Here is a 243,919-nt window from a genome sequence, read left to right on the forward strand (position 1 = left end):
CTTTTTGATAAAATTTTGAACTGCTGCTGCAGTTTGTATTATAAGACAGATTGTCACTACCCCAAAGAAGCAAATGTGAATCAATTAAGATTGTTTCTTCAAGCCTATTAAAAAATAGTTCAAATAAATTGTTTCTAGCATTTACATAATTCTTGCACACAAAGAAAAAATGATAAACATCCTCCTTTTGACCACAAATACAATTCGGTGATTCAATAATGTTTCTTCTGTACAGATCATAATTCAAAAATACAACTGTGTCTCAATTTGGTATGCAAAATATTGATAGTGCGTTTACCGAATGAAAAATATTTCGGAGGTTGAGTAATACTTTCAGTAATATTTTTCTTGAATATGTTGAGAGACATTGCTTCCCTAACTTCTAAATTGAGAGAATTCCATTTCCGAACAGTGTCGGGTACAAATAATTTTTTATAAAGTTCTAATCTGCTGATTAGAACAGTATAATTTTCACTATTTCTTGTGTGATATTTTGACACATTTATGGTTACAGGAGGAATAATGTTGCTCAAGTACTCAGGTACTTGATTTGTGTGAATTTTAAACATAGTTATTATTTTAGCCTTATTACGTCGACTGACAAGAGATTCCCAGCCATTTCCTGTGTAGAGAGATTCTGTAGATGCTAAAATGGGTAAACCAGTAACAATCCTTGCAGCGCTTTATTGAACTTTTTCTAATCTCTCCATGTCAAACATATTACAACCGTCCCATACTACAGAAGCGTGTTCAAGAACTGGTCTAATAAATATGATATACATTTTTGATGAATTTGTTCTATGCACTATTTACAATATTATTAATATATTGAGACCAACTTAAGTCGTTTGAAAAAAGTAATCCAAGATGTCGGTGGGATGAAACATAGTCCAGTTGACACCCTTGAAAAAATAACCTTGGAAATTCTTCTACATGTTTGGACGGATTAAATTTCAATAACCACTTGTCAGACCAGTCGCTGAGAATTTTCAGATCATGGTTCAATACAATTTTAATGTTTTTAGTATATAAATCACAATGCTGTAATGAATTATCATCAGCATAAAGTCTACAGAATGATAACAATTTTAATGTTTTTAGTATATAAATCACAATGCTGTAATGAATTATCATCAGCATAAAGTCTACAGAATGATAACATATTCGTTGCTACATCATTAATGTAAATAAGAAACAATTGTGGTCCTAGTACTGACCCTTGATGAACACCACCATTAATACATAAGCTTGATGAAAACGTGTTTTTGTACATGACTCTTTGTGTTCTATTGCTTAAATAATTGTTAAACCATTGTAAAAGATGTCCACTTATACCGTACGTTTAAAGTTTAAAAATTAAAGCTTCATGCCACCTCCTGTCAAAAGCTTTCGACAAATCACAAAAAATCATACAACACATTTTCCCATCTTCTATACTTTTGACAATGCTATGATATGTCTCTAATTGTTAAAATACCGTGGAATGGTCAGGCAAAAAAACCTGCCTGGTATTTAAAGAATAAATTATTTTCATGAAAAAAATTGTAAACATGTTTAAAAATTATTCTTTCCATAATTTTGCTGACACAGCTTAGCAGGGAAACCGGTCTGTAGTTACTTGCAACAGATGGATCATCATTTTTAAAGAGCGGCAATGCATGGACTATTTTCCAATCATTTGGAAATGAATTTTCTAAAAGTGATTTGTTAAAAAGCATACATAAAGGTTTTGAAATGGAAAATTTTGTATATTTCAACATTCTATGGCTTATATTATCAGGGCCTTATTAACAACCAAGATTGATATAATGTCAAAAAATTTTTGAACTTCTATGTGAATGTCTGAAATATTTTTATAACACATATAGTATAAACTGGGTAATGTACGATTCGCAGATTCAATATTTGAAATTGATGAAAAATATTTATTCAAAGTTTCTATTTTATCAATATCAGAGGAAGCTAATTTAGACCGTCCATTTTCAAGGATTGCAATGGGGTATTTCAGTTGTTGCTTTAACAAAAATAAATCTTTCATCAATTTCCAAAATATTTTACCATTCTTACTACTGTCGTGCAATGCAGATTCGATATCATCGTAATAATTAGCTATAGCGTATTTCTTCATATTGTTTACTTTATTGCTGACGTGTCGAAATTTTGTCTAGTCGGCATCATTATTGGTTCTTAAAACTTTTTTGCGTAAGCGATCCCTAATCCTCATAGTTTTACGAAGCACCGAGTCGTACCACGGTTTACCACGAGGACGTATAGTTATATTTTCGGGTACACATTCACGAATATATGACATAAATGTTGAAGTAAATTGTGCAACTGCCCCATCAGTATTTGGAGCGCTATTAATTATAATATCCCAATCGCAGTTGTAGATAAAAGAATTTAATTTTTCAAAATCTGCGTCTTTATATACCCAAATATTACGCTCGTATGCACGGTTAAGTTCAATATCGATGAAAAGGGAAATGTAAATAGCCTTGTGGTCGCTAACGGACGAGTCTATGTTAAAGCTGACATGAATTCATAAATACGCTTTATTTCCCTTTTATCTCCGACTAACGCCATATTAGTTGTCGATTTATATTGTTCTGCTCATCGCTACACCCCCTATATAATGCCGAGAGCCCTCGTCATGCTTCACTGCATTCAGGAATTTCATACACCCGAACACATTACCTTGGACGAAAAGACTGTAAAAACGCGTTTTGAACAAAAATATTATGACAACCACTTAACTGGCAAGATTTATCCAATAAACGACGAAACAAGACAGACTGAAATCCAGGCGCAGATACTTAAAAAATTCCTTGATAATTGTAGACCGTTTTCTTGTGTATGTTATAACATAGCACATGCGCAAACCACACACTGTGGCAGATCGAGCAATGTCAATTATCGCATGGATTTTATAAACGGGGAGTTTTTGTAGGAACGGATGGAAACGTTGCTACTTTCTTGGATTTACTATCATTTAGCTACTGTGTTGGATGTAGTGTCGCCGGGGTTTTCAAGAAGATGCAGACGTTATGCACTCTGTATGAACGACATACGTGTTCGATGTGCATGCGAAGTAAGGCAGCACTGTCTGTGCAAAGTAATACGGATACCTTAGACATCCTTTCAAAGAATAAATATATCTTGTATTTCAATTATTGTTGTTTCCTTTATTTTTTATTACTACATTTTACTACAATGTGTTGTTCATGCATTTAGAAGTCAGTGCAACGTGAATGCCTCGATAGGAAAGCAACCGACCGTAACTTTCTCAACCGGTATATATACTACTACCCCAGTGGCAGTAGAGGAGCGATCGAAACTAATATGGCGACCAAATGCTTTTATGAATTCATGTCAGCTTTTAGTACGCCGGACTCGTGTACCTTTACAGCCGGTGTTGACAAAACTAGGTCAATGAGTGTGCTCGAAGTGTTTTTGACACGGGTGGGTTCATTGATATTGTTAACAAGGTTTCCGTTGGATATAATATCGTGGATTACATGCATGTGATTGTGGAATACTTAACAAGTCAACATTAAGATCGCCTATTATAATGATATTGTCTGTGATTTCTCCGACCTTTTTCAATGCTCCAAGAAAGACTGGTCCAAAAATTTCTATCGGAATTTGGGGGTTGATATACACAACAGAGAAAATAACTACAGGTATGGCTTTCAATTTCTATCCATATGCTTTCATTACGTGTTGTTTCGAATTCAGGACCCTTATTGCTCGTAATAAAGCTGATAAATATATCAATACCCCTCCCCCAAAACAATTTCTGTCCTTACGATAAATAGTTTTAAAACCATCTAACATCAAGCTTTCATTAGTAACAGTACAATCGAGATGTGTTTCCGTAAAACAAAGTATATCAAAGTCATGAACTAATGTATTAAGATGAGCTACCTTGTTTCTAATACTGCGAATGTTCAGATGTAAATTGTCAAGGACATTGGCCATAATAGGTCCCGGGTTGACCTCAATATCACCGCAAAGTAGTAAAAGAAACATGGAAAATTGGTAATAAAAGTTCAAATAAAATGAAAAACTGTTGACATACGATAAACAGTATGCGAATGCTTTAAATGCTTTTACATTGGCAAAATAAATATGTGTTCAAAAATAGAACAATGAAAAACAACTTGTTTAATAACACAACCATTTGAGAAATAATAACTACCGATTGCGGCTCGGTATTGTTCTAGTGTGTTACCCATTGTCGTACATAAAATCCGTCATAATGGAGTGTTTACAAGAGTTACCGCAATCGGGTGAAAAATTGGGGGGGGGGGGTGATAATATAAACCAGTCAAAAAGCGATACATAATTGAAAATTGAGCATATAACTAAAAGGTGACAATTGCGTATTAATTGTACAATGATTAATGAGAAAAGAGAATACAAAAAACAAAATAATACTGAGAAAAAACAAACTGATTGTGTTTTACAAACATGACAAAAGAAATATGTACAGAACAGGCTGAACAACTTGGGTGCAAGTTGATAGTTCATCCATTAAAAATGTGTATGAAACAAAGAAAAAAAAGACTATACAGAACAAAGCGACATACATAATAAACGCTATGGAGAGCTGAGGTGTGAGCATAGTGTAATAGGGTGAATTCATTTTTGGTTTATGTAATTCATGAATTATTCGTTTTATACCATAAATACTATGTTAATATATGTCAACAGACAACACTAAGAAACACACGCACTGGACAACACTGTCAGTCAGGGGACTGCATGACATGCCTAAATCGAACGAGGGCAGATTCTTGACGGATAGCATGTGTTCGTTCGCAAAGATCTTTCCATTTGTCGACCAAATTTTCTTGAGTTGGTTTGCGCGACACAGTTTTCTACCAAGAAACACCAGCCGATCTCTGTATTTGGTGAGATCCTCATTGATCGTAATGTTAGTAGTGTCAGAATTCTCCTTGAATTTTTTGGAGTTTTTCACTAGTCGGAACTTGACAGACGTCTACACTTTTTAGCCTTGCTATTATTTGTCTCGTAGTTGATCGGTTATGGGGACGACCGACCCTGTGAGAAACGATAACGTCGTCGGGCTGAAGTGGGACTCCGGCTTTGTTGGACGCGTCAAATATGATCCGCGTTGTGTCCCATAACTATATTTAATTTTAATCAGTAATCATTGTCTTTTAGTGTCATGAATATTTATTTTGTGTTCATACATGTAGATAAAGATTTATAGAATTCTTCACGGCATTAAGTCTCGATAATTTCTAAATAAGAAATATAGGGTTAGGCCATAGTCCATAATATTTAAGAGTTACCCTCATCAAAGTGATCTGAGTAGTATCCTTCCCTTTGGTGACCTATTTAAAAATTGAGGAGCTTGTTTCTACCAGAAGACAACACTTATGTGTCAACGATGAATGACTGAAGTGCTCTCCCTTAGACACTCAAGATAAAACAGATGTTCAAGAGCGCTTAAGGGTTAGCCCTGTATTGCAAAATCTGCGAAAATAAGTATCCTAAGGATGTTATGAAGTGAGCGCAATCATCTTAAGGGTTGGAAAATGAATCAAAACATATTACATGTAATTTGTAGGCTAGCACAAATATATATTTGTATAAGTCACGTAGTTTTAAATAATGTTAGCCATAATTATACACATGTAGTTTGAAATAAACATCAGAATGTGTATATAAAAAGTTAATTAACAAGCTAATCGCATTGCAAAATAGACAATTGTAGTAGAAACCTAATATTCTGGGTGAAAAAATCATGAAAATATTTTGTAAAATACAAACTCTACCATAATGAATTTGTTTTTATCTTGTTTCAACCAAAGAGATTTAAAAGTATAACAAAAGTAGTCACATAGTTTCAACCAAAGAAATTATAAAATGTAACAAATGTAGACACTTTATTCGCCCAATCAATAAATGTACATACATTTATTCGATTTTTAAGGAGGGTGGGCGATCAACAAATTCACCATCAGATCTATCTTAACATTTGGCATATAGTAGAACCATTTTAACAAGAGCTTGGACTTTGGGTAGTTAGTGTCAAACAGCATTGTGACGTAGGCCTGTCTATTTCATTGTAGACCACCCAGCTTTGGCTCTTTGAAATCAACAAGATTTGTCTGGCTTTTGAGCTATGACTACGCAATCGGTGTATATTTCACTTAAAACCAGCGTCATTTTAACTTCTTTTGACGCAAGAAATAGATAGATACGTCCTGCTGAAAGTCCAAGGTCTTGTTAAAATGGTTCTATTTCAATTTTGAGCAGTTCCCTATTTAATTCACAAGAAGGTACGATATAGCCTCAAATGGCCACGTCCATCCAACCCTACTTGGGTTTTATTGTTTGACACGTACGCGCTGATCCATTTTTCCAGGGAGGTCAGAGGGATAATTCTGCTTGAGATAGGGATTCCAATGCCTATTGTTAATAACTATAATATGTAAATTAAATAAGTTTTAACTTTTCGGGAGGTGTGTGTGTGTGTGTTGGGGGGGGGGGGATGTTGGCCTATCACCCACTCCCTATCTAGATCACGTTAAAAAGAAAACATTTAACGAAGAACATTAAAATTACAATTCACTTCTGCTGAAAGCTGAAAGCTTTAAGTATTTTCAAATGTAAACTCTTCAATGCAGATACACATTTATATTAGTACAATCTCATTTTCTTTATAAAAGATTGAAACTTGAGGACGGAAAGAACTAGTTTCCGGTTCATGATAAAGCTGTTACACCACAAAGACAAACAATATAAGTCCTTCTTAAAGTGGGTCCCTATGCTCAGCAGTGACTGATTTGGTTAAAGTCATGTTTTTTCCCTCTTGAGCCATAAGAATTACATCCTTTTTTAAGTAAAAGCCCCCAAAATTCACGTCTTGACAGTAATTTAGTCTTCTACAGGTGAAACCGGAGGGGGTGGGGAGGGGGTAGGGAGGGGGCGGGGAGGGGGTAGATTTTATCGCGGTTTTCAGCCATTATGCCCCTTCCTTTTATAGACCTTGTTTTCGGAAGTTATGGTTTTGCGAATTGGTTTCAAATTTCCTGAGTATTGCTTCATAATGATGCCTTACAAATAAGATATAAATATAAAATTTTATCAACAAGTATTTTCGTAATAATTTGAAAATGCGATTCCTTTTTTTTAACAGCCTCCTTATATTGTGATTTTCTTGCCCGTGACTTCAAATAATGAGGATTCCTTAAGCACCATCTAGCAGTGGACGAAATAATGAATAATTACATGTATGAGATTCGATGAATAAACATGGTGTGCTTCTTTGTCTCTGTCGTATATCGTTCGCATATTATCAGTTAATTTCCCGAAGAGACGTATCTCTCTTTACAGCCCCCCCCCCCCCCCGCAAGTGATTAGGGAAGTCAGTGTATTTTACAAGCTGATAAGAGTGTCGCGCGTGAAAAAATAGATTAAATTGAAAAAAAATCTTTTATAAGATGCAAACAATAGCCACAATATAAATCATTAAAACTGGTACCATGTAACTGAACTTGAGTTCTCTGCAAATTCAAAATAAATAGCAAAATAAAGTACATTTGTTTATTGTGTCCATAGTCTAAACGAACGATATATATATATATATATAGAGAGAGAGAGAGAGAGAGAGAGAGAGAGAGAGAGAGAGAGAGAGAGAGAGAGAGAGAGAGAGAGAGAGAGAGAGAGAGAGAGAGAGAGAGAGAGAGAGAGGGTTTTAGTTCTGTTGACAAAAAAGAAGTTTACGAATTAAACTTCACAAACACAGTATATCAATCCACAAACAGTGTATAATACTTCATTGTTCAGTTTGCCCCCTTTCTCTTTATTTACATCACAAACAGTGTAGAATACATATACTTTATTGTTATACATACTTTTTTCTCTTTGCTAGAAATCAAACATCACAAACAGTGTAGAATACCTATACTTCATTGTAAGGCATGCCTCCTTTCTCTCTACTTGAAATCAAACATCTCAAACAGTGTAGAATACTTTAATGTTAGGCATACTTCTCTTCTCCTTACTACTTATTTTATGAATATATAATATTAGTATATTTCAAATGAATGTACGTAAAATTACGCCTAAAACGCTCTCTCTCTCTCTCTCTCTCTCTCTCTCTCTCTCTCTCTCTCTCTCTCTCATAACGATCATAATAAGAGAATATCTGGATCGACGACACTCATTAATGTTGTACAGTTAGACAAAGTAGTTTGCAATTTAGAGGTTATCTTTTGTCTTGAACAGGTGTGGAAACCTCTAGGATATGGCGTTTTCTACCTTGGGTTTGCAAATTACTATACACAGGAAATAATATCGACTTAAACTAAACATACACAAGAAAAAAATGTGTACATAAATAGTTTACATTGTATTTTTCAAGTTCGAGTTGTATGCATTTAATAACATGTACAGTTTCCCATGTTGTTTTGTGATGCCAAATAATTTCCTCCTTCCTTTTTTGTAAAGAAAAAACACCTTTAAGTGGTAATATAACAAGCTTATAAGGTTAAAATAAGAGAACAACACTAATTATTTTAATATTATCTACCTAACTCTGATGTCAACCTGTAAAATATCCTCGCGACCTTAAATTGCCATTATACTAAACCGCTTCTCGAATATTCCAATATGACAAGCGGTATGCGCGCTGTTTTTCCTTAAATAAAAAAAATCATATGAATTTTCATTAGTTTTAATTTCCTTCGAAATGATGCCTCCGTCTATCAGTACTTTCAGTACTTTGATACAGTCTTCCAATAAATGGCGAGAAAAGAGAGGACAGCGCATCCTTAAATAAAAAAAATCATATGAATTTTCATTAGTTTTAATTTCCTCCGAAATGATGCCTCCGTCTATCAGTACTTTCAGTACTTTGATACAGTCTTCCAATAAATGGCGAGAAAAGAGAGGACAGCGCATTTTCGTGCAGATCCTATAGCTACCTTGCCTTTCCATTCAAAACAAAATTAGGAGTGCCGGTGGGTGGGATATGTAAGTGTCGCTTATGCAATACTATCAAAATGCTAGCTTGTTTTAGTAAAATCTCTACCTCACGTCACCCCCCCCCCCATTTTTCATCACACTTTCGGGCTATAATTAAAGAATATATAGAGCTCTTTACTTTTTTAGTTACACGATGTTTTTTTGGCATGAAAATAAATAAAACTAGAGTATATCAATCAGTGTATATAGTGATCACAACTAGGCATGACACATTTGTATGTTTATTTTATACTTAATTTTTTTAAAATGAGAGAGAGAGAGAGAGAGAGAGAGAGAGAGAGAGAGTTAATGTAATTTGTTCCAAAATCAGTCTAAACAAGTGGTAGGGTGGGAAAGTCAATGATGCTAGGAAGATTTCGGTACACGTATTTCTGGTGTACGTCTTTTTAACACTTCAGCAATTCCGTAGAACTAAAATGTAAAATATCACACAAAGACGACAATACATTTAAAATTAGGAGTGTATAATGACGACTGCTTTTAGAAGGTCAAAAAAATATGAGTCATTGAATCATAACAACAATACGAAGTGTAAAGGTCGGATTTTGGTTGACAATTTAAAACACTTCACACACTTACGTCTACATGTATACAACACTTCACTACTGCCAACCAACCGCAATTATGTTACATATGGACTAGAAAATTACAAGCGGCGTAGGCACAGTGATAAGTACATCATTGATATAAATATATGGTATGTAAGTATTAAAAAAAGAACGTATAATTTTAGCGGAAATCCCGAAACACGTCAAATCTTACTTAAAGGAACTAGCCTCGTGGTTTTTTGTGGGTAGAGTTACAAACATTTGTTTTTGGCGAGTTTTTATGGATGGCTGCCATATGAGATAAGAAATGTTGCATTGGAGGTGCCTGTGCTTCGTTCTGGCCCATCTAAGTCTAGTGTGGGGTAAGTTACCTGCTTTTTACTGATTTGATGCAAAACAGAAACTAGGCAAATTGCATCATGCAGATGAACTAAGAAATGACACTATAAAAATGGTAGCCCTACATATCTGTATAATATTCGTAATATTTCACAAGCTGTGTTCTATTTTTGTAAAAATGCGAAGTATTATTCCCGATAACCCTAGCTTTAGGTATATTTTGCATGGGAAGACATTAGTGACACAATTCAATTTTTTTTACAAGCCTAATAAATTTCTATCTTGATTTGAACTTCTTTTTCATAATTTTAATTTCCTTAATAACCATTTTTAACTTTTATTACAACTTCTTGCTTTTTTCCTTTTAAATATATATATATATATATATATATATATATATATATATATATATATATATATATATATATATATATATATATATATATATATATATATATATATATGAGAAATAACGAATGTGCTATATTTTTTCACATTTGATAGATAGTGTTTGTATGCCGTCTAATATAGAAGATAAATTACAAAGCACAGATTAGAATATCATTCATAAATTAGCAGTGTGGAAGATACAAAAACATTGCAAGAAATGAAAGAATATGTACTTTTTTTGTAATCAGAAAGACGTTGAAGATGTTTTTTCTCTTTGTGTTTAATGTCCAGTTTACACTTTATATAGAACAAAATATATCAAGAATTATTATACTAAAAGCCATCCGTGTTCAAACTTGTCCAGTTAATTTATAATCAGTTCAAATAATACCAGAGAGTTGTGTACACTTTGTAAATATCTTTATTATGCAACTTTGTTCATAAAAATTTATTGCTTTAACTGAAATTAGACAATTTTTTATATTGTTAAATCACATTTTCAATATCGTATATTTAAGAATTTCATAATGTTAAAATATAATAAGTGTTTATAGGGTGTAAATTAAAGTTGTATGTTGTTTTCCATAGCAAGAAATGTATGCTTTGCTGAGACTCCTTGAAGCCCACTGGCTTCGCATTTTGCGTGCCTCGCATATGTTTGAATACAATTCTGATAAGCTTAATGGCTCAAAACTGAAATAAAAAAATGAAAATATCAGAAAGACTAACGTGCAGGGGGGGGGGGGGGGGTGACTTCAGTACTTTTGTAGTCCTCAAATCGTCCCGTTATATTCTTTGATGTACATTGAGGAGGGGGGGGGGGGGGGGGGGGGGGGTCATGGAACAGCTCTTCCCAGTACTCTCACTTTCTCCGAGGTCTTCCGACTGTGCAGCGAGCACTGGCATGTAAGACGGCTTTGTACTACTACAATTATGTTAATTAAGGTCAAACTTGACTTATCTTCCAGTACTTTTCTATTAATGTTCTATGTCTGAAATATGAATATTTCCTCTACGTATATAAATCCGTAGGAATTTTATCTTTTATTTCTATTTGGATAATATTATATAATTTTAATGCATTTTTAATGCAATAATAAGGAAAATCCAAAATATTTTTTCTATAAAAATACCCTGGCATGGTACTCCTCGTTGTTTTGGCATAAACACGCTTATCGTGATAAGATGTAAATAAATAAGGAAAAAATATTCCTTTTTAGTTTTTTTGTGGAATTTGTTGAAATTTTAAAAATTAAAAAAGTGGAAATCCATTCTAAAATTCACCGCGACACTTTTTTATTCATGCTGTTTAACTACCCTTGTATCGGGGGTAACGTTTTAGGAAGGATATTTCCTTTAGGTCCGAAGGGGGCAGGGAAATATAGTTCACGCTTTGCTGTTAAGAGGGCACGATGATCACGGTCGTTTTTAGACTAAACGAATCTCCTTAAGAAGAAGAGCATGGGAAACATTTAAATTTTAAAGTTAATGAACTCGACCTACAATCCATAAAAATGACCTAGTTTCAAATATTGAAAATTGTTTAAAAAAGTTCTTAATTTCATGATGTTCCAAAGAATTTGCTTAATCTTAGAACAACTTCTGACCTTAAGTTACGATAGATTTTCACCCACACTGTTACTGTCACTCGATCATAAAAGATCGAATTTCTTCTTTATGTATCCTATTCAAATGTTGTTTTATTGTAATCAATGACCACCATATGAACATACGTACATTATACATGTAGTTCTTTCCAAAGGAAGATTGAAAGGCATAATAACTACAAGTAAAGGGGACTGGATGATCAACAAATTAACCATCAGATCTACGTAATTGTTTTGGATATGATCTGTTTAGCCCTACACTATAAGTAAAGAAAACATCCATGTATAACCCAGGTAACAGGTTGATCCTCCGTTTTGTATTATGTTTTTTCTTTGTGTTTAATGTCCAGTTTACAATTCATATGGAACAATTTTAATCAAGAATTATTATACTAAAAGCCATCTGTGTTCAAACTTGTCCAGTTATTTTATAATTAGTTCAAATAATACCAGAGAGTTGTGTAAACTTTGTAAATATCTTTATTATGCAACTTGCTTTATTGATTTCTATTTGGATAATACCGGTATTATATAATTTCCATGCATTTTTCATGTAATAATAAGTAAAAACCAAAATATTCTTTCTATAAAAATACCCTGGCATGGTACTCCTCGTTGTTTTGGCATAAACATGCTTATCGTGATAAAATGTGAATAAAAAAAGAAATATTCCTTATTAGTTTTTTATGGAATTTGTTGTAATTTTAGAAATAAAAAAAGTGGAAATCCTTTTTAAAATTCACCGCGACACTTTTTTAAAGCAATATGAGCTGAATTTTTTAGAATTTTATTTTGGTGCAAAAACCTTTTATGAAGATAAGTCTGCATGTAACTAAAACTTTTATGATAAATAAGATTTAACCAACTCATTTATTTTTGTCAAAATAAAGATTTCTCTTCTAAGGAATATATAGCAGATCAATTTTTGTACAGGACGACAATAATTCAATTTTGCTCCAATTAATGCTTCTTAAAGGCTTTTCCTACAAAATATGGCTAACAGAAATTTAAAAGCCATGATGTTTTCTGTTATTATTGAAGAAAATAACATTTTCGTAAATAAAAAAATTTCGCAATGAAAATTTCAGCTTATAGTGCTTTAATCATGCTGTTTAACTACCCTTGTATCGGGGGTTACGTTTTTAGGAAGGATATATCCTTTAGGTCCGAAGGGGGCAGGGAAATATAGTTCACGCTTTGCTGTTAAGAGGGCTCGATGATCACGGTCGTTTTTAGACTAAACGAATCTCCTTAAGAAGAAGAGCATAGGGAACCATTAAAATTTTAAAGTTAATTAACTCGATCCACAAACCATAAAAAATGACCTAGTTTCAAATATTGAAAATTGTTTAAAAAAATTCTTAACTTAATGATGTTCCAAAGAATTGGCTTAACCTTAGAGCAACTTCTGACCTATCTTAAGGTACGATAGATTTATTACGCGCACAGCGACACAACACTGTTACTGTCACTCGATCATAAAAGGTCGCCGAATTACTTCTTTATGTATCCTATTTAAATGTTGTTTTATTGTAATCAATGACCGCCATATGAAAATACGTACATTAAACATATAGTTCTTTCCAAAGGAAGATTGAAAGGCATAATAACTACAAGTAAAGGGGGCTGGATGATCAACGAATGAACTATCAGATCAAACAATTAACCATCAGATCTACGTAAATGTTTTAGATATGATCTGTTTAGCCCTACACTATTAGTAAAGAAAACATCCATGTATTTTAAATTTCAAAGTTTATTCAGAGTTCTCCATCTAAAGGAGATCTAAAAATGGTCACGACCATTGAACCCTATTATTTAAAAAAAATAACCCAGGTAACAGGTTGATTCTCCGTTTTGTATTATGAATTTCAAAGTACTCAAACTTTTTGAAAATATAATTTAGTTCTTAAACAGAAAATGTATATAACACGTGCACAAACTACAGCTAAGGTCAACTTATTCCTTCCTTTGTTTACAAATACTATTTCAGGCTTTGATCTTGTGCGTCTCACCAACCCAGAGGCAGACGGAAGCTACACTGTTGAAGTTCGTTATGACCAGAAATGGCGGACTCTGTGTGGCCACAATTGGTATCCAGCCAACGCACGTGTCGTCTGCAAACAAGTTGGCCAACCGTCGTAAGTTTTTTGTTGTTGAAAAATTATCATTTTTCAAGTCTAATTAGTCACAACTTGTCGTAAGTGCTTCAACGTGTATCATGCAGGCAGATTTTGGTAAAAAATATTGCAAGAAATGCAAAGACATGATTGATTTTGCTGTTCATGGCGCTAATGGCTTGACATAGGTGTCAAGTACGATTTTATTTTGACATGACGGTTACTCGTAACGTGCCAAAAAAATGACATACGAGCTGTACTTGCAACTTAAAAATGTAGTATACGGGACGTAAGTTCGCCTTGCGAACCGAATGAAATGAAGATTTATCTCCAAACATAATATTTATTTCGTATTTGATACTAAAAGATATTTAAATAAAGATGTGAATTTGTCAAAGGGGGGGGGGGATGTGTAAAATACTTTTGATTTACGAACTTTAATCTTTTTCAAAGAGGAGAAAGACAGTGACTGTGAAATTTCTACTCTAGTGAATAGACTAGATCAAAACGGACACCAAAAATAAAGAATTTTTGAAAGAATAATTCATTTGATTGAAAATTGCTCTACATCTAGGAAAAAAGTCTGGGTATACATCTTATTTTAACAAAATATCAAATAAGAATATTCCCTTTATGAATACGTTATTCAAACTTACAAATATGTACGGAATGCTTAGACGAAACTTTCAATTTGACAAACGTTAATTCAGTGTTTTTAGTATCAGTGTTTAAAACAGTAACACCGTTTACGCTTTATTTAATTTTAGATTTATAAAAGTTTTTCTTGTACTTTGAATTCAATGTCATTATAAAAACAATATTGAAATGTTATTGTCATTAGAGAATAGATATGTTAATAAATACTTTCAAATGGAGGAAATACTCACAATCTAATCAATATTTAAATTTATTCTTTTCATCTATTCTTTCAAATGTTACTGCATTTGTTTGATACTGCATTTGTTTGGGTTTTAAGTAAAAATAAGGGATATTTCTAAGAAGCTTTTTTTACTGCATGGGGACATTTTGAGGAGTGGTAAAAGTTACTCATACCCACCACAAACAAGTTGTTTACGACATGGCGTAAGTTTGATGAAGCAACTGGACATTCAAAACTATCCAAGGTTTTCTTGCGAGATCAGAAAACGTTCTTAGCAGTTGCGCTTAAGCCTTAGTCACAGCTGACGGTACGTCTTTGGTAATCGTATATACAATTTTTTACACCAACGTGCGATGCCTGTAGGAACCGTCCTTCCGTGTTATGATTGTCGTGCACAGACGTACGTTTGCCTTGCGATCGGCAGTAATAACATTCGCGTCGTAGGTCACCTGCAATTCAGACGTACTGACTACTTTCTGTGCCCCACGACAGATGCACGGAATGTTATTAGTTTTCAATTAAATGAAGAATATTTTATCTCTAGATATGTACTGATATTTATCTACTGCAAGCAAGTAAATACATGTATTGACACATCAAAAGAATTCGCAGAAAAAGATGACTATTATTCTGTAATTGCTGCCTTATGAGATTAGCTAAACAGGTCGACAGAAATGAGGAATGTTTTGAAAACATAATTTATCTTTCGTACCTAGGAGCATAAAATATAGAAGACTTCTCTGAAATCTAGAAGAGAATCTGTGAAAAAATCTAATTTCAGCGAATTAATTATAAACTGATAAGTTTTCGGGCCAATGTAATATCTTTATTAAAATAAATGATTTTAAAATGTTGTTAACTATTTGTTGAACTTAAAAATATCTTTAAAAAAGGATTTGACGAAACTTTCAATTGAAAATAAAAAAACCCCACATCGAATTTCTTTGTTTTTACAAATGTTGTTATGAAGGTGGTGACACCATTTACGCTTCATTCATTGTATAAAAATCAAAATCTACGAGGGTTGTCCCAAAAAAGCGTAGACAAGTGGCGTTATTCAGTCAATCGAAGACAAAGGCAGATGAAATTTGTGCCACAAAGGGTTCAATAAATTTGCATTCAAATAATGTTTTAAAATCGAACATTGTTTGAGATTAAATTAGTGAAATGAAAGCATGTTAGATCAGAAATTCGACATGCGGCGCAATGTCAAAAACAAAAAGTTAAAATCAACATAATGAATTGAAAATCGGGAGGAAAAGTACTTTTCGAATGAAAAAATTCAAATAAAACATACACTGATATTTCATAATAATTCTGTTATTTACTCAGAAAATGTTTTGGCTATAACAAAACTTTTAACTATTTTATAGCGCGTTTTGTGACAAGTTGAAAAGTTAACTGGTAGTAAAATGACGTTGTCAGCGTTTAAGGCGGCGCAGCAGTAACTGATACAATTTTGTAAAGACCATGAAATAAATCCTAAGCGACTTTGGAAGTAAATGAAATTAACAAAATCGATGAGAAATGCGTGTTCTGAATAAGTAATTAAACAACATTGAAACTTTTTGAACAAGTATGATGACAATAAGTGGAAAAAAGAAACCCCGAACGATATCAATGGACGTCAAAATGTTGAACGACACATTTCGGTAAGACGGACGTTAGACAACAAGTAATACGGGGCAAGTTTGGAGCCGACAGATCGTTTGTACTTAGAAAATATTTAAAAAATACAAAACTAGAAATATATATTGAATGTGCAAGCAGGGTACATGTTCAAAGATAATATTTTTTCTAAGACATTTTCGGAAATAAAACGTAAATATTATCGTAAGCGATTTGGAGGGTTTAGCAACAACGTAAAACTGGAAATTTTCGACGTCGCATATTGCGCCGCCTGACAAAACTTGTTGTTACTAGTTATTCATTTTCTCGAGAAATAAATAAAGTACAGATTTGAACTTTTCAGCATTGTTTGCCAAAGGGTCATTGAAGAAAACACAGAAGTATAATGAAATTGCTGTGAACAGAGTATAAATTATGTGTCCTGTCTACATTATTTTGGGACAACCCTCGTACAAATTCTTTTCTGATATTGTGATTTTGATACAATTATGAAAACATTTTTATTAAGTTTTTTTGGTTATGTGTCATATGAGATGATAATCTTTATTTTTAAATGGAGAAATTACTCTTTTTACAAAACAAAATTACCATACTCACAAAACAACATCATACAGGAAAAGTTTTGTGTGTGGTTGGTTAATTAGAATTTTGTTAAAAATATCGTTCTGCGTGAAGATCCTTTTATCTCCTTACTCCGAAATATTTAAAGGAATATTCAGCTCCATCTTGTCCCGTTCGTCTTCTTTGCCTTCCATCTTTTGGTTTGAATTGGTTTGTTTGATTTCGGTTTTTAGAAGGGGGTTTAATACTAGAATCTTTGATTTGATTTTGATGAATGGTAAAACTGTTGATTCTCTTATCCCTATGGGAATTTTTTTTATAATCATTTTATTATAATCTTGTTTATTGGCAACTGCACGCACCACGAGCAATTGGTGTACGCATGGCATAAGTGTGAAGTACGTTTACTGGGAGTTCAATTTATATGTTGATATAGAGCACATGCGACTTGCAGTCAACGTAGGTATAACGCAAGGGACAAGTGAGATCTCCTTACGTCATTCGTGCAATTCAAAACGTGCGGTTATCTTACGGGTTCCTTGAGTGTGGTGCAAGTGCAGCGTACGTTTTCAGATCTCGCAAGGAAACCGTGGTGATTGTTGTGCATTTCCAACAACCACTGTGCGTGCTTACGGGAAGCATACGTCCTTCCATAATCGTACTGATGTACTTGCGTGTCTCGCAAGATTTTTTAAAATAAAAGAAATAATATGAAAAAAATCGTGTACCACCCGTTGAAGCACCTACGACCAGTTGTGACTCAGGCTTACCTATCATCGAAAGGCCTTTTAAATGAAAAAAAATTGGGTTAAAAATGATCTCTAGTTATAAATACTTCCCCCGGAGACTAAGTGCATAATATAATTCTTTGTCAGACAAAAAATCTCGTTGTAGGTTGTAGGAGACAAAACGTGCTCAGAATAACAATGAATGAACTGTCAATATAGAAGTACATACTGAGTAACTACACAAAATTCCCATCTCTTCTTTGTGATTTGTACCTTTCCTGTGATGTATTCCATGAATATACATATAATTTAATATATTCTTGTTAAAAATAATCTTAATATTCTATCTGATCACTTGTAGCTGCATATGAAACAAATGCAACAATTAACAAAACCTTGATATTTTGAAGAATTATCGAATTTGTTTCCGAATTTGTTCTCAGAGGGAGATGTGTAGCAGACTTTCGAACGATTGACAAACATGCTGGAGAGGACTTCGAAGGGATTAATCTGAATTATAAGTGCCTAGGAAACGAAACAGCTCTACATAAATGTCCCTCTGTAATGCAAGATTTGCTGTCTCTAAGCAGAGATTGCATGACTAATGTCCGTCCTGCAGTCATATGTGGTTCTAGTTAGTATTTGTTTAATTTTATTTGATCACCAATTTAATGAACAATTATTATTTTTTTTGCAATGCTTAATTTGTTATACTCATTTGATTGCTGAAGTTTTATTTATCGTCCAAAGGATACATGTAATATCTAAATAAGTAGTGAGAAGTACAAAGTTTTAAAATAACACGTGGGTGATATTTTAGATATACTCACTCTTTGACTTACATTAACAGTAATCTATTACAGTAAAGTAATTAGTTTATCTCGATCATAATAGAGACATGAAACTTTTTTAAAAAGTAAGGTCCAGTCTGTTAATAACATAACAATAAGTTATTTCGAATATATGAATGTATAACAGTAATACAACCCCCCCCCCCCCAAAAAAAAAAAAAAAACAGAAAAAAAACAAACAAAAAACAACCCCAAAACCCATTGATAATCAATTTACAAATGACGAAAAAAGATGGCGACAGAATACGACCACTAATGAGCGTTTTGAAAGATCTGTTATGTAAATTTAAAGTATAACAAGATTTTCATTATAGCGTCAAATAATAAACATGTTTTGAACTTCAATATGGATAATATTTAAAAGCACAATAGGTCTAGAAATATTCTTATTTGTTTACTTACTATGTAAAGCTTTTATTGTTTTTTAACCTTTTAATCAAAGCCTGCCCTTAATATTGCAGGTTGTCCTTCGTGGCGTTATGGGCCAGATTGTCTCCCCTGTCGCTGTAATATTAACAACACGATGAACTGCGACACAGACTCGGGAAAGTGCACGTGCAAAGCAGGGTATTCTGGAGATTTATGCGACTGCGTGGCGGGAAATCATACGTGCAATCTTACAACATCGTACTGTCACGTGGACAGTGGGAACCCGGTTTGTCTCTGTAAGAAAGGAATAATATCGTCCGCCCAGAATCCATGTGTTGGTAAGCAAATACGGAGAAGTTAGTGATTGTCAGCTAAGTTCTAACTAAGATAGTCCAGTGTCGAAAACTCATCAGGAACCAGGATTTATTTTTTTCATATCTTGATTAGAAAAAATATTTTTTACAGTGAAACATCGTTGCACTGATGAGCTTTGGCTCCTACTTTAATATCTTCTGTCAGCTGATATCTAATTGTGTTATTGGATGGAAACTATAAATCCAATTAAGTTCTTGCGTAGTAAATGTGTTATCGTACAAAAATCCCCTTTTTTCATGTTTTTCAGATTTTGGTTTGCGTTTTATAAATAATAGATCCGTAGCGGAGAGTGGGGAGGTAGAATTCTATAGGAATGGCACATGGAACCCTCTATGTTTTGGAAGAACGTCCTCACAGAACATTCTAGGCACACAAGACGTCATTTGCAGACAGCTAAGTTTACCAACGTAAGTGTTCAACATCAGCGTACGAATTCTAAATAATTTCATCATTCTGCTAGACTTGTTTGATTTTTGACAAAACTAGCATCTACGTTTTCGTAGATGTATTTAAAATTGTCAGAAAAAAGCATATTCTGTTAAGATTTTCAATGTTTTTGTATTTTTTCAATAACCAGAACCCACGCTAAACTATACCTTAAGAACTTCATAAGTCGATCGCAGTTGCCAGAATATGAGATATCCGAAGCGGTGTGTAGCGGATCGGAATCCTCGCTCACTGAGTGTAGGATGTCCCTGGTACCCGCACTGAAATGCAACATGGCATTAGGAATCCACTGTTTTTCAGGTATTAAAAGAAAATGATAAAATACATTTTGTATTACATTTCTTGTGATAAGGGTGAATTAGTTACGCTCGAATCTTTTTTTTACCGATAATTACCGGTATTTTGTTTCTGGTCTTTGATACCATCTTCTACAGTCCTACAATTCTATGCTTGAAAAGTTTTATGTTCACACCAGAGTGATTTTGGTCACTGAAACTACCTACAAATAAAAAACCTTACACAACAGCAATTTTCTAATTCCGTTGAAATAAACCATTTAAATCTGACTTTTTTAAAAACATGTACAGATTTAGATGTATTAGATTTTAATGCAGTAATGTATTAATTTACACGTTTAAGTTTTCAATTACATGTACTTATTTTTACCAAGAAAGTGTCACGGTTCTGGATTCCTGATTGCAGGATTTTATTTAAAATACTCTTCATTTTCGCGAGTCATCATGTATACTAATGTACTAGGAGTCAGAAACAAAGTGTTGGACATCTTTAAATGGATATTTTTTTAACCAAAAAAATTTATTCATTTTAGTGTGTCCAGAATGGCAGTTTGGAAAGAGTTGCAAACCTTGTTCCTGTAACAAAACCAACTCTGTCAGCTGTGACCATATCACGGGGCAATGTACCTGTAGATCCGGGTTTTCTGGGGCAACCTGTGATTGTTTGAAGGGAAACAACCCATGCAACGAGACTATATCAGAGTGTCATTTGCCGACGATTACTAGTACACCAGTGTGTATGTGCAAAACGGAATACATGAGGAAAAATTACAGCTGCATTGGTAATTGATATAAAAATATTTAAAAAAATATAACCAAGAACCTTTGCACATTTCTATAGTAATAACGATTTTATAGGGAAAAAAATTAAAGGGGCATATGGTCACGAATTTGGTTAAAATTTATTTTTCCGTTTTTAATGTTTACAGTGCTTCATTTATTCCGAAATGTCTGACGTTTACTTGGCTTTTTTTAACGGCTTTGATATTTTACATGCTAGGTAAACGTCAGCACGCGCACCATTACATAATCTTAAAATTCGCCTCGTCCAAGTGGACACGGCATTCTCGGCTCAATTTTAGATATTCACGAGTTGTATCAAATGTTTCACTCACACAACTAATTAATAAAACGATGATTTTACTACTCACTAAAATCGCTTTTATGGGTCTTAACATCCCATAAACATGCTCTTTTGAATACAATTTAACAGCCTGTTGAGATCTGTTTTGATTTTGTGCATTTTTAAAAAGCTCGCGAAAAAAATCGTTTATCAATGTGATTATCAAAATCTGCAGTAAAGTTATTATCAAAATGTGCAGTTAAACTATTTTTAAGCTGTATTATTGAGTTTAACACATATATATTTAAAATCGAAAATAAAATTTATTTTTCTCAGACCCAATACGCTTGTCCAATAAAACCGTCACAACTACATCCAGTGGAACCAAACTATATGAAGGAAGAGTCGAGGTTTTTATCAACGGGACCTGGGGAACTATTTGTGATGATACCATTTTTTCTGGAAACAAGCTTGCCAGAGTCCTTTGTAATAGTTTAGGTTACCCAAGGTAGTAATACGGCTCCTAGAACCCCCCCCCCCCCCCACGCTTAAATATTATCAACATATTACTAGGTGCGTGGATTATACTGGACCTATCATGATTTATTCATGGTCAGCAACGTCCATATAAGGAGATAGCGAAGCTTTTCCACAGAAAAATGAATAAGAAAAGGATTAACACCGGTATTTGATTTGTCAATGAAGTGGAAAATTATAGTTTTAAATCTTATACCCAGTGCTCGCAACCGATATTTTAGATATGAATAATTTTGAAATATTTGATATCAACAATCGCAAATTGCACAAAACTATGAAGTGCTTTATTTAATTTGAATTATTTATTCATTTTTTTGAATAATTCTTTTCTTCTAAATGACAATCAGTCTATTTATCTAGTTTGTAGATATGCATTTACAATAACATATAATGTATGGTTTACAGCAATTACAGCAAGGAAGTGGGAAGTGCATACTATGGAGAAGGCAGTGGTCCTATACATTATACATATCAGTATTGTATTGGAACTGAAACTTCGATATCTCAGTGCCTCTCTTCAACATCTCTATCGTGTGGTCATCACGAAGACATGGGGATCAAATGTGGCGCAGGTAATGCTGTGATACCATGTATACGGCGGCTGTTTAATTCTCCACCTTCCTTACATTGTATACGTAGGTAAGATACTGTATGCAGGCTTATTTTGCGCCCCGGTAAGAACAATAACGAATGTAATGTGATAAAACAGGGCGAATAGTTTCCTGGATATAGTAAAAAGATACAGTTTAAATGGACAACGAACTAAGTGTATGTAGTAGGATATTTGTCTGACAAGAAATATTGTCTGCTATTCTTTTAAGCAATCTTGACAGGCGTTTGTGTGGTATAGGACATTTGTCGATATTAATGTGGATTAAAAGCGTATAATATTTCAGTGTTTTCACCTGTTTAAAATTTTCAAATTTGACAATTTGACCCAAAAAGTACGTTTTCAAATTTTTGAAAAGAAAGCCCAGAGGGATTCTTATTCATGACAGATATTTTTGTGAACGAGCGCTCTAAACAATTGCGATACGTTGTTCTGTAACAACTTAGAGAAGGAAAATATCTTTAAAACTATATTTGACTTTATTGTTTATTTCGTTAGAAAGTACGTTACAATGTGGAGGTGTCCCATATCATCCTCTGTGTTCTGCTAGCTGAAAAGTTCCCTGTTTATCTTGTGCTTTATTTTTTTTGTAACGCATTCATTTAACTTGAGAATTTTAAAAAATGCACAAAACTTGCCTTAATATGCTACCATCTAATGTAAAGTTCTACAAAGTTGGTTAGCACTAAAGTTATATTCTAAGAAAGTTGCTTTGATCATTTACATTTACAAGAGTGAGAACTCTTTCTTATAATTGGAAACGGTTTGATGGTCTTAACATGATGTGATTTTGATGATTTTCAGAATGCCCGGACTTTTCCTTCGGAGAAGAATGTATTCAATGTCAGTGTGTTCGTGCCAATACCCGTTTTTGTAATAAAACAACAGGGGAGTGCATATGCAAGAACAGTTATGAAGGACAAACATGTTCCTGTTTAAAAGGCAACCATACCTGTAATTTGCAAACGTCGATATGCGAAAGTGGAAAATGTTTCTGCAAACATGACAACAAGGCAGCCAATTCCTCTTGTTTCGGTATGTACATTGTATATATTTTACTTAGCTATTGATGTACACGGATTAGCAAATATGTTTGCAAATTGTTTTTTCATCTTTGTTTTAAGAAAGACTGAGATTAGTCCAGAACAATGGAACTAAAGTCCAGTATTATACAAACGGCAGTTGGAACTATCTTTGTTACGACAATTCTTGGGGAGCCTCCTATCTCTGTCAAAGATTGCATCTTCCGACGTAAGTTTATAACTTTAAGGAAAATAATTTTGTGCTTAATATTGACATCAAATAAGTTTGTGCTAAATATTGACATCAAATAATTTTGAGCTAAATATTGACATCAATATTGAAATATTTTGAGTGACAATCACGCAAAAGACTTGCTATTTTAATTTCAGGTATATTGCAAAGCTTGATTTTTCCCATACGACACAACAAGGTTACGAGTTTAAAATTGATGAAAACTGTAGATATTCAAACGTCTCCAACGCTGACTGCCTGGTTGTTGCGGAAACGCCAACTTATTGTAACATGGGCTTAGCGAATCTGCAATGCCTTCATGGTAAACAATGTTTTCAGACTTTTAAATAAGACTTAACTTGATCAGCAAATATGATAAATCTACAGGATTAACATTTTGATTTAGATTTCTTTTGCTTGATTGCAGCAATGGTCATGTAGTAAGAGACCTAATTAAGTGCGTTCAGATTATTCCCCTATTCCCCTCCCCCATCTCAAACAGAGTTGATCTCACACGAAAATAAATAGTTGGCGATGATTTGAATTTCGAAATATTTTTAGGTCACCTGAATTAATAAAAACACAAAGTTATGATCAGCAAAGAGACATCTACTGTGACGATGCTAGGGTCAGATTTCCTGTATGTGTTAGGGTTGGGCTTTACAAGAAACTTAATTAGAACGTTTATTCCCTTAAAATTTTCTTCACTACTTTTAGACATCCAGCAAACGAAATCAGCTCAGGATTCTTTTGTTAGTTAGGGTGGATCTCTATTGATAAGTGCAATAATTATGCAATTCTCTTCTAAAAGACTATCTTCTTTACTACTAAATATTCAACAGACAAACTAGGCAAATGATTATAATAAGCAAGAAAGTATTCATTATAATTGTGAAAATTTGGTCCCAAAACAAGTGTTAATGGTGTTAAGGCGGGGCTCTATTAGTCTTATAGTGAACATGAAACAATTTTTTAAAAAATCTGCATTTTAAGTACTTGGTATTTAGCAGGCAGACTAAGTGTGTGCATATGATGAAGAAAGAAGTTTTCTCAAGTTCAATGAAACTCATGACACCTATAATTGTAATGTTATTGTGCTTGTGTGTTTGGGGAGCGGTCAATAGTCATAAAGTGAAATTGTATTTTACTTAAAATAAAATTGAAATTCCTCTCTCCAAATAATTGGCAAACCAGCAAGCTGACCAATTTTATCATAATAATGGAAATAAGTCCTCTACTAATAAAGAATATTTATTGCCCCTGAGTAAGTGGTTGAGATATCTGAAGGGAAAGGGAACTATTTGTCATATTGTAGATATACACCGGTTCTTAAAAATATTCTACTTCTGAGCATCTTGCAAGAAATGACTTCATAATGAAGTTATTCGAGGCCAAATAATAAAATTATTGATGCACTGGTGAGGGGTTCTGGTTTCAATGATTATGTAAGTAAAACATGCTAAAACATAATCCAAAAATTAAAAAAGTGGTTGTTATAAGCTACTCATACCAATCCATGTTTTGACATGTCTTTGTATACGATATAAAACTCAAGTGGCCATTAAGACCTGGCCTCTTGCTATATTCTGAGATTTAAAACATAAACAAATATCTATCAAAAAATCATCATTTAAATTATACCAGGTTTCCTCAGAATGTTAATGCTGATTGGCAGATATTTCAGTTGAATAATTTTTAAAGTAGATGTAAAGAATATCTATCTATACTACTATATTAAAATAATAGATTCGAATTTTTTAGCTTTAATACCGAGAAATCGGAAGAGTGCTGTCTTTTGTTTTGTATATTTTAAACATTATTGGTACTTGAAGATTACCAATTTGTTTTTATTTTTTCTCAATCAAGCTTCGCTAATTAATAATCAACGAAAATTCCTTTAAAAAATCCGGAAATCATCTGAATTTTTTGGATTTTACAATCTTGCGCATGCGCATTACATTCACGCTAATCTTTTATTTCTACAATATCACATTTGCATGGATAAACTCAGAAACGATAACACAAATACACGTAAATCAATTCTATTTATCAAAGGAAATACGGGAGATAACTCTAACTCAGTGCATTTAATATGAAAAACCACGAGAGTTCGAATGTCAGCATGGTGTGTAAATTCGAAGCGAGCAAAACGTTGGTGAAAAAAGTGTTTACACTGTAATTCTTCATTAATATGAATTAAAGATTTGATGAAAGGTACATGTATCTTCAACCTCAAAATGGTTTGTTATGAATAATTTAACTGTTATTTTCAATATAGCTTCATTAATTTAATCCAAAATCGTTTTAGAGCAATCCTGTAATTTTTGCTACATTACGGGGTGTCAGGAGAAAACGTACCAAGGAGAAAACGTAACCAATCTCTAGGGTACGTTTTCTCCAGGAGAAAACGTAACCGGGTACGTTTCTAACTTTATGAAAATCATAATAATTATACTACTTAATAGTTTTTAATACCTTTTTTTATACTGTTTTGCATAATAGATAAAAATAGAAATTTGATATAGAATTTTATAGATATATGAATTAAATACTTTATAATTTTAAAGGGGTTGGGCGTATTAAATAATTTTCAAATGCTACTTTATTGCATAGATGTATAGAAATATGTTCATGTTATGAATAATATCTTTATAATAACTGTAGCAACTTTTATGTTAGTACGAAATAATGACCTGCCATAAAGTGTTATCAGTCTACTTTTTCTAATTATCCATTTATCGGTAGCCTTACCGATTTGAGTTTTTCTATGCGAGATCTCCTGATTTTAATTATAGTGATAATAAATTAAATACCTCAGCAGTTATTATTATGTAATATTATATAAATAGTGCCTGTTTGGGAGGGTAACAGTTGAAATTGACACCCCGAGAAAACCATTGTCAACCGACACGAAGCGGAGGTTGACAATGGTTTTCGAGGGGTGTCAATTTCAACTATTATCCTCCCAAACAGGCACTATTTATTTTGTTATACTGAATGTCTTTTTAAAAAAATTTAAGAAAATTTTACTGCTTTTATATAGGAATAACGTGAATTCTACAGCGAACCGTACGCGCATAATTTTCGCACATGTAACATTTTTTAATGTTACCCGTTGCCAAGTGCGTTGCTAACGCTGAGGGTAATAGTAAATATTATTAACTGCGTCTTAACCAATCAGATTTCAGTATCTAACATGAAAGTATAACAATATGTATTGCCTCCCGGCGCAGATGTTCATTGTATATTTTATTTTGTTTCATTTAAGAATATCTATGAAAACCATTATATATTATTTTCATAGGGTACGTTTTCTCTTGGAGAAAACGTACCCGGGTAAATTGGGTACGTTTTCTCCTGGGTACGTTTTTCTCCAGAATTCCGGCCATTACGGGTATATGGGAGGCATTTTAACTGTTGTGAAGGTCTGTCCCGAGACACAGTTATTCTTACTAAGCAGAGTGTAGTGAAATTAATAGCATTGTTGTAGGCTTAAAGCTTGGTTATGTAAATGTCAACAATACGGTGTGTCGATGATCGATTTCGTAAATTTCCGATATCATATGCAATGTCAACCCGTGCACGCACGGGTCAAAGTCTAGTTTAATTTAACACAAAACGGTAACTAATATTTTCTTTTCATTAGTATTATGGTCGAATACTGTGAGATCATTAGAATTCATGGTAGCTTAATTTTCGTGGCATTCGTGAGTAGTCCTCCCCCACGAATTTACATGCTTGACAAAAACAAATTCTGAAAGAGTTAGTTATCATACTGAAACTAAAAACGGACGCATCCACGAAATTACATCCCCACAAATTAGCAAAAAACCCAACAATCCACGAAAATTTGCCCCCACAAGTTCAAATGACTCTGCAGTATGGATTGAAGTTTCTTTTCGTGTGTCTGTTTTAGAATGCCCAGACTGGACACACTTCAGTGGATCAGAGTGTATAGAATGTTCTTGTAACATGCAAAACACAAAAAGCTGTGACAAAAAGACTGGCAAATGCCTGTGCAAAACAGGATATGAAGGTGATCTTTGTAACTGTCCGCTGAACACCTGTAACTCGGCCGTTTCGTTTTGCCAAAAAACCAACAACGGTATCACTTGTCTCTGCAAGCCTGGATATGAAAACCGCGGTTTTCCATGTAAAGGTACGGCACATGTCACTACTAATGAAACTTATCTAAATCGACAAATATTTAATCATTCGGACGTAAAGCTTACAATTTGTATGACATACGATAATAACGATATATTTACACTTTGACGTATCTCAATCCTCACATTTTGATTTCATTGCGCAGATGTTCGTTATGTTTTAAATAGATATGATTTTATTAATTTAATCCTCACAGCAAGATCATTATTTTATAATTACACAACATTTATAAAGAAAATCCATTTGAATTCAAGAAACAAACAAGTTTTGGGGGGAACTTTTTTCTCGTGCGGTAGGATTTTTAGACGAAAATGACTTAAACAGGCAAATTTATGAATTTTCAATGTACATTTCTTTTTATTATACTTTATTCATTATTCACATTTTAAACATCTGATAGATTTGTGACATGTTTTATAGGTTCCGTGTGACTTGTACAATACTAAATTTTGAGAGAATGATAGACGTTTAGCATAAAATCATGCACATATTTAGAAAATGTCTGAATTTTTTTAAACCTAGTTGCGAAAATTTTATCTTTGTAGCTGTATATCTAAAATTTGACATCACTGACCCACATGTTTTATAATGTCAAATTGATAGTTATAAATACGAATAAATTAAGTGCAAAAAGGTCACAAAAAATTATGTAGCTTCGTACAAATTTTTTTCCTAATCCCACTATTCAGTGTGACCATTGAGGATCGCGGTACCTTAAATATCTGTTATTATAGAATTTATTAAATATACCTATTCCTACACAAAGCACTAGAATGCCTATATTGTTTCTCTAATAACTATGCAATTAAAGGGACAACTTTTTGCTTGAAACATTCCTCAAATCAATGATAATTATCTTAGCAAAAACACCTTACTTTAAGAACGTACTGCCTTCAAATTGCAACTTAATTTTACACTAATAGTAATAAATACTTCCAACAACCTATTGTTAGTTGCATATCGTCTATTCGTTTACCTGATATAGAAGCCTTTAAAAGAACCTTCTTCTTGGTTTGCCATTTTTGTTACCTTTTTTATTTCAGGTATTTCATTACCAACGAGCAAACCAACAATTTTATAATTTCTTTTATGGTATGTTAGCTGGTATTAAGACGTTTTTAGCTGTTTTATAGATTCATTGCGACTGATACCATGGCTGGCCTTTGGAGGTTATAAGAGACTGGAGTTAAACGTTGATGGTGTATGGATGAATGTTAGCAGAAAGGAATATGACGAATCTGCTGATTTCGGAATTTGTCAGCGAATGGGATTGCCAACGTCAGTGACATTTCTGCAATAAGATTAGTACCGAACATTTGATACATATACATAGCAGTTTTATAGGGTCATGTATTAGTCTAAAAGACTAAAACGAAAAAGTCTTCTCTTTTATTATAACATTTTCAAATTTCATGACAGTAATTCAACTGCAGGCATTATTATTAATATGTGAAACTAAATTCATCAATCAAATATCACTTGCTTTGAAATTTCTGTAACTTTAATTTTTTTAATATAATTATTTACTAGTAATCTGCCTGACACTATATACAAGTTTTACCTTAATAATGAGTCTTTCCTTTTATACCACTGCTCTGAAGGATCTTTTACCTTTATGTGTTTGTCTGTCTGTATCTCTGTGTGTCCGTTTGTCCGTAAAAAAAATTCTGTCGAATATTTCTTAAAGCTATTAATCACAAATGCTTGCAATTTTAATTTTTGTCTAGGTATGCCTTATTGTGGGATTCATTTTGTACCAATCAGACGTCAACTTCCTGTTGAAGGACGACTTTGTTTATTTTTAGATTAGATTTAGATTAAATTTTTGAACAAATTTCGTCTAAGACTTTTCAGCAACTAATCATCGCAGTTAGTTGAAATTTAAAACATTCTCTATTTAGGCATGCCTCATAATGGGATTTATTTTCAACAAATTCATGTCAACTGCTTTTGTTCTATACTCTCCAATTTGCTTTCTAGTCAAATATTTGTGGATCTTCCAGCCACATTTGTTAATGTTTATTTGTTCTATAACTTTTTGTGTCATTTTTAAACAAATGACAATGTTTTAACAATCACGAGGTCTTTTTACCTCGACAAGAAAATGGATAAAAACGAACGTCAACGTTGCCACGAGAGTTGAGAAGTGGTTTTTAACATAAACAAATTTAAGTCAGCTTCATACTGATTGCTTGTATATTCACATCATGGCGGGGGAAACTTTAGTGAGCATTGCCTCACTTGGCTCACAAATGTCTTGTTTACAAAATAATCCTGTCCCAGCATACATACATTCATTTAAGTAAGAATTACGGCGTACAGAAATAAGCTGGTTACTGTAATGTAATATATGATAAATATTACTTAAATGTTTCAGGTTCATTACCAATTCGTCTGTGATTCAAATCCCTTCTGACTTGGATAACATTGGCTCGGTCTGTATGACTAAAGCATTTTCCTACTTGACTCTGAATTATACCGAATGCCAATTAAAAAACATAGAAGACAGTCAAATGCCCTTCTACTATTCTCCAAGATATGGATTACAAATGGTTACATGTCTTGAAGGTAAGAGGAAACGTTTAAATGCGAACCGTATATACATGTTTGTTACCATGCATCGTTATTGTTACATATTAAGTGTAGGGAAAATTGAAAAAAGATATAATAATAATGGAGATGTTCAGAAAAAGGAACTGTTTATTCTCCGTTAAATGTCAATATAATTGTACTTTCATGTACATAAATTGTTTCTAATTGATTGACAAATATTAAAATTCGTGTTTTCTTCTAAATGATGAAACCACGGTCTCCTGTATAGCAGTGAGAACAATTACATGACAACAGGTTATAATACCCCAAAATATATTGAATGTACAAAATGAATATGCAGCAACTGCCCTCCATAGTTTATGTGAGGTTTACAAATGTTTGAAAGGGAGAATATATTAATACTAATGTTATAATTTGAATTGTTTAAAACTTAATGTACTTCATAAAATTTTTGCTATTTTATAGACTTGGCATTCTAGTAAGCCTTAACAGTCCTTTATATTCAATGACTGTTTTTTGGGGGGCAGCGATTTTTAAAAACTAAAAATTGTAGATTCAGGTATATGTTCAAGATGTTAAATGTTATTTCTCAATCACACAATTCCAGTCCCGAAAGTTATATTTTAAAGCGACTAGGGGCAACTATAGAAAAAAAACCTCGGTCAAAAAGAACCTTCTTGAGGTTTTTAATTTACAATAAGCCGTCTTATCTATATGTCGTTTGAACCACACATTATAAATTACATACATGTAAGCTCTGTAAATTTAAAAAAAAACATGCAAATATATTTATCTTATGAAACAAAAACATTTAAATTATCATTGACAAATACATATGATTTGTTAAGTACTGTAAAGAGAAAATTGTTTCATATCTCTATTCTGTGTTTATTCGATTTGATATATTTCTTATTCTATTTATTGTATAAGAATTGAATTTATGAAAACGCATTTGAGACTCATTTCTTTTAAATAGTCGATGGTTTCAGATTAATGATTCAATTCAGTAATCCCCATATTCACACAAGACAAATTTCAAACTCATGACAGTAAGGTTCAGTTCAGATTTGTTTCGCTAAAAAACACAGAATGGTTCTTGAGGTGCTTGGACACCCCGCTCCCGTATTTACATATAATCTATACTACTATATTAAAATAATAGACTCGAATTTTTGAGCTTTAATACCGATAAATCGGAAGAGTACTGTCCTTTGTTTTATATATTTTAAACATCATTGGTACTTGAAGATTACCAATTTGTGTTTACTTTTTCTCAATCAAGCTTTGTTAATTAATAATCAACGAAAATTCATCAAAAATTTCCGGAAATCTTCTGAATATTTTGGATTTTACAATCTTACGCATGCGCATTACATTCACGCTTAATCACGGGAGCCTCTTTATTTTATGTTTCTACATAATCACATTTGCATGGATAAACTTGGAAACGATAAAACAAATTTGTTTAAATTTTCATTGGAAATTTTTTTCTGTTCATCAAAAAAAAAAAAAAAAAAAATACGGGAGATGACTCTAACACAGTCATTTACTATAAAAAAAAATCCCAAGAGTTTCGAATGTCAACATGGTGTGTAAAAAACGTTGTTGAAATATGTTGAATTCTGCAATTATAGAATTAAACTTTTCGAAGAAAGGTATATACAGCTTCAAAATCGTTTGTTGTGAACAATTTGACTGTTATTTTCAACGCAACTTTATTTATTTTCTCCAAAATCGTTTTTGAACGATTCTGCAATTTTCTGCTACATTACGGGTATATAGGAGGCATTTTAACTGTGGCGAAGGCCTTTCCCGAGACACAGATAATTCCAACTCAGCAGTGTGTAGTGAAATTAATAGCATTATTGTAGGCTAAAAGTTTGGATATGCAAATGTCAACAATATACGGTGTTTCGATGTATATATTTTGTAAATGCTCGATATCATATGCAATGTCAACACGTGCACGCACGGGTCAAAGTCTAGTATCATTTTAAAGGTCAATAAAGTATATGGGATAAAGATAAACAATGTAATCAAGTTTTGTAATTCATACACAATTTCTTAATGTAGCATAGTAATGAAAGTCATAATTTTTTGAAAATTTAGGTCCACTCGGGGTTTACTTTAGGTTTACTCGGGGTTGACTTTGAAATTACTTCTGAGATCAACTGTACGCACTGAAGTGTAAGGCAGACCCGTCTTTGATCTTACCATTCTACTGCCTGTAATTCTTACCCCTGGTATATTCCGAATACACAGTTAGCGTCTTCTCTCAAGGGTATACTTCTGACCGGGTTTATTCTCTGTTTCCACTCTGGGTTTACTTTAGGTTTACTCTGGGTTTACTTTGGGTCCACTTTAGTAAACCGGGAGTAAACCCAGAGTAAACCCAGAAAGTAAACGCAGCGTTAAGTTGAGGTTTACTTTCTGTTAGGTTGGGTCTGATCGGTAATGTAAGGAGCAATAACGTTAACTTCTTTGAACACTGTTCCATCCTTCTACTTCTACTTCTACAATGCATTTAAATATTAAAGCCAAGAATTCAGCATTTTATCTTTAAGAATGGGTACATACTTATACGTACGTAATGTTTTCATTGCTATCAATAATGATGGCACAAAATGAACTATGCTAGTAAATATGATAAATACAGAGGAAATCGTCTAGTTTCACCGTATACCATGTAGCTTGGTGCACTATTTTTAATCAAATATGTGTTTTAAAGGGGCATGGTCACAATTTTGATCAAATTCTATTTTTCTGTTTTTATTATTTACAATGCTTTAGATATACATTTCTAATGATGAAATGGAATTTTAGAGTCAGTCATTAGTTTATAGGCAAGATACAGAGCTCACAATTCTTTGTTATGTAAACAAGGCTCGTGCCCTGGTTTTGTTTACATAGGTTCAATATACTAGTAAGCTGATTTGTCTATCTTCATATTCATCTTAAGCATAAATAAACTATTCATAACGTTTAACACATTAATTTAAGATCTAAAATTGGGCTTTTCACTTCCACATTCAAAATGTAAACAAAAGCATTGTTGACATAGTAAAGAATTATGAGCTCTGTAACTCGCTTGTAACTCAACGAATGACACTCAAATTTTGGTTGCATAATAAAAATGCCCTACTTAAGCACTGTAAACTTTAAATTCGGAAAAATAATTTTTGACAAAAATCGTGACCATGCCCTTTTAAGTATCTTAAATTAACACTTTCAATAATGTCAATATTCTAATACCCCAGACTTCACATGTGTTCTATGAAACTGGCACAGCAACTTCATCAAATAGATGTAATTGACAATCAATAGTTAAATCGAATGCTCTTTTTCCCAAATAACTCCGAACATGGATTTTAATGCTTGCCCACTTAGTCGTTTTTTGCATTTAAAAAATGAACCTAATCTTGAGCACCACACTAAGATAACTAAAATGTTCAACTATTTCAATAGCTAAACCCTCATATATAAAACATATTCTGGTTGTCGACCTTTGGAACAACAATTTTCGTTTTACTAATATTCAGACATAGCTATAAAAGAATGGTAGAGTGATTTGATATCTTGTTTAAGCACAAGCTGGTTAAAAACGAGAGAATAAAACGAAATATCGCATGTTTGTATTCACTTTACATGTATATAAGGGGAGATACATTGTTTTTATCTTTTTCCCTCCTTATTAAGGTCTTCCGTTTCCAACGGAAGACCTTATAGTTTTCGTACTGTTTCTTATTATTATTATTTTTTTTTCCAAATTTTGTGCACGCGATTTCTCGAAAACTATTCGGCCGATTTCAGTCATTTTTTCACAGATAATGAGTCATGATCTGAATTTTATATGTTTTTGAAATTTTTGTTGTCGTCACTTCCGGTACCGATTTATCGGCCATTTTGTTGTTTTTTTACGACCTATTTTGTGCAGAGCTGATCTCAGAAACTATCAGAGATATGACTATGAAATTTTCAGGGTAGGTAGTCTATAGTCTGAAGTTGTGCACTATTATTTTGTTTTACGCCAGTGGCGCCATTTCTATGAGCTCGCTTAGGCCCGAAAATTGGGTACGAATTTTTATCCAAAATTTTCATACGTTTTGATCTGTATCTTTTTATCAGTTGATATTTTGATAAGACATATATAACAAAAGTGGTAGAGAATCAAAAGTTCTTTCCAACGAAATCAAGAAAAAGGGGCTGGCCCCTTAAATTAGGGGCCAAGACACTCGTAAACTCTATTACAAATAACTTAAAAATGATAAAGATTTTGTAATGCATTATAGAAGCAAAGTTGTTGATCGTAACAATATCTATCAGAAAAAATCATTGCCACGCCCATTTATGACGTAATAAGGGTTTTTTAGGGGCCAAAGTACTTAAACTTTGACACGATATATCTAGTGAAGGAGACATATTTTCTCAAGTATTGTAGAAAAGAAAATGTCTGTATTCATGATTATAATCAATTCCACTTATCAAAACACCCATGTCTGTCCCCATTTAGGGTCTACAGGGCTGGCCCCTAAAATATTTAATCATTTGTATCTCAAAAGTGAACAAAATTTTTAGATAGGTGTAAGAACAAAAAATGTTAGTATTCGTGAGACCTTTCGAATGAACTCAAGAAAAAGGGGCTGGCCCCTAAGATCAGGGGTCAAGACATTCGTAAAGTCTCTTACAAATAACTTGAAAACGATCAAGATTTTGTAATGCATTATAGAAGCAAAGTTGTTCATCGTAACAATAACAGTTTGTAAAAGTCATTGCCACTCCCATTAATGACATAATTAGGGATTTTAGGGAACTAAAATCTTAAATGTTTCATGTGCTGTAGGTATAAAAACCAAAACACTTTGTTAAGCATTGTAAATGATATTGACAATCATATGCCTTATCTGAAAGGGAGGGGTTGAGGGGAAATTTTGAAATTTCATTTATATTTTTTAATAGTACACACTGTATCGTTTAGAAATTGAACGGAAGACCTACTCGTTACTCGTAACGAGATCGTATCTAGTTATTATTTATTATTATTATTATTTTTTTCCAAATTTTGTGCACGCGATTTCTCGGAATCTATTCGACCGATCTCAACCATTTTTTCACAGATGTTAGGGCGTGATCTAAACTTAATACATTTTTCTTAATTTTTTTCGTAGTCACTTCCGGTACCGAATTGTCGGCCATTTTGTAATTTTTGACGACCCATTTTGTGCAGCTATAAACTCGGAAACCATAAGAGATATGAATATCAAATTTTCAGGATAGGTAGATGATAGTTTGGAGTTGTGCAGCATGTAGTTGTTTAATGCCTGTTGCGCCATTTCTTGGAGCTCGCCTGGGCACGAAAATTGGGTACGAATTTTCATTCAAAATTTTCACACGTTTTGATTTATATCTTTTTATCAGTTGATATTTTGTTAAGACATATATAACAAAAGAGGTAGAGAATCAAAAGTTCTTTCCACCAAAATCAAGAAAAAGGGGCTGGCCCCTTTAATTAGGGGCCAAAACACTGGTAAACTCTATTACAAATAACTTAAAAACGATAAAGATTTTCTAATGTATTATAGAAGCAAAGTTGTTGATCGTACCAATATCTATTAGAAAAAATTATTACCACGCCCATTTATTACGTAATTAGGGATTTTTAGGGGCCAAAATACTTAAACTTTGACGCAATATAACTAGAGAAGTAGAAATATTTTGTTAGACATCATAGAAGAAAAAATGTTTGAATTATTGATTTAAATCGATTCCACTTATCAAAACACGAATTTCTGTCCCCATTAAGGATCTAGAGGGCTGGCCCCTAAAATATTCAAACATTTGTATCTCAAAAATGATCAACAATATTAAATAGGTGTAAGAACAAAAATTGTCAGTATTCTTAAGACCTTTTCAAAGAAATCAAGAAAAAGGGGCTGGCCCCTTAAATTAGGGGCCAGAGCACTCTTAAACTCTATTACAAATAACTTAAAAACGATAAAGATTTTGTCATGCTTTATAGAAGCAAAGTTGTTGATCGTACCAATATCTATTAGAAAAAATCATTGCCACGCCCATTTATTACGTTATTAGGAATTTGTATACATTATCTGAAAGTGTGTGTTAGGGAGGGGGGGGGGTATTCTGAAATTATATCGAATATTCATGGTATGATTTAAAACAGAAATCGCAAGGAAGACCTACTCGTTACTCGTAACGAGATCGTATCTAGTTATTATTATTATTATTTTCCAAATTTTGTGCACGCGATTTCTCGGAATCTATTCGACCGATCTCAACCATTTTTTCACAGATGTTAGGGCGTGATCTAAACTTCATACATTTTTCTTAATTTTTTCGTAGTCACTTCCGGTACCGAATTGTCGGCCATTTTGTAATGTTTGACGACCCATTTTGTGCAGCTATAAACTCGGAAACCATAAGAGATATGAATATCAAATTTTCAGGATAGGTAGACGAGAGTTTGGAGTTGTGCAGCATGTAGTTGTTTAATGCTTGTTGCGCCATTTCTTGTAGCTCGCCTGGGCACGAAAATTGGGTACGAATTTTCATTCAAAATTTTCACACGTTTTGATAAATATCTTTTTATCAGTTGATATTTTGTTAAAACATATATAACAAAAGTGGTAGAGAATTAGAATTTCTTTCCAACAAAATCAAGAAAAAGGGGCTGGCCCCTTAAATTAGGGGCCAGGGCACTCGTAAACTCTATTACAAATAACTTAAAAACGATAAAGATTTTGTAATGCATTATAGAAGCAAAGTTGTTGATCGTACCAATATCTATTAGAAAAAAATATTACCACGCCCCTTTATTACGTAATGAGGGATTTTTAGGGGCCAAAGTACTTAAACTTTGACGCAATATATCTAGAAAAGGAGACTTATTTTGTTAGACATCATTGAACAGAAAATGTTTGAATAAATGATTTTAATTGATTCCACTTATCAAAAGACGAATTTCTGTCCCCATTAAGGATCTAGAGGGCTGGCCCCTAAAATATTCAAAGATTTGTATCTCAAAAATGATCAACAATTTTAAATAGATGTAAGAACAAAAAATGTTAGTATTTTTAAGACCTTTTCAAAGAAATCAAGAAAAAGGGGCTGGCCCCTTAAATCAGGGGCAAGGGCACTCTTAAACTTTATTACAAATAACTTAAAAACGATAAAGATTTTGTAATGCATTATAGAAGCAAAGTTGTTGATCGTACCAATATCTATTAGAAAAAATTATTGCCACGCCCATTTATTACGTAATTAGGGATTTTTAGGGGCCAGAGTGCTTAAACTTTGACGCAATATAACTAGAGAAGTAGAAATATTTTGATAGACATCATAGAAGAGAAAATGTTTGAATAAATGATTTAAATCGATTCCACTTATCAAAAGACGAATTTTTGTCCCCATTAAGGATCTAGAGGGCTGGCCCCTAAAATATTCAAAGATATTTTTGATTGAGGGGCTGGCCCCTTAAATTAGGGGCCAGGGCACTCTTAAACTCTATTACAAATAACTTAAAAACGATAAAGATTTTGTAATGCATTATAGAAGCAAAGTTGTTGATAGCAGCAATATCTGTTTGTAAAACTCATTTCCAAACCCATTGATGACGTAATTAGAGAATTTGGGGGACTAAAATATTAAATCTTTAATATGCTGTATGTTAAAAAGCAAAACTCTTTGTTAAGCATTTTAAAGGATATTGACAATCGTATACATTATCTAAAAGGAGGTGGTTGAGGGAGAATTCTGAAATTTCATTGATATTTTAATCGAATCGTTTAAAAAATTAAACGGAAGACCTACTCGTTACTCGTAACGAGATCGTATCTAGTTAATATTCTTCTCAATCTTCGTTATCCAAATTTTTCCCGGACTTGACTTTAAACATAGATAGTTGAGATGAAGTGCACGCAACCCACAATTTTGACTTTGACCCGTTCAGTATCTCAATGTCAATCATTTGCTGAAAAACATCTTTTGACCTAAGAATAGAAGTCCTTAAACATACAGACTTTAAACCTGTATAATAGTTAGAGGGAAACAGCTTTAGGCTAGCTTTTTCTCACCAATTGTTTGACATTTACCCTATATTTTAATTTCAAAGATAAAATATAAAAAAAAACAACTTTATAATGAACAATAATATTACACGAGATGTACTGTCCCTTAATTCTTGACCATTTTCTTATTTCAAGGTCACATAAAGGGGGAAAAGTCAAATTTTTCCCAGAAAATAACTTTATATAATACTATCTAAAACATTGATAGATAGTACAAAGAAAAAAACCTGAAATCTTCCAAAATAATTAAACTCATATATATTAGGCCAATCATTGTCTGTAAAAATTGTCCAAGTCATGACATAAAAATCCCTTAAGACAAAGAATTCAAACATGTACCATATAAATAGATTAAATAAAACATAGCTTAACTCGACCAAAACCCTACCAAAAATATTTTACCCTAACTTATTTCTCAAATATTCAAGATCAAATGAACAAAAAATATTCTTGGAATTAACCTGAACATCCCAATATGACATTTTAGACTGGTTAACAAAATACTTTTAATCAATTAAATATGACATTTCACAAAGCAGCTTTGAAGGGCAAACAGGTAGTTTTTTTGGTAAAGAAACACACACATAAAAACCCCACACAATACTTACTAAGCTTTATGCTGCGTAACAATTTCCTTTGTAAACATCGTTAAATCATTTACAATTTATTTAATGATTCTTTGGAATGTTTAGATTGTCCCGACATGATGATGTACAACAAAAGCATCTCAAGCTGCGTGCCCTGTCGCTGTAACCCCAACAATACATTGTCCTGTAACCAGACCACGGGGGCGTGTATCTGTAAGACGGGGTTTGATGGACCATCATGTGACTGTGTGACGGCACAACACAGCTGTAACCACACGGTATCTTACTGCTCATTTCACGGGGCCACTCCCGTCTGTGTTTGTCGACCAGGATTCTATGGAAAACAATTAGGCTGTTTTGGTAAGAATTTTATGAAGATGCAGAAATATCTGGTCCAGTTGTAATAAAAGTCAAATTGCTTGATAAATGTAAACTCACTTTTACACCATTGTGGTATCAATGGTTATTAAAAGAAGATGGGTGAATAAGGTGTGTAAACTGCCTTTATGAGAATAGATAAGATTCTATAAAATTAAAATAGCAACAAATCTCTTTCTAAATTAGTGAAAACAATGTATATTTACCATAACATCGATTTATAACTATTAAATATTTTAAGTATTTAGAATAGGTTGATTTAAACTGGCGTATGCGTGTCAAAACTTTCAAATAGTGTCATTTTTAGAACTTCAATGCCTTTTCTTTTATAGAGTGAGGCTCAGTGAGCAGAGCTCCATGTTTTTGTCATAGTGTTGTATGTGTTCTCTATTAATAATTTTTTTTTACAAAACTAGTCTATATAAGGTTTAAAGGAAATCAAACCGATTTCAATCCACAAAAACGTGGAGAGATGACCCACTATACTTTAAAAATGTCATTTTGTATAGCAACAATTGAACGTTTTAGAATAAAAATTCAAGTCTGTAAATTTGTTGTTGAAGTCGCATATAGCATTTAACAATGGAGTTTGATGTGACTGAAATGGTTCAGTGGTTAGAACACTAGAAATTACGTTACATTATAGAACTAGGGATTTTAGGTTGTGGGTTCGTTACCACCAAAACTTTAATATTTATTTTTTTCCTTATCGTTTGTTAAAATATTCAAATCTTAATATAATTAGAAATAATTCTTTTGTAAACTTGTATTATAACATAATCAAGTATATTTAGATGGAAAAAGTTAAATTTGAAATATACGACTAAACCAAGTGAAGTGATACTATGATCAAACAGCTTTGTGCTTTAAGTGTATAAATATAGGCATTTGCGCTATCTTGTTCCCCCATCTTCTTTATAAAAAGCACCCATTGTAAAAAAAAATATATATAAGCTGCCATATAATACTATGATCAAACAACTTCGTACTTTAAGTGTATAAATATTTTAAAGGATTTCTGACTTTTTCAAACCTACGATCAATATTAAATGTTTGAATTGAACTGAAAACTACAACAAGCTTTTTTATATTGATATTTAACAAATTGATATTCTACAGCTACATAATGTTTTATTGCAGAAAACTTGCGATTTTTAAGAGACACGGGTGTTTTGGAGATGTATCACAACAACCAATGGATGCTAGTATCTACTGGATATAGTTGGGCGGACATCTACACGAAAATTATTTGTAGACAACTTGGATTACCAACGTATGTGTTCTCTATTAATAATTTTTTTTGACAAAACTAGTGTAATTGTTGTGATTGATACAGCTTACCAACAATGCATATTTTTCCTTTCATTATTGAAGAACTTTTTTTTTTTTTGAAATTTACAAGGTATTGATTTCGTTTTTGATTTTAGGAGAACAAACTATCTCATATTACTCACCAAACGTATAAACCAGAGGTTTTATAGTTTTTATCGCGTTTTGTCAGTACTTTCCCAACTTTGTTTTCCAGACCTTTTTTCGTCATTTTACAGCGAATTGATTGTAAACTTTCTGTGTTGCTTCATTATGATGCCATGCAAATAAAATACGAATAATTTTACTTTTAATCAACAGTTAGAGCTAGGGCTAGGGTTAGGGTTAGGTTCAGGGTTAGGGTGAGTGCAGCGCACGAAATGAAAACAAGCCCCTTGCACCAGCGTACCGGTACAGGGGGACGTTGTTATTTTCGATTGTAACTTATTTACGACCGGGTTAAAGTAAGGTTTTAATACTATATTTACATTTACCATAATTTTGACATTAAAGTGTGTGGAAAGTAGAAGTTATTATATAATTCAACATCTCGCAGGATGACAATTACAATGTATTTAAATAATAACAATTTTAGTACAATAAAGGAAAGTTTTAATCAAGATATATAATGTATGTATGACACTCTAGGTTTATTTAAGATACATATAATGTAAAGAGTATATAGGTATATGCATTTGTGGCTGGCTTGTAAATTCTTAGGTTAAGACTTTATGTATGCAGGATGAGCCGTTACAGAGTGAAGTGAAAGTTTCCAGTATTTATGAAAATTAAATTAGAATCATTTTCAAATTTGTAGATTTTACGTTGCTCATGAATCAAAGACTCGATATTCTACGGGCATGCTGTACTCGGACTTTTCCTCAAAGTCAAGGATAACATCTGTTGATTGTACAGGAAATGAAGCAGAACTTTCACAGTGCGATTTCAGCACTTCTTCCTACATTTCATCGTATGCAAAGTTTCCAATTATTGAGTGCAGATCTGGTAAATTTTGACACATGTAATGAAGTTCTATCTCCCTCTCATATATATATATATATATATATATATATATATATATATATATATATATATATATATATATATATATATATATTCAAAATAAGGAACAAACATTACAATGACTCTCAAATTGACACATACCTGCCCGTAGTGAATACTTTATTTGAGCTCCACCTCCGTCCCGGCCGGAACTTGAACTTACGACCTCTGGAACCCACTCTCCTAGCAGTGAGCGGCCAGCTCGCTAACCACTCGGTCATCTAGGCAAGTCAAAAATGTTGCTTTTGATGATGAACGGAATCTAGAGCGCTGGTTGCTCACTACACGGTCTTTTGAGATACAGGTGGAGTACAGTTAAATGACAATTTGATTCCGATCCTTTCAAATTGTGGTTTAACTGTATTCCATCTGTATCTTAAAATAAAAATTATTGATAAAACAATTGAATTAAAAGTCACAGATATTAACATAAATAGGTGTTTTGCTTGAATGATGAGAGACATATTTTTAATAGTTCATATATAAAACTACTAGTAAATAAGCAAAATATTTCTATCCTTAAACCCCTTCAAAATATTACACATTGAACATACAATATAATGACTTTCATTTTGATACCTTACGTAGATTGCCCAAAGTTTCGCTTTGGACCCACATGCGAGCTATCCGACTGCAACCAGCAGAGGTCGTCTGACTGTAATAAAACTACAGGACAATGTTACTGTTTGCAAGGTTATTCAGGTGAAACTTGCGATTGTGAAGATGGAGTTCATTATTGCAACTCTACGTTTGCTTTTTGTGGAGAACCAACAGCAACATGTTACTGCAGGGAGCAATACAATAGACAAAACCTTACTTGCCAAGGTACAGCTAATTGAATCATGTAGTTGTTTATTATATTTCTGGTATTATTTTTTGATCATTTTCCATAAGATGATGACAGACAAGCACATTTCATCGATTTACAGTCAAGTCGTACACAGACCAACTCGTATACAGGTCAACTCGTATACAAAATTTTCCGCATAAAAAAACGAAAGTCAACTCGTATACATAAATTTCTGCATAAAAAACTAAAAGTCAACTCGTATACAAAAAATATTGCATATAAAATAGGTGGTAAAAAAGAAATTCATATGTGACTTTTATATTCAGTTTTCACTCATTATATGAATAAACAAATTTTTAACTTATAAATCAATGGTATATTACTTACAGTTCGTCGACAGGAAACACACAGGTGTTGTACCATGTTGAAAGAAATTTGGGAAAGGATATATAAAAGCGGAAAGTTGAATATATTTTTTTCAAACAAAATAATGAGGAGTATCTTAATTAATTAGCCTTTGAGAAGTCATCCGTTTGGAGAAGCAAGAAACACCGCGCTTGTTGTTTTAACAATTATTGTTTTGATGTGTAGAAATAATTAGCAAATAATAATGATCGGATTGACACAATTAATTATCGTTAATTTTTTGGTTGTAATTTCACATCGTTACCGAGTTTAATGATAATGCACAATTATACATGTATGAATTTTGCAATCTTTGTAATAGTTGATAACATCCATTTTATTCTTATATGTCGTTGAATTTCGATTTTGTTGTATACGAGTTGACTTTCGGTTAGGTATACGGGAATTTTTTTTGTATACGAGTTGACTTTCGCTTTTTTATGCGGAAATTTTGTATACGAGTTGACCTGTATACGAGTTGGTCTGTGTACGACTTGACCGGACACCATTTCATCGTATAAATATAAGTTATGTTTGTCTGTCAGACATTTACAGGAGAAAGCACAATATTTTGTATATCAATCAATCACAAAGAAAATAATTTTGTCAAAAATACACTTACAAAGAATATAAGTCACTTTTGACTGTTATACATTAACAAAGAACAAAAGTCATTTAGGATATCATACCTTTACAAAAAGAACACGTCTTATTCGTGTTTCTAACATATGCTAAGAGTAATACAGTCATTTGTTTTATGCAATTACGAAAAAGCACGATAAGTTTGTCAATCATGCATTATCCATCATGCAAAATAGAAGTTATTTTGTGTGTAATACATTTACAAAAAATACATTTTTTGTCTATATAATCATTCGTCATTAAAAAAAAATAAGAAATGTATTCATGAAAAATTTCATCTTAAAGGAATTCTCTTTAATTAAATCATCTTTTACAGATTCGCTTAAATTTTATCACAATGAAACTGGAACCGAAGGACTTCTTCTACTCTACAGGAATAGGACTTGGAACACGTTTTGTGATGATTTCTTCAGCTCTGTGGATGCGATTGTAGCTTGTAGACAGCTCCATCTACCATCGTAAGACAAATGTGCAACTGCATCCTATGTGCATTCCAGTTTTTCACGCTATGCAAGCAAATATTCTAAATGGATTCAGTAAATTCGTTGGAATTTAACAATATTCCCTAGCGACTTTCAATCCCAATTTCATAAAGCTATTCTAAAAATGCCCGAAGGATTATGTTTACTCAGAGGTGCAAAAAGTCCACTATTAAGAACAAAAACTACCAATTGGACAATGAAGTCCTACTCTAGAAGTGTTATTCTTCACTTTCAAATAACTAGATGTCTGACCAACTTTTTTATGCTAGTGGTCTCTGAACGTTCATTAAAAAGGTGCAGTTTATTCCCAAATTTTAACCACGAGCTTCTTTTTCCTAAAATTGTTACAAATTGTTAAAAGTTTAAAGGAAAACAGTAAAATATGGACAACTTTACTATTTATACATTTCATTCATTTTTTTTTTACATTAAATTTGTTTCGAATTTCCTCGATCAGTTTTCTAGCATCAACAAAATTTTGATCGAATTTAACTAAATACCGACTAATAATAACTCAAAATTATCAGCTGTCAGAAACTACTAATACTGTCTTTATTTTGTTGGTATTTATATGATTCAAGGGCAATGATACATTTTTGAAGATACGCTGTTGTGATTTGCTTTCGTGCATTATTTTAAAAAGATCATTTCCTATTGCATGTTTGACAGTTATCTGAAATAAGAGATAATACAAACATAACGTATGTAAAATAAATGACAAAAACATAAAATCTCAACTTTTGCGAATATTTTGGTAGAAAAATAAACCAATAGAAAAGAAAAAAAAATTATTTTGAATTTACTCAAAATTTTTTATCGACTAGGTTCATTTGCAACTAAAAAGCAAACATTTTAACTAGTTTTAACTAACGATTATCGTAACTTATCTACCTTTATTAAGATTAGACTAAGATTAAGATTAAGATTTACTTCATTATAATTTTCAGGAAAACTGTGGAGTCATTTGAATTCGTGGGGGCAAATTTTTGTGGATTTAGGTTTTTTTTGCTTATTTGTGGGGATGTAATTTCGTGGATGTGTCGGTTTGTACTTTTAGTAAGATAATTAATTCTTTCAGAGGATGTAAATTCGTGTGGGAGCACTACCCACGAATACCACGAAAATTGAGCCACTACGAATTCTAATGATTTAGCAGCAATGCGTTTACCTTTAATTTATTACTGGCTGCAAAGCTTATTTAAAGAATAAGCGAGGTTTACACTAGTTTCGTTTATAACCTATTCTAAGAACAATGATTTGCCTTATTTCATGGCATTTTTGCCTATAATAATGTTTTTGGCTTACCCGAGGTTCAGGCTTAACTGAGCTTTTCTGATAAAAATTTGTCTGTTGTCTGTCATCGTCGTTTTTGTCGTAAACTTTTCACATGTAATCTTCTTCTCCAGAACCAATGGGTCAATTTCAACGAAATTAATCACATGGTATATTTGGTGAAGGGACTAATTTATACAAAGGAATTTATACATAGAAAAAAATCTTTAAAAACTGTCATCTCAAAAACCGATTAGCCGAAAAATCTGTAATTTTCGTGGAAGAATTTTCAGGTGATGTAGATTCTAGTATGTTCAAATCACTATCCCTGAGTGTAGGATGGGGCTACAGTGCAGGTCAAATTTTGACAAAGAAATATAGAGAGAGAAGTTTTTTCTCACAAGCCATTACGTGGAGAAAATTTCAAGTTTTTCATAAACAAAATATCCTCATCCACTAAAGTGTCTAGATTTTTTGTATTTGATATCTAAAGACGGCCAAGAAATTTCGTAATCAATTTTGTTTATAGTTGCTGAGTTGAGCAACATGACTCCCAGCTGGGTCTCTTGTAATTAATGAGTATTTTATTCTAGGCGGTATGTCACCTTAAGGGCAGTTTCAGACTCGCAACGTGTGGATTCTTCAGTAGCTATCATCTACAACACAGATTGTAACGGAACAGAAACCAGTTTATCTGAATGCAGACTAAGTAGTTATGGCGGATACTGTTCTCACAGTGAAGACATTTACATTCAATGTTTCCCAAGTATGCTATTTATTTAGAACATGGAAACCGTTAAGTTTTCAATGAAAATTACGTACTCAAACGTATTGGTTATAAAAACTCACAGAGCACCGATAATAAATAATTGAAAAGCAAAAATTATTTGCCACCTCCATCAAAAAGAAAAACCCAAACAATATAAAAAGAAATCGTCTTTTGAGTCTATAGATTTTAGAATTAATTAGCTGTATTTAATTGTATAATCTGCAAAAATACATATATACAGTAAATATATTTCAGTTCATTAGGTGTACAAATTTTTTATATGACAAATGAAAATGCAGTCGCTCGCACCGGAAGTAGTGTTTGACCATGCACTTTTTAGATTATTATATTCTCAAGGTTAAATACATATTTACAGCCTTGAAAATTCGTATTTTTGACGACGTTTATCGGTTTTTTCTCAGATGTTTCCCCTCCTAGTAAACAACAGACACTAAATCAACAATGTTCAGACATTGATCGAACATTTGTAAAAATTATATATTCAAAGTAGTTCTGCTATTTCTTATTTTGGTAAGCAGCTCCTACTTAATAAAATACACAATTTTTTTAAACGGGGAACAAATCTGCTAATTATAGAAATATAAAATTTTACTAATTTAATATACACATACAAGATGAAATTATAATTTCAAGCTTTAGCTTGTGTCTCCATGTTCAATTAAGAAAACAAAAGTATACAAAAAACATTTTGATTATTCATCTATTCTTTCCAATATTGCTTAAAATTAATAGAGCAAAATCAATATTGCTTCGAATCATTAATTTAAATGACTTTGATATATCGATGCAAAAAAGTTATGGCTGTTCATATGGTCAAACCTTGATAATTTGAATGCCCATTTTCCACACGTTATCATTACAGATTGTCCAAACTTTACTTTTGGACCAAACTGTGAAAACCCTTGCACGTGTAACAAGACTACCAGTATGTCGTGTGATGAAGATACCGGGCAGTGTTATTGCAAAGCAGGGTTTTTCGGTGAACTATGCTCCTGTAAAAACGGTGTGCATACTTGTAACGAGACGATATCGTTCTGTGACACGAGTTATAACGGGACGGCAATCTGCCTGTGCAAGCCTGGCTACTCGGAGTCCGAATACCAGAAAGAGGGATGTTTAAGTAAGAATTTATGTAACAGATAAATAGATAGGTAGATAGATGGATAGGTGGGAGGTACACAATAAACTTGTTTTTATAACTGGATGCTAAAATATTTGGAAAATCTAAGGGTTGTCTTGTAACCTGATGTTATACACCCGATTTTTGTTTTTTCCCCATCTCAGAAAAACTAAAGAATTTAGACATTTTACCATTCAAATGATATTCTAAATCTACATTTATTCTAAATAAAAAATTAAGTGACTATTTTATTTAAAAATGTTGCAACAATCTATTCTAATAAATCGAGGAAGTTTAAATCATGGTTTGGATTGTTATAAGTTCTGTGTCATTAAAATTTGTTCAAAGCACATATGATATTTATAAAAAGAATTATGAATGACATAACGTTCGATATTTTTTGTTTCGTTATTGAATAAGGCTCAAACAGAAATTGAATTAGAGCAAACCTAAGGAAAATCGGACTTACTTATGCAGCTTTTGTTTTTAGCTTAAATATTTTAAGCAGTACTATAACATCAAAAGTCAAGCATTTATATGTTTATCAATATAATTTTTCATATTTTCTATTTCTTTTGTCTCATTAAATCAATAAGACAATTGTATGGCAAGCAATACAAAAATATTAAAAAATGCTTAAAAATGATAAAAGACGTCTTATCTCAATGTATATATATATATATATATATATATATATATATATATATATATATATATATATATATATATATATATATATATATATATATATATATATATATATATATATAGGGGAGATTACTCTTTAAAACATTTCATAGTGCAAAATTACTGGCTTTTTATATGTTGTCAGTCTTGTGAATTTAGTTAATTTCACTTTTGTTGTTATCTATACATATTTAACTAATTTAAAAAGATTCAACGTTGTTTAATGTCCCTTCATTATCCATTATAAACCTTTAAAATAACATTAACGTTTCTAGGTGACGTTTACAAAACACACACACACACACACACACACACACACACACACACACACACACACACACACACACACACATATATATATATGGTGATTTATGTATTCTATTCTAATTTGTTGTAAAGTACAGTTGTTTCATTCTGTTTTCTTCTACAGAGGAGCATTTCCGTCTAAAGAAAACAGAGTATCCAGATGATGCTCTCGTTGCTCTGTATCAGTCTGGGGTTTGGATGGGAATATGTATAGATGGAATTTCGGCAGATACTGCTCGGGTTGTTTGTCGACATTTCGGACTCCCTGAGTATGAATTTTATAACAAATTATTTATTCTAGAGTTTTAAGAAAATAATTGAACGAAGAAATGGGCCGAGCATAATACGAGATTATCCCCATTATCGACAGTAATTCGTAATTACGATAAGGGAGTTTTTATACAAGAAAATAATGCTTTTAATGTTTAGCTTATTTACTCACAATTTCGGAATCCGATCTTCAAAGATAAATGTCACTTTAATTAAAGAAAAGAAAAGGAAAATCAAGCTTAATATATGGACCAGCTTTTGATGCTCGACGTACAATGTATGTAAACCAATGGCCCCACAAAAATTCATTCTAGACTAAATTGTTAATCTGTACACATTGGATGGTGATTCCCCTCATTACTTCTTCTATGCAAAGCTTGCTTTGACAGGTTTTAACCGTTTTAAATCATCTCATGACTATTTCTCGAAGTGGGAATAAGCAATGCTTCCCAATATTCATTTCATATGAAATAAATATCTAAGTTATGTGTTAAAGAGTTTTTAAAGGTTTCAGAAATAAATATAAAATAAAACATTAACAGTTCTAAAAACAAGACCCTTATAAAATGCGCACAACAGTAGTAATAGCCCTCGTCTTTAAGTTGTTTTGATCATAGAGCCTACAGTCAATGCTTTGTTTATTTAGAGGGATCCATTTGTGATGTTTGGTTTGAAAAATTCAGGTCTGAAATAGAACTCACGAAGATGACAAACAATATATGAGAAAAATTGATATTTGAACTGACCAAAAGTATACATGAATATATTAAGGTTTTAAACAATGAATATCAACTGAAAGGCTGTACCGAACAGCAATGCTTATATTAAGGTAAAAAATAAACAAAACTTTAAAAATTTAAATTTCTGCATGTAATATATGTGTTGTCGACATATTTAATGTTCAATTTATTTATATTATAGGTAGTTTCATCACTTTTCTTATGTTTTCCAAAAAAAAATTACCCATAGTTTCTTAATGTCCCATTTATGGTTTATTTTATTAGAGTATTGGAGTTCTCCTTCTCTCGAGAACTGTTTTAAAAGAATATGGTTTTATCTAAGGTTTAAGATGATGGTCACTCCTAACACCCTCTCAGTAATACCTATCAACATTATAGGTTGGACCGGATTATTGTTACGAATTACTTTAAATCAACTTTGTAAAATATTTACTTTTGCTATGTATATTGATAATCATATTATAGCTGGAACTTTTGTCTGAAACAAGATCAATTTTCTCCCTTCAGAGATTATGCGCAGCTCAGCAGAAATACTGAAAGTGATAATACCTATTCGAAAAAGTTTGAAATAGTATGCAATGGAACAGAAAAAAGTCTTGATGATTGTTCACGCCAAACAACAAATAATTATTGTTATGGTGAATCTGCAGTATTTGTTTGTCCAAAAGGTAAAGTCAGAATGTTTTATAAAATACTGGAAACATGTAAAAATATTTTATGATTTTTAAAAAATAGATAACTAGGAATATGACACTATAAGAGCAATCCTGAAAAGCATGCTTTCGATTTTGTCCTGGCGTATTTTTGTCGTCGTTTATCCAAAATGAATAATAAAATATAAGTAAGGAAAAAACGACTTCCTCAATCAGTGATTATCAGAAACTTTTTAGCAAGGTTGGATTTCCTTAAGAAATGAATATAATTTCTTCCTATGTTTTGTGATCAAAATTGTACCATGACCTTTGGCCGTTAACGCCAAACGGTTTATAAAAATCGTAACCGGACGAGGTTAGATTATCCAAGTAAATGTAAGTAAGAAATTAAAGTTATTTCCTATAGTCTTTTTTTCTTGACTTTGTTCAGAAAATTTCAGAATTAGAAATAATCGTTGCAAAATTAAAATGTGCCTTTAACTGACTTAAATTTGTTTTGCTGACGCTTTTTATTGTGACGTAACCAAGTTATTTTATACAATATAGAAGAATATCTTCAGCCAATTAAATATGGCGCTGCGAAAAAAAGTTGAAGTGTAAATCAGACATTTTACATTCTGTCTTTTATTTCACAGACCGCCTCATTAGATTGGTGTCCATACAAAAAACAACATCAGGTTCCTCAGGCTTGGTGGAAATTAATTACAGAGGAACTTGGAATAATCTATGTCCATACAATTTTGGGATTGACGAAGCAAAGGTGGCTTGTCGTGAACTTGGTTTACCAACGTAGGTATTTCTGATGAGTTTTAATTTTTACACTGGAGTCAAAAAATACTTAGTGTTGTATATCACTATTAATAGTATTGTTCTTCTTATCACCATGTTGAAATAGTAAATCTATCAAAAAGTGTATACTTTGGCAGAGCAAATTAAAAAAACATTTTAATATAATTTAATGAAAGTTTGTACAAAAAAGTGTCTTATTTTCTGCAACGTTCGTAATTGACAGTGTAACGATAATAATATCTCACAAGTTCGACATTTTGATCAACAATCACTTGAACATGTTTGCTCATCATTTTTAACTATATGTATAAGCGTTCGTACAATCTTTGCTTTGATGTAATACTTAATCAAAACATTTGAAGAATGACTTCATTAAAATGCGTAAAACTAAACTTGAAATTTAAAGTTTTATTTTTAACTAGTATTATGAAACAATTTACTTCAAGTTTTTTTCTTTGACAAATATTACACACAACGCAACTCATCATTTGTTACAGAAAGCACGTTTTAGAAACAACGACGAGTCAGTCACTATCAGACGAGGTATATCCTTCTTATCTTTCGTGTACCGGGAATGAAGAAAATCTAAGGGACTGCAGACAGAGAGGAAGTTGTAGCATTTATTACTTCCGGAGTTCAGTTGTTAAACTCACATGTAATTCCGGTGAGTGGTTCAGATGTTTCAATCTTTCAAACAAAGCATATGTAGTTACTATTTCTTGAAAATGGAAGTGACGATTATTGCAATATTTGGTCTTTTAATTTAATTAATATTCGGTCTTGCACGATTATTAAATCAAAAGTAATAAGTAAAAAATAACATGTATCTAAAGGCGGAAAAATATATTCAACAATTATAAAATAAAAAATTATGCGTAAATACATGCACTTTAGCTTTTGTTTCATAAGTTTGATCACTAGAATTAGAATTATACAAAGGATTCTACCAAAAAAATTAATATAATAAGAACTACTTCTTGTAAATAAACATTTGAAGATATATCATAAAAATGCATGAAACACTTTTTTGAGGGGAATATATTAGATGTTAAAGTGAATAAAAAAGAAACATAGATAAACCTGGGTGTAGCTGCTAAAACTGACTTTCGTTGCGTGTCTTTCATGTCTTTTTCTTAAAATGTTTAATTACCCCTGGACTTGCGAATATATTTATTAAATGCAAACATAATCAGAATAGAAAATGAAATCTTTTATTTTGTTTGTTACATAGTGTGAAACTCATAAATTATGTTTCTGTAGAAATTGCTTTTTTAAATGTAAATTATCTATGGCAGACATAAGAATCAGGCAGTTGTTCATTCAATGACTCTTAAAGAGTACCGTGTTGCAGAAATCACACTTTCTTTTAATTTGATTTTACGAGCATAAAGTTATATGATTGTTTCGATTAATCTGTTGTAGCTTGTCCATCTATGAAATTCGGTGAAAACTGCAACCGTGACTGTCCATGTGACACCGAATCTACAAGTTCCTGTGATATGAATACGGGAGAATGTGTGTGTAAACCTGGATTCTCGGGGCATACCTGCAACTGTGCTAGTGGTTCACATAGCTGCAATACGACCGTCTCTGATTGTTATTATGAATCGAACCAAATACACTGTATCTGTAAGGCGGGATACACGAACTACGAACATGGATGCGAAGGTATCTTTCTTTTGTAAAAAAAACAAAATTTCCTCTTTCATAGAGAGGAGAATAACCATAAGAGAAAACAGAAAACAAAATGCAAATGAATCACTAGCATTTACTTATTGACCTAGATGATTTAAAAACTTAATTGACTACATTTGTTGCATCACTTTTAGCGAAAAGGGTGTATCAGATAAGGGCAAGTAAAAATCGACACACGCGTAATTAGCACAAGAGTTTTACCGGGAACTAAAAAAACTTCGCTATATCCGAGAATTCGCTATAACCGTGTTTGTACTAAACGAGTTTTACTGTATAGACAAAACGCCTGGTTAAACTACATGTAGACGTTCATAACTTTTTTATCTTATACCGTCCACCTTTGATGATGCAATTGCAAGTAAGCTAATATCACAAAAGTAATGATATTTCAAGGGACAAACAAAGACCGATAGCGTATCTGCAGCTAAAAGTCAAAACTGTTTAAATCTAATAAAAAGAATTAACAAAATAATGAATAGCTTTGTTATGTCTGAGTCGCTTTCATCCGAAAATGTCAAATTCGGTTGTCAGAATGGAAGAAACATGTATAAGACATGTACATTGACTTATATAATATATACTTGTGATTATATTTTTTAGATAACGTGCGAATAGATACTACAGATTTAGTAGAAATATTTGAACAAAAGTGGAGAAAAGTATGCAGTAGAACGAGTTGGAACCCCGGAAATTCGTTGGTGGTGTGTCGTCAGCTTAACCTTAGCACGTGTGTATATAATTGTTTGAAGTTTTCATAATTTTTTTTTGCGATGTGAAAATAATGAGAAATAGTGAAAAAAATGTTTCCTTTGGTTATTCACAGAGGTATGAAGACAGCTATCAAAGCAGAATAATGTATAACTCCGTTAGCGGGTTGTGTAAATGCTACCTTCATTGCCCTCGTGAAATTATAATTATTTAATCTTTTCTCTTTAAAAGTGAAACTATGTAAACTTTAATTGTCGACCTTGACGTTAAAGAGTAATAAGCAATTCTTTTCTTACAAAAAATTCCTGCTATGAATGTAGCTTTATTTTCTTTAAAAAACAATCATCCCATATGTATTATTAAACGATCATGAACGATGTAAAATTTAAAAACTGTCTTCTTGAACCAAAATTGACATTTGATCAGCTTCACGATGCTTTTGAAAGCAGTCTCCTTGGTGGAATGCGTTTATACATAACAGACAGTTTGTTGTTCTCGCTCTTATAGATTCTTTTTTTGTCTGTGTCAATGTTTAATGTTTTAGGAAATGCAGGAAGAATGCGTAGTAAATATAGATTTTAAAAAGACAAAGAATTTAAATTATTGAATGTGACTGGTTTCACTAACCAACATCCTCGTCTAATATTTGTATTAATATTTCTCAGCACCTTTTGTTCTATTTCGATTCAACATTTTCTTTTAAACATTGCTGTTGTCTTTTTAAAAAGCGAACCCAGTAAAAATAGTGAATAACACACAATGTGAACGATGTCAATTTCTTTGACGTTAAACATGCTTTATTGTACTAAATTTTTGATGAATAATGCTTTTTAGCTCACTTGAGCCATAGGCTCAAGTGAGTTTTTCTGATCACAATTTGGTCGTTGTCGTCGTTGTCGTCGTCGTCGTCGTTGTTGTAAACTTTTAACATTTTCATCTTCTCAACAACCACTTGGCAGATTTCAACTAAATCTGGCACAAAGCACAACTAGGTGAAGGGAATTCAAGTTTGTTCAAATGAAGGGCCACGCCCTCTTAAAGGGAGATAATTGAGAATTATTGAAAATTTGTTGGTATTTTTCAAAAACCTTCTTCTGAAAAACTATTCGGCCTGAAAAGCTTAAACTTGTGTGGAGGCATCCTCAGGTAGTGTAGATTCAAGTTTGTTCAAATCATGGTCCCCGGGTGTAGGGAGGGGCCACAAGAGGGGGATCAAGTTTTACATAGAAATATATGGAGACAATCTTTAAAAATCTTCTTCTCAAAACTATCAGGCCACAAAAGCTCAAATTAAAATAGGAGCATCCTCAGATAGTGTAGATTCAAGTTTGTTCAAATCATGGTCCCTGGGGGTAGGGTGGGGCCACAACAGGGGGATCAAGTTTAACATAGGAATAAATGGAGACAATCTTTAAAAATCTTCTTCTCAAAATTATCAGGCCAGAAAAGCTCAAATTAAAATGGCAGCATCCTCAGATAGTGTAGATTCAAGTTTGTTCAAATCATGGTCCCTGGGGGTAGGGTGGGGCCACAATAGGGGGATCAAGTTTAACATAGGAATAAATGGAGAAAATCTTTAATTTTTTTTCCTCAAAAACTATTAGGCCAGGAAAGCTCAAATTAAAGTAAAAGCATCCTCAGGTTGTGTAGATTCAAGTTTGTTCAAATCATGGTCCCCGGGGGTAGGGTGGGGCCACAATTGGGGGATCAAGTTTTACATAGGAATATATAGAGAAAATTTTTAAAAATCTTCTTTTCAAAAACTATTTGGCCAAGAAAGCTCAAATTGGCATGTAACCATCCTCAGATAATGTAAATTCAAGTTTGTTCAAATCATGGTCCCTGGGGGTAGGTCGGAGCCACAATGGGGGATAAATTTTTATATATAGAGAAAATCTTTAAGAATATTCTTCTCAAAACTATTAGGCCAGGAAAGCCTTAATTTGAGTGGAAGCATCCCCAGATCGTATAAATTGAAGTTTACCTAAATAATAGTCCAGGGGTAGGGTGAGGCCACAATTGGGGATGAATTTTTACATAGGTATATATAGAGAAAATCTTTTAAAAATCTTATTTTTAAAGACTATTTGGCCAGAAAAGCTTAAACTTGTGTAGAGGCATCCTCGGGTAGTGTAAATTCAAGTTTGCAAAATCACAGTCCCTAGTGGTAGGGCGGAGTCGTGATGGCGGTTTGAATTTTTACATACGTTTATATAGAGAAAATCTTTAAAAATATTCTGGGAAAGTTTTCGGTCCAAAACTCAGTACTTAGTGTGAAAGCACAGGTTATGCAGATTTAAGTTTGATGAAACCATGATTCCCTAGAAAAAAGTGGGGCCACGAAATGGGGGCGGGGTACATAGGAATAGAGAAAAATCTTCTTACAGGTACAACAGCAAAATGGGCTTGGTATTTACCAAAAAAAGAGGTGGATAAAAATTGGCAGATTTTCAACTTTTTTTAGCAAGATCTACAGTAACTATACTTAGTTGTCAAGATATTTTGATACTGTAATGCTAATTTGATCAGAATTAAGGCAATAGTTGCTCAGGTGAGCGATGTGGCCCCTGGGCCTCTGGTTTGATTTTGTTGAAGAATGTTTTAACTTTAAACAGAGAGGTAATCTATACAGAATCGGTATATGACAGCGTACTTCATTCATCAACATCAATCACGTGCAATGGAACCGAGAAGACCTGGCAGGAATGCCAAGCACAATTATCCTCTTCGTCTTACTGCTCCTATTCTCGCAAACTATTATGTGGAAGTAAGGTTTGATATGAGTTTAGGTGTAAAAAAAAAAAAAGACTGTTTTTTTCTAAAGAACTGAGTAATTTTTTTTGGTTAGACATAGTTTTTTATATGCATCCACACTTTGATTTGTTGAGACTTGATCTTTTATGTGTGGCAATTGTTCAAATTAAGTTATAATGAAAAATTTAGCAAATAGAATAAAAAAAAAGAACTATAACTAAGATATTTACAAGATATTCATATCAAATTCGGGCATCACTAAAATTTTTAATTTTATAATTTGTCATAAACAGTAAGCTTGCTTTTGTAGTTAGAAGCAATTCATAATAACCCTTTTGGTTTTATTTAAGTAATAGTAATAAATATGCAGAACCATACTTGTGCCTTGTGTATCTCAACACCGAGAGATTGACATTTGAAAATGAGTATCAAATTAGATGTCAACAAATTATGTCATAAATTTATAAAGGATATGTAGATATTAAAAATATAAATTAAATGAATATATTAAATGATTTAACTTATCTTGATTCAAACTTGAGATAAAATGAATTACGTAGTCACCAATAACATAAGTTCTTAATACAATAAACATTTTTTCTGTAAATGAAAATTAAACTTTGAATATGTATACCTCTATTCTTTTTTACGTTTCTCTATTATAATCAGAATGTCCCGATTGGAAATATTCAAATGACTGTTCAAAAACCTGCCAGTGTGATAAAAAGACAAGTAAAGGATGCGATCCAATTACTGGAGACTGTTTGTGTCATGACAAATATGGTGGAGCGGATTGTTCTTGCCATACATCAATGATTTCTACCTGTAAAAGCCCATATTCCACTTGTGAATATGACAGATGTAAATGCAATCAAGGGCTATTTAATGTTTCCACTTCTTGCTCAGGTAAATTTTGTATAGATTTGTATATGATGATATTAATAACAACAAACATTAAACGATATCTTTTGGAATTGTCTGTCATCTTCTTTCGTGTGTCATTCGTCCACCATCGAAATATTAATACCTTTTTTACAATGTTAACACTTCTTTCTTACAAAATATATGACTAATTCAGAACACCTAAACTTTAAGCTCTTTTAAAAGCAAAGCATTTGCATTGTTTAGTTTGAAAGAACTTCTAGTTTCATTTATCTGAATTACTTATCAATACTAATGACAAACACAGCTTAAACAGCTAATGCCGTTGTAGGAGAAAGACTTTCAACTCCTTTGTTAAATATGCTTTTAAGCTACATATCTTCTCTTAAATTAATGACTGAAAGCTATTAAATTTTAATTCTGAAATGATTAGTTTTCCACATTATTTCATTATTTTTTTAAAATTCCAATTAGGGTCTTTATCATATTTTTTACTACGTGAAGGAAGATATGAAAGTTATTTATTGATAGTAACCAGAATCCCATTCCTGTATAGAACATGCTCAGACGAACAAAATCTTGTAAATCAAACTGGGTGCTGTCATTTCGAGCTTGATTTCGAGATTTGAACAGGTTAAAAAGGGGCGGTTGTGAGCAGTTTTGACCCTTTCATGGAAAATGTTACATTAAGCATTGATAAACATTATCTAACTGTTTCTGGATTTTGGAAGGAGCAATGGCTTTGCCTTTCTTTTTTCATACAACTGTGCATGAAATAGACTTACTTAGTGAATAGTAGATATAAACATGGGAGACCCTAACTTAAACTATGAACCTGGGGTCTTATGCATACAAATTCTAAGAATTATCTTAAGTTTATGCTTAACTTTCTTATGTATATTCTGAACCAGGCAAGGTGCTTACTTTCCGTTGCATAAAAATTCTAAGCAGCATGCACAGTAATTCTTAGCTGAGCATATCGCAATCTACCTTAGTATATCGTTGCTATGTCAACTAGTTCACTTCCGTTTTAATTTAATGTAAATATTGATTGATTATGGTTTGAAAAAAGAATATGATTCATTAAATGCATTCATGATATGTTTTTATAAAAATCAAGGTTCTCACATTTCAGATTATTTTATTTTCATTAATCTACATTAAAACTATAAATGATAACAGTACATTTTTTTATTTGAGTACTTATAGCCGAATTTTTATCATAGTTTCTTTTAAATTACATCTGTCCGTAAAAAGGGCGAGATTTTAAAATCTGCGAAACGTGCCTGTTGCAATTTTACGCGGATCTATACAGTACAGTACCGCATACCGGTATGTAAATATACAGTACCAATAGGTACATGTACATTTATTATTGTTTTTGAGGACTGTTGTATCATACTGGGCTCGAGCTAGGCTTCGCCATTTTCGCCAATGGCGAATTTTTTTCAAATGTGGCGAAAAGAAATTTGAATGTGGCAAAAGTCCTTTTTTTGTAATAAAATGGTATTATAAATCAGTGTTAAGTTTTTGTTCAGATATTTTTGTATTTGACCTTATGGAGCACTTTAATCAAAGTTATGGCCATGCTCGTGTAAGGGATATGTCCTCCTGCTTAAGAACTTTTCGTATGGTATCTCAATTGACTTAAGAAGGGTATATAACACGTTTCTTACATTTAATAATGTATATAAAAACTAAATAACATCGGTATTTCTTGTGTGTGCCTGATTTAATCGTTTTGATGGGTATTTGCAGTTTTATTTGAAAAAAGAATAGTTGTACAACAGCGATGGTAAAGAATGTGTTCAATAAAATTGAAAAAATAAAAAAATAAAGATTTAACTTGTAAACGTTAAACAGCTAATTTTTGGGATATAATAATCTTTTTCTGTTTTCTTTATTTGTAGACATGGATGACGTGACCTATTTTTGTTCCTTCAATGGTTATAATTGGAAAGATTCATGTGATATGGAAACTACTTCCCGTTTACAACGGCATTCAGTAACATTTTTCTAACTTCTTTTTTTTCTTCTACAAACACATTATCTTAAGTATATGGAAAGTATATGGAGATTGGAATGCGCGTGTCAAAAATGGGATCATGATTTACTTCACGTTGGTTATTGCTAGCACTCTCGAATGCCAGCAACTACGTTAGTCTATATTTCTGGAATACATATACTCGACTTCAGGATAGGGCATTCTGGGAAAACTACTGTCGTTAGACTTCACGATGACAATTTCCTATATATTTGATCCGAATTCTGAAATTTCTCAATTTATTGTCTAAGATATGCATAAAAAACAAAAAACTAAGGTTAGAAAACCTTTATCTTAAGTTATATCGCATTCCTTTTTAAATCCGGCAAGCTCATAACCCCCAAACCCCCCCCCCCCAAAAAAAAAGTTGTGACGGAAAAGCCCGAATGAAACGACATTCAAGCGGGAAAATTTTACGTTGAAGCACAAAAAAAATTCTTATCGGTCAACATGGCTTGAGTCCATCATACGGAAACACCCGAGCAAAAAACGACAATCACGCGTTTAAGTTTCAGCAAAATAACCTAGTTGGTCACGAACCTTCCACTCTGTGTATAAAAATGGCTACAGCGCTAGCTCAACTTTTTTTAAAAGAAAAGCTTGTAAATCTAATGATATGTTTTACGGTGCTACTGATGGGGCGAGCGCAGCTAGCAAGAATTACTCATACCTTGCATCATCGTACTGTTATTTAGTTATCAACTATAAAAATAATTTTGAGAGAGAGAGAGGGGGGAGAGAAGGGGAGAGAGAGAGATAATGAGAGAGAGAATTATAAGATTTCTAAGTTTAAAAAATATCTCACAAAATACATAGATTTGCTTCCAACTAAAACCGTTCTTTACTTTTGGAGAGAATTGATCAGTCTGTCAAAACGTAATTTGTGTTTGATTTTGGGGTACCTTGTTGTTATCTGAAGTTTATTTTTTTTTCCTGGTTCATATTTTTGTTTGTTTGTTATTTTTTGCATTCTAATTGCATACGTTGTATCCTTATCTTTATGTATCTGTATAGATATTTCAACTGTTTATTTTTTCTCTTTGTTATTTTTCATTTAATTCAAATTGACATATTTTTTTTTTATCTTCCCCACTTATATTTACCGAACATGCATGCAAAATAAGCTTTAAATTGGATCGTTATGACATTAAAGTGTGGCTCTTGCTATTATATGTTTAATCTCTCTATCAAAACCAAAAAAAATAAAAAATAAAAACATCATATGAGGCAGGTATCGCAGTCTATACTTAAATTGTTGGTACACGCATTGCAGATGTTTGATCCACCTCTAGTTCATCGCGATAAATATAGCGCGAGAGCACTGTGACATCATCCATTACCTTTTTGTCTTTGTTTACATATCTCGACTCAATACGAAGGTATGAAAGCATGTAACAAATCTCTTGGATCTCCCTAAAGCTTGTACAGAACTCAGAAAGTGTCTTCAAACCTCAGGATACCGTAACTTTCGAGTTAAATGTCAGCCATTTTTGGCAGAGCACTACGAGTGAAAACATAAGAGAGCATTATGGGGCGTAGACAAAAATAATTGTTTGATGAATCTATAGGTTTCGCTCGTTCTTTTTCCCGCGCACACTGGTTCTTAGAGTTCGCTTCGCTCGCTATTAGTTTAAGTTTTGTGGTTTTATTTTTGAATGAATGTGAAACACTTGATTGAATACGACATTTTAGCCTTAAAAAGTGTGCTTTTATAAGATAGGAAACGTCCCTTAAGGTTTAGTTTATTTAAACAAACTAGTCAATTGGATTTAATCAATTGTTACAGTATAGCGCAAATACTATTTTTATGATTTATCTAAATAAAAATAGAAAGGTATCAAAAGCAATCAATAGATTTTCCCTTTTATTATCTATACCATATTATCTATTGATATTTTCCATTATAACAAATTGTAAATGTTAAGCAAAAATTAAAAAAAACTGTATTATGTCATGAATTTTCCTTTTCATACAGGAATCAAGGTATTTCTACAGTTCTTGGAGACCACAGCCCGGAAGCGATGATACAGAGTATGCATACGTTGATGAGAGGCCATATTATTTTTCATCGAGCGAATTCTTCGCTTCACTCAATTTTTCTTTAGGAAGTAAACGTAAGTTAATAATACAAGATATAATGTTGATATGTACCCTTGATCTAAGGCGAAGTTGCAAATCATTTTTTACTGTTATTGTTAAAAGAAGTCACGACTTATAATATTACAATTCAACGGAAGTTTTTAAAAATTTCTTATGAAATCAAAATAAATTGACTCTTCAAAAATATCTGACCAGGCTCCACCGTCACCAAGATTTTCAAATCCCTCAACTCATTCCTCAACTCAAATCTTTTAAAGAAAAGTGCATAAATTTGAGGTCAAACCTCAGATTTGAGGCTGAGTATTGACTTGAGGAAAGTTGGTGACGGCGGGGCCAGTTCTTTTTCAAATATTTTGTAAAAATAACACCACCTCCATAAAACCCAACCACACATCTAACGGTAAAATGGAGGTTAAAAGAATCGGGTGTTTTCGACCCAGTTTGCTCGTAAGTGCGATCGATGAAAAATATCTTTAAACAATTTGTAACTCACCGTAACAACAGCATTAATCTAGTTTTAGTTTTCAAGGTATAATTATTGTATTTTTTTCGTTTTATCACTTTAACTCCGTATTTTTTTGTGTTTTTGTGTTACACTGTTCAATCATTTGCAGAAAGCCAACTGTGTGTTTTCTTTGACTACATCACAACAGGACGAGGTTCCATCGTACTATCCATGAAAGATACATCAATGATAGAATCAACCATTGTCACTTTGTCTACAACAAAGACTGGCTGGACAAACAAACGAACAAATATAAATTCAAGTCTACCAATTGAGCAGGTATACTAAATCAAAAGGCATTGAGTATAAGGATAATTTTTTATAAAAACGATGATGACGATGATGGTAAAATTTTATTTATCTATTTTCTTTGTTTACAATGCGTTAGTGATGGATTTATATTGATCAAATAAATGCGTTTTAGTCAAAGAGTTAAAAAGGCAAACTACAGACTACATTTCTTTGTTATATAAACAATGATCGTGTCATGGTTTTTGTTTACATTAGTTCAATATATCTTTAAAAGCTGTTTTAAGCTGATTTTTCTTTATTCCGTGTTCGTTTTGCACATATAAAAATAATAAGTATATGACACATTTACCTTAGGCCTAACTAAACGTTATTATTTTTAATCACAATGCCCCATAAATGTGCTCAAAGCGTGAATGTAAATAGAGTTAAGTCACATGTGTGGGCTTTGTTATTCATGAAGTCAAAAGACAAAATAAATTCCAAAAGCAAGGTACCCCCTCCACTGGAAGGAGAAGCACTCATTATTTTGCACTTTTTGAATAAGTAAAATATGAGTTCACTGCTGTTCAAATGTCTTTCATGGAAGTGAATGAGTAATAGAACTGTTTTAATTAACCACATTTATTACAAAATGTGGGTATGGTTTAAAATCTATTAGAAATCGATGTTAACAAGATGCCCTGAAATATTAATTGAAGTAATGCGTCCATACCAAGTATGGAAGTAAAAAAATAATTTGAATTTAAAAACTTCAGTGTTTGAAAAAAAGGATAATATATATATATATATATATATATATATATATATATATATATATATATATATATATATATATATATGAAATCTTTAATTTGATTCTTTTGCTAATAATTGGGGGGGGGGGGGGAATTTGGCCTTTAAAAGGATTCATTCTTTTTGTTGACTAATAGAAATACTTTACTAAAGCATTGTACCCATTAAAAGGCAAAAATAATTTTTGTCGAAAACTCATGACCATGCCTCTATGTAATTGAAATTTATTCATAGCTCTGCTAAATGTTTATTAAGAAACCATTTAGAAATGTCGCGTGGAGAGAAGTACAACATTTTGCAATAAAATATTAATAGAAATTTTTTCCCCTAAAGGATCATAGTGAATTTTTTTTTATATGAAAATATGTTAGGAAGCTAGATTAGTTTGATATAAAAGAAGCGATAAAAACACGTTGATCCAGTTATGTTATTTTTTTTATTTTCTCGAACCAAGTCATTTTTTCCTCAAGATTTTTATTGTGAAACTCTATTCTATGGCTGAGATCGCTTTTATGTTTGCTGACTATCTAAATCTTGTTGTAACATTTTTATCGGTTTAAAGGTAAAAACTAGCAAATGTTTCTATTTTATCGAGTATTAAAAGTTGTTTCAATATTACTAAATAGTCAAGTTCTTGTACATTGCATCCTGATAGCAATGTCTTATAGAGTATATTTTTTTCTCAAACTTTTACCAAAGAATCTTTATAGGATAATTATGAAAGAAATCGTTGATTCACTTTATACTCAAATTTGAATAGACGTTTGGGTTGTTTCTTCATGAGAATACAACATATTTAAAGAGGCATGGTCACGATTTCTCTGATTTATTATTTACAATGCTTTAGAAATACATTTCTAATATAACCAAATGAAATTTGAGAGTCACTCGTTAAGTTATAAGCAAGACAGGAGGCTCACAATTCTTTGTCATGTAAACAAGGCTCATTCCCAATTTTTTTTTTACATGGGTTCAATATTCCAGTATTCTTTTTGAAACTGATTGATTTTTCTATGCTCTTATACATCATTATACATTTTAAGTATGCATAAAAAATTCCATTAGTTTAACACATTCATTCTAGGCCTCTACTGGAATTTTTACTTCAACATTCGAAATGTAAACAAATGCTTTGTTCACAATGCAAAGTATTGTTAGCTCTGTTGCTCGCTTATAACACAACAAATTATACTATTTTTCGGCAAATTCATGACCATGTCTCTTTAATTGCTTAACACCATAGTCTATAAAATACACTCAGCATTATTGAAGACGATCATGGTTATCATTTTCAATAATGAGATCGTTACATTTTAGATAATATTTCGACTGGAAGAAAAAACAGCCATTGACCAGATTATTATTACGGACTCAATGTGTGGTAAAAAAAAATTTTCTGCTTTTTGCCTGAGTTTATCAGTAATTGCTAGTTCAATCTTGACCAATTTTCACATTGAAATTTCATATTAGATATTATAAGAATCAAATAAAAACATTATTATTATTAACCGAGTTTTCAAAAGGAAAATCCGGTTATTGAAATGATGAAAATGGCGGGCGGGCGGGCGGCTGCCAAATGGGCACATAATGTACCCTAATGTGCAGATATTTCCTCATACAGTTTTTAAGCTAGGAAACTTTTTTCCCTTGTTGATAATTTTTCATGCCATTCATTCTTTCTGAGATATATATATATATATATATATATATATATATATATATATATATATATATATATTCAAATATCGTGTTAATTGTATTTAAAGATTGTGCAAATTGGACATTCGGCTCGAGTTGTGACGACTGCACTTGTGTACGGTTACACACCGAATTCTGCGATAAAAACAACGGAACATGCCACTGTAAACAAGGCTATATTGGAGAAGCGTGTCAGTGTGAAGACAACGGGGAACCCTGTCCACACTGTAAGCATCTGTTGATATGTCAGATAATATTTAATTAATATAATATTATTTATCAATCTATAGATAATATTAATTATCATTATTAATGTAATATTTAATTGTTTCATTTATATCTTATTGTCTGAATTATTTTAGATATTCGGTTGGTAAATGGAAATACTACATCGATGGGAAGAATTGAAGTTGTCACAAATGGTGTCTGGTCAACTATCTGTGACAGTAATTGGGACCATGATGATGCTACTGTCGTCTGCAAGCAACTTAGACTTGGAAAGTAAGGAATGTACAGTTATTACTAACATTAATACTTTAGTGACCCAAGATTCACATTGTTCATCTGATCAATAATGCTCATCTTTGATTCAATTTATGAGTATGATAAAAAATTATTGATGGAAGTAGAGGTTTTCATTTATTTACTTATCTTTTGATTGGACCCGATACTCCTTGTGAAAATCAGTATGCATGTTAATCAACTGATAATTGAATATATATAGATATATATATATATATATATATATATATATATATATATATATATATATATATATATATATATCCAAATCACAAAAGTATTATTTTCTCAGTGTCCGTTAAAAATATAATAAAAGAAAAAAAGCAACACTAACAGCAAAACATAAGCGCTTTCATTGTAAAAAATCTTCAGCGTTCGACTGTAAAACGTCTGAAGATTTTTCACAGTGAAAGCGCTTATGTTTTGCAGTTATTGTTGCTTTTTTTCTGTTATATATATATATATATATATATATATATATATATATATATATATATATATATATATATATATATATATATACATATTTGTAGTAGCTAATATTGTAGTTATTGTAGTTGCCACGTTCCGATCCGGTGTTTTATATATTCTTTAGTTTTTAGATTAGTGCTAGTTTTGTAGATGTTTTTCTCCTTTCAGAAGTAGTTCTTATTTGTGTCCTGAGGAAGGTACGGGTTGTCCCTAAACTTTGACAATATTTTACTTTTTAAAGCGCTAAGCATAGCTCAGCGCTTTATTGTCGTTAGACTTCTATTTCCGGTGCAAGGAATAACTGCCCTCTATGAGCAGAAATATACATAATTTAAACTGGTAAGAGGTATAGGGAACCAGTTATCTGGGTGACGGAAATGGCCGAGTAGATACGATTGGTTTGCGGGGCTTACGTACATCAGCACGGGATGCTATGCAGTGATGAAAAAATATAGTGCGTATTCAGAAGCTAAAATATAGAAAAATAAAATCGATTTTTGCAAGAAAATGTCAAAAACTGTGATAAATTACTGTTCAAAAGGTATAATTTTTGATTTTAACATATCTTTTTTCAGGCAAGTATCCATATACAAGTCATGTTCAGCTTTAATTCACATCATCTTCAGAAAGTAACATATATTTAAAGAAATCTGGCCTTCGATACTTTAAATTGATATTCATTAAACATAAACCAAAATTTCAATAAGGCTCATTTCCGCCTACGCTTGCACACAGTAAATTTTCTTAGAACCAAGCTAGGTTAGCGCTTTTCAGTACTTTCAGGACTTTGATTTGTTCGTGTCGTTGGTTATTTTTAGTGCTTATATATATATATATATATATATATATATATATATATATATATATATATATATATATATATATATATATATATATTTATCTGTGTGTGTGTGTGTTATATTGTTTGTGAAGTTGATATATTCTTTTCAAAGGTATGGTATTGCTGTCTCAGATGCTGAATTTGGAAGAGGTGTCGGTCCAAACTACATAAGTAAAGTTAATTGCGTAGGAGATGAAACAGATTTACTCACTTGCCCTTTTGAAAAGTTATCGTGTAGTCATGAAAACGATGCAGGGGTTATATGTGGTAGGTTTTTTTTTCTTTCTGTATGATCTATTTCTTTAAAGAACAAATATAAGCTATATACTAAAAAACATAAGTCTTCATTTTACAGTCAACAAATCAAGTAACATTCGATTGGTAGACGGTTCAGACGAAACAGAGGGTCGATTGGAAGTGAAGTTAAATGGACGTGGATCATGGGGCACAGTTTGTGATGATGGATTTGATGAAAGCGATGCAAAAGTCGCTTGTAAAGAGCTTGGATTACCCACGTAAGAATCTACACATAAATGACTGTTTACACTCTGCTTACATAGGAATGTATTCATAATGTTATAATTGTTGTGTCTGGAGAAACTACAAAAAACTGTGTCTACTTATATAAGCAGCTACGCGTCTAATTCGTTTGTATGAATTAACACAACATGTGTCTTATAACGCTACAATGTTTAAAACCCGTGCTTTTTCTCGTAAGAATGTTCACACACTTACCCCTTCTATTGAGAGGGTATTGAAATGGACATCAATGGCGTATGATTGTTTAGAAAAGTGTAAAATTTAATGATAATATATACATCTGTTGATTAATATCTCAGCTGTTCAAAAATCCGATAAGCATTTTTAATCTATATACCAACGAATCAAACTACCGGATATAACCATGTTTATCCGTAAAATTAATATGGACCAAACACCGTAATATGCCAACCCCCCCCCCCCCCCAAACCAATAACCTAATAAACATGGACCTTTAATAAAATTCACACATGCGCTTTTCGATATTTACGTTGGGTTGATTCTTGCCTTAAATGTTTGTTTCTATACTCATTACACCATTATGAGGACAGTTGAACAAAGTTATAGATTTTGAAAATTAATTTGAAGTCATTTTTTATACTCCAGTTTTAGATATTTATGGAGTATTTTTTTGTCTTAAAATATCATTCCAGGGTTAAAACTTTAGTAACATAAAAGCAAGCAACACAGAAATATAGTTTCCTCTTACATGTATGAACCCCCTCCCCCATCATATGTATATGTGTATGGGAAGTCAATAAGAACATTTGGTTAAATCCTATTCAAAGAATTCTCACAAATTATCTGTTATTTTATTTACTTGTAAGTTATCTAGTATCCTAATTAATGTTTTTTGATTAACGACAGTTACTCTTACGATATAAATTATCTTACGAATTTAAATGAACATCCTACGAAAGATATATAAAAAGTCAATTGTTTACAGTGAAATCTTTTCGATGGTTTTTCCAAGTCATTATACAACCAGAAAAGTTTATTGCTTTAATATCTAAACACACTTTTTAAAGACTGTGCTCAAATCTTTCACAAAAAGTGAAAACTGTAGTCATTTTCTGAACTTAGATTTCATAGATATTTTGCTAGGTCACCTGAGCTAAAGGCTGAAGTAAGCTGTTCTGATCAAAATTTGTTCATTGTTTGCAAAGTGTTTCGCAAGTTGAAAAAACTTTTAAAAATATTTTGCTTACACACCTTTTATAGAAGAGAAATTGCAGTGAAAGCCCGCGCTTATTTCGGACGAGGAAGTGGACCGATTCTTATGAGTAACCTTAGATGTAGTGGAACTGAAATGTCAATACATATATGTAGTAAAACAGAACATCCGGGTGGTTGCAGTCATTCTGAGGATGTGGGCATTGTTTGTTCAAACGGTATTTTCATCTTTAATTTAGTTACGATTACATACTTGAGCATGTTTTTGTTTAATAAAGCAATTGAATTTTAATCAGCTGATTCCAAATAGTGCTGATTTGATTTTAAAAGCTTTTTGCAAATCAATGTAGCGTAAACAATCAAACAAGAATAGGAAAACCTCTTTTTGAATGATTCAAATTATTTCCTATTCTATAAATACATTTTAACCGTTGATAAATTTTAGGTAAAAATACTTATAGAATATATTTAACAGATGTCATATTAGTGATTTTTGTTTTATATCCATACGATAGATATAACCAAAATAAACCCTGTATATATCTTAAAGTTTAAATTTACATTCTATTGTGTTTTTTCCATTTAATTATGTAATATTTTAATGCATCTAAATGCAACAAGCTTATCACTGCGTACATATATCAAATTACATGTAATTTTTATAAGTAGTTCTTAAACATTGATTTCTATGCTATTGGTTTAAAAATATATTTTATACATTTTGTTAAAGCACCATTTTCTACAATTATTCAACAATAAAAATGATTTTATTATTTAAAACAAAATTTCAAGATTTAATTTTCATGGATTATATTTTCATGCTCATCTCAACAGTCTATGTGTTAACACGTGTAAATCAGTTCTAGAAAATAGCTGTTCTTGCTTTTACTAATTTACTCCCTCTGTGATCAGCAATTTATACCGATTTATTTTAATAAAAATAATTGATTTCATCAATAAGGGAATGTAAATATAAACATTAAATGATTTTTTTGACGTCGTGGAGTCAATAACTACCGTCAGGTTTGCAGACAAATTATCACAACGCGCTAAAACGCGTTATTCAATTTGTCTGTTCACCTGCCGGCAGTAAATGACACGTCGACGTCAAAAATAAATCATTTAATGCTATAATATATTTCAATTGCTCTTTGAACGACGTTATATAAACTCTAAAAATACAAGAGTTTAATTTACTTAAACAAAATAATCATATAAACATTATCTTCTAGAATGTTCGTCTTTCAAATTTGGAGACCAGTGTGAAAGAAGTTGTGTTTGCGATCAAAGTAAGTCTTTGTCATGCGATAAGGACACAGGAGACTGCATATGCAGGACTGGATGGACAGGTGTAAGGTGCACGTGTGGGAGAGGAACTGAATGTGGAGAAAACTCTTATTGTGATGGTGACGACTGTTTGTGTATTGACGGGTTCTTCACGACAGCCTCCAACTGCTCTGGTAGAATGCTGCATTTATTTCAGTTTAAGTTTCAAAATTACCGGCTGGTTGATAAATTCCAAAGGACTTTGAATTTAGATATTATATTTTGGTCTATTTTAAATCATATTTTTTAAGTGAAAACGTCGATAGAATATTTGTTTGTGTTTATTGTATCTGGACACAAAGCTTTTTCAAAATCTTAAGGAAAATAATATTGTCTAAAAGCACCGCGATTATACATTCTTCTTAAGTTTAGTTTTTATTATTAAAGAAATAAATGTCAAGTTAAAATGTTCACCGGGATATGAACGTGGATGGTCACATGAGAAAATCATGTTTGCTTTATGAATAGACATCTTTAATATAATCGTTTGGCTAGTTTTTAAAGTCTAACACATAAATTTGAACGTTGTTATCATTGCTGTCATTCTAACTGGTACTCGGTAAAAAAAGGTAAAAAGGTAAATCGAAAAACAAAGTATTTTGCTCAATTATACTTTGGGGGCAAAATCGCGTTAGTTATAAAAAGAAACTGTGAGTTATGCTTAGAGTTCTAACAAATTCTCTAAAATTGGACAAAGCACGTCAAACATTGTTATTAAAGTTTTAAAGTACATTTTTGAGTGTTTAAGTGGTGTATTAATACCATATGGTTATAACTGTACGCTGGCTTTTAAGAAGATGGACTTTTAAGTTAAAAATATATCCTTAATTTCGTAAAGATACCAAATTTGAGATGTTGAAAATAGATGATTATTTTAAAAGTTATTATATCAAGAGTGACATTTAATTCAATTTAGGCCTATAAACAATTTAAACAATCAATGAATTTTTAATGCGAAAAAAAGATTTTTTTTATCATAGATATTTTTTTAGTAATCGACGTTTTGTTTTATATGTACGCTCATCGATGTGTATGACAGACCATTTAAAATGGTATTACAATTCCAAAAATTAAAACTTATCCAATTATCTTATTTTAGGACGATAAATGAATGTTACTTTTTATGTATCTTCCGACTATTTAAATTCCGGGATGAATTACTCTATTAAGTACAAATAAAAACATTATTTTACAAATACGATCGAAAGTATAGCCGGGGTATTTATAAACATATTAGAAGTCTACTAACACATTACTTCTCTTCAGCCCAACGTCATAAAAAAAAGCAGCTATATCTTGTATACGTACGCATGTGTTGCCTCCGAAAACGGAGTCTAAAATGCTTGCAAAAATAAAATCATTTCGACTCTTTTTTTCTGTGTCAAATAGACTAGGTATTATTATATGTTGTGTATTTTTTTTCAGATGAAGAATTCGTTTTGTTCTCCTGTTCATTTGAAACCGACATTGACACCTGTTCTATAAATAATTATGGTGCCATGAAATGGAAAAGAGATAGTGTATGTTTGTTATTAACATACTGTTTTTCTTTTATGTGTTTTTGCAATCAAATAAATGTATACGCGTGAAAGTTAATTTATTTTAATTTGTCTCTAAAATGGAAGAAACATATACTCTTCTCAACGACTATTTTTGTACCTTTTTATTTATGATAAACAGAGTTATGATAATTTACCGCATTTTCTTGCATATGAACTGTCATAGCATTGTCATAATTCAAGGGTTTAAAATTATTCTTCTTAAAAATTGTAATTTTAAGAGTGCATTATAATATTTGTTTAAACATGATCATACAGAATTTGACATATTGTAGCATTTTTCGACTTTGCAATGGCTATTGTAATATAATCATATGACTTGGTTCTAGTCTCCCAGGAAATATATTTTATTATTTTACAATATCAAATTATGTTCATGTACAAATTAGTATATTAAAAATATATATACCACGATTTTAACATCAGTCACGTGATCACTGACTTTTCTTTCCTTGATATATAAAGATAGCTTAATTATACTATTTTGAAATAAATTTATTATGTTAAAAAAGCACAAACCTACATACAAAAAAACCCCTAATTAACATAAATCTACATTTGCTTTGTCCAGACAGAAATTGGTAATTGATTTTATATAATTTATGAGTTTTAAGAGTAAAAACCATGATTGTTTTGTCTACACAAAAATAAATCTAAACGTTATATACGAAATAAGGAAATAACAGATTAATATTTTTCAGAGGGGTACACCAAGTGATGATACAGGGCCATATACAGCCAAAGAAGGTATCCACTATGTATATACAGAAGCCACAAGCCAGTCGGAAGGGGATGAAGGCGTGATGGAAATATCTCTTACAAGCCTAAATCTGAGCAAGTACCGACATTGAGCTTGAGCATTTGCTTACCCGTAATGGAATAATAATATTTGCACTTTAATCATATTAAATTCTGTTTGCTAGTAATATTGCTATATTCTTTATTCAATCACCATGACATTAATATAAATTCAATGAAGTCAATCATGGAGTTGACTCACCTAAGGCCTAAGGGACCTTCCTGGGTAAAGCATTATGTGTACCAATGACGGTACAAATTTGATAACGAAACTAACCAATGTATTTCTTCCAATGATATATGTAATGAAACTATATGATATGATATAGTGATGTATGAAGAGAAAAAAAATCTATGTCAAATTGTTAATTTTTACTTTTGAAAAACAAGAATTTAGTATAGTTTTAATATTGCTAATGAAATCAATATTTATGTTTTTTTATGCATTTGTGTAATCTGTTTTAGTTATTATTTAATAAAGATTCTTAACCACAATTTTAGCAACACACACCTGCTTTCAATTCTATTTTCACATGAGAGGAAGAGATATGGGAGACTTAAATGTCATTATTGAAGAAAAACCTGGATCAGAAATCGTTCGATGGTCAAAAACAGGACATATAAACTCAAACTGGAATCGAGGTTACATATCACTTCCGCCTGATTCTCAAAAGGTATAATGCAGGTCGTCGAACCTAGATACATATGTCCCCCTAGTTAAAAGTATTTGAAATCTTTAATTTGTTTAAGCTTCTGAAATTCGATTCGAAAAAAATTTTTAAGTTATGTATCAAGCATAATATTGGAATCATATACCTCCTCAAAATAACAATGCTTTTCATAAAACTCAAAGGTCCCTTCATTGAAAAAGCATGTACTATCTATGGAAGCAAAACATAATGAAATATGAAAAAAAATGTTTCTCCAGATAAAAATAATAGGAACGAGGGGTGACGGTTATCGATCGGACATCGCTATGGATGATTTCAAAATTTTCCAAGAACATTGCAGTGAGTATCAACTTTGCTATGCTGAAGGGTTGACACAGTGAGCGCGTAAAGTCGCTTTTTAAAGTTATTAAAAATTTATTTTGGTTAACCTTCACTTCCAGGTTGTGAACCATGGAAATATGGACTATTATGCGAAAAATCATGTGACTGCAAAAGAGTAAGTTCTGAGAGCTGTGATAGTAAAAGTGGATCATGTGTATGCCAACCAGGCTGGAGTGGAAAAACATGTAACTGTCGAATGTTGCTAGACAATTGTCATTCAGCGTACTCCTACTGTCATGGTGATCGGTGTTTGTGTAAAGATGGAATTTATAGTAATGGTGTTACCTGTTCAGGTTTGTATTTAAAAGCATGGGAAGGTAAAAAATAAAATCAAAGAGATTTAATATCATAAATGTGATTACTTGAGATATATAGGCAAAGATATATGTAAAGAGACTTTATAAATACATTTGTAAAATTTAGTTGTTCTGATGTTCTTTTTTCTACGTATTCATTCAAAATAAGTAATGTAATATTTATATTCAGTTAAACATATTTATCTTGCATAAAATTCCATAATTTAACCATGCACGCAGTTTAAATTGTTTGATATACAAATGTGTACCATATTTGAATTTAAAAAGGCTTGATTCTGATACGATTTTGTAGGATTAAATGACATCACATATCATTGTGGCTTCGATATGGAAGACAGTTTAGAACAATGTAATATAGAACTAGGACCGATGTATTGGGAAATCAAAGAGGTATATTAATATCTGTTATCCTTATATCATGGTACACGTTATAATATTTTCTGTTTTAGATGAAAATCATATTTTGCTTAGATTTTCATTATATTAGATATGGGTCTGCATATGTTTTATTTGTTTAAGAAACGTTTACAGACTAGATTAAGCATGAATAATTCTTTGTTAATTTTAGACTGCAGAACACATCATTCACGAATGAATATCTTGCTTAATTAGCCTACCAGAACTGATTATTGCTGTCAATCTTTTGTTTTGTGTTAACGGTCTTGTTTTATGTTTTTTGGCTCGAAACATGCTAGATTAATCAGACAAATTTATATTAAAAATATCAGCTGCAGATTTTATTTTAAAGATTATTTTCAAGTTTTTATTAAGTCACCTGAGTCACTCAGGTGACCTATTGCTATCGGTTTTCGTCTGTCGTTGTTCGTCGTGTGTCGACTGTCGTCCGTTAGCAGCTTTACATTTTGACCTCTTGAAAACTACAAAACTACATTTGTTACCATTTTTTAAAACATGCCTTAGAGAGTAAAATAAATTAAGCAATTCAAGACTTAAGGTAGCTCGCGGGTTTACCTGCTTGTGAGAAAACCTACCTTGAAAATTTGTCCACGTGATCCATAGGTTTTACAGTTTTATTTCTAAAATTTATTTAAGATTCGTCTGCGCGGTAATAATGTTATTGTGTTTTAAATACAGTATCATTAATAAAATCAAACAACGCCATTTCAATGAAATATATAGTAACATTTTAACCGAGAAACGCATTACAAAACAATGCTCCAAACTTTTAAACGATTCAGACGAAATTAATCATACTCAACACAAAAACTGAGGAGATAATTATGAATCAATTCATAAAAAAACATCAGTATGTATTCTCGGCCAATTTTTGGCAAAAAAAACTTTAAAGATTTAAAAGATTTCTCAAAACCTTATATTTTCATTACGACGTTAGCCTGACGTCATCATTTCCTTACTTCTTAGAACACCAAAATTGAAATGCATTTATTGACAAGACTAGCTGTTTAACACAATTAGAACATGTAAATGCTTATTAGACATTATTGTGAATGTTATCAAATGCAATTAATGTAAGGCTGTAAAGATACAGAAAATTGCTATTTTTGTGTTTATGAAACTCTAAATCAATCAATGCAAAAATAAAATGCCAGGCAACTACTGACACTACTGAATTCAAAATCCACTGATATTCCCAAATATTGACTGACATTGTCTGACATCCACTGTACATTGACTGTACCTCACTGTACATTTCACTGACTTCCACTGTACCCCACTGTACCCCACTGTATATTTCTACTGAACAGCACTGTATCCCACTGTACACCACTGTACAGTCCTACTGACTTCCACTGTACCCCACTGTACACCACTGTACAGGGCACTGACCAGCACTGTACCCCACTGTACGCCACTGTACCGGGCACTGACCATCACTGTACCCCACTGTACGGCACTGTACCATTAATTTGAGAAAAAATCAGATTTTTAAATCTTTAGTATATTTTTTTTCTTCGATATTTAGTTTTATATATAGCATTTTCATTATGTAACTATACAGATAACTTGACAGAAGAATGTAACAGGTCGTTAAATCTATTAAATACGTTTTCTTTATTAATAAATGTCTATTGTTATTGAATGTTACGATCATAAAATTTTGATAATTCCCTAGCTATAAGGTGAAAATATTGAATTTTACATGTTGAATCTGATTTTTAAAAATTTACATGTCATTATGTTCATTCTGCCAGTCATTCGAAAATACCCCCCCCCCCCCCACCAGCAAGGTTACATAATCATTTCTTATTGATGATATTTGACACAAGCCCTCGTTTAAATGATCGAGTTGTTAATTGTCTGTGTCTCATAAGCTGTGTTTTAGCCACTAAAAACAGTCAATTAAACACAGAATCCACAAAATATATCCATGCTTGTTTTTTTTTTTGTACACATGTCCAAATATCATGACGGCCCGCTTGACTACACAGGTACATTTTGTGCGAGTTAATAGCTCATTTGTTAATTGATTTCTTTTGATTAAAATATTTAAACATACATTGCAAATGTCGGGTTTTAATTTTACAAAATAACACCTACTGCAGAATACATTATAAATTTTCAACATAATCAGTGACATATTAAGCGGTAGTTAACTGTATCATTAATTTCAGCAAGAAATAAAAGGAAGGATTTAAATCAAGGAAGGTTGTAACATGTTGTAATATGCGTAGCTGTACAGTTTTCTTAATATATGATTTACTTTTAAATGTTTAAGAAATAAGATACATGTATATAGAATGCCCTACGCTACACACATTTTTTGTGTAATGAGAGAGAGAGAGAGAGAGAGAGAGAGAGAGAGAGAGAGAGAGAGAGAGAGAGAGAGAGAGAGAGAGAGAGAGATTACAGGTATATCACTTTCTGACAATATTGTATTGGTGTCATTTGCAAGCGCAGAAAAGTTCACAATAAAATCTATGTTGGAAGTGGCGGTTGTGATGCCGTAAGGGATTTTAACGTGCTTATACCTTTCTGACTCGGGGCCTCAAGTTTTAGCACTAGAAAATTCATGAGAGAGAGAGAGAGAGAGGGGAGAGAGAGAGAGAGAGAGAGAGAGAGAGTGTGTGAGAGAGAGATCCATTTATCAGAAATCGATTAGAATAATAAGATATTGATTGCCTATTAAACTGCTTCTTTTACATATCGATTATTTTTCTTTATGTCTTACGTTTATTTTTGCCAACCAACTCCGTGGTTTTAGAAAAATATCTGCAAACTATAAGTCGAAAAATGAAATGTAATTATATGGATAATATCACCCCCACCCCCCTGTTTCTTTCCGAATCCACTTGATACCTCTTGCAGTACTGTGTTATGTCGAAACGATTCATGTTAAGCAATCGGTTATAAAAATTGATGCATTTTTATTAAATTTTGACCTCGATGTGTAATCACTATTACCGGGTAAATAGATAATTATAATAAATCCCACTTTTGTGCAAACATTACATGAAACTAGTCCTACATGTAAGTAAATTATAATAATCTTTTAAGACAGATTTTAAATGACTATGATCCTAATGCACCCAGCAAACATAATGATTTTTTTTAATCAGAAGTGAAAATTCAGATTTTTTGTTTTAACAGTGTATTTCCCCGACGTTTACATCTATTTATTCCTAGGCCCCAACACATATACACAGGTGGTCAGTTTTCACACCTTGACACAGTCACCCGGCCGTGTGTATAGTCTGAGTGAGCCTTTCTGTTAGTTCCGGGTTTTTCGTCGTTCCCAGACAGACAAAAGATTTTTTCCTGTAGACATACACAAAGAAGGAAACAGTACACTGTCGATATAAAATATTACTTTTTAGCGTTGACTTTCAATCATTAAGAATTTTTCAGACTATCATTGAATAACGAACTTCAAATCATTTGAATCCATGAACATTATCCCGAAACTAAAGATAAATACATACTTTAATTTTTTTAATGCCAATATGTAGATTTAGCCGCTGTCAACATTACTACATGTTACCGGTAGTACTTTATTTAAATACTGAAATATTCGTACGTTAGCATGGAGAGAGAGAGAGAGAGAGAGAGAGAGAGAGAGAGAGAGATTTTATAGAAGATTTGAAATGTTTGCTATGATACAATATACTGGTTTCAGTCAATGAAGAAAAAAAACAGAAGAAAAAACGAAAGATCGTATAAAAGGCCAAACTTTTTTACCGGGTGGTAAATCTCAGGTGAGGGCGGGGCTTAATTTCTAGAGGTGTGAAAGCCTCCGGGGCTGGAAATCTACCTGCGATCGTGAACGCTGCTAATCACTATACACATGAAGCAAATATTACACAAGTAATAAATAATTAGTCAGAATTCGTCATAGTTTGAATATCTTTTTGTTTTAATGACCATACGACGCGATTTTATACGGAAATGTCGTCCAAGCACGTGTGTAAAGCACAATTAAAAAAATTCAGTAAACTAATTCTTCTTTAAAGATTTAACTCAGTTCATTGTGTTTAGCACTTGACATTGTTTAAGACGTTAATTTTAACAAATATAATTGTATAAGAAAACCATTCGATCAGTAAAATATTCACTTGAATGTAAAGGCAGCCATTATACGATGACAACTAATGGACTTCGTTTTCCATGGAGTGACGTTTTCGTGCAACAAATTCCAATGGAGTGTATAATCAGTAAATACAGCTTTAATAGCTCATAAGTTTGTTTTAAAAAAGAAAATTTTGTATGCATGTTTTGGGCTGCATGCGCATTCATCGTTGTGAAATTTATTAGGTCATATACATTCAACATGATTCAAAAATAAATTGCGTATTTTCAATTACTGAATGATAAAACTATTTTTCTCATTTATCCGACCCTTACACAATTCACTTATTACGGAAAGAGAAAATAAACATGTTTGCCTATTAATTAAGGTGTCGCTTATAATTGAAGAGATGCTAAAATTAAATTGTGATGCAGCAAAAATATTGCGCGGGGGGGGGGGGGGGGGCTTATGTATGCCTTCCTGACTTTGGAGGAGAATAGTTGCAACATGAGAGAGAGAGAGAGGGGGAAGGAGGGATGGAGTGAAGGAGGGGGTGTATTTTTTCTTATTAAAACTATGTCACTACATGTATATCATGGGAACATTCTTAGCTGTGCAAGAGAAGATACATGTAGATGTATTACGTATACATGTGCTGATAATGAACAGTGTTCAAATTCAAAAGTATATAAATAAAAGTACCGTAATAGGGTGAAATATTATTTGAACACTGTTCGTTATCACCATATTTCATTTTAATTTAACACAATACTTATTTTGATATCAGCGACTGGTGGTGGTGGGGGGGTGAGGATTTATAAATGTTTAACATGTTTAATTTCCGACTTGATTTAATTAATAAAAAAACGCATCTAAAATGATTAATATAAAGAGTATTTCGTTTATTCATACATGTTAGGTTTATAAAAAAATATATTTCAAATGGATTTAATCATCTAAAGACCACAAATACCCTTATAAGGGAATTACATAATATCTTGAACAAGGTGTCAGACTGACAATTTACAAGATTGAATATTGGGACATTCACACCTTTTGATCTACTGAAAGTATGTATACTATACACAGATACTGACTCGCTGATCTTCCTGTGAAGTAAAACTTCAAATACATTTTAAAGTCCAGACCAGTTATCTTCTCTCTTTTGAAAAAAAAGTCAGTATATTGAGCAATATGGTGGAATTTTTTTTATCGTTAAATAAGTTGTCCCTCCTCCACATGTATGTTACATTAAAGTTTTAAAATTCAGATAATTTAAAACTATCTATAAATTGTAATTCATAGTTTTAAATTCTCTTAATTTTAAAACTTTAATGTAACATATATACTAATATTTATTTGACAATATTGATTAAATGAAATTCATTGTAAAAAAAACTAGATATTTAGTTACTAAAACATTGATTTTGAAATATATAAAAGTATTTCCCCTTTTTACTGAATAAGTTGCTATATTTTGTATGATAATTGGATTCCGAGTTTTTAGATAAATACATGCGTGGATCGGAGGATGGGGGGGGGGGGGGTCAAAGGATAATTTAATTTTTTTTAAACTTACATAGTACAACTATCCAAAATATGTCTAAGCTCCCCCAGAAAATAAGTATCCCTGCCCTTTCCCTGGAAAGAATTCTGACCGCCCATGTAATTATATATGAACTTAAAGAAATAGAAGCCCATTTTATCTCTTGTAAGCAATAGGAAAGAATCAAAACAAATCCAGATTTTGGTCTCAAATAAAGTAAATATTCAATTCATAATAACTTATAAAAACATACTAGGTACAGTGGGTTACAGTGTTGTACAGTATTTGTCAGTACCCTGTACAGTGGTGTACAGTGGGGTACAGTGCTGGTCAGTGCCCCGTACAGTGGTGTACAGTGGGGTACAGTGCTGGTCAGTGGGTAGGTACTGTGCTGTCCAGTGGAGTACAGTGGAGTACAGTGGCTCTGTACAGTGGAGTACAGTGGGATACAGTGTGGTACAGTAGCTCTGTACAGTGGGTGTACAGTGGATTTAAAGTAGGGTACAGTGGTTATACAGTAGATGTCAGACAATGTCAGTCAATTTTTGGGAATATCAGTGGATTTTGAATTCAGTAGTGTGACATTATAAGTAAGTAATCGAATAAAGCAGTTATCTCAAGCCATAAGAAATTTAAGAATTTAATCGGTAGTACAGATTACGGAAGTTATAATTGTAAAAAAAAAAAAAGCGAAGTTAATGCATACATTCTATTTTAAAACAATCTTTATCTTTATAGAACAAAATGTGACAATGTATGTGACATCTTTAAATTTTCAGCACTTGATATTATAAATCTTTGTATAAACAGTCATAAACCGCATATAAGCTTTTTAAAATATTAACTTTTATACTTCTAAATATCTCATTTGTCATTTAAAAAAAAATTATGAGTTCACTATGACGGTCAACTCTTTACGTCGATTCCTATTGTGACGTCAGCAAACCCGCGAGCTACGTTAAATCATATCTTGGGTCTCTTGGGGAAAAAACTAAATACACTGTAATGAATTTTAAGAGGCATTTAAGGATGACGTTTACCCAGAATGAAAAAAAATTCCACTGATGATAATGAAAAACCAACTACTGTGTGTTGTAGACCTTACATGGTAGTGTTATTCTTCACTTTCAAATAAGTAGGTCAATGACCTACTTTTGAGTTAATGGCCATTGAATATTTTTTGAAAATTGAAGAAAAATCCATAAAAATTTTACTTTATGATTGAAATTTTCTTCATTGTGAAAATAATACAAATTGCTTAATTCTTTGACAAATGAAATACAGTTTATGAATGGTAGTGACATTAAATAGATACAAAGAATTAAGTTTTCATTCACAATTTTTTAGGGTATTCTAGTCCGAATTTCCTCTATTAGTTTTCAAATTAATACCCATTTTTGATTCAAAATAACAAAAAAATGAATGATGATAATGCTGAAACATTTATAGTATTAAACTAAGTATAATCACCTTTCTCTCCTGGCATAAAATATATATGAGGTCAATGATCAAAATTTTGAGATATGGTGTCTTTTATCATTTTAAGCATTTTTCAATATTTTTGTAATGTGTGCCATACGAAAATCTAAACGAAAAAGCAAGATAAAACCAACAGAAAATATGCAAAATTATGTTGACTAACAAATAAAATCTTAACTTTAAATATTATAGTACTACCAAAAATATTTCAGTGAAAAACCAGATCTGAAAAATTTAATCCGAATTTCCTCTGCTTTGCTAAAAGTCAAACTTTGTCAGAGCCTAATTCCATAATTTAGTAAAAATGTCGATTGTTATGTCAATAATAGTTCATTTCATAAATAATTTTTGTATTTAAAACAAATTTTACTCATTAAATTGAACTTTTTAACAATCCGGATTTGAGAACTCAAACCCTGAGTAAACAACGTCCTTAACCAAAAAATTCGAATTTTTTTCTAACTAAAAGTCAAATTAATTATTGTGAAATGTCTCCTACAGTTATCCTGTGTACATACTTTAGAACTGTTGACATCAGCTAGGTGTAAAAAGTACTTGTATTTAGTCCCTTTGTCTTAATTTTAGTGTGGAACAAAATAATAAACTTAAGCTCTTTTTTCCTTGCCATTGATGTGTATTCGCTGCACAGCCTTGAAGTCAATATCAAATTAACCGTCGTTATCAGATTATATCCCTTGGTAAATTTAACATATCTATATTTCAACTCAATCACTTGTGAAACTTGATCAAAAATAAGTCACAGTAAATATAAAAATGTACGGCGGCGTGGAAGGGCCAGATGAAAAAATAAAAAATTCTTATTTGTTCGGACAAATAAGTTATTTGTTCGGACGAATTACGATTTGTTCGGACGAATAAGTTATTTGTTCGGACGAATTACGATTTGTTCGGACGAATTAGGATTTGTTCGGACGAATAAGTTATTTGTTCGGACGAATTAGGATTTGTTCGGACAAATTAAATATTTGTTCGGACAAATAAGTTATTTGTTCGGACGAATTAGGATTTGTTCGGACGAATTAGGATTTGTTCGGACGAATAAGTTATTTGTTCGGACGAATTAGGATTTGTTCGGACGAATTAGGATTTGTTCAGACAAATAAATTATTTGTTCGGACGATTTAGGATTTGTTCGGACGAATTATGATTTGTTCGGACGAATTAGATATTTGTTCGGACAAATAACTTATTTGTTCGGACGAATAAGGATTTGTTCGGACAAATAAGTTATTAATAGTGGTACATGTATGAGAGAGAACGAGAGAGAGAGAGAGAGAGAGAGAGAGAGAGAGAGAGAGAGATATGTCATAATCATGGATACATAAATGTGAAAAGTCTAATCAGTTTACATGATCATGCGCGGATCCAGAAAAATTTACCGGGGTAGTGGTGGTGGTGGTGGTGGTGGGGGGTCTGATAGATAGTTTTGTTTGCGGGGTGGGGGTGCAAGGCCCCCCGACCACCCTGGCTCTAGATCCGCGTATAGATGTATGCCAACTGTAGGCAGCGCAGGTTTTTTCTTTGCTAACTATAAGTTTTATTTCGCGCAATGCCAGAAGAAATGATTCCACTAGTCATAATTATATGATTCCGCAGGTGGATTTCGATTGTCGATGTTTATATTGAAAATGTAGTCATTCTCCTGTTTACTTGGGACAGTGGACATACGAAATTATCTTTCGCCTTAACTTTATACATATACATGTATACGATCAAAGTTAACTGATAACATACATCTAACAGATCCGCGCATGATCATGTAAACTGATTAGACTTTTCACATTTATGTATCCATGATTATGACATCTCTCTCTCTCTCTCGTTCTCTCTCACACATGTACCGAACAAATCCTAAATCGTCCGAACAAATAACTTATTTGTCCGAACAAATCCTAATTCGTCCGAACAAATCCTAATTCGTCCGAACAAATATCTAATTCGTCCGAACAAATCCTAAATCGTCAGAACAAATAACGTATTTGTCCGAACAAATCCTAATTCGTCCGAACAAATATCTAATTCGTCCGAACAAATCGTAATTCGTCCGAACAAATAACTTATTTGTCCGAACAAATCCTAATTCGTCCGAACAAATCCTAATTCATCCGAACAAATAACTTATTTGTCCGAACAAATCCTTATTCGTCCGAACAAATCCTAATTCGTCCGAACAATATCTAATTCGTCCGAACAAATCGTAATTCGTCCAAACAAATAACTTATTTGTCCGAACAAATCCTAATTCGTCCGAACAAATCCTAATTCGTCCGAACAAATATCTAATTCGTCCGAACAAATCGTAATTCGTCCGAACAAATCCTAATTCGTCCGAACAAATAACTTATTTGTCCGAACAAATATCTAATTTGTCCGAACAAATCGTAATTCGTCCGAACAAATAACTTATTCGTCCGAACAAATCGTAATTCGTCCGAACAAATCGTAATTCGTCCGAACAAATAACTTATTCGTCCGAACAAATCGTAATTCGTCCGAACAAATAACTTACTTGTCCGAACAAATAAGAATTTTTTATTTTTTCATCAGGCCCTTCCACGCCGCCGTAAAAATGAACATGTATAATTTGATTTTTTTTTTATCAGAAACTGCAAGTTAAGTTTATTTTTCTGAGTTAATGCCTGTGTCGGGTACTCCGACCATCGATTTGTTTATCCACGGTTGTAAACAAATATATCAAATATTTTTTGAAATGTTTTTTTGTTTAATTATTTGTTGGGGTTTCTTTAATGTTTTTGAAAATTTTCAGCCTAATTTTTCACTTAAAAAGGAAAGCATTCGAGTTGTCTCAATAATTTCCGAACAAGCCTTGCATGTTTTATTTCTATGAAATCTACTTTAATTTCTTGTGCAATGTATGCCTGTTAGCATTTTAAATGAAACTGTAAATATTATATTTGATTGAGCATGCAATGCCTGCAGGTGTCTTTTTACCAAAAGTTTACAATTTTAGGCCCCTGAAGCTAGGGTGTAAATAATGCAAGATTTTCCTGACCCTTGCCTCCTCCCCCTCCCCAATGCCTGGACTACTGATTGATGTTTGCAAACGCCAAATAAAAATGGGGCACTAGTTGGAGGAGTCGTGCCTTATTGTTTAAACTCAAAATTAAAGCTTACGAGAAACTCTCAGCGAGGTCAATCTAAGGGCTTTGGTTCTCAGGTGTACGCCAAGGCCTATGAGCTTCTTGAATACGTTTTAAGTGACACATCATTTTGAGCTCAAAAGTTTTGAGAATTGAGTAAAATTATATTCAGATGTTCTGTTTTATGCAATAACATTATATAATACACATATTTCACATTTCTTTTACCAATTGTTTTGAATAAATATAATTATTATTTACATAAAAGGATTCCGATGAATCCTTAGACGACGGATACCATCTTGATAACAACCGCTTTCTGATGACCAAAGTCTCGATCTTTTCTCCTGAAAGTTTCTTTTTGTTTTCCATCAACAATATCAGCGTAGGTGAGTAGTCAGTAAATATTTTTATATAAAACTTTTTTACATAACAATGTACAGCAATCTTTTAAATGAAAATGTAATGCGTGTTTTTAGACCGAGAGAGTTGTCTACAGGCGAAATACTTTATCAACTATGAAAAAGAGCAAATGTTAAGAATTCAGGTAGTAAAAGACAACAACCTTCTGAATAACATATTGTTCCAAGGGAAGGGGTGGTCAACAGCACGTGTTCCTCTGAACGCTTCGTCCAATATGAAGGTACATTAATATTAATGTGGTTCAAATATTCATGAATACAAATCTTTGCACAATTAACAAAATCACTAATCAACTGATTAAAAAGTTACATAACACGATTGTAAAAAGTTTTCCTTTTATTGAAAACCCAAAATGGAATAGAAAAATGTTTAGTAAAGGAATTGTGTTACACAGTCAGTTCATACTAACAACTCTGATTTACTGAATAAACTTATTACTATTTTGGAGATGGTTGACGACAGTTGTTTGTTATTGTCATTTTTTTTTCATTTTAATATTTTGATGAAGTAAAATAAGATAATACTGTCAAAGACCAATCCCACACCAAATTTAGTTTGTATCAAAATTTTCTTCACCTGAGCATCTATGCATTAGAAAAATAAAATACTTTTTACATCCTTACCCGTACAGACAAAAATAAAAACGCTGTTTTAAAAATAATTTGCTAAGGATTTTTTGTAGATTTATTTCATTGGATATTCGAGCAGGAGTTCTCCTATTATGATAGACGACATTATCATCACGGCTAAATCTTGTGGTAACTATTAGTATTACACATGTATTCCATTTTCTTTTAATGATCAATTGCCAACAGTAATTAGGGCAAATTTTGTTTGCGCTACAGTTGGCTGCAGTCCATGGTACTACGGAGCAAATTGTGAAAAAATGGCAGAGTGTAATCGTGACAACACGGTTTCGTTTGGTGACAGAGGAGAGTGTCACTGCAAGACAAATTGGTTTGGGGACAGGTGCAGCTGTTCCAAAATAGAAAACGACACTTGTTTTAGAGATGGAGAGATATGCAGGAACGGACAATGTACATGTAAAGACGGTTACACCAGAGCTGGAACAGGTTGCAGAGGTAAGTACTGTTTCTATATTCTTATAAGGAATAGAGAATTATAAATGTAATAAATATATTATAAAACGTGTGATATGTGTTATTTTTTTTAACGGTTTCATCTTTTTTAATCAAATCTTTATTCTCATCGTAATTATGAATATTGTTCTTTAAAGCTGAACACTACTTAAATAAGGCATTGTTAGCCATATTTCTCTTTCATCACCGCTATTACTTCAATACCTTGTCGCAGACATCTAGGCAGTTTAAAGTACTTCGCTCTACATGTACATATGAAGATGTCGCCGCGTTAATCGCGGTTAAATTATCAAATTTGACACTCTTCTGCCAAGCCAGGGGGAATTCAAACTAAAATAAACAGGTACAAACATCATTTACAAACAGAAAATATACATAAAAAGGACTTAATGCACGAAATCTCAGACCACGGGAGCAGGAATACAACATTTAGGCCACTAGTATCAGGTGTGCAATCGGTAATGAAATTGAAGGGGTTATATTACTGTATGGCAGTGCCTATTTATGAGCGTTGCTCAGCTTTAAAATACGCCCGAACAAGTTGATTGACATAAGATTGTAGTTAAATATGTAATGTATGGTTTGTTTTTATTTAGATATTGATGAATGTAAATTTCTCTGCAAAAGTCAAGCACAGGAGTGTACAAATACTGATGGATCGTATACATGCGTGTGTAAAAATGGCGCTCTTGGAGATGGAAACATATGTTCAGGTATGCATGATGATTGATTCAAATCATATTCTACAAATGTAACTGTAAGAAAAAGTTTAAAAGTGTATACACTCAACAAAACCTTTAAGTGTTTACCCAGTATAATAGTTTTACTGTATAAAATAAGTACATCCATTTGTCTTGTCGTCTGTGGGGGAGACTGCAGGTTTAAATCTTTGCGAAATATCGCTTTCCGGTTTGATTGAACATGCTCCGAGCTTTTGGGTTGTTTTAGTTGCCAATGATAACGACGTTAGACTTATCAGAAAAGAAAAATTTTATCCAGATAACGTTTCTTTCAAATTGCCTACTATTGTGAACAATGTTGAGGACAAAATAAACAGGGGTTTAAAGCGAGTACAGCATGTCGTAGAAACAATGCAGACACCAATATCCCAGCGATTTGGCTGGGTTTTATTTCATTTATCATTTTATCCATGTTAATTTTTTTCCTGTTTAAACTATCACCAGAGACATCATTATACGCAACCGCAGAAAAATATCATTTAATGTTTTGACGTTTAATCACGGGTAATTGATTTAAATCGGTGTTGTCTTGTTTTATCTGTGCTATTGATTAAAAGACATGTCAGCTACGAAATGTTGAAAATTTCAGTTTATTTCATTTCTTAATATTTAAATTGTATTTATGAAAGTGAACACTTAGACGTTTTGTTGAGTGTATTGTATCAATATTTTCGGAGCCTCCTTTACATAGAATTTGTTGCACGCCGAAATTGATTTTGTCCTCTATTAAAACTATTTTAAGATTCGGATCTTGCTCTCATTAATGGAACATCGCCACAAGAAGGTACTCTTGTAATTTGGAAACAAGGTGCTTGGGGAGCGCTCTGTATGGACTTTGATTTGTTCACTGGCATCACAGCTTGCAATACCATGTTTAAAGACATGTATGTTCAACTACATCAAATAAAACAAAACATATTCCAGTTATTTTTAAAAAAAATTATATTTGTACTTTAATTTACATTTAAACTGACTTTATATTTTTATTCAGCTTTTGTATTCACATGTCCCTCTTTCTGCCAAAATTTGAGTTTGTACACTTGTTTCATCTTTTAAACTCCTTTTATTATGAAGCCACATGGTGACTGTTTTTATAAATGAAAACTTGATCAAAACAACTTGGTCAAAACATCCTTTTAAAAATATATTAAGCAAACATACGATAAAATAAACAGGACAAAAAAGTAAATACCGGTATATAACTTGATATGTTGCATAAGAGGGTTTCAGAAAGTTTTTAGCTATTTAAATACGTATTTGTTAGCCTTTTTTAAAATTCAAAATACCAACAAAGCCTTTTTTTGAACATATATTCTATAAATGATATACTAATGATTGATTAGACCAAATAGTGTGAGTGATATTTTTACATGTTGTTTAACATACCGCTAAGTGCAATTAGGAAAATATATATGACTGCTTCATGTTGTGCAATGGTGCATAATTGAGTTACATGTGTATATTTTATCTTTTATTTAAAGATGTCCTTTTAGGTTCAGAGGAAAACGAAAACATGTGCCTTTTTTATACATAACCCTTGTAGTAACTCTTGTTTGTTATCATTTAGATTCGGTGTATATATCACAAAAAGAGGAAATTACCGCTCTACCAATGGAGTTGCCTACACTTCTCCAAAATGTAACCGTAGAGGGACTTTTGACTTTGAAAATTGCGATGTTACTTTTGAACCTTGTGATACGGAAAAAGATGCATTATATTTAAATTGTGGAGGTAAATTGTTTTGCCACTACCTTTGGTACTTATTTTTCATCAGAATCTTATTTAGGTTGGTACATGTTCAAATTAAGTCTTTTGCCTGAAAACATTCCTCTCCCTTTTTGTTTTTGCATCAGTTTTATTATCTTTATTTAGAGCGAAGGAAAAAGAAAATATGTACTTAATATATTTCTTTAAGTTCTAAAAAAGACCAGTTGTGTATACCTTTAACATTTAATTGTACAACTGATATTTAAAATTTTAGAAATGGATGAGAATTTTTATATGTGATGTATTTTGAACACCTAACTATGTAAAGGTTGATACGCGGCTTCACGAGGACACACTGCGCTCGCCAGTAGCAGTCTTATTGCAGCCATTTTATGCATGGGCTTTGTTTTTTTTTATTATATGATTAGATTACGGTTTGATTGGAAGTGACGGTAATTAGATAAACAATTAACATATTCTGAGATAAATATGCTCTGGTCAAAGTTTTTAGTGATAGCAAAAATGATAGTGTTTGATAAAACAATACTCTTCATTAAACATAAATACTAAATACTGAAAATATATATTTTGTACTTTGGCACTATATAGCATTACAGACCAAGTGGGTCCCTGGCACCCAAGGTGATCCATATCTAGAGGGCCTCTTCGGAGGTACTATCTCGGATTTGGATGTATGATGAAATGAAAATTGCTGTAAAGGTTAACTTGAGGTTAATACACAAAGATTGGGCAAATGAGTAATCAATTTAAACTCCCTATTCAAAAAGGTCTGTCCAAGCATCAATGATATAATATGGGCAATTGAGTGAAACAATGCAACAAATTATAAAATTACTAGGTCAATGTACGGTCGTCTTCCTTTTAGGGGATTTTATGATTCATATAATTGTCGTAGATTAAGAGTTATATTTTGTAAAAAAAATCTTGCTTTATTGTGAGATATAAGTAAAATATATAATGATTGAATGCAAGGACGCCGTTGTGTAATAATTTTGATTTATTAAGTTATCTTTGACAAATAAATTGAAAGCATTGTTGAACAAAAAATTGAAATGGCATGTAAAAACCCCCCAAAAAGGGGTAATTAAGGTTTGCATTCGATAGTAATATAAGTACGTTGTAAAACAATGATGGATATAAGAGCAAGAGAATTTATCTTTAAAGTTAATGTTAAGTTGTCATATTCAACTGTTTTAGTATGCGGTGGAAAGTACACTTCCGAGTTTGGACTCGTTGAGCCGCCTCCACAACTACCTGGAAACACACTATGTTCCTTTTTGTTGTCACCAACCGATGCCAAAACTATTAACGCCACATTTATCACATTTTCATTTGGTTCAACGGGTGAAAGTCGATCCAAACGATTTTACAAATCATGTCAAGACACCGACACTTATATTGAGGTATTTAGATCTTTATGATGTTAACTATTACTTAAATAAGCAAGTTAAGTAATTTACAGAAAAATAAAGCAGAGCGATTTATATCGGTTAGTTTATCTGTAAATTTTTGATAATCAAGCCTCGATATAAACATAAAGTATATACTAACCGTTTTTTAAATACTTGGACAATGGCCAATTTAATGACTGCATGTATAGTGTAGTGTAAGAGTAATTGTCCTCTTGATTCTCTGTACAATTGCTATTTTGTAAGTAGGTTTAAGTTCATCAACCATTGGACGATAGGTATTATGTTCTTCAATTATAAACCAAACCTGTTACATTACATATATATTGAATTTGTGTTCACGTAGTTATATTTTAATGAGGAATCCATTACTTTTGAATACACTTTTTGTCTGCCATTACTGATGGTTCTTGGAGAGGTTTCTTATTTTGGCTATTATTTAGGATTTCATCTCGCTTTATTCTTGTCCAGAAATACAAAAAAAAAAAACCCTTTACGTTACAGTTATTTCATATTCATGTCCTTTTGTACTTTCTATACAAGTATCAAGTTATCATCTCATTATTAATATGAAAGGGGTCGAGAGGATATCTTGGTCCAGAGTATAAAAAAGACTGGCAGAATATATATTGTTAGCTCACCTGATCTGAAAACTCAATTCAGCTTTTCTGATCACTTTTGTCCGGCGTCCGTCTGTCCTTCCGTCTGTTGTCTGTAAACTTTTTAGCTCACCTGCGCTAAAAGATTAAGTGAGCTATTCTGATCGCATTTTGTCCGTCGACCGTCCGTCCGTCTGTTAACTTTTACATTTTGAACTTGAAAAAATAAAACAACTTGGCCAATTTCAACCAAATATGGCACAAAGCATCCTTATGGTAAGGCAAATAAAAATTGCAGAAATGAAAGACCTATCTTTATTCAAAGCGAAGAAAACCTCGAAACTGTAGAAAAGGGGGGGGGGTGCATTTTAAAAAATCTTCTTATCAAGAACTACTGAGTCAAATTCAACGTTTTTTATCATGAATTATCCTTATATATATATATTATATCGTCATCCATATCTCAAAAACCTCTTTGAAGCAGCCATTTTGAACGTATGAGAAATGGGTCAATCTGACAAAAATGAAAATGGTTGTTGTGGAACAGTTTGCGTGCGAAAGGAATATTTGAAACATGAAAGATACATTAATGCCGATTTTGTGAAGTAAATTGAGATTAGATTTTCCAATGCGTTGACATTTTCACCTTTGACGGTGGTTTTAGCTTGTTTTGATTTTCGTCTCTTTTTCATGAATAACGGTTTATTACTTAGGGGAACTATCGCGTGTATTTTGTAATTTTTACGTATCAATCAAATATAGACATCGGAAAATAAGACAGCTGACTGTTACTTGCGGAAAATAAGATACATTAACAGGTAGGGTAGTTTAACAACTAAAATACAAATTCGAATGGTAATACAGTATGGTCTTTGCGTAATAGTTGATTTGTCAGTGTTTTCTCTTGTCTATTCAGTCTAAACGGAAATTAATTTTGCTGATGGAAATACTAAGTGTGTGTACATGTAGCAGAGACATAAATAATTGTTAGCTCACCTGAGTTGAAATATACAGAGAAATATCTTTAAAAATATTTTTCTCAAAAATCAAGTCGCCAGAAAAGCTGTAACTTGTGTTGAAGCATCCTCAAGTAGTGTAGATTCAAGCTTGTCCAAACCATGATTGGGGGGGGGGGGGGGTACGGTGGGGATCAAATTTTTAGTAATAAGTGTATAGAGAAAAATCATTAAAAAATCTTGTTCTCAAAAACCAGTTAGCCAGAAAAGCTGTAACTTGTGTAGCTGCAGGTCTATAGCTCCCGGTCTAAAAAAAATTCGGATGGACGACCAGATCCAGGACCAGTCGAGAGCTACAGACCCGCAGCTATAACTTGTGTGGAAGCATCTTCAGATAGTGTAGATTCAATTTTTTTCAAATCATGATCCCCGGGGGTAAGGTGGGGCCACAATAGGGGGGGGGGTCGAAATTTTTACATAAGATACATTAAAAAAATCTTCTCAACAAAAACCAGTAGGCCAGAAAAGCTGTAACTTGTTTTGAAGCATCCTCAGGTAATGTAGATTCAATTTGTTCAAACCATGTTTTCAGGGGGTAGGGTGGGGCCACCATGGTGGGGGGAGGGTCAAATAATGTTGGTGCGTGTAATTCGGTACGATCTCTACGTAATGGTTGATTAATGCAACATGTTCTATAAGATGCTCAGCAATATCAATCTAAACGGAGATAATTTTCGCTACTAGAAATATATAACTAAAGTATATATGTGATGAAATTTTTTTAAGTTTTCTCTTGTTTTAATTGTTTACAAATTCCTATAATTTTACTAACCTGCGAGTCAAGCTTCGAGTTATAAGAAGGATACAGATCTTTGCGCACAATAATACTATACGTTTGTACACAATGATTAGGTCATGCTTTAGTTTGTTTATATTTTAAATGCAGCTATGCTTAAGTTGAAAGTTGAATATCTTAAGTTGAGTGTAATAAACTCATGTAAACAAAAACATGACTGAAACCAAGCTATGTATCTTGCTTATAATTCTACGATTGACGCTGAAATTTTGGTTGATCAATAGAAATGTCTTGCTATTAGGATGATATGCTGTAACTACTTTCTGGTGCCCCTTCTTCAACGATGAATTGCATAAAATCTACACAAATTTTTGATAGTTTTTCGAACACATATGAAAATATTGGATGGGCCTTGGTACAATAGAGCGACATGACTGTCAATACAGTAATTTGAATTATAGCTCTTTAACATTTGTGACAACATTTTTCAGTTAAGTTAATTCTTCAACCAAGTGAGTAAGGATATGAAACTTCATAAAAAATGAATTCATGCCTGGTAAATGACAGTTGTCTATAATGGAGAAGGCTAATTACATTTTTTAATGTTTTTAATTTGAGGAATTGAGCGCATTCATTCTGGTGCATTGAGGTACACTTTTCTTCTTTCACATATAATTATTTTTAAAAAATATAATAAGTAGTAGAGGGAGAAAATGTACTTTTATGCTCTCATGTATTTTAATCGTTTTATAAACTGATGGGGGGTGGGGAGGGGTGGCGCTAAAATAAAGGGGACTGAAAGTTAACCGTGAACACCAACTGAAATTTTAGTTATTTATATTGCATATGGTCTTTTTTCAGTAAAAATGGTATTCCATAAAGGTAAATATGTCAAAGATTAAGTATGTGCAAAAATAAGTGAAAATTCGGACATTCATTTTTGGTTAATCTACCGAGGGGCCACATGGCACAATATAACCCAAGTGTTGCTCAGGTGAGCGATGTGGCCCATTGGGCCTCTTGTTACATTTTCGATTACTTCTCCTGAACAACTTGATCAATTTCAACCATACTTGGCACAAAATATTATTGGGTAAAGGGGATTCACTTTTGTCAAAATAAAGGGCCACACCCTATTTGAAGGGGAAATAATTAGGATTTATTGAAAATTTGATGATATACTTTAAAAATCTTGTTCTCAAAAACCATTTGGCCAGGAAAGCTAAAACTTGTGTGGAAGCATCCTCAGAAAGTGAAAATTCATTTTTGTTCAAATCATGGTCTCCGGGGGTAAGGTTGACCCACAATGGGGAGTCGAAGTTTTACATAGGAGTATACAGAGTTCATCTTTAAAAATCTTCTGCACAAAAAACATTTGGCAAGAAAAGCTGAAACTTGTGTGGAATCACCCTCAAATAGTTAAGATTCAAGCTTGTTCAAATCCCCAGGGGGTAATATGGGACCACCAAGGGGGAGGGGTGGTCAAAGTTTTACATATGAGTATAGAATTAAACTTTCAAAATTTACTTCTCAAAAACCAATTGGCCAGAAAAGCTGAAACTTGTGTGGAAGCATCCTTATATAGTTTAGATTTAAGTCTGTTCAGATCATGGTCCGGGGGGTAAGGTGGGGCCACAATGGGTGGAGGGGGTCGAATTTTACATAGGAACATATAGAGTTAAGCTTTAAAAATCTTCTTGTCAACCACCATTAGGGCAGAAAAGCTGAACTTCGTGTGGAAGCATCCTTAGATAGTGTAGATTCAAGTTTGTTCAAATCATGGTCCCCAGGAGTAAGGTGGGACCACAATGGGGGGGGGGTTGAAGTTTTAACTAGAAATATATAGAGTTAATCTTTGGAAATCTTCTAGTCATATACCATTATGTACGAAAAAATGAATCTTGCGGGGAAGCATCTTCAAATAGTGTAGATTCAAGTTTGCTCAAATCCTTGTCCCTGGGAGTAAGGTGGGGCCTCAATGGTGGGGGGGGGTTCAAAATTTTAAATAGGAATATAAAGAATTTTTTAATTTTAAATCTTCTACTCAGAACACGACTGACCAGAAAACTTGTGTGAAGTATCATCAGGTAGGGTAGATTCAAGTTTGGTCAAATCATAATCCTCGATGGTAGGATAGGGTGTAATGGGGACCGGTCAATCTTTTTTTAATAACGCCATTTTCCTAGAAAAAGTGCAACATTAGTGAAGGTAACCTTAGATAGTGTAGATTCAAATTCGTCAAAGTCATATTTTTCATGAGTAAGATGGAGCCATATGGGGGAAGGGTCCAATTTTACAAAGAAACTCAAATGTTATAATATATGGTTGAACTTATATGAAAGCATTTTAACATATTTTGGATTTTTTAAAATTGTTTAGACTTTGGCGTTTGGATAATTCTTTGGCTTCACAGGTTTGATGTAGGTTTATATCCCATTTGATTTAAATCTTCCTGAGAACTGTAAGGCTCACTATGTAAAAAGACTATACTGTGACAAAAAAGGATCAATGATAAACAGGATATCCAGAGAAAAAAATATTTTTTAAATACAGGATCTGTGAATTTTCATTGTCCTATATTTTTTGGTATATTTAAGAAATAAACAACGTTATTTAGTGAACATGGCGTTATGAATAACGATTGCTCTGCTGGCATATTTCATGATGCGCGCTAGCGCATCATGGAAAGTATGCCAGCAATTGCTATTCATAACGCCATGTTCACTAAATAATCGTTGTTTATTACTTATATTTGCATTTTACCACTCGCAAATACCCTGCATTAGCCTAAACCTTGACATTTGTTAACAAAATCAATGATATGTTAAAACAGCAATTCTTTTAAAATATAAAACATGTTTTAAACACATCAATTCTAGGGAGTTGGAGAAAAACACATGATGTATCGTATAGTGGTTTAAATCTATAACGTCATTGAAAAGTATATGACGTCACACCTTTATGACGTCATAGTATGCCAACAGTTAGGTACATTAATTATGGTATAGATAGGAAGAGTTATCTTACCAAATACATTGAATTTTGTACATAAGAATATAAAAATCAAACACTTTCGTTTTATTTAGGCATCTTTTTATTATACAATAATAAATAACATTTGTAATTGATTAAAATCAAATATGAATAAAACGGAAAATCCTTGTATTTTATTTTAAACTTTAGATAATTAATATTAAACACATGTTTTTTTATTAGAAATTTACACTAAATAAATGATTAAAAATCATTTTAGAATTTTTAAGAATTCGCTGCCTGAAAGTCTATGGGGGCAATTGCGCATACAGACAGAGCAATTGCGATTATAGAGTAATGATTGCAGCTCCTCGAGCTCCGTATAGGCTTACAGTGGGAAAGAACAATGGATAGGCAAATATTACTCCGTAAAGTTAATTTAAAGATGTCTATAGTTGCTCAAGTGAGCAATGTGGTCTATGGGCATCTTGCTAAACATATTATGTGCATCTTACTCGTATATTGTTTAAAACGCAAGCGCTGATTTAAATGTAAATCGATTTTAAAGACGAAAGACATTTATAAATTATTTCTGTTTTTTGACTAATGGCTTGTGTAAAATAACTGAACTCAAATATATTGCATATATCTCAATGAATGGCATACATGTTGTCATATGACTTCCTTAATTACCGAAGTCACTCTTGTTGTGAATTTTTTTTTAAATTTCGAATAATAGAACATAGTTGATTATAATCGTTAAATAGATGGTTGGCATTAACAAAATACGTATATCTCATATTGTAAATGTTCTTTTTTTTATATAGATTTTCGATGGTTCAAATACAGACGCACCTTTCCTGGGAAGATTCTGTAACAACAGAGGACGTTTTACGATTACTTCCGCTGGAAGTTCATTATATTTTCTATATCGAACGTCTCGAAATACATCAGAACACGACTTTCAGATTATCTATGAGACCGAAAAAGCTTTGAGAGATCGTAAGATTTTTCAACTATAATTTCTTTGTAGTGACTTTAAGTCCCTTTAAAGGGACTTGGACACGATTTAAGATCAAAAATTTTATTTTTATTTTTTATGAATAAAATGGTTTACTGGTGTATCTTAAATGATTGATCAAAATATTGAATGTTAAAGTCAAGTTACAAGCGAGATACAGAGGTAAGATTTGGTTGTTATGTAAACAAAGCTCGAGTCTTATAGCTGTTTACAAAATATGTAATGTAGAGAATTACCATTTTGTAGACAAAATGACACGAAAAAACAATTTACACTTATTCAATATCTTCATAAATACAATTATCAGCCAAAAAAAATGATGCATTTGATTGAAACTTACACCAATACAACACAAATGTAAAAAATGACAATATTCGAGTTATGTTTACAAAACAAAGAATTATGAACTCTGTATCTTGCTTATAATTTGATATTTGACTTTCAAATTTTGACATAGCATTATAAACTTCTTCATTTATCAGTATAAACATTGAAAATGGAAAAATAAAATTTGAAAATTTTAAGTGAAATCGTGTCCAAGTCCCTATAAAGTCAGATTTGTCCATTAGATGAGGGAATACATTTTTTTGTAAATAATTTTTTTTTATCGAGCCGTGCTCGTTCGATCCAATAATATGGGGAAAATAAGGAAATAATAATATACAATCATCAAAACTTCTTAGTGTTCACTCTGATAAATAGAATAATTTTGAAATAACGAAATAAAACGATGTGAAATTTTTAAAATTTCGTAAGTGATATTCTTTCTTATCAATATTACAGATAAAATAAAACAACACCGAATGAAATCACTTACCCGTGACGAATCGTCAAAACATAAAATTGGTATTTTTTGCGCATGCTTGATATGATTGTCATTATTTTGTGATTGATTTTAGTTTTTGGTGATAGTGAAAAAAAGAAAACCATATAATATCGCTAAAATGAACACAGCAAACACAGCCAGAACGTTGGAATATTGGTGTCTGCATTGTTACCACAACAGATCATATTCACTTTAAATTTGCTGTTTGTTTTTACCTCAATATTGTTTTAAATATTAAAGCTATACACGCTATAATTTACGTTAATTTTGAATGACAGTGAAAACGCATGCGTTTGTCTACTTATAAAAGTTATCCTTAATCTGTAAATTACAAGGGTGAATTCCATCTCGTTACAAAAATATAGATTTTTAATTGTTTATTTTCCTGCAAGGAAAATATACCTTTTCATGAATATTGATGAAGGAAGAGCAAACCGACCTCATTGCGCATGTCCGCGGAGAACTAGGTGGTCGTTAATGTTTGCCTAATTAAATATCCAACTTGATTTTTGATATGCTTAACAGTTGTTAATTTGAAATACATACATGTTTAATGAGTAAAATACGTTTGTCATTCACGATACCCTTACTTATAGGATCTATAAATAGCACATAGGGGAAAAACACAGATCTACGTCATTTTTTTAAAGGAAGTATTCATATCTACTCACAGGCTTGTATTTTTTTCTTTTGTTTGTACTCGTATATCGGACAAATTTACGCTTTACTGAAAATATCCTTTCCTTTGTGAAACTATCACAATTATGAAGATGTTGACCCTTCACCAGTTTTGGTATGATAGGCTAAATTTAGCTGTCGATATAACGTGATAGATTGATATTCCAAGGAGGCATTACTTTCCTGACAGGAAAATAAATATATTTTATTGTTTAATATTTGATATATTTGTTACGTGATCGAATTGAGCATTATAATTAACAGAATAAAGGTAACTTTTATTAGTAATCAAACACATACATTTTCCCCATTATTTAAAATTGACGCAAATTATAGCGTGTATAGCTTTAAGCAATCCGAAGGAAACGCTATTTTGATATGATATTTCTATTTCGTAAGCGTAATATCATTTTCAACTGCAACTTAAAACAATCCAAAAACTCTGAGCAAAATGCAGCTAAACTGGAAGTGTTAGTGATATTTAGCAAAGACTAGCATACCGGGTCGCAACCTGAGGTCAAGGTCAATGCATTGTTCATAGCAATTTTAAAGTTAAGTGGAAACCAGACACCCTGACGACTACACAAATAAATGTGCTTATTTTATAAATGAGATACATTATACTAGGTGAATACTAAGATCTGTTGAGTGTTTTTCATTACAAAACGTTGGTCATAAGTTTAATTTCAGCATTATTACTTTCTTTGGTGTGATGAACCCAAACAAATCTTGTGAATACAATACTACTAGCATTATTTGTCAGACATTTTATTTCATACTATAAACTACAATTAAACTGATGTGGTGTTTGTGGCATAAATAACTCATTTTTAGCTCACCTGAGCTGAAAGCTCAAGTGAGCTATTCTGATCACATTTTGTCCGTCGTCCGTCTGTCCGTCTGTCCGTCTGTCCGTCTGTCCGTCTGTCCGTCCGTCCGTCTGTCCGTCTGTCCGTCTGTCCGTCTGTAAACTTTTTACATTTTGAACTTCTTCTCTAAAACCGCTTCGCCAACTTCAACCAAATTTGACACAAAGCATCCTTATGGAAAGGCCAATATAAATTGCAGAAATGAAAGAGCTATCTTATTTCAAAGCGGAGAAAACATCGAAAGTGTAGAAAAAGGGGGGTGTATTTTTAAAAATCTTCTTCTCAAGAACTATGGAGTCAAATTCAACGAAATTTAGCCTTGATCATCCTTATGGGAAGGAAAAAATAAATTGCAAAAATTAAGCTATAATTCGGTTCCAAATTTAAGTTATAACGAAAAATAATAAAAGGGGTTAAATCGGTTTATAAATAAGTTTAGTTCGGGTTCGTTATTCCAGATTCATTCTTGACGTCATTCCGTCTCGGAAACGAGGTTGTTTGTTCGAAGCGGCCATTTTCGTCCCATTCTGTCAAACGATTGATTAGTTTGTTGTGGAACTGTTCACGCGCAAAGGTAATGTTTGAAACTTGCAAGATATATTGGTGCCGATTATTATGTGAAGTAAACTGAGGTTAAATATTTCAATGTGTTGACATTTTCACTTATGTCGGTGGTTTTAGTTTGTTTCATTTTCATTGCGGTTTTTAACTATGGGAAACTATCGCGTGTATTTTGGAATTTTTACGTATTAATCAAACATAAACTTCGGTAAATCAGGCAGCTGATTGTTTATCTGCGCAAAGTGAGCAAAATCTGATGCATCAACATGAAAAGACGATTCATGCAATTGGTAAATATGGATGATGTCTGCGCAGTGATTGATTTATGCAATATGTTATGTGAATATGCTTACAAACTCGAGTCTATTCAGTCTAAGCAGACATTGTTTTCGCAGATGGATATATGTAGGTGTATGTATGATTTGAAAAATAAATTGTGCCCTGTCTTTGTTATGGTGCATTTTTTCTGTTTTTATTGTTTACCATTTTATATTTACTAGCCATTGAAAGTCAAGCTTTAAGTTATGAGCAAGATACAAACCATAGGCACCTGACGTTGTATATTTTTCTCAGAATAAAAATAAATACCTTAAATCATTAAATCTAATAATACACAAGGTACGCATCGCCACCATCTTGGATTTATTTCAAACTGTCACATCAGCTGGAAGTTCTGCTTGAAACTCATTGGTAAAATTTTTATAATTGACCTAAATCCAAAATGGAGGCAATGGGTACCTTGTGTATTATTAGATATACAGTATTTATTTTTATTCTGAAAGAAATGATTTGTAAACGGTGTGACCGTTAGACCGAGCGCAGATTTAACACAGTGCAGTTTTGATTTTTGAATAAAATTTTGAATAAAATTTATTTGAAATGCACACAGTAGGATATGCCTGGTTGCCTAGCAACTCAAAGCATTAGCCAGTTTAACGAAACGTTGCATGCTAAGTCTACATTATGACGTCATGTTTCAAACGTAATACACGCTTTTTCTTCGGAAATAGCCGAAGAGAGTTATTTTATTCCGAACTTTCTTTTATTTCTTCTTTCATTGTTTATCAATTTAATTCATTTAAATGCCGCGGTAATAAAATTGAATACTTTATTCAGTATCTAAAAGATCAGTTCCTTGATATAAATGTTTTTATTTTCCATCTGATAATTTGATAAGACATGCATAGAACTAGTCATGTTTCTTGACTGAAGCAGTATTGAAACTTATCCGGTGTCCTCTTTTATTTATTTGGATTCAAATTACCTTCTATTTGAATACTGGAACATTTTAATTGAGTTTAGGGGCAACAAACATCGATAAGTACAAACAATGATCAAATTAACTTTTTAAAAACAAAATGGCTGCCAATATGGCGACGCTCATGGCTGGAAGAAAAATTTTTTTGGCCTTAGTACCCCTGATTCAACTTACATTTTTCAATGATTTTTTATATATACGTGTTACCATTAATCCTCGCTTTACGAGGCGGGCTTTGCTCGCCTTTCGCTGCGCTCGGTATAACATCAGGTGCCTGTGACTCGAACCTAGCAGAAATGTGGGCTCTGTATTTTTCTCACGGTTCAAAGACTGATGCTGACATTTTGGTTGATTATTAGAAATGTCTTACCAAATATTAAAGGATGATGCGTTACTGATAACTACTTTGTGGGATGATGCGTTACAGAAAACTACTTTGTGGGGCCCTTCTCACCCAAAGAATTATCTGAAATCTACAACATTTTTGATAGTTATTTGCAAGAGTAATTAAAAACAGAGTCTTTTAAATAGTTGGTATAGTTGGACACATTTTAATTATGATATCTTAAGTGTTGTTCGTAAGAAAATATTGCAATGGAAAATCATTTTGGTTTCAATTTTTTTTTTTTTTTTTTTTTTTTTTTAAATAAAGATGAGAAATAATGGGTGGTCCTTAGAACACTAGAGTAATTACTAATATGCTTGTCAATACATTAAATAGCTCTTTAATAACATATTAGATACGTAACATATCATGTGACAACATTTTTTCACATTGATCAAGTAAGTAAGGTTACAAAAAGTCACAGAAATTCATGCCAGGTGAACAACAATTGTTCATAATGGTGGAGACCATTTGAATGATTGGCAATACATGAGGTTTTAATTATTAGATCTAAACCCTGGGGTCATCCCCATCCCCCAGAAATTAGAAATGTCCAAATATCTTGAACAAAGGTTAAGGTCCCCACCCCTAAACCATAGATATTCTTGTTCCTTGTGTCAAGGGGCATCAAATGGAATGTAGGTTATGGGCCTCGGGGGTGGTCCCGACTCCTTTTTGAACAGGAAGTGCCCCAATATCTTGAAAACGGTCAAGATCCCCACCCCTAAACCATATATATTCTTGTTCTTTGTGTCAAGGGGAATCAAATGGATTGTAGGTAATGTGCCCCGGGGGTGGTCCTGACTCCTTTTTAAAAAGGAAGTACCCCAATATCTTGAAAACGGTTGAGATCCCCACCCCTTAACCATAAATATTCTTGATCCTTGTGTCAAGGGACATCAAATGGTATATAGGTAATTGGACCCGGGGGTAGTCCTGACCCATCTCGAACAGGAAGTGCCCCAATATCTTGAAAACGGTTGAAGTCCCCACCCCTAAACCATATTTATTCTTGTTCCTTGTGTTAAAGGGCATCAAGTTGTATGTAGGTTATGGGTCCTGGGGGTGGTCCTGACTCCTTTTTCAACAGGAAGTGCCCCAATATCTTGAAAGCGGTTGAGATCCCATCCCCTAAACTATATATATTCTTGTTCCTTGTGTCAAGGGGCATCAAATGAAATGTAGGTCATGGGCCCTGGGGGTGGTCCCGACTCCTTTTTGAACAGGAAGTACCCCAATATCTTGAAACGGTCAAGATCCCCACCCCTAAACCGTATTTATTTTTGTTCCTTGTGTTAAAGGGCATCAAGTTGTATGTACCGGTAGGTTATGGGTCCTGGGGGTGGTTCTGGCTCCTCTTTGAACAGGAAGTGCCCCAATATCTTGAAAACGGTTGAGATTCCCACCCCTTAACCATATACATTCTTGTTACTTGTGTAAAGGGGCATCAAATGCTATGTAGGTCAAGGGTCGGGGTGATCCTGACTCATCTTTGAACTGGAAGTGCCCCAATATCTTGAAAACGGTCAAGATCCCCACCCCTAAACCATAAATATTCTTGTTTCTTGTGTTAAGGGGCATCAAATGGTCTGTAGGTTATGGGTCGCCTCGGGGGTAGTCCTGACCCCCCTCAAACAAGAAGTGCCCCAATATCTTGAAAAAGATTGAGATCCCCACCCCTAAACCATTTAATCTTGATGCTTTGTAAAGGGGCAACAAATGTTCTATGCAGGTCATTGGATCTAAAGGTAGCCCTGAACCCCCCTAAAACAGGAAGTGCCTAAATATTTTGAAAATTGTTTAGATCCCCATCCCTAAACCATGTATATTCTTGTTCATTAGGTCATGTTTTTTCACCTGATATACAGTAAAAAACCCTCGGGAACCTCATAAAATTTCACAAATAAAACTATTTAAGTCTATAAAGTTTGACCCATGTTGGTTATCCCTATCCCCTTGATGGCTGTAATGCAGAAGACCTGTTTACGAAGTCTAAATTATTTCATGATAATCTTAGCATTTACATATAAGGCTTATTATCTAATTACAAGATATCAACCAATGCTACTAGCTGTCATCACAATAATTTATAACCATCCTTTATAAATTTCTGAGCACTTTCAAATGAATCACTCGTAGTGCCGTGCGGTATAACCGACCCCAAAGTTGGGCTTGTTATTCAACACAGGAGTTGAGTCCAGTTGTGAGAACCTTTTAATTAAAATTATCATCAGTGTCTTCCCAATTACGTGATAATAAAAGATTTAATTAAGCCAGCTTTAATCAATTACAGTAATTGTACTAAACAAAAAGCAAACAGCTTGTGCAAATCTCCCAAGTTATTTGAGAAATAAAGTACCAGTTTTTGTGAATGTTGCAGAATAACCTCTGAGGTAGAGAAATGTTGTTTTCAAATATAAAAGCTGGGGTGTTAGCCAAGGCTTTTATATTTTAAACAACATTTCAAGACCGAGGAGGTTAGCGTGCAACATTCACGAAAACTCATACTTTATTTCTATTCTACTAACAGCCCAATATTTCTACAGATTGTTTCTCCTATAGAAAGACAATCTAGGTCATTTTGACGGCTGTTCCGTGTAACCCCAATGGTTTTGTTAGTAATGGATCAAAGAAATAAAATGCAGATGACAGAATTTTTCTTTTGATTTTTAATACTCTTTCCTTATTTATAAAATATCTTTGAATCATGTTCCTAATATTTTAAGGGCAATTTTATACGATTATTACTACTACACGTTATATGTTTTATGTAAAAACACAGAGTGAAAATGTGCTAGGGAGGATCTAGGAACAGCCGCATTGATCTCTTAAAAATAAACATTTGAGGCAATACACATGGTTTTGACTGGAACTATCACATGAAATTGATGTTTTAAAACTTTTTACGGTTTGAAGTTGTACTTTGATGGTCAGTGCGAAACAAATTGGTATTTCTGATAATTTACTGATGATGTTCGTAGTATTTTGGAGAATAATGTCCGCGGCATCTCTTTGATCTCGGCATTAACTGTAGTAAATTAATAATTAATGCAATTGGGAATTTTTATCGTACAATTGGGAAAATCTGTGGCTTTTCGTTATTGGGAATGGGTTCGATATTCGCTTCAAATTTGAGGGGAGTGACGGTCCTGAATTACATCTTGTTCATTTTATTTTCACAGTCCAAACCCCCTAAAAAACCATGGTCTTTGCATGACATTTTATGATCTTTATATATTAGGGGGTTTTATTTGTAGATGCCACGGAGGAAGTATTGGAGGATGAACAGGAAAGAGTTACAGACTGACATGACTGAGGAGACTGGCCTCATGAAAAACAGTAAAACAATTTCTGACCTGGACTTGACTGAGGAGACTGGCCTCGTTAAAAACAGTAAAACAATTTCTGACATTAAAATGACTGAGGAGACTGGCCTCGTGAAAAACAGTAAAACCAATGTTGACCCTGAGGAGCCTGGCCTCAGGTTACAAAAAAAACAGGAAAATCAAAAATCTTGTCAAATGAATTTGGACACTGAACTGGAAATGAATTTGCACAATGAACTCGAAATGAATTTGCACAATGAACTCGAAATGAATTTGCTCAATGAACTTTGTGAAACAAATTTGTGTCAAAACTCTGCTGAAGTGATTTTGCAAAAGAATGTGAAAAAAAATCTTACAAACAATGACTCTGTGACTAAAACTATGCAAAATAATTTGCAACCTCATGAAGATAACCTGGTTTATCATAGAAAATTAGTTATTGGGTCATTTCATCAAGGAGATACAAGATTTTCATCATTTTCAAGGGGCAGTCAATGTACTTGCAATGCACTCACTATGTTGATCAAATGTTATGAAGGATTCTCGTTCACAACTAAATTTTTAGATAACACTTTAATAGCAGGAGACCAGGTGTATACAACAGTGGTCAAAAATTTGATGCAAAAACAAATCTTCCATAACAAACTCCTCAACTTTGATGAATTACCAAGTAACTTAACTTTGGGAGAAAATCATCATGTCATTCACAAATTTGATACCATTTGGGGATTAGTTGTCTCGGGAGAACAAAATAGCCCTGTGAAATCATTGCATCAAGCTTTAGATGAGGCATTCCAGATTTCTAGATATTTGCTAATTATGATAGGAGCAATTTGTTCTGGTGTATACAAAATTTCAAACACTGAATATTATTTCTTCGATTCTCATTCACATGACCGTGATGGCATGTCTGCATGTGAGGGCAAATCTGTGCTGGTAATGAACAAGAGTCTTGATGATTTGGTGACATATTTGTACAACATGTACAACAGCATGCATATTGATTTTTCTATGCAGTTTGAAATCTTACCAATCTCAATTAGTACTTTGCATCACAGTTTTCCAGAGAGAGACCCATTGCAGAAAAAATTATACAAAATGGATGAACCTCCATCTATTACAAATGGTGAGAAGCAATGCAGAAAACGCTATATGAGAGAATACATGTCCAGAAAGAGAGAGAACACACAATTTAAAACTGAAGAGAGATGCAAAGATGCTCTTGCCAAAAAATTGAAACGACAAAATCCTGAAGTGTTTGAGAATGAAAGGAAAAAAAACACAGCTGGAAGAAAGTTTAAACGACAATGTATTGATGTTCAAGAAAAGGAAAGAAAGATGGACAAAATTGCAAGAAAATTGAAACGACAAAATACTGAAGTGTTAGAGAAAGAAAGAACAAGAAATGCAGCTGAAAGAAAATCTAAACGACAATGTAAAGATGTTCAAGAAAAGGAAAGAGAGATGGACAAAATTGCAAAAAAAATGAAAAGACAAAATCCTGAAGTGTTAGAGAAAGAAAGAACACAAAATACAGCTGGAAGAAAATCTAAACGACAATCTACTGATGTTAAAGAAAAGGAAAGAAAGCTGGACAAAATTGCAAGAAAACTGAAAAGACAAAATCCTGAAGTGTTAGAGAAGGAAAGAACACAAAATACAGCTGGAAGAAAGTTTAAACGACAATGTATTGATGTTCAAGAAAAGGAAAGAGAGATGGACAAAATTGCAAAAAAAATGAAAAGACAAAATCCTGAAGTGTTAGAGAAGGAAAGAACACAAAATACAGCTGGAAGAAAGTTTAAACGACAATCTACTGATGTTAAAGAAAAGGAAAGAAAGATGGACAAAATTGCAAGAAAACTGAAAAGACAAAATCCTGAAGTGTTAGAGAAAGAGAGAACACAAAATACAGCTGGAAGAAAGTTTAAACGACAATGTATTGATGTTCAAGAAAAGGAAAGAAAGATGGACAAAATTGCAAGAAAACTGAAAAGACAAAATCCTGAAGTGTTAGAGAAAGAAAGAACACAAAATACAGCTGGAAGAAAGTTTAAACGACAATGTACTGATGTTCAAGAAAAGGAAAGAGAGATGGACAAAATTGCAAGAAAACTGAAAAGACAAAATCCTGAAGTGTTAGAGAAAGAAAGAAAACAAAATACAACGGGAAGAAAGATTAAAAGGCAAAGCATTCAAATTCAAGGAAATGAAAGAGAGATGGACAAAATTGCCAGAAAAAATAAACGACAAAACATTAATGTAAGAAATAAAGAGAATGAACGAGAGACAAAAGCAAGAAAATTGAAGAGGGAGAACCCAATTATCCTTGAACAAGAAAGATTGAAAAAGCAAGCTAAACGAAGTATCATTTCATATCATGAAAATGAAAAAAATCTAAATAGGGAACAGAAACAAAGGAAGAGGACAGATGTTGAATATTGTAACACGGTAGATGAACGACAAAGACAGCATAGGTTTGGAGCAGATATAGATGATTGTATAAAAAAATTTCATGAACAGATTAGACATGGTCCCATTTTTGTATGTTCTTGTTGTCAGCAAACGTGGTTTAAAGAAAGTGTATTAAAAGTGGAGAACACAAAACTGGATGAAAGAATTAAAAACAAATACTTGACAAGTACTATTTCTGTTCAAGATAAGGAGTGGATTTGCAATACTTGCTATTCATCGTTAAAAGAAAACAAAACTCCAAAGTTGTCTGTTTTTAATGGTATGACATGGCCACAAAAACCAATGGAATTAGATTTGTTTCCTTTAGAGGAAAGGCTTGTGTCTTTGAGAATTCCTTTTATGCAAATTAGAGAGTTACCAAGAGGTGGACAATATTCTGCCAGAGGAAATGTTGTGAATGTCCCAGTTGATATCCAGCCTACAATAAATAGCTTACCTAGAAAATTGGATGAAAATGTCACAATTCCCGTAAAATTGAAGAAAAAATTATCTTATCAAAAATGCGATTATCATGAAAATGTACGACCAGCAAAAGTACTGATAGCACTGCATTGGCTTATGAACAATAGTGAATTCTACAAGAACGCAAATATCAATGTTGATGACAACTGGTTTCAAGAAATCACAACCTCAGCAAATGAAATTGTTCAAGAATTAGTTCAGACACAGTCAAGAAGGGACCATAATACTGATTGTCTGGAGTCCGATAATGATGAATTTTGTGAAGTAGATGGAATTGGTAGAGATGGAAATTGTGATACGTTGCTAGATGATGCATCACGAGACATGAATCAGGTTTACACATTTGCCCCTGGTGAAGGACAACGTCCACTAAGCTTATATCAAGATCAGGCTGCTGAATATTTATCATTTCCTACAATCTTTTGTGGAAGGAAAAGATTAAATGATGAAGAAAGAGAACTGCGTGTTTCATATGCAGACATAGCTAAGTGGGAACTGAGAAGTTTTGATAGACGTGCAGCACAGTCTGTTCCAAACTTGTTTTTTAAGTTGAAAAAAATACAAATGAAACAAGTTACTGACAAATGCAATTTGGCTTTGAGAAAATGTAAAACTAAGGGAAAAACATTTACAGCAAACGATGTGCAAAATCCTGAAAATGTCAATAGTCTTGTTAGACACAATGAGGGTTATTTTATCTTTAGACAGTTAAGAAATTCACCTGCATATCTTGAAACACGGAAAAAAGATGTATTTGCCATGATCAGACAGTTAGGTTTACCAACATGGTTCATGTCTCTGTCTGCTGCCGATACAAGATGGACTGATCTCATCAGAGCACTGGGCATTTTAAACAATGCAAAGGAATATACAGATGACGAAATTGACAATATGTCATGGTTTCAAAAATCAAAAATGGTACAGAAAGATCCAATTACATGCACCAGATATTTTGACCATAGGTTTCGATTGTTTCTGAATTCTGTATTGAAAAGTGACCATCATCCAATCGGCCAAGTGAAAGACTATTTTTATAGAGTTGAATTTCAACAGAGAGGATCACCCCATGTTCATATGGTTGTCTGGATTGAAAATGCCCCAAAATATCAAGAAAATGATGAAAAAGAGATTTTGGATTTTGTAGATCATTACTTGAAATGTGAAAAGAATGAAGATGATGACTTGACAGAATTACAAGTGCATAAACATTCTCAAACATGCAAAAAAGGAGGAAAAGATGTATGCAGATTTGGCTTTCCACTACCTCCTTTAGAAAAGTCTATGGTTCTAGAACCTTTAGATGCTGATGTTGACAAGTACAGGAAAATGTATGATAAAATTCAGAAAAAGTTAAATGATATGTCGAAAAATGGTTGTGATTTATCATACAAGGAACTCCTAGATTCAGTCTTGGAAATATCTGAGGAAGATTACATCAAATGCATTAGGAGTTCATTGAGAGGTCCAAAGGTTTTTTTAAATAGAAAGCCATGCGATATGAGAGTAAATTCTTACAACAGTGTTGTTCTAAATGCTTGGAAAGCAAACATTGACATGCAATTTATCTTAGATCCATATGCCTGTGCAATGTATATTGTTTCATATATAAGTAAATCTCAAAGAGGAATGAGTGATTTACTGAACAGAGCTGCAAAAGAAGCTAGAGAAGGAAATCTTGACCTAAAAAGACAAGTGCGTCATATTGGAAACCATTTCCTCAATAGTGTGGAAGTCGGAGCACAAGAAGCTGCATATTTAGTGTTGCAAATGCCTCTAACAAAAGCTTCAAGAGATGTTGTTTTTATCAACACAAGTCCCTCTGATGATAGAGTAATTCTAATCAAAACAGATGCTGAATTGGAAAAGTTGACACCGAATTCTACAGATGTTGAATGCAGTAATGTCATTAAAAGATACACAAAACGACCAAAACAACTTGAAAACTGGTGTTTAGCTGACTATGTTTCCCAACTTGATGTAGTGTTTCCAAAAGAAAGTGAAAACACATTCGATCAAACAGAGATAAACGATGATGAAAATGATGAGTCAGATGTTGACTTTAATGAGAGTGATACACTTGTTACTCTTAAAAATGGCATTATCATCAGACGTCGCAAAGTACCCAGAGTGATTAGATATGTCCGGTTCAGTCTAAAAACAGACCCCGAAAATTACTATAGAGAAAAGTTAATGTTGTTTATGCCCTGGAGAGATGAATCAGTTGATCTGTTGTCTGGAACTGACACTTTTGAAAATTCATTTAGTCTTAGAAAGTCTTTCTTGGCTCATAAAATCAAGCAATATGAGTTTAATGCCGAACTGCTAGATGCAGCATTACAGATAGCAAATGATGAATTAACAGATGCTTTTGATGAATTAGCACCTAATACTCAGCAAATAGAGGCAGAAGATGAAGCTGAAGGATCTTTTGAATCAGAAAAGTATGTCCAGTTTAATCCAGAGAGACCAGTTGAACAAAGAATATATGATATTGGGGCAGATGTTGGTATCCCATCAAGACAAATTACAGAGGAAAGTTCTGTGAGACTGCCAGATGATGAATATTTGAAATTGGTGGAAAGTTTGAATGAGAAGCAAAGAGAATTTTTCAATCATGTCATGCAATGGGTTAAAACTAAAAAAGAGCCAATTTATTCGTTTTTATCTGGAGGTGCTGGTGTTGGCAAATCTGTTTTGATAAGAGCACTTTATCAAGCTTTGCACAGATATCTATGTTCTACTGAAGGTGAAAACCCAGATGATGTAAGAATACTTCTATGTGCATACACAGGGAAAGCAGCTTATAACATTGGAGGGTCAACCATAGCATCTGCTTTCCATCAAAAAATTAATCAAAGCCAACAAAGTTTACACTGTGATGAATTGAATACTTTTCGCGCCAAATACAGAAACCTGAAATTAATCATGATTGATGAAATATCAATGGTAGGCAATAGATCACTGGCTCTAATTGACAGTCGTTTGCAACTTCTTACAGGCATCAAAAAGCCATTTGGTGGTATTAGTATCTTAGCAGTTGGTGATTTTTTTCAACTCAAACCTGTGATGGACAGCTGGATCTTTCAGGATTTAAAATGTAATGCCCAAGCTCTTGCAAGCAATCTTTGGAAGGAACACTTTAGTGTATTTGAATTGGATGAAATAATGAGACAAAAAGATGATGTCGAGTTTGCTCAACTGCTAAATCGTCTTCGTTATAATGAACTCACACCAGAAGACAAGAATGTAATTCAGAGATGCATGATAACAGAAACAAATGAAAATTATCCAAACCATGCTCCACATCTCTTTACTCAGAACTCTAAAGTAGATGCATACAACAATCAGTTGATTGAAAGACTTGAAGGAGAAAAGGTCACAGTGAAATCAGTTGACACTGTTATCAAAGATTACTCAAAGGAAGTGAAACAAAAGCTTCTCAGGTCTTTAGTAAATGAAGATGATGTTAGCAAAACTGCCAATTTAATGCAAATATTGATTCTTGCTGTTGGGATGATATACGATATCTCGGTCAATGTTGATGTCTCTGATGGGCTAACAAATGGGTCATCATGTAAAGTTCAACTGATTGAAAGCAAAATGGAAGGCATATCAAGACCAAGCATAGTTTGGGTCCATTTTTTTGATTCTGCCATTGGAAAGTCGACTCGCAAAAAATACAAGCATTTGTTTCATGATGGAATAGATGATGAATGGACACCCATTTTTGAAGTTCAGCGGTCTTTTGTATTGAATCATAATACTTTTCAGAGAATTCAATTTCCATTGCGACCAGCTGCAGGAAAGACAGTTCATAAAGCTCAAGGGTGCACTGTTGATGAAATTGTAATTGACTTGTCTCAAACTAGAATTAGGAAAACTCCACACATTCACTATGTTGCTCTAAGTCGAGTCCGGTCAGTAGATCATCTACATATCCTGAACTTTAATGAGCAGGCATTAGCTATGGATGAAAAAGTGCTTGAGGAAATGGGAAGAATGAAAACTGAGGCGCCATTGCAACTTTGTTATGTTCCAATGTATGAGATCAATTCTAATTGTTTTAAAGTTGCTTTCAACAATTGTAGATCACTTCATAAGCACTTTTCACAAGTAAAAAGTGAGCCAAATATTCTAGCATCAGATGTAGTTGGTTTCTCGGAGACAAGACTATGTAGTGCAGATGAAAACAATTTTCAACTACACAGCTACACAGCAATATTTAACCATGAGGTTACATGTCACTTCAATAGACGTCCACATCATGGAACAGCACTGTATGTGAAAAATGACTACAAGACAACATGTATCTCAAAGTTTAACAATGGCTCCTTAGAGTTCATCGCTGCAAATGTACATTTAAGCCAAAGTAGAGAGGTACAAGTCATCGTACTTTATAAATACCCATCATGTTCTTTGGAAAATTTCAAGCAAAATGTAAACACACATCTTAAGCCTTTGACTGAACACCAGAAAGACTTGGTACTTATAGGGGATTTCAATTTTGATTTGTTTTCTGGGCATATTGACTTTTTAACATTTTTTGAAAATTGCTTTAAATGTAAACAAATTGTAACAAAGGCTACACATAATACCGGTTCTCAGCTGGATCTGATTTTTACAAACATAGCCCCATGTGCAACAGATGTGATTGAAGCATACTGGTCTGATCATAAAATGATATACTGCGCTTTTCAATGATATAATTGTGTTTTAAAGAGAATGGGGCGCCAAAGTAAAAACTCATCAGAGGGAGCTGTGAAAATATTGCCCCCTCCCTCATCCCATTTGTCACCATTAAAAAGGTGACAAATGGTTTGTTAATATATAGATATTGTAAGACACCAACTATTTGCTTTTGGCACTGTCATAGATTCAGTGGTTCAAGGGGAAAGGGGATTTAATTATTAAAAATTTGATTTGTAACAATTCCACCACATGTTTCTTGGATGTAGAGAAGAGTGTTAAATCTGTTCTCAATTTTTAATTTCTAGCCTTTAATTGGCCAAATTTACAGATATCATCCACTTCACTGATGTTGTTTTCATCAATTCTCCCCCCCCCCCCACCTAAAACATGACTATGCCAATATTTTTAAATTTATACATTAAATATGTATTTAATTACTCATTATATGTACTAGTATTTTCTAATTTACTGGATTGATGTATATAAATATTTTCATTTACTTATTATATTTTGTCTTGTATCTCTTGGCCATCATTCTTAATACTATATTGAATTATAATGTCTATATATACATATATCCAACCAAAAATGTTTAAGTCTTATATTCAAAACTACAGTGAACATGTGTAAATTTGTGTATATTTCTTCAATATTGAAAGAAAATAATTCGCAGACTTCAAGGTGCCAGGTAAATGAAAGTCATCGACTCCCCATGGATAAAACACCAGTCCATAGCAGCTTAACTCCCAGCTTACTGCTCGTACCCAATTTCAGCTTGGTTGACTAAGACAAAGACTGATGTAGTACCTTGTGTAAGGGACAATACAACATCAAGTGACCACATGGGATTTTAACCAGCAACCATTGGGTAACTGGTCTAACGCTCATGACCACTGAGCCATGTGCTCCATAAATGAACTACATTTGAGTTACCGTAATTGTGAATTACAGTTGTGGACAGGTCATATAAACAATCAATACTGTGCACAAGCCACATCAAAAATTGAACTTTAAATTTTCTTCATTTTTAAGCAAAACAGAATGTGGCAATATCTGAAGAAGAGAAGAGAAGATATAGTGAATTAAAACTGATTTGTTTAATAAAAATTGTATACTGATGCTTTATTTATATATTTTTTGTTGTATTTCCATGTGTCACAATAACTTGATAGAAGTTAAATTGTACTCATATATATACAGTCTATATTAGTTTATATATGTCGCATCAAAACTGTTTGCATCTCATATAAATAATAACGGACCTTTTTTTCTAGAAGACTATTTTTCAAATTTGTCTTTAAATTTAATATTATTTAATTATTATCTTTATAGCTGTTATCAATGACTTCATTTAATAATATCGTTTTTTATCAAGCAAGGGTTGGTGTCTTACAATACAATAATTGTATGTGAATCTGTATTCATTTTCATTTTTTTAAATTCTTTAATATTTATTTATATATATACTGACAGTTCACACACAATATGTACAAATCCTTCATGTGAGTGCATAGTAGATGTAAATTCAATCATGTTAATACATGTATGATGTAAGTTGAAAATATTGGAGCAAAAAGAGAAGACATCTTTTCAGTAATGTTCCTTCTTTTTTTTTTTTAAATCTTTATATTACCTCAAATCAAATCATTTTTATTTAAACTATATAACTAAAACCTGGTAATATAATTGTTAATAATGAAAATTATATATATCATTAATGCAATGTGATGAATTTATTTAAATGCATGTATTTCTCTTATGAATACAAAAGGCACCAGTATTTAAGGACACTTAGCGCCAATCGTTCAAAAATGACAGGTAAGTATAAAGAAAGGAGGTCAATGGCCAGCCTGTAGCGGGCGGTAAACCTGCCTTTTCTAATAAATTCATATCTATGGACAGAGTTCATAGTTATAAACAATATGGCATACATGTATTAAGAAAAAACAAAAGAAATATTACATACTGGTTGCATGTTTGAGACATTGTACTCTTAATGTACACTTTATAGAACATTTCATTTAAATAAATTGAGAAATACATTGCATTGAAAGTGAATTTATTTTCAAACAAATATTCACTTAGGTTTTATTCAAATTTTAAAATTTCAAAATTATTCACACACTTTTTTGTAGAAAAAAAAGTATTATTTAATATGATTGTGCATGCGTTTATATGCAAATATAGTATCATTGAAACATTATTTTGTATCATATAACACAGAAAAGATGTCTTCATCTTGTATAGTTATATTAAACTTATCATAAATGTGTCATAAAGTTTATTGGGTTTTTTTTCTGATAATCATTTTAAAGTATAAATGCATTATTTTTTGCAATTTTTCAAACAATCACACTCAAATGACAAAAATAAAAAAAAAAATCTAGTATGTTCAAATCATTCTTGATCAAATTCATTTTCTGTTTTATCGCAGTTAGCAAATGACACAAGAATAGTTATGATACGAGTTTTTGTATAAATTTCTATTGACAAATACTTTTCATTTAATTATGTTTTGTAAAATCAATACTGTTCATAACCTTTCTATTTTCGCATTTTCGTAGAAAGGTTATGAAAAAACAGTGGAACTTATAAATTAATTTATTTAAACTTTGTGTATGTCTATGACTTATTAAATTATATATCCATGTATATATCTGGTTGCAAAATATGATTTATTGTATTTTATCATCATTATATTTATTTAATTTAACGTACAATATGCATAACTATAAGACACTGAGAAACTACAAATTTACATTTACAGTATATTTGTAAAATTTGTTAAAACCATTTTAACAACACCTTGGAATTTCAGTAGGACGTAGCTATCTATGCACCAAAACAAGTTTAAAGTGATGCAGTTTCAAGCAAAATATGCACCGATTGCTTAGTCTTAGCTTAAAAGTGAGAAAATCTTGTTGATTTCATCCATGGCTGAGTGGCTGACACTGATATAGACAGGCTTACGTCACATTGCTGTTTAACACAATTACCCAAAGTCCAAGCTCTTGTTAAAATGGTTCTTAAACTAATGTATTACCAGTAACTACTTTTTGAATGTGTATGCATAAAAATTATTCATGACGTTCTTTTCATATTACCAGTAATATTTGTCTTTAAATAAAATTGCTTTCTAAAATGAAATATGTCTCATGTTGATATATCATAATTGTATTCAATGTAGATATGTAAAATCATGCCATTATGATTCAAACATATTTAAAATGGTTTCATATTTTTAAGGGTTCACATCAAATAAAATGTTGCCAATTTTTCAAGCCAATTTTGCCAAAAAGCATACGAAAGCTTCACTGCACATTTCAAATTCTGGGATATATCAAGTTGGCATATATTAAATAAAGCTAGATTTTAACAGACACAATTTAGATTACAAATTGTCTAATATGATTTTGTGCATGCTTCTTGTTATAATCTTGGAAATAAAGAAAGGTTGCGTGAAATAACTCATATTTGGTAACCACTTTTTTAATATATAAAACTGGATATGTATTGCATGATCTCTGATATGAAAATCAATGAACTAGAATATTGGCGTCCTCTAATTGTGTAGATTCAACTTGTTCAAATTATGACTACAGGTTATAAAATTGGCCAACAATTGGTGCTAAATTTGAAACTACTATACATTTTAGCAAATGCATGAATGTATCTTTAGAGAACCATAACTCTTCAAATCTGTGCACAAAACTGCAGAAATTAACATACCATCAGTGATATATTTAATTTATATTGCGCAATTTATTTTCATTCCCACCCCTCAATAAAAATATTTAATCTTGCATTAAGAAAACTATGGTACATAACTATGCTAATTTTAATATTAAATATCACTATTCTTAATTATTTAAAGTATTTTAAGTCAAAATAGTTAGCAATTTTGGCTCAGATGACCGATGTGGCCCATGGGCCTCTTGTTTAGGTCATTTGTCCGAAAAACAAGATATTAAATTGGTGTGGCCATATATCAATAAAATACATACATGCAGGTACAGTTACCGGTACTTAAAGTACATTGTACCAGTTTACGGCAATATGAAAAAATTGATAGAGCACCCTGCTCACTGGTTTATAACCTCACTGTTTTCAAATTACAAATATTGCTTTTAGTCTTTAAACAGGTATTTATATATTTACTGCACAATTTTTTAAAACTGCATGCAAGAAAACCAAAACAAACTTGTTCTAATCAATTTTTATGTGAAGCCTAAACATTCCTTCACATAATATAGTACATGTAAAAATATTTTCATATTTGACTCAGAGCTCGTCTAAATTTTTGAAAAATGCCACAAATAAAATATTTGATTGCATATTCAGAGCTTAAATAAAGTAGATTAACTCTAAATACACAGGGCTGATATGAATACTAGGCATTAAAAGCTTTTTGAAGTGAAACTAACAATTTACAATAATTAAGAAATTCATTGCATACATACCGAATAAATCAATTTAATGTACCCCCATTAATAGTTGCCTTGATTCAAGAAAACTATACTACTGACACAAAAGAATATAACTTACTAAATTGAACAATAAAATCCAAAATAAGGAGTTTTTAAAACCACTATGAAGCAACTATTTTGGATACAAAATTTCAACACCCTCTTTCAGCACTTACCATAATTACTATCTCATACCAGGTATAATTAATCTTGAGAAAATCATACCTTTAATCATACAAATTAACCTATATCACTTTCTACATACATTGTGCATCTACAGGTGAAAATGTCTGGTATATTACCATGAACAATGACGCCCAAGACTCAAAATAATGATGAGAGTGCCAAAAAGATATTACTACAGTATTACAATTAGTAAACCTTCTAGCAGACCTCATACATCTTGGGCAATCAGGGTTCAATGCCAGCAACCAAACTCATACACATGATACATTTGTAGTTATAGTTATATTTCTATACGCCACAAAAAGAGACAACTGACATAATAAGAGAATATCAGAAATTATGGAAATAAAACTTTGCAATGCATCAATAATTTAAATGCTAAAATGACTATTTCTAACCAGTTGTATAATCAATTTATATCTACACGTATTCTAATATATTAACTTAATAGATCTAGAAAAAAATATATATTGTCATGCCTATCCATTATCATTTCAAGTGTTAAAGTGTAACAAAAATATATAGATATACAAATTTAAAAAACAAACTTACCATTTGTTGTTTTCTTCATCTATCTGTCAGAGGGGTATGTAAGAAAGGGGGGGGGGGGTGGGCAGCTGCATTGATATATGGCATGATAAATATATTTTATAAATATATTAGAAATTTATGTATAATAGCTATATGTATGCCTATTTCCCTCCTTATAATTTTAATCAAAATGATTTCGAACTTCATATTTTTCATGTACATGTAATATATACATAATTATGTAATCTGAGAGAGAGAGAGAGAGAGAGAGAGAGAGAGAGAGAGAGAGATCAGGCTTAATTACGTTCTTCTCTCCATTCATGCCTTAAAGGGAACCAAATTTGCCCATTCATCTGCCTTGGTATTTTTGAAAAATAAATGAGCAATGAGTAAAAAATATTATAGTATGTGACCTTTTGGCATCTGATTTTCATTTCCCGTAACAATCGCAACATCTCGGGCCTTTTCCGGAGACCAAGGAAAACAGAAAGTTTTCCGAATGTTCTTGCAATCAACTGCTCCTCTGTTTCTATTCTCGCATATCAAACAGGTATTGCCAGTCTAGAAATCAATAATAGTCGTATATATCATATTAAACCGCCTTTCCCCTGTTAAAATTTGGTAATGTCATCTAGAGTCAGATTAGTTTTCCGACAAAATGCCACCCTGAAAATGAAAGTAAAAGTAGGAAATGTTTTCTTTAGTCTCGAATCCTCCAGACTCTCGCTCTCGAGAACGAGAGTCTGGGGTAAGCTATACTATATTTTCTTCAATTCTCTCCTTCAAATGATATTTTTTCTACAAATCCTATTTTCTGACATGTGTCAAGCACTCTGATTTAAAACATCACAATAAGAATATAATATAAATGGGATATACCATATAAACAATCGGAACATCGCTCGGCCTTTTCCGTCAATTCGAGACGAACCCGATTGACCATATAAGGTAGGCCTCATGTTTTGACATTCCCGCCAAATTGTCAGAGTCGTCAAAATGGCTGCGTCGAAAAAAATCAAGTTAGACGAGCAATCGATAGAAGTAGAAGGTTACGTTCACAACGTCTCTCCACTGAAAGTGTCTAGAAATAACAACAACTACTTTAACGCAATATTTCAGGAGGAGGGAAAATACACCGATCTTGTATGTTTTGTACAAGATTACAATTCTGTTCTGAAGGACATCGAGAAAACAAAGTAAGTAAATTATATTTAAATTGCCTAACTAGTGTTTATTATGAAATCTCATGACAAAAATTATTATGAACTATAGTGAAGTGCAGGCACGTAGCGTCGTTTTTGAAAGTGGGGGGCCAGACTCGTCCAAAAAATGTAGACAAGGTTGGCCTACTATATAACTTCAATTTTACTCCTCATATCTTTATTTTTTTTCGTATCAATTCTTTACATACTCCCAAAAAAGTGGGGGGGGGGCAACTCCATGATTAGTCCATTTTTTATATGTAAATTTTTAAAAAATTTGTTGCTGCGAGAGAAAGTGGGGGGGGGGGCGCCAGGCCCCCCCTAATGCTACGTGCCTGAAGTGTAACTTTCTGGATTACGTAACGTGCAAGTACCCATTACAGCCCAAAAATACACAACTTTCCTCATTACTCTCTTTATGTAAGCTATCATGTAAAATTTTTATTGCAAATCTCTGTATTGTTCATATACTTTATTTAAGTAATCATCAATACCGCCTCACTTGTAAAAATTAACCCTGTCCATGATCTTCGATTTACAGGAAGTCGAATACCCATTATTGTCACTCATATTTTTCGTCATTTTTCAGTAATTAATCGGTAAAAAGGTCAAAATTTTAAAAGAATTTAACAATACAAGATAAAATGCAAAAAAAATAACATGAAAAATTATTTAATTTAAAGCAATTCCATCATATTATTAACAGGATTGTTTTTTATTTCTCTGCTACCATGTGCACACAAACAGACGAACATGTGCTTCAAAAATCTCGAGGCAAATGATTAAAAATATTTTAAAAAATGCATTGTTTATTTATCAAAAGCTCTTGAAAATAAGTTTCAGTGTGTCCAGTAAAAGAAGTAATATGTGTGAAAGTTAACAGCAACGCCTCCACATTACACCACAGGTGCGCAAGGATAAATCTTTGATCCGCTTCAGGTTGCAGACAAAATGGCGTTGTACAAGCAAGCAGACGCTCAGTTTTCTTTCTTAAATATTGTGTAGTACAAATGGTATCTTGTTTATTTCTTTCAAATATCATAACACAGAATTATATACATCTCAAATTAACACCTATACAAAAAATGCCCTGTCACCAAAGTGGATTGCAAGTCAAACATTCGTTGGCATGTGTCATTGCAAGGATACAAATGAGATACATTTTCTTAGGCTTACTTTTGTTAAGCTGAGTTCCGAGATGTTTAAAGTAAATTTTGTTCGTTCCCAACTCTTATAGTGTCTTAAAAACTTAATTATTTATTTATTTTCATTTGTAGCTAAAAACAATGAATATATAAGGGAAATATTGTTGTTTTTATAGCAATATGCAATAATGGATACTCTGCAGTAATTGGTACTCGCACGTTAACATTCAGTGTTGAACCTTAGCTAAAGGTCTGTAACTCCCGGTCTGAAAAAAATCGGAGGAATGACCTGGGAGGCACAGTGCCTCTCATGGTAAAAATCTGCAATTTACGGCACACAAAAATTGCGCTAGTTTTGGACCAATTAATCTTATTTCCAGACATATCCTATACATATATATATACATATATTGATTCAAAAAAATTCCTCAGACATTTTATTATAGTCTGTCCCATGTCATTGCTTCCGTCACTTTTAGATGATATTTAGGTCACCAGATTCACTTAGGTGACCTATTGCAATTGGTCTTCATCTGTTGTTGTGCGTTAACAATTTTACATTTTTAAATTCTTCTTGAAAACTACAAGGCCAATTGTTGCCATTTTTTATGTGAAGCATCTCTATGGTAAGAAGAATCTAAATTGTCAAATTCATGGCTCTACCAACCCCGGAGCGCCACAGGTGGGGCCAAATATGCAAAAAAAGCCGTCTTTTCAAAAATCTTCTTCTCTACTCCCACTCATATGAGGAAAAAACTGAATGCATGGTTATGATGTCGATGAAGCCCTCTACCAAATTGTGAAATTCATGGCCCCTGGGTTAGGGGTTCAGGCTCTAGGGTGGAGCCAATATAGCCCACAATGCCTGCATGGAAGAGTTTGGTTTGGTACAAACGAACTCTGGCGGAAGTTTGGCCATATAATATCAATATATTAAAACATTAAAAATGTGGCCAAAACACCCATATAGCGTATGGTTTCCTAATGCAAGGTGTGGCCAAAATGGTCATTTAGTGTTAATGTATATAGAATGTTTAATAAAGGTCTACTGACACCAAAAAAAAAACTGACTGCATATTTAAAAAAAATTAAAATATTAAGTTGTCATCTTTAATAATATTGCTGAAGGGGGGTGTATATTTGTCTTATTATTTTATTCTGCTCAGGAATTTCAATGAAACAAGTTGGTTAATTCATATATTTAGAAAAGAGAGAATGAATCTATCTATCAAACTTAAGATATTGTGAAAGTTCATTGAGTTATCTTCCCTTGCTTCTTCATAATGGAGTTATCTTCCCTTGCTTCTTCATAATGGAGTTATTAATCATTAAATATAATGTTATTAACAAGTTGTATGATCAGAAGAACTATGCAAGTTTTATTTTATTTGAAACAAAAACAGTCTTTGAACTCTTTGATTAAACATTAGACTCATTAATAGTAAAAAAATAATTGGCTAACCAAAATCACTGATAAACAATACATGTAAAATAATTTTTCTATATATACCAGAAGATGGCTCCAAGCTTCAATGGGTTGAATATTCAAAATTGAAACAGATCCAATAAAACGGGAATATTTAAAAAAAAAAAATTTTTTTTGGTGGAGAGTTTCTGTCTGCCTCTGGGGATGGGGGATAAGAGGTTGTTTTAAATAAAACATGTCTACTAGCCACCTTGAAATTTAACAAATGTGGGAAAAATTACTTTCTATCAGAGCCATGTATCTTTTCAATATCAGGTCATACAATCTTTTATGATCTGTGTAAGTTTTTCACTAAAATTATAGGTTTTATAGTCCTTTTTTAAAGATTTCAGGCAGGAAGGTGGTCGTCATTACAGTATTATAATTTTTCTACTTCAGAATAAAAATAAATTACATGCATTTATAAGACTCCTTGAAAAGTTTGTGTATGGGCTATTGTACTCAGGGGACCTTTAAGGCCTATTGGCCTCTTGTTAATTAAAGCTGTTGTGTACACTTTTAAACAATCATTCTAGTAGGAAAATTATTAATTTTCCTACTAGAATACGCAAAATCATGCGTAATGAAAACTAAAGTCGGCCTCCTTTAATTGATTTCATTTTCAGAATTAAATCACTTCAACAGCTACAAAGTATTTTAAAAGTTTACATACGTTATAATCTTACCAATTTGTGTTACTTTTTTTTTTCATAGAAGCCCAGTAACTCTCTCTAAAGTGGAAAAAACAATAAGTTCTAAAACAGGTGGATATGATATAAAAGTAACTTCAAGATCCAAAGTTTCTGCTCCAAAGAGGCAATTACAATTTAGATTTGAGGAACCAAAATTAAACAAAACAGTCACCATCAAAGAGGCAAGATCAGGACTAAATCCATTTCAGAAGGTAATTTATACATTTCCATTAATCCTCTGGTTACCATTTTTCAATCACTTATTTATCAATATTTGACAGGCATATAATTGACATGTGAGTAAATACTTCTACTAACCAAGCACACTTGCAGGTGATGACAGTATATTCCTACATAAATAAGTAAAGCTGACAATGCAAAAATTGAAATTATCACATTTATCATTCATGACACTTGAAGTAAAATATTTAAATAATAAAACAGATAATCCAGACTCAATTATATCCTTTATTTCAATTACCTTGGATAATTCAAGTGATATACAAATGGAAACACAATTATTACTGTGGAATAATTAAAATTTGTGAGAGCAAATTTTCATAGATTGTGTGATTTTTCCTTATTGGTGCCAATATAATTTCAATGATGTGTTATTATTACTTTCATTGAGAAAACTTAACTCAATGACTTTCATAATTACTTTTCGTTGATGATATAAATTCATGGGTAACAAACACCCACAAATACCCAAAAATTGAGGCACCACAAGTTTTAATATTCTACAGCAATTGATGTCATCAATATACCTAATTGTGAAATTTAAACCCACAACAAGTCATTCTTTTTATACCCCTGCACACGAAGTTTAGGGGGGGGGGGTATATTGGTTTCACCCTGTCTGTCTGTCCGTCCATCTGTCTGTAGACGCAACTTTGTCCGTCCCCCCCCCCCCCCCCCTATAAAAGAAAACCCGGTTTGCTGTCACATTGACAGCTTTTCACTTTTTTACTACTGCATGGAACAGTCTGAAAATTTGTACATCTGTTGATCACCATCTGAAGATGTGCACCTGCAATTTCTTTTAAGATCAGACAAGATTTAATGATTTTATGACGGTTTTCATTTTCCCTATTCTATATATTGTACACTGATGTTGAAAAGTAAGGGAGCTAATCCTTACAGATTTGATGAATTAATTAATAGTATTAATAAAAACACTCTAAAATATATATTTATATACCGGTAAATACATCCAGATGGAGATTTTTTGTCTTTATGTCTTAACTAAATTTATTTTTTATAACTATTCTATCATATGACAATGTTTGTCTGTTTATGATAAATTCAATAGAGTTAATAAGAACATCAAAGACAAGTGTGGCTGAATTCATTTGTCCCAAGGAAGCCATTATGTGAGCGAAAATTGATAAGCTGTAAAATGGGCGCGGGATTTTGGGCTATTTTAAAACTGTTTCAAAAGTTTCTATCACTATAAAGAAAAAAATAATATCATTATTAATAAAGAATTTAACTTTTTTTAGAAGTTGTTTAAATTTATTAGTCAAGTAAATTGATGAAGTGACCCTATAGGGCATTAATTTAAATGAAATTCGAAACTACTGATATCATTGTAGTGTTTTCCCAATTTTGAAATTTTTTGTAATATTAAATTTTTTTTTTTTACACATTTTTACATAGTATGGTAATTATGGTAATGTTTTGGGAGTTAATTAAATTCAACAAGCTCATCAAAGAAAATCATTGTCCTATGGGATCAATTTTCTGATATGGAGTTCCATTGTACCATAGGAGAAAGTGAGGAAATTTGAAACAACTAACTGCATATGTTAAGACTCTTATTAGAAAGATATATAAAGTTTTATCAACATAAGAGCATTGCTTGGCTTCTGGTATTTCCATTTACTCCAAAAAGAGGGGTTATTGTCATTTTGTTGGTTTTTCTTTTAAACAATGAAATAATAAAAAATATCATACGATACATAAATTTGTAAATGTATTACTCAATACTGTTATACATATGTATTTACAGTGAAATTCTGACAATTTTCATTTTAATTTCCAGATTGTTTTTATTTGTATGTGTTTCAAACCTTTATTATTAAATTCAATTATTGCCCCATTCGAAATTAGCCTTGCAGGGGTATTACTCCCATTAGGACAGTTCTACTTTTTGCAAAAAAGCCTTTCCATAAATCCTGCTTCATAAGGGTTATGCAATACTTTTAACAATTTTAATTCCAATTTCATATTAAATATCTTATCTATTTTTTCATTGTAGATTACAATTGAAGCAAAAGTAATGAACAAAATGGATCCAACTCTACAAGCTATTAAATCTGGTGAAGTAATCAGAAAGTCTTATATTACAGTAGCTGATGCAACTGACACAATTCAAGTCTGTGCTTGGGACAAACACATTGACCAGCTGGAAATTGGGAAATCTTACAAGATGACATCTGTATCGCTTCGTAGTTTTGATGGCATCAAGTCAATCACAACTTGCCCAGACACCATCATTGATAGAATTGAGGACATTGAATCTGTAAACACTGCAGAAACTGATGCGATCAGTGTTATTGATACATTAATAATCGATGCAGTATCATGTAACTCCTTCACACTATGCAGTGCTTGTAACAAAGCAATCGGTGTATTCAATCCAGATGTCAATACAGTAAAATGTCCAACATGTCAAATGCGACAAAAAACAAAAAACTTACACCAATCATTTAAAATCCAGGTCAATTGTAGATTTCAATCTAATGATCAACCAAAGAAAATGGCAATATCACATAATGTACTTACTAACTTCCGTGAAACAAGAGAGTTAAAATCTGACAACGAAATCGAAGATTACTTTCTGTCAAAGTCAAACTTCAAAGTTGAAGTTACTTCTTCACAATCTCAAATATTGAGAATTTTGGAAGCAAATTGATGCACAGTAAATGTTTTCAAATGTTTAAGGTACTGGACAGGTTTCATTTCCGAACAGATACGATGTTTATTTCTGTGAACCCAAGTTCCTTTTGCTACATTTTCTGAAAAACAACACAGTTATTGTCCATTGGGTCAATAATAATAATTTTCTGTTTTCTTTTTTTTAAATTTAGTTAGTATTATTTTTTTTATGACAGTTGTTAACAGTAAATATTTTCAAATGTTTAAGGTACTGGACAGGTTTCATTTCTGTACAGATACAATGTTTATTTCTGTGAACCCAAGTTCCTTTTGCTACATTTTCTGAAAATTACACAGTTATTGTCCATTGGGTCAATAATAATAATTTTCTGTTTTCTTTTTTTTAAATTTAGTTAGTATTATTTTTTGATGACAGTTGTTAACAGTAAATGTTTTTAAATGTTTAAGGTACTGGACAGGTTTCATTTCCGAACAGATACGAGGTTTATTTCTGTTAACCCAAGTTCCTTTTGCTACATTTTCTGAAAATTACACAGTTATTGTCCATTGGGTCAATAATAATAATTTTCTGTTTTCTTTTTTTTAAATTTAGTTAGTATTATTTTTTGATGACAGTTGTTAACAGTAAATGTTTTCAAATGTTTAAGGTACTGGACAGGTTTCATTTCTGTACAGATACGATGTTTATTTCTGTTAACTCCAGTTCCTTTTGCTACTTTTTGTGAAAAATAACACAGTTATTGTCCATTGGGTCAATAATAATTTTCTGTTTTCTTTTTTTTAAATTTAGTTAGTATTCTTTTTTTTTTTTTAAATACTTTACTTTCGTTTCTGTGCCATGCTAGTGACAGAAATACTGATTTATTACAAGTCAATTAAAAGTTTTCCTTGACCAAACACTTTAAATATGTTTATGGACGATAAATATTGTATTATTATATTTTTTTTTTTAAATGATCTATAATTTTACTCTTTTTTTAATTCTAAAAATTCCAAAAACCTCTTCAACAATTTACTATAATTTTCACATTGCTAGTGATCCTTGAATTACCATTACATATGCAACATTTTTCTGCTGTTTTACCATTTATGCTATGTTTTAGATTCAGACAATTACTATAAGTTTTTTTGTGCACCTTTCTTAATAGTTTTTCTTTTCTTGATTTAAACATAAATTGTGTAATATCTTGTTTCGCCTTTTTCCAAAATAATAAATATGTGTCCAACAAGTCAAGCATATTTGCATTTTTTTTCCTCTTAAATGTACTTCAATCAAAACAATATCTTGGTTTTGTTGTGTGTTTTTAATAACATCATTTTGAACAAATTCGAAAATATCAAAGAAATTGTAAATCAATTTATCCTTGTCACATGGTAACACTCTAATGACCACAAATTTCCATTTAATTACCCATGGTATATCGCTGATGCCTGCACAGGTCTTTTAAATGGAAAGTGTTCATTGATTAATCATAGAACCAATCACCCTGGTCAGCTATAAGACAACCTTATTCTTAGAATGTCTAATTAACAAACCATTTAAGTGAAAAATTAATTAGACCATTTAATAGTCATTAAGGATTAAGTTTACTCAGGGGCGAAAAAAAAATCCACTAATAGGAACGAAAAACTACTTATGGCACATTGTAGCCCCACTATTGTGGTGCTATTTTTCACTTTCAAATAACCAGGCCAATGACCTACTTTTTCTGCTTGTGACCTCTGAATGTTTTTTGTAAAAAAATTTCAAAATTGTCCACCATTTTCAAGGTTTTCTTTATTTTTTAATTATTAGATATAAAACAATTTGTAGGTTGGGAAATGATAAAATACCAATAGCTTTACTAATTTTATAACTGAATCGTTTTAAGCTCATATTTTAAGTTTAATTTAGTCCGAATTTCCTCTATCATTTTCCAAAATTGCACCCATTTTCAGGTGAGCGATGTGGCCCATGGGCCTCTTGTTATATTTTAATTTTGATTTTTAGCTCACCTGAGCCAAAGGCTCAAGTGAGCTTTTCTGATCACAATTTGTCCGTTGTCTGTCGTCGTTGTCGTTGTCGTTGTCGCCGTCGTCGTCGTCGTTGTAAACTTTTCACATTTTCATCTTCTTCTCAAGAACCACTGGGCAGATTTCAACCAAATTTGACACAAAGCACCACTAGGTGAAGGGAATTCAAGTTTGTTCAAATGAAGGGCCACGCCCTTTTTAAAGGGGAGATAATTGAGAATTTTTGAAAATTTGTTGGTATTTTTCAAAAATCTTCTTCTCAAAAACTATTAGGCCGGTAAAGCTTAAACTTGTGTGGAGGCATCCTCAGGTAGTGTAGATTCAAGTTTGTTCAAATCATGGTCCCCGGGGGTAGGATGGGGCCACAATTGGGGGATCAAGTTTTACATAGGAATATATAGAGAAAATCTTTAAAAATCTTCTTCTCAAAAACTATTAGGCCAGAAAAGCTCAAATTAAAATGGAAGCATCCTCAGGAAGTGTAGATTCAAGTTTGTTCAAATCATGGTCCCTGGGGGTAGGGTGGGGCCACAATTGGGGGATCAAGTTTTACATAGGAATATATAGAGAAAATCTTTAAAAATCTTCTTCTCAAAAACTATCAGGCCAAAAAGACTCAAATTAAAATGGAAGCATCCTAAGGTAGTGTAGATTCAAGTTTGTTCAAATCATGGTCCCCAGGGGTAGGATGGGGCCACAATTGAGGGATCAAGTTTTACATAGGAATATATAGGGAAAATCTTTAAAAATCTTCTTCTCAAAAACTATCAGACCAGAAAAGCTCAAATTGAGTGGAAGCATCCTCATGTAGTGTAGATTCAAGTTTGTTCAAATCATGGTCCCTGGGGGTAGGGTGGGGCCACAATTGGGGGATCAAGTTTTACATAGGAATATATAGAGAAAATCTTTAAAAATCTTCTTCTCAAAAACTATCAGGCCAGAAAAGCTCAAATTTGAGTGGAAGCATCCTCATGTAGTGTAGATTCAAATTTGTTCAAATCATGGTCCCTGGGGGTAGGGTGGGGCCACAATTGGGGGATCAAGTTTTACATAGGAATATATAGAGAAAATCTTTAAAAATCTTCTTCTCAAAAACTATCAGGCCAGAAAAGCTCAAATTTGAGTGGAAGCATCCTCATGTAGTGTAGATTCAATTTTGTTCAAATCATGGTCCCTGGGGGTAGGGTGGGGCCACAATTGGGGGATCAAGTTTTACATAGGAATATATAGAGAAAATCTTTAAAAAATTTCTTCTCAAAACTATTAGGCCAGAAAAACTCAAATTAAAATGGAAGCATCCTCAGGAAGTGTTGATTCAAGTTTGTTCAAATCATGGTCCCCGGGGGTAGGGTGAGGCCACAATTTGGGGATCAAGTTTTACAATCTTTAAAAATATTCTGGGAAAGTTTTCGGTTCAAAACTCAGTACTTAGTGTGAAAGCACAGGTTATGAGATTAAAGGTAAATTTAAGTTTGATGAAACCATGATTCCCTAGAGAATAGTGGGGCCACGAAATGGGGAGGGGGGGTGGGTTATAGGAATAGAGAAAAATCTTCTTACAGGTACAACAACAAAAGGGGCTTGGTATTTACCAAAAAATAAGAGGTGGATAAAAATTGGCAGATTTTCAAATTTTTTTTAGCAAGATCTGCTGTACTCAGTTGTCAAGATATTTTGATACTGTAATGCTAATTTGATCAGAATTAAGGCAATTGTTGCTCAGGTGAGCGATGTGGCCCCTGGGCCTCTTGTTAAAACTTGACTATCAGATACTAAGATGGGAATTTTAATTATATTTATTTTACTTTTTAAAGCCCGCATACTCGGAGAACAATGTGTTACTGACATCCAATGTATAGCCAACAATGCATCATGTGTGGACAGTATGTGTAATTGTGAAATCGACTTCTATAAATGGGATGAAGCAACGTGCGCTAAAAGTAGAGTATTAGTCTTGTTATTTGATAAGGAGTTAAAAACGATATCTAAGATATAAAATCTTGAACAAACACCTGATCAATATTCTTCCATTAGATGTTACGGTTAATGTTAAAAATACCAAAAATAAAAATAGAATACATATTATACTTGTTGTAGAGAAAGCTTGGAACTCCGCCTGTTATGAAAGCAAAGAATGTAAAACAGAATTCTGCGATGCCGTGGATAAACTGTGTCTGTGTCCACCAAATACAATCATTGATGAAAATTACAATTACTGTCTGGACAATACCGATAAAACAGGTAAAATAAAACCTTTACTTTACGTTACTCTGTTTGAATATAGGAAATACATTAAAACTGTTTTGAATAATTAAATGTCTGTAAAAATTTAAAATACAAAAAAATAAATTGGCATTAGATGCATTTTGCAAACGAAATTAATAACATCAAAATGTTAACTGTTGTATACTAGTAAACGACATAGATTTCCCAAATTTAAAATATTTTTTTGTTTTCACTGTATATGAATGTTACGACAAATATCATAATTGACAATGTGTTTATCAAAAAAATAAACATCAATAATGTTAACTTTTATTTTAGAATTTCGAACATCTTCGCCAAAGTATTGGATGATTCCTTTCCTCCTCTTTGTTTTCTTGATAATCGCACTCCTTATAGCGGCCACAGTAATTCTTGCCAGAAGAAAAGGATATTGTCTGTAAAGTCACGATATATATATATATATATATATATATATATATATATATATATATATATATATATATATATATTTTCTGGAAAAAAGGAGTAATGTGACAATTGTCTCGTAGAACTTTGTAAATGTTTCTGATAAAGAATTTAAATGAAACGAATTGATTTCAATAACTACAAAATATTCGCTAATATAAAATTTAGTATAAGCAAATTAACCTTACAAACTGTTTGACAAATTATAAGGCGTAAATTATCTGAACTCAAATATTATTTATATAAGTGCGATTGTTTAGAATCAGTTTTTATAATGATGAATATATATGTAGAATGCGTCGAGATCAGAACGCTGCCTATACTTATTCTGAGCTGATGTCAACATCTAATCCTCTCTATGGGTAAGCTACGTATAAAATAACACGACCTTTTGTCAATTGTATATACATATTCCATTTACTTTCAAAGGATATTCACGTATATTGAATTCATTAAAAACCCCAAAGCACGCAGGTATATAGTATTGAAGATTTAGTGTCATGATTCTTATTTTTTTTTCAGAATGTCGACTGATGACAAAAGTTCACACCGGGGTTCCGTTATATCGATTAATGTCTCTGGATGTGATGGACGCCATAGGTAAAACTTCATATAGGCAGGCATATATGTATGTATGTGTGTGTGTGTGTGTGTGTGTGTGTGTGTGTGTGTGTGTGTGTGTGTGTGTGTGTGAAGAAATAGAGGAATTGTTATTTCTGTTACATTTGGTAATATTTCTTGTTTTTAGAATTCGTCTCAGTAATTTTTTAAATACATATCAAGAGATGTGCGATGATATGAATTGGCCAGAGGACGACTTTCAGGTAAACAACTATGTTACTTATCTTTTATAATATGTGAACTCAGTGTTTGGAAAACTAGCCCACTTTTCGCGATAGGTTCTGTAAAGATTTTAACCATAAACATCCTTATTGAATATGAAGTTAATTCTAGATTTAATTTATCAAGAGGTCATTGATATTCTATATGCGTCGCAAAGTTAGCTGGTTAAGGGATTTAGTAAATGTTGATTAGATCTTTTAGGTAAGCTACACTTTTTTGATATATTATAACATTAATACTTTTGCTTTCTTCTCTCTATATCCACATGTATAATCTGCTTACACCATTGTCTTACTGAAAATGTTTAATAATGACATTTGTTTTTGCAGAAAATCCTGCAATCTTGTCCAGCAAAGCCAACAGATATTGGATCTTCTTCAAAAAACAGATACAAAAACAGGAATAAAGCCATTTTACCATGTAATGTTTTAAACTTGTTCAAAATATTAAGAACTACATAGTAGTTACTGCTGTCTTATATTGATTTTACGTTCTGTTAAACTAAGGTTCAGCAATGAATTCTCGTTCATTTAATAACGAATTATTGACTCCTTCGCTTCTGCCGTTTTTATTTGTAATATTTCGATTTTCATATGAATTAAAGGGTTTACAACATGCTTAAAGCTGATACAAATACGATTCAAATGTTTTATGCTATATGCCTGTTTTTCAAAAGTTCTATCAGGTCTAAAAGGTCTATATGATCACATGTTTTCATCGTTTACATTCTTATACTGAAACTGTTTTTTTACGTTTTCATTTTCATTTTTTTTTTTTACCTTTAGAGTAACTAGCAATTGCTTTTTTCAGTAGTTTGCATTTTGCCAATGAAATGTAAATGACAGTACAAATAATTTTTCTATTATAGATGATTTCAATAGACTGAGAGAATCAGGATCAACCAGTGTTGATGATTATATCAACGCAAGTGTTATAGAGGTTAGAAATAAAGTAAACTATAATTAAATGCTCACATCAGTTTTGACACCTGATCTTGTGATTACTGCATTCATAATCATATGATTTTTTAAAGGGTCTACACAGTCATTATCCATACTACATCGTAACACAGTATCCACTGATAACCACTCAAAACGATTTTTGGAGGATGGTTTGGAAACAAAGAGTCTCTTCTATTATAAATCTAGTATCAAATACCGAGAAGGTAACTTTACTGTTTATGTTACCATAAACATAGATTTACGAGTATTCAAATGCACTGATAACAAATTGAAGTATATAGTAGCAGTAATGTAACGTTTATAATAACAGGAAGTGTATTTCCCAACAAAAACGGGTCTTTGCAAGACATATGGAAAGATCAAGGTTCAAGTTCTTTCATCGTTGACAGTTAATAGATGTACATTTCGGTGCATGAAAATTACAAAGGTAAGATCATTTATTGTAAACTGAAAAAAATATTTAGATAGTTTATATATCGTTAATTTTCATTATAAGATAGTTTTTGAAGGAAAAAAAAATAAAATAAGATTTAAATTTTCTCTTTTAAATTGTCATATGGAGGAATCATGTACATTTTATTAAATAGTTAAATTTCGCCTCACTCTGATTTCATTAATATAAATATGTCTTACAATTGCCTACCTTTCAAATGAAATTACATACCTTTCATGTTTGAGACTGCTATGATTATGTCAAAACGTGCATTTTATAATGGAAATGTGAGAGGGCAATGCAATTTTTCTAGTTCCAAGTGTTATAGCTTATTAATACGGTTGAAAACTAACTTAAAACTGAAAAGGTATCGAAAATACTTATTAAGTTTGAGTCATTATTTCTGACACAAAGTTTGCAATAAAAACTTGTTGAACAGATGTGGAAGAACTTTACTTGTAAATGACAATGATTTTAAAAATAAATCAAAAATCTCTTCACGAGGTCTTTCATCACAAAAATACTTTATTCCTACAATGCCACCGATTCGATTTTTCAGATTAAAAACGAACAGCCAACTATTATCTAATGTAAACAAAACAAGATTAAAAACGAACAGCCAACTAATATCTAATGTAAACAAAACAATCTCATTTTCGTTGCAGATGGAGTAAATAACAAAACCAAATGAGGGAAAAATATTTCCGAAATACTGATGTTTGAAATTAGTGATATTTCTCATTCCTGTCCCTGTATTCTTTTGTACTGCAAATCGCCATTTTGTTCACATTATAGCCGCTATGCAAATTATTAAAATGTACACCATTTCTCTTTCTAGCTACCGTGTTTAATTATTATTTTAAAAAAATATATAAACAATTGTTTGTTCAATTTTCGTGAGTTTCGTATTTAGTCAAAGTATTAATTTATCGATTTATTCTGATTTATTCTGATATGAACCAAATAGACATTATATGAGTTCAATTCAACGATAATAAAAATGTATATTGGATTTCTGTACATTTTATCGGAAACAAAGAAATACTTTTCAGGGATCCATGAGTCATACGGTGAACCATTTTCAAGCTTCTTTTCTATCCGAATTCACAACTAATGAATGCCAAGATTTAATTAATCTCATCACACTTGTTCATTCCAATGCTGAGGGTGGAAATGACAGCAGACCTTTTGTTATTCACTGTCTGTACGTACGTTTAATGTAAATTTAATGAAATTTAGTTCTGTTGCTAATTGTCAACTGATCATGGCAACAACTTTCTTTTTCAAATTCTAATAGATTTAAGACCTTTGGTTAAAATCATTTAAGCTAGATTTGTTTAGTTTTAAATACAACTTGTACACTCCAGCGTATCTATATTTTAGAAATGGAAGTGGGAAATCTGGCGTCTTTGTTGCAATGGACTACCTTATCCAACTTATCAAGAATGGGGACACTCACGTGGATATTTTCAGCCTAGTCCACACCCTTATTTCCAATCGAGAAAAATTAATAGAAAACGAAGTGAGTCATGCTTGTCAATGATATATGTTTTGGTTTTGATAGTAACTGTAACTTATGTTCCACTGATACTTAAAGAGTTATTTTAGATATGATATTCCTATTCTCTAAACCAAAGACGAAAGACTCGCCGTACTCTTTATTCGTTTTGATCAGTATAAACGATTTTTTTTCACCTGGTAATCGAATTAAAAGAATAGAGTTTGCATACTTACTGCATATTTGCTTTGTGCACCTACAGCCACCCCTCATATTTATTTTTGTAGTTTCAATTTATTGGTTCGCATATGCATCCCATTTCATTGATGTGAAATATTATTTCCAAGAATTCATGAAAAGAATTCATGAATTCGAGGCAAATGATCTAATTTAATCAATTAGAACCTTTTTAAACATCAAATTTTGTAGTCCAAGAAAACAACAAAAAATTACAAAATCTCATATTCTTATACCTAATTTGACATGATATTTATCACGCAAAAGCGTATTTTTTAAAGTTTGACAAGTTACAACAACAACAAATTACATGCTAAGAAAATCTTGTATAGAACATACCCAGTGATGCATAACGCAATCACTTTCTTAAAAATACGTTAAGAGATTTTGTTCTCAGGAATTGTCTTTGTGTTTTTATAATCATGCTTTGCGTGCCTGTTGTAGACCCAGTACAAATTTTTATTTGAGTGTGTTGGATATTATCTGGAGCAAGGGAAAACTAATCCCTCACATAAATTGACTGAGGAAATAACTTCGGAGGATGAGGGTAATTAAAAAAATTAAAATAAAATATTATAATGTATTTACAAATGCAAATATCAGCATTAATACCCAAAAATATATTGTGATTGGTTTACAGATACTGGACTGATAGAAATATCACCGACAGAAACGAAAACTCATTTCGCGAACAAGTTTTAAAAGAAAACCATTCATGAGAAGTTTCAAATACAAAAAACGAAGCAGAAGACAAAATCCAAAAAGAAGTTTATTCTATAAAACACTTTGAGTGTGAATTCCTGTTTAATGTTGTGTTGTTTAATATACTTAGTTTCTTTGCTGTTATTCTACCTACTAGCTTTATAGCATTGAGAAGTTTTTTAAAAGAAGAACATTATATCACCAGAATGTCATTACAAGTTCCATCTGCTTTTAAATTCTGGTGCATTTTGTTTAAAAAACGTGTAAATATAGTTGCAAAAGCAGTCTCGATTTATGTTTTTAATATGCTCAATAGTATTAATAATATTTCCTTCATTGCATGTTTTGTGTTAAATCCAGAATTGTTTATTGCTATATACGAATTATTTTTCGAATACATCATTTTATCAATATTTCGATACTACTGTGCGTTTTAATTCTTGGATTTACTGTACATTTTTTTTTACTTTAAATAATATATTTGATTTATAATGCATGAAGTATTAACTTTTTGTAAGAACATGTATAAAATATTAATTTACTCGAATGAGAAATAAAAAAGAATTACTTATTATATAATCTTATTATGTTGTGTTTACATAGATAATGGAATACCATAAACGGATACATGCCTTAGTGCTATGAAACGACAGTTATCAAATAACATTTGACAACCTAGCTATATGTTATAAAGGAAGCTTATATATGTAATAAATCTTAACCTTACTTGTTAATTGCATTTGAGAGGTAAAGCAATTTTGAAGATGAGTTGTATCGAGGGAGGTATTATTTCGTATAAATAAAATAATATTTATTTAAAACATGTAAATTGTGACTCAAATAAAAAATGAAATCTTTTTATTTTTTCAACAAAAGAAGTTAAGGAGAAAAAAGTGCTTTCATTTAAATTATGATGTAACAAAATTGCATCAGATATCTTTGGTTGAATTGAATTTTAATCAAGATAAATCGGAGAGCAGGCCTCCTCGGTTTTGAACTGTATTATCAAACACAGACTCGAGATATAGTTGTACAAGTTTAAACAAACAGAATATCCTGGGGAAAAGCACATCAACAAGCAACAGATTATTTAAATTGTGAGAAGATTTGAAGGAATGTGATCCGTACAGTGGCTGTTGTGAAGAACTTTACTCACTGACTTAACGTCGTCATTGATAAAAAAAAAAAGGACATCATTTGGAGAACTCTTTTAAAATTTCTTGATTTTATAAACAACGCCCAATTTGTCAAAAACCTGTGAATGTTTGTGAAATTTGTTGAGTGAAAATTTACATCATACACATTTATAAAAATGCATTTGATGTTTTTTTGTATATAAATTTAATCAAAAGTTATTCAAAGAGTAAATGGTATCAGATATTAAGAAACACCCTGTATTATTATGTAAAATAATATAGCCATTGTAACGTATCGAGCCACTTATACTGCCAGGGGAAGGGTTCTTGGTGTGCCTGTTCTTTTCCAGTGTTTTGGGTGTACACCATATCACAGCCTGTACCAGCTCTCGACCAATATCATTCCTCAGTCCTTCGAAGTCTCGGGCTCATACTGGCTGTGATATGGAAAAGGGTATGTATTATTCCCTTTATATTTTGCATCATATCGCTGAAGAAATTGTTGGATTTAAAATCATTAAATTGCGTAAATTTTCAAGATGAATGTTCACAGACAAATGATATTTACGATTGTTGTACATGTATCTAATGAAAATATACTAATATGTGGCATAAATAAATATTAAAAGTAATTGTTTATAGAAAGATGTAATATATAAACATTAAAATGCTTTCTTTATTTTGAAAGTTGAACTAGCTACGTAATTATGATATGCGCATGTATTCTCGTTTATTTAGATTCTGCTTGATTTTTTTTTGCAATGAAAAACATGAAATTTTACAAATTTTCTCATTTACTTAAAAACAGAAAATTAAATGGGTATTTATGACTGTGAATAATATAGAATAATATGACATCACTTTGTGCATTTTTATACGTGTAATCAGCTAATCAGTCTAAACAATTTGCGTTTAACCGACTAGGAATTTTGCATACCATCGAATGCTTATTTTAAACAAAAAAAAAAATATTTTTTACTGTTACCAAAATTTGCCAATTATCTTTAAAATAATTTCCACGGATGTTGGTTGCAAGGTCCATTTGATCAGGATAATTTTATTGCTACTATGAATATGACAATAACAAACCGTCAACCATCTCAAAAATATATAAAACGAAATACAAATTCAAAGCCCTCTAAAAACCTCTAAAAGGTAGGATCAGGTGCCTACGAGGAGTGAGCATCCTCTGCTGACCGGTCACACCCGCTGTGTGCTCTTTCTCGTAATCGGGAAAAAACCGAAAAAGTCCGTAAACAATTAGTTGATTAATTATGGTATAACAGTCAGTATGAAAAACGTTAGTCAGCATGCTGACAAGGTCGTTGTATCGACCATACTCTTGCGAAAAGATGACTTTAAACGAGACTGTTGATAGTCATTTTTATCAAATTGTTTGTCAGTAGCTTGCCTCGCCTTAGAAACTGTTCATACGAAGAGAATGTCCTTGCGTATCGAATTAACTATGATATTTGTTTATAAAATTGATATACATTAGCCCTATATATACACTATATCTTTAAAATGTACAATAAAAATAGACAATACCAAAATGTATATTCAATACATGTTTTATAAATACAAAAGATAAAAAGAAATAACGAAGAGATACTTTAGCAATAGCTTATTGTCTAATGATACTAAAATATCATAATAGAACATGATACTGTTACAACAAATTCTTTTGAAAGACAAGTGCTAACCTTTGAGTAATTCATTCATAACAACATTTCGAAATGCAAAGGTCGAGTTTTGCATGATTGGCATTTTAAAACACGTCACAGAAAACAACATGTATACACACTTTGCTGCGGCAATCTTTCTGGTGTTTATACACAAAAGAATGCACGCGGTTTCGCTACTTTCATAACTGCAGGTATTTAAAAAAGATACGAAGAAATTTTACCGGAGATCCCGATTCACATCAAATCTTAACTAGAAGAACAAGCCCTGCATTTTTGTGGAACGTTAGTGTTACAAACATTTGTATTGCTGTTTTCATGGATAGCTGCCACATCAAATATGTTGAACTGGAAATGGCTGTGTTTCGTTCTAGCAAACCTAGGTCTTGTCAATGGTAAGATATCTACTATTATTGTTGTGATGCAAAATAGAAAGTAGGTCAATGGTATGGTTGGCAGAAAGGGCACAAAATAGCGAGAAAATTAATCAAAAACTTGTTTTAGTACTTGGGTTAATGGCAGCAAAAACGTAATGAATAAGGTCAGATTAATGACCAAAAACATGTTTTTTAATAATGAAAAGGAAAATATGATCAAAATGCAATATACACCATTTTTGCAAAAGAAGTAACAATAAATGTAAAACAAACAGTGTTTATTGCCTAAAGAAGAAGGATAGACAAAACAACAACGGTTTTGCTAGACAAAGCACAAAATGAAATAAACAAACAATTGCGCAAAATCAATATTCAAACAAAGGTATTGAATTAAACAGCATAACTAATCCAACTAATTGGATTTTAAGATCACAATTGCCCGCTCTTGAAAAAATTGTTTCTTGGGCAACCGATATCATTTGTATCTAGCAATATGTGTAACAAAGGCTTGATAGACAATTAATCGATGTAAATTAACATCGCTGAAATAATATAAACTAGTATACTACTACTTCTTCTTTGTGTTATTACATGTAATAGAAAATATTACCATACTTATGATACCCTATATTTCTTATGACAATTGAATGTGATATAAAGCTCTGTAGAAATTGACAGAAACACACAGCACATTTACATGCACATGTGGGGTGTCATACGAAAATGCGAAATTCAAAAGATTATAAAATACTCAAAAGTCTTGGCAATAACTGCAAAGGGAAAAATAATACATCACTCATTCAATTCACCAAGAATAATTTGTCCGTTGCCTGTATATACGTATGCTTGTATGTATGTTCAAGGGGATATAAAAGTTACGTACAAGGATAACCTATGTAAGCCACTAACATAGGTTCCCCACGAACACAGATGATTCCACAGAAGCCTGTATTGTCCTTTAAGTTAATTCAATATTAGAATTATTTTATGGTAAATTAAAATTTGTTCAAATTGCGACCGAAAGGGTTTGGAAGAGCCCTTTCAGGGCTTCATTGTTCATAACAGAAATATATAGAAGACAAAACATAAAGGGACCTCAACACAATTTGAGGTCAATTTTTTATATTTTATATTTTTTGCCTCAAATGGTTTACTTTAGCATTTTGGATAATTGACCGAAATTTGAATGAAAGAAGAAAGTTACAAGCAAGACACAGAGGAAAGATTTCATTTTTTTGTAAACAAGCTCGAATTGTTTACAAAAAATATCATGGGGTCGTTACAACTCGTACAAAATAAATGAAAGGGTGCATGATTCCGTTTTCTAACGTCACTGTATTAAGATAAATGACAGTGAAAATGAAGAGAAGGTAACCTGAATTGAAAACATTCATACAATTGACGCTACATTTTTCTAATATTTAGACATTTTACCTTTAATATAAACACAATTAAAGAAAGTATTTTTCACTAAATTTGCCCTTAGTAGAACATAAACATAATAGTATAAAACTAATGGCAGTTTCAACTATTGTAACAAGCAAGTCGTGAAACTGTCTCTGTCTGATGGCAAACGAGTTATGTTCTAAAAGCATGGCGCAAAACATTATAAATTAAGTGCTATATCGCTCACACTTGCGCACTGACCAAACACACCTATTTAAACATTTCCAAATCTAGACATATTGTAGCTACTACCGTATAGGATGAATCACAACCCAAAATAAGACAATCACGTGACAGAACACGAATACCGCTCAAACACGAGTAACGCATAAATGAGTTAATAACGAAATGCATGGATGAATGAATGAGTAAATAAAAGAGTTACTAAATACTTAATTATATTAAATTGTATCCCTGTGACAATAGTATAAAGAAATTACCATTTTAAGATAAATTATTATAAACTAATTAAATGTGCTCATAAATAACAATAGAAAGCAACATTTGATAAAACTTCAACAAATACAACATATATAAAGTTTAGAAATAAAAAGATTCGAGTTTTTTTGGACAAAACAAAGAATTGCAAATTCTGAATTTTCCCCGCGATTTATTATTTTGATGAAAAATTAAAACTACCCATATTATCCAATCTAGATTTTAAAAATGGAAAAATGTCATTAAAAGCAATTGAGCTTAAATCGTATGTAGGTTACTTTAAATTATTCATCTGAAGAACCGAAATGCTTTAATATGTTAAAATAGATTTACAGACAGCTTCTATTCAAAATTAAAAGTTCAATATTGTTCTATCCCTTTGAATCAGAACAATGCAGGGGTCTGGGATTAAAGTGCTAAATAATACATTGAAGAAATGTTTGTAAAACAAAAACGAGTAGCGTTTTATATGTAAAATATTAAAAGTTCATGCAAGAACGAGGATATCTCAAATCTATATACTTTATCAATAGGGTCAAGAGGTGCACCTAATTCCGGAGGTAGGGGTTAGGTTTTTACAGTACAATTACAGTTTTTATCTATTCTAAATAAATATATTTATAGCTTAAAGAGTTGACATTTACACATATTTTCTCTGTCATTGATTAGGAGTGTAACGGACCGGTGATTAATGACAGTATAACTAGTTTATTATTTCTCATTATATGTTTAATTGGGGGATTGTTTACATTTCTATGTTGAGTAATGCATTTTCTCATGGTGATTGTTTCGGTATATTAGGTACACAAATAAAACAAATTCTATGAACAAGCATATACAAGTAAATTTGCATAATTCTGTTAAGAAATTGTTTTTTCTCAGTTTTGTCTCAGCTTTTAATCAGCTGAGATAAATAGATAGTTGTTTGAATTAGTCTGGATAGCCTGCCCTTGATACAAAAAGCTGCCACAAGCTAATTAGAGATATAACCAATGTTACTTATATGAGCGATGTGACCCCCACTGTGACCCCATCCAACACATGGGAATCATGGTTAAAACAGTCTTGAATCAATGAAACTAGAGGATGCTTCTACACATGCTTAAACTTTTCTGACCAAAGGTTTTTGAGGAGATTTTTTGAAAATGTAAAAAAAAACAAAACTATATTCCCTTTAATAAGGGTGTGGCACTTTAACAAATTTAAATAACCATCACATAGAAATGCCTTTGTTTAATATGGTCCATTGGTGCTGGAGAATTAGTCAAAGTTTTGAAAAATTGATAGGCAGACAAACAAACGTACAGCAATCGCTGGACAAAATTGATCGAAAAGCTTCACGTGAGCTTTTAGTTCAGGTGAGCTAAAAAGAAACAAAGTGAAAGATGACGAAAAGAGGAGAAAGAGATAACTGAAATTGACCAAAGACTGATTTACAAAAAGTTTAAATTAAAAAAACCCAAAAAGGAATCGAATAAATTTTTAGAAACTTGATATTGAATAGAACAAAATCTATTAACTTCAAAGTCACACAAGAAATAAAGTTTCGCTGACTCCAATTCCAAATTATACACAAAATAATACCAATTAATTATTCAACCTGTGTCAGAAAAAAATGATGCACTTTTAATTATGTTTTTCTTTCTAAAACAGGCACTATATTATTTGGTCATTTTTCATTAATGTTATCTTTTTAAAGCATTTTGATTTTAAATCATTTCTTGTATAGAACTTAATATCTCCATAACTTTTGACAAAAAATCAGTTACATTTGATAATTTTTCAAAGTCTATTTGTATGAAATGCCCAATTTGATAATGCTGTTTGTTAAACAAGATATTTTTGCAACCAAATTTAATTATCCATACATGAATTGCAGAGTGGAAAAGCTAATCATTTAAGACAATATTTTATTAAAACTTGCTTAGGAAAGACAATAACAGACAATTTTTGAACAATAGTAACATGCTGGTGTGTATTTTTGTATTTACTTGAAATGCCTATTCATTTTTTTTAATAATGTTTGTCGACTATTTTTTGATGAATGACAAAAGCTTAAGAATTGTACCCCCTCCCACAATTTCTTACAATTTCATTTCTCCCATCTTCCTGAAAAACAAATTATAATATATATTTCACACTTTGTATTAATTGTAAAAGTATATTTTGCAACACATTTTTGATAATTTTCTTGCATTATGATTGAGACTTTATCAATTAAAAGCCTCGTTAGGATTTTAATTTATCTATTATCTATTACAATGTGTGGCTGTAATACAAGTGAGGATAATCATGTAACTACAAAAAAGAGATTCTAAAAAAGATTTAAGATAATTTCAAATCTGAGGAACCTTTCAAGTAATGTGCATTATTTGGCACGTATGCTCGTGAGCCAAATCTGATACCAATATACTCATAACAGTTTTTAATAAGGATTGATATTACTTCACTCACACTCAATGTTTTTCTGGAAGGTTTCAACTGTACCGACATGATGGTGTACAACAAAAACATCTCAAGCTGCATGCCCTGTCACTGTAACCCCAACAATACATTGTCCTGTAACCAGACCACTGGGGCGTGTATCTGTAAGGCGGGGTTTGATGGACCATCATGTGACTGTGTGACGGCACAACACAGCTGTAACCACACGGTATCTGACTGCTCCTTTCACGAGGCCACTCCCGTCTGTGTTTGTCGACCAGGGTTTTATGGAAAACAATTGGGGTGTTTTGGTAAGTTGATGGAGATGACGTTTGACAATGGATAAAAATCTGGTGCAGTTATGAAAAAAGTTACTTTGCATTTTAAATACTAATGCATATTTCACCGTTAAATTTAATTGTCCTCTGTTTTGGACTGGTTAAAAAGTACCGAGTATGAAGATTTACTTATAAGCTGCCCGATTAGATAACTCTAAGTCGCATTGGCATGGCACAGCAATCAAAAAGATTTATTTTTTTATAAAGCGTATATTTGCAAGTAATTCAAACTTATGAATTGACTTTTATTTTGAATCAATAATGGATATCAAATGTTTCCATTGAACTACAAAATAAAAAATCAAGATGAACTCATTTTATATTCTACAGCTACAAAATGTTTCATTGCAGAAAACTTGCGATTTATAAAAGACACTGGTGTATTGGAGATGTATTACAATAACAAATGGATGTTTGTCTCCTATGGCTATAAATGGGTGGAAAGAAACAGTAAAGTTATTTGTAGACAACTTGGATTACCAACGTATGTTTTCTCCTTTATTTATTTCTATTTTTCATAACTTCAAAAATATTGTAACTATTAAAAGTGTTGTTTGTTTTCTTTATTGACGTACAACAAATGTAAGATGAAATAATCTCATTATTTGGGATTTAAAAAAATATTTAAAAAAAAAAATGCTTAAAAAAGGGAACAAAAAGATGAACAACTTATTTAAAACAGTTCTGTAAAAACACAAATTAATATGAAAACTTTTCAAAATGATAAAACCGACCGCACTCTGAAGGCCAATGAAGACGAATATCATTTATAAGGAAGAAGTAAAAAAAAAATACATCAAGAAGTTAAACCAGTCATTGTAAGAGGTCACCTCGAAATAATTAAATGTCGTGGGAAAGGACTATGTGCGGTATAATGCATTTTTTGCTCCCAAAATCAAAGTTCTATAAAGAGCTTTAAAAATAAGGTGAAAGATAGTTAAAATCATATTGAAAATGAGGGTGTTAAAGGTTATCACCCTAATGACGTCATAATGTAGAAATTAGACATTGCCTTATTTTGAAAAATTGTTGTTTTGTAGCAAAATACGGGTGTTTTCCGATGGTTTTTCGACTGGGAAACATCGAGCGCAGGCTTGCTCAAGTACCATTTTTTAGTATAATGTGTATAACTATCTGAAGAAAAACATATGTTAAAATCGGATTTTAGCAGACCTGTGCTCCATACTTCCAAAGCAAAATATAAAGCAAAAATGAGAAAAATTTTATTTGTTTGCAAATTTGCGGGAATAAGGTTATTTAGGTGACCTCAAAGATAAACAGCAAATAAGCAATGATGACTAAAATCAAGCTTCAAGTCATAGGCATCCTCTGTACAATGATTAATGAAGATTTGATTTTTACACGATACTATTTAAAAGTTGGTTGAAATCGGGGGCAGATATTTGACCATATATACATGTATACCCAATAGTCCTTTTTATTGAATAAATTTAATTTATTTTACAAAGTATATGTGTATATTAAACAATTTTTTGTACCAAAGACTTGTTATTTATTTCATTGTGGTCGATTTTTGCCATCTTCGTTGTCTTCGGCAAAAATACGGAGACAATGCTATCTTTTAGTCATTTAAAGTGGAAAAATGCATACATTCTATGCCGCCAAACAAAAAGAAGTGTGTGTGTGTGTGTGTTCGTGTGTATGTGTGTGTATGTGTGTTTGTTTTGATAAACCAGTATAACTTTTTGTTATCAAATTAGTATGCAAGTTATGTGTAGTATGTTTGTTCATAAATTATTTTAGTGATATGGCCTTAATTTGATGGCATACATCAGTAAAATAAAATGTGCACAGTAAAGTTAGAGAAATAACCATTTTGCTCATTTTTGTAGATTTTATGTCACTTATAAAGGACGGACTCCATCATTTTTTGGACTCCACTACTCGGTCTACTACTCAAAGTCACGCATTACAGAAGTTGTTTGCTCAGGAGATGAAACAGAACTTTCAAAGTGCCGATTTAGCATCATTTCCCATACTTCAGTATATACATCGTTTCCAATTATTGACTGCAGATCTGGTAAATGTTGATGGTTAAATTTTCTTACCAAAAAACATGTATAACATCTTTAATTAAGTTATGGTGTGAATAAACAAGTAATTTTTTTTTAGTCGATGATCCAAAGTGATACTGTTTTGTAATGAGAAATCACTGAAAGTTTGTTATCTAAACATAATGTGAATATGACTCGTGACTGTATCATGAGGCTGACCAATTGACTCACTTATCAGGCATGTTCAAAGTCCACACACTTTCTAATTGAGAATAATTTGGATTTTTTACACCATTGAGGTATTACTGGGAACCTTTGAGTGTGTCAAGAGTTTAATTTCAGGATGATTAGACATGCAGGGCCAATGTTCTTTGAAAAAATAAATAATCCTTGCCCAGGTCATTTTTCAGACGAAAAGTAAAACTCGTTTAGTACAGACACGGATATAGCAAATTCTCAGATGTAACGAAGTTTTTATTTGGAGTCCCGGCAAATTTAAAATTCTAAAAAAAATCTTTTCATGATTTTACGGTTATTACGAAATTGGATATAACTAATTAACTGAAATAGCGAACTGATTTTGAGCCCCGTAGAAGTAAAGAATAACGAAATTCAACATTTTTATAACGAATTTCTTTAAAGTGTAAAAGATTTGCGCTAACATTAAACATAATAGTTTGAATGAATTTTTTTCATATAAATGTTTTAATTTACAATCCGATCAATATATATTTAAAGTAATGTATTTTTTTAAGCCTCAATAGGAAAAAAATTATAGTCTGATGAAAGAAAACATGTGTATTGTGAATTCGCTATAGATATTATAATCAATTTGTTGTTGGGATATGAAGAATTACGGATATATAGTTTTACCGTGAATGCTTCTTTTGACATAGATTTTGTCAGCACAGTAAAAGAATTAAATGTTAGACAGAAGTTACTTTGACCAAGTTAATGTTTTAAACAAAAAGAGTTTCATTGAAGCTTGAGAATGTAAAAGATTTTAACGTAAGATGTTATCTAAAATGTTACCTTAACAACAAGTAAATGCCTGTCTAAATTTGTAAAAGAATGGGATCAATGAATTTAAAATAAAAATACAAGGCATAAGGTTTTTTTTTACCTTGACTCAAATTCATAAAGCCCTGAACAGTTCAAAAGTCCATGTGAGCCGAATGGTACATGTATGCGGGGTTTGTTAAATGTACCTCTGGCTAATGATTAACTTGTTTTGTTGCTATAAATTCAGGAAAACGATTTATGTATGATAACTCAAATTGTTATAATTATTTCAAACCTATGATAAGGCTATGAGCTGCAATTAGTGAAGTTTTTATCATAAATAAGTTTCGATGTTAGATTGATGTACATTTTATAATTATATTATTTTTTAATACGAGTAAAATACTTCAATCTTTAAATCCCTTTTAAAATATTTTCATATAAATATGAACTAAATGATTTTCATTTTTGATACCCAACACAGATTGTCCAAAATTTCGCTTTGGACCAACGTGCGAGCAATGCGACTGTAACCAGCAGACGTCATCAGACTGTAATAAAACTACAGGACAATGTTACTGTTTACATGGTTATTCAGGTGAAACTTGTGAATGTGAAGATGGAGTTCATTCTTGCAATTCCACGTACGCCTTTTGTGGAAAACCAACACCAACCTGTTACTGCAGGGCTCAGTATAATAGATTAGGACTTGCATGTGAAGGTACATTCATTTATCAATATTCAACATTTACTATATATTAGTTTATCTTTATTTGTTGTTTTTTTTAGATTTAACACTGTACATGTCATCGTTCCATCATCAATTTCAAAAGATGTTATTTATATAGAAGTCGAAATTAAAATTAATTTTTATCATTTAAGATTCCATTAGACTCTATGGAAATAAAACCGACAACGAAGGAATTTTGCAACTCTACATAAATCGAACATGGACCACATTTTGCGATAATAATTTCAAGTATAAAGAGTCCCTTGTGGCATGTAGACAGCTCCATCTACCTACGTAAGACATGTCCAAATAAAAACTCTATGACTCCTTCTATTTATGCTGAATAATATATACATTATATAACAAATCCCAATAATGATACTGGTTTTGTGTCCATTTTGATGAAAATAAAGCAAATTCCAAATGAAAAAAATGTCCTAATAAATAGAGATAACGTCTTATACTTATTCAGTATTTTTTTTCAGGCGATACGTTACATTCCGGACTGTATTGGACTTTCAAAATCCGGACACTTCAATGGCTATCATCTACAACACATATTGTAACGGAACAGAAACCAGTTTATCTGAATGCAGACTGAGTAGTTATGGAAGATCATGTACTCACAGTGAAGACATTTACATTCAATGTTTCCCAAGTATGCTATTTATTTAGAATATGGAAACCATTAAGCTGTCAATTGCACTTACTTGGTAATGACTAAAGTTAAATATGCAGACGCGGTTATAATGGTAAATGATTAAACCTTTCAAAAATCATCAGAATAATTTGCCAACATTACCCACAAAAAACAAAAACAAACAAAGCGTCTGTGGAAATGACACTCATAATCTCTTAGCTCACCAGAGACCATTTAGATAGGGTTTTCTGGTCACCTTTTTTGAAGCATCCATGTGTCTAGCTGTCCGTCTGTTCATTAATCCGTTAATCCGTTTGTAAACTTTTTTTTTACATTTACCTCAAGAACCACTTTGCAAATTTCAACCAAATTTGACTCACAATGATTCCGACATGGGAAAACATGGAGAAAAACTTAGGTATAGATTTACGTTTGTTTATGATCGCCAGGGATTGGGTGGTACCACAATGAGGAATCAAATTGGTGAACCAAAATTTACAAATCTTTGCTCTGATGCTATAATTTATGATATAACTAATACACAAGCCAGAAAATTGGTGATTTAGAAATATAGTTAAGATTTTAAAATGTTCAGACTATAATTACTAACCAAAGATAATTAAACATATGAGAATATTTAAAATCAAGTAAAAAAATCAAGGAAAGTAATGCAACATTCTGTAAAAATAAATTGGCTGCACGTTGAAAAATGTAACAACACTGAATTTTCAATGATCAGACATATGTCAAAAAGATGAACGCACTTTAAGCCCTTTATTTGTTTGACCCCTTATACTGTGGATAATATCGCGTTTTTCAAATATTCAAACTTTTCAGAAACTTCACAAGTCATTGGCTCAAATTAATAATATATTTCTTGTTCAATATAAAGAATTGAACAGCTTAATAAAATAGAAGTTAAATTGGCTTAGATATGTCACATGTAAAAACGAATAAAACATATCGTGGCTCACTTTGCCGTCTTCTGTCAAACTGTTAAACTGTTCAAACTATAATGATTTTATTTTCGGGAATCCACATAGTAATATTTCTTCTTACTATTATTACAGATTGTCCAAACTTTACTTTTGGACCAAACTGTGAAAACCCTTGTATGTGTAACAAGAACACCAGTATGGCCTGTGATGAAGATACCGGGCAGTGCTTTTGCAAAGCAGGGTTTTTCGGTGAACTATGCTCCTGTAAAAACGGTGTGCATACTTGTAACGAGACGATATCGTTCTGTGACACGAGTTATAACGGGACAGCAATCTGCCTGTGCAAGCCTGGCTACTCGGAGTCCGAATACCAGAAAGAGGGATGTTTGAGTAAGATCAATGTCATTATATATAACTGTATTGTCTCGAATTCTCATACATGTTACTGATTAGGTTAATTATGTTTTAAGGGAACGTTAAGTAACCATAAGTATTACATACTTATACATTCGGTTATTCCGACCGAAATCGAAATGCAAATTTTAAGAATGTGATTGGATGTTTAATATTATTAAAAAAGAGTAATTATTGGCATTAATCTAATAGATTTGATTTGAGCTAATGTCCTACATTCAATGCTGTATTTCCAGGTCACATAAAGACCAGATAATTTGCATTTGATTTTTTACATTCCAGATTGAATCCCTTTATTTTGTGTAAAACATTTCAAACATTGTTTCAACCAGACATATATATTTTTATGATATATAATTTTTCCTTATTTGTTATAGAGCTCTGTCTTTCTTAATTGCTATTTCTTGGGTTTTTTCCTCAGAGGAACACTTTCTTCGGGTGAAAACGCATGATCCAGAGGATGTTAACGTAGTTCTGTATCAAACTGGAGTTTGGATGAGAATATGTAATTATGGGTTATCTGCGGAAACTCCTCGGGTTGTTTGCCGACATTTTGGACTTCCTGAGTATGAACTAAGTAACAATACAATTAGTAAAATAAAGATAAGGTCGAACATTTCAAAAGGTAATTTTTATCCAAGTCTTAAAGGAAGTGAACATGAAAAAATTATCAAGGGCTTAAATTTGTATGTTTGATGTGTATAATGATACCTGAAAACCATTAAGACACAGCTTTCCTCAGTAAGAAGATATACCACTTAGAATAACTAATTCTTGCAATCCATGAGCGCTGCCATATTGTTAAAATCATTACCTCCCTGCTGGGTTATCTCTAAGCATCTAAGAGAGGGCAGTACAAATGTTGACGTCAGTGAGACACATAGCATTTTTACACACGTTTAGTAACGGGAAATAAAATGCCATCATCAAAATGTGAATTGAAACTTGAAATGGATGTTAAGAGTCGTTATTTTGAAACGGGTTAATGGAGGAAGATTTTGGATATCAAAATGATGCATTCCCACCAGCAGTTAATGTGACATGACACTAGAATGGAATGTGCCTTGATCACTGTTATTGTGGCCTTCTTTTTTCTTGCTCTTGGGAATTTCTTAAAAAGTTGTTATGAGTTTGAACATTATGTGTGCTACATTAATGAGCACACTAGGTGCTTTGCTCAGAATCCTAATTTTTAATCAAAGTACTGAAGAACTGACGGGAGTTGATTTTGTCGATGTTTATTTATTTTAAAATCAATGATATGTTATTTTGCATTAAGTACAGGTAGTTTCTAATTTGAATTACGCACATTTTTATAGTATGAATTTTTGGACTTTTTGGACAAGAACGTCGAGAAACCCCCATATGAATCTTGTTATCAGTAATAGAAATATTTCTCGAAAATTGTATGGATCCAAGCAATATTGAACTCTAGTCTCGTTCAAACAAACGCTCGGCTGACACGGTAGATCTCCGACAAGGATTTACGGAGACAGCCAAGCGTCGAGTTGAAGGAGACTATATTGAACTTTTGCGTAGGAATACATACGACTACAAAAATATTTAAATTGTTCGTACCATTTAAAATCTGACTATTTTCAAGGTATTTATAAATAAGTTTCCTTGAAAAACAATGGTTTAGCATACATTACATCGAATTTATCAAATATTTTCAAGAACTAAGTCTTATCAGCAGCGATAATTTGTGCTGAGGTCCAAACACTGTTTCACTTTCGGTTTGTCTGAGTAACTGCATAGGAGAGTTGATTAAAATCAACTCCCAAAAAGTGTCTTAGTTCTGTTACTCCTCTGACAGCATAAACCGATTCGGCATATACGTATCATCAAGATTTAATCTATGGTAATATAAAAACAAAGCGGAAAAATCTCCAGAGCATTTAGATAAAAAGTAACGGTAAGGAACCCCACAAAGAAAATGAAATTACATTTATATATTTATTTTAAATCTACAAACAGCATTTTATTTATGTAAACACTGACTGCCACATTTCCGTAAAAACCCCTTTGGAATTTGATGGTCTCATATTTCACAAATTATGATATCTATTCATTTTTTGCACAAATCATATATAGTTATCGAAGGTTCATTTATAGAAATTTACTAAATCCTTGTCCTCTTATGCTCATGACAGTATAAAATTTTGCTTCACATCCAGGCATAGCTTTTCTTTGTAAATTTCATCAGCTCTGTATAAACACTGGCCCAGTTCTAACACTGATCCAGTGACCAGCAGCAATTTGGCTTATCTACGTCAGAGAACAGATGCATGCTGGGAAAAATGGTTTACCTCCATATACCTTTCACTGAGAGTGTTAAATTGATAAAATCTAATGATAGAAATAAAAAAAAAAGGTTACAGACCTCATTTTTAAGTTTCAAAATGTTTTAAAATTTATTAAGCAACAATTATTTTTTTCATGTTCACTTCCCTTAAATTCAGTCCGTTGTTTATATATATTTAAGAATTTATCTCCATTCATAAACGTTTCTCTGATGCAATGTAAGCAATTAATTCTTCATGAATAAGTATTTTGAGTTGTGTGAGAAGGTGCAGTGCTGTTTTTTGGTTCATATTCACGTCATGAAATTATGTGTTGAAAAAAAAATATCTCACTTCAACAAATGCAAAAAGAAAACCAGACAAGAAAACTACACAAGATCTCGTTATGAGCAACATGGAGGTCTTTCGTCTGATTTTAGAACTTGAGATTTATGTTCAATCTTGATTTTGCTATTTAACAGCTAAACATGATTTAAAACAGGAAAACAGGGTCTACATTCTCAGGGCCAGATACTATTTTGTTTCAGGTGTAAGAGCTTTGTTCAACAAGTGTTTAGAAATTCGTCACTGTTCTTGAGATATCTGTGAATAACGTTTTAGGGGCAGGTCCCTTATCTCCTTATTGGGGCCGCTGAATTAATTTTGAAGCATATGCCTTTAATACTGCATTTCATTTTTTTTAAGATATAGGTGATCAAAGTTTTGGACGTATGACCCATAAAATACCCTAATTATGTTACACATGAAAAAATTGTTATACTATTGGGCTTCATTACTGTAAGATAAACATATTTGCTTCTATAAACTATTACAAAATATCCCTCGGCAAAGAGCTATTGGGAAACTCTTTTAGAGCCCTCTAGGTCCCTAACATTAGGGACCAGCCCCTTTTTCTTTGTATCAAATGAAAGGTCATTTGATTTTAAAAACATTTAGCTCAACAATTGTGTAGAAATTTGTTATAATTCTTGAGATATCTGAGAAAGAATGTTTTAATGGCCGGTCCCTTATCTCCTTACTGGGGCCACTGAACCAAATTTTGAAGGTTGCATGTTGTTAAGTACATTATTTTGAACATCTTTCTTCTATACTGCATTTCAAAATATTTTTTCTTTTTAAGATATAAGTGATCAAAGTTTTTGATTTTTGACCCATAAAACCCATAATTATGCTACACATGATCGTTATACTGTAAGGCTTCATAACTGTAAGATAAACATATTTGCTTTTTTAATTTATGACATTATCCCTCGGTGAAGAGCTATAGGTAAAATACTTAAGAGCCCTCTAGGTCCCTAATTTGAGGGGCCAGCGACCTTTTTCATATCAGCTGAAATGTCTGGTAAATTTAAACTTTTTTTACATTACATGTTTTAACAAAATGTTATCTCTTTTCCAGAAAAGAGATAAAGAAAGAAAAGTACAAACATTCACAATACTTTTTAAATCTCAATTTTCGAGCCCTAACGAACTTTGGCGCCAGAAGTGCTAGACATATAAAACAACAATCTTGCAAAACTTAAAAGAAACAAACCAATACACAATTACCCTCTATTAAATAGTCATATAGAAATATAACGCTTCCACATTGCTGAGATAGTGGTCAAACAATCAACATGAATACAAAAATCGAAGTCCCAAAGAAAATCACTTTGATTATGTTTCTTTTTCTTAGTCATTTTGTTTTTATTATCCTATTGAACTTTTTTGCGAGCAGTTATTTTAAGGATCAAGGTTTTCTTTGAGGCTATTATTCATGATATATGATATAAAAAATCCTAAATGCACACTACCAATAAAGCAGATGCCTACAGATATTGAATTCTAAGTTGTTAGTTAATGAATCATGTTTGAAGACCACAACAATTCGTTAAAACCATGTGGAAACTTTGTTTGAAACAAGGTCAGTATATATATATATATATATATATATATATATATATATATATATATATATATATATATATATATATATATATATATATATATATATATATATATGCATTTTCAGAGAGTATGCACAGCTCAGCAAAAACCCCAAAGGAGATATTAGAAATACAAAATCGAGTAGAATATTCTGCAATGGAACAGAAAAGAGTCTTTATGAATGTCAACACCGAGGAAAATATGCATATTGTTATCATGGATCTGCAGTATTTACCTGTCCAAAAGGTAAGTCAGATTACAGTGTCTTATTAAATACCATAAACATGTAATTTTCAACATTATGTGAAATGTTAATATTAAAGAAAAGAGTACGACAATATAAAATTAATCATTAATGATAAAACAAAGCTTTTTTTAGGATGTCATGAAGTCATGTTTTCGTTAATTTGTCTATTCAAATAAAATTTTGTTAAAATAAAAGATAAGAAATTCAAAATCTAAAAGCATGCACAAGTAGGTTCCAGGCATTAAGGTTTCTTTAGAGCAAAATTTACTAAGATGTATTTTAGATGTTGAAATGTAAATAGGACAGGTGACTTAATGCCTTTCGCCCAATATTTCACAGACCGCCTCATCAGATTGGTGTCAATACAAAAAACAGCATCGGAAACTACTGGCTTGTTGCAGATTTATTACGGGAGACGTTGGGTTCATCTATGTTCACCACTGAACACGAAAGAAGCAAAAGTGGCTTGTCGTGAACTTGGTTTACCAACGTGAGTCTGACGAGCTCATATTCTGACACTAGAGTCAGGAACTCTTAAACATTGAATAATGTTCTATATGTGTGTGTTACATTTGTCTTATTTTCATACAAAGAATACATACCACTCCGTCAAAAATGGTGTACATTGACAATGCGTTGACGTGGAATTTAAGTGAAATTGATATGATTTGTATATATGGTGAGATTGGTCTGTATAAAATATTGTTTCAATATCTGCAATGTTCTCAACAGGGATTATTGCAATTAAAACCAGGCACAAAATTCGAAAAATTAATCAATAATTTACTATCACTTGATTTTATTTTTAAATTATTTTTTTGGTGACTAAAGCTGTATTATGATACGTACTATTTCACAATTTCAACAGAGGTCTTGATTGAAATGTCTTTGAAGAACTTGCGTAGAAGAATCATTCTTGAAAAGGCATATGAATACTTTAAGAATTGTAACTCTGATACGGAAGCTTTTAACGCCTACTGTGGTTTCATCAATATTCGTTGAATACCAATTTTCGTGGATTTCGTTGTTAAGTTGATCCACGAAAATTATTGTTCATTGAAGTTCAATTTCAACTAACATTTTGTATTGATAGGATCATTGGCCACGAAATTACGTATCCTTGAAACTGTGGTTTTCAGAAAATCAACGAAAATTGATACCCACGAAAATTAATGAAACCACAGTATTATGTTTCTCATTTGGAAATTATAAACTGTATAACAAACATTGCAAACCATCATCTGTTTCAGAAAGCTTGTAAAAAGTCAATGGACAAATACTCAATCTAAAGACCTGTTTCCCTTTTATCCTATGTGTAACGGAGAGGAAAGATTTCTCGTAGAATGCAATTACCAAGAAAAATATGGCACGTGTTATGGTGTTCAGCTATCATGTAATGCTGGTGAGTAGTGACTTTTATGTTTCAAACTCTCAAACGGATATCTATGTTCTATTTCATGATATAATTCGATTGAAATGACGATAGCTAAATATATTCAGACACTACAAATCTCTTTCAGTGGTATTTGATTTTGTGCATTAAACTTATCAAATCAATTAAATTTTAATGCAAAACGATGTTATAATAAGTGAAGATGCTACAGGTATGGTTGCTAATACGAGCGGTGTGACCAATGGACGTTCCAGTTCTACTTCAATTGATAAAAATATATGTTTTATTAAGCTTTGACTTGCGATTATAATTACGTAATGTAAACATAATCGTAATATTTAATGATTCCACATATTGATTCTCACATATTTAGACACTCGTTGATCTTTTTTCTAAGAAACTTTTTGATATATCTTAGTATCTTTAATTCAGTTAATACCACTGTATAGTTTAAAAACTCAGTTCTATATAATTCATGGAACATACACTAATATGACTGTTTTGTTTAATCTTTTGAAGTTTGTTCACCCTATCGGTTTGGGGAGAATTGCAACCGTTATTGCCCATGTGACACCGAATCTACAGCTTCCTGTGACATGAATACGGGAGAATGTGTGTGTAAACCTGAATTCTCGGGGCATACCTGCAACTGTGCTGTTGGTTCACATAGCTGCAATACGACTGTCTCTGATTGTTATTATGAATCGAACCAAATTCTCTGCATATGTAAGGCAGGGTTTACGGGCCTCGAACATGGATGCGTTGGTAAGTATAACCAACACCAATAAATTCTTGCCTTTTTTTGTCTATGAAACCTTCTTCAAAGAAATTCGAATTGGCTTTAAAAAATTAACTATGTTTAAATTATTCATTATTATTTACATACTGACCAAGCTTGTATAAATACACAATTACGAAAATTCGGGGAGATGATATTGTTAATGCAATATGGATACATTTAGTATCACTATAGGGTTTTTCTTAATGTGTCATAAGATAAACAATGACCGATGCCATACCTGAAGTTAAGTGGCTAATTTTTTTGTAATTAAATGTCATTTTGTTATTCAAAATAATAAAATTTATCACGAATATTTTAACAACTCACATATTCTCTTCAACATATTGAGTTGCGTTGGGCATCACTTGACTTGAAGAGATACAAATCGGCTTGCTAAGAAATGTGTTTTTATGCATTGATAAAAACAACTTATACCTGTTATTAATTTTTGTAGATAATGTGAGAATAAGCACGACAAATGCTGTAGAAATATTTGAACAAAAGTGGAAAACAATATGCGGTTTCACAAATTGGAACGTCAACAATTCGTTGGTAGTGTGTCGTCAACTAAACCTCAGCACGTGTGTATATGAATCAATTTATTCTTATGTAATTTCATATCTTTTTGGTACATGTAATCGTAATGAAGGATGGCAACGTTGAATGCTGTGATATGGCTTTGTAATAAAAATGTATGCTGTAAGCTCTTAATTATCGTATATTTATACTGAAAGAAATCATTAAAATCGACTTCTGATCCAGTAACACAAGTCATGATTAAGGAATGTTAAAACAATAATTGCTCTCATTGGAGATTTTGGGGTAAAAAGCTAGATATCGTTGAAGAAATTCAATGATTCTCGTTAGTAGTTAATGTAAATGTTTGTTTTTCGTACGTAATTCTTATAAAACATCTATTGAAATCGAGTTCAATTACATAAATTATTGATATAATTATTGTCGATTAAAAGGATACAAAGGAATTAAGTCAAGTTTTCGTAAATATGAGAATTAAGATGGTATATTTAACTAATTCTAATGTTTTTTGTTTTTGTTTTGTTTTTGATTTTTGGAAAAATGTTTTCATTTTTAAAGGGCTGTTATCTATACAAGATCGGAATCTAGTCGTTGGTCTGATTATTATGATAAATCCATTTATTGTAATGGAACAGAGAGAACTTGGTCTGAATGCGAAACAACGCAGATAACAACTTCATATTGCACAGATGCCCGTAAATTGATGTGTGGAAGTAAGTTTTTATTTAATATTGTTTTAAACGAATAATGGTGAATATATGTTCTTTTTTATCAACTGATATTTTTTTAATAATGTATCTATACTTTGTTAAGACAGTGTCTGTTGAACAGGTCTAATAATAAGGAAATTGGGAAATTAGCTGCAAATTATTATCATTAACTAGTATTAACTATAAATGTTTGTAATGAATTGTTTTTCACACTAGAATGTCCTGCGTGGAAATATTCGATTGACTGTTCAAAGTACTGTCAATGTGATAAAAAGACAAGTGTAGGATGCGATCCAATTACTGGTGCCTGTCTGTGTCATGACAAATATGGTGGAACCGATTGTTCGTGTCATACATCAATGATTTCTACCTGTAAAAGCCCGTATAATATTTGTGAATATGACAGATGTAAATGCAAGCAAGGGTCCTTTAATGTATCTACATCATGCTCAGGTAAATGTAGTAGGTATTTATTTTGGATCATATATTAAGTAAAATGAGTCACACATATAAAACTGGCTATATCAATATTTCAATGGTATGCTATTCTCCTATTTTGGTATATATACTCTAAACGTTAAATTGTATTTTGGGCAAAAGCGACGGGCTTCTACTAGTATTGATGAATGACTGTCTTAATAACTAAATTTTGAAAGATATATCATAGAAATGTTAATTTTCCCTTCTGAAAAACAACTTAGCAAGACGATATTTCAGTTGTTATTATTTGATTTCTGTTTTCATAGACTGGAATGACGTGGTGTATTTTTGTTCCTTCAGTGGTGATAATTGGCGAAGTCTGTGTGATATGGAAACAAACAATTCACGCTTACAGCATACCGTATGACTTGTCCTAACGTTTTGTTTTAGCTTTAATATGCTAAAAGTATATTATTTAAAATGATGTATGATAATTATCAGATTTATATAATTTACAATCTATCGGCAATTACTCGTTATCAAAGAAATATTGTATATTAATCTTAACTTTATACTGACAATTTCTTATTGATGACCGAAATTTTGAAAAAAAAAGACACATCAAATCTTATTTCCCTACAGCAAGGAAGCAAATACCCTCTTTGGAAACCCGAGTATGGAAGTGATGGGGCCGAATATGTGTTCTTTGGGGACCCACCGCGTTATCTTTCACCGATTTCATACTTTGCTGCACTCAATTTTTCTATAGAAATCAAACGTAAGTTCATTTATATACGCAGTTTTCCTTATTTAGAAAATGTCGACACCATCATTATTCTGGCTTAGATATGAAAAAAACCAAAACTAAGCAAACAAAACTCCTCACAAGATATTTAGTATTGTATATGACGTGGTACAGTATGGCTCTTACCAATGTGTATAATTTTATGTTTGTAACAGCATCTATTATTTAAAGAACATAAAAAAGAAAAAGAAAAAATTTGTTGATCCATATGTGCCTTTTTTTCCATATAACATGCGTAACAATTCTGTTTTTATTGTATTACATAAATTGTCATTTCTTACGTTACATTCTGCCCGTGCTTGCAAACAATAAGAATTAAATAATGTTTAATCTCATCTGAAAAGCAGCATTTTCATCATTTCTAACTGAAACCAATTGTCCTTTTAATACCAATGTTTAGCAATATAGGTAATAATTCTTTAAATTTTGAACTTATTGCAGGTAGTCATCTTTGTGTTATTTTTGACTACATCATTTCAAGACGAGGTTCCATCGTGGTATCCATGAAAGATACATCGATGAAAGAATCAATCATTGTTAGTTTGAAAGGGGAAAAGACTAGCTGGACAAATAAACGAATAAATATAAATTCTAAGCTTCCAGTTCGTCAGGTATATTTAGTCAAATTTCGTTGAGTAGAAGTTGTAGATGTAGAAATAGATTATATTTGTTGCTCAACTGTTTATATTTAGGTAAGTGGAGCTGTGTTGGATTATTCTTGATTTGTTGTATGTTTCTGAAATTTAATGCAATAATACTGATCCTAATTAAAAAAATAAGGTCACCTGATTCAAAATGCTGACATTTCTTGGATTGATAGTGGGGGACAAAAATGTTTTTATTCAAAATTATTAATTAAAAAATTCTAAATTCTATTACAAAGCAAACAGGTATGAATTTATGCACCAGGAGAAAGACAACATTTACCAATGGATTATAAAAGAAATAACTTTTCAGAAGATCCGGAGTAGTAGAGTTTACAGAATCCCAAATTTTATACTCTCATTTTCTCAGAATATAAAGAAGTTACTCAAAAATGTATATACCGCTTCACTTAAGATTTAGCAGGTCAGTGTGCTATATTTCCCACAACCATATATCTCTGGAAAAGCAATGCCTTCTTAATGTACATACATAAAAGACTTTAATATGTGCTAAATATTTATGGTAAAAACATGGTTACATTTTGCATTAATTAGAATGTTACATTTTAGATAATGTTTGTATTAGAAGTAAAAGCCGCCTTAGACCAATTAATAATTACAGAATCCAAGTGTGGTAACATTTTTGTTTTCATTGTTTTTCTTTTTCGATGCGAATTTTACTTCGAACAACAAAACAGAAGATTCGCTGATAACACATTTGAAATAAATGTATTCTTAAATACAGATTGTGCAAACTGGACATTTGGCTCGAATTGTGACGACTGTGCTTGTGTGCGAGCACACACTGACTTCTGTGATAAAAACAACGGAACATGCCACTGTAAACAAGGCTACACTGGAGAAGCGTGTCAGTGTGAAGACAACGGGGAACCCTGTCCACACTGTAAGCATCTGATGATTCAAGGCTATACTGTAAATGTCTGTCATATATCTCATTGTCTAAAATTTCGTTTAGATATTCGGTTGGTAAATGGAAATACTACATCGATGGGAAGAATTGAAGTGGTCACAAATGGTGTCTGGTCAACTATCTGTGATAGTAATTGGGACCATGATGACGCTACTGTCGTCTGCAAGCAACTTGGACTTGGAAAGTAAGTAATGAATAGTTATTACCAGAATCAACAAGTGACCAACGATCTGATTTTTTTTTTATTGATCAACAAAGACCAATTTCTATCCAAGATGTGGGCTAGCTTTACTTTATGTACTAGCAAATAATTGAATTGATACTTGTAAGGGATTTTTCACGATTAAAAGAAGTCTAAATTTCAATATCATTACTGTAATTGTTTGCAACAAATCCCAAATATGTTGAAAGTTCGGAGGATGGGGTTTATCCTTAATGATTATTCAAACATATCGTGATTTTCTTCGATACAAAATATCAAACAAGGTTGCAGTTAAAATGTCATGGAGTTGATCTATGAAATACACTCTTCCCAAAATTTGTTGCTTTTCCTTGATCCACAATGGAATAAATGTGAATAACCTTTTGTGATTAAGCACATTTATATTCATACACAAACTGTAGTCTCGATTTTTAACAGGTTAATCATTCTTATACAACTGCCTCGTTCTATGTAATGAATAGTTTGTTTTAAAAAATCTCATATTTGAAATTCCCCTTAGTCCCCCTCCAATCAATATTCTTTCATAGATTTTATGATGACCGTTAACATCAATGTTTTATTATCACCGTGGTCAAATTGTATTAAAGTTTTTAAACGAACTGTTGAATGACGAATTTCTTTATTGAATTATAATGTTGTGTTTTTTCTTGATCATCTAAGAAAAAAATTAAAATACCGTCGATTTTCTCACGTGGTAAAAGTTTTGTTTCTGTCAAAAGCTCGCTAAATTCAGATGCCCGTCGCTTCGCAGGTATCGAAGATATGGAATTAAAGCACCCACGCATTACAATTGCATGAGTGCTCACCGGGTCGCTTTGCAGGTATCAAAGAGATGCTGTCTTATCAATTACTGGAGATGCCCAATATTTAGCAATTACGGGTAAAAAATCACCGTTCTCCTAACAAAATGCCCATTTTAAATTATTCTACATAACTTTAATAGGAGGAACGTTTAGTGTTTGTTCACATATATAGATTACATATATGTGTGTCTACGTTCGTTTATTGACAAAGGATTTTTTATATTGATTTTCTGAACACCATTAGTCACAGATCATTATATTTAATTTAAATCTACGTAATGCATTTGACTGGATAGAAAAATTTAGTTAAATTTGTATAACCTCGTCACAAGACACGTCACAATGCACCAACGTCAATAATAAATCCATTTGACGTTACGTTTTGATTTTGAACAGATTCAAATTATTTTTAAAAGACAAAAACGCACTAAATTTGTACGGTTAATTACAGAAAGTTTAATTATAAGGAATGAACCCAATATCTACCCGAGTTACACTCGTATAACCTATGGTCGAGCATTTACGCTTTATCATAATCCGCTAAGCTAAGTGGCCGACTGAGTCTACAGCTGAAGTAAATATTTACTCTAGACAAGTAGGAAAATTGACGGTATATCCAAACGAACTCTTTTATACAACATAGTATTTTTTTTATTCTTTGATAGACAACAAAAAAAAAAATAAGCAGTTTTATTTGATCACAAAAAAATTGTATATCATTATGACTCAATGTTATTTCAATAGAATAGATTAACAACACCGTATTGGCAGTCTATGTCATGGCTTTATTTTAATATATCAGTACATCATAAACTATTCAAATGTATGCAAAATATTGCAAATATAGCAATAGAGTAAGTTAAATGATCAACATCGACTTTTGGGTAGTTATGATGTTAGATCTTCAATGAACCAAACAATCAATCAATCAAGATGAATCAATCAATAAAATCAATCAATCAATAATTCAAACAATATTTCAATCAATCAATCAATATGCAAATCAATAAAGTATAATCAATGTTTTGCTTTAGTGAATGTCTCAATATGACAATCAATGTATCAATTTAATTGATTACTCAATGTATTCAATGATGACAATCAACCCACTGCAATGTATCAATAGAATTATTCAATTACTCAGTGTATTCAATGACTCACTGTCAATCAATGTCTGAATGAAACAAAGTGTCAATTAAAGTAAGCCCGATTATTGGCCACGGACCTGGAAGTAAACAGAATCCGGGGCAGGCTTAAGCAAAATTCGTTAGACTGATGACAGCTGCACGCCACACGTGTCGTTGTAAAGCCATGACGCTTATCTACGGATGTGATGAAAGTACTACTTCAAGGAATTACGATTCTGAAATACAGAAAAAGAAGACAGAAACACGAAAAATATGGAATATATAACCTTACAAGATAGGGTGGGAGGGGGAGGGATTGAATTTTTTCCAGATTGAAGCTGAGAAAGGTCGATACACTACTGCGCATGCGTAATATAAGGACCCCAAAAGGGGCCGTGCGAAAAGTTTCGAGAACCTCATATTGAGGAGTTATCTTTCTTTCGATGTAGATATTAGTGAAATGGTTAATCTATTCATTTCCATAACATGACTTAACTCATATCGAGTTAAGTCGGATTATTTCAATAGAATAGATTAACAACACCGTATTGGCAGTCTATGTCATGGCTTTATTTTAATATATCAGTACATCATAAACTATTCAAATGTATGCAAAATATTGCAAATATAGCAATAGAGTAAGTTAAATGATCAACATCGACTTTTGGGTAGTTATGATGTTAGATCTTCAATGAACCAAACAATCAATCAATCAAGATGAATCAATCAATAAAATCAATCAATCAATAATTCAAACAATATTTCAATCAATCAATCAATATGCAAATCAATAAAGTATAATCAATGTTTTGCTTTAGTGAATGTCTCAATATGACAATCAATGTATCAATTTAATTGATTACTCAATGTATTCAATGATGACAATCAACCCACTGCAATGTATCAATAGAATTATTCAATTACTCAGTGTATTCAATGACTCACTGTCAATCAATGTCTGAATGAAACAAAGTGTCAATTAAAGTAAGCCCGATTATTGGCCACGGACCTGGAAGTAAACAGAATCCGGGGCAGGCTTAAGCAAAATTCGGCCATATGTCTTCATGTATATAAAAACTATGATATGATGCATGAAGACATCCGCCACAAGCGGTCAAAATTTTGCACAATGCCATGACAATAAGACTGCGGAATTACTCGGCGTGGGATTTAGCATAAACTTTAACATTATTATGTAGTATGTTTAGGAGGCCAGCACGTATGGTTTTCAAAAATGTATTCTGAGCAGTATCAGACAAATGTACACCATCACGGTAATATTTTGGTGAACATTGTTGTAGATCAGGGTACTTTAAGCAGGCGCCCTTACGCTTGACAATAAATGGGGCTAATGATTTGTTAATTCTTTTTCGAGGGTCTCACCGGCAATATTTGATAACATATGTCTGTAGTAATTTCGTGGGAGTATCTGGGACCATATGAATCTTGTATTCGGCAGAATTGTTTGTAGGTTAACAACGGTTAATTTCATGAATTTTTGCAGTCTTAGCAAGGGCATGGTCCCAATACTATTGCCCCCGCAATGTAACATTACCCAATCTGGGTGGCCTCTTTGTTCAATGATATTTGTAATTGTGGGCTCTACATCCTCCCAGACCATACCACTCTTTCCATGCCAATATACTGTGATATTATGTTTCTGAAGGTCTAGGTGTAAGTTTCCAAATTGTTGGACAGCGTGATGGGATGCATGTTTGATAATTGACGAACCAATGATCCAGACCGTGGTGTTGGGACCTGAAAACTTAGTATTGAATAATACGAGGCTGTTATGAACACACATAAAATTATGCTTTACAATCTGATATATGAATAAAACGCGTTAGATTTCCATCTGCCTTTTGACTTAATGTCCTCCTCCGAATGCCCTTGCAAGTACAAATGTGTAGCTCCACCTATTCTAAATGAGTGGGATTTGAAAGTTGTTGAGTCAAGGCCAATAAATTTGACAGACTTATGTAGTACGGATGTGAATTGATATTTAGTAAGAGGTTTGTGGTTGAAATGACAGAAAAATAGGCCTTGTATTTGTGGTCTAACTGCCAAAAATTCACGCATGTGCTTGAATAAAGACTGGGTTTGAGAATTTATTTCAATCTGTAGCTTAGTACCCCTATTGTATTGGTCTGTTTTTGAACCTTTAATATACAGACCAATGTGTGTTTCATTAATGGTCACGTCGTGAAATAATAAGGCTGGTGCGTCATTACTAGTGAAAGTAAATTCGCTAATGCGCAATAATGCAAAAAATGCTAGATGAAAGGCTGCTGAAAACATAACAGCTTCATACAAGCTTTTGCACACCGTAGGTAGTATAGAAACTAATTTATTGAGACAAGATAGGGAAATTGGGGACCGTACATCCTTCGCTGGATTTAACCGACGGAAACCTTCTAACATTTTTTTAACTATAAAAGTTTTAGTGTTGTCAATTTGACCCTCTAACTGAAGCTTGTAACTAATACCGCTCAAATAACATCTCGTTGTTGAATAGGACACTTTATTTGCATGCAGGTATGCGATGTAGTTGATTATGTGGTCCAGTGGTGGAGGCCAACAAAAGATAAAATTGTGTTTGGTACAAAAAGTTTCAAAGGAATTTATGCCTTTTTGATACGTGGACGCAGTATTTTTGGATATTACTGCCTCAAGTAAACATTCTACATGGGGTCTAAGAGGGACAACAATTCCGGAGGTAAACGGGCTGGAGTCTTGTCTGCCTGCGGAGCCAGGGATCTGAATCTTTCCCACTGAAATCGAGAAATTGAATCTGCAATGGAATTTTGGTAACCTGGGATATGCCTAGTTTTAATCTGAATGTTATTTTCCATACATAATAATACCAATGGTCTTACAAGAGACATGACACGTTGAGACTTACTAGACTTGGCATTCAATATATCGACCAGAGCTATGTTGTCAGTGTTTATTAGCAATTTCTTAGCTGTAAATTGATCTGCCCAAATCCACATGGCCACAAGAATAGGCACTAATTCCAAAAATGTAATATCTCTTCTTATATCTGGACCCCAAGACTCTGGCCAGGATATGACAACCCAGTGATTCTGGAAAATCGCACCTCCACCGTAGGAACCACAACTATCGGTAAAGAGGTTTAGGGTTTCATTATCAGACCAGTATAGTTCTGGGAATGGTGAACGCCCATTGTATTGGTCAAGAAATGTGAGCCAGATCCTAGCATCCTCTTTAACTGCTTGTGTAACCTTGATCAGGTGGTAATGTTTCCTAATACCAATTGTTGTGTTATAAAACCTGCGGTTAAAAGCCCTGCTACCAGGGATGGCTTTGGCGAAAAAGTTAAGCGCACCACAAAGTGATTCCATTTCTTTCAGGGTGACTTTTTTAGAAGAAGTAATTGATGAAAGCTTGGACCTAAGTTCTGCAACCTTATTGTCAGGAATAAAAATGACCTTATCTATGGTATCAATACCTAGTCCTAAGAAAGATAGACGAGTACATGGGCCCTCAGTTTTCTTGTCGTTTATTGGGACGCCCAACTCACTGCAAGTTAACATGAACATTTCAGCAAGCTTTGAACATTGTAATGTATTTTGCTCGCCAACAAACAAAAAATCATCAAGATAATGGATGATATAATTTTGAGACTTTTGTGCTACGAGCCAATGCAAAAATGATGAGAATTTTTCAAAAGATGAACAAGCTATGGAACAACCAAAGGGCATGCATCTATCAAAATAGTATTTTTCTTGAAAACATATTCCTAACAGTGGAAAATCTGAAGGGTGAATAGGTAAAAGTCTGAATGCGCTAGACAAATCCATTTTACAAAGCAATGCCCCTTTACCATTCTCTTGGATCATAGAAATGGCTTGATCAAAAGAAGCGTAAGACACTGAGCACAGAATTGGATCAATATGCTCGTTGACGCTATTGCCAATGGGCGCTGACAAATTTGAAATTAACCTGTAGCCTCCATCTTTCTTGGGCAGGACCCCAACAGGGTTACACCTAATGTTGGGAAAAGGGGGTTGGGAAAAGGGGCCTGACATCCTTCCTAACGTAATTTCTTTCTCAATGATAGCCAAAAGTTGATCAGCATGTTCACTCGCGGACTTCATATTTTTGGATTGTAAGTAGGCTCTTGGGCCTATGTAATTCAAGTAAAAGCCGGATTTGAAACCATTTAATAAAAATTGAGCATTCTGAATATCAGGATATGTAGCGAGGTATTGCTCTAAAACGGAGATCTTAATTGGGGTTGAACCTAGGTGCATGAAATCTTGGTCTTGGTAGCTGATAATGCCTTGGGCGAAAGGGACGAAAATTGGTGTAATTTTGCGGGGCGAAATTTTGGTGTGCTGGATTTGGAGGGGGGGATCTGATGACTTGGGTCTGGGTCGACTGATAGGACCAACAATGCATGCGTGGGTGTGACTTGTTGCAATGCATGCATATATGCTGGAATGAACACTGGGGTTTGGGACAGGAACCTTTAAAGTTATAATCAAAACATTTGAGTGACGATTTTGACTGTTGTGGAGCTTGTTGAACTTGAGCCTGCATATACAATAACCATAACTCCGCATCGATAGAGCCAAATGAAATTGATGTGTTTTTTGACATTTTGAGACGAAACTGTCTGTCGTATTCAATCCAATTGCCATTTATATTACGGCTATATCCTAAACGTATTGTGTGGATATATTTCAAGATACCCTGTATGTCTGATGGGTGTCTAGCCAGGTATATGCTTGAGAAAATCAAAAACGCATCAAGCCAGGTGTTAATTGATGTAATTTTGTTTGTTTTAGTTTTTGGTTCAATAACTAACTGACCCTCAACTATGGAAAATTTGTGCGAATCCTGAGCGGATGTATCAACTGTTTCTGAATTGATGATTTTTGACAGATCAATGTATTGTTTTGACCATATTTTATCTTTGATGGTTTGAGGGACATGAACCCCAAGCTCATCAGAAATGCTTATTAAAGGGTTTTCACCTGAAGTTGACAGAGGGATTGATGGCGCTATGGAAGGTAGCGGTACTGCAGTCTGCTCACTGGTTGTGGGATCATCGACTGGTAGCTGATGCTCTTGATTTTGAGGTTGAGTGGACACAAACTTGACCGCTGCCTGCGTGGGCCTGCTCGGGCCTGCTTGGGTTTGGGTGGCTGTGGTTGCCGGATTAAGGGCCCTGAGAGCCGGATGAGCATTTGGCCTGGCGTACGGTGACTTGCTCTTTCTTTTAGACCGCAACATTTTCTAGGAAGTTAGCAAAGCTGAGTAACTTAAGATACAAAGTTATAAAGAAATATCAATGAAAATTAATGTATCATAAACGTTATAATATGGCTATAAAGTTATACCGTAAGTAAACAATAAATTTATTGTATCTGTTAACGTTACGTATTTATGCTATATGATACTAGTATATACTCTATATGCAACCGTAGTCCTAGGTCAGCACTAGCCATGTAGGCCCGTTAAGGCCTACTTGAATTTGAATATTTTAAAATTTATTGTAAATTAAAATTTTACAATGGAATATTATATTTTAATGATGATGACTAAACTTTTTATTAACCAAGTTATATCCATTGATAGCCCGCAATTTGACTTGAAATAAACCTACATCGTAATGACTATCTAATGTAACAATCATGGCCGCCTTAAAGAGAGAAGCAGACGAAATAAGAAAATTATCTTGTATTGCAAAGTTTTAAAACCCTTTAAAAAAAAATAAATGGAAGTGAATACGTACCGCAACTTGGACAATTGATTGAATTACACAAGATTACCCGATTACTATCCAACGATGATTAATCGAGCGATTAAGTCAGTCGTGATGAACAATGATTGAATTTTTTCCAGATTGAAGCTGAGAAAGGTCGATACACTACTGCGCATGCGTAATATAAGGACCCCAAAAGGGGCCGTGCGAAAAGTTTCGAGAACCTCATATTGAGGAGTTATCTTTCTTTCGATGTAGATATTAGTGAAATGGTTAATCTATTCATTTCCATAACATGACTTAACTCATATCGAGTTAAGTCGGATTATCTAAAACACTGTCAATTGAAATGAATAGAGTTTTTAATTATTTAGGTTTTTAGATAATTGTGATTACCTCACAAAATATCAAAATAAACACTATCGAAGTAAAAACATGCTGTTTGTCAAGTTTTTTTGCAATAGGTATGGCATCGCTGTTTCAAATGCAGAGTTCGGAATTGGTAACGGTCCAAATAATATCGGCAAAGTAGATTGCCGAGGAAACGAAACGGACATAATGACTTGCTCTTTTAAAAAGATGACGTGTAGTCATCACAACGATGCAGGTGTTATCTGTAGTAAGTTTATTTTCTTACGTTTAAGGTAACTTGACATGTTCGGTACAAACACTGTCAAATTTCCATCTTTGATTAATGTATCCGTTAACAAAATATTCGGTCATTCACGAAAAATTATTGTTTTTCATTTTTACAGCCAATTTATCAGATAGCATAAGATTAGTCAATGGTTCAGACAAGACAAATGGTCGCTTAGAAGTAAGAATCGATGGACGCGGAGCATGGGGCACAGTTTGCGGTTTGGGATTCTTCCAAAACGAAGCTAAGGTCGCTTGTAAAGAACTTGGATTACCCACGTAAGAATAAAAAAAATCACATAGTACATGTGTGCCCTAACGTAGGAATCTACAAATCTTTGCCTTCTTAAGAATCTTAACAAATCAACAACCTCCCGCATAAAAATGGCCACAGATCGGTGCTCACCCAGAATTGAGGAACGTATATTTCGTACTTTTTTTGACCATAAAAAATAATTAATCACTTAAGTTTTTTAGGAATATGAAACGTTTGAAGACTAGGCGTTGGTTTTTATCTGATTAAATATATTATATATCATATTATGATCTCTGATTCTCTATTTCTCCATCCCACAATCAATTTCTATATATTTTAAGTATGTTGAAAACGTTTTTGAATCCCCCGTACACTTTTGCATTATTTGATCCATGCTTTACGAGGGTCAAAGTGTTCATTTAGCGGTGTGCATTGTGATATCCTTTTAAAAACCTCATCTAGAAAAGTAGTGCCATTTGTGAATTGAGGAGGGGGAGGGGAGGCAGACCTGCACTATCATCAAAAGTATTAAAAACAAACAAATACCGTTTATTTATTTCAAGCCCTTCTTTCACTTCGTAACTGTCATTCTCGTATCAAATCCATGGCCAAATATGCTTTTCTAATCGCCACTGTCTATTACTCTGTCCGTTTGTCAGTCTGCCTGTACACTTTTTAAGAAAAACATTTTTGACGTAAGCTCTAGAACTACTGTGTCAAATGTGAAGAGTGAATCGTTTTTTAATTTGGAGATGAAAAATACAAACCGTACAATTAGGATGTGCGTCCTAAAAAAAACCTTTTAAAAAATCTTCTCCTCAAGAGCCACCAGACCAAAAAGGCAATTTTTTACAACAAAGCTTGTATATGTAATGAAAATTCGAAATTCTTAAAACAATCACCCCAGGACCAATATTCCTTTTTTGCAATAAAACAATCAAATTGGATTTTGAAAATTAAGTACATGTTAAAGGCATTTAACGAAATCATTCGGGGTTTGAATAATAAAATGAGTCAACTTGACATACCTGTACATATGAAAATACTATCAAATGCTAATGTCGGCATTCCTATTGTAGAAGACATGTTGAGGTTATTAATTACTGGGAAGGATCTGGACCAATTTTTTATGTATTTGGATGTACAGGAAATGAAAATTCAATCCAGTTATGTCCATCAACAGTGAGAAGTCCGACGTTTTGTACTCATATGCATGATGTGGGCGTGTCTTGTTCAAACGGTACTCTCCCTCAAAATTGTTTAGCAATGTATTGTAATATAGGAAAACTCATGTGACCTATTGTAATTAGTTTTCGTCGTGCATCTTGCGATGTGTGCTATACGTTTTACTTAAACAATTGAACATATTTTATATTTAATTTCTTAAAACTTTCATGTCCAATTCTTTTCAAATTAAGTATGATTCATTTTAGGGTAAGAGAAACATAAATTATAAATTTCATGACTCTTGTCCCAAACGGGCCCTTGGGACAGGACAAAACTGGTCAAAGCTTGACTATTTTTAAATATCTTCTTATCTTCTTCCTTACATCATTACGAAAAAATATATTCATATTTATATATATCTGGAAGCCCTCTACCAAGATTGTAAATTTCATGTTCTCCGGGGAAGGGAGTTTTGTTCTAACGCGGAACCAAAATGGCCACACACCGGTAGTGACAATGCATATAATGTTAAAAAGTATTATCCTCCACTCCCATACATCTGTAAGATTAACTGAATTCATCATAATGTAGATCAGGAAGCCCTTTACCAAAATTGTAAACGTTATGTCCCCCGGAGAAGGTGTTTTGACTCTAGGGTTGAGCCAAAATAGTCATATAGTGTTATTGCATATAATTGGGGGTTGGGCTGTATATTATATATAAAAATTTATTTATTTTATTCTGCTCTTGATTGAAATGAAAGAAATGAGTACTTATTTAGAAAGAGAATGAAGTTCTTTATCAAAGTTAGGGAAATCATGAAAACCTTTGGCAAGTGTTCGGGAGAAGGGGTGATAACAGTCAATGGTTTCATAATCCTCATCTTCACAACGTCAAGGTTTTGTGATTACGGAACTCACAAAACGTTGACGTTGTGAAGATGCATCATCCTAAGCTTGTTCATTTTTAATAATTAATCATTGTAAATGGTGTAATTATGTTTCTGAAGTTTCTATAAAAACAAATAAACATTTTACTTACATATTGTATAAGAGTAGAGTGAAAACTATCTAGCCAAAATTACTGATGTGTAGTATCTGGGCAATGATTTTTTGATAAATGCTAGATGATGTCTTGAAATAACTGAATAAATAAATCACTATAAGTGAACAATAAAAGATTTTTAAAAAATGAGAAGTAATCTAAGATAGCAAATTTTCTATTTTTACTTTTTAATATCTTGTACGGAGGTTTCTGTCTGGTTCCTGGGGATGGGAATGGGTCTTTAAAAAAACATGTAACTAGCCATCTTTAGTCAATCTATGAATACATATACACGTAAAAGCTATCTTAACAAAAGTTGACAAATATGGGGGAAATATTTCCTCTAAGAATCTTGCACCTTTTCAATAATGATCATGTACTCTATCATCTTAAAGTTTTTCACCAAGATTACAGCTTTCATAGTTCTGTTTACAAGATTTTAGGTAGGGGTGGTGTGTTTATCACCATATTTTAGATTTTGTAAACTTCAAAATGAACCTTATTTAAATGCATATATGAGAATCCTCAACAACCCTGTATGTGGGCTCTGGGTACTCAGGTGACCGTTAAGGCCTGTTCTCACGTTTTAAAATCATTTGTATTTCTTTCCATTGTCGTCAGTATTTCAGAATTTCAAATTTAACTAATTTTAATTATTCACATTTCCAGTGATTCTTAAGAATCGACTAAATTAACATATGTTTGTTTTGATTTATTTTTGTTATCACACTATTGCTAATGTTTTTATTTGTAGACATTAATAGATATATCTTATTTTTCAACAAATATCATATTTTCATATTTAATTTAAATGAACTTATTAAACATGATGTAATATCATTTTTAAAAGGATTTGTTTGCTTCATACATTAATCTAAATATAACATATTATGTATTATGTTTATAAGACTGCCCTCCATTTACATTTGGAGCCCAGTGTGAAAATAGGTGTATCTGCCATAAAAGTAGGTCTTTGTCATGTGACAAGGACACTGGAGACTGTGTGTGCAAGACTGGATGGATGGGTGCAAAGTGCACGTGCGAGGGAGAAACCCGATGTGCAGAAAACTCGTACTGTTATGATGACGACTGTTTGTGTATCGACGGGTTTTTGACAAAACCCTCCAATTGCTCAAGTAATGTGGTTAATCATCGAAAAAATAAGTATTTACATGAACGATTTTTCTACAAAAAGTAGAAACATCAATTATAAGCAATACATATACTATGTTCTGTTTAAATAACCTTAAATCAATCAGTCTTTAAAAATTTTAAATGAAGTTTTATTTAATCTTTATGAGATAACATGATCACACATGAACCATGGCAAAGTTGGTTCTGTCAAAAAGTGAATACTTTAATAATTTGGTAACATTTTAAATATATGTATTGAATAGAAGATTCTAAGATTTTTGTGAACTTCTGATAGTACTTATTAATATTTTGTGTGTATTTTTTTAGATGAAGTCTTAGTGTTGTATTCCTGTTCATTTGAAACAGACTTTGAATCATGTTCCATAGAAAAACGTGGTTCAATAAAATGGAGAAGATATAATGTAAGTTTGATTATTAAATATTTGTTATTATTGTTATAAAAATGATTCATGTCAATTTTCAACTGCATGATACAATATTATACATGTACTCACATATTTAATACTCATGTTTGATTTTCCTTTTTGAGGAGATGGGATTTTTTTTCAAAAAAAAATTTCAGACATATAATTACATGCTTAATCAATTGCCATCCAACAGAAATATTGATAAACCTTTTTCTTAAATCTGATTTTTTAATATAATTTCAAGAATTGAGTTTATGAAAAAGCTTCAAATAATCGAGATGTCTAAATTCCCCAATAAAAATGAAAAATTTGAGTAAAATATTTTTAAAAAATTAAAACTGTTTTACTGCTTTTGTTTTCCTTTTTAATTTACTTAATAGCACGAATTTTAAACTAAAATCAGCATACAAACGTGATCTGTAATATTTTCATGAATTGTACTTATAATATATACAAATCAACGTACCCAAGAACATAAATTTTCAATCATTTGATCAGTGACTTATCTCCTCCTTATATTCAAATCCAATTAGATGTGCTGGTTAAGAACAACATAGTGCTTGCCAACAAAACTCGATCAGTAAAGATTCGTTACACAAATAATTGACCCACAGTTCCACAGAAAATGATATATGATAATCATTCTGTTTTCAGAGAGGAACACCAAGTAATGAAACGGGGCCACACTCGGCTGTGGAAGGTTTTTACTACGCATATACTGAAGCTAATGGTTATTCAAATGGGGATAGAGGAATTTTATCTCTAAAAAACCTAAATCTGAGCAAGTACACTTTATGTTGATAAACTTGAGTATGAGCTATGACCTATCAAAAATCGTGAATTGATAATGGCATGTTTTATAATCTCAATAAAAATTTAAGATATACTTCTGTATCTGTCTCCATTCTTAGTCAACACGAGGAATTATCAACATTACATGTACATACGTAATTCAGTCAAATTATTGATCTTGTGTCGCTTATCAACGACACTATTGATTTCTTTTACCCATTACTTCAAATATATTTTATATGAAATTATTATTGTATATGTAATATTTAATTTTATGTATGAATTATACATTTTCAAACAATTTGTTTCGTTTGAATACAGAAAATCAAATTTGATTCAATAAGCCATTTTAATCATTATCTTTTTTTCACATTAATCTGTGTTTCCTATTCTAATTGTTGTCTGATAAGATTTTAAATCATCTTTTTAGAAACAGATGCCTGCTTCCAATTCTATTATCATATGAATGGAAGAGATATTGGTAATTTAGACGTCATTATAGAAGACAAAGGCGGAAAAGTAATCGCTCGATGGTCAAAATCGGGACATATAAGTTCGAGCTGGAATCAAGGACAAGTGTTACTTCCGGTTGATACACAAAAGGTTTCATTTTATGTCAAGTTTACTTATAAGGTCGCAGAAGTACATATAACATTATGTAGAAATTAATAATTTGATGTTTTGTTTTAAAGGTTGTATATATATATATATATATATATATATATATATATATATATATATATATATATATATATATATATATATATATATTGTTTAATTCTTATCATTTTTGTATTCCTTTGAAGCTAGCAAAATATTTTATTGATTTTATTATTTAACCTGAAATTTATAAATTCGTAAGGATAATTAAGTTCGCGGATTTTTTGTGTTAGATTATTTCTTAAGACAGTAACAGACGTTCAGTTTATTCATCCGTAAATTAGATTACTTCAATAAATACAATTAGAACATTAATAGTTATTTCAAGTTTGATTTTAAATTTTGTTATATATTTGTAAATAAATTGATAAATACCAAACATGCCCCAATAAAACGAAATGCGTTAACAATATTCTAGATTGATTTAAATTGAAGAAGACAAAATAAAAGTGATTTTAGCCAGAATTATTATAAATAGAATTAGGAAACTCTTTTTAAATACAAGGTTGCCTGTTTGTAATGAATATGTTTAATATAAATCTAAGATTACTTAATCACTTAAAAGAATTAAGTGTCGCTCCTTTCCCCAAAAATTAAAACAAAATTAAGATATTTCGTCGGTCTAATATGCTGAAAACAGGTTTCATGAAGTGTTGTGTATCAATTAAAATATCAATAACCTTTACAACTTGAAAATAATAATGGTAATCACACAAAGTAGACGCAACATCATTTCAAAAGCCAGTATAATCGATTGAAACGAAATATGATATACAAGATTTGTTTCTCCAGATAAAAGTAATAGGACAGAGGGGTGACGGAGATAAATCAGACCTCGCACTGGATGCTTTCAAAATTCTCCAAGGACATTGCAGTGAGTATCAATACTACGATGATGAAATTTTCAGATTTTTTAGGTCATGTGAGTCATTCAGGTTGCTTATTGCAATCGGTATTCTACAGTTATCGTGCGTTGTCCATCATGCATTAACAATTTACATATACTTGAAAACTACAAGGATATTACCTTTTTTGGTGTGAAGCATCCCAAGAAAAAGAGAAATCTAAATGTGAAATTATTGACTCTTCGTAAGCGGGGCAAAATATGCAAAAAGGGCCAAAAGTAAAAAAAGCTCTTCTCTCGTACATTTGGTGAAAAAACTAAATGTATGGCATTAATTTTCATTAAGCCATCTACTAAAATTGTGAAATTCATGGCCCATTGGTCAGATGTTCAGACCCTAGGATGGAGCCAATATTATCACATAGGGAAATATATTAAAGTTTAGAAAAGCTTTTTTTCTACTATCGAAACATTTGAGAAAAACGTATTGCAATGTTTTGATTTTTATGGATCCCGTCCCACTATCAAAATTAATTAGTTCGTGGTCCCTAGGCCAGGGCTTAGACCCTAGGGTGGGGCCAATATGACCATGTAGTAAAAATGTATCAAACTTAAGGCAATTTTTTTTCTACTACCATTATATTTGAGAAAAACTAATTTCATGGTTTCAATATTTATGAAACCCTGTATTAACATTGTGAAATTGGTGACCCCGATAAAGTCATCTTGTGAAATTGTATGAAATTTTAGAATGTCTTCCTCTCTACTACCACACATATGGGGTAAATGTCCATAGAAACCCTCTACCGAAATGGGGAAATTCGTGGCCCCTTGGTTACCGGTTTAGACCATAGGATGGAGCAAATATGGCCATGTATTGAAATTTATTTTTAATTTTTCCACTTCCTTTAATGCGGAAGTTTAACTGCTGTATGTTGATCATGGAGCCCTTAACGTAGATTGGGAAAAGCTCTAAGGCAGGTCGAATATGGACACATAGTAAAAATGTGTTGATTGAATAATATATTCTTCTGTACTAGTATCATAGTCGTGTGAGATAAAGTAGTTACATTGTAGTCATTATGTTTATAATGTACTGTTTCTAATTTTTGAAATTCAATGCCGATGGGACAGAATTGAAGACTTCTTATTTTGGGAGGGAAACGGCAATTATGGCGTTATAGTGTCTACTTCAATTTCCTGTGTGTTGTATAATTGTTGGAATATCATGTGTTCATGTTCAATGCATAATGAATTAAATGAAGAAATGACAATAACAAACCGTCAACCATCTCACAAATCCATAAAACGAAATACAAATTCAAAGCAGAGCAACACGGACCTCCAAATAGATAGCGGTAGGATCAGGTGCCTTGGAGGGGTGAGCATCCTCTGCTGACCGGCCACACCCGTCGTATGCTCTTTGTCGCTATAGGAAAAAACGGAAAAGTCCGTTGACAATTAGGTGATTTATTATGGACTAACAATTAGTATGAAAAACGTCAGTCAGGATGCGACCAAGTGGAAGATTGTATTTGCTGACAATGCCGTTGCATCGACCATAGAACTTACGGAAAGATGACCTCAAACGAAATTGTTGATAGCCCTGTTTTATGAACTTGTTTGTTAGTAGCTTGCCTCGCCTTAGAAACTGTTTATACGAACAAAGAGCATGCCCTTGCGTATCGAATTAACTGAGAGACAAAAACACCATATGCAGGTGATGAAGGTATATTGCTACATAAGTAAGGAATGTTGAGTGTAGAAAAATTGAATTCACTGTGTTTATCATAAAATTTTGTTGTTTGGTAACCATCAATGTCCATTTCCAGTAAAATATCCAAATATAAAACAGATGACGCGGACTATGTGGTATCCATTATTTCAAGTTTACTGGGATATATCGAGTCGACGTAAGAATGGAAATAACAATTGCAAATTGATAATACGTCGTCGATATACCTGAATGTTGAGTTGAAGGCCACAGCCAGTGATTTGTTTTTTAACGTTAAGGATGACGTTTACTCAGAATGAAAAAAAAATCCACTGATGATAATGAAAAACCATCTATTGTGTGTTATAGACCTTTGCTTGTATTGTTATTTTTCACTTTCAGAAAAGTAGGTCAATGACCTACTTTTTGAGTTAATGGCCATTGAATATTTATTGAAAAATCAAGAAAAATCCCGTAAAATTTAACACTACGATTGAGATTTTCTTAATTATAAAAATATTACAAATAATTAAACACTTTAAAAAATAAGATATAGTTTATGAATGGTAGTGGCACTAAATAAGTACACAACATTAAGATTTCAGCATCAATGTTAAAAAATAATTCAGTTCGAATTTCCTCTATGAATTTTCAAATCTCTACCCATTTTTGATTAAATTTTACAAAAAATTGAATGATGATAATACGAAAACATTTATGATATTGAACTACTTATATTGACCTTATTCTGTTGGCATAAAATTTATATGAGGTCAATGATCAAAATTTTGAGATACGATGTCTTTTATCGTTTTTAAGTTATTTTCAATATTTTTATTATTTGTGCCATAAGATTATTTTAATGACTAAGTTAGGTAAAACCAACGGAAAATATGCAAAATTACGTAGACTTAAATATAAAATCCTAACTTTTAATATTAGACTACTGCCAAAAAACATTTAGCAGAGAACAAAATCTGCAAAATTTAGTCCGCATTTCCTCTGTTTGGCTAAAAGTCAATTTTTGTTTGAGCATAATTCTATAATAAAGTAAAACTGTTGAATTTTTTGTCAATAATAATTCATTTCATAAACATTTTTTGTGTTTAGAACAAATTTCACTCATTACATTGAACTTTTTAACAATCGGAATTTGAGAACTCAAACCCTGAGTAAATAACACCCTTAAAGTTTTTTGATAAATTCTGCTTCATAAGAATACAAAAATAGGTCTGCTTACAATGGGGCGCAATTGGTACCAACGGGAATTCCAACAGAGTGTTGGACGACTTGATTTCCAAAAACTACATAGATGTTGTCTATCAGAAACTAAAGCATCTTTTTAATGTCAACTTCAGAGTACTTGTGTGTGCAATCAGAATGGTGTTTAACAAAATAACGTTTTAGATTTCCAATGACAAGTTAAGCATTTTTACGACTTCTATTTTTATTGAGAAAGCAACTGTCGATGATATCATAAAGACTAGATTTTAATTTGTCATGGGGAATGGTTGTATAAAGCGCTGAAAAATCGTACGTTTTTACGTTATTGATTTTGGTAAGATTTTGTGACCTAAAGTTTCTAATTGTTTTAGAGTTATTTAAAATATTGATTAGTAAAGGCCTTTTTATTAAATGTTTACAATTTTTGCTAGGGTGTAGATAATGTGAGATTCATAGGATTCCTCACCCCCTCCCCCCATGTCCAAGAATAAATGTTTTTCAAACATTCAACCATAAAAAGGCGATATAACAATCAGAGGAGTCTCATATAAGGATTTAAACTTCAAAACGAAGTCTAAAATGCTGACATGAAATTCTCTGACATGTCTAATGGCTAAGGCACTCAGGTGACCATCATGACCTGTGAGCCTCTTTATTTTAAACATGAATGTTTGTTAACCTCTATTTCTAGATTGTGAACCATGGAAATATGGAGTAGAATGTGATAAATCATGTGACTGCAGAAGATTAAGTTCCAAAGGTTGTAATAGCAAAAGTGGAAAATGTGAATGCCATCCAGGCTGGAGTGGAAAAACATGTAACTGCTGGATGTTACACGACAATTGCCATTCAGCATATTCCTACTGTCACGGTGATCGGTGCTTGTGTAAAGATGGAATTTATAATAATGGTGTTCCCTGTTCAGGTATTTTAAAACATGTTGTCGTTGGTACGTAAAAATAATTATGAAAATAAAATATTAAATATCATGAGTGTATTTAGAAACTTCCAAGTATACCAAAATGTATATGATTTTTGTTTGGTATTTCCTATAAGAAACTTTTCAAATCATAGAAATGACGTCATTGATCAAAGTTACATTATATTTTCGCTCTTTTTCACAAATTTTTGCGATTCTGAAAATATAACCAAATATACTTTATGTGTAAAAAAAAGTTACGTAATGATTTAAATAATAGACGTTTCCTTTCTTGTTAACATTATGTAATATAGTAAAAGTTATTAATCTGTGAACAATCAGTCTTGCATATATATCGTAATGAAGGTTTTTTAAATTAATTTTGCTAAAGCATTTCAATTTATTCCGAAAACAAATGCTTAGATTAATCAAATTGACATTTCAATGAGAGATGCTTTTGATACGATTCTGCAGGATTGAATGACATCACCTATTTTTGTGGATTTGACATAGGAGACAGTTTGGAAGAATGTAATATAGAACTGCGACCAATGCAATGGGAAATCATTGAGGTAAATTGATATCTTTGAACCTTGAAACGTGGTGCACGTATATAATCGGTTGTCTTATAGTTGACCAGAAGCTTAATGGAGCAAATATTTCTTTTCAATTAATATTTTGACATTTTCTCAAAAATACATTTGTTAGGATTTAAAGGTTTCTACCCTTGATTTTTTTTATGGATAAACTTGTAAATCTTGTTTAAAGAAGACCAATGTGTAAGCAGTCAAATTAAACTAAAGATAAGTATGTTCCAAATATTTATTCATGCTGTAGGGCTAACACAGGCACACTATCAAGTTCATTACAATTGCTTTAATACGAAAGACGAATAGGGCCACAAAAAATATTTTATCTCGTAATAACTAGACAATATCTCATAATAACGAGAAAAGTTCTCATTATTAGAAGCTAATTATCTCGTTATTAGGATTTGATTATCTTGTCATTACGAAAAACAATTTCGTTATAACGAGATAAAATCTCGTAATTACAAGTTTATTATCTCGTTATTATGAGTTAATTATCTCGTGTTAACGAGAAAAGATATCAGATTTACGAGAAAAGATCTTGTAATTACGAGAATAGATCTCGTTATAACGAGTTTATTATCTCGTTATTACGAGAAAATTAACTCGTTATAATGAAAAACATATAAGTTGTTTTTTGATTTATAATTGTGAAAAATACATATATAATAAGTTTTTCTCAGTGTTCATAAGAGTTATACCTTAAACTCGATTGGTTGACCCTTTTAGTCTGGTTTTTTTCCAGAAATGTTTATTTAATTTTGATTATACTTGAATAACAACGATCAGTATATGTTTATTTCTACATAAAAAATCGGATTTGACATTTAATCTTATATGAATAAGTGGAAAGAGCTCATGCAATTTTACTTTTCAACGTAAACATGTATTACAATCCCACTCCGAAGTAAATATCAGGTAGCCCTTGTCATAAAAAATCAATTCCATAAGCTACTGATAACTACTAGTATATAGTTTTAAGCATGAATGTACAGGATTTAGCGCCAGATTGTGTTTAATGTATATATATTTATACACAACATATATCGAAAATACTTTATTTTGTATATCAACATTTTGGAGTCGGAGACCAAATTATCCGTCATATAATTATAAATGGGTCAAATAATATATTTATCAATCTGCTTTGCTCATTCTTCTGAATTTTTTTTCAATAATTTAATGCATTTCTAAATATATGTTCTTCCCTTTTACATGAAAAGACTCGGAGAGAACACGTAGAATAGTGAATCGCACAGTTCATATACAGTAAAACTCGTTTAGTACGAACACGGATATAGCGAATTCTCGGATATAGCGAAGTTTTTTGAGTCCCCGATAAAATGCTTAATCAATCTTTGCAAATTTTATAGTTATAACGAATTCGGATATAACGAATTTACGGATATAGCGAACTGATTTTGAGTCCCGAAGAGGTGTATAATAACGAAAATTAACACCTTCAGTTTATAAAATTGTGCACTACCATTTAAAAAATAGTTTGAAGGAACTTATTTTCATATATTTTTTTAATTCACAGTCCGATTATTCAAGGTATCTAAGTAATGTTGTTTTAATTTATGCATCAATTAGCAAAAGATACAGTCTGGTGAAAGTGAAAGAAAACATGTTTATAGTGAATTCGCTATAAATATTATTACAAATTCGTTCTACGGATATAACGAATTACGGATATAACGAGGTAATTCCATTGGTCCCTGGAACTTCGCTATAACCGAGTTTTACTGTATAGATCTTTTCTCGTAATAACGAGATAATAATCTCGGAAAATCGATATCTTTACTCGTATAAAGGAAAGTATTAACTAGTAATAACGAAATATTTTCTCATAATTACGAGATCTCTTCTCGTTTTACGAGATCATTAACTCGTAATAAGGTCTCTCTTTTCGTAATAACGTGATTTTTTTCCCGTAATTACGAAATATTTTTTTTTGTATGTGGCCCTATTCGTCTTTTGTACATTTCAATTAAACATTAGATAAATTCTACTCTTATTTCAATGAAAAAAGCAATTTTTTAAAGAAAATATTCACAATCTATATTTCATATATTTTATTATATAAGTCTAGTTTGATTTGCCAGTATCAAAGCTATCACATATGCAGCGAATGTTGGTACAATCTTTTAGCAATGAAAAAGTATATTTAAGCATAAAAATATCAAAAACGTTTTTTTAAATAATGGTTAAACTCACGAGCATTTGGAACTTTAAATTCTTTATTCACCCTATTGAAATCTGCAAAGATATTTATACCTTGCCAAGAAAAAATGATTACAGTTTCTGTACATATTTGCCTATGTGCGGTTTTAACAGTTTTTCATTGAGTTCAGATATTTAAGCTCGTAAAACTCTCCTATTTGAAAAATATTTTTGTAATTTCACTTTACATAGCTTAAAAGTGTTAAAACACAACTTTAAATCAAGACAAATTGGTCACACCATGAATTACATTGCACAAATATAAAAACCAATGACGGTAATATATCCAGGAATGCTCCCAATTACATCATGCGACAACATAATAAACTTGAGTGTATGTCTCTTTACTAACAGTTTATACGATATGATTCAGTATCCTTTTATGATTGATATGTTTGTTTCTTCTGCTCTCTTCATATTTCCGTATGTTTTTTAAGTAACAAAACCGACAAGACAATGAAAGCTTTCTTTGAAAAAACATTACTGAAAATTCATTTGGAAAATTCTAAAACTGTGTACATAGCTTTGCAGTGTTTGACACGCTGGGCTGACGAAAAATCGGTGTTCATTTTCAGGTTGAAAAATATTCAGATAAATAAATTAGTAGTCACATACCCATAGTAATTTTTTAAAACATTGATCTAAATAGAGACTATTTTTATTAGGATTTTGAGCAATCCTTAGACGATGGATATCATTCTGAGAACAACCGCTACCTAAAAACCAGAGTATCGGCCTATACTCATGAAAGTTTCTTTTCGTTTTCTGTCAACAATGTAAGCGTAAGTGAGTATCCAAGAATTGTAATTATATTAAAATATTCACGTCTCATTTTACAATTTCTTGTATCAATGTCGATTTTGTAATGAGTAACCACTTTTCCACATTTCTCTGTGTTTTCAGACCGTGAAAGTTGTCTTCACTTGAAATACTTTACTGAATATGAAGAAAAGCAAATGTTAAGAATTCTAGTAGTAAAAGACAACAACCTGCTAAATAGCAGATTGTTCCACGGAAAGGGATGGTCAACAGCACGTGTTCCTTTGTACGCTTCTTCCAATATAAAGGTATATGCATAAAATAATTTTAATATAAATAATAATGAACAGAATGCATCTTTGTACAAATAAAAAATTCAGAAGAGAACAAAATTAAAATAAAATACAAAGCTCCACTGAAATTATTGTTAAGTCTATTTTTAAATTTCCTATAACAAGGAAATTAAAAATTGAAGAGAAAAATCCTTATCACTGATGACAAGCTGCGGATTTTTTTTTGTAGATTTATTTCATTGTATACTCGTTCAGGAATTCCTCTGTCATGATAGACGACATTATCATCACAGCAAAACCTTGTGGTAACAAGCATTAATTTTAAATTTGTTACACTGTAACATCTCTCTCTCTCTCTCTCTCTCTCTCTCTCTCTCTCTCTCTCTCTCTCTCAGAATGACGTTTGCTAAAAAAAGGGAGACAATTCTACTAATAATGACGGAAATTCATTTTATGTCTGATATAGACCTTCATTCATTGAAGTGTTATTGATCACTTTCAAAACGTAGGTCAATGACATACTTTTAGGGTTATTGGAAGAAAAATCCAATGATATTTAAAACTATGGATGAGATTTTCTTAATTGTGTTAATATCACAAATAATAAAACTCTTAAAAAGCGAAATACAGTTTATGAATGACAATGGTACAATATAGCTACAAAGATGAAATTTCAAATCACAATTTAGAAGAAAATACGAGTCCGAATTTCAACTATTATATACATTAAAATAATAGTACTGCAAAAATGTTTTAGCGGAAAACAAACTCTTCAAAAATTGTCCATTTCCCTTTATTTTGCTTTTAAGTCCATTTTTGTTTGAGCCTTATTCAAAAATCTAGTACAAATATCGAGATTTATGTCTATGGTTAATCATCTTAAAAATTCTTTTTGTGTTTTGAACAAGTTTTACTCATGACATTGAATTTCATAAAATAGAAAATTCGAAAATTCACAACCCAAAACCTGCAGTAAACAATATCCTTTTGAGAATGAACTAAAACTAATAAATGTGTAACAGTTTTGTTCTGATTAAAAAAGAAACAAACGTTTGCTACAGTGGGCTGCAGTCCATGGTTTTATGGAGTTAATTGTGAAAAATTGGCAAAGTGTAACCGTAGCAACACTTTTTCGATCGACGACAAAGGGGAGTGCCACTGTAGGGCAAACTGGTTTGGAGACAGGTGCGACTGTTCCAAAAAAGATAACGAGGCTTGTTTTAGAGATGGAGAAATATGCAGGAATGGACAATGTACATGTAAAGACGGTTACACCAGCGCTAAAACAGGTTGTAGAGGTAATAACTGTTCCTTTATTCTTACAAAAGATAACTGCTACGAACTTATTGTTTTTACATAATTTTAAAAAAAGACAAATGAACGATGATAATCAAATAGGCATTCCATTTTGAATATCTGTATACTTGTTCGTAATTAGTTGGCAATATATACATCGTGTATTGTTTGACTTTTATTTAGATATTGATGAGTGTAAATTTCTCTGCGATAGTCAAACACAAGAGTGTACAAATAGCATTGGGTCCTATACATGCATGTGTAAAAATGGCACTGGAGATGGAATCATATGTTCAGGTGTGAAAACTCTTTGATTCTTCATAAAAAAAACATTTCAGTAAATAAAATGTAGTTGTATTGGTACAGTTTGTTTTGTTTTGGTACTGTTGACATTGATTTTTACCTCTTAATGATTAACATTATGCATTATGAGATGATTAAATGAGGCCAGGTTGATCAAATTCAAATGGGCCCGAAGGCCCTTATTATTGACTTGATCACGCCCAACAATATTTGATCACTTCATAATAGTCAAGGATAATTCCTGATAAATTTTAGTTATATAATTTTCAGCAATTATACTACTGAATCATTGATGACATGTTTTGGACTATACGTTACAAATCGTTCAAAGTGTTTTCACTGAAAAAAGATCTTGAAAATGTAATAAATCGTTTTAGAATCAAGTCTTGCTGTCATAAATGGAGCATCACCACAAGAGGGCACTCTAGTAATGTGGAGACAAGGTGCTTGGGGAGCCTTTTGTATGGATTTTAATTTGTTCACTGCAATCACAGCTTGCAATACCATGTTTAAAGACATGTAGGTTTATCTAAATCAACAATTTTGTTTATAAGCTAATATTAAAAAAAATTACTTGTGGCTTAATCATTTGTATTACTTATTTTTCATTTTGCTGACCAAGAATTTTCAGGTTGACGAAGTCCAAAATTTTAGCGGTTTTCTGCTTATTTTTCCGTAAAATTTGACGATGGTATATAAGCCAACAATTTATAAGAAATATATGTATATTATTTCTTTAACAAAATAAATAGAATTAAACATTTCATTTTAATTTGTCCCCTTCTTTGATTGTTTCTAATTATTTTCTTTAAAGAGTCCAAAATGAAACAATTTGTGCCATTATATAAAAATCAGTATGGATATTATAATGTTTATGTTTTCTAGATATGGTGTTTCCATCACTAAAAAGGGAAGTTACCGCTCTACTAATGGAGTTGCCTACACTTCTCCAAAATGTAACCGTAGAGGGACTTTTGGGTTTGAAAACTGCGACGTTTCTTTAAAACCTTGTGATACTGAAAAAGATGCATTGTATTTAAAATGTGGAGGTAAATTGCTTTGTTACATGTGCCATGATGCTCATTATTTTATAAGAGTAAGTCGCAAGGAAGCCTTTTATTTTGAAACTGTTTAAATGCAATGTTGCTTTTGGATAATAATTGAGTCATTGTGTTAAAAAAATTGAAAAATGAATAAAATAAACTAAGTTATGCATCAAATGGTATTCCAAGTACGTTTTGCTATAAATGATTCTCAAATGAGCAAGGCAATCTATATATTTAGTTATCATTGAGTTCTCATTCATTTTTGTTGTAGCATGCGGTGGAAAGTACACTTCCGAGTTTGGTGTTGTTGAGCCGCCTCCACAACTACCTGGAAACACGCTGTGTTCCTTTTTGTTGTCACCAACCAATGCCAAAACTATTAACGCAACATTTATCACATTTTCAATCGGTTCGAAAGATGAAATTAGATCCAATAGATGTGATGACACCAATGTTGAGGTATAATTAAGGATCTTTATGAAATGTGAAATATTGCTTGGAAAACACTACGTTTTGGTAGAGTAGACTTTTACACAATCTGTTGGCTTTGAAAATTCAGTTGAGGTAATCATTGATATCTAAACTCGATATATAAAATCCGATGTTTATGAAAGAAGTATATTCAACGGAAGACTATGTCCACTAATATGACAGCATGTGTAGTGAAAAGTTGGGAGGTTATTTGCTCATTTTTTAAGGCTAACTATGAAAATATCAGCGGATTTAAACGTTCATAACATGATGCAATTATCATTAGAAAATATTTTTATAAAGTTATTTCAAATGGTAAAAATGTGTTATTAAATGAAACTGTTTACTAAATGCTACTTTGTATGACACTTAGTGTCGTCCCCTGTATTCATAGTCACGTGATATTTGTTGATGATTCTCCCGAGTGTTTATTTCAATTCTCTTTGGATTTTTTATGTCTTTTTCAACAACTAAAGAAGTGAAATTTATAAGCAGAAATGTGTATCTCGTAAGTCCTGTCTTTGATCGGTATCTTAATGATTGTATCCCATTATATATTTAAGACTACTTGAAAAATAGTGGTATTCATCGTTAGGATGTATTTTTTCAAATTATACAATATCATTTATTATACAAAACACGAAAGATTTGGCATATGAATAGGCATAATATATATTCAATATGTGTTTTCATATTTTCAGATATTTGATGGTTCAAATAAAGACGCACCTTTCCTTGGACGATTCTGTCACAACAAAGGAAACTTTACAATAAATTCCTCTGGAAGTTCATTGTATTTCGTCTATCAAACGTCTAGAGATTCAACAAAGCAAGATTTTCAACTAATCTATGAAACCAAAGAGGCTGAGAGAGATCGTAAGATAAAACTAATTGTTGTTTTTGCAGTAACTTCTATAACCACATAATTCCATATAACGAAGCGTATAATACGCTTATTTTGTTATAAGAAGCCGTTTGTTTTAAATTAGTTTTTTTTAATCGAGATGTGTTCTTTATATATTCCGACTTTGTTAATGGATAAATAACACTTTCATTTGATATTTAGTAGTCGATCATTGATCGCTTTCAGATATTAGCCATGTAGTATAACGATCATCATTAGTTTCTTTTTTTTTTTTTCTAAGTCAGTGCACTTGGAAAACAATGTGCTGACGACATCCAATGTAAAGCAAACAATGTTACATGTGTAGACAACGTGTGCAAATGTGAAATCGACTTTTATCAATGGGATCAATCGTCTTGCGCTAAAAGTATAGTATTCTTTATATTAGTTCATACATATTTGATTATTGAATGATAAACTCTATAAAGAAAAACAAATCTGAAACTTTAAAGCTAAAACAAATATTTCTTATTATCTCTTCTCCCTACATGTGTAATGGATAAACAAATCGTTCACATTGTCATGATAATACATAAGTATATATAAATATATATACAAATTTATAGAAAAGGCTTGGAATTCTACTTGCAATGAAAGCAATGAATGCAGAACAGAATTCTGCAATGACTTGGATAAACTGTGTCTCTGTCCACCAAATACAATCATTGATGGAGATAACAATAGTTGTCTGAATGTTACGAAAATAACAGGTAACATTTACTCTGTCTCATTATATCATATGCTTCGATAAAAAAAAATTAGAATTATTTTTTTCCTAGCAAATAATGCCGTATTATTATCTCAGATCCATAAATCATCGGTTTATCCATATTAGTTTGTTATAATTTAAGGACCCTCAAACTAAGTGTACAGTGACTTTAAAGTACTTTGCAGATAAAAAGAAACTGTAGCATACCTTGTTAACGATTTTTTTAAATTCAGGAATTGAAAAAATATGATAAAGAAATCATAAATTTGATTTTCAAGCAATCTCCTCAAACAGTATTTGTGCGTCTTTACTTTTATTTGTCTTCAGCAATCATTTTTAACGGAAAAAATAACACTTGCTGTATTTTGAAAATAAAACAAATAACCTCAAAATATACTTTCGTCTATAATGCAAGGTCATTTTTACAACTTTCAATTTTCACATTTTCATTGTGTAAAAGGGTCCTTAAAAATATGATTGCGTGCATTCATAAAGCGAACTTTTAACATTGTGATATAATTTTTCAGGAATTTCAACATCTTCGCCCAAGTATTGGATGATTCCTATCCTCCTCTTCGTGTTCTTGATAATCGTTCTCGTTATAGCGGCCACAATAGTATTTGCCAGAAGAAAAGGATATTGTCTGTAAAGTCATCTTATTGCCATACCTTTATAAAATGCATCTTTTATCACCTTTAATATTCTAATGACAAGATATTATGTTTATTAACCTATAGAATAAAAAATATCAACATTATTTTTATGATATATATAACCTAATTAAATAATGTCTCTATTTGTTGATATATTATGCATTTTCTGTTTTTAAAAAGTTGTTTAATCAAGCGAGCAAATACTGTGGTTTACTTCACAAAGACATGCCGTATCAATCCGCGTAATACTTTTTATATTTGTTTAGAATATTAGCATATTTTATTTTGTCTAACTTTGTGAACATTAATGATTAAAAAAAAAATGAATTTTATAAAATACCAAATACGTACGGCTCAGGTATGCACAGTTTAACCTGATTTAACTTATCAACTTATAAAAAAATAAAACTTGCAATGAAAAAATGGAAAATTACTAACGATAATTATTTTTTATATTATTTCGTTGGGTTTGAGTTCATTGTTTTTGAATTTATGAATGTATTTATAGAAAGCGTCGAAATCAGAAAACTGCCTATACGTATTCTGAACTGATGTCAGCATCCAGCTCTCTCTATGGGTAAGTTACGTTAAAAATAAAATGACCTTACGTAACTGTATATACATGTTTTAATTAATTTCAGATGATGTGTATAATATATATTGAATTCAACCAAATAAAAATGCATATCGGTGTATATATTATACATAATTTGTGCAGATGATACGATTTTTATTTTCAGAATGTCAACAGATGACAGAAGCTTACAACGGAGTTCCGGTATATCAATTAACGAATCAGCGCAGGATGATGGTAACATTAAAGATTTTACTAATGTTTACACAGTTGCCGATATCAGCATAAGTACAAAAAATACCATCTTCGACAGTGTCTCCTTTATATAAAAAACCATTGTTCTCCTTTTACAGATACAGGACTTATAGAAATGTCACAGTCATGACAAGGAAACTGATTTCACGAAGAAGATTTCGACGGCAAATCTTTAGGTGGAGTTTTGTCCAAATTGTGAAGTGAAAATAACGTGACATATTCCAAATCAAGATTATATTGTAAAAAAGAAAAACTTTATGCCGTTGTGTTGTAAAGTTACCTTCTTTATTCATGAAGTATATTGGCATTTGTTCTACCGTGTAGTTGTTTTCTTAGAAAGTTCTCAATTGAAGAATATTTGTTCAGAAAACTGTAAAATTACAATAATTATGAGAGCCATATGCTTAAAGATAAATTGTAAGATAAGACTTACATTGGAAAAAAAAATTAAATAAAGTCATTAATAAATTAATAAAGGAGTCTTAATTTATAGTTCCGATATGGTCAATATTATCTTCTATATCAAGTTATTATTCATTGCATGCATCATGTTAAATCAAGAATTTTCCATTTTAACAACTGAATACGGATTATTGTTTAAGTATCGTATTGACATTTTATGTACGTAAAATGTTACATGCAAATGAAACATCAGTTATGTACATTTTCATAATAAAAAAGTATTTTACTAAAAATAATGTTATTCTCGTTTGTTTACAGAAGCAATGAATAACCATTGTAAAGATGTTCTAATGCCTGCAAAAGACAAATCATAGATAAACATTTTATTCCCGAATAACTCTGAAATACATGTACATTGTTACTTTATAATTAATAGATTATTGTTAAATTACACGACTGCTTAAGAAATACATGTACATGGTTATTTTAAAATTAATAGATTATTATCAATTTACAAGACCGCTTGCTTTTATCTATAGATTTGTTATATAACAAATATTCCTCAATTCAAACAAACAATCCCCCATGTGAGTGATATTTTTTATCATTGTGAACACACTTTTAATAAGAACAAGAAGGTTCGATTACTTGCACACTTTAAACCACATTTTTTTAAAAAAAAAAAAATTGAAGTAGGAAACAAGTTTTTAGGATGTCAATTATAAAGTGAGACGAAAACAGGTCTAAAAAAGAAATTAGAAAATTTAAGACTTTTTAAAGAACTGTTTGAGGTTAGCAAAAAGTCAAATTTATTAAACATTTTAAAAATCTTTAATTTTACTGAAATATTTGACATATTTTTGCTCTTGCACAGCCAGGATATTTAACAATACAATAAAGAAAAACGACATACTCGCAAAAATATAGCCAGTTGAGAAGTGTTTTTAAAGAAACATATTTAATAGTTCAGTACAGAATATTATATTCACACATCTGTCAAATAAAATTTAAATTTATTTCAAAGCTCTGATTTTAAAATGCTTTTCATTCATTCATTCATTCATTTGTCAATCATTTTATCCTTCATCTATTGTCTCCTTGCACTCCGTGCTTTCTTCACAATTGCATCGAGTTCCTTTCCATCCATACTCACAAATACATTTCCCGGAATCTTTGTCACATGATATAGATTTACTTTGGTCACATTTACATGTATTCTCACACTCTGCACCATATTTGAAAGAAGGACAATCTAAAATTAAATAGGTACATGTAGATAAAATTAACAAAGAATGGTCTGAATTTTCAGATCCTTTTGCAAGTATCAGTATTTGGTCTTGCAACAAAGTATGCTCATTTCAAATTCAGTTATTTCTAAAAAGAAAACTACAAACAAAGAATATATTAGATTTGGAATCAAAGCGGAAAAATCAGTTTACCATCAGAACAGGAAATGCCCACATCTTGATCATGAAAGCAATTATAAGGGTACTCTGAGTTCGGGAATCCATAGCAAGATTGAATTGTTACTTCAAATCCAGCGCAATCAAGATTCGTAATCAGAATATCCCCGGAACCCTCTCCATAATAAGCATCGGTCTTGAATTGTACGTGTCTCCTAAAACCGAAGTGAAACTTTAAAAAATGTTTATTATATCAATACTAAACAACAAAATTTAAATTTTGTTTTCTACGTGAAAAGATGAAAATTTTATTTAGCTCACTTTCAATTTATGACAGATGTATACGATTGTTTCGGTTGTAATTTTAAGCAAAAAAATCGCTTAGCTTTTTCTGATATTGGAATTTTTTGCAAAAAGACAGTAACAGTAGCTGGCAATCATCGATATTATATTTTTGCCTTTCTGATAGTAGTTATATTTTCTTTACTTTATAAATTACATCATTTTCAAAGCATGTACAGGTAATACGGAATGATTTGTAAAATTGTAAATCTTTGGGTCACATGGGGTTTTGAACGATACACAGAATACGTTTACTCCAACGGTGTTTTCACCTAATCATACAAAGATTTCGGGTGCTTTCAATAAAACCGGCACCGCCAGATTCGCTGGTGTTGCCTTCGTTGTCGAATGCTGGAAAGCGCGTCGCCGGCGAGCGATTGTGGCAACACATTTGATCATTGCCGATTAAGAAACAATCTGGTATCTCTGTTACCACAATGGAAAACTGGATTTTTGTAATTAAAGTTTGCATTGCTACATCGAAAAACGTTAAAACTGTAAATAGCTTAATGTCTGGACCAAATTTTGAGATAAGTATCAGATTTAAGCTGCAATCGTCCTCGTTGGAGCATTGTGACGTTGCCAACCGTCCCATTAACGTCACCGTTTCTTGATAATGTCGCCGGAGAGGCAACGTTAATGGAAAGCGCCTATAGTTTAGTTTCAAATTTGCATCCACACAAGAAACGTTGTTTTGATCCAGATATTTCATCTTGTAAATATTAATCTTGAAAGATAACAGTATGAAGACGTGCACTAAAAATAGGAAATTATATTTTTTTCTTACGTAGGTAGGCTTAGCTGCCTACATGCAACCCTGGCGTTTTCTTCCGTAAACCCATCGCTGCATACTGTCCCCCAAGACGGGTTTCCATAAAGAAGAACCTCCAATCGACCATTTGATTTATCACTGCCGTTCACCAATCGGATGTTGTTATAAGAATCCACTGCAAAATAAACCATTTTCATTTGAACAAAATTCAATTTATTTAGGCTTAAAGGACTTTTCTATTTTTAGAATATATTTAATAGGTCAAGAATGCAATATAATAAATGAAGTTATTGACAAATTAAGGAAGAAAATGAATGTGACACTCGATGTTTTATTTATCAGAATTGGCATGTTACATAGATGAAGTAATAGACTTAATTAAGATTCATGTTTGTTTCTGCTACGACATTATAAAAGATTTTATCAGATTTGCTTAACAATATCAATACTCACCGCATATTACCCCTGCAGTGTTCTCAGGTTTACAATCATCAGCTTTAGCAAACTTGCAGTTGAGGAGGTCTGTCTCATTTCCTCTACACCACATATTCATTAGAAAGGTTGGCCCAACGCCTAGTCCAAACTCAGATTCATGTACAGCTATACCATAACTAAAAGTTTCAAAAATACAACATAATCAAATGTCTCAAAATCCTTAATTTGAACAGGATGAACATTTTACGAAAACAAAATAAAAAAAATTTAAAGATACTACATGATACGCAAGTCAAGTGGTTTAAACACGTATAATCATGAATCAAATCAGTGTGTTCAAAAGATATCAATAGTGTGTGTTATATTACTAAATATAAACTCCTTAGCAACATTAATAAGTTTTAAAATGTTATTCAGCACCATATAACGTATTTTACAGTTTTAAGGACAGCATGATGATTCATGTTTGAAATGCATATTTTAACTTGACATTTTAAAACTAACTAGACGTGTATGCACTTAATTTTCGATCTAACATCAATATACCAGTAAAAACCATAAAGTTCATAGCTTTTTCAATAGAAACATTATTTGTAACTTTTTATAAATATTACTTGAATTGCCTACCTGGCTTTTCCTAACTGTCTGCAGACCACAGTTGCACAATTGTCATTCCAGGAATCATCACAAACAGTTGACCAAATGCCATCAATAACCACTTCCACTCTCCCACTTGACTTCGACTTTCCGTTTACAATTCTGATTACTGATAAAATTCAATATTTTATGTCCTTCTCATTTTTAGTAGGATTTCCAATTTATTTTTCAAATAAAATATTTTTTGTATGTCATAGTAAGTTTGGACATGTTTATACATTGAATCACATGCTAATTTATAAAGTGAAAGCAAATATTATTTTGTTACGGGTTGCTGTTGTGTTCAATATCTTACATTGCTTAGGACAGGGTTCCCCGTTGTCTTCACACTGACACGCTTCTCCAGTGTAGCCTTGTTTACAGTGACATTGTCCGTTGGCTTTATCACAGAACTCAGTGTGTACTCGCACACAAGCACAGTCGACACAACTCGGGCCAAATGTCCAGTTTGCACAATCTGTATATGTATTGAAAAATACATAATTCAATTTTATTTATCATTGATGTAAAGTGCGATAAGGATTATTATTCTATCTTTGATTATTGTGTTTGTACAAACCACATGCAGACTCTGTGAGGAATATGTTATCAATGGCGGTTCTCTCACCCATTCTAAATCGTATCTAAATGAGAAGAATAAAATAACAGTCTATGTAATAAGACAATAACTAGTAAATTCATAGTTTGCTTACTTATGGCTGGCGTAAAACTGTTGGATGAAGTTATCAAAGACATTATTATAATTTCTATTCAGTTGTCACATTTAATTTTGAAAATAGCTTTAAAATTTAAAACAAGCTTTTTAATAATAGAAAACTTCCCACTTTTTTCACATTTTTCTCATTTTAAAAGGAAATGATATAATAGCTTTGACAGTTAACCTTAATGTCGCACATTTCACTTAAAGTATCTAAAAGGATAACAACTGTGATATGAGTTTTAACATCAAATTTTCTGCAAACCTCTTTAACTGGATTGCTTTCATGTACAGCTACACGTCTGGTAGTCCAGTTAGGATAATTTCCAAATATACTCGTTAATGCTGATTCAAAATTCATTATATTGTTCACATATACTTCAACTGAGCCGATTCCATCAAGCACGTAGTCAAAATATACACAAAAGTGATTTCCTATATCATATGGAAAAAAGCATAATCATAGTATTAGTTTTTCATGAATGTGTAAATTCATACCATATGATTCTTGTTTATAGCATATGTTGTTGCTTATTGTTTTAAACAGGATATTTGTGTTCTTTATCATGAGAGTTATATTATCTATAGCAAAATTTCAATAATTAGATGCCTTTTTCAGTAGAAACCTTTTGCTGTTGTTTATCGTTTAAACAAAACAAAATGCAAATTAAAATGAATTGCACAGTGTTATTAGTGTAGCGGATAGTGGATGGAATATTTCACTTGTGGATACAAGCACCAAATTTAGCATGAAGGTTCCTTGAACATTAATTGATAAAAAAACATCGTTGACCATTCAAGTTTTGGTCATTTTCAAGATGGCCGCCTCTTATTTCAAAATGGCGTCTTTTTTTCATAATGTTTTCATGATATTTTAAATATTTCTGGGTAATGTTTTTGTTTTCTGTGAAATTATGAAGAAGAATTTGTTGTATGATATAATTTGATGTTCATTTCATATATGAACACTCTGCGCATGCGTTTAAAAACATGCTGCAGCTCATTTTTGAATGTACATGATCTAATCGTCTAAGCAGTTGCACTGCAAATAGCAGTGCAAAATAATTCGGACTTGAAACATTTGCATTCCCCAGAACAACTAATATTACATCAACATTCCAGTAGTTTTTGACATGAAGCCGCAATTGATGGTAAGGATGTCCCTTGTGAAACCGATAAACCGCTATCTTATCCCAACCCTATCTGGAAGGGGATGCTGTGTTTTTTTCTTACTTAGTAACTGACCCAATGTATTGTGGCCCATGGAAAATGCACAAGTCGGTCAGTATTCGTTTTACAAGATTTATTAAAACTCTGCAACTTATTTCAATATTCCGCGAGATCGGGAGTCTGTGGTACGAGCGCCTTGACCGTCGCTCTCCAACTGCCGAATAATTAAACATGGCCAACAATTACATATAGATAACAAAACATTTTTAACAATAGAGACTAAAAGAAAAGTAAATATAAAGAGTTACTTCAATTAACGGATTACTAAGATAAACTGTGAGTCAATTAAGGGTGTCCGGATCAAAGTCACTCAACGCCAGTGACAGGGGAAAAGGTGTCATGTCCAAGGGGAACATTTCACACGGTGATAGTATGTCCAGCTTGCAATACAGATCTCTTAATATGCTCTACAAGAGCAGCTTTTGAGGGATCGAGGGATGCCATTGTATGGAAGCTGCTTACGAGCAAAGAGGCCAAGGCGCGTGTCATTTACTGTATTAGTGTTAGACCGAACGTACATGATGTGTACAAATTCTTCTTGTTTATTAATCATATGTTCTGTCACACTGTCACAAGGAGAACTTGAGAATCTGAGTACCTCTGTTACGTTCTCAAACACATTTCAGCCTGCCATTCTGTCATTTTACCTGTCTCAACAAATGCGAACTCTGTATCCCAGTCCGTGATAAATGAAAGAATGACAATGCTTTGATCTTGGACCCAGTGATCCAACAATGTCATGAACTATAATGATGGTATCCATCGCAAATCCTTGCCCTTTCCAAATGTCACCCATAACTCATCAACTTTTTAATCATCAAAAACAACCACACCAATAACAACAACAATCTGTATCCAATCTGTTGTCAGTAACAGAGCTATAGATACAGACTTGTATCATCTAAAAACCATATGTTCCTACATACAAAACATGCAGCCTTGGGTAGTATCAATTCAAGTTCGGATACAGATTGTTGTTGTTATTGGTGCGAGTGTTTTTGATGATTTGAAAGTTGATGAGTTATGGGTGAAAGGGCACGAATTTGCGATCGATACCAATTCATGATACTGTAAACGTATTATATTTGGCTTGTACAATATTTGGCGGAAATTAGTTTTTGAACAAGTTGGCGTAGATTTGAATTATAGTATTCCTGAACGTGTCTATTCTTTTACATATATGTATTGCATTTAGCGGTGTACTTAATTTAGCGGAAGCCGCATTCCGCACAAAGCGCTAAATATAATACACAGCCAAATGTTGTACATTTACAGTAATGTTTCATCAGTGGGTCCAAGATCAAAAGCACTTTAATTCTTTCAGGCATTCACGGATTGTGATACAGAGTCCGTATTTGATGGGACATGTAAAATGACAGCATGACAGGCTGGAATGTGCTTGAGATCGTTGCAGAGGTATTCGGATTCTTAAGTTCTCCTTGTGACTGTGTGACAGAACATATAATCAATTTGTACACATCATGTACGTTCGGTCCAGCACTGCCAATAGAGGAAATGACACGCGCCTTGACCTCTTTGCTAGTAAGCAGCGTCCGTACAATAGCATCCCTCGATCCCTCAGAAGCTGCTCTTGTAGAGCAAGCTAAACATATATTGGGTTAGTCACTATACAAGGGACAAAACTCACCATCCCCTTCCAGATGGGGTTGGGATAAAGATTACGGTTTTCGATTTCACACTGGACATCCTTACCACCAATGGCAGCTTCATGTTAAGAATTACTGAAATGTTGATGTAGTATTAGTTCTGGGGAATGCAACACAAATGGTGACACAAATTTTGCAAACTTTTTCTGCCAGTGACCTTGACCTTGCACAAATGACCTAGGGTCAAGGTCATGACACAATCTTAGGTCATAAGCAATCTTTGTGTGAAGTAAGAACCTCCAATGTTTCTCCACAAGAAAGATATGGACCGGACACGAATTTTGCACAGACGGACGGCAGGACGGACGGACGGACAAGATGATTCCTATATACCTGTATAATTACAACATTGCTTATGGTGACAGATGTTGAAAATAATAGTAGGATTGTGAAAAGTTCAATTTTATTGGTAAAATTCCTTTCTTCTATATATCATGCAACTTGCCAAAATAGTGACACTGGAGAAAGATACGTATATTTCGGCAAACGCAAACATGTGAAAGCTTACGTTGTTCTTTTAATTGAATGTGAATTATGGTGTAGTAGTCCTCTGCTGGTATGTCAATTTGTCGAGTATCTACAAACACATATGTAGGATTGTCTGATCCTTCGTGTGGTCTCCAATCTAGATAGGCACTGTAGTACTGTATGCAAAAAGTCACAATAACAAACTGTCAACCATCTCAAAAACAATGAAGCGAAATATGAATTAAAAGCATTTTTATGCAGAAAATACGCATATTTGTATTATTCATCAAATGTTCTAATGATAACATGTAAATAATATATGCAAAAATGAGAAGTTTAGCATATTATGGTAAAATACGCATAATCTTTAATCAAAGACCCAGCATGTTTATTATACATGTGAAAATAAAATGAAAAGCATTTCACCTTTTATAAACATCTAGTGCATTCTTTTCATGAAAAGTATAAATGGCATATGAACATTGATAACCAGTGACATGAGTTAATTAACTTGGCTACAAATTGAATAGAGAGCTAGCAATAGTTGTAGAAATCTTATGTTTCACTGATTTCTGAGTTATCCTATCTTGTTTCCTTTACAAAAAAGAAGAGGAGAATAAACAATTTAAAAAGAAAATTATCTTGATTACTTTTAAAATTTATTTGATAGAATTTCAAATTGGCACAACGTTTATAACTTATTTAGTTAGATATCAACAAAAAAAACCTACGATTTTTTCTGTATTAATTTTGTTTTGTATCGCATATTAAGTAATAATAATGTTCATTATTTTACTATTTATGATTACTTACTTTGTATCGGTCAATAAATATCGGGTTTGTAAGTTCAATGTTGCACTCTTCTTTCCAGTAATAGCCTTCAAAGGGGCAGGAATAAATCACATCAGTCAAATCTGCAATTCATAACATCAAACATCCGATCACTTACAACGTAAACTAAGTAGTTGGCCTTTTAACCCTCACACTTTCAGAGAAATCATTGCATGGGTGCAGAAGGTTTCGATCAAATCAAAAGTACTATTTTACAGACCCGGTTTTAGTTGTTTCGTATTGAGAGAAAGTTTTTATGCTCTTTTTTAACGTGTTCTGTGCTTTATCTACTGTACAACCTGGCCCCACCGTTACTTAAATTTTTTAAATACTAAACACAATTCTCAACACAAATCTTTCAAAGAAAGGTAGATATGTTTGAGGTGAATACTAAAAGTTAAAGCAAAGTATTGTCTTGGAAAGATGGCGATGGCAGAGCATGATGAAACCAAAAGTTACCAAATATGCAGTAAGAATTTTTCTTTTAAAAATACTTTGCGGGCCATATTTGGTTTACTCCTAGCCTTGTATAAATTTATTACAAAATTATTTGAGGGGTTTTGTCTCCAGAACCAACCTGCTAAATAAAATGATACATCTAGTGATTACCTGAACAGTTCGTTGATTTGTTGAATGACCCCTGCTTGCACACACACCTGTCATAATTTATTTTGGAAGGTTCTTTACATTGGGGAATCACTGATGTTTGCCAACTACAGTCAGTTCCTCCATAACCGTCATGGCATACACAAGCTCCGGTTATGACGTCACATCCTATGCTTGTTTTCTTGTTACACTCACAGTCTTTCATACAATCATCTGAGTACTTCCATACTGGACATTCTAAAAATTAAGGAGACAAAATATATGCTCGCAGATTTGCATCAAAAAGTAATCGAAACATTACCTTTATGAAACAAGGGGACAATAGAACTATGACGCTTCTGCAGGTATATTTTGGATAAAGACAACTTACTCCCACATTCAATCTGTTGGTAATTGGGACAATATGGGTTGTAGGAAAAGTCGCAGTCTGTTAGAGTTTCCTCATCTCCAGCACAGCTAATCGATATTTGTAAATTCTCTTTGCCATAAGCTGGTTTCTGATTTGAATATACAGGTCGCCTTATGGAAATAAACATTTTTGAAACTTACATTTATAATCAAATCTTTCATATTTGACTAACTCTCTAGTCACATTTTGCATCAAATACATCGTATACAACACCAATAACGAAGTCTTCTTTGCTATTTTCTTTTTAGAAAAAAAAATTCATACGTTGATAGATTAAGCTGCCGACAAATAACTTTGGCGTTCTGTTTGCTTGATCTACTGTTACTGCAGACTCCCTTCCACCCGGTCCCTCCAAAGATCTCTACAACCCCTTCATCATCGAGTCGAACATTGTCTGTGAAAAAATTACATGTACTTTGTAACGTTTCTTCAAAGCTAAATTTCACATAATTATATATAAAAACACAGGAGATCATATTTATTTTAATATATGTTAATTTGAACACGCAAAATTGAATTAAATTTTATCTTTTGATATTTAATATCACTTTAACTTTACAAATTTATTTTTTGTCTATTAAATCATACTATATAAGCATGCATTGAAATAATGTCTGTCCGATCTTGTCCGCTAGATTGTCAACAGGACACCCCCCTTCCCTCGATTCCATAGCTTTGTTAAGTTATGATGACTTTTAACGTACCTACGCAGCCGTGTCTGTAGTTGGTGAACCCTTTCTTACAGATGCAGAGTGTTTGGTTATTCTCCCTGTAACAGTCAGAAGTCTCTGTGTTGCATGTATGCGACCCAACAACACAGTTGCAGGAATATCCAGTGAACCCTGGCTTGCAAATACACTCTCCCGTTTCTGGATCACATGATAATGTATTCTTTTTGTTGCAAGTGCAAAGTAACTTGCAGTCTTCACCGTACCTCATGTATGGACATACTAAAAATATTAAGAGATGGTACGGTTCTTAACAAATCCTTATTTAGTTAGTGATTTGTCTACAAGTTTTGTTTAAAGAAATAGAATTCAGTTATAATATAATAATATCATTATTATTTACAATATGATTATTTTGTTTAGATACAGGAAAAAAATATCCCATATTGTATATATAAAAGCATGAGTATATGTTACCTAAATAATCTGATAATTTGCGAAACGAGAATTCTGACGATATTGACGAGTCATTAAGAACTGTAAACGTCTTAAATTCCACGTGTCTAAAATTTCACCATTTCCTGTGTTAGAACCTTTCATGGTATTTTTAATTTAACGGCCAATCGGTTTCAATTTAAATGAAAATTGAACACAAATTATATGTAATGAACATATTACCACACATTTATATCATTTTTCTTTGGAATCACGTTAAGTTACTGTCCTAAATTCGTTAAAAACTATCAGAAAAATAATTTAAAGTATTTTACCGAAGATAATACGCATTGTTATACTTTCACGTTAAATACTGAAATCTGGTTGGTTAAGACGCAGTTCATAATCCGTTCTATTACCCTCAGCGTTAGCAACGCACTTAGCAACGGGTAACATTAAAAATTGTTACATGCGCGAAAATTATGCGCGTACGGTTCGCTGTAGAATTCACGTTATTCCTATATAAAAGCAGTAAATTTTCTTAAAAATTAAGACATTCAGTATAACAAAATAAATAGTGCCTGTTTGGGAGGATAACAGTTGAAATTGACACCCCTCGAAAACCATTACCCTCCCAAACAGGCACTATTTAAATACTATTGTATATTGTGTTGATCGTTCGAGCGTGATCTTGCCAGGTCCGCGGATTTCTGTATAGCAATTAACAACGTTATCTTTGATATCTTCCGTCATGTATTAAAAAGGGGGAATTTAAAATTGAATATTTAACATTACCGGTATTGAAATTGATTATGAAAAATAATTATTCAGTGATTGAAAATACGCACAATTTATATTTAAATTATGTTAAATGTGTGTGACCTATTAAATTCCACGAAAATGCATGGACAGCTCAAAAACATATAAAATTTTCTTTTTACAACAAACGTACAATGTGCTACCAAAGCTATATTTACTAGGAATTCACTCATTTGGAAGTTGATGCATAAAAACGTCACTCCATGGAAAACGAACTCCATTAATTGTCGACGTATAATGACTGTCTTTACACTCCACATTCTTAATGATCGTATGTTTTTCATATACTATTATAATTGTTAAAATTAACTTTTTAAACAATGTCAAGTGCTAGGCATAATGTACTGAGTTAAATTTTTATAGCAGAATTAATTTACTGCATTTTTCAGTTGTGCTTTACACAGGTGTGCTTAGAGAAAAATCGGACGACACATAACATTTCCGTATAAAATCGCTTCGTATGGTCATTAGAACAATAAGATAATCAAAGTAAGACCAATTCTGAGTAATTCTTTATTTCCTGTGTATTAATTTGCTTCCTGTGTATAGCGATTAGCAGCGTTCACGACCACAGGTAGACCGAAAGGCTGATTCTCCGAACGCCTACTGCCCAATTATCATTATTCAATTATACTGGGCAATTATGGGGCCTTCTAAATGGGCGCAGGTAGACTTTACCTGTGTTTCCTTGAATGAAAAATAATACAACAGTTTGTCATTTTTGTTAAATTTTTAATGTCTTTATAATTTAAATTGTTGCATAAATAAAAAGAAAACATTGAATCAATTTTAATATATCTATTTAATTTATTAGCACTACATGTAATTCAATAAAATAATGTTTTAAAATTGCATAACATTTTATATACAATTTTCTTTTTATTTTGACACAAAGAACTGTTTTATAACAAACTCATAAATACATGGATGTCTAAATCATAAATAACAATTTAAAATGACAAAAAGTTTTAAAAAGTATAATTTATACCAATATATATAAACAATATTTACACAGATACTAATATGGGCACTGAGTCTGTCTTAATGTCCTTTCACGTTCAATGTCACTATGTCAATGAAGAAGTTCCGATGCTGAATCTGCGTAGGTCATAAGGTCGATGAGGCTGGGGCAGGTGTAGAGGGTTCCATCACAGAAGAAGGTCTCGGAGGCAGCAAGGTCTTGAAGGTTGTATGTTGTCGCAAACGCAAGTATCGTGTTGTTCTGGAAGATGTTATCTAGTAGAAGGAATGGTTGTCCCGTCTCTGTCTCTGTCCATTTCCCCTCCAGTCTGATGTCTGCTGTAGTCTTTGGAAGTGGTGGTGTCTGTTTCCTGCGGGCTCTGTAGAGTGATGACCTGGCGGTGTTGAAAGCAGCCTCTCGATGAGCTCTCTGCTGGTGTCGCCCCATTCGTTGTCTCGGAGTTTGTTGGGTTCTTCGCTGAAAATGGAGGGGATGGGCCTAACTTCATCTGTACATCTTATGGAGATGGCTGTCATAATTTGTTTGGCGACAACTTCAGTGTGGTCCGCTGCATGGGTGTGTTGCTGTTGTCCAAAACCTGTGGGGATGTCGTTCTCTGTTGAGATACTGGCGGAACACCCAGATGTAGTGCACCTCCAGAAGATCTATCTATTTACAGCTTGGATGAGTTCAGTTCAACATCTTTACAGTAATTGATTTCAAAACAAATATGTAAAAAATATCAGTGATTTTTTTTACCATAATGATGTTCAATTACATGGTTTTATGACTTTGTTATTAAAAAATATTTAAGATTATGTCGTTCATTTATTCACAGCTAGGACAAATTTGTTGAAGCAAGTGATTTTTTATCATAATTTTATCTCAGTCAGAATTTAGATAATCATCATTTAAAATCTCTGATTTTAATTTATACCTTAAGATATAATGTTTTATTTTGTTAAAATGTAAATTTAAAAATGAAGAAAGATATTTTATTTTTATTTTTTTAAATAATATTTAATGATTATTTTATTTCACTGAAACATTTAGGTTTTTAAAAAAATATGGTATTTTTAATATAATTTCAGGTACATGCAGCCATTAGCACTATTTATTGCATCTTTTTATTTTTTTGAATTAAAAATAAGACAATGTCGTCTACCTGTGAACCAAAGTATATACAGGTAAAGTCTACCTGTGTCCAAAAGTATATACAGGTAAAGTCTACCTGTGTTCCCTTAGAGGGCCCCATAATTGCCTTGACCAATTATTATTTTTAATTGAGGAGTAGGCGTTCGGAGAACACACCGACCGAAAGCCCCGCAGGCTTTCACACCTCTAATTATTAAGCCCCACCCTCACCACCCAGTAAAATTGTTCGGCCTTTAAGTGTCAGCTTTTCTAGCCTTCCTTTCTCTTGGGACAATTTTTTTCAAAATTTCTCAAAAATTCTCAATGATTTCCAATTATCTCACCTTTAAAAATGGGCGTGGTATTTAATTTTCATAACTTTGAATTCATTTTGCTTTAGGGTGTGTTAAATTAGGTTGAAATTGACCCAGTCGTTTTGAAAAAAATGTTGAAAATTTAAAAGTTTACGGACAGACAGACAGAGAAAATATGATCAGAAAAGCTAACTTAAACTTTTAGCTCAGATGAGCTTAAACGGGGTCAATTGCGATACTTTGCGTTATTTTGAAATACCTCGTTCGCTCTATCGTACATACGCTAAAATGTTTGTAGTAACCTGATTGCAATTTTTAATAATTGCTCGAAGTTGAAACATCGTGCTACTTCAGATAGTTGCCCGTAAGAAGCTTGGACTCCATATTAATAGTATTTAAGATTTTTCTAAAGTATTTATTAAAAATGTACTCGCAGTTTCATCAAAATTTATAATCAAAATTTATATCAAAGCTGGGGTATTCTATATACTTATTTTGACGCTTAATACAAATTTATTCTATTTTAGATAAATAGAATAAAAAATGATTACAAAGAAAAAGTTCACATTTTCATTCCATAATTGATATTTTGAGCTTTTTGCACAAATAAATTGCTTGTAATTAAAGGTTTACAGTTTGTGGCCCTTTGAACTAGGATATAGAAAATCCGAGATTCCTCCCACTCTTCAACCTCACCTCACATGTTTTTCGAACATCAATAATATAATAAAATAATATTGATGTTTTTCGAACATCAATAATATGATAATAGATGCTGGGTTAACAGTCAGCGGAGCCTCAGATTAGGGTTTTGATTTTTAAATTGAATCTTAAAATGCAAAGATAACTCTCTGACATGTCAAATGGATATGAAACTCATATGATCGTCAAGGCCGGTCAAATGAGTATCACAGTAACAAAACACGGAAATCCACGTCTTTCCACTTTTTTTTCGTTAAAAGGAAACATGATTGCAATTTACAAAAGAGGTATATATATATTAATCGGAATTGGATAACACGTGTTATTAACACTTTGTCGCCGAAACAAGTGCCTCAGGTTTGCTTCCAGAAATAGCTATCTTGAAATATTGTTTCTATGATATACCTGTGTTACAGATGAGCGTTACAATGGAACATTTGACATTGGAAATAGATACACGACAATCCAGCAGCCTTTGTTCGTTCCCTGTGCATTTAAAGTCCCAAAACAGCGCATCCCTAGCTACTAATCCCTGGTATACTGTAATGGATTTCCTGAAACAGATAATAGGTTAAAATGGTTAGTGGAATTTAAATATCGTGTAAATGATTCCGTTAAGTACTTAGAAAATGCGATTTCAGGTAAAACATAATAATTTTCTTTCTTTTCAAAATTAATTTAAGCACAGAAAATTTTTGAAATAGATAAAATGAAATTAAGATATGTGTCTGAAGGATAAGGTAATGGTAATGTTCAGTTCAGTTCAGTTTATTTCACTCAACACCATATAATGGTACAAGAGGTACATAAGAAGAACAAACATAGTTACATATATATATACAATATAGTTGTAAAGTTCAAGAAAGTAAGCGGGGTGAACAAACAGTATGAATAATTTTTTAAATAAAGAAACACAATTTTCTTAATGTGATATAATCGACTGAAGACATGATTTCATAGAACTTTTTAGTGTTAGGAGAAGAACAGTAATATGTATCTATAGGAGAGGAACAGTAATATGTATCTAAAAACTGACTTCGCAATTTACTTAATGCCTTGCCGTGAAATAGTATTTGGTGTAATTAATGAAATTGTTAAATTAATTTAATTAAATTATTTACATTCGATTATTCTTTATTACAGTAATCAATTAAAAAACCTTCGTCTGTCCTATTTAAAAGAGCTTAAGTTGATATATTTTAATTATTATAATATATAATATGTGAATGCAAAAAAAAAAATGTTTACTAAGTACATGTATTCAATGAATACAAAGTCATTTACATTACTATCATATGCTTTTGAAGAAAATATGTTTTTCATTCACTGTTAACTTTCTCATAACTATTTTTCTTTTCTAAAAGTAGTGATTAAACTACTGAAAAAACTTGATGTTTGAAAAATTATTGTTTCATCGACATTGCAGATTCAGTGTCAGGTGTTACAGTACATGTAAATATGAAATAAGTCTTTGGGGGAAAGTCTCGTATGATTTATAGCATATTGCCGGTTAAACATATTAAAAATTTGATAAAAAAAAAATATCAGAAAAACATCGCAGGTATGATAAGGCAACTCTCAGCGATCGATTGAGTAAAAATTCCTTTAAAAGATAAAACGTCACAGCATGATGTCATATTTTCATCAGAAATATGTCGGTTTTAACTTTATCTCTGGTTAAAATTTTTTTAAAAAGTGTGGGCGTAAAATGTCACTAGAAAATGTTCTAACTGAATGGTTTATTCCCACGTAGCTAAATTTCTGAAATTCTTATTCCCACCTAGCTAAAATTGTGATTTTCACACCTGAGTGAGCACTGAGTATAGTCTGTTTTAGGTGTGAACTACCTGTATAGAAATCACCTGTGATATACTGCTAGATATTCTTGATAATATGTTTTAAAAATGTTTAGAGCTATCAATTATTGAAAGGTTTCATATTCATAATTTAAATAAATAAAATAAAATTCAAAATAAATAAATTAAAAAAGGAATATGACCGTATATTCTGTATTCTGATGTTAACATATATCAATTTGATTTCTATTGTCATTCTTTTGAGCTACATGGATAAATTTGATTCTGGCTCTTCAAACCCGTCAGAGTTGTAAATATAATCATCCCTATAGATAAACGCCTAGATAAAAAGGTGGAACAAATTTATCCGTACATATTTGATTAACCTATTGCTTAATTCATCACCGAGTAATACTTTTAAATGACTTTTTGTTTGCTTGTTTGTTTGTTTGTTGTTTTTTTTGGGGGTTTTTTTTTTTGGGGGGGGGGGTTGCTTATAACAACCTGTATATGTGTCTTTGAAATCAACAGATCCGGTTATTTCATAAAAAGGGGTGGTGGTCCACTTTCTACATTCCTACGTGCATTGTTTAAAAACCCATTGTAAAGAAGAAAATGTTTGTAATGCAAGTTTTTAACGGGGACTTCACACAGTTATAATAATGTTGAAAAAAATTAAGCACGCATGCAGAATATTACATTAACAAGCGTTTCAGTAACTTTATTCTGATATTCTTAAATCATCTATCCACATAACCTTTTCATGTGATTAAAACAATCAAAATTATAAAATGTTCTTATAAAAGTTAGTACAGACTTTCCAGATAAAATTCAACAATGCTTTATATGCCACGTTGCAACAACAACAAAAATTACATCAAATTCATTAACTTTGATTTTTCCATTTTATCTGAAACTTGATCCTTTCGGGAAAATTAGCATAAAAAGTGCAACACCCTCTTTGACCAAAATCGTGACCATGCTCATTTAATGAAACTATGTCTGTTTAACTTCTCATCACTCAAAAGAATGAATATTGAGTAATTTTAAATAAGATAAAATTTACTTAAAATCAGTCATAAAACAAACCCTTTTTAATTATTAAAATTTACATCTATTACATGTATTAAGTAATTTTTTTTAAAAAACATAATCTTAAGAATTTGTTATTTTTCATATAATTAAAAATTTACCTAAGGCAATAATTGAACAGACCATAATTCACCTGTAACTAATTTCCTTTGATCTTTGACACCCTTACCTGTGCACCATTCCCACTTAGCTAAAATCATTCACCCATAGAAAATTCAGAATTTTAGCTAAGTGGGAAGACACCAACTGAATATATCTTCGATTTTCCTGTTTTACGTATAATTATCATTTATGACGTCACAGGCATGTTTAATAAAGAAGATCAATGTTGGGAGACAAATCATCGGAATGCAGTGTAAACAATGCCGAATTAAGACTTATTAAATACACATACCAAAGATTTAGATGAATATCAGTAATGATATAATCAGGATAATACAGACATGGATATTTTGTTTTATCGGCGAGAGTTATAAGGTAAGAAGATAAACATTTATATGGATTGACCGGCAGTGTGTACAAAAAGGCAAAAGTGTAACACTACCCCGAATATTATGAAAGTTGAATTCGGCAAATATCAAAAGCATATGGCCTTAAATACTTGAAAAGTGCTGCTAGAATCCTGCGGTTTGTTCTTGTAAATAAAAAAATACGTTGTATTTTCAATGAAATTGAATAAGCTGAGGGGGTTTCCGATAAATAATGACAATATTTATTTTATGCGATTAACGATAGGATTTTAGCAGTAATACAAATAAAAATGAATTAATTGCCAATCGAATTATTGTATTATACATACAAATGAACTGCGGGGTAGTGTTACACTTTTTGATTTTTTGTGGTAAAAAAGTTCTTTTTTTTAAGTGTATCCTGATACAATGGCACGGCAGCTTCAAAGATCGACTCGATTCCGAATGAAACAAATAATTTAGCGCTGTTTTTATAAAAATAAACATTTTTTTTAATTGATCATAATATCAACGGTCATTTAACTCGGAGTTGCCTTTCCTACCCGCAATATTAAACAGCAAATGTTTGATTATTAAAAGTAATTAGCCGGAATGAATTGATTGCTGTCAGGAATGCATTTTCTAGGTTTTAAAAGGTTAACAATACCCTCTTCAAAAAATAAACATGCAGTTATGTAACATTAAGTTGCATAGTTTGTATGCAAACGATTCTAGCTGATTTATGTTTCATGTTTTATTACTCCTGTTCAAAATGATGGTTTTAACTGATTTGGTTATGAATAATCTAAGTCCCAGTGAGCACTTTAACGATGTCAATTAATTCATTTAGCATTTTTGCTTGAAATTTAATTTGTTTATATCAATATGTTATGTTTTCAATGAATAACGTTAACAGAATCAATCTTCTGATTTTGAATTATATCTTATGATGTCTATTCTTAAATCAAATAAGTTAATAAGCCACTTCCAATGCAAGTTAATGCATAGGGGAACTGATTTAGAAAGCAACACTAAATATTATTTTCACTAAATCTACTATACCGATCACAGAGACCAACTCTTATAAATGCAGAGTAACTATACTTGCGTTTGTAAACCAAGCTCTCGACATGCTACTTCACCATCTTTCTCATCAAAGCCCGTGTCACAAATATTGTGCCAGGCGTCAAAGTAATACAGCTGTGGTATACCGCTGATTCCTGTCAGTGAGGTCTGGTTAGACACCAATCGTATCGGTGGATCTGTAAGTAGAAACAATTGATTTTCTTCATTCAATAAAGTCACACTTATCTAGCTATTAGCCACGGGTGCATATTTTCCTTTCCTTCCTTTTCATTCAAAGGCGTTCAATGACGAACAGAGATGTCGTCACAAATACACACACTCATATAAAATATACTTTGGCTTTTATTTTTTTTTAAAAATAAAATCACAAGTATGCTAAGTTCGCCTTATCTCCCCGACAAAACTTCATAGAACTATCGATAGCTTTGACATTGACTCTGATATTTGACCTTCAATTATCATGTCGTTATTCATAGAGTTGTGCTTTAAACCATCATGTGTGGAATATGCATCGTATTGCTTAGCTCGAAAATGCATATAGATAATAAATCATTAAATGTATAGGAACCGGTTACCTGGAAACTAGTGTTGTTTTCCCTCGAATCTCTGCGCTAAAGGTCATGCAGAGAAAGTATGATAAGTACTTATCCACTGTGATTACTCACTAGAGGGACACGTTACTAAAGCAGCGCTTTCTCCTGGGCAGTATCGTTTCCTGCGATACCGTCTTTGGCAATCCAAGAGGCTGTTCTCTTCACCATTACATTTGATGTTAGGCCAGAAGAAGTAGGAGGTGGGCTTAACGCGTATTTTTTCACTAATACGTGCATACTTACTGAAACAAAATTTAGATAATGATTGAAAGACAATGATGATTGAAAATATTGAGGTAACAATGTATTTGTACGATATCTATCATCAAGATATGAATACACTTGTCCTTTTTATGGTGTTAAAAGGATGTGAATATACACAATTCCATTTTTAACAAATCAAATATAAATTCTGTGTTCAAAATTGTTACACATATTGTCAAACTTTGAGTTGAATGAAAAGTTTGCGACGTAAACTATTATTTACGGTATATCTATGTTTCAATTTTACATGTGTAACAATGTATGACTATTTCAGATAAACAAGATACAAACAATAACGTACACGGGTAAACCAAAGTGGCGACAAACGACCTGAGCTTCTTGTGCTGTGAGCCTCTTTTTACAAATCCCTCCCCAAACTCCATCGCGATATATTTCTACAACGCCCTCATTCTCTAGCGTTTGATTGGTCAATCGAACGTATTCATCTGAGGATATAAATGGCATACTTTACAATCTTAAAATAGAATCCATCAAAGGTTTTGAATTCGGCTATTTTGAATTACTTATTTTTTATTTTTTGAAGACATTGTTCAATAATGAGGCCTGAAAAGTATTATTAGAGTTCAAAAAAGCAATATGAAAATAGTTTTTTAGATTGTGTACTAAGATAACATGTGAGACGCTGACGTTGTATTAGTTTTCTTTTCGAATTACTTTAGAATACGTTATCTAATACTCGTTTCAAATTGCCAACTATAAATGTTACGTACTGAAACATTCCTCCTTGTTTGTTGTCGACAAATGAGGTTTGCAAAGACACACTGCCTCTCCTCTTTCACTGGTATGGCAGTATGACGTCTCAAGGTTACAGGTGTGAACTCCAGTTTTGCAATTGCAAAATTCGCCAGAGTAACCATTTTTACAAGTGCAATAACCATATTTTACATGACAGGAGGCGCTGGTCGTTTGATTACAATGACAGCTCTCGCATTGTTGTCCATATGTCCATTTGGGACAATCTGTTAAACAATATATGTTACATTGTTACAAATGTAGTAGATGTTAAGCGAACTTGAGTAAATGCATCGCTGGAATTTCATTCTTTCAAAATTATTGGTTTATAGGCCTTAATGTTCACACGGTAATAGTGCTTATTTACGCTGATTGTTAAGTACGCGTATATAGTCAAACAATACGCGTGGGTATGAAATTCGCAGGTGTGCAATTTACCACACTTAAGTTTTGATTTTTTTAGCATACGTGCGGGGGTATTTTATGCTGTTTTAATCTTACTGCGTAACTAGTGTAAATTTCCCTCACGCGTAAATAATCACTTTTACATAATTTAAGAAAATCTGTAAGAGGTAAGATTGAAATTAATTTTCTAAGAACAAAATACTAGTATTCACCGTTCGTTAGTATTTCCAACATGAATACTTAAGTTCCGTACACAATTATTATCATACCTTGAAAGTGTGCAGAATAAGATTTATAAATATAAATTGCAATGCCTTAACATAAAATATAATATCTAATAATTTCCTATACATACATTTTTATACTCACCGTATTTCTGTCCCTGTATTGAAATCATTGATAAAGCTAGCAAACTCAAAAACACCATAGCGCAACACATTGAGTCTCAACCAATAAAATAATTTGGGGTCAAATACGAACTTATAACCGCATCATTATACGGTCTGTGTTATTTTGAAATGCATGTTTGCTTTATTGTTCCTGAGTTAGAATGTTTGTAATGGTTAACGTGTTATTTTGAATAATTGCTTGAACTTTAAATATCGTGCTATTTCCGAGAGTTGCCCTTTATGAGTTTCAAGGCAAAGGTTTAGTTTAGAATCATCGTCAACACTTGTTACAGTGTTAGCATGACTTGAGACCGTGTAATCCAACAAATCAAGAAGTAAAGTGGGTCAAACGCAATGTGCCTACTATATCCACTGTAAAATACTATTCATATCATCTCGTTCCGTGCTATTTATATAGTATTCACAATAAATTCGTATGGACGTCATTACTAATGAACGTACGGTTTGTACGAATTCCAAAGCATCGTCGTAAATCAGAAATAATGACATGACTCTAGCAAGTTATTTATTTCATTTTATGCAAAAAGAGTGTTTCTCTAGCTTATTTTGATATTCACAAGTGACTTTTTTTTTTTAAAAATACTGAAGTGTCTAATTGTCAAACCTTTTCTTCAAATGTTTTCCTTACTAAAAATAATTAGGTGGTATCAATGTAAAAAAAAATATTGCCCGACGTTTCTCTCAAGACATCAGTTTTATTCAGTTATGAAAATAAAGATATGAAATCAATATATATGTAACCTGTTACTTCTGGAGTGGCAATCTTGCTAAATGTATGGTAATTTGTTTTGCCTTTAAAAATAAATGTTCGGAAGAGCCACTACATCTTACGTTTCATAAGAATAGATGCTGTCAAGTATATTGATTACATTGTTTGTAATCCGATCAAGAACTTTGTATTTGATATATGTGTGCATGATTGTTTCTTTTTGGGGTTTTTAGGTCTTTCTACCTTTCAGGTGAAAGACCTTTTGTATTTCTTATGTTTTTAGGTCTTTCCACCTTTCAGGTGAAAGACCTTTTGTTTTCTTTATGTTTTTTATTCTTATTATTTTTCTTTTCTATTTTCCAAGGGACACCTTTTTTATTATAAGACATATTGAAACAATTTTTTCTTCATGTAATTGACCATTTAAAGTTATAATACCAAATGACCCTGATCCTGATAACCCCCAGAACTTACAAAGTTATAGCCCTTGTTTACGAAATGCTTGTTATCGCTACTCCTCTGAAACCATAAGAGATAGATACTTAAAACTTTTACCAATGTCTTCAGTACACTTAGAGGGTTCTTCAATCTACTAATACCGAATGGATCTGAGACCCCCTTCTATCAGTTATTGCCCCTGAAAGTATTTGAATTTCCATAAAACCACTTCCAACTTTTTTATTACTTATCATAGAGACTTCGGACCACTTGGGATGGAAGCGTCTACCTTGGCCGAACAAAATAACATAAAAGTCAAAGGTCAAGGTCATTTAGAAATCTGTTAATTAATGAGTTTTTAGATCGTTTTGTTAAGGGTGGTAGAGAAAAACTTTTTCATGGATGTATTAGGACATCTTAAAACATTTTAAAATATAGCCCCTCGGCTCATACCTTTGAATAAACACAAAGTTATTGCCCCTATTGTACGAAATGTTTGTTATCACTACTCCTCTGAAACCATAAGAGATAGAGACTTGAAACTTTTACTGATGTCTTCAGTACACATAGACGGTTCTTCAATCTATTCATACCGAAAGGATCTGAGGTCCACATCTAGAAGTTATTGCCCCTGAAAGTATTTACATTTCCATAAAATCACTTCAAAATTTTTTATTACTTATCATAGAGACTTCGGACCACTTGGGATGGAAGCATCTACCTTGGCCAAACAAAATAACATAAAGTTCAAAGGTCAAGGTCATTTGAAAATCTCTTAATTAATGAGTTTTTGTATCTCTTTTGTTTAGGATGGTAGAGAAAAACTTTTTCATGGATGTAGAAGGACATCTTAAGACATTTCAAAATATAACCCTTTGACCCTTACCATGTAATAATTATAGAGTTATTGCCCCTATTGTACAAAATGCTTGTTATCGCCACTCCTCATTAACCATTACAGATAGAGACTTGAAACTTTTACTAATGTATTCAGTATACTTAGACGCTTCTCCAATCTATTCATACCGACAGGGTCCACAGTCCCTTTCTAGCAGTTATTGCCCCTGAAGGTTTCGAACATTCAATAAAGAAACACAAATAACTTTTGAATCAATATTCATAGATACATCGGACCATTTGGTTTTGAAGCGTCTACCTTGTCAGATGAAAATGACATGAAGGTCAAAGGTCAAGGTCAAGCATTAAAAAATTGCAAACTTAATCGTTTGACACTTTTTTTTATGAAGTAACGCAGAAAAAATAATTTATTCTATTGAAGCAATCTTATTTCAAACATAGAAAACAAAGAGTTGGAAAGACCTCTAATTGTTCGAGAACAATTAGTCTACTAGTTTATTATTTTTTTTCTTCTCTTTTTTTCCAGGGACAGCTTTTTTATTTCTAGAGATATTGAAACATTTTTTTCTTTATGTTATTGACCATTAAAAGTTATGGTACCAAATGACCCTTTGATTGATAACTCCCAAAACTTACGAAGTTATTGCCCTTGTATACAAAAAGCTTGTTATCGCTACTCCTCTTAAACCATAAGAGATAGAGACTTGGTACTTTTACCAATGTCTTCAGTACACTTAGAGAATTCTTCAATCTACTAATACTTAAAGGATCCGAGACCCCCTTCTATCAGTTATTGCCCCTGAAAGTATTTGAATTTCCATAAAACCACTTCCAACTTTTTTATTATTTATCATAGAGACTTTGGACCACTTGGTTTGGAAGCGTCTACCTTGGCCGAACAAAATGACAAAAAGGTCAAAGGTCAAGGTCATTTGGCAATCTGTTAATTAATGAGTTTTTAGATCTCTTTTGTTATGGGTGGTAGAGAAAAACTTTTTCATGGATTTAGTAGGACATCTTAAGACATTTTAAAATATAGCCCCTCGGCTCATACCTTTGAATAATTACAGAGTTATTGCCCCTTTTGTACGAAATGTTTGTTATCGCTACTCCTCTGAAACCATAAGAGATAGAGAGTTGAAACTTTTACCAATGTCTTCAGTACACATAGAGGGTTCTTCAATCTATTCATACCGAAAGGATCTGAGGCCCCCATCTAGTTGTTATTGCCCCTGAAAGTATTTAAATTTCCATAAAATCACTTCAAACTTTTTTATTACTTATCATAGAGACCTCGGATCACTTGGGATGAAAGCGTCTACCTTGGCCGAAAAAAATGACATAAAGGTCAAAGGTCAAGGTCATTTGGAAATCTCCTAATTAATGAGTTTTTAGATCTCTTTTGTTTAGGGTGGCAGAGAAAAACTTTTTCATGGATGTAGTAGGACATTATGAGACATTTCAAAATGTAACTCATTGACCCTTACCATGTAACAATTATAGAGTTATTGCCCCTATTGTACAAAATGCTTCTTATCGCTACTCCTCATTAACCGTTAGAGATAGAGACTTGAAACTTTTACTAATGTATTCAGTACACTTAGATGCTCCTTTAATTTATTCATACCGAAAGGGTCCAAAGTCCCTTTCTATGAGTTATTGCCCCTGAAAGTTTCGAACATTTAATTAAAACACAAACAATTTTTGAATCAATATCATAGATGCATCGGACAACTTGGTATGGAAGCGTCTACTTTGTCAGATCAAAATGACATAAAGGTCAAAGGTCAAGGTCAAGCAATAAAAAATTGCAACTTAATCTTTTGACACTTTTTTATGAAATAACGCAGAAAAAATACTTTATTCTATTGAAGCAATCTTATTTCAAACATAAAAAACAATGAGGTGGAAAGACCTCTAATTGTTCGCGAACAATTAGTCTACTAGTTTTTAATTGTTTTCCGTTATCTGTTAAGCGTTTGCCAACACCCAATTTTAATTGAATTTATTGTAGCTGCACATTTTCTAGCAATTATGTCCCTGTTATTTCCTTTCTGGCCATTTACTGCTTAATGCATTCTTATACAGGGTAGTTTGCAAAACAAACTATTGTTTTAAAATATTAGTTTGTATATAGAGTCCTAGCTGTTTGCTTAATATTTTTACTGTATGTACTTGGACACACACGTGCATTGTTTTAACACATAGATTTAAGAGGCACTTGACCCCATTCGAAATTTACTAAAGTCTCTACTACTTAGACGAAATGAAGTATTGTAAACCACAAGAAAAAGATTTCCATTCTCTTGCAACATAACTCTTCATGTCCTTCAAAAACTGTTTTGAGACCAAGGTAACATGGTTTTTTTCCTATGTAGCAAAAGAATAGGGCAATGGTGTTGTGTATATGACTTAGAACAATAACCGAAATATAAGGTGACTTTCATTACACTAAGAATTCTGTCTTAAATTGTTACGAGAATTGTTATTTAAATTTAACTAAATGTGCCGGTGAAGTTTAACCTTTCCAAATTCAGCAAGATGGTTACACCCAATATAACATCAAATGTCAGGTTAGAGGCAAATGCCCAAAAAGATATCTTTTTATGTCTTTCTATGTCCAATTTTGCCAATATTCATTAATATTTCTAATAAAGTGTCAAACTTAAAGAAAACAAGAGGCCATTGTCCTTGTAGTTAAGTCTTTTGTCAAAAAGAAGGCCTTTTGTTTAAGGTGGCTCTATACACCACTTTTTGATGACGCAGTACGCAAAAAAGTAAATCTGGAAACATGCATTTCCGGTACTGGCTGATTTAAACTGAGGTGAATTGTATGGGAACCGCTATTTTGAAAAATTTGTTAAATGGATAGATTTAATTTGATAATTGGAAAATTCATTACTTACAAGTAATGTGGTATGTGACACCTTCACGTTGTGTGGTATTATTTATCGAAATAAACAATAAAATCAAGTATAAATTTTTAAAGAGTTTTTTTAAAATCATCGATATGTTACACCGTAGCGCAGTGGGTTAGTGGGTTCACTACAAACCAGTAGGTCATGAGTTCGATTCCCGTTGAGAACAATAAATTTTTTAACTTTCCAAAAATTTCTAAAACGTATTTTTTGGTTGAATACCGTGAAAGAAAATTCTAAACAGGTGAAAATATTTCAATTATAATATACTTTAATGCACATTAATATCGACACCTAACGGGGATGAGAGGGTTGCTTTGAATTTCTCTCAGGTTGGGATACATAAATCCTATTAGCCTAGTCAATGTTCCCCTTTATTTATTTGACTTAGTTTTGCACTTAAGCGAATATATTCACTTATACAGGGCAAAGTCTATTATGAAATATGCATGTATTTATCATTCCAACATTATATTTAGGAAATTTTCTTCAACTCAGAAATGAAAAGTCCCCAAGGTGTTTGGGCCTTGGGATTTAGGAACGATAACCCTTACATGAGGAACTTTCATACCAAATAAAATTTAAAATATTTTTTGTGTTTATTTGCAATTGTTTTCATTCAATTTTTTATTTCACATTTATTAAAATACATTTTCTTATAACATCAAGCAACTTTTTCAGATGATTTGTCAACAGAGTAAGAAAATATGAAAAAATATGTTTTGGGGAAATACTAAAAAAATTGCAATAATAACATTTTTGAATGTTAAGAAGTGTTATATTTTTTTTATGTGTCCGAAGGAAATATCCATCATATGACAAAATAATTTCTTTCAATTTGTTGATAGCTGTCTTTTTAAAAAATATTTTACAAAAACACGAAAAAACATTAAAAAATTCTTTAAAAATACCTATAGTATCCCTATCGTCATTTTAATATTTGATAAGTATATGTTTTGTGGTCTTCCATTGAAAATTGGAATAAACTGTGGGTGTATAGAGCCACCTTAATGACAAGATTTATCTTATGTAAGCCTTAAAATGTTCAAATAAAAGACCTATATCCAATGATAGCCATTTACATGAGACGCTTTATTATTATACGCTAATTAGAGTCTTGTATCATTCATTCATTCATTCATCTTTTATTTCCTCTATAAAGAGATACAGAATTATGATTTAAGTAAACACATTAATCCATATGCAAGATGCATTTGACTTCACTGACCTTTCAATTTGATATAATAGCATGTTAAACAAAATTTTTTAAATTATATCCTTTAATATGAAAAGGGTGTCGTGCAATAGACTCCGTCTTGCATTGTTTAATGAAAAGGTAGTTATCTGTCAAAAAGAAAACTACTCTTTTTAGTTGAAAGAAATAGGGAAGAATATCGCATGTTATTAGGTGTCTCTTTTTTCAGGATTTGATAAATTATTATGTTTCTCTCGGGGTTTTTTTTTTTTACAAAAACTATTTCTTTTCATTATTTTAAGTGAAAATAATTTTGTCATGTGACCCTAATAAGCCGCCCTGTATCAGCTCTACTTAACATTCATATCCTAAATTATTCCTTCTAATACTTTTTATATGAACAATTTTGTTTATGTATAGTTTTCCGTTCCATTCTTTGACAATAACATGTTTTTGGACGAGTTTTGAGCTCTTAGCAAGCAGTTTTTGGTCCTTTAGTTTTAGAGTACCTTTTTAAATAAATAGTAAGTAATTGTCCTAATGTAATTAATACGCAAACCTTGGTATTAAGCTATGAGGAAAGTAAAGGACTTATTTCAATGTAAATTCAATATTAGGTCAATTATAAATCATTTAATGAATACATCTCTAACGTTACTGCCTGTCTGTTCTAAATTAGTACATAAAACTATCTTGTACAATCTGTGTGTGAATTATACATTTTTCAAAACGACTGCTTAAACAACAAAAATTCAATATCGATCTTTAATTAGCATGAGATAAAATACCACGCTGTACGTTATCAGTCGTTATGACATGTCTGTTCTGACATTTCACCTTTTACCCAAGCCTCGATCACATTAATGTTAACAAATGGACCAAAGTCAATTCATGGCGTTGTTCAACACTTTTTAGTACCACTAAGTACAGAATTTTACATTATTGTCCGAAAATGAATTTAGTTTTTTGGGTTTTTTTTTTTTTGGTGTTTAGAAATTCAGAAAATGAAAGGAAATTTGTATTGATTAAAAATTAAGGAGGAAATTATGTGCAGGTGTGTTTTTTCCTATAATTATGAAGCTCAATTCAATTTATATCAATTCACTTATTCTCTCAAAAAACACCTAAATGATATAAGAGGTACAAGTTTTATTTACAAAAATAAGTCTGGAAGAACTAGAGAACAGTCAAACAAACTGGCTTAACTGGTCTTCTTTAGTATTACTAAGTCTACTTTTCATAGATAGGCTAATACAACCATGCATCTGACACCCTTGGATTTGTTTTTCCTTTTTCATCGTGCGTCAATTTTGGTCCGAATAAAAAAAAAAACTTCTTTCAAAATTTTTGGGGGTAGAGGACGCATTCGCAAATCCTCTTTGAAATGGACATCATTCTAATTATGGTTTTGTGCTAATTTAACCAAATTACCTTAAATTTAATTATTTTTTTTTTATCTTGGATGAAAATGATTTGCCATTATGCATTCCAAAAGAGCCATACATCCCTACGTAATTATAATCTTAAACTATTTCTTCCAATACTTTTTATGTATTATTTTTTAAAGTATAATTGCTTTTCTAATTTACTATTCTTTTAAGATGTCATTCACTTTAAAGGGTCTCGAGCTCATACATCTTTGCAAGCGTTTTGGGGGTCACGTATACTAGTGCTTAGTTTATAGTTGACCTATTCTAATATATACGCGAACTTTGATTTTCATATTTAAGCTGTGATGAAAGATTGAGCCCCATATGGAATTAAATGACCATGCATAGTTCATATATTAGGTTAACAACAAATTAACCACTTGATGAATATATCTCCAGGTTTACTGACTGCCTGATTAATTGCATTATGTCAAAGTTAATAAAACTATAAAAACGTGAAAAGTTTTGTCAGGGTTAAAGTACTGACGTCATTATACTTTATAAAATGACGTTATAAAAAAAAAAAAAAAAAAAAAATGGCGCTCGCCGATGGCGGACGACAATCGTCGCCTGAGAAAATCTACACAGAGCTACGGAATGTGTGTCCCCGTACAGACTCTGTAAGTAACTTAGCAGATAATACGGACAATGTTTTCAATGATCATGACATGGTACATTGTGCATACAGTCCACAAAACACCGAAATGGTGGATGTATTGATGAACAATCGAGTGAACGAAAATCAACCCGAATACGACAATCAAGTCGATGCCACTTACCTGAATGATGCACCATCAACTAGTACAAATGACTTTGTCTTATTTGATAATGTGCTACAAAATGTACCAAAAGAATTTTATATTGAAAAATTATTACAATTATCCTCAAGCAATGAACAGATAATTATTGAATATAGAGCACTCTTGTGTACAAGAGCAAAAACCATTGAAGGGTGTCCAAAGGGAAACCTCATTCAACGCAGAACCACCAAAGGTAACCCAAGCTCAGTAAGATATGCAAAAGACTGCTATGCCCTTTATATGTTTTGTAATGGTGATACTTCCCATCTTACTGACGTTTTTGACAAAAAGCATGACCCGTCAGATACGCCAAAATCACTTAACATAGATCTACACTGCCTGACACAAACTTTGTTAGAACGTGTACGTGAACTTGAATCAACTGTCTCCAATACAAGCAAGGTCATCAAAAATATGCAAAAAACGATATCAGACCTAAAGTCCAAAAACACTGCTTTAACAGCTGATATCGATAAAGTGAAAAATGATTTCGAAGCTCATTCAATAACGTGTGAAACATTTCGTAAAACCACAAATTCACGACTTAAATGTGTTGACGGTCTTGATTCCACGGAAGAACATGCCAAATCACAAAGAGTCGACAACGAATTATTAAAATTATCAAAAATTTGTCAAAATCACCAAAAACAATTATCAGAATTAAAATTCCAAAAGTCATTTGCTGCTGTCGTTTCCCCGCCGAAGGCCCCTACTACCCGTCTTCAGACCAGTGACAGTACATCGCGGTCCACTGACCATTCACAAAATCCACCTGAAAACAATACGCCAGGTAACGGTATAAATACTACAACACTGGGGAATTCCCCACATCGTGTACAGGACTCTTCTGGGGCAAATCAAATTAACATGCAAGTAAAGGGGGTCACTGACTTACAGCAGTCTCCGAAAAAAACAGAAAACAATGAACAACAACCCGAAACAATTAAAAGCACACCAGAACAACAAATGAACGAAAACAAACTTCCGATTCCGGTGCACATCTCACGAGAGAAAATTGTACCTATGAAAACTGAATCAAAAAAATTTAACAAACCAAACACAGAAAAAGCAAATGATAAACGGGATGTATTCCTTGGAATAACACATCGCAGGCGCAAAAACGCCCAATTTTACCTTACAGGAATTGATCGAGAAACCACTAGAGACGGTATTATTAACTATGTCCGAGATAGGGATATCCGTGTAACATATCTTTCTCTATTCCAACCAAAGTATAATCCGGACTGTTTATCAGCAAAAATCCACATTCCGGAAGAAAACCGTGAAACTATCAATATGCGATCATTTTGGCCTCGCGGAGTCAAATGCCGACCATGGATAAACGCCCATGAGAGACAGCAAGGTTGCGAATCAGACGATGTAAAAAAATAAACTTTTTGTTTAGCCATGAACATACCTAAAGAGTACGCAATGCACATTGATCTTTTGTTTATCATGTTGTTTTCAATTTTGAATTGGAATGTAAGAGGTATTATGTCCTCTAATGTTTGTTTGACAAATTTATTACGTTTAACAAAGTGTGATGTCGCTGTAATCTCAGAACACAAACTACCTGAAAATTGTTCAAAATTTTTAAACAGTATTGATCAAAGTTATATCAGTACAGCAACATTTGAAAAATCGTTAACCAATGGGGATAAAGGCAAAGGAGGTGTAGCTATATTATATAAAAGATCCCTAGAATTTTACACATCATTGGTTAACACAAACTCAAACAGAGTCATTGGTATTTGTTTAAAAACGCCAAACCATGTACCATTGTATATTTTTGGTGTGTATTTACCATCTGAAAATGATGTAGATAAATATAGAGAAGAACTAAATGTACTTCACGACTTGTATACAATCTATTCTAATCATGGCCATGTTATTTTTGCTGGTGACATGAATGGTAGCCTTCAACAAAAAGATGTTGAAAGAACAAATGCCTATAAATCAGCAGAACTTGTAACATTTTACAGAAAAACCAACCTGTTTTTTCCTTTTCATAATGTTGAACAATGCAAAGATGTATATACTTTTATACCATGTAAAACAATGTTAGACTACACATTTGTCAGTGAATCGTTGAAGAACCACCTAGTAGATTATGATATTATTCACGAAGGTGTAATATCAAACACGTCAGACCATTTACCTGTGATCGCTAAAATTGAGATTGTAGAGAACCCTCATATCCTATTACCAAACACCACTAAGTGGCCCGCATGGCACAGGATATGTAAGGACTCAAAAAAATCATATTGTAATCAACTGCAAACAGAGTTAAACCAACATCTTCCACCAGAGAAAGATGAAATGTCACTGAATGAAATAGATTTTTACACTACAACAATCGTAAATGCTGTAATAAAAAGTACTACTCTAACTATCCCAACGTGTTCCTATAATCCTCATACCAAACCCTACTGGAACACTACAGTTAAGGAGGCGCATAAACGCGAAATGGAATCCAGAATAAAATGGGTCAAGGAAGGAAAACCTCGAGGAATGCAGCACCCATCTTATGCAGAGTATAAACGTAAAAAAAGACATTTTCGACAATGCCAAGAAAGCGCTTCTGAAGAATACATGAAACAAACTTATGAAGACATTGAAAACGCTGCAGGAATCGACATTCGCTTATTTTGGAAACTCATTCGTCGTCAAAAACCACGTCAATCAAAAATATATCCAGAAATACAATTTGCAGATCGGACTGGTAACACACCAGAAAGCGTTGCTTCGGTATTTGCTGAATACTTTTCCACAATATATCAAACTGAACAAAATTATACCTTTGATAATGATTTCTACAACAGTATCATCAATGAATACAATAATATTAAATCCCAAGAGACTCAAAATTCTATTTTCTGTCCGGATGACCGCATTACGGAAAAAGAAGTTCTTGACTCAATTTCACTATTAAAATCCAAAAAAGCTCCTGGACCAGATAAAGTACAGTCAGAACACCTAATACACGGAAAAGAAGTTCTGTCTAAATACTTATGTGTCTTGTTTAATAGTATATTAAATCTAGGCCAAATCCCCTCTGGTTGGAAACAAGGCTTTATTGTCCCAATATATAAAGGTGGAAATAAACCAAAAACATCTCCGGATAGCTACCGACCTATCTCATTACTATCGACTTTATTCAAAGTTTTCGAAAAAATTATCCACACTAGGATTATGGACACTTTATCTAACGAAGAATTATTTCCTAACCCCCAGCAACAGGGCTTCCGTAAAGGCTTAAGTTCTATAACTGCAGCTTTCAACCTTCAAGAAACAATACATCATTACATCGAAAATGGATCTCATGTATATACCTGCTTTTTAGACAGTCGGAAAGCATTCGACACAGTTTGGAGAAAAGGTTTACTGTACAAACTCAATAATATAGGAATAAAAGGAAAGCTATGGATGCTAATAGACGACTGTCACATCAATACTAAAAGTGCAGTGATTGTAAATTATCAACAGTCAAAATGGTTTCCTGCAGAACAAGGAATTCGTCAAGGAGGCGTCTTATCGGGTTTTCTATATACAGTTTTCATTAATGACTTACTTAACGAGCTGGAAGTCATAAATAAGAACTTCGGAATCAATAGAATCAAATCATCAACCCCAGCCCTTGCAGACGATATTGCTTGTCTATCTTCAAACCCATACTCACTTCAAACCATGCTTAATACAGCGTACTACTATTCTTGCAAATGGAGATTCTCTTTCAACGCTGGAAAATCATGCATAATAGTGTTTGGAAAAAATCCCAAAACTAACTTCACGCACCAATGGTTAACTGGAAACGAAATTATACCTATACAAAAAGATTATAACCATCTTGGCATAATCCAAAACTGCAATTTTAAATCTATTACTAGAACAAAAGAAGCATGCGACAAAGGCCGGCGCTCATATTACGCAATAAAAAATTTGTCGTCTGGAAACTCTAACCCAGTAACTCTTGTGAATCTTTACAAAAAAGTAGTATTACCCTCTACACTTTATGGCTGTGAAATTTGGAATGAACTTAAACTACAGGATTATCAATTATTAAATAAATTTCAACACTTTATTGTCAAAGACATTCAAGGCCTGAAAACATCAACACGATCGGATATGTGTGAAAGTCTAGTAGGTCTAAGACCCATCACATCAGAAATTGATAAAAAGAAATTACTGTTTTTTGAAAAACTGTGTAATTTTTCCCATGACATATTAGTAAAAAAAATATTCCTCTTCAGACTGTTTACATATTTGAACGACAAGCAAGATAAATCGTTTGGATATGTTAAAGATATATTCTCAATTCTTCACAAATATTCTTTAGAACAATATCTTACTTCTTATTTGGAAACAGGTATCTTCCCGAGCAAAACCGAATGGAAAAAAATGATAAAGTCGGGAATCTTCCGTTACGAAAGTCACCAATGGACTAATCGAACAATTCATGATTCGGACTTTACAAGATTTATTATACTCCATAATGGAACGGGCTTACCAAGAATCTGGAAATTTGCGTGGTCGGCACAACAAAGTAATATAATCAAAGTTATAACAAAACTCTGGACTATTACCCCTACAAGAAATATAAGCACCTGCCAACTATGCAACACTCAATACACAGACATTTTTAAGCATGTTGCTTGTAGTTGCGCGTACTTCTCCACAAACAGGGACATTTTCTGGAGTGATATAATTAACTTCGATCTGGGCATTTGTGCTGAACTTTGCGCTCTTGACGAGGAGGAACTGTACTCATATCTATTGGGTAAAATCCCAGCCACCCCATTATCGGAACAAAATGAAAAAGAACTCATACTTTTATGTGGAAACTATCTTATTAAGGTATTTGCATTATATAAAAGAACAGTCAATGATACACAGTAGTCCTGTACATATATATATATATATTTTTATTACTATCGTTGTAATTTTTTTTTTTCTGTAACCACCTCATTGAATTTATTTAGCACGATATATTTCACCTTTCAATTATAATATTCACATTTTCACACTTGTTAAAACATGTATATATATATATATATATATATATATATATATATATATATATATATATATATATATATATATATATATATATATATATATATATATATATTTGTATCTCTTTATAAATATTTCATAATTGTTGTATAATATGCATGTTTGATTTTGTTCAATAACATACATTCCATGTACTCTCTGAAAAGAGGAATAAAATATTGAATGAATAAACGTAAGGGAAGATATATCTTTACTAATTGCGCATAGAATCTACATGGTTTTTAAAGTGATTGCTGTTAACCAATTTCTTAATTAGTAGAAGGAAAACACCATGCTATACGCTATTTAGACGTGTTCTGTCTTATTTGACGTTTTACACAGGCAATTTATTATCAGTGAGGTTAACAAATGGATCAGTCTGAAAAACTCTAATTCATGACGCTGTTTAACACCGTTTAGAACCACTAAGTACAGATTTCATAATTATTGTTCGAAACTGATTTAGTATGGTTTGATTATTAAAAATCAGGAAATAAATAGAGGGCTTTAAAAAAACTAAGAAGGAAATTGTGTGCAAGTGTTATTTAAATGATTATGAAACTCTACACAATTTATTTAATGATCCAAAAATCATATAAACGGTACAACAGAAAAGGGTATACATACATTATGGAGGAGCAAAGCTAAAGAATAAACAACTTATTCTTGTTAAATATAACTTAGGAATGATTTAATCTAGTTTTATGACTGTTGAAATTGATGCTGCATTTACTGTGCACTGTACAGTTTAATGGTGCATGGGCCTAATGGGTGACTCTAGATAAGGCAGTTTTCTACCTGATTGAATCAAATCGTTTATATAGTTACTTTAGAACTCCATTTACAATGATGTTGGTTTTTATGATTGTCATTATGGTGGTCGAATGTAGGGAAAAGAAGGAAGCTTTTAATAAAGCTTATTAAGCTTATAAACGTGTTTTTTTCTAATGGTTAAAAATAAGCTTGTATTACCAGTACATGATATTGAAATGATTAAGTTTAACTTTCAAGGTGAAAATTCTGCATTGTTGAAATCTTATTGTCTTATCAGACAGACACTTATTCAAGAAACTAATTTTTTTTAAGAATTACAGCTTCTTTTTATATGTCAATGCTGTAATTCACGTTATATTAACATACCAAATTAGGTATATTGTCTTAATAATTTAATGATCGAAAACGTGTATCGTTGACTGGATATATAAGAAAGGTCTTACAAATTCCTTTATTGGTTGAATTGGTTTAGACGCCATCCTAAAAGTACTTTTATTTAAAGGATACATATTCATTTCTTTTCATTATCGATTTAAATTGAAGTCTAGACAAAAAATTTGTCAAATTTCGTTTTTGAAAGTGGGAAGGGGAATGGTCAGACTGAACAGAAATCTGACAAGCGCTAGATCAAGAAGAAAAAAATATGATAATTTTCAAACATAGGCAATCACAGATAACAATGAATGCGAGAGCTCGTGCAAAGTAAAACGTTTTGTGTACTCGCAAGAGTGATACACGATTTATAAAGATCGTCAGATAAATCGCTGGTATATATGCGTCTGATTTGCGACCGTGAGACTGTTGCTCAACATGTCTCATGTAATCTTGCAACGTTTTACTATCATTGCGCCATGCTTTACTACTAGTATATATACCCTGTATAAGTATAATATATTATCTGTTTAGAACAAAATTTACAATATACATTTATTGTATGATGGTGAGGGAAATACATGTATGAAGATTTATTCCCTCAAGAAAAATCATATTTCCCGAGGGCTTCGCCCGAGAGAAATTTATTTTTTTCTGGGTAATAAATCTTTATATTCCCTGAACATTAATGCAATAAACGTTTTATTATACGAAGCAACATATGATTACATAAAATACGTTGATTTCTAATAATGTTTTACTTTTCAACAGTCGCAACATTAACGTCGTGATTGTTTGATTTCCCATGTAACTTTCTCACTTTTCTTTCATAAATCATAGAGAGTTAAGTTGGTTCTGAGATATAAAGAGAATCATAATGATAAAATATTTTTGATTTAATCATATTTGTTTACATCGTATGCTCATATCGGCTTTTTCATTCCTATGACATCGCCCTGTCACGTGATTTCTAGACCAATCAGATATAATAGAATAATGATATTGAAGTATAATGATAAATGCTGCTGCATATCTGTATCTTCTTGGGCGGCATCTTTCCTCGCTTTCAACTATGTCTGAATATGGGCGGTGTATATACCTCCTCTGACTCGCACGATCATTCGTACCATGGAACGCATAATCGCACGTCCAATCACTTCAATCGTCCGATCACCTAATCTCTCGCGCGTTCGATCGTATTATCTTTCAACAGTTGCTTTCATTGTACAACAGTCGCATACAGACGCAATATATATCGCAAGATTCAATGCGTTTACATCGCACAACGCTCGCTTAGATCATGCGAAATTCGTACGAATACTTTTTTAAACATCCTTGATAATGGAGATCAGTCTCTGCATTTGAAGCTACCTCTGCCATCTTTTTATATCATAGTTAAAACAACTTTGCAAGTTTGAAATAGAATTATTATCTATAAAACATGTGACGTGTTCCAAAAACCTTAACTTCCTCCAGCATCCGAAACCTATGGCTCAGATTCAGCACTTAAGCCTGTCAGTTGCATCAGTACCATAAGATGCAAGAAAGACCAGTAATAACTAAGATATAATCATCAGAGGGCACCTGCCCCAAAAACTTTAACCAGCTCTAAAAACCTTAACCTCCTCCAGCATCTGAAACGTATGGCTCAGATTCAGCATTCAAGCCTGTCAGTTGCATCAGTATCATAAGATGCACCATCCATGCAAGTTTGGTTAAGTTATGACCAGTAGTAACTTAGAAATTGCTTGCTATCAAAGGGCACCTGCTCAAGTCCATAAGTTGGTCCAGATGCATCACCCATGCAAGTGTGGTGAAGATAGGACAAGTAATAACTTAGATACAGGACCTGCAACAAAAACTTTAACCAAGTGGGGACGCCGACGCCGGGGGTATAGCATAAGCTCCCCCCCCCCCCCCGACTTCGTTTCGGTAAGCTAAAATTGCCTGCCTCGAGAAAAAAATCCCTCTGGTCCCTCTGATGCTACGTGCCTGTGTGTATAGTACAATGTACTGAAATGTGCGATGTTTGATATGGAAATTGTTTCATTTTACATTCAATAAAATAATCAATTTCCATTTCGCCGCATATTACAGTATATTTATCATGCAGCCATGGTCATCAAAGAAAACATGTTATTTAAACACAAAGGAAATGTCACCTATTAAATGTAAATCTAAATAGTATCAAACGGAGGAAAAAAACATTTGTTTTAAGAGATTGATAAAATCGTGTGTATATTCATTAAAACAAAATTACTTAGTAGTAATGAGAGGATTTAAAAGGTCAACCAATGATCAAAATTGGCACAAAAGAACATTTGCTTTGGCAAGTAACCATTTTCATTTCTATTTTATTAATAGTAAAAGAAATTGCACATATGCTATTTTCGCTATAAACGGATTATTTTGTTGATATTAGGTGGTGAAGAATCAAGGGGAGGAAAGGTAAGCATGCGATAGAAAATTGTGATACTTTATATAAAACAGATATAATACTACACTTCTAAAGTAAAAGGTCGTCATTTTCACCTGAAAATTGCAAAGGTATTTTGATATTAAAATTCCATTTTTAAGTCATAGTGTTGTATGACACCTGAATGCAGAAACGCGTAATAAATAGTTTTCGACTAATAATTTTTAGAATAAAGCAAATATATATAAATATCATTTCCCTATCACGATGACCCCTGCAGTTTTGTTTTTTTTTATTTTAAAAAGTTATTTGAAATTGTGCAGATTCTGTAAGCCCCAATATGACCTAATGGAGAGCAATCCTTTACGTGTGCCAGATTATTATTTTAAAAAATTGTGATACTTTATATAAAACAGATATAATACTACACTTCTAAAGTAAAAGGTCGTCATTTTCACCTGAAAATTGCAAAGGTATTTTGCAATTAAAATTCCATGTTTAAGTCATAGTGTTGTATGACACCTGCATGCAGAAACGCGTAATAAATAGTTTTTTGACCAATAATTTTTAGAATAAAGCAAATATATATAAATATCATTTCCTTATCACGATGACCCCTGCAGTTTTGTTTTTTTTTATTTTAAAAAGTTATTTGAAATTGTGCAGATTCTGTAAGCCCCAATATTAACTTATGGAGAGCAATCCTTTACGTGTGCCAGATTATTATTTTAAAAAATTGTGATACTTTATATAAAACAGATATAATACTACACTTCTAAAGTAAAAGGTCGTCATTTTCACCTGAAAATTGCAAAGGTATTTTGCAATTAAAATTCCATGTTTAAGTCATAGTGTTGTATGACACCTGCATGCAGAAACGCGTAATAAATAGTTTTTTGACCAATAATTTTTAGAATAAAGCAAATATATATAAATATCACACTTATCACGATGACTCCTGCAGGTTTTTTTTTTATTTTAAAAAGTTATTTGAAATTGTGCAGTCTCTGTAAGCCCCAATATGACCTAATGGAGAGCAATCCTTTACGTGTGCCAGATTATTATTTTAAAATTTTTGAAATAAATTAAAGTCTTAGATAAATGACTTATATGATAACGTTCAGCTTTTGGTTTAAGGCATTTATCAACGATGTTTTAAAGGATTAAATTATTGAAATTTCATGAAACAAAGTCTCTCCTTTACAAGCCGAGCAAAACAATATAATTAGACGGAATGCTCATATGATCTCTATTTTACATTCTCTGCGCAGGAGTGCACAGAATGGATTGGCAATTATCATGAGTGCTCTTAATATAAGGGAAAAATTTAAGTGTTACTCTTTCCTATCTAGCGGACACAAGAGTGCGATTTGCGCTAAGTAAAACAAAAATTTAGGATAAAACAACATAATGATGCAGCTGTAATTATTATATGCAAGTGTTTTCTTGTAAAAAATTCGTCAAAATCAACACACATTTAAAGTCAGTTAATGTATTACAGTGTGTTTTGTACAATTCACCAATTGTCGAACATTAATTTTACTCTTTTTTTTTCGTCTGTCGTGAACACTTTTTTCAAATGTGTATTTGATTTAAAGATGTGAAAGTCTAGGATGACCTAATTTAACAACATTGAAGCAAACATCATTATCAAGATAGAGATTTGAGTCAGATTATTCAGTTTTACAAATGAAATGTGAAAACATTGAAAACAAATTAAGTAAACATGTGGCTTTTTTAGATAAACAAATTAACCTCGTTCTGTGGATATCATAGAAGGCAGCACTTACATTAGACGTACAACACAGAGCAAATACTCTCCAAGTCTTCAACCTTGGGATAAACTGAAAGATTCTTACAGAAGAAAGTTGTTATTCACTGCTTGAGAAGGAGTCAGCAAGGATACTGTCTTTTCCTCAACATTATCTCAAGCACATCTTGTCAAAATGATGACGCCTTTAATCTTCGTGGTGTTTCTATCCATTTGTCTAGGTAAGATTGAATTTGTGGTCAATGTTCTTTTAAAACACTACTTGTGCTATTGAAAGCCAAATAGAAATTGTTTCTTTTCTAACAAGTTAGCGGGGTTCCGCACCAAGAATGACGCGGGAATGGTTATGTAACCTACATCACAAACTAATACTTACTAGATCTGTAAATTTTGATGGTGTCAAGGTCACTCTATGTTATGGTTAACTAATTCATTGAAACGGAGTAAAGAACGTTTATATTATCTAACTTAATTAACAACAGACATTTCTATAGCACCAAAACATATCAGCTGTAACATTTGTCTGAAACAGTAGGAAGATTTGGACTACCAACTTCGTACAAAACTCTACTTTGCCTTTGTTCACGTAAATCTTCTATTGAAAATTTCATTTCAAAAAGCTTCAGAGTATGAGGAAATACAATGGAACTCCTGACAAAATTCTATTACCAAATTGTTTGCAGCACCAAACTTATATGAAATTGAAGTATTCTCTATTAAAGATGAGAAATTTGTCTGCTTCAAATAAAATGAACACTCTACAAATTCGTCAAAGAATTGTTAATGCCGATTTTTATTTCCTTTATTTATTTCCTCATGCAGTTAAAATGTATATCAATATATTTATTATGTATATTGACTGCAGATATTTCAGAATAGAAATAATCAAATTAGATATGAAAACGGCATTGTTAAAAAAATCAACTCCTATTCTTAGAGAGCTCACAAATGTCACTACATGTATTTTCATATCAATAAATGTTCCATTGACGCTCGAACACTTGGTATTTCCTTCCCTCGCGACTAGTGAACTACAAAATCTAATGGGTTTCAAAAGTTAATTTAATCTTGGGCATGATTTTCGGTTGGAAATCATGATATAAGGAAGCAAGCATACATGTATGATAAAAAAAGAAATTTACAACATGCATGTACGTTCTAATGTACGTGTTAACCTGTAAATATAGATGATTGAGGAAGACTTTTCAACATACATTATATCATTCGAGCTGTCAGCTCAACAATAACTCATTGCATTTTCTTTCTTCTTTTATTTGGGAAAAATATCATATACATTGCGTCCACTGAATACAATAGCCGTGTTAGATTGTCTTTAATTCTTTGACTTGATTTAATTTTTTTTTAAATAAAAGATTTTTTTTTAAAAAATATTCGTGTCAATGTTTGTTTTTATACACATACCTTCATGTTGTTTGAATATCTGAATCTTTTAAATATGTGTACAAATAAGATTTTTCCAAATATTTTTTATGGTCAATGTATAAAGTTATTGATTGTTCATGGGTAGTCACTGTTGAGGAACGTGTTCTATAGAGACAAGAAAACCCTCTGGTGATACAGTTTCGTCAATGTCACACCGGAAGTTACGTCATTCACTGTCGGAAGTTTGAAATCCTTGCTTTCATTACACAGGTAGTACAGCGGGGTACCGGCGTGCGCTGTGTCCTATCCTGTCCTGTCCAGACGCCCCGGAGCACTGCCGCCAGGTGTTTAACTATGGATGGATCAGCAATAAGTGGTGCCCCGTGTCATGCCAGCCGGTCTGCGAGTGCCCCACCCCCGCCCCGTGGGACCTGAGACACTGCGGGAACCGGGACCCCTACTGCCGCGTGTATAGGGAGACCGTTGACCTCCCAGACGGACGGCAGTGTCTCATCAAGTGTTTGCTGGCCTGTTCCTCTGGTTAGTTCTAGGGAACTTTGCCATCAGTTGTAAATTCTTTTGAGACAAAGTTGTTTTTACTTGATCAAAACATTAAACTTGTATAGTAATATGGTGATGACAAATGCATACCAGTCGTCATTTATTGTACAAAATTTTATCAATATTGTGTGTTTAACAATAATTGTTTCACAAGTTTTTATTAAATCAAGGTTCATTAGAGTTTCACTTGTGTTTTCTGTAAAGAGAGAAAGAGAGAGATGAATTTTGACTATATATTATATTACTAATTCAGCACTTTAAAATGTATATTGATAGCAGATCGTTTAAAGAAGTTGTTCTAAATATACCGGATATTTGGATATTTGTATCTCATATATGCATTTTTATATGGTTGCAAACCTATTAATACTCTCTCTCTCTCTCTCTCCTCTCTCTCTCTCTCTCTCAATACTCCTAGAAGCCACAAACTACAATGATGAAACTAAATAGACGGAATTGCTCACATTCAAGTTAACCAAAAAAAAAGAAAGCACCATTAACCAGCTACTAGATGGCATAGTGAACTAGACGCAATTGCTCAAATTATTAATTCATTTAATGCGCCTTATTTTTCTATAGATCATATTTGTCGACACAAAATATGTCAAAATGCAACAATGCCGCAACGAAATAAACATGATGGGTCTTTTGAATCAATTTATATGTGGAAAAAGAACACATTACCAAACGTGTGTTCCTTTGGGACCGCGGGCGAAACAATGTTCTCACTGGTACTCTCAAGTTAAAAATACCCTGGAATCTTCAAACATGTAAAGAACTTACACCAATTTTACACCTTGTAATCAATACTCTGCAGAGGAAACGTCTACGTATTAACTTCAAACCGAATGGCTCAACAATCTTCAAGGTGTACCAAAATTTCGGACATATATTCTCTTTAAATCCGGTCGAAATATACGTTACGTTAGACCTCCCAGAGCATAGCATGTCACCACTGACAATATACGTCCCCTATGGACAGACCCAGGTCGCTACAGAGGAGAAGCGGTCGAGGACAGAATTTGTATGATATTTGACTTGAATAAAATTGAAAGTGAAAAGTATTTTTTATTACACTGTCCATTCTTTAATAAGCAAAGAAGTCATTCATTTCACAAAATTTGATATAATTTAACCTTAAGGCAAAATATTGATTATTATATTTGTAAAAGAAATTTTGTAATTAGGGTCTTCCGTTTCCAACGGAAGACCCTCTTGTTATTCTACGGTTTCTTTTTAGGGTCTTCCGTTTCCAACGGAAGACCCTCTTGTTATTCTACGGTTTCTTTTTCTTTATTATTCTTTTTTTTCTTTTTCTGACTTTTTTGGAGCGCTATTTCTCAAAAACTATCCAACCGATTCGCACAAAATTTTCAGGAAAAATAAAGCATGATCGGCGCTACATTTAATAAAAATTTTAAATGATGACGTCACTTCCGGTTTCAGATATTGACGATTTTGTAAATTTTTTAGGGTCATTTTGTCCACGCATCTCCTCCGAAACTAATCAAGATAGAAGCTTGAAATTTTCAGGGATTGTAGATGAATGTATGTAGATGTACCCCCATGCTTCCAATGATGAAAATTGCTAAAGGCCTCCAAGCTCGCCTGAACCTGAAAATTGGCACCAAATTTTTTCACGAAATTTTTGCTCATTTTCTGTGATATCTTTTGATGTATAAATATTTTGTTATAAGATGTAATGCAAAAGTTGTTTCAAATTACACGGGCTTTCGTTTGATATCAAGAAATAGGGACTGGCCCCTCAAATTAGGGGCCAAGAGGGCTGTAAAGTCTTCTTACAATAACTCTTTACTGAATAATAATTTGTTATTAATTATAGAAGCAAAAATATTCATTGTTCGGCTGTTTATCTATACAGTACCATACCTAAGTCATATGTTACGTAATAAGGGATTTCAAGGGGCCAGAATTTCAAAATTTTGATCATTAATATCTGAAAAAGGAGAAATATTTTGAAAAGCATTGTAGAACAAAAGTTGCTTAAAATAATGTTCTGTACAATATGCTACCTTAATTTTTTTTGTTCATGACCCCATTTAGGAGATAAAGGGCTGGCCCCTAAAACACATTTGTAAAGATATCCTAAGAAGGGTTAACATTTCGTGAACACTTGTAGAACAAAATATGTTTATATTTGCAAGACCTTTCATTTGATATCAAGAAAAAGGGGCTGGCCCCTCCAATTAGGGGTCAAGAGGGGTCTTAAATCTTCTTACAAGAACTGTTTACTGAACAATAATTTGTTATTAATTATAGAAGCAAAAATGTTCATTGTACAATTGTTTATCTATACAGTATCATACCTCAGTCATATATTACGTAATTAGGGGTTTCAAGGGGCCAGAAGTTCAAAACTTTGATCATTTTAAAATATCTGAAAAAGCAGAAATATTTTTTAAAAGCAATGTAGAATAAAATAATGTTCTGAACAATATGATACCATAAATGTTGTTATTAGTTGCCCCGGAAAAGAGTTAAAGGGTTGGCCCCTAAAATACAGTTGTTTAGATATCTTGATAACGGTTAACCATTCGTTAACATTTGTAGAACAAAATATGTTTATATTAGCAAGACCTTTTATTTGATATAAAAAAAAGGGCTGACCCCTCAAATTAGGGACCAGAAGGGCTATTAAGTCTTTTTATAATAACTCTTTTCTGACCAATAATTTGATAAAAGTCATAAAGCAACAAAGGAGCTTTTATTAAGCTTAATTTAAAACTGAAATCTGTTTTAAAATCGGACGATGCATTACAAAAATATTGGGATTTAAAAATTGAGTTTTCCGGAAATTTTGTTTCCACGTTCTTGGTTAAGAAAATAGTGTTATTTTAAAAGTTAAATTAACTCATACCTAAAATAATTCGGAAATTGTTAATTCGTACTTGAAGACATTCGGGACTTTTTTTTATTAAGTCGTTCTAGAAATTGTAAAGGTTTTTGTTAATTCGTTCTTGAAATCATTCAGACATTGTTAAGTCGTACTAAGAATTATTCGATTTTTTTTTTAAAAAATTTTTTATTTTCTTTGTAGTTGGTTTTAGAACTCTGCTTCTTACAGGAGCTTCTATCTTTACTCTCGACACCACCGGAAGACCCACTCGTTGCTTTGCAACGAGCTTTGCTCTAGTTCTTTATTATTCTTTTTTTTTCTTTTTCTGACTTTTTTGGAGCGCTATTTCTCAAAAAGGATACAACCGATATGCACAAAATTTTCAGGACTGATAAAGCATGATCGGTGCTACATATTATTAAATTTTCAAATGATGACGTCACTACCAGTTTCAAATATTGACGATTTTGTAAATTTTTAAGGGTCATTTTGTCCACGCATCTCCTCCAAAACTAATCAAGATAGAAGCTTGAAATTTTCAGGGATTGTAGATGAATGTATCTAGATGTACCCCCATGCTTCCAATTATGAAAATTGCTCAAGGCCTCAAAGCTCGCCTTAACCTGAAAATTAGCACCAAATTTTTTCACGAAATTTTCGCACATTCCCTGTGATATCTTTTGATGTATAAATATTTTGTAAACAAAAGTTGTTTAATTTTGCAAGACCTTTAATTTGATATCAAGAAAAAGGGGCTGGCCCCTCATATTTACGTAATTAGGGGTTTCAAGGGGCCAGAAGTTGAAAAATTTGATCATTAATATCAGAAAAAGGAGAAATATTTTGAATAGCACTGTAGAACAAAAGTTGTTTAAAATAATGTTCTCAACAATACGAAAACTAAAATTTTGTTGTTGGTGGCCCCAGGTAAGGAGTTTAAGGGTCGGCCCCTAAAACACATTTAAACAGATATCTTCAGAAAGGTTAACAATTCCTAAACACTTGTTGAACAAAGTATGTTTATATTTGCAAGACCTTTAATTTGATATCAAGAAAAAGGGGCTGGCCCCTCATATTAGGGGCCAAGGGGGCTCTAAAGTCTTTTTATAATAACTCTTTACTGAAAAAAATTTCGTTATTATTTATAGAAGCAAAAATGCTCATTGTACAGCTGTTTATCTATACAGTATCATACCAAAGTCATATGTTACGTAATTAGGGGTTTCAAGGGGCCAGAAGTTGAAAACTTTGATCATTTATATCTGAAAAAGGAGAAATATTTTGAAAAGCAATGTAGAACAAAAGTTCTTCAAAATAATGTTCTTAACAATATGATACCAACAATTTTGTTGTTAGTGGCCCCGATAAGGGGTTAAAGGGTCAGCCCCTAAAACACAGTTGCTTAGATATCTCGATAACGTTTTACAATTTGTGAACACTTGTAGAACAAAAGATGTTTAAATTAACGATATCTTTAATTTGATATAAAGAAAAAGGGGCTGACCCCTCAAATTAGGTGCCAGAAGGGCTATTAAGTCTTTTTATAATAACTTTTTTCTCACCAATAATTTGATATTAATCATAAAGCAACAAAGAAGCCTTTTTTATGCTTAATTTTAAACTGAAATCCGTTTTAAAATCAGACGATGCATTACAAAAATATTGGAATTTAAAAATTGAGTTTTCCGGAAATTTTGATTCCACGTTCTTTGTTAAGAAAATAGCGTTATGTTCAAAGTAAATTTAACTCGTACCAAAAATATTGTTAAGTCGTACTTGAACACATTCGGATTTTTTTTGTTAAGTCGTTCTTGAAATCAGAAAGGTTTTTGTTAATTCGTACTTAAAATCATTCGTATTTGGTTAAGTCGTACCAGGAATAATTCGATTTTTTTCATCTTTTTATTATCGTTTCTCTTGTTATTGGTTTAAGAGCTCTGCTTCTTACAGGAACTTCCAGCTTTACTTCCGACATGAACGGAAGACCCACTCGTTGCTTTGCAACGAGCTTTGCTCTAGTTACATGTATTATTTAATATACATTTCACAATAAATAATAATAAACTACTAACTTAATTATTTACTTAATTACTTATATGACTACATTAACAAAACATGGGATAATTAATATATATTAGGCAATAAGTATTTAAAAAGCTTAAAGATAAAAGTCAAACACACAATTCAGATGATTGTGATAGCTTAAGTAGTAATACGAGATAAAAATAGAAAAATTATCTTCTTCCTTTGAATTTATTTTGAATAAAAAACATGTATGCATTTCTGCATTGGAAACACGTTCTCAAAAAAACTGCGGAAGTTCTAGAGAAATGTGAAGTGGTCCACGCTTCCTTCAGCTGTGGCTAAATGAATACCTTCTTTACCAGTTGCTCTAACTTTATCATAGCCCGCCTATTTTTGAAGAATATCCCTCACTCTATCGTTGCTGCAATTATTTAATCGATGACACAAGGTTATTGTTACCAATAAATGCCATCCTTTTTTCATTATGGCGAAGATGCAATGTCACTTAATAGCAGTATGAACTTATGCGATGGATTAATAATTACTAGTATCAACTTTTTACTATCATTAATGCTCACGGAAAAACTAATTTTACTGTAAATAAAAACATTTTTGGGAACAAATTTTGTAATTATGCATGGGATGTATGTGTCAACTATATATCTCTTTGTAAATCAAGCTGGCATTATAAATGTATAATAAGCAGATGTACGCATGCAGGGGGTATATCCATTAAAACAAAATTTTGTTGGAGTTGTTTTTGTTTTTCTCCACTTATTATTGATGATACACTTCCTGTTCATCACTTCATTCATCTTGCTTGTGCACTACTTAGTTAGTTTCCTTGTTCAGTTTGTAAAATCAATGGTCAAGTATAAACTTAAATATCTTAATTTTAATGAGAAAAACTCCATTTATTTCACGTCAGCTTACATTTACGTACGGAAATATTTCTATGATTAAAAAACCCCGACGAGATGAGACTTAAACTACAAATATAAACTTCACAATCACTACCTCTTTAAGCACATCGATATATACCCGAGGAGAACAATCTTTTTTCTTTCTTTTAATTTATTTGCTGCTTCGATTTCATTCGCAAAAAGGTATAATTGACATGAATAAAAAAATCTATTAGCATTGAAACATTATTCAACACTTTGAGAAGACAAATACGTATTACGTTGACAAAAGCGGCCCTATAATTATCATATTTGCCATTATCTTTTGAACCTATACAATTTTAGGGGATTTGATACCGAACAATTCTTTAACTTTATGTCTAAATGTCAGATCAAAATATCCATACAGAAAGGGGTTGACAATGTTGTTAACAAGGAATAGTCTTCTTAGAATGATGAGAATGTTCATTGTGACATCATTGCTGACTGTCCAAAACTCGGGATCGTCCTTCCAGCTTACAATTAAAGCCAAAGAAGGAACATTTGACAAGACATATATCAAGGCAATGAACATCAGCATTACCGTAAACCGGTGTTTAGTCTTTGTTCTCTTTTCCATGCTCTTTTTATTGTAGATGGACAGTGACCTATTATTTGATAGGGACGATTTTCTGCTGCTACCGTGCGTCGAGTTGGAGACGTCACTAACTTGTCTGCCGTCAGCAGAGGATTCTGCTTCTATGCTGTCCTCATTTTTCAGGCTTTGACTAATATAATGTTTGTTGAATGTCCGATATATGGTTAAGCCTATAGGAACGTAAAATCCCATTGTCACAATAATGTTCATAACTCCAATGAAGAAAAGACAAACAAAGTATACTGGTTCGAAATCTCTCCAGCCGCCTTCCCCCGCGTTGGTTGAGCAGTAGTAGGCTGTTACATTTTCTCCTTTGTACTCCTGAGTCACTGGGATATTCCCCGTCAAGAAGAAGAAAGGGATGGCTAAGACCATACTTGTTCCTACAGTGGAACCATACACAATGTGGCGCCATTTACCGTTCATCTGTGGTGCATGGGGTTTGCAAACTTTCAGGTAACGTTGGATTGCGATCAACAACAAAATCAGCGTTGATATCGCGGCACTTAACCACGAAGCGTACCATAAGAAACGGCAGAGAGAATCGGAGGGGAATCTCAGCGGATAGAAATTTGACAACAGACACAAGATACACGCTGTAACACACGCGACAAGATCCATGATGGCCAGGTGTGGAATAAAATATCGCTGTCCCAAGTCCCTCCGCATTTTTACTGCGTATGTCACGATAACTAACCCATTTCCAAAGGTTCCGATGATCAGGCATAAAAAGAGATAAAGTGTGTAGGGCGAGCGTCGTGTAATCAAATACTGACCCCACTCCAACGTAAGATTCCCATCCATATTAATGCTCCGCTCTCTCCAAATATCGTGTATCTTCTTCAAGCACCTGTCAGACTGAGAAAACGAACGGTTGCTCTCGTGACCATTGACAAAATCAAGAAGGAAATAAAACAGTCTATCCACGCTAGCTCTTTTCCCGGAAATCAGACACGGAAATTTTTACTTTATTTCAAAAACAACTTGAGTGACATCAAGGCATTCAGCCTCAGCAGGCGTTAATTACATTTAGATATGTCATTGTGGTCACCCTTATTCTTTAACCTCCCTTAAAAGCAAATTGTGTATTATTATATTTGTCCATCGACATCCTTATATACGCTTTTAAACATAATTATCATCTGTTTTCCCTTTAGTTTTATTATTCTTATTTAGTTTTGCCTCACTTTCATTTCTTGAAATTCTCTTATGTATTTTCTATTCTTTTTGTCACAAGTGCATACTTAATTAAAACAAAATTGACACTCGAAGTGTCACTTGAAGTTTTATTCGATATTTTTTTTACTTTCATTTTCTTGTTTGTCAGTGTATAAACAGTCGTTTAAAGTAGGCGATACTCGGAAATTTGCTGTTATATATTTAGACTTTGACTTTCCTGATGATCTAAGGATTACTCAATTAATGTCGGGTTGCTTCGTCCAGAATATATAGTGAACATTTCCGGATCAAAAGCTTTCCATCCACGTAGAGAATAATATGTATACTTAAATAGTATTGTATTATTAGGGGCTAATTTTAAATGATAACAAGAGGCCCATGGGGCCACATCGCTCACCTGAGCAACAATGGGCGTTCAAAAGATATTGTGCCATATGGTCCCTCGGTAGAAAAACAAAAAATAAATATTGTAAAGTATTCGAATTTTACACTTTTTTTGTATACATGTAATCTTTGACATTGTACCTTCATGAAATACTATTTTTTACCAGAATAAGAAAATTCTACGCAAGATATAAAACTAAACATTTGGTAGAGGTATACTGTTAAGTTGTTAACTTCCAAATCCCTATATTTTCGTTCTGCCCCCCCCCCCCCACTTTGTAAAGCGATCAAAATATATGAGTGCATATAGTTACATTTTTTTCATCAACTACTCACTACTTACTAGTTATTGTTTTAAAAAAAAATAATAGTTATTGTTTTTTATTTTAAAAACCCTACATGTATAGATGTGAAGAAGAAAATTGTACCTCAATGTGCTCAATTTCTCAAATTAAAAACATTCAAAAATTTTATTTGTCTTCTCCATTACAATTAAATGACTGTTATTTACTTCGCGTACAAACCAGGATAATTTTCCGCTGTGATATTCTTAGGAATAGCGATAATTACTTTATCCCCGCAACAGAAATGTGTCAGAAATATGGAAACTGTTTTAAAGATGTCGTTTTTATTTACTCGTGTCTGAAAAACTATCAAAATGGATGTAGATTTCACATTATTTATTGTATAAAGAGAGGGAGAGTAGATATATACAGAATACTGTGGAATCATTAAATTTCGTGGGGGCCAATTTTCGTGGATGACTTAAATTTTACAGATTCGTGGGGACGTAATTTCGTGTTTTCATATATATCTACAAAAGGGAATATGACTTTATTACCCTAATTCATCAATTCGTGAAGGATGTTATTTCGTGGATGAGAGGTACCCAAGAATTCCACGAAAAATGAGCCACCACGAAATCTAATGATTTCACAGTATCATTATTTTATTTTGTTTGTACAAGTATTTAACATACTCTAATTCATAGAGATTTTCTAATGTTCAACCAAAATTTCAGCGTCAATTGTAGAATTACAAGCAAGATACAGAGCTCACAGTTCGCCTAGGTTTGATTCATATTTTGTTCACATGAGTTTATTACATTCAGCTTATGATTTTTAACTTGGTATTTCCTATTCAGCATTTAAAATGGAAAAAAAGAATGGCCTAAGATTTTATATTCTTTTATTCACTCAATACCAGTTCACTGGTATTTGAGGTTCAAAATCAGTTTATACAAATGTACACAAACACAGTGAAGGATCACATGTACAGTAGGAGTAATAATGACGAAAAAATGTTAAGTTTACAATACAATAAGATGTTAAAGTTGGTTTCTGAACGAACAGACTTTGAAAATTTTCTCAATAAATATTGACAAATTTTTTACTTTTTTAATCTTTAGTTTTTAAGATCTGTGTACAAACATAGAATTGTGAGCAAATCTCTGTATCTTGCTTATAATTTGAAGCTTAACACTCAAATATGGTTAGTTATTAGAAATTGAAAACAATTAAACACAAGAAACATTCACTATAACAAATAAAGAACACAATTTATTTTTTCGAAATGAATCATATAGATACATGTATATACCTACATATTTCCGTCAGCAATGTCAAACTTTATTTAAATTGAATAAACTCGAGAAAATGCCGAGCATCGCAACAAAACCTATTGCATTAATCTACCATTACGCAAAAGATAATGCCGATCGAATTACCGGTAGAATGAATTGTATTTCATTATTTTTTAATACATCAGATTTTGCTTAATTTGCGCAGGTAAACAGTTAACTGTTTGATTTACCAAAGTCTCTGTTTGATTTGATACGTAAAAATCACGAAATAATACAGACGATTGTTCCCAGGTTACAAGCAGAAATAATGAAAACGAAACGAAAATCGGAACAAGCTAACACCAACGTCATGTGTGAAAACTGTCAACGCATTGAAATATTTAGCCTCAATTTACTTCACAAAATCGGCAACGATATATTTTGCATGTTTCAAAAATTTCCCTTCATACGCGAACTGTTGCACAACAAGCAAATTCATCATAGTCAGATCGACCCTTTTTCTTATAATGTCATGGCTGCTTTAAACAAAGAACCTCGTTTTAGATGTATGGAATACGAGTCTAGGTAAAATGGGTATGCAAACCCGGGCCGTGGCAAAATAAAAGCCAAGGCAGATCGACAATCGTCAATTCCAAATACGCATTATTTTGCAGCAATATTTACAGCGAATACAAATATACTAGTCCATCAAATATCCTGATATTTTAATGAGATTGGCAGATTAATATCTGCCAATCTTTGTTTTGCCCAGACCAAGTCTTGCCTACCCATTTTACCGGATGCCGGATTACCGGATGCCGAGCCCGAAGTTATTAAACTGATAGAAACACCCATTTCCTTTATTATTATTTTCGTAATAACTCAAATTTGACACAGAATTAGCACTTAATTTTTGCAATTTATATTTTCCTTCCCATAAGGATAATTTATGCTAAACTACGTTGAATTGGAATCAGTAGTTCTTGAGAAGAAGATTTTTAAAAATGCACCCCCCTTTTTCTACAGTTTCAAGGTTTTCTCCGCTTTGAATACAGATCGGACTTTTATTTTTGCAATTTATATTCGCCCTCACATAAGGATGCTTTGTGCCAAATTTGGTTGAAATTGGATAAGCGGTTTTAGAGAAGAAGTTCAAAATGTAAAAAGTTTACAGACGGACAGACAGACAGACGGACAGACGGACAGACGGACAGACGGACGACGGACAAAATGTGATCAGAATAGCTCACTTGAGCTTTCAGCTCAGGTGAGCTAAAAACGATAAAAAGATCTTAAGTTTTTAAAAAGTGAGAAAAACACATTTCAACAAAGTTTTTCAAAAGTCAACCGATTTTCATTTTTTTTCCTTTAAGGTAGAAGAATTCGCGTCCATAGTTTAAAATATAATTCGAAACAGCATTTTAATACTAAAACAATAAAATGCTTCCTCTACTGTAGTGTTTCATGCCGTCATAAATGTACATGTATTTTGGCTTTTCAGCAAAAAATATACGAGCCGCGTTTTAAGGTTATGAAATGATTGATATTTTAATAGTTTAGCTCGTATGACACATCACGTGTCTCTGCAACATTTTTTTTAAAATATGGAGTTAGTATTACACGTATTCATGCATGTTCTTATTTTACTGATTTAATAGTATACTACTTAGAATAATGATTAGAATTACACCTTTCTTATGGATTTTGACTTCATTTGTTTTTTGGGGGGTTTTTAGGTCACCTGAGTCACTCAGGTGACCTATTGCAATTGGTCTTCGTCCGTCGTCGTGCGTTGTGCGTCGTGCGTCGTGCGTTAACAATTTTACATTTTTAACTTCTTCTTGAAAACTACCAGGCCAATCGTTACCATTTTTGGTGTGAAGCATCTCTATGGTAAGAAGAATCTAAATTGTGAAATTTATGGCTCTACCACCCCTGGGGTGCCACGGGCGGGGCCAAATATGCAAAAAAAGCCAAATTTTCAAAAATCTTCTTCTCTACTTCCACACATGTGAGGAAAAAACTGAATGCATGGTTATGATGTCCATGAGGCCCTCTACCAAAATTGTGAAATTTATGGCCCCTGGGTCAGGGGTTCTGGCTCTAGGGTGGGGCCAATATGGCCATATAGTAAAAATGTATTAAATCTTAGAAAATCTTCTTCTCTACTACCATATATATTTGTTAAAAACTAAATGCATGATTATGATGTCCATGAAGCCCTCTTCCTAAATTGTGAAATTCATGACCCCTGGGTCAGGGGTTCAGGCTCTAGAGTGGGGCCAATATGGCCAAATAGTAAATATGTATTAAATCTTAGAAAATCTTCTTGTCTACTCCCATATATATTTGATAAAAACTAAATGCCTGATAATGATGTCTATGAAGCCTTCAATCTAAATTGTGAAATTCATGACCCCTGGGTCAGGGGTTCAGGCTCTAGGGTGGGGCCAATATGGCCATATAGTAAAAATGTATTAAATCTTAGAAAATCTTCTTCTTTACTACCATATATATTTGTTAAAAACTAAATTCATGACTATGATGTTCATGAAGCCCTCTACCTAAATTGTGAAATTCATGACCCCTGGGTCAGGGGTTCAGGCTCTAGGGTGGGGCCAATATGGCCATATAGTAAAAATGTATTAAATCTTAGAAAATCTTCTTCTTTACTACCATATATATTTGTTAAAAACTAAATGCATGACTATGATGTTCATGAAGCCCTCTACCTAAATTGTGAAATTCATGACCCCTGGGTCAGGGGTTCTGGCTCTAGGGTGGGGCCGATATGGCCAAATAGTAAAAATGTATTAAATCTTAGAAAATCTTCTTCTCTACTCCCATATATATTTGTTAAAAACTAAATGCATAGTTATGATGTCCAAGAAGCCCTCTACCTTAATTGTGAAATTCATGACCCCTGGTTCAGGGGTTCAGGCTCTAGGGTGGGGCCGATATGGCCAAATAGTAAAAATGTATTAAATCTTAGAAAATCTTCTTCTTTACTCCCATATATATTTGTTAAAAACTAAATGCATGATTATGATGTCCATGAGGCTCTCTACTAAAATTGTGAAATTCATGACCCCTTTGTTAGGTGTTCATGCTCTAGGGTGGGGCCAATATGGTCATATAGTAAAAATGATTTAAATCTTAAAAAATCTCTTTCTCTACTCCCACACATGTGGGTAAAAAACTGAATACATGGTTATGATATCCACAATCTCCTTTACCTAAATTGTGAAATTCATGGCCCCTGGGTCAGGGGTTCAGGACATGAGGGGGGGGGGGCAATATGGCAATAAAGTGTTAATGCATATAATGTTTAAAAATCTTCTTCTCTATTCTCACACATCTGTATAAAAAAAACGACTAATAATTATGTTTACCAGGAAGTCCTCTACTGAAATTTTAATTTTCATGTCCCCTTGGGTATGGGTTTTGACTCTAGGGCAGGGCCAAAATGGATGTATAGATGTTAATGCATATAACGTTAAAAAATTATCTTCTTTACTCCCACACACCTGAAAGGAAAACTGAATTCATTATTTTGTAGACCAGATCTTTTAGTTTTTCACCAAAATTATAGGTTTCACAGTTCTTTTTTAATTAAATGTGGTTGTCATTACAAATTTATAATTTTTCTACTCCAGTATGAAACCTTATTAATTAGATGCATATATGAGACTCCATGACAAGTTTGTGTATTGGATATATGCTACTCAGGTGACCGTTAAGGCCAATTGGCCTCTTGTTTTGTGAAAAAGAAAGTGAGCACACAAGATGGTAAGTTTGCAGGAATCCTCGACACGAATCAATTGGGATTTAAATGTCTATAACCTCGAAAGGCTATATACAGGTTTCAACAAAAATATATTATGTTGAGAGTCGAAGTACATGGCTATTCCGGTTATTAAAAAACTCACAAGCTTTCAAAAAATGGCAATGAGAGGTAAACCGATAACTAGTTGGAAATGTTAATGCAAACATATTTTAATGAAGTTATATTGTGTATATCCTAAAAAAAACTAGTAATAAGAAAAGAAATTAGTGTTCTTACAGCAGATCTAGAAATCAATAACAACAAATTAAAATATACCGGTATATTATAATTCAACATCATGTTATAATATGCCGGTATATTTTAATTATTATTATATATATTTTATATAATAACAAACATTTAAAACAAAAAAGTTTAATTTTTTTAAAAAGACCCCCAGTTGGATTTGAACCCAAAACACTGAATGTTTGTTTTCACTAATCCAGGACGAATTCGAAACCACTGAGCCATGCGAGACTTGTCCATATGCTCTATAAAGTACTGTTTGAAACAACATTGTCATATCAATGGACTTTGTTTTTTATCCTTCAAAAAATAATTTGAAAAAGTACATATTAGTCATCTCTCCATTTTTTTTTTAAAATCTACATTTTTAATGTTGAAATATGTTACCTTTACACGTTTCAAATTTGTAGAGAGAAGACCCAGAGACAACAAAATCATTGAAAAACAGTTGTAAATAAGTAGGATTTTGCACGAATTGCATCGTGTTGCTACATTTAGACCCATATTATGATAAAACCTTTTGCATTTCAAATATTTTTCCACTCATTCCACAAGAAACCAAATAACGGTTATAATTCGAAAAATATTCAAAATTAATTGATGAAATTTTTACCCTCATTGTGCGCCCAGATTCCTGCCGAATGTACATCTTAAGCGCCGACTTTCTTTCTCGCAACGCATGCCTTACGAAATTAAATTTGGGTGTCGCATAATCCTCACATCAGTATTGAAATATCGTCTATTATGTATTATTTATCTCAAATATAAATGAGAGCGGACCCATTTCAGCTTCACATAAGCAAATATTTTTCCAAAGAAACATTGAGGTGATGTTCAACGTATTACACGTGGCTTCTATTCCTTATCCTATCACCTAAAATTCAACTGAAATATTATCATGAAACGTATTAATTAAAGAACCAACCTAGGCGCGGTAAATTACCATCAATCTTTTTTCTATAATTCAATTTAACAAAACAAAACGGTTTAGTGATATACATGTATAATTATACAATCATTTAAAACAAAAACGTCCCGTGATGATTATGCAATCGATCAATGTGCAGATATTTACAAATATAGACCGGTTTTGAAAACTTGAGGTGTATTAATGAAAATGCTGCACCACGAACTGCAGTCATTGCTTGCTGTTAACAAAACAACAACCTTTGATCCGCTCCTTTCTTTACTGCTGTTGAGGATAAAACAAAGATGTGGATCAAAGATCTGATTAGAAAAGGAACAGAGATATTACATATATATATATCAGGCTCCAGAGTTTGTGAGTCCATTCATTTGGGAAACCTTATGTATTTTTAAAAACTCTTCCGCTTGTCAGAATGTTAAAGTTATTCTTGTTGGTAAAATGAGGATTTTGAATTTACTAGGTGGGTTTAAATATAAAAGTTACGTTTTATTAATTCTGTATTTACAATCTCTGAGTAAATTCAAAAACAACATGACAACTGAATTCAGATTTGTAAATATGAAGAAGAAATATGTGGGGTTTTTTTTCACAAACAATAACATGATTTTCTGAATACATTCTAATTTATTGTTAAAGTGGAATGTTATATCAAAAATATTGGACTGTAAATTCTAATATACAATTCCATTAATAAAAAAATATACAGTATTGATATATAATAACAAAATACTACAAAACTTGATTTCCTTGAGGGAGAATGCACACAACCTGCAGTAAACTGGGAAAAATTGATTATTTACAAATAAAAACACTGGAATGTTTGGAGTTCTGGTGGACTGAGCAATTTTTTCAGCAACATTATCACACAGTTGTACAAACCAGTTGAAATATTAATTATGTCAATATCATAAACTTGATTGTGCTGCAATATGATATATACGAACATAACACACATCAAACAAGACTTTATAAAAAATATTATCACTTTCAGGTGTTGGAAGTGAGCAGACAAACGGAGTAACATATCATATATGTCACGCACCAAGTTTTTAATTTAGATAACCAAGTATGAAAACAATGGATTGGAGATATGGCTTGTGGAAAACACTGCACAAGTGACATCACAAGATTTGTTCTTCATTTCAAAAATCATAGGTAGGTGGTGTCAGTGCAAGTCAAACAGATGAAAAGATAAACTAGCATTAAACTACACATATCGGATACATTTT

The 243,919-nt window shown here is 32.3% G+C and overlaps 6 protein-coding genes across 8 annotated transcripts; 4 read left to right on the forward strand and 2 right to left on the reverse strand.

Moving 5' to 3' along the window:
- The first annotated feature begins 9,620 nt into the window (after nucleotides 1-9,620).
- Nucleotides 9,621-132,795, forward strand: LOC128180917 (uncharacterized). 2 transcript variants are annotated; one of them, XM_052849122.1, is made up of 69 exons: nucleotides 9,626-9,931; nucleotides 13,899-14,046; nucleotides 18,267-18,457; nucleotides 19,136-19,381; nucleotides 19,666-19,825; nucleotides 19,996-20,165; nucleotides 20,695-20,943; nucleotides 21,561-21,732; nucleotides 22,167-22,333; nucleotides 23,176-23,406; nucleotides 23,496-23,622; nucleotides 23,784-23,947; nucleotides 27,542-27,784; nucleotides 28,926-29,070; nucleotides 30,170-30,360; nucleotides 39,119-39,373; nucleotides 40,532-40,664; nucleotides 41,517-41,704; nucleotides 42,350-42,586; nucleotides 43,915-44,056; nucleotides 45,946-46,118; nucleotides 47,005-47,262; nucleotides 48,380-48,524; nucleotides 49,773-49,933; nucleotides 50,554-50,707; nucleotides 51,205-51,371; nucleotides 52,130-52,375; nucleotides 53,003-53,129; nucleotides 55,726-55,877; nucleotides 56,534-56,770; nucleotides 58,657-58,751; nucleotides 60,766-60,904; nucleotides 61,505-61,674; nucleotides 63,757-63,820; nucleotides 64,206-64,364; nucleotides 64,500-64,638; nucleotides 66,084-66,238; nucleotides 66,327-66,486; nucleotides 67,733-67,902; nucleotides 68,917-69,144; nucleotides 70,436-70,530; nucleotides 71,271-71,403; nucleotides 71,869-72,041; nucleotides 72,296-72,377; nucleotides 72,479-72,712; nucleotides 73,029-73,126; nucleotides 83,638-83,758; nucleotides 83,849-84,012; nucleotides 84,475-84,550; nucleotides 84,638-84,874; nucleotides 85,489-85,605; nucleotides 86,375-86,516; nucleotides 87,200-87,363; nucleotides 88,558-88,763; nucleotides 94,921-95,095; nucleotides 127,059-127,184; nucleotides 127,342-127,485; nucleotides 127,789-127,906; nucleotides 128,229-128,297; nucleotides 128,458-128,535; nucleotides 128,684-128,759; nucleotides 129,108-129,198; nucleotides 129,647-129,717; nucleotides 129,812-129,943; nucleotides 130,051-130,167; nucleotides 131,226-131,377; nucleotides 131,557-131,695; nucleotides 132,353-132,455; nucleotides 132,549-132,795. In XM_052849122.1, the coding sequence occupies exons 1-69, from the start codon at nucleotides 9,877-9,879 to the stop codon at nucleotides 132,608-132,610; spliced, it is 10,608 nt and encodes a 3,535-aa protein (XP_052705082.1). In that variant the 5' UTR covers nucleotides 9,626-9,876; the 3' UTR covers nucleotides 132,611-132,795. The 2 variants fall into 2 exon arrangements, with proteins under 2 accessions (XP_052705090.1, XP_052705082.1); XM_052849130.1 differs by lacking the exons at nucleotides 88,558-88,763; nucleotides 94,921-95,095; nucleotides 127,059-127,184; ... (11 more) ...; nucleotides 132,353-132,455; nucleotides 132,549-132,795 and adding an exon at nucleotides 87,614-88,505 and having other exon boundaries at nucleotides 9,621-9,931.
- Nucleotides 116,385-124,390, forward strand: LOC128180954 (uncharacterized). The gene is made up of 3 exons (XM_052849171.1): nucleotides 116,385-117,022; nucleotides 120,353-120,542; nucleotides 122,591-124,390. The coding sequence occupies exons 1-3, from the start codon at nucleotides 116,823-116,825 to the stop codon at nucleotides 123,245-123,247; spliced, it is 1,047 nt and encodes a 348-aa protein (XP_052705131.1). The 5' UTR covers nucleotides 116,385-116,822; the 3' UTR covers nucleotides 123,248-124,390.
- Nucleotides 132,796-135,497: 2,702 nt separating the features above from the next.
- LOC128180931 (uncharacterized) lies at nucleotides 135,498-186,587 on the forward strand. Of its 2 annotated transcripts, XM_052849139.1 has the most exons (47): nucleotides 135,501-135,823; nucleotides 140,164-140,424; nucleotides 140,803-140,935; nucleotides 142,305-142,492; nucleotides 143,953-144,189; nucleotides 144,351-144,492; nucleotides 144,684-144,856; nucleotides 145,909-146,166; nucleotides 146,612-146,756; nucleotides 150,505-150,665; nucleotides 151,006-151,156; nucleotides 151,917-152,068; nucleotides 152,579-152,824; nucleotides 153,295-153,421; nucleotides 153,936-154,090; nucleotides 154,304-154,540; nucleotides 154,834-154,928; nucleotides 155,150-155,285; nucleotides 155,754-155,923; nucleotides 156,527-156,590; nucleotides 156,702-156,860; nucleotides 156,933-157,071; nucleotides 165,239-165,393; nucleotides 165,530-165,689; nucleotides 166,746-166,906; nucleotides 168,786-169,013; nucleotides 169,339-169,433; nucleotides 170,094-170,220; nucleotides 170,662-170,834; nucleotides 171,684-171,765; nucleotides 175,365-175,598; nucleotides 176,067-176,164; nucleotides 179,071-179,191; nucleotides 179,309-179,472; nucleotides 179,687-179,762; nucleotides 180,519-180,755; nucleotides 180,937-181,050; nucleotides 181,434-181,575; nucleotides 181,942-182,105; nucleotides 182,374-182,561; nucleotides 183,275-183,449; nucleotides 183,719-183,844; nucleotides 184,044-184,187; nucleotides 184,714-184,831; nucleotides 185,348-185,416; nucleotides 185,580-185,650; nucleotides 185,767-186,587. In XM_052849139.1, exons 1-47 carry the CDS (start codon nucleotides 135,769-135,771, stop codon nucleotides 185,796-185,798), a joined length of 7,038 nt encoding a protein of 2,345 aa, XP_052705099.1. In that variant the 5' UTR covers nucleotides 135,501-135,768; the 3' UTR covers nucleotides 185,799-186,587. The 2 variants fall into 2 exon arrangements, with proteins under 2 accessions (XP_052705107.1, XP_052705099.1); XM_052849147.1 differs by lacking the exons at nucleotides 183,275-183,449; nucleotides 183,719-183,844; nucleotides 184,044-184,187; ... (2 more) ...; nucleotides 185,580-185,650; nucleotides 185,767-186,587 and having other exon boundaries at nucleotides 135,498-135,823; nucleotides 181,434-181,499; nucleotides 182,374-182,511.
- Nucleotides 159,589-164,904, reverse strand: LOC128180963 (uncharacterized). Its single transcript, XM_052849180.1, has 2 exons — nucleotides 164,044-164,904; nucleotides 159,589-160,798 (listed from the first exon to the last, which is right to left on the reverse strand). Exons 1-2 carry the CDS (start codon nucleotides 164,300-164,302, stop codon nucleotides 160,389-160,391), a joined length of 669 nt encoding a protein of 222 aa, XP_052705140.1. The 5' UTR covers nucleotides 164,303-164,904; the 3' UTR covers nucleotides 159,589-160,388.
- A 161-nt stretch (nucleotides 186,588-186,748) lies between the features above and the next one.
- Nucleotides 186,749-207,605, reverse strand: LOC128180944 (uncharacterized). The gene is made up of 20 exons (XM_052849158.1): nucleotides 207,428-207,605; nucleotides 206,632-206,880; nucleotides 206,202-206,346; nucleotides 205,709-205,878; nucleotides 205,066-205,219; nucleotides 201,026-201,174; nucleotides 196,292-196,537; nucleotides 195,852-195,981; nucleotides 195,549-195,697; nucleotides 195,182-195,415; nucleotides 194,555-194,655; nucleotides 193,782-193,917; nucleotides 190,642-190,811; nucleotides 190,239-190,302; nucleotides 189,975-190,136; nucleotides 189,650-189,788; nucleotides 189,041-189,198; nucleotides 188,603-188,762; nucleotides 187,510-187,688; nucleotides 186,749-187,322 (listed from the first exon to the last, which is right to left on the reverse strand). The coding sequence occupies exons 1-20, from the start codon at nucleotides 207,495-207,497 to the stop codon at nucleotides 187,147-187,149; spliced, it is 3,141 nt and encodes a 1,046-aa protein (XP_052705118.1). The 5' UTR covers nucleotides 207,498-207,605; the 3' UTR covers nucleotides 186,749-187,146.
- Nucleotides 207,606-226,042: 18,437 nt separating this feature from the next.
- Nucleotides 226,043-228,325, forward strand: LOC128180972 (uncharacterized). Its single transcript, XM_052849192.1, has 2 exons — nucleotides 226,043-226,422; nucleotides 227,855-228,325. Exons 1-2 carry the CDS (start codon nucleotides 226,377-226,379, stop codon nucleotides 228,127-228,129), a joined length of 321 nt encoding a protein of 106 aa, XP_052705152.1. The 5' UTR covers nucleotides 226,043-226,376; the 3' UTR covers nucleotides 228,130-228,325.
- Nucleotides 228,326-243,919: the final 15,594 nt, after the last annotated feature.

Source organism: Crassostrea angulata, chromosome 1 (genome assembly GCF_025612915.1).
Source record: "Crassostrea angulata isolate pt1a10 chromosome 1, ASM2561291v2, whole genome shotgun sequence".
Classification (NCBI taxonomy): Eukaryota; Metazoa; Mollusca; class Bivalvia; order Ostreida; family Ostreidae; genus Magallana; species Magallana angulata.

Excerpts from the sequence above, each read along its gene's own strand:
- LOC128180944 (XM_052849158.1), bottom strand. The coding sequence starts at position 207,497 with ATGTGTTGCGCTATGGTGTTTTTGAGTTTGCTAGCTTTATCAATGATT. Across the intron at positions 206,881-207,427 it reads AATACAGGGACAGAAATACG|ATTGTCCCAAATGGACATAT; the intron begins GTGAGTATAAAA and ends ATTGTTTAACAG. Across the intron at positions 195,982-196,291 it reads CTACAGACACGGCTGCGTAG|ACAATGTTCGACTCGATGAT; the intron begins GTACGTTAAAAG and ends ATTTTTTCACAG.
- LOC128180917 (XM_052849122.1), top strand. The coding sequence starts at position 9,877 with ATGTTGCATTGGAGGTGCCTGTGCTTCGTTCTGGCCCATCTAAGTCTA. Across the intron at positions 48,525-49,772 it reads CGACATTTCGGACTCCCTGA|AGATTATGCGCAGCTCAGCA; the intron begins GTATGAATTTTA and ends TTCTCCCTTCAG. Across the intron at positions 69,145-70,435 it reads GACAGCCTCCAACTGCTCTG|ATGAAGAATTCGTTTTGTTC; the intron begins GTAGAATGCTGC and ends ATTTTTTTTCAG.
- LOC128180931 (XM_052849139.1), top strand. The coding sequence starts at position 135,769 with ATGTTGAACTGGAAATGGCTGTGTTTCGTTCTAGCAAACCTAGGTCTT. Across the intron at positions 142,493-143,952 it reads AATTATTGACTGCAGATCTG|ATTGTCCAAAATTTCGCTTT; the intron begins GTAAATGTTGAT and ends TACCCAACACAG. Across the intron at positions 155,924-156,526 it reads CTAAGCTTCCAGTTCGTCAG|ATAATGTTTGTATTAGAAGT; the intron begins GTATATTTAGTC and ends GTTACATTTTAG.
- LOC128180972 (XM_052849192.1), top strand. The coding sequence starts at position 226,377 with ATGATGACGCCTTTAATCTTCGTGGTGTTTCTATCCATTTGTCTAG. Across the intron at positions 226,423-227,854 it reads GTTTCTATCCATTTGTCTAG|GTAGTACAGCGGGGTACCGG; the intron begins GTAAGATTGAAT and ends TTCATTACACAG.
- LOC128180954 (XM_052849171.1), top strand. The coding sequence starts at position 116,823 with ATGGCTGCGTCGAAAAAAATCAAGTTAGACGAGCAATCGATAGAAGTA. Across the intron at positions 117,023-120,352 it reads AAGGACATCGAGAAAACAAA|AAGCCCAGTAACTCTCTCTA; the intron begins GTAAGTAAATTA and ends TTTTTTTCATAG. Across the intron at positions 120,543-122,590 it reads GACTAAATCCATTTCAGAAG|ATTACAATTGAAGCAAAAGT; the intron begins GTAATTTATACA and ends TTTTCATTGTAG.
- LOC128180963 (XM_052849180.1), bottom strand. The coding sequence starts at position 164,302 with ATGTTGCGGTCTAAAAGAAAGAGCAAGTCACCGTACGCCAGGCCAAAT. Across the intron at positions 160,799-164,043 it reads AATCCCTCTGTCAACTTCAG|GTCCCAACACCACGGTCTGG; the intron begins GTGAAAACCCTT and ends CTAAGTTTTCAG.